We start from the raw sequence: 222,841 nt of genomic DNA, 5'->3' as shown, positions 1-222,841 counted from the left end.
ACAGCTGTGGGGACACGACAACAGAAATGCTGAAAGGTGAAGGGGGTCTGCTTCAAGGCTTCCAAAACCTTCAAGAGGATGATCATCTTCAGTCCTTCCAGACTCTTTGTCTTTCCATTCAGGATGCAACGTTCAGAGCAATGAGATGGGAAGGGCTCGGAGGAGGGTACAGATGCCTAGGACAGGAGTCCTGTTTGCAGGAAGTCTCCGGGGAGAAGCATGACTGGTCACCACAGAAGATAAAGGGATGAAATGGGTTCCAAGAAGGCAGTGAATTAGTGACGCAGATGGTGGGATCCAAGCCCCTAGGTACTTTGCTGGCAATGCCAATGCCAGGAGCCAGGCTCAGGCCCCAACCAGCAGCTGCTGGGATGATCCCGACTGTGAACACGTTGCTAGAGTTAGGTGAGACCCCCAGGACAGAGGGCCAGAGAAGTCCAGCAGAGACTTGGCCACAGCTTACCAGCTCTGACCAGAGATGGCCGAGATGTGCCCGTCACCTACTGTGCAAGTTTCAGCAGCAGTGGGTGGGGTGGACCTATGAGCCCTTCTGGCATGCAGAGGAGCTAGGAGGCCAGGGCATATCTTGTCAGTTTTCATTCTCCTGGCCTTCACCACCCATAATCATGTCCAAGCTCGGGGACACTGGGGAAAGTCCTGATGGGTCACTCTGTATGGGCAAACCGTAGACTCCAGTCTGTGGCTACATATGAACACATGTGAACCTGCATAGAACTCCAAGTTTGAATGACACCTCAAACGAATGACAGGCACACAGTGGGTAAAAGAACGGGAAATATCAAATCTGTTTTGAGCTGCGTCATGCATCTTTCTGGGTCGGAGCTTGCCATCCAGTCCCTTCCAGGCAGACAGCTCTCCATAACTCTTTAGCCATCCCAGTTGTGGAGGCTAGAGGGCGCTGCAGCTCAACATTAGTGCTGTTTTGTTACTGGGCCTTCCTGTCTCCCTCCTTTCCTGTATGAATGGTGTGCATATGGGTATGCTCCTTCCCCGCCCTGTGTGTGCCAAAGTTGACACTGGGTGTCTTTCCTGATAGCTTCTCACTTTATTGAGATAGGGGCTCACACTGAACCTGGAGCACCCCACTTCTTGTCTAGTACGCCAGCTTGCTCTGTCTTCCCCTTCTCAAGTTCTGGGTTTAGAGGCAGCTGCCACGTCCTTCTGAAGAAGCCTTTTTCTTCCTTTAGCTGAGCCTGTCTGTGAATCTCTAGTCCCTAGACTGATCCCAGACTTCCCAGAAAGACTCTAGGAGAATGGTCCAGCCAACTCTTACTTCCCCAAGGAAGTTTACGAATTTCAAGTTGTCAGACTCTTGGGCATCAGGAGACAACCGGTTCCAGCGTATCCCCACTGGTATAAAGTGTACAGCTTCACTTAGTCTGCCCCTTCTCCTCCGTATCCTCAGCGGCACACATTCCTTCTAAGAGATTCTCTGCCCTCTTCTTGCCACCAGGACTCAAGGACAGCCTGGCGGTGGCCCTGACTGCGGCTTCCTTATGAAAACCTCTCCCTTCCTCTGACACCTATTAGAAGGGGCCACCACTCTGCACCACGGGTCAGAACCTTCTGTGTTGGTTTGTTTTTTGTTAACCGGACACAAGCCAGGGTCATCTGGGAAGCGGGAACCTTAACTGAGAAAATGCCTCAATTAGAATTGGGGGCATTTTCTTTACTAATGATTGATGTAGGAGGGCCCAGTCTATTGTGGGCGGTGCCACCCCCAGGCAGCTGGTCCTGGGCTATATAAGAGAGCAGGCTAAGTGGCCAGGGGAAACAAATCAATTAGTAGTGTTCCTCCATGGCCTCTGCTTTGGTTCTAGCCTCTTGGATCCTGCCTCAGTTCTCCTAGATAACAGACTCTATCCTGAGAGCCAAATAAACCCTTTCCTCCCCAAGTTGCTTTTGGTCATGGTGTTTCACCGCAGCAATAGTAACTGACTAGGACAAAGGACCTGCTCTAGTGGCCCACTCACCTAAACCCGGTCCTATAACACCGCCAGCTGGGGGCCACATTAGTCTGAGGGAAACCCTTCAGACTCAGTTCTTAATGGTTACCAGATTGTTTCTATGGGAGGAAAGAAGAGCTAAGAATGTCCTAGCCTATCAACTTGCTTGTAATTGTCCCCTAGCTTCAGTAGAAATCTAGGTGTGATTTGTGTTAACCTCGACAACGGTAATAAGAGATATGTATATCCCACACGCGTGTTGTGCAGGATCAGCAGAGATAGGAAGGACAGTGTGGAGATCAGACGGACTTTTTTTTTTTTTAACAAAGAAAAATAATTCCTAAGTGTGTGACATTTACCTTGGCCAGCTATGAGCTAAGGACTCATTAAGGTGGACATGTAAGTGGCTGATGCTTTTCTCCGCATTAGGAGTCTTTGGAGACCATCACAGCTCTTAAGACGAGGGCAGCTTTATCCCTCTTGAAAGGCAATATCTCTCCTCTTTGAAAGCATTTCAGGTTCAAAGAGGGGAAATTTCCCCTCTAAGCAGGAAAGGGTACCTCACGCTCTCCACAGAATATCAAAAATAACTGAAACGACCTCTAATCAGCGGCGCATTGGATTGTTAGACGCTGCGACGGAAAAGGCTTTCACGATAATAGCTGATTTAAAAGCTAAAAGCTGTGCCCCTTGCCGGGAAGAGGATTCGCCAAATGGTGAGTACCAGGCTTATTGAAGTGGAGGGATGCATTTGGGTTTACACACGTGTCTTACGCCATGTGCTCTTTATGTTACAATTACTGCAGAGTACTCAGGGGAAATGGAAGTGCAATCACGGCGTGGATTAATCTATGTAGGAATATGGATATCTTCCCCAAGAAGGAAGTCTTTAGGACATTTGGGTCAACATCACCTCGATTTCTGAGTTTGTATCAAAGATTAGCAATAATCACGCAGAATGGCATTGTGGTTAATTTGTTGCCATAGAGAATGGAGTTGTTGCTGTGGTTGCTAATATATGGTTCAGTGATCTGAGCTGTGTCTTTTGGTTTTCCATGGTTGGCTGGATTTTTGAAAGCTGATGTGGTGGAGTTTAAAGTCAGGGAAAATGTTAGGAATAATTTCACGTAAACCTTCAGGGTGGGTGTTCTTCAAGTGAAATATTTTGCATGGTTCCCTCTGATTATTGTTACTTTTTGGATGAGATTTTTGGCAGCTGTGACTGCTGCAGAGATTTTGGTGAAATACCAACTGAGCACGAATCTCCACCTCCCTCTCCCATATCATCTATCTATCTATCTATCTATCTATCTATCTATCTATCTATCTATCTATCTATCTAATCTATCTATCAATCTATGTATGTATGTATGTATCTATATCATCTATCTATCTATCTATCTATCTATCTGTCTGTCTGTCTGTCTGTCTGTCTGTCTGTCTATCTGTCTATCTATCATCTATCTACTATATTTTGTCAGAGAGACCTGAAAGGTGCTTCGTGACTTTTTGCCCAAGCTATGTAGCATCTCCAAGAGTGAACAAACTGAGAAAGTCTCAACTTGGGGTGCCAGCAGGTAGAAGACTGTGTTCTTCTGACTCTCTAAGAGACAGGCACTTTATGTATTTTTGAGCCTTGGCAGTGGCAGGTCTCAGAAAGCCAGTCTCCGGCGGGTGTAAAGAAGTACGGGGATCAACTTCTGAAATGACATACAACGGCTGCAGACTGACAGCAGGTAGATGTCTGGTGTTCCTCCCTGCCCTGGCCTTGCTCTGCCTGCTCTAAGATCTGCCCTCCCTCTGGGTAGGCAGCAACTGGCGAGCGAGAAGCTCTTCTCATCTCCCTCTGCACCACACTTGACTCTGAGTTGTTGTTCAGTGTTTATCACATCCATGTCTGCAGCAGTCACTGCTAATGATGGTGGGGCTCCTGGCCATCACTCATACCTTGTCTCCATTGCTCTTGGGCTAGCTTCCAAGCAGGAATTGACTCGGTTTGGGCGCATTAACTAGTAGGATAGGAATGGCTAACTGGACAAACTGGAGTTCTCCATCAAGAGAGGGGAACCATGTAGAGAAGGCTACTTATAACGCACTCTTCAAATCTTCCGTTCATCTTTGTGGCATGAAAGTGAGGCCACCAGAGGGGAGTGAGGGCAGCCTCGGGTCAGCACAGAGACCAGACAGGGCTGGAGGCTGTCGGCAGATAGATGTCTCAAGTTTTATAGGAAAGCAGAGGAAAGACCCACAGGAGAGATGCATGAGGCTGTTTAAGGACAGTTTTAGAAACAGTGTGTCCAGGACAAAGATGTGGGGCACAGAAATCCCCAGAAACCGAGGCCAATCCAGGCGTTCTTGCTGGGAGGAATCAAAACTTTGATTTCTGGGTGTTTCTAGAAAACACAGTCCTTTTTGTCTTCCCAGGCAGCCACTGCCGTCTGTTGTGGAATATCATTAACTAGGCAAAGATGTGTTACATTTGTTTATGCTGTGGACTATCACTTTAACTGTGTAGAGATGTGTTCCTTTTGTTTCTGCTGCATTTGTTTAGTTATGTAAAGATGTGCTGCATCTGTTTCACCTTGCCTGCCCAAGGTGGTCTGATAAAAAGCTGAAGGACCTATAGCTAGGCAGGAAAGGGTTGGGCGGGGCTTCCGTGCAGAGAGAACTCTTATGGGCATCACACATAAGTAGAAACAGAAAGTGTGCGGTCTTCCAGGACTGGCTTCATTCACTTAGCATGGCATTTCTATATTCATGCTCGGATCTTGATCAGTTCCTAATCCTTCACAAGCCTGAAAAGTACTTCACTGCACGACCCTTACCACTTTCCTTTTGCCACCCATCATCAGAGGATCATCTCAGTTATCCCCACTTTGAGGCTACCATAAGCAAACGGCTATGAATACTCATGTCTAAGCTTGTGTGTGGACACACGTTCTGGATTCTACCGGATGTGTGCCCAGTGAGAGAGCATTATGTATGACCCTTTGGAGTGCTGCATTGTGGATTGTTCCTCAAGGGCTTGTAGCAAACACTTTGACACCATGGGCACTGCCCTGGGAATGAACCATGAGGGTCCTAGTGGGATTTGAAATACATGGAGCTGCATGTCTGTCCATTTGGACAGCCCCACTCCCAAAGGGTTGCCCAAGGGCTCCTAGATCTCCACTGTTACACATGGCCTAGAGTGACATTCACAGAGTTCTTGTATAAATCAGTCAGGGAAGTGGGAGCTGGCCCTGGTTCTGCCATTGAAATTTAGTGAAGGCCAGCAAGGCTTTTAGTCTCAGCTACTCGCCTGTCCTGAGATTCCTAGACTGCCTCACCTTCCAGGTGCGAGGCCTATATATTAGAGAGGGCTGGAACCTCCTCAAGTCATGCTGGACCATGGTCAACTAGTTATTCTTCCTTGGAGACTTTCAGGACAGAAAAAGAAGGAGCCACTGGTTCCCAGGGCCTTGTTGAGAAAGGCAAATGGGAACTTGTCACTTTACTCTCTTTTACTAGAACACCCAGGGGACCTGTAGCACCCCCAGAAGCTTCAGCTTGACCAGTGTCGCTCAAGATGAGGAGACAGATTTCAGCAGTGTCTCACACATCTCAAAGCTGCCAGGCTGATTTCTCCCTGCACACATTGGCATGTACACACACCCATAAAGAAGGCATCCTCCCAACATTCTCTTCTGGCCTCCATGCACCAGGCACAAATGTGGTACATCGGTACACAGCAGGAAACATCAGAGTTTTGTCATTGAAGGGAAACCCCTTTATTTGCTCTAGCTATCTGTCCCCCTCCCCCGCCAAAGTTGAAGTTCCTATCTATGCTCCCTTGGAGGAGGCTGAGAATCTATTTCCTGTCACACCTGGGTTGTTTCCTAGTGCCCGGACTCAGTGTTTGGTCGGAAGCTTCAGTTTTTCAGTGACTGCGAAGGATAAAGAAAACAGCCTGCCCAGCGGGGACAGGCCCATAACGTAGATCTTCTGATAGTGGTGACGTGGGGGCTAGACTCAAGAGTTGCTGGAAACAAGGAAGTTTCAGCAATAGGATCTCATCTTGGAGACACCATGGAGGCAGAGCAGGAGAAGCCGAGGAGTTCAGGAGAAGAGCAGGGAGGAGGGACCTGGGGACGCGGTGTGCAGGAGGAACGCAGAGCAGGACTCTTGTGCATGCTCGGGACTGGGGGCTTCAGTATGGGGAGCGGGCGGTCCTGTGTTTGTGCAATTTGCAGGAATCTTCTTCCGGCAGCCAGTACATCTTAATGGCGTCACTCGGGTGAATGCCCCGTGATATAAAGTCCTGGTTCATGAGCATCAGGTCTCCAGGAAAGCCACTGATGGGGAAGAGGTTTCTGTTCGTCAGGCCCGTGATGCGCCGCTCCCGTCTCTTTTTAGGGAGGAAAGTCTTCCGGTCGTTCGGACGGCATATCAAACACCCCTTGCGTTCTTCTGACTTGAAAATGACGTCCATCGTAATTTCTCGTGTTTTGGTGGGTTTGAGCTCTGCCTCCCCTTTCTCCTCCTGGCTGACTTTATCAGAACTATCCCTGTTGAAGTTATCCCCTTCTTCACTGGATTTTTCTGTGGCGGTGGAACCCAGCTCCGCTCCCGACCGCAAGGTGGCGCTCCAGAGCCTTTCACTGTGTGGCGAAAACTGCTTACTCTTCAGGGCTCTTGCCAACTGCATCCTTTTGATATGCTTGTTGATGTCGGTCATCTCTCGGTGGGGGATCTTGAACTCCTCTGCAGGCAGAACCACCTTTGCTGTCCATATTTTCTCCGGGGGTACACACACAGAGCACAGAGAAGAGGACTCTCTTCTATATTCTGTCGCCTTTTTGTAGTCCGAAGACTGTGCCTGTAGCTCTTTCAGCATCTTCCATTCTCTCTTGTGTTGGTCAGCCAAAAATCTCCTGGCTGCTATAGTGTGCACGCCACCAAGATGCTGGGAACAGAACATAGATGGTTAGAAAATCTCAGCACCTAGGGATAGGCAGCCCTTGTGGAAAGAAAATTAGCTTGCGGCTGGTTCTCCCTCCACTGCTAAGAGCACTGAATTCATATAAATGAGAAAGAGGGTAGACTTTGGGGATCAGATAGGTCTGGGTGCAAAGCCTGGCTCCCCTTCCATCCACTATGGATTTAGAATCATTTTATTGACCTTATGAAGATTACTGTGAAGTCTCAAAAGAAAATGTATGTGAGACTAGCGTGTGTGTGCACGTGTGCGTGTATGCGTGTGTGCATGCGTGCGTGTATGCGTGTGTGCATGTGTGTGCATGCCTGTTGTGTGTGTTATGTTCTTATCAAGGTGACTAAACACCTGAGAAGGAATTCAAAGGAGAAGCACTGGCTCTGGCTCACAGTTTGAGGGGACACAACCCATCATGGTAGGGAAGGCATGGTGGCAGATGGCTCCATGGTGGTGGGGGCATGGAGCAGCTTGCCCACTTCTCAGAGGATCAGGATAGAAACAAAGGCCAGGCAAAAACCAGAAGGCCCATCCTCAGGGACCCATGACCCCCGCCCTTCCTCAACCATTAGACATCACCCCCTTAAAGTTCCATAACCTTTCGAAACTGTGCCACAAACTGGGAGTCATGTGTCGAAAGACATAAACACGCGGGGGACGTGTTACACTCAAAGTCCACCATAGTGCCAGGTGAGTCCTTAAGAAGCGACAGTCTCATAATCTAGTATCACAGTTATATTTGTGTTTTCAGTATGTGTTTTCTGTTTGAGTATGCATATGTGTTGCTGACATATAGGGGGTGGGTGCATGTGCACTCGGAGACCAGAAGAAGACATTAGGTGCCTTCACCTATCACTTCCTTTGAGAAGTCGTCTCTCACAGAATTAGAAGTCGCCATTTTGTTTAGGCTGGCTGGCCAGCAATCTCTCAGGGTCCTCCTGTCTCTGCTCCCCAGTGCCAGGATCACAGCACACGCAGTCATGTCTGACCTTTTTACACAGGTGTTAAGGATTCAGGTCTTCATGTCTGTACAGCCAGGGTACTCACCCTCTGAGCTACTTTTCCGGTACAGTATGGCTGTACTCCTGATTGGGACGTTCAGAGAGTGAAATCTGTCAGTAGACACAGCCAACAGGAGCTATTGTGGAAATCAGATCCTTTGTGATTGGTGGTTTATTTTTGGTTTGTTTTTTTTGTTTTTGTTTTTTGAGACAGGGTTTCACTGTAACTTTGGAACCTATCCTGAAACTAGCTCTTGTAGATTTTGAACCCTGGGATTCCTCCTATCTCCACAGGCAGACTCCAGAGGGACTTTGCCCATGCAAACTTGAGAGCACTTACTTGGATCTCTTGTTCCATTGGGGAGTATTTTCCAAGTGCAATGCGTGGGTCTGATTTGTAGAATGCCGTCCATATCCTGGAAGGCAGGGGGGCAATGAGTTAGTTCTTGAAAGGGTCTTTCTAGTGTCTTCCTGTGGTGAGAAACTGGCAGGTGGTGGTTCTACATTAACTAGGCTGAGGACACCTAGGAAAGAGCTGGGTACCCAAGCCATACTCACCCCAGAGGTGATGCCGTACAGAGGTCCTCTTTGTGGTATGGAAAATCTTGAACTATCAAGGGGTGGCTGACACTGGAGGTCTTGGATGGCTTTCTGTTATCTTGCTCTCCCTCAGCAGTGGTCCCTTCCTGGGCCTTCAGATGTCCAGCTCTCTGGCTTCTAAGCCTCTGAAAGCGATTTTCCCACTCTTTAATCATACTCTGGCAATAGGTTAGGGCAGGAGGTGTTACTGCCTGGAGTTTGTGTCCTACACAGTTTAATGGGCGCTCAAGGGACAGCCAAGAGCACTTACCATGTCATAACTGGCTTAGCCAAGGCCTTATTGTGAAGTCTGTTGAGTGACTCTCGGGGTAAAACACTGTCACTCTGTGGCAGGCTGGAGCCCAGGAAGAGGCTGGGAGGCAGAGCAACTCCTCGCCTCTATCGGGATTAGGACTTTGCATCGATGACTACTTAAGGTGGTTTTTGAGGTGCTGTTTTTTTTCTTAATAACTATATAACAAAATTATTTCCTTATTTTTGGTCAAATAAATTACAAATGTTTACTCCTACACCTTTATATGAAACATTTTACACACACCTTTTTATTTTTATACACCTTTGGGTTTTTTTTTATGTATTTGCATGTGTGTCAGAGTGTATGCATGGGTGTCACACGCATGCAGTGCCTGCAGAAGCCAGAAGAAGGCATCGGATCCCCTGGATGAAGTTACGGTTGGTTGTGAGCTGTCATGTGGACGCAAGAAGCAAAACGGGTGTCCTCTTCTGCAAGAGTAGCAAGTATTATTAACCAATAAACTATCCAGCCCTACCTTTTCAGTTTCTTAGAAGTGTCTTTTGGTGGATGGAAGTTCCTATGTTGATGCCAGGTGTATTCTAATTATCGATATTTCCCTTTATGGTTAATGCTTTCCTTACACTGTATAAGAAATTGTCACCTATCCAAAGTAGGAAGATGCTCACACTCATACACATGTAATTATCTCTAGGATAATCATTAACACTATAATTTATTAACTGCTTTTTTGATTTCTTTTGAGTGTATTTCCAGTTTTTTTTTTTTGTAATGGCTGTTAAGAAGGTATATATATGTACTTATGAGCAAGCCAAAGGACTCTCATCTCTGTATCCACAGTCGTCCCTACAGCCACCATCCTGGACTCTGGCTCCCTCTGGTAGGATCTTACAGCTTATACCAATCACTCTTCTCATTACTTGCCTTGAGTTTCTTCTGTCATGTGCCTTGCTGCCATAATGAGAACCGTTCCTTCTGGAAGTTGTCTTCGCCGTGGGTTTTATCACACCAATAGGAAAATAACTAATATATTCTTCTCTTGGTTTCTTGTGCTGCTAAGATCCACCACAGAGCATGAGCAGGGATTTCTTGAAGTATAGGCAGACATTATGCTGGCTAGTTTTATATCAATTTGATACAAGCTAGAGTCATCTGGGAGTAGGGAGCCTCAGTTGAGAAAATGCCTTTATGAAATCAGTCTGTAGGCTAGCCTGTTAGGGCATTTTCTTTTTTTTCTTTTTTCTTTTCTTTTTTTTTTTTTTTTTTTTGGAGGGGATTTTTTTTTTTTTTTTTTGGATTTTTTTGAGACAGGGTTTCTCCGTAGCTTTTTGGTTCCTGTCTTGGAACTAGCTCTTGTAGACCAGGCTGGCCTCGAACTCACAGAGATCCACCTGCCTCTGCCTCCCGAGTGCTGGGATTAAAGGTGTGCGCCACCACCGCCCGGCTGGCATTTTCTTAATTAATAATTGGTAGGGAAGGGTTGAACCCATTGTGGTTAGCATCATCCCTGGACTGGTGGTCCTGCTTTCTATAAGAAAGCAGACTGAGCAAGCCCCCAGGAGCAAGCCAGTAAGCAGCACCCCTCCATGACCTTTGCATCAGCTCCTGCCTCCAGGTTCCTGCCCTGTTAGAGTTCCTGTCTTGACTTTTTTTCTGTGGTGGAAGTGAGGTAGAAGTGTAAACAGTATAAACCCTGTCCTCCCCATCTTGTCTTTGGCTGTGACATTTTATCATAACATTAGTAGCCCTGACTAAGACACATGGGTTCCTAGAGCGAGGGAACTAATATGGCAGGCCTTCATCTTCAAATCAGGGCTAGCATCTTTGTTTCTTTTCCCATAACTGTGATGAAATACCCTGATTAAAGCGGCTTAAGGGAGAAAGGCTTTGTTATAGATCACAATTTGAGGTACAGTCTGTTTGTATTCAGGCATCAGTACTGGCCTGCCCTTGGGGTTCAGACAGGCGGTGTCTTCAACTGTAACCACCAAGAGCACCTCCTACACACATTCACAAAGTCCCCTTTTAAAAGGGCCCTGCCCATCTCCCAGCTCTCTTTCTCTGTCCTCTTTTTCTGTCTCTCTATCTCTCTTTCTATCTTTCTTTCTCTCCTCCCTTCTCTTCTGTACTCCTTTCCCCAGAGGCTGGTTTTACCTCTCCTCTCCCCTCTTTTCCCATTCAATTTCCGCCAGTAAAAACCCCTCCACTTGCACCCTGTCACATGGTGTCTTTCTCTCTTGCACTGTTTTTATTTTTAAAAATTACAACAATCTATCATGGTGGAGAAGCAAGGCAGCAGGGGCTTGAAGCACTGGGAAAATCACACCCAGAGTCATCAAGAAGAGAGCCAATGAATGCATGTGTGTTGCTCAGCTCCCCCTCTCTCCAGCTGTGCAGTCCAGGATCCCACCCAAGGAATGGTGACAGCCATAGTGGGTGGTGTCAGTGCTCCAGAGGTCATGGGACCTGGGAGAATGGAGCTGCTAAATGAGGCAGACTGCAGTCTCATGCAATGGTCATCTTCACTCAGAGCAACAGACAATTGTCGTCTGAGAGTTCAGAGGGTTCACATGGGTACAGTTCACTTGGGTTCAAGCTGTGTACAATAATAAAGACGAGCAGTATGCGGCAAAAACATGTTTCCCACAGAGTTAAACATTTAACGGGGTAACAGCTGCAAGTAGTCATGAGTAACCCAAAGGAAACTCCTATCTGCAGCACCTGGAAGGAGCGTGAAAATGCATCCCAAGAACAATTTGGTGTTTTGAAGAAATTGAGGTTACAAGACTGTGTCCTGTTTTCCTGGAGTGTTCTCACAAGCCCACAGAATTCTCCCTTGACTCCATTCCTGGACTGTTGTGATAGAGCAGGTTTTCCTACCTCGACACACCCACATGCGCAGAGGTTCATATTCCAGGTAATTCCTGGTTCAGTCAAGCTGACAGCTACCTCCAACCATCACAATTAATAAATGAACATTTTAAGAACCAATAAGCTCCCCTATATATGTTACTAGAGTCTGATATTAAAGCCCTAATGCATTAGTTGAATGTTCGTGCAAAGATATACTACAGAATGGTGCGAGGGAGTACACACGTGCTAGCTATAGCTCTCTGAGTGAGTGAAGTTGTGTTTGACAACTAAAATCCAGGACATCCATCAAAGTTTAGTTTTAGAAGTATCCCACTTACTTATCATAGGGAATAGTTCATTTTTTATTGAAAATTCTGTCTTAGCTAGCAGGTTGTTTTCTACATGATTTGACAACTCCACCTCTGGGTTGGGAGGGGCAGCACTTACCACATCTTTGGAGTAAGTAGTCCCATGCTGTTAAATATTAAGATACTACTGTGAGTGACAGCAGGGAACGTGGAAGAAGGGAGAACTGCACGCAATTGGCTCTCTTTCATACTGCCTCTTGCCGTCTCTGGGAAACCTTCTCTTGGTTTTTGTACTGCGTGTGAAGGTCTTGACAGTCCTGTCATGTCACCTGAAAAATAAGGCCAGAGCTGTCTTAGAAATGACCTGGCTTTCAGCAGGGCAGACATGGACCATCTACTTGGACACTTAGTTACTTCTCTGTTGCTGTCTGTGATACAACATCAGGAGCAGGGCACCTCACAGCGGGAAGAGTTTGTTTCAGTTTGTGGTCCCAGAGGGTAAGAGTCCTTCATGAGTGGACGTGACAACAGGCAGTAGGCACGGTGTCAGGAAGCCATGAGGTCACATCTCCAAATGCAAGTAGGAAGCAGAGAGAGTGAACTGGAAGCAGTGGGGTCGTTTAACTCTCAAAGCCTTCCCCCGTGATGTACTTCCTCTAGCAAGACCCCACCGCCCCATAACCTCTTCACATAGCGTCACCACCTGGGGACCACGTGTTCAAACAGTCAGGACTGTAGTAGACATTTCTCGTTCAAACCGCGGTACACACCTTGCTAACTTCTTCCTTTCCATTTTTTTCTAAAAACCTCTCAACCTCACAGCTGTGCTCTTCTTGGGAACCTAGTAGGCTGGGCTTGCCGAAGATTTCTGGAACCACTGATGAATTTAATGGATGATATCCATTTTAGGAGAGATTACTGATCTCTGTGAATTCAGGAAGCCTCCCGTGCCTACAGGTTCTGCATCGGAGGATTCAACCATTCATGGTTCTTAGAATGAACTGCCCTGCACTCATATGGGAGCCTTAGAGAATGCTGATGTCTGGATTCCCCCTATCCCCACCCCATGCTGCTACCAGAAGTCCTGTTGTGATGGTCCTGGGGTGTGATTGGGTTTCAGGACATCTGGATGCTCTCTGAGGTGTCTCTTTGGTCAGCATGGTAGAGAACCGGTGCGTTGCAAAAGTCTCTGGGGATACTGTTTACTATGACCTCATCTCTGACGTTTCTGCTCTAGGAGATCTTGATTCTATTTTCTCCATCTACAGTGTGATTGCTGGAATACAGATGTTACTCAATAAATACTTGTGGAATGGGAATGCTTAGATAATGATTGCGATACAGGGCAGATTGGGAGACTTGAGCTGTAGGAAGAGAGCTCAAGGTATGATGGGAGGGGGAAGACTTGGCTTGATGAGAACAAGACCTCAAGTCTAATCAGCCTGAATGGTGAGACTAGTTTCTGCTGAGGGCTTGGATGAGGCCACATTTCATAAGTATGAGATGGGATTCATAGAGACGAGGGCAGTCCTTAGGCAGGAAAGGGGAAGACAGAAGGATTGTGTATTGACAGGACTGGGGACCATTGCCTCGTTTGGGTTCTTATTCTCTGTGACTAGGCTGTGAAAGGTTCAGCTGACCCTGCAGAGAGCCCTGGTGCTGAGGGAAGGGTGGGGCTGCCACACAGAACAGGCTACAGTCACACCCAGAAACAGGAGCCAGGCCAGAAGGGAAAGGACAGGTGTTGGCTCAGGACCCCCAAGGTCAAGCTCTCAGAACAAAGGGAGGGACAGAGGGCAGAGATAAGGGACAAAGACAGGAGACAGGGAAGAGAACAAGAGAAAGGGGACAGGGATATTTGTCTCAGAGAATAGAGACTTGGCATATAGGAAAATAGCAGTTTATAATGGTACAAGGTGAAGCACTGCGTTAGGATGAGGTGTTTAATTTTAATTGGGTGTGTTAATTAGGTGGGCCAAAGGGGGCTTTTGATTACTGGACTCCAATATTTTGATAGTTGAACCTTGGTTGTCAGTTTTAGAAGGAGGAAGTGGCCGAATAAGGGAATTATCCTTGGTGACTACTAGCCTTAGGAATGTAATCTTTGGTTTTTAGCAAGGCAGGAAGGATGGGAGAGATAGGCAAAGTCTATCAGAACCGTGCTTGCTATGTTCAAGCTGGCCAGAGTCCCTTCAAGGAGCATCTAGTGCAGTCCTCAGCCAGGCAAGAGGCGAATCTCCCGACCTACGCTCCTCTTCAGTTGTGTTCACTTTCCCAGTGAACAATCAGTTCAGCCTTATCTCAGAAGGGCTGAAGAGAGGCAAGAGGGTGGAAGAGTGGGAGTTCCCATAAAGCCTGGGCTCTGGAAACCCCAAGAACGTATGAGCTGTATTTATTACTTTCTGTTGCTGTGCTAAACACCACGACCAAGGAAACATATAAAGAAGAGTTAATGTGGGCTTATGATTCAAAGGAGAAGTTCATAACAGTGGGGGAGGCATGACAGCAGGCAGCCAGAGCAGGAACTGAGAGATCACACATTCAATCACAAACATAGAACCAGAGAGTGAACCGGAAGTGGGACAGGCTATAAACTCTCAAAGGCTACCCCAATGCTGCGCTCCTTCCAACAAGGCTCCACCTCTTAAAGGTTCCAAAACCTCCTCAAACAGTGCCAACAACCTGGGACCAAGTGCTCAAACACATGAGCCTATGGGAACATTTCTCATTCAGACTTCCACGGAACCCTTTGACGGAAAGGTTTGTTGCAGGAAAGGGAACTTAGAGTGGCTCATGGCATTCAGAATCTTAGGGATGGTGACTTCACAGTAATGCCAGTCTGACCTTGACTCTGTTGTCTGCAGACATTTGCACAAGCTCGGCCATAAGGAGTTGGCAGGCAAAGCCAAAACACTTTCTGGAGGAGAGACAGAGAGGGCTGGTATGTTTGGGAGAATCAGTTTGATTTGCAGAGGGAGTGGGTGGATGGGACAGGGCAGAGTTGGGTATTTTGCTGTCCCTCTGCCATCGAAGGAAGCCTCTGTTGGTCCATTGGCAGGAATCATGCCTCCTTCTCATGCAACCAAAAGTACCCGTCTGAGTCTAGAGTTGCATTAACTCCTGAGCTCACACGGCAGTTGGATTCCCTGGTCAGCTGGGGTACAGAGCCTCTAACCTATCCTGTAGTCTCCTGCAGTCCCGAGGCATATCAGATTATGGGAGGAAGCATTGACTGTGGTTTCCCTTATCTTCAAAGAACAACTTCCTGTATTAGACAGGTGTGGCAATGGCGCCAGGCAAACCCTCCTGCGACTCTGCTGCTTCTACCACAACCAGACAAAGCTGGAGACTGTGTAGAAAGAATTCCTGTTTGGAGTCCTTCATCCTGTTTGTGCTGTCTGGACAGAAATAGAAAGGAGAGGCCACCCTTCCCCACCCCTGGGGCTGTACCTGGCCAAGTTCATAGAGTAGGCTGTTACTCTTCCTTCCACGATGAGAGGGAATGGGAAGGACGCGGTGAAGGATCGTGTGAGCAGGGAGTCCTGGCACTCCTCCTGTCGTCCTGTGCCTTGTGCCCCGTTGGATAACTCCATTTGAGTTGGTAGAAAAGGAATTGGCTCTTTCTGGAAGGTTCACCCATGTGACTCACTGTGGATGGGGTGTGCATTGGGCCTGTAGAGGCTTAAGAGAAAGAGTTGAAGAGGAATCACCCCAAATCAAGGGGTTTGATAGTAGATCAGAGTTCTCCCACACCAATGTGGTACCACCAAACAGAATCCAGGGTATTTAGGGTTGGGATCTAGTGATGGGATGAGACTAAGGTTTTTCTGTGTAGACAAATTATGCCTCTCTCCTTCTCAATCACTAAAGCACTCAGGGAATGGATTAACTATCGAGCGCTTGTTTTGCGTCTATTAACGTCATTAACAGAACAGATGAGCAGTTTGTTTTGCAGATGTTAGTGCAATACATGTTTGTTTAACAGTGCAAAGCAGAATATTTCTCTCTGCCTAGCACTATAATATCCACACACTAATGCATTCCGTTGAGTATTGCCCTAAGCTCCACTCTTTATACTAGATGCTGGGAATACAGCGATAAAAAGACAGGGTTCTTGAGGAAGGACTAGTGCAGTGGGGTGAGACAGACATGTAAGGCCCCTGAGCTATACAATATTCACTATAGCAAGAGAAGGGGCGCTCTCACGGTGCTGAGCCACGGGCTCAGAAAGAGCTACAGAGCAGCACTGAGAAGTGTCTAAAGATAAGGCGTATGGAAGTGCGGGAATTTTCCCTTGTCCCCTGTGTTTGGTATGGATGGTTATTCACGCAGCTCCCATAACAGTGGCAACAGCAGGTGAACAAACACAGGGAGAAGGGATTTGGGGAGCTCCTTCTCTAGGCTTCTATTGGGAGAATCTCTGCTTGGCTGTTGGAACACATGCCAGGCTCTCATTCATACACGTGTCTGTCTCCTGCTGTGGAGCAAAAAGTGAGTGAGATAAGCCCGCAGGGAACAAGAAAGCAGCAGACTGCTGCTGTTTCGTGGATGTTCCTTCATTCTGGAGCCCCTGAGCTATGCAGCCCCTCAGTGACATCTTTATTGATTCATTTTAAAGATAGGGTTTTATATATCCCAGGCTGCTTTGATCTTGGAATCTTGAACAAGCTATGTAACCAAGAATGAACTTAAACTTCTGATATCCTGCCGGGTGGTGGTGGCGCACGCCTTTAATCCCAGCACTCGGGAGGCAGAGGCAGGCGGATCTCTGGGAGTTCGAGGCCAGCCTGGTCTACAAGAGCTAGTTCCAGGACAGGCACCAAAGCTACAGAGAAACCCTGTCTCAAAAAACCAAAAAAAAAAAAAAAAAAAAAAAAAAAACTTCTGATATCCTGCCTTGTAAACGGGATTATAGGCATGCACCACCATGCCTGGGTGATCTGAGGCTGGGTGTTGAACACAAGGCACATTAGGCGAGTACTCTATCAACTAAGCTGCATCCCCAGCCTTCGATGGCTTCTCTTGAGCAGCTCCTCTCTCACTGGACCCAGCACCAGAGGGTACCAGGAGAGGCTAGCACTGGACTGTCAGCTTCTGGTGTGCCCTTCAGAGATGTTGGTAAGGTGGTACTCTACCTGAAGGGAAGGAAGACTTGACACCTGAGCTTTCTGGTTCCTAAAGCAATTTTGACATGCAACAAGTCCAATCTCTGCTGGATATATGCCCAGGATATAAGTAGATGCCAGAGAAACACAGACTTTAAGTAGGTTCAGGGGAGCCTGGAACAAGCTGGGACCAAGGGTAGCCCCCAAAGGCTGTGTCCCTGAATTGGGCTTCTTTGTCCCTGTTTCAAAACCTGCTGAGCAGGCACTACTCTGGAAACTCATTTTGCTAATGTGCTAAAGGGACCAGGGACCAAGATCCTTAGCAAAGCCAGCTAGGGAGTCAGGGCAAGAGAGTGTCAGACACAGGCAGAGTGATCTGCACAATGGGATACAGCAGGAAAAGTGCTAGAGGTAGAAATGAGGGGGAGGGGAAGGTGGCTGGAGGAGGAGATGCTGAAAGAAAGGAGACAGGAGAGAAGGGGAAGAGGGAAAGAATGGGAAATGAGAAAAAGACGGGGAGGGGAAGGAGGGAAAAGAGAAGAATCTAGGTCTTTTTGTTTAGAGAATACGACTGTGCTTCCCAAGCAAGGGGTTTGTCGTGGGTTCAAGTCCCAGCTCTGACATAGATTTGTGGGAGTTTAGATATGACCAAGGAACAAGTGGCTAAGATACGAGGCGATGGGACAGCCAGGCTGGGATCAAAGGGTTAGGAGAAACTGAAGGCTGGCAAGCCCCTCCTTCCCAACTCGCTGAAATGACAGACACGATTGTGAACCAGAAGGGTGGCCATACACAGACAGGACTTCTGGGAGGTTTTCCAAAAGAAGATGACGAATGTGGAAAATCAGAGAGAGGAATTTAGACTCCGCCATCACCCAGGCAAAGGACAGGTCAGCACCTGGTCCCAGCTGAGCTTGCACTAAAGCCTCTCTCCCCTACCCCCCACTAGTCCTCTGCCAGAGCCAATCTGGAGGCAACCCGGAGGCAACTCTCAGGTGGTCTGGCTTGCAGAATCTTGCAGACAAAGAAAGCAGTGTACTGAATGAAAGTTTCAATCATTTGCCCAAGGTCATACTTTTTTAATTGAGAAAAACCCAAGTGAAACAAAGTCTGGCCAGTCTCAATATAATCTGAGGTCAGACTTCCCAGGAAATGATGTGGGGACTGAATGAGGCAAATTCATCTGATAAGGGCAATGAAATCAAATATGAAGCTAAAGGCATCCACCCGGGAAAGCAGTGATTGGCAGGGTCCAACAGCTCCCATTTCACCAGGCACACAGTGGTGCACACACATGCTTGCAGGCAAAACCCTCTTCAATGACAGGCTGGGTTTGAAAACAATAGCAATAGCTGATATTCACTGTGCATTGGCTATAAGCAGGTGCTTGTCTATAGTCTGTTCATGAATGAACTCATTTACTGCATGTTTAAAAACCCACACTTCTGAAACAATCCAGATTAACAGCTTTAATGATCTGTGTCAGTAAGTAGGAGTTGCTAAAAATACTGAAGCTTAAGGCTGGAGGGTAAGAGGATTTGCTGCTATTGCGGAGGACTTAGGCTCGGTTCCCAGCACCCACATGGTGGCTCACAACCACTGATAATTCCAATTCCAGAGGATCTGACACCCTCGTCTAACCTTCATGGGCACTGGGCACACAAGTGGCGCACATACATACACGCAGGCAAAACCCTCTCTCACACACACACAAGAATCTAAACTACAATGTTGGAACTGTGTATATGATATATCATGGGTTACTGGCCAGATTAACTCCATATTAATGCTTTATATTGAGGATGTCTGGGTTAAGAAGGGGTGTGGTTCCCAGTGGTCGCAGAGACATTCAAGGACTCATTATCCTCCAGGAGGTAAGTTGTGCCTCCTGGGACAGCTGTGGTGATCTATACTGACTAGATACCATTGTTATGGGCAGGTATCAGTCCTGATTCAACTCCATTCCTCAGGAAACACCACCAGATAGATGCCCATCAACAGACAGGGTGGAGCCTCCTCCATGCACCAGAAAATGCAGACGTATTTCCTTCATGTGCCTCTTTCTTTTTCTTTTCTTTTTCTTTCTTCCTTTTTAAAAAAAGACTTACTTATTTTATGTGTATGAATGCGCCATTTGCATGTATGCCCACACGCCAGAAGAAGGCATCAGATCCTATCACAGATGGTTGTGAACCATCATGTGCTTGCTAGGAATTGAACTCAGGACCTCTGGAAGAGCAGTCAGTGCTCTTAACCACTGAGCCATCTCTCCAGTCCCATGCATCTCCTTCTATCTGGAAGGTTGATATAAGCAATCCAGTTTGCTTTCCCTGGCTTTGCAAACTCGAATATGAGACCCTGGTCTTTTCCACAACTGGCGGCGGAGCTCGCTAAGGGTTGTTACTAAGGATATGGACTTCAGTGTTGTGAGGGGGTGGTACAAAGAGCTAGTCTTTCTCTGTTGACCTTCCCATAGAGGTTTCACTGCTCCTTAAGGGGTTTGCCCAGGGAAGCAATCATGTTTTCCAGGAGAGCTGAAACTAATTGAACATGCATAAGAAGATCAAGTGAATTATGGTATACAAACATGAAACTACTTTATCTTAAAACCCTGCTTGGCAAGGCCGTGCCCAGGATCCTGGCACTCTCATGGGGCAAGAGGGAAAGGAAGGAGGGAATTATAACCATCTACACTCAGGAGCTGCAGCTGCGAGGCTCAGAACAGTCCTGGGAAGAGTCCCAGGTGGTCAGTCCTGGGATCTTCACAGTGGGCGGCTGAGTTCTCACAGAGGATTAATGCTCGAATGAAGGAAGATGGCATTTTAATAATACAGATTTATCCATCTCATGAACCTGGGGAAATTATCTATTACTTTGGGTTTTCTTTAATTTTAGTAGGTATTTTCTAGTTTTATTCCTCAATTTCACCCATACTTGACTAAATCTGTCCTTAAGTACTCTTTGTTTTCAATGCTAGCACATGGAAATGCAGAATTTTAACTGGTCTTTTTATTCTTTGACTTTTGTAAACACACCTTTGTTCTTCTGTACTCCCTCACAGACTTCTAAGGTGACTTTGTGCTGTGTGAAGAAAGGCAGCTTTGCCTTTTACTATAAAAATAAGGTGTACAGAGGTTATGTGTAGGCTCCATGCACATAATGTGCATTTACACAAGAGACTTGAGTATCTGTGGACTTTGGGATCCTCAGACGTTCAGAGACCAGTTCCCTCAGATACCGAGGAGAATGCACACAGCATGACTGTAACCTAGCCTTTCAGCATGAAGTCAAGGGCAATATTAAAATTATAATAAAGTTGAGTCCACTATAGAAAGAATACTCGCCAGTATTTTCAAACATTTATTTTTATGTGTATGAGTGTCTTATCTGCATGTGTATGTATGCATCGTGTGTGTATGTATCTTGTGCTGTGTTCACAAGATTTTATCCACATAGCTTTTGGCTCTTAAGAGAAGGGCTGGTGTGCGTCCGGAGAGATAACTGGGAGGCTAAGAGTAATGACTGCTCTTCCGGATGACTTGGGATCAGTTCCCAGCACCCTCTTGGCAGCTCACAACCTTTGGTAATCCAGATCCAGGGGATCCAATGGATCTAATGCCCTCTTCTGGCCTCCCTGGGCATCACACAGTGCACACATACATGCTGGCAAAACTCTCCTATGTATAAAAATAATAAAAATCATTAAAATAAAGGAAAAAGAGGACTGGTGAGATGGCTCAGTGGGTAAAGACACCCATGGCTGAGCGTAATGATGCTCTGAGTTCAATACCCTCAGCGCATATGGTAGAAACAGAGAATCCATTCCGGCAAGTTGTCCTCTGACCTACATGTGCATGCCCTGGCAAGAGCAGACTCCTCCCACTAATGAATGAAATAATGCAACTGTAATCATAATTATATGGGGACAGAGATGCAAGAGCCAGCCAACCTGAGCTCTCCTTACGGCTTTGTTCCCCAGCTGTGACTTGGGCAGGAACGTCGACTCCCTGCCTCAGTTTTTGCTTGCCTAGATCTTCTGCGCCCGCTCACAGGACTGTTAAGAAGGTTGTAGTGAATAATAGATGTGAAACACAGAAGCAAACACACAGCAGGGGCTGTAAGGAGTCACCTGGTGTCTTACTTCTCTCATGCAGCAGTTGGCCTTTCAAATGCGCTCTTTCCTTTTAATCGTGTTTCTGCTTCCAACTTTTTCTCTTATCTCCTCTGCTCTTGTTTTGTTTGATTTACCTCCCTCGCTTAGTTAACGATTTTTATTGCATTTCTTTGTTTGGTGTGTATGTGTGGACGTATGCCTATGCCGTGGCGTGTATGTGGAGGTCAGAGGTCAACTTGTGGGAGTTGGTGCTTTCATTTCACCCTGTGGGTTCCAGGCCATCAGACTTGAACCGGGGCAAGCTTCTTTTCTCATGGAACCAGGCCTAAAGTTTTTCTTCTTTAATTGTATGCATTCTCAGAAAGCTGTCGATTTTAGGAGGTCACAGAAGCATCAATCGTGCTACATTAGAATCTGGCTAAATTATTTCACTTAAAAGACGTGATCTGTGTGCAGACATGTCCCCTGACCACCACTGTGGAAGGGCAGATTTTCTTCTGGCTGATGTTCAGTTTTCTCTTTACTCACTCTTTGGCATTGGGGGGGGGGGTTCTCTGGATTAAAATTATTTGTTTTTTTCTTTTTAGTTTAAAAATATTTTCTTCATTCTTTGAAGGTTTCATACATCTTCCTTCCTTCCTTTCTTCCTTCCTTCCTTCCTTTTTTTTTTGTTTCTTTTTGAGACAAGGTTTCTCTGTGTAACAGTCCTAACTGTCGTGGAACACGCTCTATGGATGGGGCTGGCTTCAACTTCGGAGATCTGCCTGCCTCTGCCTCCAGAGTGCTGGAATTAAAGGCGTGCGCCACCATGCCTGGCCATACATTTATATAATGTGCATTGATCATATCCATCCATCACTACCTCCCTCCAACTCTCCCCAGTATTCCACCCCAGCTCCTCCCTCCCTCCCTCCCTCCCTCCCTCCCTCCCTCCCTCCCTCCCTCCCTCCCTCCCTCCCCCTTTCTTTCCCTCCTTCCACCTTTCTCTCTTTCTCCCTCCCTCCTTCTTTCCTTTTCCCTCTTTCTTGTTTTAGAATTTTCTCCCCTCACAAGCCCAGTTGGCACTATCCATAGTATGCACAAGGGTACGTAGCCATCCTCTAGGACCGTGAACAACCTACCAGTGCCGTATCACCGAAGGAGAGATCTCTCTCCCTCCGCAGCCATCACCTACCAATAGCTCCTCTGGTATGGTGGGACCTCTATGATCCTTCCACAACCCACGTTGTGATTTTGACTGGCTTGCTTTTGTGCGGGTAACCACAGACATTCGTGTGCTGTGTATAGTAGCCACACCGTGTTCAGAAGCCAGCTTTTCTTTCCCCAGCTTCCTCCCCATCCACTGGTTCTCATATTGCACTTCACCAACCAAGCTATGTGTCCAGTCTCAGATAAAAGGAGGAAGAAGTGAGGGGGATGGGGAGGCAGCTGTGCAGGGGCCTCCACAGACCCAGTAACAATTTAGAAGCAGCTTCTGGCTTTAGACCAGCTGTTGCTTTAGAGCGCTTCTAACTCAGCAGTGGAGACAGTAAGAGTGGAGGCCAACGACAGAAAAGTGGGACACACGGTGGGTTACTCGGTCCTGTGCAGGAATTTGGAATCGCCATCATCTTTCCCAAGACCATGGCCCAAGAAGTTCCTGTGATAGAATGAAACCTTCACAAAGAAGAGCCAGGACGCAGCTCAGGCAGGCAAAAGACACCCATGGGGCAGCCTGGGTCCTCATGACGTGACCTACCTGAAGGCCTCCGCAGGCCTACCTGATGCTATGTGGCTCAGGCAGGTGAAAGACACTCACAGGGCAGCCTGGGTCCTTCCTGTCCAGTCTGCCTGAAGGCATCCACAGGCCCGCCATTATGATGAGCAAGGGAATGGTGGGGAAATGGGAGAGAGAGGCGGAGAGGCGGAGAGGTGGAGTGGTTCGTGTGCTGTGGTAAGAAGCAGTTCTGAAGAAGCAAGCGTGGTAAGGAATGGGCTGATGTTGGCGGTCTGGTTGCCAGCTGGGACCAGGGTGACATCCAGGCCGGGCCTGGGCTGCTGCCTAGGGCCAAGACTAAGTCTGTGGTCCTACCACCGCCAGGATCTGTGTTGACTTCTACGACTTATATTGCCTTCAGGGTCACGGGGATACTTGTGGTCTAGGCCGCCACCTGTGGCCATTTTGGTACCCAAGGGCTGAGCCACCACTGGGGCCATGTTGATCTGAGTTACTTGTGTTGCCACTGGGGCCATGCCTAGGTCCATAGCCCTGCAGCAGCCAGGATTTGTGTTGATGTTCATGGCTTCAGTAACCACCGAAGGCTATGTGGATGACCAGGTCAGACACCTGAGCCTTTGTTGGTGTCTGAGGGCCATGCTAATCTGGTTGGCCTGCACTGCCGCCTGGGGCCGTGGTGCTATCTGGGTCCAGGCCCTATCACAGCCAGGGTCTGGGTTGAATTCCAAAGCTCCTCATATCACTGAAGGGTGTGCAAATACCCAGGATCTGGCCCGTCACCTGAGGCCAGGTGGGGATGTGAGGCTCATGCCATACCCAGGGCCATACAGATTTGAGTGACCTGTGATATTTGGGCCTGAGCTTTAGCTGAGGGACATGCTTGGGTCAGCGGCCCTACCACAACTAGGGTGTGTGTTGACGTCCTGTGTTAATGTGGTTACTGATGCCATTGAAAGTCAGTCTGATGCCAGGTGTTTTTGGGTCACCTCCTGGGTCCATGTTGGTGTCTGAGGGCCACACTGCTTTTGGAACCATGCTGATCTGGGTGGCCTGTGCTACCACCTGGGAGAGGAGGATTGAGGTTGATGATGTGAAAGTCCCAAAGAATCATTAAAAATTATGTTTTGTAAAAAAAAAAAGTCAGAAATAGAGTAGACCGCCATGCCACCCTGTATGCTGGGACACCCAAATTAGCAATGAACGATTTGGTGATAACACAGCAAATGGCGTGCGAAGCCTTAAAAAGCTTCAGGGGGCGCATACTGAGAATGCCTTAGTGGACACCACCAATTTCATCTGCAAACTTCCATGAACTGAACTCTCTTTCTCTCCAGTGATACTTAATCACTATGAAGCCAGATAGGAGAGGGCTGTGGGCTGAATCTCTCAAGGGAACTGCTCCCCCTCCCATAGCAGCCTGGCAGGAACCAGACACCCCCATGTCCTCATCCCCTTCCCCTCCTCCTCTCCTTCTTCTGTTTGTGTGTGTGGTGGGTGCACATACGTACATGGGCACAGATGCACCTGTGTGTGGAGGCCCAAGGTCGACGTCAGGAATCTACCTCGGTTGCTCTTTCACTTTTTTCTTTAAGGCAGGACCCCTCAATCAAACCCAGAGTTCATTGATAGGGATGCTCTCGTGAACCAGCTTGCTCTTGCTCTGGAGATCCTCTATCACCCGGTGTGAACCTTCCAAGGCTAGAATTACAAGCAGGCCACCTAGTATTTATGGGGGCCTGCGGTTCCAAACTCCCATCCTATTACTTGTATAGCACGCATTTTAAACACTGAACCACTTCCCCAGGTCAGAACTGATCTTAATAGAAGGCTCAGACAACTCATCATAGCATCTAAACCCTTCCAAAATTCTAATCCAAGTCCTGGGCTCTCTCCTTATTGTACAAGGTCCTATTTTTGCCATCCTAACCAGGTGTGGAGTTGGCTGTTTTTAGCAGAGCACTCACTGTGGAGACTCAGAAGCTGTTTCAATTGACCATGGTGACGAACCCATTTGAGTCACCCAACTGGTAGGACAGTCCTAAAAGAAAGACAGGAGCTTTCAGATTGGGCAGATGATTCCCTGCTATTCATTTTCCTAATGTGTGACTCAAGAACATTCTAGTCTTTTACCTCTGTTCATATGTTTCACCTCTGTAAATCAGACAGGCTCTGGAGGGTATGCTGTGAACCAGAAGGCCAGGGGCAGAGGATTTCAGTTACTGATTCAGGTAGAGAGAAATTACCTATGAAGGAAGCAGTAGTTAAAATCCAACAGATTTTTAAGTAGAAGGCATTGTGCTAAGCATGTCATAAATAAGACTACAGCAATCTGAAGAAAATCCCTGCCTTGAAAAAGCTTATGGGCCTATGCTGGTTAGCTTTTGTCAACTAGACACAAGCTACAGTCATCTGGGAAACATGAACCTTAACTGAAAAACAAAATGTGTCCATCAGATTGACCTGTAGACCAACCTGCGGGGTGTTTTCTTGATTAATGATTGATGTGGGAGGGCCGGTTCACTCTGGGTGGTGCTACGCCTGGGCAGGTGGTCCTGAGTTGTGTAGAAAGCAAAGCCAGTAGGTATCATTCCTTTATGGCCTCTGCTTCAGGTCCTGCCTCCACGTTCTGCCCTGCTTGAGTTCATGCCATGACTTCCCCCCAGTGATACAAGCTATAAGGTGAAATAGACCCTGTCCACCCCCAGTTGCTTTGGGTCATGGTGTTTATCACAGTAATGGAAAATAAACTAGAATAGTTCATGGAAGAAATCAGACTGGAAGGCAAGCATTAAGGACCAAGGCAGAATGTATTGAGTGTTGTTAAATGCACACACTTAATGAGTATTATGGGAGTCAGAAGACAGAAGAAATGTAGATAGCTGTAGACTAATAGGGAATGTCAAGAAAAGGAGAGAGGTAGGAGGTGGGCATTGAGTGATAAACAGGATTCCCGAGGCCTTTTGCATTGGGGACAGCCATTTGTTACAGGAGATGACACCCCAGGGAGGCTCTAGGCTCCTCCTAGCTTCTCTTTCCTGAGGGCCAGAGGCATCCATCTGCCAGGCCAGGAGCCAGTACACAGTTAAGCACTGACTTCCAACTGCTCTGATGGGGTGTAGCTAACAGGTCAAACCACTCTTGCTCCCCAGAGCAAGCATGCAAGACGCCAAAGCAAACGTGTTGCTGTGTCCTGCTCTGGACCCCTGCCAGTTCAAGCTGGAGAAGAGCATCAAGTTGCCAGGCCACTCCCACCAGGGAGCCTGGAGAGAATATAAAGCTACAACCTGAGGCTAGCCAGTAGCTGGAAGCCCCCCAACATGGGCTGCCACGCCCGCCTACTTTGGCTGCTGTTCTTCTACGGTGTGATTCTTCCTGAAGCAGGTACACAGCCAATACCCCAGGGCTCTTTACACAGCTAATGCCTTGTAACAAACTGGAGAGAGAAAGTGTGGTTATTTGTCCCTTGTCCTCTGAGGCACCAGCTTACAGTTAAGCAAGGGAGTGACAACTCTCTTTACCATAATCTGAGCAGTGATGAGATCCTGTTGTGACTAGCTGTTCATCACCTTGATCCGTTTTATGGGAGTCGAATCAAATATTTTATGGGAGATTTGTTTTCTGTGAACAAAGCATCAGTCAATTGACTGTTTTCATAGACTGTGGCTCTGTTTGTAGGATTCTGGAGGGAAATAAAGAAGGCTATTGGCCAAGATGAGCCAATGAGGGACTCTTAAGTGTTCTTTGGTTCATGTGTTCATATTTTGGTGTCTAGCACTCCCTAAGAATATTGGATTATGTTGGCATTTCTTTTCTAGTGTTGAATAGATCTGGAAAATGCCAGTAAAATATCCTGGCTTGAAATATTTGATATGACATAAAATTATCTGGATTTGACTTAAAAAGTTTTCTTTCCTGAAAAATCAGTATTTTATGAAAGCCAGATTGACCCCTTTGAAATTCTTGGTTTTAATGTGTATTCTCTGCTAGTCTGCTTAAGGAACTTTTAATTTGAGACTAAACTAACTCGAAACATTTACATAATCTTGATTATTTTTGTCATTGTTTAGTGGATTTGGGGGAAAATATTAAAGGCTTTTATTGTTTAGGTTTCTCCCTTGAGTATAAATGAGAAAGTAAGCAAATGGATATTTGGAAATACTCCCCAAAACAAATAGCTTGATTATAGATAATTGTATGCATATGTTTATGTAATAGACCCACTATAAAAAACAGGTAAGTTGTTTGTACTAGGGCAAAAGGAAAAAATTAATTATTTCTTGGATACCTTGTTTCGTCTTTATAATCTACACATCCTATAATATTTGTGCCTGGGAATGCAGATTAGAGACACGCAGATCGAGAGCAGCAGTTCTCAACCAGTGGGTCACCATCCCACCGGGAGTCTAATGACTCTTTCATAGAGGTCGCCTAAGGCCATTGGAAAATACAGATACTTACATTATGATTCCTAACAGTAGCAAAATTACAGTTATGGAGTAGCAACAAAATAATTTTATGGTTGGAGGGTCATCACATCCTGAGGAACTGTATTAAAGGGTTGCAGCATTAGGCGGGTTGAGAACCCTTGCGCTAGAGCATTCAAGCCCTAATAAGCATGCTCTAGCCCTAGGAACTTGGCACAAGTTTTGAATCCCCTGCTGCTGCGCCCTCTCTTACAAAAGGCTACCGTGTATAACATCATCAGGTAGATTTAAGGAAATGATGTTGGTACGAGTCCTTGGAAGCATCCCTCAGACACAGAAAGTGCTCAGTCAATCTAACTGCTGATGTAGATGCTGAGAATTACAAATTGTATATCTCAAATGAAGAAATAAAATAACCAAATCCCGCCGGGCGGTGGTGGCGCACGCCTTTAATCCCAGCACTTGGGAGGCAGAGGCAGGCGGATCTCTGTGAGTTCGAGACCAGCCTGGTCTACAAGAGCTAGTTCCAGGACAGGCTCCAAAACCACAGAGAAACCCTGTCTCGAAAAACCAAAAAAAAAAAACAAAAAAAAAAAAACAAAAAAAAAAACCCCACCAAATCCCAGAGGCAGGATGTCACACTTAGCCATAACAACTCCGTTCTCCAAGTTCCCCCAGGAAATTGGGATGCTCTCCCCTTACACTCTTTCAGTAGCTATTTTGTCTTTCTTTTCTTTTAGTTGCATGTATCTGTCTGTGTGTGGGGGGTATGTGCCCCTGAGTACTGTGCCCACAGGAGCTTGGAGAGAAGAGGCCTGGAGCTGGAGTGAGAGGGCATTGTGAGCTGCTCAATGCATGTGCTGGAAACTGAACTCGGGTCTCTGACAAGAGTAGCACATGCTCTTAGCTTCTGAGTTACCGCCCCAGCCCCTCAGTAGTAATTTTCAAATAATAGATTCAACTGAGATTCCTTTTCTTTTTTTTTTCCTCCATGGGTAACAAACTGTGTTGTTCATGGTAAACACTGGGGTCTGTGAACTATGCCAGTGGTATTGTGGGAACTGTGGGGCTTCCTGGCACTTAAGAACTTTTGGAATGTTCTGGGAGGATTCACAGTTCTAATCATTTTAGCTCCCCCATGGCAAAGATGATGCTGAGGTTGACTGTATTCAAAGTGACAGTGTTGGCTCTGGGGATGTCAACCTAAACTGGGGTGGAAATGACTGCTGACTCAATGCAGAAGGTGCCCCAGTGAGATCTGCCCCTAGCCACAGTGGGGGCTACTTTTGGGAAGTGTTCCTGGGCTATGACCAGGCCTGTTTAGAACCAAGTGTAGAAAGGGTTGAGCGTGGACATGGGGGTGGGAAATGGAAAGATAATTCTTAGTCTGGGGCAAGTTTAATGATTTCTGAGTGCTTGTGGAAGGGATCAGTGGCTCCCAAATTCAGTGGTTCTCTTAAGAATGTGTTCTGGGAGCCCCCTTATAAAACACTAGGAACAACAGAGTGGGTCCCCCACATAAGAATCAACCTTGGTTGATTGGTTGTTCCTAACTTCTCCCGAGCCTCAACATTCATCGCACTGAAACCCAAACCTCAGTAAGAAAAGTCCTTCAGTGAGGGCTGTGATTACTTCAGAAGGATCGCTGGAGGAAGCCAGTTACCCCTCTGCCCTGCTTCTGTTCTCTCTGAAGTTTGCTAACGTCCTACTAAGTGCTAGAGCTGTCTGCCGTATTCAACAGAACACACTGTTCTGTGGCCTCATGCTGCAGCTGCCAACACTGCAGAAAGACATCATGCCCTGAGCCCCTCTGCCCACAAGTTTCCCCGAAACAAAAATAAGAGGATTATGCGCTATTTTCTTTTCACCCAAGTTCTGCACATCTAAGGATATTCGAGCAGCTCGGCAGCTCTGGTAGACACTACTTGCAGGTCTCAGTTATCAATGGGACTGTTTTTCCCTCTAACCCCTGGTGCCTCCTTTATCTTCATGCCCTTTGCCACCTTTCTGTCCCTGCCATGCTCTTGCTGCACCTCTTCCCTGAAACGTGTGGGTCATTCTACAGCTTTCAGGTGGGGGTTGCTTGAGCTTCCAGGAGCCGAGGATTAGTGACACGATATGGTGCAATAGGCTTTGCCTGGCTCCTAACGATTGCACAAGAGCCTTATAGACAATGGGGCCAGTATGACCTTCCAGGAATAACCACTGAGGGACGCAGTCCAGCTCCCGAAGGTCACGTACTGATAGAAGGGATTTGCAGAACTTGCAGATCACTGGAGCCTTGGGTGTTACTGGGACAATTCACATGAACAGTACAAAGGGCAACTTAATGGCCACCTAATCCAGCGGATCAATCTTTACTTTAGGACCCAGGTGCATTCTGGTGATATCTCTAGCTTTTGAGTGGGTGAGAGCTAGTGGCATGCTAAGAATATATTCCAGGGCTTAGCAGAAAGGATGTTGTATTAATGCAGAAGGTGCGTGATAAGCAGCTCTTAAGGGATTAACAATAGCACAGGATGGTTTTGATTATGGATCTGCAATCTTCCAGCGATTCAGTCATGAAGTTCTAGCCAATCTTGTGGACACTTTGACATTGACACAAGTGTCCTATTTTTTTTCCTGGAAGCTTCAGCTCACAATACTCTCCAGTGTAAATAGGAAAACAGTCTCTACAAAGTAATTGTGGTCAACTGACTTCTTCCAGCTATGCTACTGCCTACCTGCTGTCCTGTGTACCTCAAATACCAAACAAATGTCACACTGCCCTGCTGAATGCATTGTGGACCTGGGATAGAAGTACTCACACTTACCAAACACCCACACATGCGTTCACAATACTGTCTTAGGTTCTACTGCTGGGATGAAACACCATGACCCAAAACAACTTGGGGAAGAAAGGGTTTATTTCACCATAGACTTCCAAATGACAGCTCATCATTGAAGGAAGTTAGGACAAGAACTCAAACAGGAAAGGACCCTGGAGGTAGGAACTGATGCAGAGGCCATGGAGGAGAGCTGCTTACTGGCTTGCTCAGTCTGCTTTTTTATAGAACCCAGGACCACCAACTCAGGGATGACACCACTCACAACGGACTGGGCCCTCCTGCATCAATCACTAATGAAGAAAATGCCCTACAGGTTCGCATACAGCCCAGTCTTCTAGGTGCAAGTTCTCAGTGGAGGTTCCCTCCTCTCAGATGATTCTAGCTTGTATCAAGTTGACATTACTAGCCAGCACACACACACATGCTTACATTCACACTCATTGACACAATTCATTCACATCCTCACATTCTTTCACACATACATACATTCATTCATATCCACTCACTCACACATACACTTTCATTACACCCCTTCATTCACAAACACTCAGCACACAAGGACAACCTACTTCAAACACTTTCCTCCCTGTTACCATCCTGAAGGATCTTACCTTGTTGTTCTCACCCACTGTTCTCAATCTGACCCTCCTTCCTGGAGTATCTGTTATCTCCTTGCCTAGCCCTCCTCAAATCTTCCCTCATCCCTGGCTCATTAACTCGTATTTCCAAACACTCCAGATCAAATAGGCAAGACACCATTTGACCCCACTGCTGGCTGCCCTGGAGCTCTGTAGAAGAGGAGTGGAAACAGCTTCAGGCTGGGCATGTGTGGAATTGCAACATGTCTTACCCAAGACTGGAGATTGTCAGTTTTCCATATGAAAGACCAAGAGCTGTTGTAGCCCAGTGGTAGAGTACAAGCTTGGCCTGCGTATGGCCCTAGGTTCAGACCCCAGCAATAGGGCTCATCTCCCCATACAGAGACTGGAGCTAGGCCCAGTGGTGACCCCTGTTATAGTGGACACCCTTGGAGGTCACCGTTTTTCCACAGCCAGATTCTGGTCATGTAGTCATAGATCCTGCTCCCCTCACCTTCTAGCCCGGTACTACCCAACTCCTTCCTGGCACCAGTCTCTTTAGGGGAAGGTGGTTGCTAGTCTTTATTTACTGAGCTAATGACTTCTGTCTGGTTTAGCATCTATGGGCTAAGATACTCGTTCTTCTTGGCCCTGTGGCCTGCCTCATCTCAGACTGGCCCCTCTAATTGCTTTCCCCCAATAAGGTTCACTCTGCTTCCTGACTGTTGGCAAGCTTTTCTAATCATATAACTCAGCCAGGTCTAGCTTTACCAGTGGCTTACACCACAAGCACAGAATCCAGCCCTGTGACTGCCCTCTGCATCTGTCTTCTCCTTCCTCTCAGCCAGTCCCGCCACTGTACCTGGGGAAGCTCCTTCACACTCTTCCTTCCATTCTCCCACTGTCGCCACTGGGTTAGGAACAGGTTCTCTCTCCCACCACCTCTATCCTCCCCCACCTTGAAGTTCAGCCTATTTCTCCAACAACCTGTGGTGTAACACTAATACCCCTCCCCAACCTGCCTCCGCTTGCCTTCCACCTGCACTCAATGGTCCACGGATCACACTGAAGGTTTCCAGCACAGCAGGTCTTTCACCTACTTCACAGCCTTAGGAAATGTGTTTGAAGAGTGTGAGTGAATGTTACTAGGGACAAAGTGATCCTCTTGCCCATTCTTGCTCGTACAAACATCCTGTCTGGGATTATGGGTTTGGCAATGAGCAAAGGGAAAAGAATGCCCATTTTACAGGCATGAAGAACTGCATTTGAAATTGCCTTGTTTGGGTAGTCATTTTTTGGATGCGTACCGGGTGTCTCCTCTATGTCCCCTGGGCCACTGGTTCTCTGATGATCTCAGGGAACAAATGATGCTTGTGTGGCTGGTATCCCTAGGACCTTGGTGCTCGGCTTTCTTGTTTGCAGTGTGTGTATCAAAGAGCACCCTTGGGTTAATTTGTATGAGCTCAAGCAACACGCCCACTTGAATCTAGAACCACAGCTGATGACTTAGGGTTGGCCTGATCTGAATGGCTGCTGGGATGCTGTGTTCATCTGTGGGAATTTTAATAGTTCAAGAAAAGTTCTAGAGGTGGACAAGATGAGGTTTCTTTCTGAGGGGAAGAACAACCTACCAATAAGACCGGAGCTGGGAAGCAAGCTGTGATCTAATTACAGAGGGTTTTAAAACTCAGGCTAAGAACTTTTGTCTTTATCTAGTAGATAATTAGGGCCTAGCACAGTCATCAAAATGATGCTAATGTGATTTTTTATGAGTAGGCAGGTGACAAGGTCTAGAGTGGAAGAGAAATTAAGTTAGGGAAAGTGACTGAATTAACAACAGTGAAGACAGACAGAGAGACACAAGCACACACATAGACACACAGAAGCACACATACACTTACACCTCTTTATTCTGGATGGCCACGTGTTTATTCAATAGCAATAGAGATCCGTTACTATTCTTCTTCCTTCCTATCTCCTTCCCTTCCTCCTTTTTCTTCTTTCCTATGACCACCTATAATCCTGGTCACTTGCTAGGCCTAACTAGCACACAATGGACGGTTCCTAACGAGATGACAAGTATGTAATATTTTCAAAATGTTGAGTCTGGGTTCAATGGCTCACTCTTTCAATCCGGGCAGTTAGGAGGCAGAGGTGAGCAGATCCCTATGAGTTTGAGTTCAGCCATGGCTCCATAGTGAGACCTTGTCTCAAAAGAGAGTTAAGGCCTAAAATATACCCAAAGCTTTAATACTATTGATGAAAAGTAATTGGTGCCAGGCATGGGGCCAACCTCAGGAGGCTGAGGCAGGAGGATGGAGAGTTAGGGGTTATTCCAGACTGTCTCAAGGGGCCCTGTGGGAAAGACTGGGTAAATGTAAAGGGGGAAAGCCTGACCTGCTGCAGTGTCTGGGAGGAAGAGAGCCAGAACAAAAGCCAAGCCGGGGTGTGGACAAGATAAAGAGGATGTTCTGGAGACCAGATGCGCCAGAGGCTGCATGTCCAACCACGGGCTCACCCTGCCCAGGCCTCTGTGTCTGACTTCTCATCTGTTACACACGAATACTAACAATGGCAGAGCCTCTCCCAACCAGCTCAGAACAGGGAATGGAGACTACTTAGACTCAAGGGGGCACGCCAGGAGCACTGCACACGCCAGGAGCACTGCACACGCCAGGAGCACTGCACACGCTAGGAGCACTGCCCACGCCAGGAGCACTGCACACGCTAGGAGCACTGCAGAAAGGCCAGCAGTACCGACCCTGAGAGCTCTGTCATCTCTGGCAGCCTGACTCCGACCTCTGCTCAGTGCATTGTCCACTGCCTCACGTGGTTGCTCATCTGTGAAGAGGACAAAGGACGGGGTCACCCTTGGTATGTTCCAGGGCATTACCCAATGTCAAAGCACAGCAGGCTCTCTCTATAGACACCTGGCCATTAGTTAGGCTATTGTAAAATTACCCCGACCCAACAGTACCATAGGCTTGGGTTCTTTGTGCTCTACTGAGCAGGGAGCCACCTCCCAATGGCTAAAGCAGAGAGTGGGCTGAATGACAGGTAAACTCACTAGGGGACCACTGTGGGGACAGTCCTGGCTTGCAATTAATGATGTCAGAGAAAAGTTATTGCTCCTGGCCAGGAAGAGTCAGGAATCAGTTTAAAACAACACAACAAAACACAACAATAACACCAACAACAACCCTGCTTTTTTAATTCTAGTAGAAACCAAATAAATACCTTCTTATAACCAAGCTGACCTTTAAAAGACAAAAACCAGGGCCAGGCCTTTAATCCCAGTGCTTTGGAGACAGAGGTATGCAGATTTTGTAAAGTTAAGGCCAGCCATGGTTACATGGAGTGGCATTGTCCAAAATAAATAAATAAAGAAGGAAGGAAGGAAGGAGGGAAAGAAAGAATTAAAAAACAAAACAATGTAAGCTTTCCACCTGATTGCTGCCACCATGGACACTAGGCACGTGCAGCCCATCAAGCTGGCTAGGGTAACCAAAGAGCTGGGCAGGCCCGGTTCACAGGGACAGTGCACACAGGTACGTGTGGAATTTATGGATGACACCACTCTGTCACCCAAAACGTCAATGGTACCATTCGAGAGGGAGATGTGCTCACCCCATTGGAGTCAGAAAGGGAGGCTCAGAGGTTGCGCTGACCTTCATGCTGGGTCCTAAGTATCCACCACTTGGCCCACGATGACCTGCAACTATTAAATAAAACATTTGTATTGTTTTTTTTTAATGTAAATTTAAGAAAAATGATTCTAAAGATCTTCTCAAATGAGGAAAAAGAGGTAATGAAAATAAGAATAGGAAAACTTTTAAGTAGGAAAAATTGTAAAAACAAAACAAAACAAAACAAAAAAAAAAGTCCAAGAAGTGTTAGAAACAATAGATTAACTGGAAGTATAGTGAAATTTCTGTGTAAACTGTCACTTCCTTCACAAAAATTCAGCATTAACTATAGATGGCTAGAAAATCAGGATAAAGTTTACTGAGCCACAAACTTGTTTGCACGGAAGCCTCACGCCAGGCCTTGGCATTTATATATCCAGAGTCTGGAATGTTCAGGTGCAAGTTCCACCCCAGTCTGGTGGTGCAGGAACTTTGCAAAACTGTCAGCTGAAATTAACACAGAACTGACAGAAAAGGGGAATTTTAAGATCAAATGCATCTCAAGGCAGGAGCTTCAGGAAAATGGATTCCAGAGCACCTGGTCCTTTCCCGGTGGCATCCCTGCTCTGGGTGGCTGCAAATTCAGATTCCCAGTCTCTGCTGTGCCTGGGAAGTGGTGGGTTTGGAGCAAGACCCAGGAGGTTTCCATGGGACCTGGGTTGGCTGTGTTCAGGGTCCCTGCAGGGCTCTAACATGGCGGATACATCTCAGCTTGCTACAGGAGGGACATCAGAGGATCCGGAGCAAAGCTGGGGAAGGGGAAGCCTAAGAGAAGCCCCATTCAAGGCATGTCTGTGGAGCAGCAAGACGGTGAGTTCTCACCAGACAAGGCCTGTGGGTGGCCTGCAGAAAGACGGTCAAGGGAGTAAGGGTACCTTGAGGTGGAAGGTCACCAAAGCCCTTGGGGATGGACAGTTTAAACACAGTAGGATGAGCAGTCACTTATCCTCAGACATAAGAATACCCCAGTGCTGTGTGTGCCTAACAAGAAAGAGACTGCCAGAACCTTCTCGGCCTCCATGGTTCTTGTGAATTAGTGGTGGAGAGAATTCTTAAATGTTGGACTACATGGGAATCACTCAAGACTGTTTTAAAATTTGTTGAACAGTTTCTCTCAGAGATGGGACCCAGGACAGCCCTGCTCTGTGGTGACTGGGAAGGGGTGATAGCATTCCGCTCTTCCCTTCCCACAGCTCTCCCTCAGTAGTTTTGGGAATGCAGAACAATTCTTATCTGTCAATTACTGGTTCATAAAATGGAGATAATAAAAGCCCCTAAGTACCCCCTCTGTGCCAGGCATTGCACCTGCCTCTGCCTCACGATCACCCTCCGAGGTATGCACTGCTTTCTTTTGCAGAAGAGGAAAAGAGAAGCTAAGTGGCCCACATTGATAGATTTGCATAGCTAGTGATTGACCAAGTCAAGCCCTACCTTGGGTGGGTTTCTAGCCACTGTCTTAGCAGAACTCGCTTCCCCCTGAGAACGCTGGGACAGGCAGTAGGCACCCAGCAAAGTGCTGGCAGGCAAATATGTGAGTGCCAAGTGACAGTGGAGGGCAGCCCTGTCCTTGTGCAGCGGAATGCACTCCCCAAGCATTTGCCTTTGCCCGCCACCCTTCACCCGACACCACAGAGCACAACAGAAATGACCCAAGAATCCAAATTCTTAGACTGAAATATCGAGTGGCCAGAGTTGGGTAGTTTCTGTCTTCGTAGATGACGATTATCTTGCTGGAGCGGGTGGAGGTTGGGGCACAGAAGGAAAAAAGGATCGCCAAGATCAAAGCGAAGCCTTGTGGCTTCCCATCACAACAGGACCTCAACTTGGGATAATTCTATCTTAAATGAGGATCCAGGGAGATATGGAGTCCCGTTCTGGTCCTCATTAGTCAATGTTCTAACACCAGGAAGCTGTTGCTACTGTCATCTTTTCCTCCCTGGTACAATGGGGACAATAGTACCCTGCAAGGTATCTGAGAGCTTTGCAAAGTTGTCCATGTAAGGGGTTTTAGCCATGTGCTGGGAACACAGGTACTCCTGGGTAGTTGGTGGGGAAGTGGACTCTATATTCACCAACACTCAGGTGGGGGTGGGGACTACCTTTCTCCCGAAGACTGGCTTCCTGTGCAGCTCGTGGAAGGTTCTAACAGGTGTTCTGGTCGAGTGGAAGTGTATTTTGAAGGCGTGTGGGGCACAGTATGCGACGATCTGTGGGACGAGAAGGAAGCACAGGTCGTGTGCCAGCAGTTGGGCTGCGGGGTCGCCGTGCCCACCCTGGGAGAGGCCCCCTTCGGCCAGGGCTCTGGCCCCATTCTTCTGGATGATGTGCAGTGCTCTGGGACTGAGGTCTCCCTGGGCCAGTGTTCTCACGCTGGCTGGTTCATCCACAACTGTGGGCACGAGGAAGACGTTGGTGTCGTCTGCTCCGGTAAATCACTTTCCATCTTCCCCAAGACTTGATTTTTCACTTTAGCCAATCATTCTCCTTTCTCCCCGACCCAAAGGAAACTCTTGTAACATATTGTCTTGTGGGATCAAAAGTCTTGTCTGCTCATGGTCCCAGGTGCCTTCCAGAATGACACTTGTGTGGAGCCTCTCCTTCATGGGGTTTGAGAAGTAGCTGAATGTGGACCTCTTATTCTACCCGAGTCCTCTGGCATCCCCTTAGGTGGCACTAGAGTGACACAGACTGGAAATGGAAACTCTCAGGCCAGCTGCAAGGTTATGTGATTTGTGGGTCCTAGCATGAGAGCTATGAGCAGTTTCTACATAGGGACAGCAGAGCATCTGCGAAGGGTGGGCCCCTTCTAATTATGGGCCCTGTGGAATTGTGAGGAGGCACCCCAAGGTGACCCTCTACTGGTCCTTTCCCCACACTCATCTCTCTGTGCTTGGTGTGACACTGCCTATCTTTGAGCCTTTTCCTAACTAAATGGGAGCGATCATTGGGATGGTAATCATGGTGACCCAGTACCCTGCCCTATATCCCGAGAGCCAGACTGTCAATAACATGGTCTCTAAAATTCTGCTTTTGGGGGAATCAAGCTCCTAGAGACAGAGTAGTTCTGGCCCCGGTGAAGCAGCTGTGGATGCTAAAACAAGGTGTAGAGTTGGGTGGAAGAGAGAAGAAAGCCTCCCTCCCACTTACCAGTTGCTAACTGGTGAACCAGAGACTCCTCTCCCAATTTCCTCTGCTCACATTTCAAGGTTCAGCCTTCTAGGAAGCAGGAACTAAGGCTTCATCCCCTGGCCAAAAGCTAAGTACTCACCTCACAAGCCTTTTCCATAGAAGGCTTGGGAGATCTAGCAGGGACCAAAATGTCTCTGACTCCATGGGATGGTCTAATGGCCTCCTTGCACATGCCCACTGCCACCAGAAAGCAGCATGTCTCATTCTTGGTGACTGTTGATGTCATGAGCTCTGTCATGGCCAGGGTCTTTCCCACTGCAGGAAGTATAGAGGAGTTCTGGCCCATGAAACTGCCGTTCCTAAGGTATCTCTCCAGCCTGCAGGAGAAAGTTCCCCCGATTATCCTTATTCTGAGACCTGCTTTAAAGTCGAACTGGGCCACCCGCTTCTAAAAGCATTTCCAATGAGCCCACAGTCCTGCCACTATGGGGCAGAATTCATGCTGGCCTCGTGTGGGTGCTCTGAGCAGCCTGGGTGGGCAGAAGGAGGACTTGGCTGCTCTCCCAGGCTACACATTCTTGGGCCATGTACCCTGAGAGGGAAGGGCTGAAAGCAGTCTAGCTAGCAAATTAGCATAAGTATAAACCTTGCTTTGGGGGACTTAAAATCCCTTCTCAAGTATATCCTTTTGTGGTTGTTCTCAGTTGGAGTTGATTTTGTGCCCTAAGAAGCAAATTTGATTGTCACACGGGAAGGGGGTGGTGGGAATGCCTCTGGTATCTGTGGTAGCCTCCAGGGACACTGTTAAACCTCATATAAGGCACAGAATGACTCTCCACTACAAACTCTTCCAGTACCAGCTGACAATAGCACAGAAGCTTTAGAATCGAGCAGGTGCAGGTGGAGATATTGATGTTAGCAACTAATCATAAATTAATAATGCATTGAAAGTTGATTGATTAATAGTTACTTTCATAGTGGCGGGAAATTGTCTGCAACTCCTTATCTAAGTGTCAGCTTAGACCCAGCACTTCCCAATGATTTCATCTGATTTTCTCTCTCTCTCTCCCTCCCTCCCTCCCTCCCTCCCTCCCTCCCTCCCTCCCTCCCTCCCTCCCTTCTTCCCTACCTCCCTCCCTCCCTCTCTCCCTCTCGATTTATTTATTAAGTATATAGCGTTCTGTCTGCATGTATGCTTGCAGGCCAGAAGAGGGCACCAGATCTCGTTATTATAAATGGTTTATGCGCCACAATGTGCTTGCTGTGAACTGAACACTGTACCTCTGGAAGAGCAGCCTTAACCTCTGAGCCTACTCTCCAGCCCCATCTGCTTTTCTTTTCTACTGATTGAAGTTGATTTGTAAATGTGTTATTTTGGTGGGTCTGTTGAATTAGAATTTGAATCATAGCTTGCCTGGCATGATTTCTAGAAACAAATGTCTGACTGGTTTTGCCGAAGAGACTGCCTCAAAGCATAAATCATGCGCACGGGGCACTTTGCTGTTCTGTAAGCACTTTGCATCCATCTTTCACCCCATCCTTATCACTCAGGTGGGTTTGCTTTATTGTTCTTGTTTAGAAACCAAAGAAACCAAAATTAAGGAGCAAAATTAAGTCAAGGTCAAGAGGAATGCCTTCTTGATCAATAGCATGCATTTGGACCTGAGCTAGCCATATATGATGTCCACCAAATATGCAAAGGTGCCCTGAACCTTAGCGAAACGTGTGAGCATCCACAGTGGTCAGTGTTGCTCTGTTAGTAGTCTCGTCCATAGCATCTGCTTAGCACCAGAACATGCACACACCCTTGACAAGATCCCCAGGTACAGGGAGAAACTCCACCCACCGCTAATGGGGGCGGGGGGAGTAGTTAACTTATCAGCAAGAGAACAAATTCTGACTAGAGAATCAGTTGCCTTGTCAAACATCAGGACCCCAGGGTTGCCTGCCTTCAGCAGAGACTCTGGAATCTCATTTGCTTTCAAAGTCTAAAGGATACCAAACTTGCATTTCTTTCTTTTTTTTTTTTATTTTTAGACAAGATTGCATTTATTTCAGTATGAAACAGCATTTGAAATACTCAGTACCTGGTAGCATAAATCCCTTAAGAAAATGTGCCTATTTAATGTGTGGCCACCCAGCTCCAACTCCAAGCTGAGAAGCTAGGCAAGCCAACCCTCTCTGAAAGACCTGGGCAAACCCTGCACACAGTTCACACTGACATCCCCACAAACACCGAACAAAGGTAAATGAACTCTCCTTCCTAGATAGCATCGGCTTTTCTGAACTAGCCCCATGTAACTAATTCTAGGCTGAGCTTTCTGCTGGGGACAGGGTACCAGGGCAACAGCAAGCCATTCAGCAAGACAGAACACTGCAATGTTTATCCCTTCCCATAGACTCACCTTGTGTTCTATCTTCTTTTCTTCCTTGTAGAATCTGAAAACATTCTCACAGAAAGTGAAACTTCAAGAGATTTTGGTAAGAGCAAAGACTTTAGCATGTCTTTAATAGAGCACCCACATGCTCCCCCAGACATCTGACTGTATTTGCTACCATAACCCACGTGGGGGGGGCAGGGGAGGGCAGAAGACAAACATAAGGACCCACCAAAAGCAAGGAAAATGAAGAGGCTCCTTGGCTTTAACCACGCAGGTAGTATTTCATCCCCAAACTGCATTATTGCTGTTGCTCAAACGTATTTCAGAGAATTCTGGAGGAGACAATGAATCTGGGTTGGCAAATTTTAACTCTAAGATGCAACTCAATTCAGACTGAGTAAGGAGAGTCCTAACTTCAGACACACAAGACAGAGAGGGGAGTCCCAAGAGTAATGTGTGCCTTCAATTCCTCTGCCACATGCTAATGGCGGAAAGAGGAAAGCCTTGCTTATCCAACAAGCAAGTCTCTTGATGTACTCCTTTGTAATGACCACAGGAATGCTCTTTTCTGTGCCTTGGATCCTGCTGCCTTCTGGAAGTCAATACCTTTGTGACTCTGAGAGCCTGAACTCAGCGTCAGTTTTCACTGATCAGATCCTACTGCACACACACCTCCTTCCCACATGCCATCCTGGTGCCAGCTAATGTCTACTTTGTGAGATGCCACACACACAGTGTACTTAGGTGGGCTCTTTTGTGTGGAAGTGACTCCTGTTTATTTATCTTTGCTCTTAGATGCTGAACTCTTAACACCGTTTCCTGGTGGTGAGTCATGGTTTCCTGGCCATTTATGGGATGTGATCTGGTAAGGTTTTCTAACTAGTGGGTGAATCTTTAGCCATACAAATCTTACTTAATAGAATGATGTCACCAAAGACTCTATGCATTCACCCCATTAATAACACTCTATGGACTTTGTTTAGATTGTTTTGTTTTTCTTACCATGTTGGAGAACACTCTACCCACTTCATAGGTGTTCTTGGTACAATTCCTTCCCACTCCTCTCCAAGTCTTGAGTCCATTGTTACTTAAAAAAGACATCTCCACCCCAACTATTCATTACCCACTCTCAAACCATTATGAACACCACCACCTTTGCTTGCTGGCACTTGGCATTCTTGCAGATCTCCATTTAATTCTAGATTAAAGTGGCTCACTTTAGAAAAGTGGGAGTTATTGCCACTGGTATACACCTTAAGAATTAAATGTGCTAGATACTTCTCACAGCTCTTCCTGTGGGTCCCAACTCAGTGGGAATGGGGAAGAATTCACCTCTGTTGCTAGATTATGACCTTTGTGCTAAGAAGGATCAGGCCCACCTTGTTAGCAATAGGATCCCCTGTGCCATCTGCTCAAATGTGTTGTTGTATAGTGAGGGCGTGCTGTGTGATTAGGCAAACTGGTCCAAGTGGAGTAGCTTTCTTCCAGCGATGCTTTCGTATCTTTAAAGACTGGCCACAGTTGCAGCTCGCCAATGGGTCAGGAAGATGCTCTGGGCGAGTAGAAGTTTTCTACCATGGCCACTGGGGCAGGGTTTGTGATGACCAATGGGACCTGCGTGAAGCCCACGTGGTGTGCCGACAGCTGAACTGTGGGCGTGCCCTCGAAGCCCCCATCGAGGCACGGTTTGGTGATGGCCCAGGCAAGTTTCTGCTGGATGAGATGGGCTGTACTGGGACAGAGAGTTTTTTGGGGCAGTGCCCTCATGCTGGCTGGTACCTGCATAACTGTGGTCCTGGAGAAGATGCCAGTGTCATCTGTGAAGGTAAGAGCCATCTCTCCCTCCAACAGCGCACATCTTATCAAGATCGCATCCACACCAATCCCTTTGGAACCTTTACATTTGGCTGTGAGTCTAACCTTTAACAGCTGAGCCATCTATCCAGCCCAAGGAACCTTTATATCCACATCTGCAGCCACAGATTGGCCCTGCTGCGTGGGTTGGCCAGACATAAAAGAGACACAAGTAGAGTAAGTGCTCAGGCCTTGAGCTCAGGATTTTCAAACACCAGATGTCGAGGTGGATTTTACACAGAAAACATAGTGACAGACACGAGCAGTTTCATTATAAGGATTCCGAGACATCCCATACAGGGATAACCTGACCCACCAGTGAGGTGTCTCATTCAAGGGCACTGTGAAGAATAAAGATAAAATTTTCCCGTTAATACTCGCAAGGCAAACCAAGTCCAGCGGTGCACAGCACTGTGGCTGCACAGCACTGTGGCGGCTGTGGGAGGGAGAAGACAGCTAAAGTTCAAGGCCAGCCCATGTTACCTAGTGCATTCCAGGCTAGATTGGTTCACAGGGGAGCAGGGGAGAGGAGGAATCTTGTCTCAAAAAAATAGAGCTGGTGAGATAGCTCAGTTAGTAAAGAGATTGCCCTGTAAGCGTGTGGACCTGAACTTGATCCCAAGATCCCATGTAAGAAAGCCAGGAGCAGTGGCATGTGCTCACTGGCCAGACCCTGGCCTAGGAAACAAGGTGGATAGGAGCTGAGCTCTGCCCCCAACACATGTGCCCCAGTACACATACGCACACAAATACAATTGTGACCTAGAATAGCTTTAGTTTGTCCTGCTGATTTTGAGTTCACGGGAAAGGATCGGTACTTACAAATCTTTGAGGAAGTAGAGAGTATCGAGGTCAATGTGGGGGGCTGGGCTTCTCCTCCCAGCCTTGTGGACATTTGGGTCAGTCTTGGTGGTGGGTGGGCTGCCCTGGGCTTTGGGGTTGTTTTATAGCATTCCTGGTCTCTACTCGCCCACAACCTCAATGTGGTTGTGACAGCCAAGACATCTTTTACTGTGTCACTTTGCAAAGCAAATTGCCCGTAGCTTAGAACCACTTGTCTAGGGATGCGACATAACTCTAGGTTTCCACCAGTCACAGAACTAATTTTTGGCACATTATCAATGCCAAGATACATCTGTATACCAAATGGGAGGGGACTCTGGTTTAATGTTAAAGGATTAAGTGGGAGTGGCCATCCGTTGGTGTATTCCAGTGGCCACAATGTCTGCATTCCTGAGCCACTGAGATATTACCCAGGGTTGGAGAGGTGACTCAGCAGTTAAGAACATGTACTGCCCTTACAGAAATCTAAGTTCACTTCCCAGCACCCATGTTGGGAGGCTCACAAAGGTGTCTAACTTCAGATCCAGGTGTTCTAACAGCCTCTTCTGGCCTCCATAGGCACTGTACCCACATGCATATACAAATACACACACACACAATTAAAAAATAGAAAAACTGGAAAGATAACTCAGTTGTTAAGAGCACTGGCTGCCTTAGCAGAGGATTTGGGCTCTGTTCCCAGCACCCACACGACAGCTTACAACCATCTAATTTCAGAGGGTCCTGCACCCTCTTCTGACCTCTTGTGGGCATCAGGCCATGCCATGCACATGCATATACACAGTCAAATAACTCATACTTATAAAATAAAATAAAAATAAAGGAATATTTTTAAAATAAACAAAATTTAAAAATAAACTTCAAAATATTCCTGATGTTAAGTAGAAAATGTTTGTGGCTCTTGGCTCGCTTTATTCCTTCTAAATAATTAGCTTAATTTTTGTGCCAGTTATTCAAGTCTGATTTGTTCTGCAATATTTACCATTTTTCATCTTCCCAAGGGCCTTGCGGTTAAAGCAAAATTCATTCCTCCCCCATTAAGAAGGTGGGGTGATTTCTTGAATGGTTCGTAGGATCATTTAATGACTGTTCTTCTGAACTATTTGAGGCAAATAGCTGGGGAAAGGATCTGACCCGTCATTAGCTCTTTTCTGTTCCAACAGCCGCTTAATTCTCAACCCCTCTCCCTGCAGGGAATGGCCAGGAGCCACTGGTGGGGCCCCAAGGTAGGAGGTGTTTTCATGTTGAAACTCTTCATCACCCTCATTTGATGCTGACTTCTTAACCCTTGCTGAGCCAGATTTGGAGAGGACGTGCTGTATACTCTGTGCTCAGCCAGCCCTCGCTCAGGAGTTTGGCAGCAGACGGTTTAGGTTCCATTTCTGCCACCTCGTTAGTGCCAGTAGTCACAACAGGCCATGTATGACCTTCTGAGAGTAGAGACAAAACACCCACCTCACAGTGAGTCTCAGCTGAAGGTCACAGACTTGTGGTAACAAGTGCCATTGTCACTGATGCGTGTGACAGTTGTGGGTGGGAGCTTCACCCTCAGGCTTATTTGAATCTTTAGTTCAGAGGCCAGAACTCTTTTGGGAATATTTAAGTTTCACAGGCCAAATGGCGTCACGGTATTGAGGAAATAGCTGGGGCCAACATGAAACTAAACACAGGCAGTCATGAAGCCATGACCTGTCTATTTCCACATAAAATTTCTCTTGCAAAATCAGGTTCTGGAGCTGGGTGACAGTTCAGTTGGTGTAAACTTCCCCTGCACAAGCGTGAAGTCCTAGCACTCACATGAAAAAAAAAAAAAGCTGGGCTTGGTGGTGGGTACCTGGAACCCCAGTGCCAAGAGGTTGTAGATAGGCAGATCTCTAGCTCATTGGCCAGTCAGAGTCAGTCTAGCTGAATTGATGAGCTTCAGGTTCAGTGGGAGACCCTGGCTCAACAAAACCAAAAACACGGAGAGGGATGGATGATGGATGAAGACACTGATATCACTATCAGCTTCTGGCTCAGGTGCATGCGCACATACACACACACACACACAGACACATACACACACACACACACACGGGACAGGGTGGAGGGTGGATTGCTGGCTGTGAGGTAGGACGGAGGCAGAGGTTCCTGACTTCAGTACTAAATGATTTAATTCTAAACACTTTCTATGCATGACTTATTTAATTTTCACAAACCCCCCATGAATTAGGTACTTTTTAAATTTCCATTTTATTGATGATGAAACAGAATCAGAAAATTAATCAAATTGCCACGAACTGGGTCACCAGTTAGTCAGGGGAATTGTGCTAGCCGGTTGGGTAGTATGAGGTCTAGTTTGGCTTTGGTGGACAGCTGATGCCACAGGTAGCCTCTTCCTTCCTGCTCAGTAGTGTCTCTAAGCAGAAGAAACTGAAGACCTCCTTGCTTCTCCTTCTTCACTCTACACAACCAATACACAGGGAAATTCTGTTTCTACTTTCGAAATATATGCTAAACTCCTTAGCATCTCCCAGATCCAAGAATGCCATCTCCCAGAGTCTTGTCATCTTTCTTCCTGGTGATGACAACAGTGTCATAAGCTGCCACTTACCTCTTACTCTCCCAACATAATTGTCTCTGTGCACAAAACCCCAAAGGTTGCTTCATTGGTGTTCTCTGCCTCCCCTTCCTTCCACGCCCCCCCCCGTGTGTGTGTGTGCATGTGTGTGTGTGCTTGCATGTGTGTATACATGTGTTCGTGTGTGTGTATGTGTGTGCGTGTGCATGGGTGCATCTTTCTAGCTATGTAAACTATATATACAGTCAGACAGGCCTGTAGCATACAGTGAAAGCTAAACTCATGATCCTGCAGGTGCTGGGGTTAGATTAAGGCAGGCACCACTCAAAGGCTCCCATGTCTCTGACCACTGAGGAAACTCCCCATCTAGCATCAGTCTGCCTCTGACCCTTTGTATAGCCCTCGAAATAGACTAGGCTGTCTCCAATTAGGACCTGTCCCAGCTCTTCCTTCAGTCCCCAATTCTTCTTATCGTCAGGGCTCAGACAAAACCCCACTCCCACGGAGAGAAGTCTTTTGAATGCACACAGAGAAGAGGCTCCCTCTCAGTCACTTTCTGTATGACCCATCTGGCCTCCTCCCATATGAGATAGTCTTTCTAGTTTTGCTTTAATCCCCTGCCCATCCTCTATCCTGCTTCTCCTCTCTCCTCAGGGAGAGGGGTTAGTGAGAGAAGGCTGCCTTACTTCATCTGAGAGCCAAGAGCAGCTCTGGTCAGTAACAGCTTCAAACAGATACCTCTGGGATGAAAGATAGGCATAGGTGTAGTGTTCTGATGAGAGTCAATAATTAATGAACAAAGTCAATAAATTCCTCTCAGCCAACACCACTTACCAAGCACAGAGTGTTCTGTCACCCTTTCAATCCCAGGAGGCTCAGGGTTTAAAAATAATCAATTCCTAATAATTAGTAATTAGCCCTGGGCCAGTTAGTTGTTTGGTAGATTTTCCATTTATTTCCCTACCACTTATGTGGTCATTACTCTTATGTTTCTAATTTCTGTATACCATGCATATACATGTATACATATATATATATACATATATATCACAGATACATGTTTTACTATCAATCATTTGAAATCTGTAGTACTGTGTGTGTGTGTGTGTGTGTATTTATGTTGCCTTGGCATGATTTCATTTAGGATATTTTAGCCCAAGATATTTTGGCTCATGGTCTTTTTCAGACTTATAATGTAGCTGCATCATAAGTCAACATTAGTATATAATAATCTGACATATACAGTTTTTAGGATGCATTACACTTAAATTATCATAGTGTATTATGTTATAACATGTGATATAATTTAATGACATTCTATGACATGATTAATCATGTATAGAAAAGATTAATGGCATTGTACATTGAGGGTCCACTCAGCCCCGAGGGAAGCATGAGCAGAGACTGCATCCCAGTTTTGGATATGTTATCATCCTCTTGCTTTGTGCCCAGCAGTGGACAACTGTCCAGGACTGACAAGTGGCCCTAGTTCCTGTGATGACTGGCTTACCCTCAGTTCTTCCAAAGAGCCACCTGTAAAGGCTTTAACCTAGAAAATCTTCAAAGCAATCAACTCAGCAAATATTTCTCAGATCCTGTTTATCCCCAGAGCCTCTATTATTTCACCAGGAATTGATTTCCCATTTTGTATTTCAGACCTATCACATTAGACTAATAAATATGCCAAGTAAAAAAATCACTCAATTGAATTGAATAAGAAATATCTTGATTTATTTGTATTACTAGGTGGTGGAAATGCAGGAAACATATTATTAGGTGAGTGATTTATTATTATTATTATCATAATTGTTTCTGCTGCTTCCCCGCTGCTTCCCCTGGGTATGTATAGTTACCATTCTAATCCAGGATAGAAGAAGGTGAACAAGTAGGTTTTCAGTTGTGCCCTCAAGAGATTTGTCCTGACCTGCCCTGGATATTGAATCTGTGTGCAAATGATCTCCAGAATGTCACTGCAATAGATTCACTAGCTGCCTAAGAGATAGCTAATGGTACTTTTATTTTTTGGAAAATATTAGAAAATGTTTTGATTATACAAGTTTTATAATTAGTTGTTCAGAGCAATTTGACCAGTTGCTCTGGGAGTTTACACACTCCCTCGGTTTTGGCAAATGTCATGTTTTAAATTTTCTTCTGAGGGAGACACATTTGCTCACTCATGATGCTAGCCTGTTGTGCAAGTTTGCTACGACATCAACTAACTGCTGTCATTTAATGACTGAAACAATGCATGGGTTCTTTTGCCTTGTAGTTTTAGAGTTTCTAAGTCTAAACTGGGTCTCACTTAGCTAAAAGAAAAGCATCATTCAGGCTCTGTTTATTCTGGAAGGTCTTGAAAAGGAAGATCCATTTCCGAGTTAGTGTTCTTCTTGTGACAGAACACCTGACAGAAGCAACTTAAAGGGGGAAGGGTTTCTTTGGGGTCACAGTTTAGAGGTATTGTCATCATGGTGGAAAAGATTCTTGTTTCTTTCTGTTGCTGTGACAAAGCAATTTAAAGGAGAAAGGGTTACTTGGCTCTCAGTTCACGTAGTTCATCATGGCATGGAAATAAAGGCAGCAGGAGCAGCTGGTTAGGTCACAGCAGTAATCAGGAAGCAGAGAATGATGAGTGCACGCTGCTGCTCAGCTCTCTCTCTTCACTTACACAGTTAAGCATCCCAGCCTAGGGAATGGTGCTACCCAGAGTGGGCAGATCTTCCCATCTCAATTCGTGGAATTATGACAACATCTCATAGGCATGCTCACAGGTCTGTCTTCCAGGTGATTCTAGATTCTGTTAAGTTGACAATTAATAGGGTGACAACAGTTTAGTGACCCCCCACACTGCTATACCAACACACTAGTACAAACCTAGAGACAACATGACACCTACAAACAGACTGACAACTGTAGACACTAGTACAGCACTGTAGGCAGTGTGATGCCTACAGGTAGTATAAAACCTATTAACAAATCTACAGTAGTGGAACACTGAGTAAAATCACCGTAAGAAGCAAATAAGAGATCTTGATGTTCTGTACCATCAGACCAATTCTTAGAACATAATTATCACAGAAGAACATCGAATATCTGCATTTGGGCTTAAAGCCTAGCAGGGACAGGATCCAGAACACCGATTGATCTAGGGGTTGGAGGATTAGTGGCTAAGGGGTAGGTTAGCATTTCTATCACTTATGCAGTGGGCCTTCAGAATTGAGGCACACTGTACCACGTGAAGTCGCAGGGAGCCCTGAATACCAACCTGTCCTTGAATCACCATGAACAGTTATTGTTAAATATCTTTTACTCCAGTTCTGCCTGCTGCCATATCAACTCAACCATCTTCTAAACTGGCCTCAAGTTCCACGGCACCAGGTAGGACCCCATCACTGTCACTGAATTTACTGCCGTTAAGTTGTGGCAAAGATTATTATATGAGACTACCAGCTTCACCCGAGATCGTGTGATTTGAGGGGAAGGGGACTAGGGTTGTCTGGACTCAACACTGGCCAGACTTATGTTTGTCTGTCTGCAATTACTGTCAAAGAACACTGGAACTCAAAGTTTTACATTTCACAAAGAAAAAGTCTAAGATGAACGGATACGCCTGTGCTAGAGAAAGAGAAATGACCAAAGGGTCACTTCACACTCTTTGAACTTAGAAAATAAAACAGAGCACCTGGCTAATGTCAAGGAAGAATCTGAAATAAGAAACTTTAATTTCCCCCAAGCCAGTGAGTCACAGGCTCACCTCTTTCCGGTTGTAGTGAGCAGGAGTCACCATTACAGTCCAACTTTATCATTGTACAGGTGATGCTGTCTCATCGTCTATAGAAACTGCCATTTAATAATTCAAATGTGAGTTGTGTAATTCATAGTGTGTCAGAGCTGCTAAAAAGCAGGCCCTTTCTTCTACAGGGTTTGTGTGGTTACCGAGTGTTGACTGAGGTTTCTGTCCTGCCCAGTTCCTGCAGTCATTCAATCCCAATAAAACACACGGGGCAGATACCTCAAGAAGAATGTGTCTAATCTGTGGGGTTAAAAGGCATATAGTGGCCAAGATTGGACATGGTCCTCCAAAACCACCTGGGAGCTCCAGACTCAGGGAGGAAGGGCACCCAGATACCCCGAATAGTGAATGAGGAATCTTCCCTGCCTTGGAGATGCCCCAAACCCTTAGTTCTCCATGAGTCCTGGTGACAAGAAGCTCCAAGGTGGACAGCACTGGCACACGATGGTGGGTGTGGACGTTCACCCCAGGATTTCTGTCTTAGTCTGTTTGATGTTAAAACAAAACACCACAAGATGAGCGGTGAAAATAATGAAGCTATTTCTCATGGCCTTGGAGCCTGGGAGACCCAAGCCTAATTCAGGGTAGGTATGGGCTCCCTGCCTGCCTCACAAGTGGCAGAACTTCTTCTTCTTCTTTTTTTTTTTTGTTTTTTTTTTTTTTTTTTTTTTTCGAGACAGGGTTTCTCTATGGTTTTGGAGCCTGTCCTGGAACTAGCTCTTGTAGACCAGGCTGGTCTCGAACTCACAGAGATCCGCCTGCCTCTGCCTCCCAAGTGCTGGGATTAAAGGCATGCGCCACCACCGCCCGGCTGCAGAACTTCTTGATGTGCCTCACAACTGCAGGAGTGAGCCACAAGCCCCCCACCCAGGTCCTTGTCATCTCCCTAAGGCCCCAACTGACCCCGTCTGTGCGGAGACCAGGAACTCTACAAGTTCTTCCCCACAGAACCCTCTCCAGTACTTTTCTTTCTGTGTGTATCAGGAGGTGCTCAGGCTAGGCAGGTTCCCAATCTCTGAGCAGCAGGACCCAGCCCTGTCTTTCTCTTGAGAGGAGAAAGAAGTCAAAGTTCTTGGACCCAGTAAGCCTGAGCTCTCCATGAGGAACCCAAGAGGGGACGTGAAGCTGGGCAAGGATGGTGCCCAGGGGAAAGGGCATGCATGAGGGAGCTATCAGCACATCCTGGACTGAGGGTTCAAAGATCCTGGGCAAGGCAAGAAACTCAGGTCTGAGCCTTGTGTCAATCATCTCTACAATGAGACATTAGCAAACTATAACCCATCGCCTGCTTGTTATGAATAAAGTTTTATGGGAACAGTAAGTTATGTATTATCTATGGCAGCTTTTGCCCTGTAGGAGCAGAGCTGTTTACTATCTGACCCCTAGCAGTTTTCTAACCTTGTGATTTAACCACTCAGAGGATCAAGTTTTCTTATCTGCAAAATTTTCTTACAAGGTTAGTAAATATAATATTTCTATAACAGACAAAAATGTCCTGTAGAGATTGGTGATATAGATCAGTGGGGAGTGCGCTTGCTTAGCATGCATGACAATCACACACCAGTACTCCACAGCAAAAATATCAAATACATAAATAAGAAATTTCTATAATGGATGCAGACCCCTTGGCTGTTCACAGTTTATGTTTGTGTGCCCACTTCCAAACAAAAGAGAGAAGCCATATTAAAATGCTTTTTAAAAAATAATGTAGCAAAATAAAATAGAGTAAGATAAAACAAAAAACATCACGTAACAGTTGGACAAAACAAAGAGAAGGAAAAGAGCCCAAAAGAAGTCACAAAATCTGAGACCCACTCTTCACGCATCCAGGAATTCCATAAAAACACTAAGCTGAGCCAGGCAGTGGTGGAGCACACCTTTAATCCCAGTACTTGGGAGGCAGAGAGAGGCTCATCTGTGTGAGTTCAAGGTTACCCTGGTCTACAGAGCGAGCTTCAGAACAGGCTCCAAAGTTACAGAGAAACCCTGACTCAAAAAGCAAAAAAAGAAAAAAAAAGAAAAGAAACAAACAATAACAACAAAATGAAAAAAACCAAAAAACCCAAAAACAAACAAACCAACCAACAAACAAACAAACAAAACAAAACAAAAAACCCCACTAAACTGGAAACCGTAATGTACACACAGAGGACCTGGTGTAGACCTGAGCAGGCCCTCTCCATGCTGCCTCTGTCCCTGTGAGTTTATATGAGCTTTGCTCATGATGCTTTAGAGTCCTGTTTTCCTGGCGTCCTCCATTCTTTCTGGCTCTTATAACCTTTCCAGCCCACTTTCTGGAGTTCCCTGAGCCCTGAGGAGAGGGATTTGATAGAGACTCACCACTTAGGGCTGAGTGGTCACGGCCTGTCACTGTCCGCATACGATCTGGCTGTGGGTCTCTGCATTTGTTCTCATCTGCTGCAGGAGGAAGCTTCTCTGCTGATGCCTAAGCTAGGCACTGATCATATTTGTCTTTCTGAGCAGAAGTATCAAATACATAAATAAGTAAATTCTGTAACGAATTCAGACTCCTTAGCTGTTTACACTTTACATTTGTGGTTCACTTCCAAACGAGAGGGAGAAAGCGAGCGAGAGAGACAGAGAGAGAGAGAGAGAGAGAGAGAGAGAGAGAGAGATCACTAAAATTCTTGACACTCTCATCTGAGTGGTTGATGAAGAGTAAATCAGAAAGTGAGAAGCTGTGCCCGTTCATCCGACATCACTCTGCTCAGCACTGACTCCTGGATGCAGGGCTTGGACCTAACTCTCTGCCTGTTCATCCGACATCAGTCTGCTCAGCACTGACTCCTGGATGCTGGGCTTGGACCTAACTCTCTGCCTGTTCATCCGACATCACTCTGCTCAGCACTGACTCCTGGATGCTGGGCTTGGACCTAACTCTCTGCCTGTTCATCCGACATCACTCTGCTCAGCACTAACTCCTGGATGCTGGACTTGGACCTAACTCTACTGCCTCCAACCCCCGTGGGCCTCATAATGACTTGTCACTTCTTTGTACTTCACTTATTTCTTCTGAAAATGGGAAAACCACTTCTTTCGACCACTGCTCGAAGGACTAAGTTGGGGAATCTTTAGAGCTTTTAGCAGAGAGCATGGTGCAGGACTGATGCCTTCTGGTGTGACCTGGTTTAGCAGCGTGGCCCTGCTCTGAGGCAGATAAACAGCTGACGTACAATTCCCTGCTACTAGCTGCAGCCACCTGTCCCTTCTCCCTGAACCACTGCCATTCGCCAGCTTTCTGCTTCTCTGCATTTATTTGCCTATTCTGGATATTTCGCTGAACCACAGAAAATACAATACATCATGTCCAGCATGGTATCATCAAGGCTGTGTGGCTCCTTTTAGAAAATTTGAATGGAAAGGTAATAAATTATTTTGCATGAAACTTGAAGCAGCAAAAGGTCCTCCTCATTCTCCTCCCTATTAAACACCCCCAAGTCAGTTTCCTTGTCCTGTTTCTCCAGTCACTCCCCCAACTCCCCAAACTGGAAAGAGGACATGACCCACCCACCTGCACCATCAGGTAGGTCAATGAGTCATGGATTAAAACAACAAAACTGGGGTGTGGTACACAGCACGTGCCACATCCAGCCTTTTAGGCCTGCAGAACGGATGGGCTGATCTCAAGGGAGGGGGCAGACGCACTGCTAAGGGACAAAAGGAGAATGTGTGGTGCTCAAAGTCATCTGCAGGATGACCCCAAGGAGGGGTCTTCATCTGTGCTGCTCGTTATCTTTTCGTCCCTACACAATGCTTGTCACATGTTAGACACCAAAGAAGTACGTGTTGAACAAATCAAATGGACGCAGAGTAGACAATCGTTTGACTCCTCTTGATGCCCCCCGGGTTTTGACTCCAAATCTTGCTAGACCAAGGGACACAGAAGTAAATCACTTTGTAAAATGTGAGGAACCTGATTTGTATAATTCCTTCTCTAGAGAGTGCTGTTAATGTTTCACAAGTGAGCAAATGGATAAAAAAAGTCGCTTCTGACAAATGTTTTGTGTGTGTGTTTTAGGATCGCTGGATGGTGAGAAGTCACCAAGTGTCCTGTCAGGTAAGAGCAGTGCCTCCATCATCAGTCCTGCCATGTGTAGCGTCACCAGCTAGATGAACTATGGAACAGACAAGTCACCAGATTATATAATGTCCTCTGGGGTCACTGAAGACAACCAGTGTTCTCATGGATACCGTGGCTTTCCTAGCACCGCTCCAGTTTCTCAATGACTGCCCTTATTAACACCAGGGATCGTCATTGGAGTCTATACCGGATGAAGAGGAGAGAAGTATTTAGGACTGCAGGGTCTTGCTGGGTAGCTTTCTGTCAGCCTTCTGACCTTGGCTCGGGTTTCACTAAAAATCAAGCAGTTTATGAGTCCAGGCGATGGGTTAAGGTGAGATCAAGCTGTGGTCCTTGTCAGGTCCTAGCGGAACCCTTCTGCGATGCATCCTGTGTTTGTCTTAGAGGAGGACCTTCAGTTCTCACGCCCATTTCCGTATCATTCCAGTTCCACCTCTGGTCGACTCAGTGCCCCTTAGTCGAAGGGCGCAGGTGCCCCGGCTCAGCCTCCAAGGTAAGAGAGCATCCTGTGATTCACAGCTGGAGATCGTCAGGAACTCGAGTGGGAGTGGAAGGGTGGCTGCAGATTGCTGAAGTGGAGGATAAAACACCACAGTGGGAGGATTCACTATCCTCCACATCTGGCTATAGTTGACACCCACCCCACCCCCTGCCCCATAGGACTTTGGCACCTGCAGCCTTTGTGGTCTTGCTCTTCTGGGGAAATGCTGTAAATTTCAGAACACACACACACACACCCCACAAACAGATCCCCTCAAAACCTCCCTGTGCCATTACCTAGACGTGTTCAATGCCTATGTTTCATCTTACTGGTTTCCATTCTTACCAAGAAATGAGCCAGCTCAGGGTGAAGCATCCATCCCCATTGGCTAGCTTCCCCAGTTCTGAAATGTGCTCTGCTTGCTAGTGGGAGAGAAAAGTCATCAAAAGTCATCCCTAGCTGTGAATCCCGGGCACTACAATGACAACTGGCCTGGCGAGATATGCCTCATTGGTGCAGTAGTAGCCCAAAGGGCATGGGATTAACCAACCCCTTTCTGATTAGACTTAAAGCCCACTCATAAGATGGAACCCATGCCTAGTACCATTAATAGACAAAATAAGTAAGTAAGTAAATAAATAAATAAACACACATGTGACTGTCTAGGTCACAGGCTCTAGGGAAAAACTACTATTACTACTATAGTATTATTATTATTATATAGTAATAAACTGGCCCCTAAGTTCTTACCTTTATATCTATATGTTAGCATATCTTCCAATCCTCACCAGAGAAGTTTTCTTTTATAGTAGATAACAATACAGAGACCTACAACTTGTCTGTGTGCATAGAATAAAAGACTGTGAAGTGCCCAGCTCTAAATGGAACAGCTTTCTCACGCCTCCTCCCCACAAGGTTCCCTGGTCATTGTAGAAGAGAGGATGGAAAGATCATAAGAGCCAGAGGTGGTAGATGACAGCAAACAGTGTTGGTTTGACATGGCACTGTTATTATACACATGGGCTCAGCGGCTTTGAATGCTTACACAAGACCTGCATAACACCAATCCAGACACAATCCCAGCACGGATGTGGGAGGGGCTTGTGAAGTTCCATCTCTGCCTGAGCAGCTGCTGGTATCTGGTAACTGTTGAGGGTGTGGGGGCAGAGTCAGTTTTCTTCAGCAATGTGGTAACTGTGAAGCTACCCCATGCTCCAGGGGATGGACCTACAGCCATACACACAGTCAGCAATAGCTCTGGCCTTCAAAGTACACTCTTCTGAGAATTTGAACAACAGGGATTTCAAACTGCTTATTTGGAATTTCTATTACAGTGTGTGTGTGTGTGTGTGTGTGTGTGTGTGTGTGTATGCATGCCATGCTATGTGTGTGGAGGACAGAGGAAAACTTTTAGAAGTCAGTTCTTTCCCTTCACCAAGTGAAGCCCGTGGATTGAGCATAGCTTCTCAGGCTCGGCAGCAAGCGCCTTTACCCAGTGAGCCAGCTCATCACTCCACGTGTGCTTATTTGAGAGTAAATGACAATTTTTGTTTTCCAGAATTGTTAGATCATAAACAATACCTTTAAAGTCTGTCAAGGGATAACAACAGTTGAAAAGTTGTGTGTGTGTATATGATTTCAGAGTGTCTCAACCACTCAAATACCATGAGGCCATCTTAACCCCACTCCATCCCTTTATCATAGTTCAGTGCCTTCCAAACATGCCTTCTGGTACATCAGAAGCACATGAAGGGCCTATAATAACACACATTGCTGGGTCCTCCCCTCTTGCAGAATACTAGTTGAAGATGTGTTACATTTGTTTATACTGTGGAACATTTGTTTAATAATGCAAAGATGTTTAGCATTCTTTTATGCTGCATTTGTTTACCTGTGAAGCTGTGTTACTTTGCCTGTCTAAAACACCTGACTGGTCTAGTCAAGGGCTGCACAGCCAATAGCAAGGCAGGAGAAAGGATAGGCAGGGCTGGCAGGCAGAGAGAGTAAATAAGAGGAGACATCTGGGAAGAGGGAATCTAAGCGTGAGAGGAGGAGGAGGACTCCAGGGGTCAGCCACCCAGCTACACAGCAAGGCATGAAGTAAGCAGTAAAGAGAGGTACATAGGATAAAGACAAAAGCCCAGAGGCAAAAGGTAGATGGGCTAATTTAAGAATAGCTAGCCAAGCTAAGGCTGGGCATTTATAAGAAAGAATAAGACTCCGTGTGATTTATCTGGGAACTGGGTGGTGGGTCCCCCAAAGAGCTAAAGAGTATTAAAAACAAACAATAACACTATTCTTTGCATTTCTCAGTAGGTCTAGGGTACTGTGTAATTTGTATCTTGGTTACTGTTCGATTGCTGCGAAGAGACTCCATGACCAAGACAACTCTTATAATAAAAGAGAGCATTTGATTGAGGACCTCCTTACAGTTTTAGAGGGTTTGTCCATGATCTTCATGGTGGGAAGCAGACAGGCATGGTGCTAGAGCAACAACTGAGAGTTTTATATCCTGATCCAGAGGCAGCAGACAGAGAGAGCGAGAAGAGGAGAGCAGATGAGAGGAGAAGAGAGAAGAGAAGAGGGGAGGGGAGAGGAGGAAAGGAAAGGGGAGGGGAGGGAAAGAGAGGGGAGGAGAGACAGAGATTAGGTCTGGCACAGGATTTTGAAAGCTCAAAGCCCACTCCCCAGTGGCACACATTCTCCAACAAGGCCACACATGCTCCAACAAGGTCACACCTCCCAATTCTTCTAAGTTTCATTCCCTGGTACTAAGCATTCAAATATATGAACGCATTGGGGCCATTCTCATTCAAACCACAGTTTGCCTACCTGACGAGTCTAGGATGTTGACAATGCTGCTCTGGGGGCTATACTTTGAAAATCGCTGTCTTCAAATATAATTTCAAAGGATCGTTTCTCATCCTAACAAATAGAAACAGAAATATCAGCCTCATCATTGTCATCTTCATCACTATCACCATCAAAGTTGTCATCACCATCATCTTCATCATCATCATCATCACCATCATCATCATCACCGTCATCAAAAATGAGTCTCCCCATTAAGTCAGATGATGTGATTGACTTCCCTGTCTCATGATACATGCTTATGGCTATGCATACACAGTGCCTAACTGACAGCTGGTGTGTCGAATGCTTTCTGAGATGAAGTGACTGGGAGAAAAAGCTAAGAGAGAAAGGCTTAATTTTGGTTCCAAGTTTCAGAAGCAAATGAGCTCCCCTGCTTTGGGACTTGCAGTAAGGGGCAGGTTGTTATGGTGGAAGGACATAGCAGAGCTCCTATTTCAAGTTTTTGTGACCACAACATAAACATTGCTGTAGACCTTCACGTTGATTTTCTTTACTCCCAAGGTGCTGACAGTTCACCAGACCGCACTCCAGGACTAGATCCCAAGCCATATAAACCATCAGGTTGGTCGTTTTGCTTTTCCTCCCGAGGGTGTCCCTTTCAGAAGGGAGAGGAGAGAGACCTTTGTGCTGCGTGGCATTTTAGTTTCTTTTCTGTTGTGGTGATAAAAAACATTCTGACCAGAAGCGGTTTTGGAGGAGGGGATTATTTCAAGTTACAGGTTATGGTCTATCACTGAAGGAAGTCAGGGCAGGATGGATCCTGAAGCAGAAGTCAAGGTTCCTTGCTTGATCAGGTTCACGCTTAGGTTGCTTTCTTAGATAGTCTAGGGCCACCTTCTCAGGGAGTGCTTCCTTTCACCTTTAGGGCTTCAGCATTCTCTCTCTCTCTCTCTCTCTCTCTCTCTCTCTCTCTCTCTCTCTCTCTCTCTCTCTTCATTCCACCTATTATCAATTTTCCCTTTCCCTAAATGCATCAGTCCATAAACTGGCCATCTAACTTCCTGATTTCATGAGAATTCAAGGATAAACTCATAAAACACACGATTTGAAGCTAGCCCTTGCGTGTGAATGAGAACATACAACATTTGTCTTTCGGGGGCCAGGGTGGCCTCACTAGGTGTAATCTCCCCATTCCATCAATTTACTTGCCATTTTCAGGATTTCCTTACAGCAGAGTCATGGCCAGTTATGTACATGGAGTACATAGTATGCATCCATCAATCGATGCGTATCTAGGTTGACTCCATTGCCAGCTATTGGGAACTCGGTGGCAGTGCACATGACGTGCAAGTGACTGTAGCAGGATACATAGCGTTTTCCAAAGAAGGAATGCATGCGGTCAGCAAATGCTTCAAAAAGCATGCAACACCCTTAGCTACCAGGAAAATGCCAATTAAAACTACTTCAAGATTCCACCTCACCCCAGTCAGAATGGCCATCATCGGAGACACAAAGGACAACACATGCTGGCATGGGTGTGGTCAAATGGGGGCCCTTACACACTGTTAGTGGGAGTGTAAACTACTACAGAAACTTTAGAAATCACTTTGGAAATTTAAGGAAAAAAGACAGAAATAAAAAAAAAGAAACAAAATTACCAAAATTACCATATGATCCAGGTATACTACTTCTATTTTTACTTTTTTTTTTTTTTTTTTTTTAAGATAAGGTCTAAGTCTATAGCTCAGACTGGCCTGAAACTCCATGGGAAGACCCCACCTGCCTCAGCCTCCCAAGCACTGAGATTACAGGTGTATAACCTCATCCTAGGCTATCAGTCATTACCCTAAGAAACTTCTCTCTTAACTTACCTTTCTGTATGACATACGGCTACTCACATGGGAAGTCTCTGTCCCTATACCACACGGCTCTCTTTCTTATTCCAAATATCCAAAAGAGTCTAACCCAGGTCAGCTGGGCACTGGTTCTTCTAGAGTTCACATGAACAACTCTTGCCATCCTGACCAGGCAGTCTCCATTCCAGGATATGTGACCTTGATCCAGCGCTTCCTTAGGTTCCAAGCACAGCAGGTTCTAGAAGGGAGTCTGGATAAAGAAATGTTACTTATTACCATGTAAACCACCCCCAAAACACAGAGATATGAAAGAACTCCCCCTTTTAAACTATTGCTTATGAGTTTGGAAGTTAGCTGGGCGGTGCTGCTGGGCTAGGTCAGACTTGCTGCCTGTCGGCTTTGGTTTCTTCATGCAAATGGTTCACTGGAAAGTCGCCTGAAGATGCCGATCCTAGCACTGGCTCCCTTACGTGTGTCTAGAAGCAATATAGCTGCCACTGAAGTGAATACAACGGCCAGCTCCATGTCCTTCACCATCCAGCATGCTCACCTGTGCTTAGTCACATGATGCTCCAGGGTGCCCAGGACGTAAGCTACGTCTGCATGCCCTCAAAGTTAAGATGAACCAAAGACCCCAAGCACAATGCCAACAGGGGAGGATAGAAGCCTAGCTTCTAGCTAGGAGCATCTCAGGGTCACATTGTAAAGAGAATAAGGAAAGAGAATAACAGCTGTTTCTGCAAATGACTCTTGACAGTGGAGCTGTCTGGAAACAGGCTGTAGATAAGGAAAAGACCATAGGTTCTATGGAGCAGACACAGTAGGGTAATTGCATAGGCTGCTTTGGGCAGGCAAGAAAAGCAAGAAAAGAGACTAGGTGGTAGACAATAAGCCATCAGTGGGCTGAGAAGGCAGCTGTTACTCCCTGCCTCCTTTTTCTTCCCCAGGAGGCTGGCTCCCTGTGCGGCTGGAAGGCAACCATGGGAGATGTGCAGGCCGTGTAGAACTCTTCTACCAGGGAGTCTGGGGGACTGTGTGTGATGACCTCTGGGATCTGTCAGAAGCAAACATCATCTGCAGGCAACTAGGGTGTGGCTGGGCTATCTCTGCCCTGAGCGAAGCTTACTTTGGGGAAGGTTCTGGGAAGATTCTCCTTGACAATGTGCATTGCAAGGGACATGAGGATCACCTGGAGGAATGCTCCCACATTGGCTGGTTCTCCCACAACTGTGACCACACTGAAGATGCCGGTGTCATCTGTTCAGGTAAAGCCACATGCCCCTTAGAGCCTAGCCTCAGCCTCTCCAAGAAAACACCCTTCACATATATCTTAGTTACGGGTCTCTGTGCTGTAGCAAAATATTAAAAAAAAAAAAAAAAGAAAGAAAGAAAAGAAGAAAGAAAGGGTACGTTTTGACTCACCGTTTGGGGACAAAACCTATCATCGTGGTGGAAGTGTGAATGAGCTTGTCCCATTGCATCTGATGTCACAGACCAGACAGGGGAGTGCTTTATACATTTATCCCTTTTATTCAGCCTGAGACCCCTCACCTGGAAGATTGTAGTCTTCCCTCCTCAGCTAAACCTTTCTGGAAACACCCTTGTAGGCATGCCCATAGGTGTCTCCAAGGTGGTTCCAAATCCAGTTATGTTCACAACGAAGGTGAACTAATTATTACCTTATATGTAAAAATAACCATTGAACACGTGCCAGCGGGTCACTGTCTCACCACGGCTGTTTTCATGTCTCACTTTTATAGATGCTGACTATGTAATGGGGACACAACCAGGTAGGGGAGATGATGTTTATGTGTGTGGTTCGCTGGAGGCTTGGGGAAGAGGTTCTGCTGGAAACTGGGTTTGTCTTATTCTCCGAGGCAGTGGAGCAGCAGAGAGACAAGACTTGTAACCACATGATTGTCCAAGAGGAGAGTAGACAGTGCCTTCAAGGTCATCTGGCCCAGCCCCACTACCCTTCACTGCCTCTGCTTTGCATCCTACACACAGGATAATTGATTCCTCAGACTTCTGTAGAACACTTTGCTCAGTCAGTTATGAGGTGGATAGAGACAGAGACCAATGGATGGGTAGGGCATGGTTAAAATGTGAGATCTGGCCAAGGTGCTTCCTTTGAGTAGGGAATGGCTAGGGAGATAAATTCTGTCCCAGTGAGGCAGCTCCCATGTCTATTCCATGTCTCCGCCTTGTTCCTGGTACAGCCTGGCCCCAGAAAGCTTCCATCACTATTGGTGATCCTTCATCCTCCCTGGAGTGTCCCATGCCCAGTCTCCCCCTTTCTCATCAGACCTTGAGGTCTCTTACTGTCATGCTCTTAGATAAGTCTCAGCCAGAGAGTGAATTAGGAATAAAGTTGGGTGTCCCAAGGTCTGGAAAAGTTTCAGTTACATCTTCCACTAGCTGTCAATCTTGCCAAGTGGGAACGATTTGATACAGAAGGATAATCTGCAATGGATGATGTGAGTTGGGGGTTGATAGAGGGGAGATGTTGGGAGCCTGGAGGAGTCCCTGCATCTTTAATATCAGACTAAGTATCTCTTAGCAACACTGAGTCAAAGGAAAGCTGAATGTGTGTATGATTGTGCTATTGTGTATGTGGGTGCACATGCACATATGTGTTTGTGTGTGTGTGTGTATGTGTGTGTGTGTGTGTGTGTGTGTGTGAGAGAGAGAGAGAGAGAGAGAGAGAGAGAGAGAGAGAGAGAGAGAGGGAGAGGGAGGCAGAGAGGGAGAGGACAATCTCAAGGCACTGTCTATCATCTACATATTTGTTTGAGACAAGGACTCTCATTGTACAAGAGCTCAGTGGTTAGGCTAGAATAGTGGTTAGGCCAGTGAGTCACAGAGACCCAACTGTGCCTTCTTTCTTGGCTCTAGGATTGCAATTGTGTGTCACTAAGCCCAGCTTTTTGTACACAGACTCTGGAGATTAAGCTCAGGGTCCTGGGTTTGACGAGAGTCATCACTCTGCTCCTCGAAGTGCTGTGTGTTCTTATTCCTACATCCTAGGCTTACAACCCCCAGAACCTTTGGTTACTGAGACTTTAGGAGCTAGAATTCCATGTCTTTGGTTTTTATTTTAAACCCTTAATTTTACAATGATCATATTTTTATGTGTGGCAAAAGAGTAATACACCAAAGTCTAAGAGAGATCTTGTCAGCTAGAACTGCTGAGCATTGTACCATATGGCCTTACAATGCTCAGGTCATTCCTCTAGAGACTGGATCAGCAGTCCTGGAGGGCCTGAGGCGCTGTGTTTGCCACAAGTTCCTCAGTCTTCTCATGCACAGACAGGTGTGCTGTGCCAGTTGCTGGTCCACATGTACTTTTTTTGTATCTGGCAGAATCCTCATTCGTTGTCATGGATGAAACCATGGTTTCAGGTAAGAACTAAATGTCCTCTTTCTTATGATCAAGTCTTAAAGGGATTATTCAAGGAAACTGTGACAGAATGCTCCTACCTAGTCTAGGTCACCCCATTGAAATTGTTCTACGTGAAGAATACAAAAGAAAAGGCCAGTGTACTTAGGAATACGATTTTATTTCCAGCCACTCAAAGGAGTTCCAAGCAAAGGAAAGGTGGCAATTCTTGTGTTCTCCAGCCAGAGCACCACGGGTGAAGGTTAGACATATGGCCATTCATGTAATGATGCTACAGTCTGGACCCACAGCCATTACTTCAGAAGGGGCCTGCTGTGAAGAGAGTCCTTGCCTTCTCTGCCCTTACCCTCCCCTCGCACTCCCCTTCGCCACACTTTCTTTATCATACACTCTTTTCCAGTTTTCACTGTTGTCCTGGGTTCTAGAACCTCTAGAGGGCATAGCATAGACTTAGCATCATTTGTTGATACAAAGCTAAAATTATAACGATGCCTGAAGTGCCTGGCAGGTAGAGCCAGTCACCACACAGCCAGAAAATCTGACAGGATGGCCAGTTGTTTACACTGCCATTGAACTAAGTGTTGGATCAGGCATACAGACAACCAGGTGAAAAACACAGATGGGCGGACAGTGGATGTAAAACGCTATCACTAACAGATGGGTAGATGACTCAGACCATGTTTTTCTACTAGAAGTATATGTTTAATAGCATCATTTCAAGAAATGGCAGTTAGTGGCTGGCCAGTCACTTTCATCGACATGCCACATAGGCTCAGTCTGAACTGGACAAACTGAAGTAGTGCTTTGCTCATTGGCTCGGTGAGATCATGAGATATGCATTGGCAGACATGGCTGACAAAAGTAATGGAACTCACAGCTAAGGAATAACGAGAGAGAAAGATCTGATCAATGTGTGTCTTCCCAATAGGGAGCTAAAAGTTTCCATAGAGATGAGAATTGTCTCAAACTTCAGACACATGGATGTCAATAGCTTAAGTATGGAAGATACTTTAGAACAGTTTATAACTTTAATAATCCCAAGACACGCCCACCAAGTGCTGAGCAGAATATCTCTTTTTGGAAAAGGTATAGATTATAAAATTAGTAAACTGAACAATGATTGCAAAAGGTTCCTTTCTTAGAATTTCATACAATGAGTACAGAAAAGTTGCCTTGTATCCACCCCACCCTCATCCTTCTAACTCTTCCCTTGCCATCTATCTATCTATCTATCTATCTATCTATCTATCTATCTATCTATCTATCATCTATCTATCTATCTATCTATCTATCTATCTATCTATCTATCATCTTTCTATCCACCTGTAGATCTATATATCTACCTATCTGGGTCCAGTTAGTGTTGCCATCTGTGCAAGGGTTTAGGGCTGATCAGTTGAGAAGAGCAACCTATCAGGGGCTTAATCAGTAAAAAAAAACCTGATGCTCCCTCAGGAGGCCTTGACTGCCTGCTGCCCTTCATCTAGGGGTGGGGCCTTGTGAATCTTTCTTCCGTCTGTGTTGCATGTTGACTGGTGTGGTCTTGTACAGTTTTGCTGTCATGCTTCTTTTTCTTTTAGACAGGTCTCATTGTGGTGGTGTTATTACCAAAGCACCTGGAAAAATCAAGAACCCCCCAATGAGTGAAATGCATGACAACATAACCTGTGTATGGGAAATCAGGGCCAATCCCTCTGAACGTATAAGGCTGGCGTTCCCATCTCTTGAGTAAGTGATACATGCGGAGTAAGTATAGTACTCTTCTAACAGTTCATCCCTATGATGATTTTCATATTCAAAGAGTCCTTTATGCATTTTGAGCTTTTTATTTTGAAATAATTATGAACACAGAGGAGACTGCAAAAGTAATTCCTGTGTACCCCTCTGAGGCACCTCCCAGTGGAAGAACATTATCAAAACGAGCAAATTGATATTGGTGTTAATGTCAACTGGACCAAAACCCATACTTAGTTCCCCAAATTTTTCCATGCAGTTACTTGTGTGAGGATGGAGCTGAAATGCTCCACACAGTTCAGTCCTCTGAATGCCTGCACAAAATCACGGCTCCATTCCAGGCACATTACACGAAGGAACTACCCACTCACCTTTTATTTTCCCAGATTACCCCATCTCTGTCCCTTAACTGTTATGTTTTCAGCTCTACATGTTGTCCTTTCAAGGATATTCTGTGGAGGAGTCATATTGCTTATAGTTTGGTAGAGGTTTGACTTTTTTCACTCAGCACAGTGCCCCTAAGATCCATTCAGGTTGCCATAGTACTTAGGGGCTGATGCCCTTCACTGTGGAAAGGGTTTTGTTAATATGACTGAGCCAGTGTTGGTCAATCCTTTCTCCTCTGAGAAACATAGCTTGTTATCAGTCTTCAAAGATTGCAAATAACACTTCTTGGAACATTCAGGGAAGATTTTTACATCAATGTAAGTTCATTTGTCAGGGACGAATGCCCAAGAATGTGATCACTACATTGCATGGGAAGTACATAGTTAGCTTCTTAGTATGGAGAGACTTTCCCAGAATGACTGTCAGTTCATCTTCCCACCAGCAACACATGTGACCTGGCTTCAGGTTACCCTAGGTAGCATGTGAGATTTTATACAACCTCTTTGTATACATGCTTGTACATATTGCTTTTGTTTTGCTGCTGTTGAAATGGTTATGAATTATATTGTTTTTCACACTTTCATTATATATATAAAGAAATATGATTGCTTTCTCTGTGTTTATGAAGTTTTCCAAGACATAAATATTTACTTTTTGTGTAATATTTCATATACTTTTTGAGAATTCATACATGTAACAATACATTTTGATCATATTCATACTTCTATGTATTTTTTAATTGAAAAGAAATTCACTATCCAGGCTATGGCTAGGAGAGAGAGAGAGGGACTCACACACATGCACGGCTCTCTGGGGAAGGATAGAGCATCTGAGGAAATTTCAGTTTTAATATTGTAAATACATAAACATGAAGTCATTCGCGGATTAACATGATATTTAAATGAACCCCAGGGAAACATCAAATCATTTAGGATTCTTGAATTGTGCTTAAGTTAAAGATGGTTTGGAATAGATGGCTGTGGACTGATGATGTAGACACGGTCTGCTTCTAGCACTGGTGACAGCCACACAGAAGTTCACAGAGAAAGACAGCAGCTGACAAAGCCAGACAGCTTCCACAAAGCCAATGGGGGCAGATCTGTAGCCCATGTCCCTCTAGACAGGCTGGCTGTCAAAACTTAGCTTTTAGGCACTGGACTGGATTTGAACCTGGAGTTATATTCTGTTACCAGCCCCATGAACAACCAAACCCTAAAATCTCTCATTTTAGACCCTTCCTCTCAAGCATCCCATAGTGAAATGACCTTAATGAGCGAGTGAATAAGACTGTGAAGTCCCCTGTGGTCACAGCAGCTCCCAATCCTCAACTGGGGGTCCACTAGAGTCAATATTTTTTTTTTATCTATCAGCTAATAATCCCATTTCTTTCAGATAGTATTTATTAAAGGAAAAATACAGGATAAAAAGATTGTACTGTGTCTACAGGACAGACAGGGTTTGAGCTTGTCCCTAGCATTCTCACCCCGATAATAAAGCAGGGCTCACACAGTATCTCCCCGCTTTCTGATGAGGAGATTAAGAGGCATTCATGATATTTGCTTCCCCAGCCTTGACTGCACCAACGAGTATTTTGAAATCCTGGATGGCCCTCCATCTTCCACGGAGTCCCTGGGGAAACCCTGCAGCGGGTTCCATATGGCCTTCGCCTCCCACTCCAGCTCGATGACGCTTGTGTACTTCCGAGGCATGAACAACATCGGGAAAAATTTCATGGCTTATTATTATTTTGAAACCAAAGGTAAGCAGATGGCATGGAGTCACAGCTCTGAGTTTTCTGCCGACGTGCTATCATTGGCTCTGTGACCTTGAACAAGCCATTTGACTGATGGTAAATCTGTTGTGAAGCTTCACACAACACGAACAGAGTCCCAAAGAAGTCGTTTCTGATATTACTTTGATTGTCATCCTGGATGGGTGTTTTCAATTGTACAGAGGAAGGGAATATGTTCCCTCTAGGTCATCTAACAGACTCGTACACAACCTATAAGGAATTCAAGATTAATATACTAGACACAATCAGAAGGTAACTTGAATATACTAATTCAAGGTCAATAAAATAATGTGTGTACTAGAATGTGCTACATGGACACATAGATACATATCCAAAAGGGGCATTGGAAAAGACAGGAATGCTATAGGCTGCAAATGCCAAGGAGAACATCAGGGGAGATCAATTTTGGATTTGCCTGTGACATTGCATAGCCCCTTCAGAGAGAAACAGCAAGAGGACTTGAGAACTGAGATCAGTGCTGGAAATGGGGTGCAGTGCATGCTGGGAAGGCAGAAGCTAAGCTGAGGGTCTCTGTTAAAGCACAGTGCACACAAGTTAACAAGATCACTCAAAACAATTGTGAGCTGATGATTACTGATTATTCATTCGCAAGCATTTTAAGCTCCTTGCATGTGTTATGCCTACACAAACGTGTGGATCATCCCTTTTTGCACAGGGGGAAACTGAGGCCTCAGAGGTTCAGTAATTGATTACCTGGGGTTCTGCACTACTCTCCACCTAGAAATACCAGGCAGGTCTCCTAACTGTTTTGTCTAAGATGATGCTAAGAACACCTCCAGGATCTTTAGTATGTGTCAGGCTAATACACTGAGCATATTGGAGACACATACAGTATGACATAGGAGATGATATCAAAGAACGGGTATCATAAATCTCCATAACTGGCATCAAACAACTGTTGACCGTAGCTTTCTTGCTTTTGCAGAGATGACATCGAAGATGCCATATTTGATCAGTGAGTCAATTTTCTTGTAATTACTTCATCATCATCTTTAGCTCATGTTTCTTCCTCTGCCACTACCCCTGACACTTTTTTTTTTCTTCTAAGACAGAGTCTTACTATGTATCCCTGGCTGCCCTGGAACTCACTTAGTAGACCAGGCTGGCCTCAAGCTCACAGAGATCCACCTGCCTCTGTCTCCTGAGCACACCACCATGTCCAGCGTTCCTGATGTTTTTACTGTCAGCCTTGGCTCTAAGGCTCCTATTTCCTAATTCCTAGAACAAGTGCACCACGACAGAGAGATTCTGTCTGCAGGCTTTCTGCATAAATCTAAAGCCTGGTCACACTATGTTACATGTAATCAACCATCAGGTCACTTTACACTGGTAATCATCTATTTGATTTTCTAATTCCTTGCTTTTATTTATTTATTTATTTATTTATTTATTTATTTATTTATTTATTGGTTTTTTTGAGGCAGGGTTTCTCTGGACTTTGGAGCCTGTCCTGGAACTAGCTCTTGTAGACCAGGCTGGTCTCGAACTCACAGAGATCCGCCTGCCTTTGCCTCCCAAGTGCTGGGATTAAAGGCGTGCGCCACCACCGCCCGGCAATTCCTTGCTTTTAGACAAAGATAATAAGATATACTTAATTAGATACTCCACATCTAGAAGTTAACACAGCAAAAAACACATTAGTTACTTTCCTTGTTGGTGTGATACGATCCGTGACAAAAGCCACTTAAGGAAGGAAGGTCCATTTTGTCTCACAGTTCGAGGTACATACAGTCCATCATGGCTGGGAAGGCGTGACAGAGAGAGTGGCTCTAGCTGTAGCAACTGGGGCTCACACTGCATCTGCAATCAGGAAGCAGAGAGATGTGGCTACAGGAGATCGGCACACGGACCCCTTTTCATTCAGTCTTGGACCACGCCCTATAAAAGGCCTACATCTAGAGGGTATCTTCCCAGTCGAGGTAAAGCTCTATGGGAATGACCTCACAGATACTCCCAGAAGTTAGTCTCCTGGAAATGATAAAAATCCAGAGCAGGAATTGATAAAATTAGAAACAAAGAAAACAAAACAAAGAAGCAGTGAATCTAAGAACTGGGTCTTTAAGAGCCAGACTCAACTAACAACAGACCCTTGACTCAGCTAACCCAAAGAAAGGAGTTTATCCAAATTAATAGAATCAGAAATGAACACGGAACCATTATGGCATACGTCAATGAAACTCAGAATAAGAGAATACTTTGTAAAAATCTACTAAGATAAAAAACCTTAGATGAAAACTCCATTAAGATAAATTTATAGAAGGAAGGAACATGCAAAGATTCTTAAGACTGGATGTGGGGGGGGGGTGGACTTTCCACAGGGCAGGGTTCCCTGCCCTCTCTTAAGGAGGGAGGGGGAGGGAGGAGGGGGAGTGAGGGAGCAGGAGGGGAATGGAAAGAAGGGAGGAAGTATAAATTTTTTGAATGGAAAAATAAATTAAAAAGAAAACAAAAGGAAGGAACAAATTTCTATATTCTTCCAAATCACTAAAGTTAAATCAAGAAGAGATCACTAACCTGCAAAGGCCCATAAGAAATAAGGAAATTGGAACAGTAATAAATAATAAAAAAAAAGGCCTCAAAAAAGTTCCCAGATTCCCAGAGAGATTCTACAAAATTGTGTAAGAAGATCTATATTATTCAGTAAACTAGAAACAGAAGGATCACCCCCAGAAGTCCTTCTATGAAGTCAGTGTGGTGGTTGTTCTTTTAGCTCTTTGGGGGGATGCCACTTAGCTCCCTAATAAATACATACACGGAGAATTATTACTTATAAATTCCCAGCCTTAGCCTGGCTTGTTTCTAGCCCACTTTTCTTAAATTATCCCATCTACCTTTTCTGCCTCTGTGCTTTTACCTTTCTCAATTTCTGTAAACCTTTCGTTACTTCATACTCCAGGGCTTGCTGTGGTTGTGTGGTTGGTTGGCTGTGTGGTTGTGTGGCTGGCTGTGTGGTTGTGTGGCTTGCTGTGCGGTTGTGCGGCTGGCCGGCCCCTGGAGTCCTCTTTGTCCTGCTCTTTGATCTTTTCTCCCTAATTTCTTCCCTTTTTTATTCTCTCTGCCTGACATCCCCGCCCATCCTTTCTTCTGCCTACCTATTGGCTGTTCAGCTTTTTATTAGACCAATCAGGTTTTTTTTGACAGGCAAAGTAACACAACTTCGCAGAGTTAAACAAATGTAACATAAAAGAATGCAACACATCCTTGCATAATTAAACAAATGTTCCACAGCATAAACAAATGTAACACACTTTAAAATAATATTCCACAACATTAGTGTTACTCTAATAACAAAACCAGGAAAGAGCATAGCAAAAAAGAAAACTACAGGCCAGAATCCCCAGTGAATATAGATGTAAAGATCCTCAATTAAATACTAGCAAACCAAATAGGGCACATGTCTGAAGAGTCATCCACCATGATAAAGTTGGTTTTGCTCGAGAGGTACAGGATGGTTCAGGACATGTAAATCAGTTGTAAATGTAATCATATAAATGGACTTAGAAACAACATTTCCATGACCTTCTCTCAATAGATGCAGGAAAGACATTTGACACAATTTAGCATGCCCTTGTGATAAAAGTCCCAGAGGCAGTAAGACTGAAAGGAGCCTACCTCGTCATAATAAAGACTATAGATGACAAACTCACAGCCAAATCATCTTAAGTGGAGAAAATCTTAAAGCAATTCCATTAAAATCTGGAATGAGAAAGGGGTGTCCACTATCCCCCATTTCTTGAAGCACTAGCTCAAGAAATAAGACAAGAAAAGGGAATTATAGTGATACAAATGGGAAAAAAGAGGTCTGTTGTCCCTATTTACAGATGACATCAAACATGACATCCCAAACATGCCAACAGAAAAAACTTCTAGAAGTGATCAAGAATTTTAGTGAAGTGACACATACAAAATCAACTTATGGAAACCAGATATATACTTTCTACATACCAATAACAAACATAATGACAGAGAGATCATGGAAATACTCCCATTCATAATAGCTTCTGAAAAATAAAATATTTAGAAATAAAGCAGAGAAGGTGGAAATATCTTCATAAGGAAAATTAAGTTGAAATTAAGACTAACCATCACAAGAAGAAAGTAAAGGTGGGGGTTCCTCCCAGAAAGACATGGTCTATGGATGTCTGCATTTTAGCACAAATTATGCAGTCATATTTTTGGTGAGGAGGCAGAGGGGTATGCCATTGTCAGTTGGCTTCCTTATTTCTGAACAACATAAGATCCCTGTGAATAGAGGATCTGACTTAGGACATTCCTTATTACATAAGTGACAATGTGAAAGAATCATTGTGGATCTGGGTATTTAATGAAGACTGATCTGAGGATCTGCCTTTGGCTTCCTAAATCCTCCCTTCAAGATCTCATCTTGTCTTCACAGCCATCCCCACGGCAGCTTCCAAGATGGTAACGGAGAGACCAAGTAAGTCCCAGAATGTGCCCATTTGAGTACCAAATGTCCTTTTGTCTCAGCATCCATGTTTGTACCTGCTTCATACATGGGTACTACACTGAGCTACACACAGTTCATGTGTTTGCAAATGGACCAATTGACGTGACCCTAGGATGCAAGCCCACTCCAAGCCCCTAGACTATTCTGATTCTCACATTCTGAAACAGCAGGTTGTTTTGTTGTTGTTATTGTTGTTTGGTTTTGCTTTTGTGCCCTTCAGAACTCTCAAATCCTGCACAGCCTACCAATACTTCCAGTGGGAGTCTCTCACTTCTTCCCAAGCCTGACCCAGGTACAGTTCAGCTTACCTCCCATATAATCCACTGATTGACTTTTCTAAAATAGGCAGAAGCTCAGAGCCATCCCATAGGCCATGAACTAGAACAACAGAGAAAAAGGGCACTTCTGAAGTAGGGTGCGGGGGTCGGGGTGGTCTTGAATATTTGAATTTTTTATATTCAGTTCCTTCACAGAAAAGGTTGGCATGCCAACACCCTGCTGCATAACCTTGAGCTATCATAAAAGCGACTCTTGAAAGCATCTCACAAAAATTACCAAGTTTTGCCCAAGTCTCATATTTTTCTGTATTTAGCCCAAACAGTTTGGTGCATGCTTCTCACATAGCAGACAGCAATTAGTGGATTTTGTCTGAGCCAGATGCTATTGACAGTCTTTGTGTTTATCGCATGCCAACTAGGGTTGGCTCTAGTAGGTTTTCTTTATCTAATAGTGTATAGGAGAGGGTAGCTCAACCATCTCATGAAAGGTGTCATCCTCCCAGATGACAGCAGTTACCAGGTCTCTGTCTGCAGGGGACTGGCCAGAGCTGCGGCTGGTGGGTGGCTCCAATCGGTGCTCAGGGCGTGTGGAGATCCTCTACCAGGGAGTCTGGGGCACTGTGTGTGATGACCTGTGGGACCTGAATGAAGCTGAGGTCATCTGCAGACAGCTGGGGTGCGGAAAGGGTGTGTCTGCCCTTGGCAAGGCCTACTTTGGCCCTGGTTCAGGAGATATCTTCCTAGACAACTTTCAGTGTGCTGGGGTGGAGCACTTCCTGGGCCAGTGTGCCCATTCGGACTGGAGAGACCACAACTGTGGCCACCATGAGGATGCTGGTGTCATCTGCTCAGGTATGCTCTCATGGTATTTTCTTCTCGGGTAGTAATTGTGAGCAGTGTGTGCTTTGCTGAAACATGCAGAGACCGTGTCTGAATACAGGAAGGGCTTGGGAGTTGAAATAAAGTGTTTATTAAAGGAGGCAGCCAGCTGCCGGGAGGCCAGGGCAGCAGGAGGCTGACTCTCAGAGTCGCACTGAACTTCCAGACTGCATCTGTGCAATGTCTAAATTTTCAGAGCTCCGTTCTGTTCACTTAGGGAACTAGGGAACTGACTGCTTTCTGGCAGCAAAGATGTTTTTGACAAAGCTCTGGCTTACTACCATCATTCTCCTTAGTTGGAAATTCTCTATGTGTGTGTGTGCACACACATGTGTACGTTAAGTGTGTACATGTGTGTGTGCATGTCCGTGTATGTATGCTCATGTGCGTGTGTGGGCAAGTGTTTATGTATGTGTGCGTGCATGTGTGTGTGTGTGTTTGACTAATTTTAATTGCTTGTGGTATTTTTTAAATGCCCTGATTTACACATGTACCAATACGTAATTATGAGTAAATAGGTTCCCTCTGGAATGTCTACTGATAGCCCTGTCTGATGACGTGCTGCCTTTAAGCAAACAGCGGCAATCCCAGAGGTGACTTGAAAGAATTAGTCGCTGTCATCAGAATGGGGATGCAGTTCACAGAGCTGCCCATGTGGGAATAGTATATCGTACTAATGTCTATGTTATACCAGTGAATACTCACTCCTAGAAGCAGATACTCTTCAGAGCTCAGTCTTTCACATCTGTCATCTTCTTGAAATGCTTTAACAAACTAATACTCCAGAGAGAAGCTTTTTTTTTTTTTGCAGATCTATTGATCAATTTGGTTTTCCTGGTACCATGTTCTTTAAAGCAATGGGCAATATAGTAATAAATTTGTATGACAGTCTGTTTAAGCTTCCTCTTCTGTTATGGAAGCCTGGAGTTTCTCCCAAATGTTGACCTATTTGTTTTTCTTACATACAGATGCTGAAAAACCTCTGTTGGATGTTCCAGGTCAGTGGTGCCTTTAATGGGGACAGTTAAACATCGGCTGCCCTTGACTTTATCCTGTGCTGTTTGACCTTTCACCTCTGAGTTCACTTATTTTTCGAACTACAAAAACTGTTACTAGGAATTTTTTTGTTTTTTTGTTTTTGTTCTTTATTGTTTTTATTGAGCTATACATTTTTCTCTACTCCCCTCTCTTCCTCACCTCTCCCCTTCCACCTTCTCCCCCATGTTTCCAATTTACTCAGGAGATCTTGTCTTCTTCAACTTCCTATGTAGATCCATATATGTCTGTATTAGGGTCCTCTTTGTTGTCTAGTTTCTTTGGGGTTGTGGACTGCAGGCTGGTTTCTCTTTGCTTATGTCTAAAAGTCACTTATAAGTGAATACATATTATATTTGTCTTTCTGGGTCTGGGTTAGCTCACTTAATATGATTTTTTCTAGATCTATCCATTTACCTGAAAATTTCAAGATGTCATTATAAATTTAAAGATGTGATACTACATTGTGTAAATGTACCACATTTTCCTTCTGTGTTGTTTCCAGGTTTTGGCTATCACAAACAATGCTGCTATGAACATAGTTGAGCAAATATCCTTGTGGTATGGTTGATTATCTTTTTGGTTTATACCCAACAGCCGGATTGCTGAGTCTTGAGGTAGATTGTTTCCTAGTTTTCTGAGAAATCACCATACTGATTTCCAAAGCGGTTGTGCAAGTTTGCACTCCCACCAGCAATGGAGGAGTGTTCTCCTTGCCCCACAACCTCTCCAGCATAAGCTGTCATCAGTGTTTTTGATCTTGGCCATTCTTACAGATATGAGATGGAATCTCAGAGTTGTTTTGATTTGCATTTCTCTGAGGCCTAAGGATGTTGAGCATTTCCTTAAGTGCCTTTCAGCCATTTTAGATTCCTCTGTTGAGAGTTCTCTGTTTAGGTCTGGACCCTATTTTTTTTATTGTCTTTCTTTGTTCTTTTGATTACCAATTTCTTGAGCTTTTGTATATTTTGGAGATCAGACCTCTGTCTGTTGTGGGGTTGGTTAAGATCTTTTCATATTCTGTAAGCTGTCATTTTGTCTTGTTGACCGTGTCCTTTGCTTTACGGAAGCTTCTCAGTTTCAGGAGGTCCCATTTATTAATTGTTTCTCTCAGTGTCTGTGCTGCTGGGGTTATATTTGGGAAGTAGTCTCCTGTGCCAATGCATTCAAGTGTACTTCCCACTTTCTCTTCTATGAGGTTCAGTGTGGTTGGTTTTATGTTGAGGTCTTTAATCCATTTGGACTTGAGTTGTGTGCATGATGATAAATATGGATTTATTTTCATTCTTCTATGTGTTGATAGTGAGTTATGACAGCACCATTTGTTGAATATGCTTTTTTCATTTTATATATTTAAACTCTTTGCCAAAAATCAGGTGTAGTAGGTGTGTAGATTAATATACGGATCATCAATTCTATTCCATTGGTCCTCCTATCTGTTTTTATGGCAATACCAGGCTGTTTTCATTATTATAGCTCTATAGTAAGAGTTTGAAGTCAGGGATTGTAATGCCTCCACATATTCTTTTGTTGTACAGTATTATTTTGGCTATCTTGGTTTTTTTTTTTTTTTTTTTTTTGTCTTTCCATATGAAGTTGAGTATTGTTCTTTCGATGTTTGTAAAGAATTTTGCTGGGTATTGCATTGAATCTGTAGATTACTTTGGATAAGTTTGCCATTTTTACTATGTTAATTCTGCCTACCCAAGAACATGGGAGATCTTTACATTTTCTGGTATCTTCTTTGATTTCTTTCTTTAAAGATTTAAAGTTCTTGTCATACAAGTCTTCCACTTGTTTGGTTAGAGTTACTCCAAGATATTTTATGCTATTTGTGGCTATTGTGAAGGGTGTTGATTCTCTGATTTCTTCCCCAGCTCTTTTATCATCTGTGTATAAGAGGGCTACTGATTTTTTGAGTTACTCTTGTATCCTGCTACATTACTGAAGGTGCTTATGAGTTGTAGGAGTTAACTGGCAGAATTTTGGGATCACTTATGTAAACTATCATATTGCCTGCAAACAGTGAGAGTTTGACTTATTCTTTTCTTCTTTGTATCCCTTTTTGTTATCTTACTGCTCTACCACTTCACCTATTATATTGAATAGATATGGAGAGAGTGGACAACCTTGTCTTGTTCCTGATTTCAGTGGGATCACTTTGAGTTTCTCTCCATTTAGTTTGATATTGGCTGTTGCTTGCTATATATTGCCTTTATTATGTTTAAGTATGTTCCTTGTATCCCTGTTCTCTCTAAGACTTTTATAATGAAGGGATGTTGAATTTTGTCAAAGTCTTTTTCAGTATCTAATGTGATATGTGTCTTTTTTTCTTTCAGTTTGTTTATATGGTGGATTACATTGACAGATTTTCATATTTTGAATCATCCCTGCATCTCTGGGATGAAGCCTACTTGATCATGGTGGATGGTTTTCCTGATGTTTTGTGTGTGTATGTATGTGTGATCATGTGTGTATCCACCATTTTATGTTTTTGCATACCCTTTGCAAAACATCCACTCACATATCACATGACAAATGGGCTACATATTTGCCCATTTTCGTCACTGTCGTAGCACCAGGAGAAGAGATGCATGCAGAAGTGACATAGTTCCTTAGGGCTTCTTGCCTGTGCTCTTCTCTCTGGTCCAAAGTACCTTCCTTGGATCTTCCACTAACGTTTTTAAGAGTTCTCTCCCAGAATCTTCCTCTCTGTCATTTCCTCTAATATCCGGTCTTCCTCTTTGCTGTATTATCATAGTGTAGAATAATGCATTATACTGATGTATATATTTTACTAGTGAGTAGACTGAGGCTCCCAGAGGGTCTATGTCTGTACCATCAGTGGATAGTATGGGAAACAAAATACTTTGTTAAAACAAAATTTGCTACAACCCCAACAAACTGCAATTCAGAAACCAATGGTAAACATAAGGATCCATGCCTGAGACCCCATCCTAACCATCCTCTAAAGCTGGTACTGTTGGACTCCAGGTGAGGGCATGGGGGTGGAGACTCACACCACATCTCTGTCTACAGGAGACTGGCCAGAACTTCGCCTGGTGGGTGGCTCCAGCCGGTGCTCAGGACGAGTGGAGGTCCTTCACCAGGGAGTCTGGGGCACTGTGTGTGATGACTTGTGGGGTTCAAATGAAGCTGAGGTTGTGTGCCGCCAGCTAGAGTGTGGTCAGGCTATTTCTAGTCTCGGTGAGGCCTACTTTGGCCCAGGCTCAGGAGACATCTTCCTGGACAACCTTCAGTGTTCTGGGATGGAGCATTACCTTGGCCAGTGTCCACATTCGGGATGGTCAGAACATAACTGTGGCCACCATGAAGATGCTGGTGTTATTTGCTCAGGTATTCATCTTATTCCTGTGCATCTGAAGACATTTGAAACTATCTTTGCTGGGTGGCATTTTTCATTCATTCATTTGATTCTTTAAGCAGCCCTTCAGGTCTAGGCCCTGGGTCAGATACCTATCCGGTCATGAGTGGCACATGATGGCATGTAGGAAGGCCATGATATCTACAGGCATCTCTTTGGGGCATTACAGCAAAGCTTTCAGGGCACCTCTACTAAGAAACTATTGCTGAGTAGATTTGGAAAGGAACTTGGGAGTCTGTGCTTTAACAAGAGTCCCAGGAACTCTGCATAGGAGTACCAAAAATAACCCAACCCTGCCCACCATGAAACACAGCTGACCCAATGCCTGTGCTAAGTTCTCTAAGCAAAGGACTTCCCTTGATGAGAATGCCCGATTGATATTTTGTTTTGTTTTGTTTTGGTTTTTCAATACAGGGTTTCTCTGTAGCCTTGGAGCCTGTCCTGGAACTAGCTCTTGTAGACCAGGCTGGCCTCAAACTCACAGAGATATGCCTGCCTCTGCCTTCCAAGTGCTGGAATTAAAGGCATGCACCACTACCCCAACTGACCATTTTACTAGCTGGTTTCTGCACCCAGAAAGGTCATGAGCCTGTCCCTTTTATTCACTATCCACTTCTTGTCACCTCTCCCTTTGAATTCATCAAAGAGAGTGACCTGTTGCTTTTCTTTGTGTGTACAGATTCAGATGGCCCCCCTCCACCCATGCCACCAGGTATGTCCAGTGCCCTCCTAATTGAAGGAACTTCCCATTCAGGAAGAAAACCCATGATAACAGTCCTAAACATTTTTTTTAATGTTAAGAGTAAGGCATTTCTCTGAGCTCTTTATACGTGTACATTGCTTAACTCATGATGGATATGTGTCCCAGAAAGCCCACTGTAAAAACATCACATGTCAAAGAATGCACTTCATACACCTAAGCTACTGAATTTCCTGGCTCAGCAACAGCACACTGAGAGCACCTGCTGTGTATCCTCACTATCTGTGGTTGCCTGGGAGTTCACTGCTGTGGTCCAGCATCTCAAGGGAGGATCATCCCCACATATGAGCCCAGGAAAAGACCCAAGTTAAAAATTTGAAGGACAGGTTCTCCTGCATGGAAATCCATAGGTCAAATCTTTATAAGTCAGGGACTCACTTCAACTCCTTTAATTCCCCTTAGGAAGATATTTTGAGTATTTATATAAACAAACACCTAGGAAGTCAGCAGGGAACTCTTGGATAGCCAGGGGACTTGGGTCAACTGTCAGTGCACTTGACCTCCAATCTCATTTGTCATACCAACATTGTCCCAGTAGACACCCAGATCAGACAAGGCTATAGCAAAGTTGGTGAGACAGTTTGCTCTGGCTACTTCTCATCACCAAGACAATTCTTTAACCCACCCCCCATGCTATGTTTTCATGAGAAATATTTAAGGAAGATTAAGCAATTTTGATTATTAGGTAGATTAACGGAGAACCAAGTTTTTAAAAAAAAAAAAAATATATATATATATATATATATATATATATAAATAATCAGTTATTAGAAAATTCAGACTAGTGGATAATTATAAATTTTGGAATGACACTGGAAGTGAATGAAAACATACTTTTTATTCATTGCAACATCCAACATCTGCCCAAAACATTGGTAGATATGATGCAAGGGCCCCTGATATGTGAATTATTTACTCCCCATGGTTGAGGATAAGGGAGATCCAAAGCCTGCCCATAGTAACTCTACTGGGGATAGCTTTAAGAATGGGTCCTCTTCCTTTTCCTGTGCTTCCAGGACCTCTTCACAATGTCTCTCCAGCAGAGTGGTCAGACATCTTGTAATACTTAGCTTGAAGAAAGACTGGGACTTCCCCTTTAATGTACCTGGAATGTCCCCGTCAGCTGCGGAGAGCACATAAGCCACAGGGCATTGACAGAAGCACCTCTCATGGCATTTACCTGGAGAAGATTTTGATGCAGGCTGGGTGTCCTGAGACAAGGTCAGCTTATGTGTTGGGGTCGTGATTGAGAGAAGTGCTTAAAGTTTAAAGCCAAAAGGCAATGGTTAAGTTCAAGAATAGTGGATTTTTTAAAATTTCTCAGACTGGAGGACTGAACCCAGGACCTTGTACTTGCTAGGCAAGCACTCTACCATCGTGCTAAATCCCCAGCTCCAACAGTAGCTATATGCACGAGGGCTTGTCTATAGATTGCTCGCTTCATGTAAATTGTATGGGTGATAAAGAAATGAAAGAGTCACCTGGTTTTCCATTGCTGTCCCAAAATTTAGTGTTTTAAAACAAACAGATACATGCCATGGTTTTGTGGGTCAGGAATTGGAGCAGGGCTCAACTTGGGGTTCTTATGCTCCTCAGAGTATCAAGCTGGGGTCTCCATGTCATTTACCTGAATGCTGGTTTGGAGAGCTCAAGATATCTTCACTTACACGATTTGTGCCTTTGTGGGTGCAGCTGGAAAGATGGATCCTTTTCCCTTCCAGGAAGTCTCAGGGCCTCTACATTAGTCTCTTTAGTATGACGATGTGAGGCTGTCTGAGTAATCAGCATTCTCTAAACAGGAATTTTTTTTTTTTTTTTTTTTGGTTTTTCAAGACAGGGTTTCTCTGTGGTTTTGGAGCCTGTCCTGGAACTAGCTCTGTAGACCAGGTTGGTCTCGAACTCACAGAGATCCGCCTGCCTCTGCCTCCCAAGTGCTGGGATTAAAGGCGTGCGCCACCACCGCCCAGCAACAGGAAGTAGATATCAATAGTTCCTTAAGACATTGCATAGCTTCTGCTATATCCTATTCTTCAAATCAGTTGTAGAGTTTGAACAAAGGAGGGAGCTTGATGGTGGTAGGAGGAGTGTCCAAGTACTGTGTGGTTTTGATCAACCATAGAATCATAGAATCATAGAGAACGTTCACTCAGCAGCTTCAGACTCTTCTAAGTTTGCACCAAATACATTGATGTCTCCAAAGAAACCCTTCTCCATGCACTAAACTGTAAATGAGACCAAAGATTTCCCCCTGGATGTCATTTTTATCTTCTTTTTCCCCTTCCAGGTCCTCCTCCAGCTTCTCGGGATCCAACAACAGGTAGTCATTTCTTTGCTTGAAATGGTTAACTCCATGTCAGCAGACTCCAGGCAATGTCCATGGATGTAGCTCAAAAGAGCCCCTGGCATCTGTGGGGGAGGGGCTTGCTCCTCTGCTTCCACTCTGTAGATACTGTTTATTAGGAGGACCACGTGAGAAAAGATGGCTGTGGGTCTTCCAAAGACAAAGTAGATACGAGGTCAACAAGATGGCAGAATGTAGTTCTACAGTCCATCAGACTCCTACTCAGCCTGTCTTGTTTGGGCACATCCTAGGGGATGCTCGTAGACACCTGGTTTTCCTCTCTTGCCACATGTGTGTCTTGGCTCTGTTGTAACCTACAGATGTGATGAATGGAGTATGGAATGGTCAGTGACACCTGTCATCATACTTGAGGGTTACAGACAGGAGGTTTTTTCAGTTCAAGGCCACCCTTGGCTATATCATGAGACATTGTCACCACAAGAGACTGGGGCATTGGTTCTGTGGTAGAGAGCACTGCACAACACCCTGGATTTGATCCCAGTTTTCTCCCACCCCACAATGTGGTTGGTGACAGAAATGTAGGGTTTCTGGGAGCATGCACCCAGCATCCATCTTAGACAAGATTAGGAACCTGTGAAACCCTGGGAGGATTACAAGATGGTCATGGAGGTGAAAAGAAGGGAAATTGAGAAACTCAATAATAGGTATAAGATCAATGAAGTACATTGTGTTGTCAAGATCCTCCAAAGTATCTTGATAATTTTAAGTTATCTACTGCTTTAAATGGTATTCTGCCTTGTATACCTGTGTAGAGCTGTATCTATTCATGCTAGAATGAAAAAAAAATGATGAAGGAAGAACCAGACCTTTGTTTTCTTGTTTAACTTTTATAAATCCCCAATTATTCAAGTTCCAGTCTGAATACACTGAGTTACAGGGAACAAACACGATCCAGCGAAGTGACGACAGTGTACTGAGACAAGGTCCCAGTCATAAGCTCCCAACTCCGCCCAATGTCCCTTCCGCTTCCTGCGTCATCAGACTCTATGGTTGTTCTGCAGCCTCTTACTCCAAAACCTCTTCAAAGTGTACCTCTTACACATGACAGACAGCCTATCTCTCTGTCCCTCCTCCTGCCTTGACTCTCATAGTGTATGCAGATCCTCAACCTCCTCCCAGAAAACAAAGATTCTGTCTGTTTTGGAAAGGAGAGATGCAGTAAGCAGAGGATGGATGCCAATTCCTTGCAGATGGTGGAAGCAGAAGGAAAGACGGAATTCTTACACAGTGATGCTTTCGAGTCATCGGGATTAGATCAAATGGCTTCCTAAGAGATGCTAAGCTAAATACCAGTTCACCCAGGCCAACTGCCACCTGACCACACTTGACCTTTCTGGCTTGACCACGCTGACTATGAGCTGGTCATTTCTAAGATCACTCAGTGACACCATGTGGCTGCAACCTGACATCCTTTTTTATGTTCTAGGAGGAAGCAACTCTTGTGGAGGGGTCATTTCCAGTCTCTCCGGCTCATTTTCCAGTCCAGGATACCCAGAAAACTATCCAACAGACATCCAATGTGTTTGGGAGATCCATGTGGAGAAAAACTTCCGCATAGAACTCATGATTCCAAATTTGAAGTAAGAAGCTAGTTTTGAAAGAGAAAGTTCAAATTGAGTAAGAATATCAGTTCGTTGACTGTGGCAAAGACATTTCCTTGAGCAAGAAGAAAACATAGGAGTAAAACCCACTACAGTGTCTCCAAGTTCAAGTCTGAGTTATTTTTGTAGTGGTATCCAGAAGGTCTCTTCTAGCTAGAAATATGCAGCAAATAATTTGTCAACACATTTCACACATCACTGACTTGATAGTATGCCTTTTGATTTTTTTTTTCTAAAAATACTTCCTAAATTCTCAAAACCTTTGACCTTATACACTAGGCACCAATATATGTCTTTCAGGATAGTATCTTAGCTCATCTATATTTTATACAAAAGTTAAGAGATTTTTCCTAAGACATGTGCTAGTCAGCTATTCCAGGCTTGGGCTCTGCATTTTCTAAGTGTTCCCCCAAAGTGAAAGGAAACAGAAGAGCTAGTGCCTCACCTCTGACAGAAAGAGAACAGGTTCCATAGTCACTGCCACATCTCCATCACCGTGACATAAAGTGACAGCTGACATTTTAGAACACTGACTGTGTCCAGACCACGAGCTGCATGCTTCTTCTATGTGTTTGTGCACATGCATACACCTATGGGCATGTGGAAGTCAAAGGTCATTTCAGGTGTCCTGTCTCAGGCACTGTCCACATTGTTCTTCAAGGGAGGGTCTCTCATTGGTGTTGAACTCTTGGAGTGGGCTAAGTCACCACAGCCCGAATTTCCTTATGGGTTCTGGGGATTAAAGTCAGGTCTTTCATGTTTTTTGACAAGCACTTTACCAACTGAGCTATCTCTACAGCCCCTGGGCTAGATGCCTCTAGGCTTTGTCATGCTCCAGCCTCATGATAGCCTACAGATGCCTTGTCATCCTCATTGGAGAAGAGGAAAATGAGATCATGGAGGGGAACTAACTTGCCCATTGATACAAACACAGGTCCGACTGATGTCGAAGCCCCCATTCCTCACAAACAGTTGTCTCCCAGCAAAACCTTCACAAGGCCTTTCTTCTCTCACATGGCTCATACAGTACTGCAATAGAGCAAGACCATGAGGTTCCATGCTAAGCCAGCCCCAGCCAGACACTGGATCATGGTTCAGTCATGACTGTGTCAAGGCTGTCAATTCAGACTTGTTTTAAACCCAAGGAAACAGCAATCACAAATTCCTAAGCCATATTATCTTGGTGGCTGTTCAGAATCACAATGATTTTAAAACTCATGACGAGGTTGTAAAATAAACTTCATATACTTCTCCAGGCGAAGAAAATAGAGCCCTGATGAAGCCCTTTGGGAAAGCTAAGGAATACTTCATATTCTAGGCTGTCACAGATTGGGGTGTTGATACGGAGGATCTTGGTACTAGGCCACTAATTCCCAGCTTTTGTTCCCCCAGCCTGGAAGATATCCTTGGATGTCCCTATGACTCAATTGAGATCTTCGATGGCCCCAGAATTGCGTCACTGTCCATGGGGAAGTTCTGTGCCCCGTCAGCTGTGGTATTTTTCTCCTCCTCAGACATCTTGACAGTGGTGTTCCGAAGTGATTATATGACAACAAACACTGGCTTTTATGCTTTTTTCAATGCAATTTCACAAGATGGAAGGAGGTCAGGTAGGAAGAGTCAGGTATCTTCGGGGATATAATAGAGATCAACTTCTTACTCGACTCTCCTCTTACAGAGACCTGGTTCTGTTTCACACACACACACACACACACACACACACACACACACGCATATCTCCCCTGCTTCACGAAGGGCTAGATTTTCTCACCATGGGGGCCAGGTAGCAAGTGAAATGTGGACACTTGACACCCCTGGAGATTCCACTTCCCTCTACCTGTTGACCCAGAATGCCCTAAATCATAGACTCACCCCAACTAGAGGCTTCGAGACTCCTTTTAGCCCTGGCCTTATAGCCAGTCATTCCAGAGCTAGCTTCAGTTTGTATCCTGCAAGGAACACTGCCTACCAGTTGTGGGATTTTTTTTTTGATGTTCAGGTTTCCCATGCGGGAACCCCAATAATTCTTTGAGGCTGCCAGAAAACCAAATAATTAGTAAGTTCCTGTCTGAAGTTTGGTGTGTTTGTCCCTGAGAAAAGAAATTCCTTTCTGGGTATGTTCTATGTGTCTTATATGTGTGCTCTCACCAATTCACCCCAAGGGCCTCTGGGATAAACTCTTGCTAGATTCCTTACTTTACAAAGGAAGAAACAGCTCAGAGAGAGGAAGGGATTGCCAAGGAGGGGGCAGCAGCAGAATGAGATTTTACCCCAGTTTCTGTCTTACTCTTTCACCTTTGGGTTTCATATGGAATCAAGACAACCACACAAGGGTTTGTGCTTGCATTTGCCTTGGTCATGGCACAGCCTGTAGGAGCCACTTCCTACATAAACCTCCCCATGCTCAAAAGTGAACTCTTCTTCCATTTAGAAGACAGACTAGTGCTGCGGCTGGCAGGCAGCTCCGGACAGTGCTCGGGACGTGTGGAGGTCCTCCATCAGGGGGCCTGGGGCACTGTGTGTGATGACTTGTGGGACCTGAATGAAGCTGAGGTCGTCTGCAGACAACTAGGGTGTGGCCATGCCATCGCTGCTCCTGGAAGTGCCTATTTTGGCCCAGGCTCGGGAAACATCCTCCTGGACAACATTCAGTGCTCAGGAAAGGAGAACCACTTTGGCCAATGCCCCAGCTCTGCCTGGTTAGACCACAATTGTGGCCACCATGAAGATGCTGGTGTTATCTGCTCAGGTACTGTGCCTCCCATAATAAGTTCCTTAGCCATGAGCAGAATAGGGATGTGACTCTATTGAAAACGGCCATACTGGTTACTTTTCTCATAGCTGTAAACTAAATTCCAGACAAAAACAACTTATAAATGGAAGAGTTTGTTTTGACTTGTAGCTCAGATACAGTCTACTCTGCCAGAGAATCATGAAAGACGGAGTTTGAGAGAGCTAGTCATATTTTATTGAAGCGAGGAAGCAGAGAAAGGTGAATGCTGGCACTGAACTTCCTTCTTTTCATGCAGTCTGAGACCACATTTAGAGTGGGGGTTTCCACCTCAGCAAACTGAATCTAGAAACTTCTTAAACAAGCCCAGAGGTTTGTCTCCTAGGTCATTCTAGAACCGGTAAATTGGTAGGAGCAAGGTAGACAGGGAATGTTGAGTCTGACTATTGTGGAGACAGACGCCCAGGCACACTGGTTAGCTTTTCCTATTGTCTGACTGTTGTGGAGACAGATGCCCAGGCACACTGGTTAGCTTTTCCTATCGTCTGCAACTTCCCCAGAGGTGAAGCCGCTTTCCCAGGAAAAAGCTTGCTTATATAGCATGAAGCCTGTCTGCTTGAGACATGTCCACATTAGAAAAACTAATATTTGTCTCCACGGAATTTATTTTAAAATCCCTGAATTCATTTGTTTCCTGTTTGTGCAGATGCAGCGGTGACTCCTCCACCCTCAGGTAAGTCCAGCACTGTAAATTCCATCTCCAGGCTGAGAACTCTGTGTCCTCACCTATACACTGGTGGACAGTGACCAGAGCAGTGATTTCCGATTCTGTCTGCACATTGGTGCCTCTGCTGTTCCTCAGACTGGTCACATCAGAACCTTGAGGGCCACTCCTAGTCACCAGCAATAGTCAAGCTCCCATGTGATTCTGACGTGCAGCAAAGATTAAAAACAACAACAACAACAATAGTATTTCTTTACATTCCCTGCACATTAATGCCCTGTGAGTTGTGTAGCTGGAAAAGATGTACGTGTGTGTGTGTGTGTGTGTGTGTGTATGGACACTTCTAGGCCATGAAACATAAAGTAGGGGTGATGAGAGGGGAGGATGGGTTTTTAAAGGAGGCATGAAATAGAGAGGGTAGTGGAACTTGTGTAATAGGAGCACAGAAGTGGGAAGTAACTGAAGAAAGGAAGAGAACTAAGAACAAGTGGGGGATGAGGAAGCACAGCTTGGGAAGGATATGGACAAAGGCTGAGTACAATGATGCACATGCATGGAGATGCCACGACACAGCCCATACCCTGCATTCTTCCCCCTCCCCAAGTAGTCATAAAATAAAACAGCAGCTCAGACAAGAACTGGCTGTGACATTTTCCAAATGGAACTAGGTCCCAGACCATCCTCTCTGGTGGCAGAGCAAGGGAGGGCAGGAGGATGAAGGATAAGGAAGTCACTGTGGCTGAGGAGAGAACTTAAATGGGAGGAGAGAGAAGGGGACACAGGGACATGGGTCAGGAAGTGCAAGCATGCAGGAAAAGTAAGATGCATTCACTAGCAAACCCTCCCCCTGGGGTGAGAGCACAACAATGCTAAGAAAGTAGACCATCCGAGACTGCTCTGTGGACCTTCTGACTTAACTAATGCACAAGGCAAAACTTCTAGTCACCTGCTCAATGCCAGTGTACTGCAGTGACCATCACCAAAGCTCTGGATTCCTTCTAGATCCAGCACTTGTGTGCTCCTGCCTCTTGCTTCATTATGTTTCTCTGGAATGGGTTCTCACCTGTCTTCAACCCTGACTTGAGCTCCTGAGACTTTACCTCACTTCTTCCCAATCCTACTGGGTGATTGTGGCTACTGTCTACCTCCTGTGAAGGCCTGAAGACCAGCCAAATATCAAAGTTGGGAGTGTATCTTATGGTGTTTGGGGGCACAGCAAGGTTTCTGGGCTGGCAAGATCATAGCACATCTAGTGGTAACTTGGTAGAGGTCTCTTGACAATCTGACCCAAGTCCAGATTATATTCCATAGTGAAATGATGGCGGAGTCAGCATTTGGGTAGCTTGATATCTCCTCTGCCAACAAAATTAGTCCAAAACGCTTCAGATAAGCCTCAGGAAGATTCTTAGGACAAGAGCAAAAAAGTGCAATATTTGTGAAAACATCGTAAGAATAATCTCTAGCTCAGTTGTTAATCTGAAACCTCTTGAGCTGGGCTTCCACAGCCCACATTGCTCTCAGCACTGCTGTCTTCCAAGCTCCTACTAGGATAGGCTATTAAGTCCCACTTACAACATTCAACCACTTTTTCAGTCCTAAGTTTCAACATCTTTCATATTTCTATACAAAACCAGCATGGTCAGGCCTGTCACAGCAATACCCCATTCCCTTGTACCAACTTCTATCTTAGTTTCTGTTCTGCTGTGAAGAGACACCATGACTCAGGCAACTTGCAGAAGAAAGGGTTTATTGGGCTACACTTTCAGAGGGTGAGTCCATAAGGACAACCATAGTGGGGAATATGGAGGCAGGCAGGCAAGGTATGACACTGGAGCAGTAACTGAGAACTTATATGTGATCCACAAGTTGGAGAGTGAGAGAGAGAGAGAGAGAGAGAGAGAGAGAGAGAGAGAGAGAGAGAGAGAGAGAGAGAGAGAACTGAAAAGAATTGAAAATGATGTGGGCTTTTAAAACCTCAAAGCCCATCCCCACCTCTTCTAACAAGACCACACCTCCTAATCCTTCCTACATAGTTCCACTAACTGCAGATCAAGCGTTTGAATAAATGAGCCTATGGAGGCCAATTTCATTCAAATCATCACAAAACTCAAAGACCATCAGTGTCTAAACAGAACCCAATAAACATATGGACAAAACATAGCTGTACCTGCCTAGGCACAAACAATTACGAGATTCTTTAGATTAGAAAAAAGTGTTCTATTGATATCCAACAACCCTCTTGACAAAGGACCAAGAATGAGGGGCAAGTTGCTAGCATCCATCATTGCTGAACTTCACATCAGACCTGACCAAAGAGGGAGACCAGGGGTTAAGGGAGTTCTTGAACCATCTGACCTGTTTGTTTCCAACTCCTCCACTAAGCTCTTCATGTAAAACTCATGTACCGGAATTCCATGGGACAAACTTTCAAAACTTCTTGCCTTTGGCCTACCATTTGATAGACACTTATAGAACAGAATATTGAAATATAAAGTATCTAAAAATCAAAGCTAACAGGACACCTGCTGGGAGAAGGATGCAAGTTTGAGTATGCAGCGGCAGTCCCCAGTGATGTTCCTCCTCCCTCAACAGAACCCTTATCCAGCCTACCCATCCCCATATTGACTATAAGGATTCTGAGTTGTGGCCTCCTGATTTTTGGTGCTCGAAGCTTTACACAGTATATGTTTAAAAAGACAGAGGCGCTTCAGTCAGGTGAACCTAGTACTCAGGAGAACAGACATCATGTCTGTGATGACCTGATTTCATGGGTGTTGTCTATGATTTTTGTTCTGGTGACTCTACAGAAAGAAGGGGAACTCTATCCAAGATTAAGGTGGAAAGAGAAATGAGTGTCTCCAAAATATTTGTTAAAAGTTGACAGTAATAATATGTGTGTTCATTGGCATTTAAATATAAAATGACTATATAATGCTGACTCTATTCTGGTTTTCTTTGGTTTGAATTTTTTTTGAAACTTCCATTTATCAATTCCACATACCACAAGGATATCTTGCTTGAAATTATGACCTTTAACATGCAAACTTCAATGGCCTTGTGATAACTCATACAAACAGTATTGACGTCTGCCTGTTCTGTTTGACATGAGGGGAAGGAATGGTGGGATAAAGCCCTCACAAGCAGCTATATTGTCCCCACTTGAGTTGAGCTGGCTTTCATGTGTGAGTCTAAAAAGACCATTAAATAATTATATACATAGTTTAGGGGACTGGAAATAGCTCACTTGGTAGTGTTTGCAAATACAAGGACCTAAGTATTAGCCTCAGAACCCCCCCCCCCACACACACACACAAAACAGGCATAGTGCTGTATGCTTATAATACCAACATTGGAGAGGTGATGATGGGTAGATTCTTGGGATTCTTGAGATTCACTGGCAAGCCAGTGAGGTTAATCAGTGAGTTCTAGGTCAATGAGGACCCTGTCTCAAAAAAAAACCAAGGTGGGCAGCAGCTGAGCACAATACAAGGCTAGCCACTGTCCACCTATTCACACATGTGTACATGTACCTGCACAAACATAAAATGTAGCGTAAATGTTACCACATGCCCCATTATACACACACACAAATAGACACACACACACACACAACACACGTCTCATTCTCAGTTTTAGAGTCCAGCTTGCCAATCGTCTATATTTTATTCTCCTACATCCGCTCTTAGATCTATACCTACTTGTACCAGCCAAACTATGACTATCCAGACCAGCCAAATCTCTTCCCATTTTATGATGTCCAGTGTAGAATTTGATGTCATTCTGAATTCTGCATCTAGGAAAATGCCAAGTGCGTTCCTGAAGATGCCAACCACAAGTCTCTCATCTGCTTTCTCAGAAGGAAGTAACTCCTGTGGAGGAGTCATTTCAAGTCTTTCGGGATCCTTCTCCAGTCCTTGGTACCCTACGAACTACCCCACTGACACGGAGTGCATCTGGGAGATACATGTGGCTGAGAAGTTCAACATTGAGCTAACAATCCCCAGCCTGAAGTAAGCAGCTTTGCCTTTCTCTACTCAATGGCTGGACCAGATTTGAATCTGTGATTACCCAAATGTAATGCCTTTCCATGGTGGGAAAATCCTTCCACGTCTTAGGGGACCATTGATAGTCTTTACTGGGTTGTCTTTTTGTTGAATATCCCAGAGAATCCTATTCATTGAGGTAATACCCATGAACACCCAGACATGGAGACATGGGTGGTCCACACCTGGAGACCTTGCTCCTGCTCCATCACGTAGAAGTTTCTTCTTTCTGCAAGATGCATATCTGGTCTTCCTCATTCTCATTGTCTGGTCGTCCTTTTTCAGACACTACATGAAGTAAGTCAGTAGCTTTTCCCTCCAAGAATTTCTGTCAGCTCTCCATGAGGAAATTTTCTCCAACAAATTGAAGGGTTTTATTCATTTATCCCATCAAGTACCTTGTGCTCCCTGCTTCTTACGCCAACCATCATACATTTGAAAGCAATCCTATTTAAGGTATATTTACATGTAAATATTTACATGCATACATTTTATATATCATATACACAGTTGTCCCTTGCTGTTCACAGATCGGCTCCAAGATCCCCCTCAGCTACCACAGAAGTCTAAATCTTTTATATAAAATATTATAGAATTTGGATATAATCCTTGTAAAAATTTTCCCGTGTACTTTAAATCATCTCAGGTCACTTAGAACCCCCAAGAAATGCAATGTCCCATATGTATTGATTGTTCCCACTCTGGGAGGGCTCTGTCTAGGACTGGACTTAGAATGCTGAAAGGAACAGATAAGCCCTCTGCCCCTGAGAGTTTACATCCAAATGGAAAGACAAACACTTCTGAAAGAAACCATGAGCTCAATGGAAATTTTCAAGTAAGACTAAGTTGACATGTACTGTGAAGTCAGAACAATCAACACTTGTAAGAGTAGGCTAGTGTCAAAAATGTGCTACATTTGCGCAATGGAGTACTATACAGCAGAGAAAATGACATCTTGAAATTTTCAGGCAAATAGATGAAGCTAGAAAACATCATTTTGAGTGAGGTAACTAACCCAGACCCAGAAAGACAATTATCACATGTACTCACTCATAAGTGGTTTTTAAACATAAAGCAAAGAAAAACAGCCTACAAATCACAATCCCAGAGAGCCTAGACAACAATGAGGACCCTAAGAGACATACATGGATCTAATCTACATGGGAAGTAGAAAAAGACAAGATCTCCTGAGTAAACTGGGAGCATGGGGACCTTGGTGAGGGTTGAAGGGGAGGGGAGAGGCAGGAAGCGGAACAGTGAAAAATGTAGAGCTCAAAAACCAATAAAATAAAATTTTAAAAAAACTAGGCTAGGGTCAAGGCAGAAGAAGACAGCAGGCAGGATGCTGGGCACAGTTCTCTCATCACCCAGTTAACAAAAATGTGGCAGTTTGGGACATTGGTGAGACGAGACCTTCTACTAGGTGCCTGTAGAATGTCTTTACCCCCCATCAGGGTCTTCCTGAGCGTTTTCCTGTGATTCTCTGATGGACACTGGCTACCACCCAAAGCAGGGCTTGAGTTAAAGGGTCAGGGACATCAAAGAAATATTCAGGGTGAAGGGAAAGGAGGTCAGAGAGGCTGGAGGAGAGGTTTCCAGATGGAGGCCCCCCAAATAGACGATGAGACCAGAATCTGATAGACCAGGATAGTCAAGGGGAAGTGAGGGGTGGGAGGGGCAGATTCAAGGGACTCTTAAAGGAGAGGAGAGGAGGCTGGAGGAAGGAGCTGGCAGAACTGACTGATCTGGGGAGACTAACACTGCCTTTGTCCCCTCAGGCTAGAAGACATTTATGGGTGTCCTTATGACTTTGTCGAAGTGTTTGATGGAAAGCAAATTGCCTCACTGTCCATGGGCAAAGTCTGTGCTGGGGCAGAACTCACCTTCCACTCCTCTTCCAATTTCATGACAGTGGTGTTTAAAAGTGACGCCATGGTCACCAACACAGGGTTCTATGCTCTGTACAACACTGTTCACCAAGACGAAAGGCAGAACGGTGGGTATCCTGACATGCACCTTGCAAGATGTCCATCTGGCTGTGCCTTTTTCCATTTAGAGAAAAGACGCTTTTAAATGTGCCCGCATTCTATCACACCTGATGTGTCCACCTCTGCTAATGAGTGGCACACACACTGCCAGTCATAGCCCTTAGCCCTGCTCTGCCACCCACAGTCCCTGCCTTCTACCTAAAGCATCTAGAAACATAAGGCTGAGAATGCCTGTCTCATACTGTCTGTGGTCCTGATAGGGAATCCCACTGAGACCTTCCCCTCCCAAAGGAAGGAAAACAATAATATGAAAGATTACTCTGGAATTGTCACAAAGTCAGCCGACTTTCTTCTGGCTGGATTCAACCTACAGTCTCCAGAACTCTCGTGGACCTCTCAGGTCCCACAGCAGGAGCAGGAACATTGTAGAGCTCTTTATGCTTAATGTACGTTTTTCTCCAACTGGGATCTTTGGGAGCTTATGAGACTCTCAAATACTGGACTGGGGGATGGCTCAGTGGATAGAAATCCCAAATTCAGATCCCCAGAACCCACAAAGCTGGGTGCAGTAGCACATATCTGTAATCTCTGTGAAATGGGAGGCAGAGGCAGTCGGATTCTCAGAATCTCGCAAGCCTGCTAGACTGGTGTAAACTGGATTCAGTCAGAGATGAAGAAGAGGCCTGTCTCAAGCTAGGCAAAGGTCAACAACCAAAGGTGTCCTCTGAGTTCCACATATGTGCCTACACTCACATAAACAATCACACACACACACACACACAGATGGGTGGGGGGTAGAGAGATTTAAAAAATTAACTGGTTTCAATAGGTCTTCAGTACTCATAAAACAATACAATTTTAGAATATCAGGTCGCAGGGCCACTCCTAGTGTCTAACATGGAGAACATTTTTTTTTATCAACCTACAGATGGTCCTGTTATATGAGGACAGTGTCACATCTCAGAAGCACCTATTTTTCCTTTCCTAGGTCTGGCCTTGAGACTGGTGAACGGTAGCCACAGGTGTGAGGGCCGAGTAGAGATCTCTTACAATGGTACCTGGGGCACAGTGTGTGATGACAGCTGGGACCTGACAGATGCCAAGGTGGTGTGCCAGCAGCTCGGCTGTGGTGTGGCCATGTCAGCCCCAGCTGAGAGCTACTTTGAGAGAGGCATGGGCCATATCATGCTGGATGACGTGCAGTGCATGGGGGATGAAGCCAAGGTGTGGCAATGCACACATCACGGATGGTTCTCCCACAACTGTGGGCACCATGAGGATGCCAGCGTGGTTTGCTCAGGTGAGTGGCATGGCTTGCATCACATCTCAGAGACACAGCTTTGCCAACCCCAGTCATTGGGAAGGGAGATGTCAATATCAGCAGGCAAGCTGTCAGCAATGAGCTCCGGGATTTGAGCCGATTTTAAGGTCAGTTTGCTTAAGAATTAGTTTTTGATCATAGATTCCAGCATCTGTAAATTGTTCAAAATCTCACCTGGAAAATAGCAATTATATGAATGGTCAGTATTAGCAGACATCTTATACCTGGCCTGGCACTCCTGCGTGCTGGTAGCAATCCAGTATCCACCAAGGGTTTTCTGTGAATGCCAAACTGTCCTACGACAAGTGCATCTGAATTTTCAGTTCATTCCCATGGCTAACATAGAGATGAGGGCATCTGTACTCAGTTGATCAGGCCCTCAAAGGCATATCCAGCCACACATGCAGGACCACATTCTCTAAGTACTGCCTGGCTGGGGTCCTTGGTTTAAAGACCACGCTCATCTCTGTGACAGAGTCTCTGTTAGCCCAGTAACTGGCCAAAATGAAACAAACACCATGCTGTACCTGAACCACAGGGGCATTGTGTGCTCCCTCACTCCAGCTCTCTGATTCCCTCACTAGCCTGGATGAGTCTTAATTCCAGTTTCCCCGTGGCCCAGAGCAGAACATGTCTGATTCTAAACAAAGTGCCTGATCTTTATGGGGAGTTATGTGACCACTTTATTTAATCTGTCTCTTACTCTGACATTTGTCTTTGAATAGGTATTGATGCCACACCAAACAGAGGACCAGCAGGTACTGCCCGTCAATATATGTACTCAGTTGCCAGGGCCCTCATGGGTGAAAATCCCAGCTACCATTCAAGTTCTGAAGCTAGAGGGGAGGGCCCAATTAGAGTCTGTTTCTAATCACCAAAGGCACTAACATATGACAGTGACAATATGGTGGGGCTGAACTGCTGCAGATGGTGGGAAGAGGAGAGAGAGTAAGAGAAGAGCTCAGATCCAACAGAGATGAAATCTTTTGGCTATGGGTTCAGTAGAGAGAGGACCAACCAGCTGCTGGCAGTGGTGGTCATGTCATGAGATTCTAGATGGAGCAAGGAACCAGCAGTTCCTGGTTGTCTTCAGTGGCTGTGCAAGTTCCTAAGAGTCAGGGCCAGCTCTGCTCACTGGGCACAGGGGAATGGGTGCCTCGAAAGGTCAATAGTCTTTTGTGTTTTAAGGAAAAAATTAAATATGCATACAAATCTTGATCATGACCTTTTTTTCTGTGCATTTTTATAGACTCCTCCAGTGACATCATGACAGGTACTGCAGATCTTCTTGTATGTGCTGCTTTTCCACTGGAACTCGTCCTGTCTCTGGCTGACGCCCTCTCATATTTAATACATAAGAAGCTGTGACATAGGAGTCTACAGCTAATCACACACCAAATCCGAGAGTTTGACACTAACTGCAGAATTCACCTTGGTCTCGATTTCGGCTCCAATTTGTATATAATTATTAAAAGATAAGCTTTGGTGCATTGGAACTTGAAAGAGTTTGTGCTGAGCAAATAACTATTTTAAATTGAGAATCTGCTAGCTGGGCTTATTTGGGGCGTCACCAAGACGCCAGGCTTTGACAGGGTGAGGTTGGAGGCAAGGCCAATGTTTGCTTGGTGAATGTGTGCCAATGTCTTTCTTTGGAGCACTAGAGTGGGAGGTTCCTATTTAGAGGTGAGTTGGCAATTTCTAATAAGTTACGACAACCTATACTGAGTGACTTTGGTTTCTTTATGTAGGAACTCAGATGCTAAATCAGTTTAAAATAGCCTCTCAAATATTTATTTTCATAACGTCAATTCGTGATCCTCAACCTTCCTAATCCTGTGACCCTTTAATATAGCTCCTCATGTTGTGGTGATCCTCAGCCATAAAATTATTTTGTTGCTACCTCAAAACTGTAATTTTGCTGCTGTTGTGAATTATATTATGAATATCTGATATGCTGGATACCTGATATGCAATCCACAGGATGAGAATCAGTGATCTAATGTGAGTTGTTTTTTCTACAGTATAGCATAGTGGTTTGCACATATAAACCTATCTGGGGACCTGGGTGCATAAGGCCTGTTCAATTGCTATCATTTTCCCATCACAGAGAGAATGGTCTTCATCTGCCAGAAGGTTGACGCTGAGGCTGGGGATGTAGCTCAGTTGGAAGAGAGCTTGTCTAGCACACAGGAAGCCCTGGGTTCTGTTCCTAGCATTGTGCAAAACAAGCCAAGATGGTACATGCCTATTCCAGCATTCAGGAGTGGAGGCTGGATGATCTTGGGAGTTCTGTGTCACCACTAGCTGTACAGTCAGCCTCAACCACTTTAGGCCTGTCTCAAAAAAGAGTTTTTTTCCGGCTGGAGGCATGGCTCATCATTTAAGAGTACTTGCTGTCCTTGCCAAGGACCTAGTTCTATTCTCAACACCTGCATAAGGCAGCTTAGAAATTATTATATCCCCAGTTCCAAGGGACCCATTGTCTTCTGTTCTCCACAGGCTGTGTACTCACACACTTGTATGTGCATGGTCTCTCTCTCTCTCTCTCTCTCTCTCTCTCTCTCTCTCTCTCTCTCTCTCTCTCTCTCTCCAAAGAAAAAAGACATCAACAAAAAAGAAATCACTCCTAGCCTAAGTCTCCCTTACAACTCTTTGTTGGTCCAGCTCACATCCACTTCACATTGAGATCCAGTCTCAGTGCTGGGGTTATAGGTGTGCACCCCCTACACTCAGCCTTTTTTTTTACTTCTGCTTTCTTGTGTCTCCTCTTCACCTCACTAAAAACAAAACAAAAAGCACCATGTTTCTTCATGAGATTTTCTCACTTTTTTACAGATGAAAATTTCCAATGTGGTGGTTTGCTCACAAATAGTTCAGGCACCTTCTCCAGTCCTTGGTATCCTAAGAAATATCCCACCAATGTGCTTTGTGCCTGGGACATACAAGTGGATAGCAGCGCTCACATCAGACTCACCTTTGAAGTGGTCAAGTGAGTGAATATTTTCTGCTTATACAGTTATCATTAACTGGCTTTGTACACATCAGTTTTACTGCCTCTTTGCCGGACACAACAATGCAGTTGCACACATGAACTCCTAACAGATGAAACTTCATGTACAAGACTTATCTAATATCAAGTCAGCCACAGTCCCAACATGCATGAGTGAGGGACTCACAAAGTCCCGCCCCTTTCTGAGAAGCTGTTGGCAATTAGTGGTTACTGGGAGAATGAGAGTATTTTCTTTGTGGATACAGGCACTGAGAGATTACTCACACTCCTGTAGAAGGTCCCATACCCATGCGCACACAGAAAGCACAAAATGGATTCAGTGGGTAGCAAATTTAAAATAAAAATGGATGTGGTGGCATATGCCTTTTAGCCTGGCATTTAAGAGGGAAAAGCAGGCAGTTCTCTGTGAGTTCAAGATCAGCCGTAGATACATTGCCTGACCTGTCTCAAAACAAAACAAAACAAAAAAGGTAAAAAGGTAAAAATAAATAAAATTTAAAAGAAGACCGTCTGTGAAGTTGGGAGAACAGTAGGGAGGGAGCTAGTAAAGGAACTGAAGGGAAGGAACTGGGCCGGTCTTGATGCACACTGTACATGCATGTATAAATATTATATAAACCATAAAAAGCTATAATTCTCCCAAATGAGCTGTACCTTGAAGTGCCTAGAAATGTTGATCAAAAGTCTGAGTACAGAAACCCCAGGAATTTAAGTCCTGTGAGTACAAGAGAGTATGTAGAGACACAGAGACAGTAGATTGGGATTAATCAAATATCTGCTAAACAGATATTTGGTACAGCCACATGTAACTCACAGACTAAGTCAGTATTGCTGCAGAATGAGATGCAAGAAAACAGTGGACAATTGTCAAATCTGCCACCATCCTTGTGTAAGCTTCTTATGGAAGGAAAAAGAACTGCTTCTGGGAAGAGGGATAAAGTGGAGGCATCAGTGAGGATGGGAGATTTTCCTTCCTTCCATAAGCCATCATTATCACTTAAATTTTATTCCATGAGTTTATAGCACACATTGAAAAGATATTATTAAATTGAAATGTGACCAAATCAAAAGAAAATGAATTTAATGGTATTTTTTGGAGATTTTTTTGTCTCAAATTGCTTTGTTTAGACATTTCTTTGGCTTATTGGTCTTTTGCTTGTATATATTGTTACGTGTGTGTGTGTGTGTGTGTGTGTGTGTGTGTGATTTGTTCCTGGCTTGCTTTTCTTTTAAAGAGAGAAAGAAAAAGCGTGAAACTGTGAGTGGAGAGGAACTGGGGGTGGGAGTGGGGAATGTCACCAGAACAAACTGTGTGAAAATATTTTTCTTCAATACAAAACTAAAAGAATATATTTGGAAATGTACAGGTACATTTACCCACATCATTAGGGCCAGGCACTCTTCCAAACTGTGGGAGGAGGTATGAACAGTTTTTCATGACCCTTCCTGCAGCCATCTGGGAAGTCACTTCTGGAGAAAAAAGCCAAGGAAAGGAGCTTGAATGATGCCATTTCATCCACAGGATAGAAAACGTCTATGGCTGCCCTTACGACTTCATTGAGATTTTTGATGGTCCACAAAGTGAATCGTTTTCCCTGGGGAGATTCTGCTCAGAAACCATCCCAGTATTTACCTCTTCTTCGAGCCACATGAGTGTGGTATTCCACAGTGATGACATTGTCACCAACATAGGATTCTATGCATCTTATGAGTCTCTGTTGCAAGATGAGAAAGACCCAGGTATGTCCTTTCATCATTTCAGCCTCTGATCCTGCTTGGTGGTGACACTTCACTCAGATGGACATTCCGTCAGCTGGGAGCGAGGGATCTGAGCACTGCACTAGGATGGAGATTCCGTCAGCTGGGAGCTAGGGATCTGAGCACTGCACTCAGATGGACATTCCGTCAGCTGGGAGCTAGGGATCTGAGCCCTGCACTCAGATGGAGATTCCGTCAGCTGGGAGCGAGGGATCTGAGCACTGCACTAGGATGGAGATTCCGTCAGCTGGGAGCTAGGGATCTGAGCACTGCACTAGGCTGGACATTCTGTGAGCTAGGAGCTAGGGATCTGAATGTTGACTGAGTTTCTGTCCTGCCTGCTTTCTGTCCTACCACAGCCATTTAGCCCCAAAGAAATCACACAGAGGTCTATATTAATGATAAACTGATTGGCCCATTAGCTCAGTCTTCTTATTAACTCTTACAACTTATATTAGCCCATTATTCCTGTGTTAACCACATGGCTCGGTACCTTTTTCAGCAGGGTAGGCCACACCTTCCTTCTTCAGTGTCTGGGCAGGATTGCAGAGGAATGGGTTTTCCTCTTCACAGAATTCTGTTCTCATTGTCCCATCTCTACTTCCTGTCTGGTTTCCCCACCTATACTTCCTGCCTGGATACTGGCCAATCAGCCTTTATTTAAAACATAACTGACAGAATATAGGCAATTGTCCCACACCATCTGAGAATGCTTTCCAAGCTTCTGGTCAGTCACAGCTCCTGAGATGTGAGTTGGAGCAATTTATTGCTGAGTACATTGCTCTGGACATAGAGGCAGACATCTTCTGAGATTATAACTGTTAGGAGAAAGGTGACTTAGCTAGCCCCATGTTAGAAACTGTTCTATTCAAAACTATGTTAATAATGAGTTCACAAATGGTGGAGTGATAGTGTTTCCATGCTCAATTATTGGCACACTATAGAAGGCTATTGAAAGCCTTCTTTGAGCTCTGTGAAATATAAAAGTAACCCAGCGTTGTAAAGGGGGATGTTAGCATCCCCTGGGGCAAATATCACATTTGCATCAAGTCCAAGGTGCTCAGCAGCCAGCTTTAACCCATAAGGTTCCCCACCAAGTGTGAGGGTTGAGCCCTCAAAGCTAACCAAGGCAGAGATCATGTCCTCCTTACTTTCATTGCTCATCCACATGGGAAGCTTCAGGGCAGTGACCCAGCTTGTCTGCTTTTCCAGATGTGGCACTCAGGCTAGCCAATGGCAGCCACCCATGTGAAGGCCGTGTGGAGCTCTACTACAACAGCAGCTGGGGCACAGTGTGTGATGACAGCTGGGACCTAAGAGATGCCCAGGTGGTGTGCCGCCAGCTGGGCTGTGGAGGAGCCGTGGCAGCCACTGGCCGAGCACATTTTGAGCGAGGCCTTGGTCCCATTGTCCTGGATGATGTTGAATGCATGGGAACAGAAGCCAGACTGTGGCAATGTCTGCACAGTGGCTGGTTTGCCCACAACTGTGGCCACCATGAGGATGCTGGTGTCATCTGCTCAGGTGGGCTGGGTTCTGAGCCAGATGGGTTCATGACTCTCCAGTTCTGGGAGTTTCCTGTGCCACCACACATAAATCAGGAAGGATATCTAGGATAGTCCCAGGCCTCTGTTCCCAGTCTACCCCCAAGCTAGTCAAGGTGTGATTTTAATTATCATTTCCTTTAATCTGAATCTTTACTATGCGAGTTTCTTTTACAAGGAAGCTTCAAACTTCATCAGCTTAAACAGAAAGCTAGGGCCACATCCTGTGAATAGACCATACTTAAATATAGACACATTATCTTAGTTACTTCTCTATTGCTATGATAAAATACTCCTGACGAAAATAATGTATAAAAGAAAGCAATTTATTTGAGGCTCATGGTTCCAGGGGCTAGAGTCCATGACCAGTATGGTGAGGAGCATGACAGCAAGTGGGTAGGCATGGAGCTGGTGCAGTAGCTGAGAGCTCACATCTTGATCCACACTGAAGCAGATGGAGTTAATTAGGGTTTTCTTAGGCTTTTCAAACTTCAAAGCCTGCCCCCAGGGGCATACCTCCTTCAACAAAGTTACACTTCCTGTTCTTTCCCCAAACACTTCAACCAGCAGGGGAGCAATCATTCAAACATATGAGCCTATGAGAACCATAAAACCACTACAAGCAATGGCAATGAAATCATTGTCAGAACCAGAAATTTTTTTGAAAATTTGATAGGACCTGGATATTGCTAAATGTTTAAGAACACTAGCTGCTCTCCTAGAGGATCAAGGCTCAGTTCCAAGTACCCAAACAACAGTTACACAGCCTAGGCTATGTGGGATCTTGTCTCTAATTGATCCACTGCTTAATACATTAAAAATAAGAATTACAAAACCAAACCAACTAGCAAGACAGACACATCATATAGGTACTCTCCCTGTGGTCACAGTGCATAAAAAGGAAAGAAACCTGTATTCTAGTATCCATTATTGGGACAGAATGAACCTAGATATTTAGAAGCTCTGGAGGTGACTTGGAGTCACTCTTTGATGTGCAGGTGGGATACATTTGGCTTTGGTATCTCTCCCAAACAAATAATTCAAATAATCAGGCTTACTTGTGGGATTGGAAAGGATGAATAGACGTTACTTGGTGACCCCCTCACTCTGCTTGTGTCTTTCGTAGCCTCTCTGTCTGGCCCAGTACCATCATTTCCTGTCCGTGATATGATTTCAGATAATGTCAGTTGTACTTGATTGATTGGCTGTAACCTGCATTGGTGAAGTTACACTGGGAAGTAGGGTAGTGGTTTAGGGGCCAAACACCCTGTCTTCATCATCACTAAATCTAGCAAATGTCTGAACTATTTCAAGTCTCTATTTCCTCCTCTGGATGAGGTGGGTGCATCCTCAGGATATGTTGGGATTGGGTGACTTTCCTAGTACAGAGGGAGGGCTGGCACTGTGCTTAGCAATGACAGAACATACTGGGTAGATATCAACCATTATCTTCTGACTCCCAAGGCCAGAGCTTTGTAAGCATTTCCCTCTACACACTGCTTTCTACCTGGCAGAAAGAAGAACAAAGTAGCTAAAAGCATTAACTTTTTCATGTGTTCCTGGCTCTTTGGGACCTAGCAGTTGCCTCATTTCAAACTTAGTGGCTCTTCAGGGCAGGTCTTTAAGAGCAGAGTTCAGCATGCAGAGAAGAATCGGGAGAAAGGAAGTCCCAAGCCTTTGGAGGAAGTGTCATCTTGAGTTATTCTGGTGTCAGAGGTCCTCAAAGGATGCTTTGTTGTCTTCAAACTGGATCTATTTTTAAAAGATCAGTTAATCCCCAGGCTCTGTTTTTCTTGGGATTATGGACGAGTTGTATTCACTGTGTACATGTTGAGTGAGGGAGGGAAGGATTACTCTTTACAGAGAGATGTACTGGAAGGGATGTCATTCAAAGCCCTAGTCTCAAAGGTGGAGAGCCCACTAGAAGGTGACCAAGGGTTGAAGATGTTTGACACTTAACAAAGATGTGGTATAATTTTCTTCTTTTGCTTTCTTTCCATTTTTAGCGTTGTTGGTAAAGCAGCCAGCGGTGTCCACTTCAACAGGTAACCTTTTCTTCTCTCCTCAGTTGCCTTTCCTTTGTAGTGTTTGAGCCCAGATCCCAGCATGACTGGGGGAAACACATCCTTGTTGAAGATCTTGTCTGTTCCCACCCTCCTTCCCAGCTCACGCTGGCCCTGCTGATGGCTGCTGCTGGAAGGAGGACTGGGAATGCCATGTAGAAAATCTGGGGCAAGAAAATACCGCAAGAAGCAAGAATAATTTGCAGGGGGTCGGTGTGGAAGGTGGCTCCTATTGAGCTCAGGGTGACTTGCTGTCCCTACCAAGCTCTACTTAGGAAATAACTTGGCCACCTTCTGACCTTTTATTCTCTTTTGAGAACCTTTGAATATGGGCATCAGCATGCAACGACTGTCCTTCTTATTCCCTGGAATATCTTGACACAAGAAGCACACTGGATCTTGGTGTCTACTGCTATCTTCCCTTAATCAGCATACACACACACACACACACACACACACACACACACACACTCCAGCTAGCATAGCTTTTCATGGAAAATTTTAAAAAAATAAAAATAAAAGAAACTTTGTGATTACCAGAAACTAAGACTTACAACTTACAGTAAGTGGCCCACAGGGCAAGTTCCTGGTCCAGCAGGCCATGAAATAATCATTTCTTTACCAAACACAGTCTTTAAAACACATGAAGTGGAATCAAGGACAAGAATTGAAATGATTTGAAATGAATGAAAGGGAAGTGGGTTTGCCATCCTTGACTGTCAATGCACAACTCCTAGGAAATAGCTGCTATTTCTGGCAGTCTTTGGGAATGAACCCTCAGGGGAATGTCTTGGATTACCCACCAAGGTCTGGATCTGCGGCTGGTGAACGGGACAAGAAGGTGCGAAGGCCGCGTTGAGGTGTACTATGCCAACACCTGGGGGACTGTGTGTGATGACAACTGGTCCATAGAAGATGCCCAGGTGGTCTGCAGACAGCTGGGCTGTGGTCCAGCTTTATCTGCCCTGCCAGGCACCAGTTTTAGCCCTGGGTCAGGCAGCATTATCCTTGATGATGTCAACTGCACGGGAAGGGAGTCTTCCCTGGCACAGTGCCCTCACAGCAACTGGCTCAGCCACAACTGCGGGCACCAGGAAGATGCTGGTGTCATCTGTGCAGGTGAGAGCAGGCCCATCCTAGACCAGCTGCAGAACTCCCCAAGCCAAGCCCGAAGGCTGGCACACCTCAAGCCTGCCTCCATGGGCAGGACGGTGGGTTTCTTTGCCCAAACTGAAGGTCTGAAGAGATTAATTGGCCATAAAATAAAGAAAATGATAGTACTAGCCTCATAAAGCTGGCAGGCATTAATAAGACAACACACATACAGTACTTAACCGAGTATCTGAGAAACCATAAGTTACACAAAAGTGCTAGCTGTTTTAATTTTTTTTTATACTAAGTTTCATTCTATCAGAATCCTGTGCAGGGTTTTTAGGTGAGTGACACCCCAGAGCAAAGGGCACAGCCTTGGATGCTTAAGGAGGATTGCTCACCCCCAGCTTCCTTCAACTATAATTAAACAGACTCCATGCCCTTCCTGCCGCTCAGGTTTCTCATAGTCATCTCATGTTTTCTTTTTCTCTACAGATTCTGAAGCTATTGGACATCCAGGTATCTATGGGCTCATGAACACTGTATTTCCTGCCCCGTCGCTAGCACTTACCAAAAGGGTTACCACACTGGGTCTCTCTTCTGAGTTTTCATATTTTTTTTTGATAATTCTCTGAAATCTAGACTGCTGTCCCCCAGTCCCTGGGGACCTGCCATGCACCCAGAGGAAAGGTGTTTGGGGTGTTAACAAACTGGTGTGCCATCCCTTCTGGACACGAATACCACATTTCAGCAGGAAGCCGTGATACCAGCCTTTGACCCCAGATAGATGTTCATGCGGCAGAGGCCTTGGGAGGTTATGGAGGGGGGCAGCTGATCCCAGAGGCAGGTGACCCTGGGGGAAGTGATCCTACTCAGTCTGCAGTCTACACACGGGAACTGGGATGAAGCTGGTGACTGAGGGTGAGGACCTACCATGAGGCCACAGCTTCATGATTCCAACATGAACTTCATGCCTCGTTCTTATGGAGAGTAATACACACATGCCTAAGCCACTGTTGCATTTATAACAGAAGTGATCTGATCAGCTACTCAGAGGGGTTGCTTAAAGGCAAACTCACTTATGTGACTTAGATGGCACTTAAGGACATGAGCTTGCCTTTTATTTGTTTGGAATGTATTTATGGTGACTTTTACCCCATTCTTACCTGTACAGCCACTTCAGCTCCTGAGGAACATCCACACGGTTTCCATCCAATAGGTACTTCGCTACCCTTACAGTCTGGGACTCAGTAGGTAGAGTGCTGGCCATGCAGACACAAGGGTCTAGTTCATCTTCAGAACCCATGCATGGTGGCACATGCCAATTTGGGACAAGTGGAGACAGACAGCTTCCTGGGGATTGCTGGCCAGCCAGTCAAGCCCAATCATCCAGTTTTAGGTAAAAATAAGAGGCTTTATATTCTCAAAAACACAAGGTAGAACGTGTCCAGAAGAAAATAAACCTGGGGTGACATCTGATCTAGCCTATACAGGTGCGTGCAAGTGCACACATGCACACCACACACACACACACACACACACACACACACTCAGAGAACATTATTTCCATGGCCTATAGACCTGGCATTACATGGCAAAGAAGCTTATTCAAGCTTGTGACATGTTGCTAATCTTATTATGAGGGTCTTTTTGAGAGAGCCAATTTACCTGCCCATCTCAATTGCAGAATCCTATGTTCAAAGGCCAGGCTCTAGTCAGCCCTGGGAAAGAGCCCACCCCAGTTCTGAGGGTTCCGACTCTGAGAATCCACTTCATCACTTTCAGTTCGGAGGGTCTTTTTCCTGATTAATTTCCACCTGGCCTTGGGGACGCTGTATCTCCGATAGAGACCCTAGGTTTTCTAGATTCAAGTATTGAGCATCTAATTTTATGTTGTAAATTGAGTCCTATCTGAGGGAACCAGGTTAGAAATACAATCTCAACCCTCGGCCTGCAGATGCGTTGTTTCCAGTTGTTCAAAAAGTGATAATGGGAAAGGGCCCTGAAAATGGTGAGCCCTGAGCAGGGGTCCCAAGGCCTGGAAACCCAGCTGTAGAGAAACTAAGGCAAGAGGACTCTATGTTCAAAGCCTGCTGGGACTGAGATCTAGCCAGCCCAGGAAAATTAGTGAGATTCCTATCTCAAAAGAAAAGGTAAAGAGGCCTAGGGAAACAGCTTCATGGGAGCATGGTATTTTTACCTCAATGCTAGTCTGTGACCTCTATTCCCATAACAAAAGTGTCCAGAGGGTAATCCAGCATAGAGAGAAACACATGAAATTTCCAGGGAGGAAAGTGGTCATATGTATTCCTTTGTGTATGTATATAGGTCTCCACGCCAGCATAGCTGTTCATAGACAGGTGCTACCCCAACAGCAGGCTGTACACAGGCTAGGACTCTCTAGTTTGATGCTGTTCCCTCTGATCACGGAAGGACCCTCAACTGACTTGGCCCTTGGCTCCTGCAGATCTGCAGCTGGTGAGACTGGTCAACGGGAGAAGCCAGTGTGAGGGCCGTGTAGAAGTCTACTTCAATGGGACCTGGGGGTCTGTGTGTGATGATCTTTGGGGCATACAGGCCGCCCAAGTGGTATGTCAACAACTGGGCTGTGGGATGGCCCTGGCAGCCCCCAGGAGCAGCCTGTTCGGCGATGGCTCTGGCCCCATCTTCCTAGATGACGTGAGATGCTTGGGGACAGAGAGCAACCTAGGATACTGCCGCCACCTCGGCCTGTCTGTGCACAACTGTGATCACCATGAGGATGCAGGAGCCATCTGTTCAGGTACCCAATCTCTGCTGGACTCCACTTTCCTACCAAGCAACAAACCAGGGAGAGCCACACAGAAGGACACGGGGCCCTGCTGGGGCGAACTTGTCCTGGAGTTAGCACCAAGGGTCCCATGCCTCTCAAGCGTCCTTGGGACTCTAACAGCCAACAGTATTGGTCACCCAGGTGTCAAGAAATGAGGGCCCATTGTCCATTGTCACAGCCTGTTCTCCGGGCATTACAGACACAAGTCTTGTAATCAATCATAAACCTGAAAGACAGAGTGATGCCCTGCCGTAGGGCAGTTTTTAACTCCTGGGAATGGTCCTTCTCTGTACAACAATCTCATAAGTCCTCTGATGAGACTTCAGGCAGCTCGACTCTCCTCGTGGCTGACTGCCAGTGTCGGGACTTTCTGGCCACAGGACACAAGTTTATGTAACCACTCAAAAAACTTGACCAAAACCTCCGTAACCTTGTTTTGTTATTAATTGTAGTACTGCCAGGCCTCATTACTTCCCGGAACAACTCATTCTTTACCCCTAGAGGGCCAGGCAGAGGTGAGGTGGGGAGATGGTATCAAAATCGAGCTGAGGAGAGGCTGTCTCCACCAGTCTATCAGTTTGCTGCTTATCTTGTTTTGTTTATAGCTGAAGAGTTAGCTTCATGGTGCCAGGAGATTAAAAACTCTCATTTCCTAATTATTGGCCACAAATCTCTTAGTGCCACCTGCTTGTAAGTTTAAAAGATGTTCTCAGTGAGGATTAATAAATCAGGTGTGGGAAAGGTGGCCCAGGGTCATCGTCAGCATGGACTGGCTCCTAACATATGACCAAATCACATGTGTGCCCCCTCACATGGACATGACAAGGATTCCTGCACACTTGGCTTGTGGTACTTTATCAGATGAACTTCCTCCACTGATGTGAATGCTTCTCATTGTCTCTTCCAGCTGTTGGTGTTGCCTCAGATTTGGCAGAAGTGGCTCCCTTAGTTGGTAATACTCTCATTGCTTCTCTTATGACTTCCTGGTTAACCCTGAACCTCCCCGAGGTTATTGCCTATACTCTCACTGGCTACTAGAGCTCAGCTTCCCTGGGATTACAAAGGAGAAAGCCGAAATGGAGGAGAGGCTATTCATATGGATTGTTACTGCACGTCTTCTCTTAGTTTCTGGGATGATTTTAGCTTTGAAATTGCACCAAGGGACAAGAAAAAAAAGAAAGAAAGAAAGAAAGAAAGAAAGAAAGAAAGAAAGAAAGAAAGAAAGAAAGAGAAAGAAACTTGATTTTGACACATTTAAACCATAAACCTATGGATTTTGTGGTTTGGTTTCAAGGATATGATTATCATTGTAATAACACATTTTTAGACCAGAGATAAGAAATCAGAGAAGTTACTGCATTTAGAACAGTTAATTCAGTGTAGTCCTGTGGGGCCTAGTGGCAGCAGGCCAAAGTTCCCACTGTTCTGAGATATAGAGGGATTGTGTTCAGAACTAAAGAGAAGCCCACCTGATGGCTATGACATACCAGGACTAACCTCTGAGTCTCCCCCAGGTCAACTCATGATCAGGTTGGTGGATGGAAAGAACCCGTGTGAAGGGAGAGTGGAAGTCCTCCACAATGGCACATGGGGCACTGTTTGTGATGACCTCTGGGGAATCGAGGATGCCCACGTGGTGTGCCGGCAGCTGGCCTGTGGGGAGGGCGTCAGCGCCCTTGGGAATGGCCACTTTGGAGAGGGCATGGGGAGCATCTTCCTGGATGACGTGCGGTGCCAGGGCAGTGAGACCTCGCTAGGCCAGTGCCAGCACCAAGGCCTGTCTGTCCACAACTGTGGCCATCATGAGGACGCCGGTGTCATCTGCTCAGGTATCTGCTGCTGGCTTTGACAATGATTCTTGGTGTAGGTCCTGGAAATTAACGTGGGAACATTTGGATCCTGTTGGGACCTGCTAATTGTGCCCAAGGCTCTGTTTTGATGTTCTAAGGCTTTCTGGAACAGTGGGAGTCCACCTGATCATACCTGGCCTCCCTTGCTGAGCCCTGCTTGATTCAACACCCATGAGCTACCCGTAAAGGCCTGCAGACTGTCCTGTCTTTGAGGACTCTCAAGGTGCTCTGTCCACTACCCTCTACAGTGATGCATTTTCCTTGTGCTGTCTGCTCTGAGCTCTGGGGCTGACTTTCAGTGTTGGTCTTGAGAATTCTCTTTTTAAATTTATTTTTTAAAAAAGAAATCAAACTATCTTTATTATTTTATATACCAATCTCAGTTCCCACTCCTCTTCTCCTCCCTCTCCAGTCTGAAGAGCAGTCAGGGTTCCCTGCCCTGTGGAAAGTCCAAGGTCCTCCCCCCTCCATCCAGGTCTAGGAAGGTGAACATCCAAACTGGCTAGGCTCCTTTTGGTCTCTCATTTGCGATGGTTTCCTGCTGTTTCTTCTTTCTTTGTTTAATTCAACAAGGTTTATGCATTATGTTTTCTTTTGCTGCATCTCAACAGGAAGTAAAATAGAGAGAAAAATGGGATGAAATGAAAACAACCACGGCCAAGAATCTCTTAGATAGCACATAGATTAGGATAAGAGAGTTTAAGTCATTCATCTGTTTATTTAATGTACATTTCTCTTAGATTTTATTTGTCCTCGACAATTTCAGTCAAGGTGTCCTCATCATATCCATCCCCAACGTCTTCTCCCACTTTCTCTGAATACCTCAATCCCACCCACCATGTCCCCTCCCTCCTTTCGTGTCCTTTCCTTTTTTCTTTCTTTTTTATGTAATCCACTGAGTCCGGTTGATACTGCCGGCTGGTGTACTGACTGAGCTTGCTGGCTTCATATTGTGCAGACAGTCATAACTGCAGTGAGTCATGAGAGCAGCCTAGAAGACATGACGGCCCCACCCTCCAGCTCTTACATTCTTTCTGCCCCCTCTTCCTCAGAGTCCCCTGAGCCTTGAGGGGTTGGTTATAGACGTCCAGTTTAAAGCTGAGTATTTAATAATCACTTATTCTCAGCACCTTGACCAGTTAAGAGTCTCTGTGCTGACTGCTTGTTTAATACACACTCTATGAATGAGGCAGAGTTCTCTAGGCACCGAGAATGTGGTTACAGAACAAAAAAGCATCCATTCCTGTGTCTCAGAAGGAGAGCTGCAATCACTTATACAGTTAACTATAATATAATATAATATAATATAATATAATATAATCAAATTTGAATAAAGATTGAATATAGGATGATAACATACTTTATATTTGTAAAGACTTTTCTTCCAGTGTTCAGACAATTCAATATTGTGTTACAATCATAATTTGGTATAAATGAGAAGTCAGCCTTATCAGTCTAAGGGTGGAATGAGGAAGGCACCTAGTAATTTGCCACTATAAAAACACATCCTCTTCATTGTACCGGAGAAGTGGCCTTCTTAACCTATCTCAGGGGAACAACCTGTGCCCCATCCAATGAACATTTCTAACTTCCTGCCTTCATGCATCCTTATTTTTATTCAACCTTATCAAAAAACAAACAACAAAGAACACAAAAATGAAAACACAGGAAAGCAACCTCAAACTCTGTCTTTTGATTTAGTTCCACATTCCAGAAGCTGTTTGTATGGAATTTGAATATATCTCATGTGTCAACTTTTTAAGTAAAAATGATCTCCTAAGTTTCTGTATGCTTTTCCATTTCAGCATCAGCCACAGAGATGACAACTTCACCCGGTAAGAAGTCTGTCTTCACTGTTTCTCAAAGTGTGTAGATTGCCTTACCTGGTTAAGGTTTCAGTTTGTATAACATATGCCTCATGGATTTTAATGTGCACAAAGCTTGCTTGGGATTCTGTTAAAAATGCAGATTTTTAATCCAAGAGTCTGCACTTCTTTTTCTTCTTTTTGTTTTATGTGCATGAATACTTCACCTGCGTGAATGTATGAGCACATGCTTGTGCCTGGTGCTAGCTGAAGTCACAAGAGACCATCAGAGAGTTACATATGTTTGTGAGCCAAGCATGTAGGTGCTGGGAACCAAACCTCTTGGATCAATAAGTGCTCTTAGCAACTGAACCACTTCTTCAATCCCAGGAGTCTGTGTTTCTAAAAGAAGCCACAGACACCGCTGATCCACAGGGTAGACCTTTCCCATGGAGAGGCCGAAGTTTGGAGACTCAGGACTCATCCGGGGTCGCACGATCTGTTACACAGACACTAGGAGCCAGTCTCTTGGCTCCAGCTACTGTTCATTTCCTTTAACTTTATAAAACAGAGAAGTGTATCAGGACACATTTGTGGACAGGGCCATTTACTTTTATAAATAAACTTGATTGACAAGGATGACACTTAATTACAAATTTCCTACCGTGCTTGTTTCAACAGCTCCTACCTCAAGCCCAGTGGCAACTTTAGTCCTCACAGCTGGTAAGCTTTCTGTTCATTTCCCCACTCTCTTTCTAGCAGGGATAATATGATGTTGAGATTTCACCAAGCTAGTACAGTCTTACTCCTGGCTCCCCACAGTCACCTGGCTGAACTAATATCTCAAGTAATAGACAAAGCCAAGTGCTTGCATACATATGGGCCATCCCACAGGGCCTCTCGCACAGCCTGCCTATGCTTTTTGCATACCCTTAGCACTTGGCCCTCTGGCCATCCTACCAACTGTACAGTAGGGGTAAAAATAGGTTGGGCGAGGGGGTATAAGGACTGGGAGGGTTAGCCCCATATTGGCAATGGCAGGGATTCTAGTAGATGCTACAATAGTCATATGGAGCAAAAGTGCCCTCTCAACCAATGCCTTTTGAGATGCCATTGTACTGTATCCCAACACAAACAGTGATATTCTTCCCCATAAGTGGATCATACAAGTAGAAGTTTCATCTCAGGAAAGACTTAATTTATACTAGCACAGGCTGTGTGCTTTGAATCTGGATGTTCAAACTCTTATTCAGAAGGACATGAAGTAACGACCTCAGAGCAGTCTTCCCGACAGCACAGGCAGACTGCAGGAAAGGTGGAATGTGCAATGAGAACTTCTCACCAGGTGACTAACACCCCCCCCTTGGGTTTTGTATCAGCCATCACTCCCACTTCAGTAGAAGCAGCTCACCTGTCATCACCTGACAATGGCCTCTGCCCACCACACTGCACAGGTAAGACGGCAGGGTGTTGGCCATGACAGGGGGTAAAATGAGCACACAGCTTGAGAGCGGTTGTCATTGTCTGAGCAGACTGTCTCATTGAACCAGACCCAGAACTGGGAATAAGGGGAAGGGAGGATTAGGAGAGAGAGGGGAGCTCCTTGGCCACACACCACACACACCGCACCACAGACTACATACACAAGCATCACACACATACATCACATACACCACACACACATCATATACACAACACACAACAGATACAAACACACCACACACATCACACACCACACACACATCACGCACATCACACACACCACACACACCACCACATCACACCACATACATACATACATACACACACCACACTCACATCACATACACCACACACACATCATATACACTGCACACTGATCACATACACACTACTCACACAACACACAACAGATACAAACATACCACACACATCACAAACACACCACACACTCATCACACACATCACACACACACCACACACCACCACATCACATCACACCACACGCACATCACATACACACACACACACACACACACAATTGTCATCACTGTAATTTTACACCACCCTATGAAATGCTTGATCTTAATACCATAAGACAGGCCTCTTTCTGAGGACTTGAATTCTAATGTAGTTTTTGTTGATGTTCTCTCCAGCATTAGCGCGGTGCTAGCACACAGGAGTTGGCTATCAAGATAACTTAATTAAATAAATAAAAGGCAGGCAGGTGTCAGTGTTCTGTTTTCTTGGTCTTTAATAGGATTTGACCACTTACCTTTTCTTACTTACAGGACCTTTGGCAACTGCTCCAGTTATAGCCACTCCAGTTGGTAATCTGAATGTTCTTTTTGGTTCTGGGATAGTTGTAGACAAACAACTATTCACATCACTGAGTCTCCTTGACATCCATCCAGTGTCAATGGGGCATCCAGTCTCCATTGTGCTGTTTAATCTAGTGAGATGGGCTGCTCATTCATTGTGTAGGATTAGACAGAGAACCTGTTCTATGATCATACTGACAATAACATAAAGATCAATGAAAGGACATTCATTTCATATGTGTATGCATGCAAGCATATGTATACTCGTGTGTATACAAAAGCCTCAGTGTGTGTTTGTGTAAAGGCACATATGTGTACACATATTTGTGCATGTGTGTATAGACCACAGAACAATCTCAGATGTCTCCCTCAGAAATACCAACCACTTCCTTACAGACAGGGTCTCCTCTTGGCCTGGAGTTCACCAATGAGACTAGTCTGGCCAGGGAACCCCAGAGATCCTCCTGTCTTTGCCTCCCCAGTGCTGGACTTATAAGTGCATGCCAGCATGCCTGGGATTCTGTGTGGGTTCTAGGAATCAAACTCCGGTTCTTACGCTCTCAAGGCAAGCGTGCTCCCTAAGTTGTTGTTTACGCCCATACATTGGTGTTGGTTTCTACTTTGGCCAGAGAAGTTTCTTTTTGCAGTGGGTGGTGGCGACTGCGGAGACTCATAGCTGCTCGAAGTGCTAACAACCAAGGCTTAAATGCTCAGCCCTAAGTGGGGCTGTGTCGTTCTCTCCAAGACCAGGGAACACTGTTGAAGAGGAATTGGTTGATCTCGAGTTTCATTAAGTTTGTGGTTAATTATGAAGATTTATACTGCATTTGAGTCGCTTCCCCAGCCCAGACACTCTGGCTACAATCTCCTGCTCACTGGGCTTACATACAGACATGTCTTTAACCTCAGCAGAAGAGGTGACCTCCCCTGGTAATGTTTTCTGATTGCCATGGTTTTTTTCCGTGTAAAATGTTCCCCCTTTTCTATTAAGCAAATGAACCAAGCTTGCCTCTTCCTCTTTCTCTGTAGACACATCTTCGACCTCAGCAGAAGCAAGCCCTTCAAATGGTAAAGTCCCCTGTTGTGTTGTTTCTTATCTGTCATGTTGTACTTAGACGATGACCCTTCTTAGTGATCGTATCAGCCAAGAAGAAAAGACAGAGCCAGCATTGCCCTGCTCATTTTAAAGCACCCTGTTTCCTGGGTTTCTACACAGATGCCTCTCCAGTCTCAGCAGGAGAGGAAACACCCCTCCCGTAATACTTTCAGCTTATATTCCTAAAGTTAAATATGCTAGGTGCTTTTCATCTTTCTGTTTGAAGGGTGCTCATAAGTAAGCTTCTTCTTGTCTTTGTTTATTGACACCCCTTCAGTGTTAGAAGAAGCAACCTCTCCAACTGGTAACGTCCTCCATAGTACTGCTTAGCTGAAGAGATGCATTTGTTTTTGAAGGAATTTACTAGCATGTTTAAATATATATATATATATATATATATATGGCTTAATTTTGACCTCTGACATATATGTGTATAAAATACATTTTAAAAGTAAAATATATTTCTATTATATTTACCCCACTACCCTCTCTGGTACCCACACTCCACTGATCTCCCCCTCTAATTTCACGTGGCTTTTCTGTGTGTGTGAAGTAGTGACTATGAATTGGGATACTTACAGGAGCATAGAAAGGGGTTGTTTGCAGGAGCAGTGGCCAGACCACTGAGGAAAACGTCTGTCCCTCCCCTAGCCATCAGTTACTTAGAGAGGGGAAGGGCCTCATAAGTGTCCGCTCCCCATGACAGAATAATAGTGGGTTCCATCTGGTGCAGGTCTTGGGGCAGGTAGTCATGCTTGCTGAAGTTGCGATAGAGCCACAGGCACACCATGCCCAGAAGACCGCATGCCAAATCACTGTGAGCCTTCTCTGGCACTTATATTCTGTTTGGGTTTTCAAGTTTTTTATTTATTCCTCAAATGCAGTATAAATCTTCATAATTAACCACAAACTTAATGAAACTCGAGATCAACCCAATTCCTCTTCAACAGTGTTCCCTGATCTTGGAGAGAATGACACAGCCCCACTTAGGGCTGAGCATTTAAGTCCTTGGTTGTTAGCACTTTGAGCAGTTATGAGTCTCCGCAGTCACCACCACCCACTGCAGAAAGAAACTTCACTGGCCAAAGTAGAAGCCAACACCAATGTATGGGCATAAACAATAATTTAGGTGTCAACTCGGCAGCCATATCAATTCCATGTAGCAAGACAACAGCAGCAGCTGTCCCACTAGATCTGCCATGTCCTCTATCATGGGCTTTTGAGCAGGTTTGCAGCACTAGACTCCCAGGGAGCAGCCTCAGATCCCAGCAGAAAAGATTTGGTGACACCCACCACAGTCGTGCCACTCCTACACCAAGGGTGCATCTTGCCTGGCAAATCAGTAGTGTCAGATGCAGAATTCACAGCAGACTAAGACTGTTCATGACAGTGCTTCTCCAACAGCCTGAATAAGACCATCCAACCCGGTAACAGTTGGCCACGGTGAAGAAAGCCTACAGCTCACTTCCACTTCGATTTCTGTATACCCAGAAAGCAAAGTCTGTGGTGTCTTCAGCAATAGAGGTGGACTCCTCATTTGTCATGTCATATTTAGAAATTGATCCACTTAAGGATCATATTGGCTACAAAGCAAGCATCCACGAAAAGACACTCATTTTTAAAGCATCTGTCTCCGGGTTTGTACACAGATGCATCTTCATCTTCCGAAGAAGAGGAAGCATCCTCAGGTAATGTCTTTAGACTGTCACATTTCTTTAAGACAGTAGCCAGAGACTTTTTTCTTTCTGTTTGGTAGTTGACCCTAGACAGGTTTCTTCTATTTTTCATCCATATATGTGTCTTCAAGTTCAGCAAATGTGACTTCCTCAACTGGTAAAGTCTCCTGGGGGGCTATTTAACTAATGGGATAATGTTCTTATTTGTCATGTTTTTAGAAAATGAGCCTACTTAAGGATCACATCGACTTCAAAGTAAAGATCAATGAAAGTCACTCGTTTCTTCCGAGTATATGTGTAATAATATTCACATGTAAGGTACATGTGTATGCACAGGTGCTCTTGTATGTGAAGACTAGAACAGGACCTTGTGTGTCATACTTAAGAATATCAAACACTTCCTTTAAGATAGGGTCTTTCACTAGCCTGGAGCTCACTAACTAGACTGAATGACTGGCCAGTGAGCCTTATGGGTTCCCACGTCTCAGCCTCCCCAGCACTGAGATTACCAGTACTCACCAGCGCTCCCAGCGTTTTTAGGTAACTCCTGGGCATTGAGCTCAGGTTCTCCAGCTGAGTCATCCCTCCAACCCGAGACATTAATTTTAAAGTCTCATTTTTTTCTGGGTTTATGCACAGACGCTTCTTCATCATCAGGAGTGACCTCCTCTGGTAAGACTTTCCACTTGCCATATGTTTTTTTAATTTAAATAAAATAAGAGATTTTTTGTCCTAATCGGTAAATGATCTGGCTGTGCCTTTTCTTCTCCTTGCCTGTAGACATTTCTTCAACCTCAGCAGAAACAAGCTCTTCAAATGGTAAAGGCCCACATAGTGCTGCTAATGAGATGAGTTTCTTATTAGCCATGTTGTCTTTAGACAGTGAAGCTACTGAATGGTCACAGTGACCACAAAGTAAAGGGTGTGAAGACAGCCCAAGTATTGTGTGTTCATGTTAGAGCATCTTGTTCTCTGTGCTTACACACAGATGCATCTTCAGCCTCCATGGAAGATGCCTCCTCTGGTAATTTTTGTTTTTTTGACTGTCAAATTTCCTGTTAAACATAGTCAAAGCTTCTCCTCTTTCTGTTTGTTCATTTCCTCTTCTCTTTGTGCACAGATACATCTTTAACCTCAGCAGACGCGGCAAGTGGAGAGCCAACTGGTAAAGTCCTTCACTGTGCTGTTGTATTTTAATTAATGAAACGTGGGTTTTGTATTTGTAAGTCTTTATTATCCTGTATTAATTATGCATACAAGGTTAACTGTAGTATTTTCATACACTGCACACTATATTATCCCTCATTATTCTCTCCTCTCCCCTCACACTCTCTCATCTTTGTTTCTCTCCCCAGTTTGGACATACTCTATGCTCTTATCTTCAGTTCATGAACTAGTCAGTTTAAATAGTCAGGTTGTTAAGAGATCCCAGGAGGGAGTTATTTGAAAGATCATTGGCAACTTACCAAGGGCTGCACCCCTGAAAATGTCTCCTTCTCCCGGCAACCATTCAGGACTTATGTATACTCAGGCAGGGGTGAGGTCTCAGGAGCGCCTCCCTCCTCTACAATGGGATGAGGAGAAGCCCAATCAAGTGCAGATAATCACAGCTGCAGAGAATTCGAGAGCCCAGCATTCATCTTCTCAACACTTAAGTTTCCTCAACAACACTCCGCGCTCTCCTCGCGCTCTCCTGGCGTCCTCCCCTCTCCTCGCGCTGTCCTCGCGCTCCAAGCTCTCCTCCACACTCCACGCTCTCCTGGCGCTCTCCTGGCGCTCTCCTGGCGCTCTCCTGGCACTTTCCTCACGCTCTCCTGGCGCTCTTCTCGCGCTCTCCCCTCTCCTTGCGCTCTCCTGGCGCTCCACGCTCTCCTCCACACTCCACACTCTCCTCCACACTCCACGCTCTCCTCCACACTCCACGCTCTCCTAACACTCATTTTCTTCATGCCACCCTCTCACCATGGCGTTTCCTGACACTTGGAACGGGTGATACAGATGCCCCGTTCAGTGCTGACTGACTGTTAGAACTTTGACCAGTTATGAGTCTGTGCAGTAGCCACTAACCACAGGAAGTAGCTTCTCCAAAGCTGACAGCTGTGCTAATCCATGGGTATAAATGTAAACATTTCAAAGAAAAATTGGTACGCACACCATGTTCACTAGCAATACAACAGAAATGGCTTCAGCACTAATAATTTTCACATCTCCAGGTTAGGTTTACAGTACCAGACATAAATGTCACTTCCTACGTGGACAACCTTGAGTTCAACCAGAAAGAGGTTGGTTACCCCCATACCGGTTATGTCACTCTTGTGACAGCAGGCACATCTTTCCTGGAAGGTCAACCCTGTAGCCTGCAGGGTTCACAGCTGAGAAATGGTGCTGATGACAGTTCTTCACCAGAAATCTATATAGTGACTTCCAACACTGTGACAGCTAGCCAGCAGCGAGAAAACTGGCAGCTAAGTTCCAGCCTTATTTCTGCATGTCCTACAAGCAAAGTGTGTGGTGTTTTCAGCAATAGAGATGCTTTTCCTATTTGTCATGTTGGACTTAACAGATGCACCTCATTAAAGACCATAATGATGACAAAATAAATATCAACAAAAGCCACTCATTTTAAAGCATTTTGTTCTCTGGATTTATACACAGATGTATCGTCAGCCTCAGCAGAAGATAACTCCTCTGGTAATGTTTTCTCACTGTCAATTTTCTTATTAAGAGATTTTCCTCTTTCTATTTGGCAAAGGAATCCAGGTATATCTCCTCCTTTCTACCTACAGCGATTTCTTCAAACTCAGCAGATGCAAGCTCTTCAACTGAGCAGTCCCCCATTGTAATGGTTTACTAATTAGGGAGTTTTCTTATTTGCCACGTTGTGTTTAGAAAATAAGCCTACTAGTGATCACACTGACCACAAAGCAATGACTAAAGGATGCTTGTGTGCACATGCGTGCATAAGTGTACGCCTGTGTGCATGTGCTCACGTGCTTACGTGAATGCAGTCATGTGTTGCTCTGATGCTCTTACACCTGAGTGCACAGGCTGGAGGGCAATGTTGAGTATCAAAAGCACAGTTCATCCATCCTTTGAGATGGGTCTCTCATTGATCTCAGAGTCACAAGTTTTCAAGGCAAGTGCTGCACCTACTAAGACATTTTCTCATACCAAGACACTAAGATTACAACTTTCTAATTTCTGGCTTTTTCTACACAGATGCATCTTCAGGCTCTGCAGAAGATACCTCCTCTGGTAATGCTCTCTGACTGTCTGTCATGTTTTTACATTAAACAATGACAGCCCTTTCTTTTCGTATTTGGTAAATTATCTAAATATTTATATCCTTTTTGATTGTAGACACTTCTTCAGCCTCAGCTGAATCCAGCTCTTCAACTGGTAATGTCCCCAATATTCTGTTTAACTAAATGAAATGAATTACTTATCAGTCATGCTGTAATTAGAACATGAGCCTATTTAATAACCATACTGACCACCAAACAAAGCCCAATGGAAGGAAACTCATCTTTCACACGCTTATGGATGTTTGTATGGAGCCTGCGAGCACCGTTCTGCATGTGTGTGTGAGGCTGGAAAATGACCTCAGACGCCATCCTTGGGAACATTTGTTCACCCCCTTTGAGGCTGGGTCTCTCTTGGCGCTCACTATTAGGCTAGGGCAACTGAACACCCAGCTTTGGGGATCCTCCTTGCTCTGTGTCCACTCTGCTTGGAAGACAGTGCACACGACTTCTCCCAGCATTTTTATGTGGGTGCCCTGGATTGATCTCAAGTAGCACAATTATAATGTAAGCACTTTGCGCGCTGAGCCAAGCCCCCAGTCCAATATACTAATTTTAAAGCATCCTATTTCGGGTTTATATATAGATGCATCTTCATCAGCAGAAGAGTCATCCTCTGGTAATGTTTCTGCCTGTCGTACATCTTAAATACAGTCAAAGATTTTATGCTTCCTGTTTGGCAAAGGACCTAGCCATGTCACTTCTTTCTCTGTCCATAGGCACTGCTTCAACCTCAGCAGACTCAAGCTCTCCGAATGGTAAAGTACTCCATTGCACTGTTTATGCAGTGAAGAATTTCCTTATTTGTTATGGTATATTTAGACAGAAAACTTATTTAATGACCACATTAACTACAAAGTAAAGATGATAAAAAACCAAACCCAGTATAATTTTATTCATTTCAAAATGTCCTGTTCTCTGACTTTCAATACAGATGCATCTACAGTCTCCACAGAAGATACCTCCTCTGGTAATATTTTCTGTTTGTCATGATTTTGCTTAAAACAAATGACAGCCTTTTCTCTTCCTATTTGGTAAATTCTCTAAATATTTATTTTTTCTTTGTCTGTAGACACTTCTTCAGCCTCACCAGAACCCAGCTCTCCAACTGGTAATGTCCTCAATATTCTGGTTAACTAAATGAAATGAATTTCTTATCAGCCACAGCATAGGTCTCCTCTGGTGATATTTTCATCCCATTACAGCTCTTAAGTGAAACACGATCCCAGTTTTTCCTCTTTCTTTTTGGAAAGTGATCACACATACATTTCCTCTTCTCTTTGCTCATAGATATGTCTTCAGCCTCAGAAGAAGGGAAGAGTGGAGAGGCAACTGGTAAAAATCCTTTACAGTGTTGTCTTGACAATGAAAAGCTTTTTTAAAAAAAATCTTAACTATGTGTATTGGGTGTGCATATATTTATGTACATATGAGTGTTTGTGCCCATGGACTTGGGATCCAACTGGAGCTGGAGTTGAAGACAGCTGCAAGACACTAATGTGAGTGCTGGGACATGAACTTGAGTCCCCTGGAAGAACAGTACACAGTCTTAACCATAAAGCAATATTTCCAGCTCACCCTTTATAATAACATTTAATTATATATAACAGTGAATTCCATTATGATATTTTTATGTGTGTATGTAGCATATTTAATGATACTCACACCCAGTGTTCCGTCTGGTCCTCCTCACACTCCTCCTAATCCTGTTCCTCTTCCCAGCAATGACCTCTTCTACTTTGCTGCCTTTTCACTTTATGTACCAATGAGTTGACTTGGCTTACTGGAGAAGCAGAGTTGAGGGTTATTTCTGAAATTATTGGCAACTTAGCAGTGGCTGTGCCACTCAAGTAAATGTCTCTCCTCCCATAACAATCAGATTTTGTATGGACCCTTAAGGAGTGGCAGGCCGCATGAGTCTCCCACTTCCAGGACAATGATTATATGTTCAACCTTGGACTTCATGACTTGTGCAGATAAACTCATTGGTGGAGATCTCAAGAGTACAATTGTGCCACTCCATATCCAGAAAACAATGTTCCACAGCACTTCATCTCTTCCTCCAGCTCTTATACTTGCTTTGGTTTAAATTTTTTAAATGTGTTCTTCATGATGAAGTATGAGTCATTAGAACCAACTATAACCTTATATGAAAGCATGATAAACCTGTCTACCTTACATGCTACTCCCTGATCTTGGCAAGGAAACAGAAGTGCCCAATTTAAGGCTGAGCATTGAAGTTACTTGTTATCATGACTTTGACCAGCTATGAGTCTCTACAGTAACTACTAACCATTGCAAATAGAGGTTCGTTGACCGAAGCTGAAACCAGTACTCATCAAAACACAATCACTGAGATGTCAATTTGACGATGTCACATCCATTGAGCTAAACAGCAACCATAGATTTGCCACTAGAACCCATCACCTCTGGTACGTTATGGTACAGAACTCATGGAGCAGCCTCACATCCAATCAGAAAAGAGTTGACTACATCTACAACAGTCATGCCACTGTTACACCAGTGGACATATCTTGCCTGGAAAGTCAGTACTGCAGCCTGCAGCATTTACAGTGAGGAATGCTGCTGATTCTCCCCAGCAGCTTGCATGGCATCTTCAAACACTGTAGAAGCTAGCCAATGGGGAGAAAGCTTCGCGCTCATTTACAACTTCATTTCTGCATGTCCTGTCAACAAAATGTATGACCCTTTAACAACAGAAAAGGTTTTCCTGTTTGTCATTTATATTTAAGAAATTAATATACTTAAATCATATGCCACAATGCAAAGATCAATGAAAGACAGTTATTTAAAAAAAAAAATCATTCTGTTCTCTGGGGTTTACACACAGATGAATCATCAGCCTCAACAGAAAAGACCTCTTCAGGTAATGTTTTCAACTTGTCACATCTAGTAATTTAAACATAATCAGAGTTTCTCTACTTTTCATTAGAAAAATAATCAGAGTATGCCTATCTCCTATGGGTCTATAGCTATTTCTTCAGCTTCAACAGAAGCATGCTCTCCACCTGATAGATTCCCTTATTGTGCTGCTTGTATATTCAGATAGTTTGTCATATTATATTTATTAAAAAATAACCCCAGTTAAGGATTACATTGTGCAAAGATTTAAAATGCAAAAATATCAATTTTCTGTGTGTGCTTATGCTCTTGTGTGATAGTGCATGCATCTGTGATAGTGTATGTACACAATAGTGTTATTGCACATGTATTTGGATGCTGGAGGACAATGCTGGGCCTCAATATTAGGAGCGCTATCCATCTCCTTTGGGACAGATTCTCTCATTGGCCTGAAGCTCACTAAATAGGTTAGAGTGACTGGATACAGGCATGGGGTTCCTCTTGCCTCTGTCTCCCAGTGCTGGGATGCAACTACACATTACTCCAGGCAACTTTACATGGGTTCTGAGAATTAATCTCAGAGTCACAAGTTTTCAAGGCAAGTTTTTGACTGAGGTTTCTGTCCCACCAGGTTCCACAGCCAGTTAGTCCCAAATAAACACACAGAGGTCTACATAAATCATAAACTGGTTGGCCTATTAACTCGGGCTTCTTATTAACTCTTATACCTTATATTAGTCCATAATTCTTGCCTGTGTTAGCTACGTGGCTTGGTACCTTTTTCAGTGAGGCATTCTCATCTTGCTTCCTCTGTGTCTGGATGACAACTGCTGACTGTGTCTTTCCTCTTCCCAGAATTCTCCTGTTCTCTTCACCTAGCCTCTCCTTCCTGCCTGGTCATCCCGCCTATACTTCCTATCTGGCTACTGGCCAATCAGTGTTCATTAAAAATAATACAAGTGACAGGATAAAATGCTATTGTTTCTCAGCACTTCCCCTGTTCTTTTTTAAATAAGAACTTCGAATCTAATATCATTTGTTTAGCTTCTCTCCTGACCATTGTCCATAACAACTTGAACCAACATTCTAAACAAAGACAAACATCCACAATGTATTTTTTGGGAATGTGGGCAAAGTTTTCTAGGCTACTCTCTGCTGGTTGTGGGCACTGATAATCTTATGGGGACCTAAAGAAAATTTTGAGTTATGGTCAGGAATTATGTTTAAATTTTTTTTTTAAAAAAAAGATGTGCTGTGGTACAATGGTTTTTTATCCTGTCACTTGCATTATTTTTAATAAATGCTGATTTGCTTGTAGCAAGGCAGGAAGTATCGGCAGGGTGACCAGGCAGGAAGTAGAGGCAGGGTAATGAGAACAGGAGAATTCTGGGAAGAGGAAAGGTCAGTATGCATTTGTCACCCAGCTGCAGAAGAAGCAAGATGAGAATGCCAAGCCACGTGGTAACACAGACAAGAATTATGGGCTAATATAAGTTATAAGAGTTAATAAGAAGCCAATCAGCATTTTATTAAACAAGTATAAGAAACAAATCTTTACAGGGTAAAACCATTGTCCCACAGCAGCAAGTGCTTTACCTACTGAGCCATCTTCTCAACCCAAGACACTAAAATTACAGCTCTCTATTTCTGACTTTCTACCCAGATGCATCTTCAGTCTCCACAGAAGATACCTCCTCTGGTAATGTTTTCTACCTGTCATGATTTTATGTTAAACAAATGACAGTCTTTTATCTTCCTATTTGGCAAATTATCCAAATATTTATTTCTTTTTGTCTGTAGCTACTTCTTCAGGTTCAGGGGAATCCAGCTCTTCAGATGGTAAGCCCCTCCATTATGCTGCTTAGCCAGTGAAGAAATTCCTTATGTGTTGTGTTGTATCTGAACAGTAAACTCATTTAATGTTCACATTAATCATAAGTGAATGAAAACTAACCCAATATCACTCGACTCATTTTCAGAGCATTCAGTTCTCTGCGATCACCCACAGATGCATCTTTAGTCACAGCAGAGATCTTTAGACACACCATCACAGCTATTAAATGAAAAAAGATCCTAGTTTTTCCTCTTTCTGTTTGGAAAGTGATCACACGCATATTTCTTTTTCTTTTTGCTCAAAGATATGTCTTCAGCCTCAACAGAAGAGAGGAGTGGAGAGCTCAGTGGTAATGTACTTCACTGTGTTGTTTTAACTAATAAGTGATTTTTGTTTTAAATTTTAGCACATGTTAATTTTACGTGATAATGAGTTTTGCTGTGATAATCTCAATCTTGTGTATAGTGTGCTTTAATTATATTCACCTCTGTCTCCCTCCCCTATTCCCCTCATACTTTTACTAATTCTGTTCCCCTTCCCAGATACGCCATCTTCTACTTCATGCTTTTATTTTATAAACTAATCGGTTTAATTATGGTTACTTAGCAAAGCGTAGGTGAGAGATTACTTAAAAGAACACAGACAACTTATCAGTGGCCACGACACTGAAGCTAGCCCTCTCTGCCCCACCTCCCAACTCTCCCTCTGCAACCATCAACTGCCTCAGGGAGGGATTAGGCCTCACGAGCATCTCTTCCCACAGTGGGATGATGACAAGCCCAATCTTGTGCAGGTCTGCGTAAATAATCCTAGCTCCTAAGAGACAGCAGTGTAACATCTATGTTTTTGCCCAGAAGACAATGTTCTAGAATACCTGAAGATTTCTTCCTGCTGTTCTTTCTTCCCCCTTTCCCATTATTTTCCTGAGACCTGGGGAGGTCATACTGAAGACACATTTGGGGATAAGCATACAATTCACTTATTCTCAGCACTTTGACCAGTTGTGAGTCTCTGCAAAACCCACAAACCCTTGCAAAAGTAAACTTCTCTGCAAAAGCCAGAAACAACACCAACCTATAGGTGTGACGATACGTATTTAGGAGTCAATTTCACAGTCACATTGTGTGCACTCAGCTACACAACTGCAGTACCTGCCCCGCTGCGACTGATCATCACACAGACCAGGTTTGCAACACTAGATACAAATTCCCTTCCTTGGAGAGGGCTTCAAGCCCAGTCAGAAAGCAGTTGGTTACCCCTATAGCAGTCACGAACTCTTATACCTGTGAGTACATCACGTCTAACATGATGGTAGCATAGCATTAGAGGTTCACAGCTGAGTAAGCCTTTTTATGGCTATCATCCCCCAGCCGCCTAAATAGAACCTTCCAGCACTGTTAAAACTAGTTAGCAGAGAGAAAGCTTCCAGTTCAGGGCCAGTTTTATTTCATATCCTGCACCCCAAGAATTTGTGTCTTCATTAATGTACCTGTGTTTCTTATTTTCATGTTGTATTTGGAAAATGAACCTGTGTAATGGTTGTATTCACCACAAACCAAAGGTCAATGAAAAGACTGTCTTTTTAAGCATCATGCTTTGTGTTTGTACACAGATGCATCTTCAACCTCTGCAGAAGAGACATCCTCTGGTAAGGCTTTCTATCACATCTCTTAAGGTAAACGCAATTCAGACTTTCCCCTATTCGGCAAATGGATACAGTTGTGTGTCTCCTTTTGATCTCCAGATACGTCTTCAACCTCAGCAGAATCCAGTTCTACAACTGGTAAGTCCCTGCCCTGCTGCTTGATATACTGGGCTGAGTATATTAGAGTCATTTGTCATATTAGAGTTAGACAATGAGACTATTTAATGATCACTTTGGCATCAAATACAGATCAGTGAAAGAAAGCTCATTTTAAAGTGCTCCCTTCTCTGGGTTCCTACACAGATACGTCTTCAGCCTCGGCAGAAGAGGCAAGCTCCTCTGCTAATGTTTCCTCTTATCACATTTCTTCTTTTAAAAAAATTCATAATTTACTTTGGCCGCTTTTGAAAACATTGGCAAACATGGTGATTAGTTTCAGTGTGTCATTTTCATACCTCTGTTGTCATCACCCCACAGTGTATGGTGACATTCCATTCCAGGAAGCCCCTTCCTGTTTTGTCACGTGTTCTATTACCACTTTTCTTTCTTAAAACTTCTCTCCTCCGACAGTCCTTCTTTTGTTTATTGACCTACATCTGCCCATGTATGTGTGTGTGTATAGATATATACCTGCACATGAGAGAAAATGTGGTTTTTTTCTTTCTGAGTTTGTTAACTCATATAATACAATAACTTGCAGTTCCATCAGGTTTTTTGGAGTTCATAATTTCATTTTTATTTATAGCTGAATAAAATTCCATTGTGCATATGTACCACACATTTATTATCCACCCATTTGGTAATGAATATCTAGATACTGTAACCATGGATGTGCAAGTGTCTCTGTGCTAGGACTTAGATTCCTTGGGTATGCATTGAGCAGAAGCATACTTGGGCCATATGGTAGTTCTAATTTTAGTTTTTGAGAACCATCCACGTGGATTTCATAGTGGCTCTAGCTGTTTTCACTTCCGCGAGTAGTGAATGAGTTTCCCCCACATCTTCATCAGCATTTGGTCATCGAATTTCTTGATGACAGCCATTCTGAATGTGTCAAGAAGGAAGTAGTCTTTCTTTAAATTATGTGTATGAGTCTTACATAAGTGTGTAAAGATGTGAAGGCAGTTGCTCTCTGAGTCCAGAAGAGGCTACTGAATCTCTGGAGCTGGCATCACAAGCACTGATGAGGTCCCTGATATGGGTGCTGGAAACTGAGCTTGAGTTCTCTGCAGGAGCAGTACTTGTTCTTAAGCACTGACCACCTCTTCAGCCCTAGAAGTTGTCTTACCTTGCACTTGCCTGCTGGGCTAAGGATGGTGAACAACTTCAGACATATTTGTTGGTCATTTGCATTTCTTCCTCGTTGAATCGTCTATTCCGATGTCAGCCCATCCTTTGACTGACAGTTTGAGGACCCAGGGATTTCATTTTTACAGTCCTTCATGTATTCTAGATAACAGCCACCTGTCTGAGTTAGCTGGAGATTTTCTCCCATTTTGTGGACTGTGTGCTCACTCTGCTGATGGTTTCCTTTGCCGTACAGAAGCTTTTAAATTTCATGTAGTCCCATTTTTTAAATTATTTAATTCAATTACTCTGTTAATATAGTCCTGTAGAGAAAGTTGTTGCCTATTTCTGCATCTATAAGCGGTTTTTTCCCATGTTGTCTTCTAGACGTTTCCACATTTTATCTTTTACTTTAAGGTCCTTGATCTAACTTGAATAGATTTTGTGAGGAGAATAAGAGATGCAGATCCAAGTTTATTCTTCCGTAGCCACCAAACTTGTTGACCAGGCCTTTTCTCTCCATCATGTGCTATTCTGACCCCAAGGGTTAAGATTTTATTTACCAAACCTTTTCTTGTTGCTGAACATAAACTAAAAGTGTTGTTACAATCTTGGAGTAACTGGTCAATACAGTTGCCTGAACAATGGTAACTATCCATACTTCAGCAAGAGACTTACATGAAAAATGAACCTTTACGGTTTTGTTGGAGCAGGGTTTCCAAGACTGGTGTTGGTGATTACTACTGCCAATGAGAGGTTACGTGGGGGAGAGCAGAGTGGTACAGGAACATTCATTGGCTCCTTGAGTGGGTGGGTCTCCTGGACTTTGTGTCATGGCTTTTCTAAACATCTACCAAAGCTACGAACAACCCACCAAATGCAGATCAACCAATTGATTCTGCTTTTGCAAGTGATTTGATGTATTAATAATCTCCTTCACCATCTGTTCTCTCTCTCTCTCTTTCTCTTGCTGTCTCCACCTTTTCTGCTTTCTTCCTCATCTTCATCTTCATCAGCTTCTCCATCATGTCCTTATTCTTCTCTTTCACTGATGGCTTCAGGTTTGCCATCTTCTCCTTCTTCTTCTTCTTCTTCTTCTTCTTCTTCTTCTTCTTCTTCTTCTTCTTCTTCTTCTTCTTCTTCTTCTTCTTCTTCTTCTTCTTCTTCCTCCTTCTCTTCATCATAACATCAAACTCTGTATCGAGTCAGGGGGGATTCCTGGTTTTCTTGATCACAATCAGCTGGGACAGGAGATTGAGAACACTCTCTCAGTAATTATTCAGATTAGTGACCTCATGTTCAACAAATCCAAGTTTTTTTTTTTAGATTTCCCAAGGTTTTCAAATGTCTCAAAGGGCTCATATCTTTCCATATATTTTTCACTTACATCTACATGTGTGAGACTTAAACGTGACTTTCTCAATATGTCCAGACCTCTAGATAATCTACTATCTCTGAGCTCAAGCTTTTTTATTTTAGTACCATGAGGATAGTTGAACCTGACATCAAGCTTACACTAATTAAAATGACAAAATCTAAATCCACAGATTCTGCTGTTGAACTCTAGAGTTTCTCATCATTTGATTTTCAGTTATTCAAGACAATCCCTCTAACGGCTGGTTCCTCAGCTTTTGGTAGATCATCTTCCTCATGTCCATGGTCCCATTGTGCCTTGTCTTCAAATTTAACTTCCCATGGTGGAAGTGAAGATGGAAGTGGTGTCCTTGACTGTGTGGCCAGGACTGTGAGAGGAGGTGGCTGGCAGTCCAGTCTGGAACAGCAGAAGGCATGCATTTGTCCCTTTGCTGATGAGTGTGGCCCCTGGGACTTCTTTCATCCCATGGGTTCTCAGGCTTGATCTCTTGCAACTTGAGTTATACTTGTTAATTTTTCTTCTTTATGTATTTCAGGCTGTGTTATTGTCTCAGCTTGTTGTAGAATCCTGACATTCATTCTTCTGCTTGGTCTTGTCCATTGGGGATGCTTTCTGCCGGGCTTTCACTTGAGAGACTCTTTTACTTTCAGAATTTCCATTGGCTTTTCCAGTGCCAGTCCTGTGAATGGTTCACAGCTAATACTGGTCAGGTCAGCACTGGTAGCAGTGTCCCAGCTGGGGGCCAGCAGCAGGCTGACCAGCTCTTTTCCTGCTTCAGTCCACACTGTGTTCACATGTGACCTAGTCTCCCATAGTGCCCTTTGTGGGATATGCTCTCTAAGAACTACAGCTCACAGTGGATACTGGGTCAGAGAGCTGTCCGGAGTGCTGTAGGGGCATGCTTAGTCCTTCTCCTCAATTATGTTCATGCATACACAACACAGCTTCAAATTCCCCATCTTATCCAGAGGTTCACATTTCGTAAACACAAGGAGAGCCTTTCCCTTTCTATTTGGCCAATGTCATCGTTATGTCTTGTCTTTTTGTCTGTAGATACTTTTTCAACCTCAGCAGAAGCAAGCTCTCCAAATGGTAAATCCCCATTGTGCTATTTAAACTAAAGAGATGAGGGCCTTATTTATTAGACTTATTTCAAAACTGAAGCTGCTTAATGATCCTATTGACCACAAAGTAAAGATAGTGAAAACTTCCCCCAGTGTCATTCCGTAGGATCTCAAACATCCTGTTCTTTGGGTTTACACACAGAGGCGTCTTCAGTAGCAGTAGAGCCTGGTATCTTTTCAGCCTGTAACATCTTTAAGTTAAACAGTCAGGGCTTTCTGCTTTCTTTTGGTAAATGAACCTAGCCCTGTCTCTTCCACTCTTTGTCTGTAGATACATCTTCAGCCTCAGCAGAACTGTCCTCTCCAGACGGTAAGTCCACAGTGTTGTGTTCAAACTTCGTAATGGGCTTCTTGTTTATCATGTTGTATTGAGACAATGAGCCTGTTTAACGATCCCCTTGTCATCAAATAAATGTTAACGCAACAACATTCACTTAAGGCATTGTGTTCTCTGGTTTACACTGAGATGCTCCCGAGATCTCTGGGAATCTGTCCAGCCTGCCACCTTTCTTTTTTTTTTTATTAATTAATTTATTTAATTATTAAAGATTTCTGCCTCTTCCCCGCCACCACCTCCCATTCCCTCCCCCTCCCCCAATCAAGTCTTCCTTCCTCCTCAGCCCAAAGAGCAAGCAGGTTTCTCTGCCCTGTGGGAGGTCCAAGGACCACCCACCTCCATCCAGGTCTATTAAGGTGAGCATCCAAACTACCTGGGCTCCCACAAAGCCATTACGTGCAATAGGATCAAGAACCCATTGCCATTGTTCTTCAGTTCTCAGTAGTCCTCATTGTCCATTATGTTCAGCGAGACCGGTTTTGTCCCATGCTTTTTCAGACCCCGGCCAGCTGGCCTTGGTGAGTTCCCGATAGAACATCCCCATTGCCTCAGTGTGGGTGCACCTTTCTTAATTGAAACACAACTATAGCTTTTGCTCTTTCTATTTCTATCAGGAAACCTCTGTGTCCTAAAGCTGGACATGCACAGAAAATCCAGATCTTCCCCACAGAGGATTCATGTTTTCTTCACTCACTCACAGACGCCAAAGAGACCCTTTCATGGAGGAACCTTCTGCCCATGTCCTAGTATTGATCAGATGGACCTGAGGGAGGCTGGGCAGAGGGTCCACATCTCATTTGATTGGTTGTGTTGTTTCAGACCATGCTTCAACCCAACCAGCACACCAGAACACACACACACAGACACGCATGCACGCACGCGCGTGCGTACACACACACACCAAATAGGTTGTGAAAAGAATTCTTTTTATTTGTTCTTTTGTTTTACACCATACTGTTGGTCAAATCAAAACATTCTTCTCCCTTTTCCACTTCAGTTGAGGCCCCCCTTTTTCCCTGGGTGTGTTCCCTGCTCATTGCGGCCCACAGGGGAGCCACTTTCTGAGCATCATCAGCCAAACAAAACAGGCCCAGAACAGCACTGCTCATAGCTCCTGTTTCTCCAGGAGAAGTCAGAAGAGAGGAAATCGGTGATGAGAGAGGCTAGTCAGCTCCCCTAGAGCACAACAGGCCTCCACAGCGTATAACACTGAATTCTGTGCTGGCCGGTAGATACTGGGGACAGGATGAACAAGCTAATGGAGCCTCAGCCACAGATCCAGGAGGAGAGTGGAGAAATGATCTCTTATTTTCAGAGGAAAAGGAGTCACAGAGAGGAAGCACGCTTGCTTAAGATCACAGAGCTAAGGCCAGACAAACCAGGATCGCAGCTCTCAGCCAAGGTTCTTCCAAGGCCCAGGACTTGCTGGAGAATCCTCTGACCTCTGTGTCATTTCTATCTTCAGGAATAAGCCCTCTGATGCTCTGTCTGTCATTAAGTGACCCTTAACCCTTATATTCCTTCTTTTCCAATTCACCACCCCGAGCCCAGCATGAATTCAATCCTCACTTATGCTCCCAAAATACAAAGCAGTTAGAAAGAGCATGGGGCCCTGGGGCTTGAGGGTTATGTTGAGAATGACCTGTTCCTGTTACACAGGAGACTTCCTCTGAAGTCTCCCCGCCCCCTTTTTTTTTCAATGCTAAAGCAGTGATAAAATTTTTCCAGATTAGTCTTTGTAAGAGTTAAGGGAGTGGCTTATCTGGCACGCTGGAACTGTGCACCAGAAGAATGATCGTAAGCCGTGTTCCACAACACCAACTTCTCATACACCCTGCCATGCCGACACGTGGAAACACATGATAGGTGATATTGCTCTGGAATAGCTATTTTGTAGACCTGAAGTCTAATGTAAAATGTCAATGAAGTCACATACCAATCATTTCTTTACACTGCTTTTCTTTTTTCAGACCCAGTTCCAACCCTGACAGAAGCGACTCTGCCACCTGGTAACGATCGCCGTGCTTGTTGCTGGAGTAAAGCTCCGTTCTCTACTCTATGCCATTCCGTTACATCTCACCGTCGGTTCCTAACTTCTCTTCCCTGCTTCTCTCTGTGCAGTTGAATAGAATATTCCATCTTTCTCACTTAAAACTGCACCTGCGTTTTATATCCTCCTCCCCTTTGTTCGCTGCCCTTATAAACTGTTTCCTAATGCTGGATACAGTGGAACACACTCTTGATTTCCATCATTCAGGAGGCAGAGGCCCGTGAGTTTCAGTGGGTTTGAATCAGCTTAGTCTATATAAGAAGTTCCAGGGGCTAGCCAGGACTAAGAAGTGAGACTTTGTCTCCAACAAAAGTTGCCCATAAAATTGAATGTTTTTTTTTCCTTGAAAAAATTAGCATATAAAGTTCTTTTTTGAGCATTTAACAAATTGTTTTGCTCTTGGAGAATACACAAGACATAACAATATTTGTCACAGTTTGATACCATGCTATCATATCAAGTAAAACATCATGGACTGCATTCCTGTGCCCTACTATTGGGATCTGAAATAAGAGAGAGCATTTCCTCTTCAGCTCAAAGCTGAAACGTGAGCCTGCGAGGGTGCGCATTTGTAAGCCTCTAACCTTTTATGTTGTGAGACAATGACCCCTTTGCCCGGCAGGCTTTGTTTCTTTCTACTCGCTAATATAATAAGGCATCTGTTGATACTGGCAGGATCACATTTCTCTTTCTCTTAGGTTTCTTACACCTTACAGGAAGAGGGTTACGAGCCTGTAGGTGTATTACCCGCCGACACATGCACAGTGTGGTCACACGGGCTTGACGGTCACCTTCAGGACCTCCCTCAGAAGACACCGTGTGTATTCACGAGTCGTACTTTTCTCATTGCTCAGTGCAAGTCAGGACCTCACCCGTGCTGGGCGAGCACTCTCTGCAATGAACTGCACCCTTGGCCCATTCTCCTAGCGATTCAAGTATCCTGCTTTCGGTATTATAATACCAAGTAGGTCAAGAGAGAGCAGCTAGAGTAGACCCTCACACTGTAGTCAGAACTAATGCCTGTGGATTTGATACTCACTAAGCCTTTTCTTCGGGCCAAAGAGTGCAGGGCTGACTAATTACTACAGAGACAAATCACCTGGTAACTGCCTGTAAAATGGCACCTCACAGACACAACCATGTATAGACAGTAATACAGGCATACCTCCCACAGGGCTGCTTCCCTCAACAATGGAACATGCATATATACATACAACAGCAATTTTTAGACTGTGTCCTAGTGACCCCACAGCCGACTTCTTGTGTGTAACAACAAAGTCTCCTAACCGCACATTTCTCACGATGGAGCCTCATGATTAAACAACACAGTTGTATAGGCTTTGCTTTTTTTTAATTGTTTTCTATTCAAAATTAAGCTTTTTTAAAAAGTAGATATATGTGGTAGTGCCTCGTGGATGAACACCGAGGCTGTTGCCAATGTACGACTCCTGGAGAATCCTGTGGGAGCTCAGTCTGTGTATAAGGGTAGAATGGTTAGATCACACAATACAGCTTTGTTGTTAGGGCGTTGCCGCTTAACAATACTAGTATTCTCCGGGCGGTGGTGGCGCAGCCTTTAATCCCAGCACTCGGGAGGCAGAGGCAGGAGGAGCTCTGTGAGTTCGAGACCAGCCTGGTCTACAAGAGCTAGTTCCAGGACAGGCTCCAAAGCTACAGAGAAACCTTGTCTCGAAAAAACATCAACAAAAAGAATACTCATATTAAGTGTAATTTAGGGGTGTAGAGAAGGACCTCACTTATAGTCTCCCTGAGAGAGTGTCCACTATAGAAACCGGACTTGAGCCGGGCGGTGGTGGCGCACGCCTTTAATCCCAGCACTTGGGAGGCAGAGGCAGACGGATCTCTGGGAGTTCGAGGCCAGCTACAGAGAAACCCTGTCTCGAAAAAACAAAAAAAAAAAAACAAAACAAAAAGAAACCGGACTTGAACTTCTGACTTCTCTCACTCCGTAGACCTGCCTCTGCGCCTGGTAGGCGGGCGAAGCCGCTGTGAGGGTCGGCTGGAGGTGCGGCACCAGGGGGTGTGGGGAACCGTATGTGACGACCGCTGGAACATCAAGAATGCCCGAGTTGTGTGCCGCCTCCTGGGCTGTGGTCATGCGCTGGGCGCCCCTGGCAGAAGCCGCTTTGGGGCAGGCACAGGCCCCATTCTGATGAATGAAGTGCGCTGCTCTGGCATGGAGGACTCTCTGGAGAGCTGTGTCCACGCTGGCTGGATAAGGCACAACTGCCACCACCGTGAGGATGCCAGTGTGGTCTGTGCAGGTAGGGGTTCCTGTGCAGGTAGGGGCCTAGGCCTGTAAAAGTCCCCAGGTTCTGCCTCAGCACCACCCATCCTTAAAACAGGTATCATTTGGCCATTCATGACATTTTAGGACAAAGAGCTAGTGGTAGTGACACTTTGATCATTGCCTGACTTTCATAATGAACTTGCTCTAATCCCAGCTCTAAAGAAGGGGATGACAATGTCAGATAATTATTAAGACATGGCAATTGCTGTGGCCAGGCACGGTTTATCCTGCTACATTCTCAGTCTCTGAGCTTACCTAGGGTCCCATCCTGGAGACATTATGTAACCCTCAGAGTCTAAAACACCCTCCACAGTGTCCCAGCTTCACTGTGTCCTTTGCATCAAAGCTGCTTGCCTGTATCTTCCCTGGAATATAGTTTATCATCAACTGTGTCTGTCTTGGCATTCTGACCACCACCTGTAGGGTCCAGTACGTCCTTCTGATCATTCTAAGTTACCCCCAAATTGGCCCATGACAATTTCAGAGAGTTGGGGAATTCTAAGACTTGAAGAATCCTGAATTCACCTCATCTATTCTGTTGCTACTTTTATTGCAGGTAAACAAACCACGGCCATTGCTTTTGCCTTGAATAAGCCCTGTTTTGCATAGGCGTGGGCCCCAAATAGAAACAACATCAGAGCCCTTGAAGCCAAGTACTACCCAAGAAATAGAAGCTATGTCTGCCTATTCTGGAGTCTGCACCTTTCAGATTTTGGTTGTTCTTGTGCCTCACAGTTCAGTCTTCCCTCTCAGAAGCCCACTTTTAATAAGAACCCACACGCTGTTCTTGGACAACATGCTGGCCGCATTCCAGCCATGATCCATGTCCAAAGAGATTTGTGTATCTAAAGTGTTTGAGTGAACTTGATCCACATTTCCTGGTGTGAGCCTTGGCCCTGGGACACAGTCCTGTCTTGATTCTGAGCCAGAGAAATCCTTGATATCCTGAGAATTCATTTTTCTCCTCCTGGGGCCCTGAGCATGCTTGGATATAGAAAGAGACAGAAACCAGAGTTCGCCCATGCATTGGAGTTTGCAGTCCCCATTCTTCTGCTCCCACAAATCTTGATATTGATAACATCTGTGTTCTCAGCACCACTTCACTTGGGTCAGGTTCCATCTCTGTCTCTTTATGTTGCACGTTCTGGGATGTCCTCATGTCACCACACTCCAGCTGCAATGGTTTGTCTACAGATGGCTGACTGTCCTTCTCTGGTGTTTCAGACCTGTGACAGTCACTTTTCATCTCTCCTAAACAGGTCACGCTGACTCTCTTGTGCCCAAGGATAATGGTAAGTCATACTCCTCCTGGGGTCTGAAGCTGATTGGGGAAGGAACTAAGGGAGTAGCTGAGTGGAGAGAAAAAGCAGGCTAGGAGGGAGGCCCACTAGCCTAGACAGCCAGAGGTCGGTGAAAAAGCCCCTTTGTACTTGGGCTCTCCCCATTTTTGCTTCCACACTTCTTCCAGGTTCTTCTCTGTGTGACAGACCAGACAGATACAAGTTCAGACTGAGGGTCATGAGTTGTCCTTTAGCTCCTATGCAAGGCTCTGACCTCTGGCCTATGGGGTATGGGTTGTAAGCAGGATTCCCTATTGATATGGCCTGATTTCAAAGCTCCCCCCCCCCCCGCTTTGAGGATATTAGCAAAGCCAATGAAAGTCAGGGCTGTGGAGACGCCTCTCTTGGTAAAGTATTAGCCATGCAATAATGAGGAGTTGTTTGATCCTGAGCACCCACATAAAAGTCAAGCACAGTTGTACGCATCTGTAATCCCAGTCCTGGGGAGGGGAGGACAGGAGGAGAATCCTGGGGGCTTACCAGTTGACCAGTCTAACCAAACCAGCAAGCTCCAGGTTAAATGAGAGACCTTGTCTCCAAAACTAAATTAGACAGTTATCAAGGAAGATATCCAACATTCACCTATGGCCTCCTACACGCGCACACACACACACACGTCAGTGAAGTAAAGCTAAAGTGATAGATTAGAGTAAATCAGTGGCTCCTAGCACTGTGACCCTCTAATACAGTTCCTCACGTTGTGGGGACCAACAAGCATAAAATTATTTGTTGCTACTTCATAACTGTAATTTTGCTACTGTTATGAGCTGTAGTGTAAATATCCGATATGCAGCCCACTGTTAAGAACCATGGAGTCGGGGATGCTGAGCAGGCCCAGCCCCCCCGGAGTGCCGCCTGTAGAACACGCGGACAGCCCCTGAGCTCCACAGCAATGCACCCGCTTCCCTCTCTCCTGCAGCTCAGCTGTCCTGTTTGCCTCACCTCTTCCAAGCCGTCATTGACCGAGGTTATCTCCGGAGATTAGGCTACTCCTCCTGGGACATCCATTTAAATGACAGGATGTGTCGTCCCCAAGTCACTGGGCGTTACCTTATCTTCAATATCCCTTATGGTCACTGTGGCACCATCAGGCAGGTAAGAGGCTGACAGTGAAGCAATGACCTTCATGGATGGAGTCCAAGAAGGGAGGCTTAGAAAAATTAAATTTCCTGTTAATACATGTGGAAGATAAGGGAAGAAGCTGCTTCATTTCTGAAGCGGCTCACTGATTGTCTGACGTTCCACCATTTGAAGAATTTCAGACACACACTCATCCTGAGAAGATGCAGAATGAGTGCTGAGTGCAGTGATGTGGACAGTGTGTTGGGTGCAGTGATGTGGACAGCGTGTTGGGTGTGATGGCTAGACAGATGATGACTGAGCTGCCAATATTCTCTCGGTTTCAAAGCCAGCATTTCTCATAACATGCTTCTTGACTGAATGTTAGAACATATCTACCATGAGCAAGGTAGGGTGCTGGGGATGAGGGAGGACAGGTTGTCTGTCTGCTATGTCTCTAAGTAAGCAGCTAGTTCCACACTATAGACAGCAAACATCTAGGATATTCTGGAGCCATTAAATACACGTGTCTAGTTAATTCTCTGCAACCACCTTCTTAGCTCATGAAACAATGGCATTGATATCAAGAACACCCATGTATAGAAACTGTTCTGCCATGACAACCCTGTCAGTATATTTGGCAGTGATGTGACCCAAAACAGGATCCTGACACTCTTTTCCTGCTTCCCTGTCCGTATGCAAAAGGCTCACGTGACACTGTGGAGGTAGCATTCATTCAAACCGACCACGTGATGCATCCAACATGAGCTCACTTCTATTTTGTCTGCTGTTTGGTTGTACAGATTGTGGTCATTTTTATCCTTTTTGTTCTCAAATTTGTACTTCTTAACCGAGAGATTCCTTCCCCTGAAGCCAAGCCAGAAGCTCCCCTTGTCTAGGAGGAAGGTGGCCCCGGGCAGAGGATCTCTGGATCTGAGTCACATCACGCTTCAGAAATGTCCCCGACCTGGCTGTGCTTCTGGGCATGCACACAGGGCATTTGAAGAAGTACAAGTGGTGGCTTCTGCCCATCATGCTGTCCATTTCACTACTAGGCTCTATGTTCTGCTGGAGGTGATGTGTGGAGGATACAAGCAAGAAGCAAAGCTGCGGCTCAGACCTGCGGCTCACCTGTGGCCAAAACTAGCTTGGAATCAAGGGCAGAGAAGATCCAAGATCCAAGTTAGATATGGTCAGAGGGGTGGGGTTCCAGTAGGCATTGGATGAGTGGAGGAATTCAAAAGAGAGGGAGCACCACGCAACCGTAGTGGATCTGCCACCCAAAGTTCTACAGATTGGCGATTACAGGAGGGAAGGGGCAGTCCTCACTCAAGGGACACCTCCTTACACACATACACACAAACATACACACATACACACACACACACACACGCACACACTCCTTCCTAGTGTTACCACAGTGGTCCAGTCAGGGACTCCAGCCCTCAAGAAGGTCATGAAGCTGGTACCTGGCACTTATGGGAAGGAAAGGACTCCACCGTGGATAAAGAGTAGCATCAAGGCTCCAGGTACACTACCTATGATTCTCTCATCCTCACAGGAGCATCAAGGCTCTCTCAGCTACTCCAACTCCATCAGAGGCAGACCTCAAGGCCACCCTGGCCGAGTCATCGTGAGGCACAAGGTGCCCCAGGTGAAGTTCACCTGCAAAGTGGATGGCCAGTCTGCAGTGGAAATTGTGCACGGGAGTGACACTCAGAAGGACCATGTCAGCTACGATGTGTCGATTTCATTCCTCCAGTCGCCTGCATCCCAGAATATGGGGGTTGGAGCTCCTCCTTATACCCATCAGAGGGAAGAGGTCTTCCTGCAGGCCACCCTCCACAGCCACAATCGCAATCTGAGGCTCGTGGTGGATACCTGTGTGGCGTCTCCCGACCCCAGTGATTTCACAACTGTCAAGTATGAACTGATTCAGGAAGGGTAAGGATCATGGAAACTCTCCCTAGTTGCTGTTAAATGAGCATGGTGTTTCTCTGGGGAACCTGTAGTGTCTGAACCTGGAGTCTTAAGTCAGAAGGGTGTAGACATCCTGCATGTCTCTAGCACACACTGATCATGGTGGAGAGTACAGCAGCCTAGGCAAACTCCCTTGACTCCTCCAAGACCTCATTCAGTACTTTGCTACCCACCCCATCTTTTCTAGCCTAATCCTCCCTTCCTTACTAGTTTCCCTCTCCCAGGACAAATCTTCAGGACTTTGGCTCACACTTATGAGTCAATGTGTTTTCCTGAGTTAAACTCTTAGTTAAACCAGCCAGATGTCTTCAAGCTCATTGGTTCACCAAGTGACTTGCCAACTGAGAACCTTGGCAAGTTGTTTGCCTCTGTGGCTCCTTCGTATCTTATCAGGTGTTACTGCAAATCTTTCTCTGGGGACATTACACACATGTCTATTTTCTCCAAATAACACAAAGGACACCCCCCCCATTTCATCAAAATCCATCTTGGTAAACCAGTAAGTTCTCTGGTTTTATTTGCAGAAGTGAGTAAGGAGTTGCATAGGTGACCCCAAGTGTGCCACCCCAGCATAGACGACATAGCCCTGTGAATGTTGCTGAATGATTTGGACGATGGAGCCCCTATCAGTCAACCTTCTTCCGCCTCTCATATCCCTGCACTGCTGAGATCACATGAAGCTGGGGTTGGGTAGGAGGGAGTGGCTGGAATCAGCTGAGGAGCTAATTTTCCGTTCCCTCCCTATATGAAGGGATGTTAATGGCCTGGTGTGGGGCTCTCCTAAATATGGATGATCCCAGCTGCTCTGCTTTCGAGTTGGCAGTGGTCATGGCTGGAGGACAAGGATTAAATGCTCATGAAGGGATAACTGGTGACTAGTTAAGAAACTTGTTTCCTCAGTGGCAAATTTAGTGTGGCAAGAGCTACAGCAGCCTTAGGCCCATGGGGAACAGTGAGGCACATGTTGCCAAAGATCAACAGAGGAGCAAGGCAGCACCTGCCACAGGTTTCTGGGAGCTGTGGCAGGACATGCATAGACCAGAGGATGCTCTAGAGGGAGAAGGTTCCTGCCTTCCGACCCCTCTTGTGGTCATATTATTAAGGCGAGAAGTTCAGCTAGGAGTCAGAATGTCACAGCTAGCACACTGTTCTCCTTGCTTTAGGCTTAATTTGTTCCCCTTTCTCTAGCCTTTAAATCTTTGATTGATTGGAGATTATAACAAATTATATGCATTTTAATACTATAAATCCTCCCAAGTGTTGCCTTAGCTGCATCCCACAAATTTTGGTAAGCTAGGTATTGTATTATTTACATTTCTATTGCTGTGACAAAGCATGGTGACCAAGGCACCTTGTAAAGAAAGTGTTGAATTTGGCTTATGGTTTTAGAGGGTTAGGGTCCACAATGGCAATGTGAAGGGATGGAGGCAGGAAAAGTGGAGAGTTTACATCTCCATTCAAAAGTAGGAGGCAGACAGAGAACACAGGAAACGGCACTAGTCTTTTGAAACCTAAAGCCTACCCCCAGTGACACACATCCTCCAACCAGGCTTCCCCAAGAGTTCCACCAACTGGGGACTAAGCATTCAAAAGTGAACCTCTGCGGACTCTTCTCACCCATAACACATGCATCATTTTCAGTTCTTTCAAAACTCTCAGATTTCTCTTAGGACATTTCTGATACAAAAGTTGCCTGAAAATATACTGTCTACTTGCATGTATTTGAGAATTTCCCAGAAAGATTGCTGCCATTAATTTTAAGTTTAATCCCATTGCTACCTGACAATGTATTTCTATCCTTTAAAGACTATTAAAGTATTTCTTATGGGCAGGAATATGGTCTGTCCTAATGCACATTCTACCTGGATTGAGGAGAATGAGCATTCTGCTGTGGTTATATAGACTGTTTAATTAATGTCAACAGATCTAGTAGATTAACAGTGTTCCTCAGGTCCCTTCTGCCCTTACTGCATTCCTCCCCACTGGATCTATGGTTGAGAGAGGGATAGTGAAGCATCCAGTTACTACAGTGGGTTTGTTGGTATCTCACTTCGGTTCCCTTTGCTTCCCATATTTAACCATCTTCCTGCAGGTGCATTATATTAACAATTATTATATTGGGATACAGATTGTTTCTTACTTCGATTATCTTGGGTAAGGATCTGTTCGTAGAGGGTTGACCCTTTCTTTTGTTGTTACAAAGCACCCACTTGTCCCTGACAGTTGTGCGCGCTCTGAAGTTTGTTCTGAACAAAGAAGCAGCTGCCAGGCTGCTCTCCCTCCATCTCAGTGCCAGTGTCTGTGTATTGACATGGCTGTCTTGTAAAGAGCATATAGACGGAGGTTTTGTGGATTCTCCTGTAATCTAGTCTCTGTCTTCACATTGGTGTAAATATGAACCATTCATATTTAACATTCTCATCCAAGCAGTTGGATTAGACTCCACCACCATTCGTTACATCTGTCTTTTGTTCTTTCCCTGCCTTGTGCCTATCTTTTCTAACTTCTCTGATTCTTTTGAACTATACATTTACATAACAACACTTTATCTCCTCTTAATATAGCACTTATGTCACCCTACAGTTTACAATACACTTTCTTTGGGTAGTGCTGGGAACTGAACTCACAACATAGGGGGTCATAGGTAACCAAGCCCTCATCCACTGCCCTGCATTACGAGGCCTATGATAAACTTTTTAAATAATCTAAGTGCATTACTAAATGTAAAATCCACTTTATAATCTTCCCTCTAGGCAAAATAGGGTAGAGCTAGAAGGCAAAGGTTACAGCTAAAACCTTGAATTGTTTTTCTTGTATTTAATGGTTCCCTTCTGTTTATGACCAGGTATACGGTTTCCACTAACAATGGTGTTGAAACCACAGGTGGTGGTGGTAGTAGTAGCATAGTAGTATAGTAGCATAGTAGCATAGTAGTGTAGTAGCATAGTAGCATGGTAGTATAGTAGCATGGTAGCATAGTAGCATGGTAGCATAGTAGCATAGTAGCATGGTAGCATAGTAGCATGGTAGCATAGTAGCATAGTAGCATGGTAGCATAGTAGTAGCATGGTAGCATGGTAGCATAGTAGTATAGTAGCATAGTAGCATGGTAGCATGGTAGCATGGTAGCATGGTAGTATAGTAGTATAGTAGCATGGTAGCATGGTAGCATAGTAGCATAGTAGTATAGTAGCATAGTAGCATGGTAGCATGGTAGCATGGTAGCATGGTAGTATGGTAGCATGGTAGCATAGTAGCATAGTAGCATAGTAGTATGGTAGCATAGTAGCATGGTAGCATGGTAGCATAGTAGCATAGTAGCATAGTAGTATGGTAGCATAGTAGCATGGTAGCATGGTAGCATAGTAGTAGTTGTCACTTCACAAGAGGGAGGCTAGTGGGAAGATCTCCTTTTGGCACTCAGAACCTTAGAAGCCAGCCTGGTTATGTGGGTTGAAGGAAATTTATGTCATGTGTTAGTTAACCTTTTTGGTTTGGGTTTTCCTCCCCATCAGGTGCATCAAAGACAATTCCTACTCCGACCTCCATACCCCTGGGAAGAATGTGGCCCAGTTCAAGTTCAACGCCTTCAGCTTCCTCAAAAGCTACGATGTGGTCTACCTGCAATGTAAGGTTGCTGTCTGCCGAATCGGAGACCACTCTTCCCGATGCTCACAAGGCTGTATGAGGAGGGGAAGGAGAGGCACAGGCTCTGCAGAGGCCAGCGAAGAACCAACTGAGTTCTTCCAAACAGTGGGACCACTGAAGATCCATAGAGCAGGTCATCAGAGCAAGGCCCTGGTGTGATCTCTCTCGCTGTCACACGAGTGTGTCGGGAAACTGGAAGCAAGGTCTGTTTCTTATAAGGAAGCAATGTTTGGTCATCCAGAAGCCAGACATTGGCAACACTGTCTACTCTATCCATTCAGATGGGCAGGAGAAGCCAAGGGATTTCTTCTCTGGGGTTTGTCACTAACCAATCCTGAGCACTAACTTCTAAGGCAGTTTGTCTGTTTGTAGCCAATAAAGGAAAATAAAGAATGTTGATTCTGTTATTCTTCACCCTCAAGACCTTGATCATTGTCTTCAAATGTATGAAACATTAGAAAAAGCATGGTTGTCTCTCTTTATCCTGTGGGCAACTAAAGATTTTTTTAAAAAAATATCTGTTACTATTTGGATACTGATAGGTGATTGGGCCTATTTCTGTTCTTCTGGAAATATATGGATTCATTTCCAAATACTGCCAGCAATCTCGTATAAAAATAAAATAAAGTGTTTTCTGGGAGCCACTGTTCATTTTCTTTAAACTCTTTTAGCAGAGCCACTGAACGACACAAGTCATTGAGAGCCACCTTCAAAAGGGCTCATTCAGTTGTTTCATTTTGAAGGGAACAGACTTCCTTTCTCCTGATTGTTCTCTGTGCGCTGAGCTCTGCTCTTAATGACCTGCCCTGAAGAGCCACTGACTGAATTTGAAATGTGGCAACTACTGGGTCCAGAGAGCCAGGAGCTAATGAAAAAGTTAATGCTTTTGGCTTCTTTGTTCTGCCAGGAAGAAAGCAGTGTTCAGAGGGAAATGCTTACAAAGCTCTGGCCTTGGGAGTCAGAAGATAATGGCTGATATCTATCTAGTACGGTTCTGTCACTCGCCCAGCTTAGTGTCAGCCCCTCCCTCTCTACTAGGAAAGTCACCCAATCCCAACATATCCTGAGGATGCACCCACCTCATCCAGAGGAGGAAATAGAGACTTGAAATAGTTCAGACATTTGCTAGATTTAGTGATGATGAAGACAGGGTGTTTGGCCCCTAAACCACTACCCTACTTCCCAGTGTAACTTCACCAATGCACATTAGAGCCAGTCAATCAACAACTAACATTACCTGAAATCATATCACCGACAGGAAATGACTGTACTGGGCCAGACAGAGAGGCTATGAAAGACACAAGCAGAATGAGGGGGTCACCAAACAATGTCTTTTCATCCTTTCCGACCCCACAGGGAAGCCTGCTAACTTGAATTATTCGTTTGGCGAGAAACCAAAGCCAGATGTATCCCCCCTGCACATCTAAGAGTGACTCCAAGTCACCACCCGAGATTCTGAATATCTAGGTCCATTCTGTCTGAATAATGGATTCTAGAATACAGGTTTCTTTTCTTTTTATGCACTATGACCACAGGGAGAGTCACCTATATGATGTGTCTGTCTTACTAGTTGGTTAGATTTTGTAATTCTTATTTTTAATGTATTAATCAGCTGACCAATTAAAGACAAGATTCCATGTATTCCAGATAGTGTAACTGTTGTGTGAGTACTGGGAACTGAACCTTATCCTCTGAGAGAGCAGCTAGTCTTAAACATTTAGCCATATCCAGGTACTATGAAATTTTCATAAACAAATTTCTGGTTCTGACAATGATTTCATTGTCACTGTTTGTGATGAGAATGGTTCTCGTAGGCTCATATATTTGAAAGATTTGTCCCCTGCTGGTTGAACTGCTTGGGAAGGATTAGCAAGTGTAACTTTGTTAAAGGAGGTGTGTCCCTGGGGGCAGGCTTTGAAGTTTGAAAAGCCTAAGAAAGGCCAGGCGGTGGTGGCACATGCCTTTAATCCCAGCACTTGGGAGGCAGAGGCAGGCAGATCTCTGTGAGTTCGAGGCCAGCCTGGTCTACAAGAGCTAGTTCCAGGACAGGCTCCAAAGCTACAGAGAAACCCTGTCTCGGAAAACCAAAAAAAAAAAAAAAAAAAAAGAAAGAAAACAGAAAAAAAAAAGAAAAGAAAAGCCCAAGAAAACCCTAATTAATTCCATCTGCTTCTGTGTGGATCAAGATGTGAGCTCTCAGCTACTGCACCAGCTCCATGCCTACCCGCCTGCTGCCATGTTCCTCACCATACTGGTCATAGACTCTAAGCCTCTGGAACCATGAGCCTCAAATAATTTGCTTTCTTTGGTAAGATATTTTGGTCAGGGGTGTTTTATCATAGCAACAGAACAGTAACTAAGACACTGTCTATGTTTAAGTGTGGTCTATTTGCAGGATGTGGCCCTGGCTCTCTGTTTAGGCTGATGAAGTTTGAAGCTTCCTTGTAAAAAAAAAAAAAATTCACATAGTAAAGATTCAGATTAAAGAAAATGATAATTAAAATTGTACCTTGACTAGCAGGAGGGGGGTAGGCTATTTTCCAGGTGAGATTTTGAACAATTTACAGATGCTGGAATCTATGATCAAAAACTAACTCTTAAGTAAATTGACTTTAAAATCAGCTCAAATCCCAGAGCTCATTGCTGACAGCTTGCCTGCTGGTATTGACATCTCCCTTCCCAATGGCTGGGGTTGGAAAAGCTCTGACTCTGAGATGTGATGCAAGCCTTGCCACTCACATGAGCAAACCACGCTGGCATCCTCATGGTGCCCACAGTTGTGGGAGAACCATCCGTGATGTGTGCATTGCCACACCTTGGCTTCATCCCCCATGCACTGCACGTCATCCAGCATGATATGGCCCATGCCTCTCTCAAAGTAGCTCTCAGCTGGGGCTGACATGGCCACACCACAGCCGAGCTGCTGGCACACCACCTTGGCATCTGTCAGATCCCAGCTGTCATCACACACTGTGCTCCAGGTACCATTGTAAGAGATCTCTACTCGGCCCTCACACCCGTGGCTACCGTTCACCAGTCTCAAGGCCAGACCTAGGAAAGGAAAAATAGGTGCTTCTGAGATGTGACATTGTCCTCATATAACAGGGCCATCTGTAGGTTGAAAAAAATGTTCTCCATGTAGGACCCTAGGAGTGGCCCTGTGACCTGATCCCTAAAATTGTATTGCTTTATGAGTATTGAAGAACTGTTGATGCCTGTTAAATTTTTTTTTGTTGGCACATTACTCCTTTATTAGAAAGTGTGAATGAGAAATTATTTCAACACCTGAAGACCAAACCACAGCAGCAGATTCCATAGGCTCAAGATTTTGAGACATTCTTGCAAGAGTACTATGTAGAGTATATTCTTTCTGTGGCATGGCACCATCATTTTCCTTAAAAAGGTAACTTGACAGACATCATTTCCACAATTTCCTATATAAACAATCCTGCATATCTCACTCCCTTCTCTGTTTATCTATAAATTCTAGCAAAACTTCATTTTTACAAAGGTTCTTCAGACACCTATTGCAAGAACGAGTGTGGCAATTTTTAACTGTGAGACGACCACTGTTCTCAAAAGCTGCTGGATTAGTAAACACGTTATCAAAGACATCATGAAAACCAGCAGCTTCTAAAACCCAACCTATGGAGACTGGGTTTGAATCTGAAATAATGATGCAATCAAATGTATCTTTATTCATCCTTAGAAAGCTGAAAAGCTCTACCGTCCCCGAATTGAAAGGCATTGATGCCAGCTCTTCTCATTTCATCTTCTTTCAGCCCTTTCTCTCCCAAATACTTAAAGACTCTGCCCATAAATTCTGTCCAGAATCCCTTCTGGTAAGAATCTTGCATTTCCATAGGATTTTTTTTGGTCTGGAGCACACTGTACAATCCAGGTGTCACTATTGTCATCTATGATTGTATTGTCAAAGTCACACACCAACAAAACTTTCATGGTTTCAGGAGAAGATTTGGGTTACCCTAAGATGGCACTTACAGTCCAATTAATCTTATTTCAGCACTGAATTTAGGTCATTAAAAATCTTTAATTTACCACCTGTCTTTAAACAACTACTCCATTTCTGTATGCAGAGAAACTGTTCTGATGCACAGCACAGGAATGGAGACTTCTTAACTCCAGCATTATTACAGTGGAATATCTGACAGAAAACCTCAGCCCACGGGGAGCAGTGTGGGAGCTCGCACTGAGCCTTACCTTCCACTGGCACACTGGCCGGCTTCTCACTAGCACAGCAAGTACAGAAGGGGACACCAGCCTGGCGGAATGAAGGGCTTGTCACTGACCCATGCCAGGGTCGCAGCCAGCAGCAACATCCTTTCTAGCATCCACCTATTGGTCCTCCAGCCTGAAGAAAATGCGGGATCACGAGCTCTAGACATTTCCATTGAGTTCATGGTTTCTTTCAGAAGTGTTTGTCTTTCCATTTGGATGTAAACTCTCAGGGGCAGAGGGCTTATCTGTTCCTTTCAGCACTCTAAGTCCAGTCCTAGACAGAGCCCTCCCAGAGTGGGAACAATCAATACATATGGAACTCACACTGGTGCTTATCTATCATAATAAATATTACACAGCATGTAACATGACATGTGTAATTTTTGAACTATAACAAGTAGCTGTCTGTGCTTCAGTTATAAAGTCCCATTGCATACACAGATGTGCAGATATATCCCACACCCAATGGACATACTTTACACACAAATTTGGTACTAGATTTTTTAAATCTGCCAGTGTACATATATCCCAGTGAAGTAAAAACCAAACACCTAAAACTAACACATTTTTGTTTTGTTTTGGTTTGGTTTTGAGACAGGATCTCTCTATATAACTCCCTGTCCTGGAATTCACTATGGACACCAGGCAGCCCTGTACATAGAGATCTTCCTGTCAGTATCTACTAAGTGCTGGGATTAAAGGCCCCATGCCCAGCAGTGATACAGTTTATGTGTAAGGTACAACAGAGTGGCAGTAGCAGGTATTAAATGGAAGTGGAGGTCACATCCAAAGAGTCCTGTGCAGAGAAGCCAAGAAAGCCCCGAGGGACCTTGACTTTGCCTTGTGAGTGACCAGCTGAGCTTGAGCAATGTCTTGTAAGTGGCTGCAATGGGGCTGAGATGTGCAGGCTGCTCTACCATGTGAAGACCCCATGGTGTCTGAGATGTCAGTAGCAGATAGAGATGTTGTTTGGAGCTTTTGCCAGGCCCTTTATAGGTAAATCATAGAAGAAAACTTTAGGATTTTAAAACAAGTCTCTGCCATCATCCATAGAAAACTATTCTCTATTTGACAGACAGCTCTTGCTCTGCTATTGGGCCTTAGTGCAAACTGAACATTTGACAATGGGTCACCAAGTTACTCAGCAACCTGAGCTGCCCATCATGAGCTGGTTGTTATCTGACCCGCCAAGCCGAAAAGCAGGATGTGCACTGCAGAATCCCATCATAAAATGGAAGTGGTATACACGTGATCAGGCTCTAGCATGTCCTGAAGGCACAAGTAAGTTTCAGCAAGAAATTGCCCAAGTTCCTATGGTTTCTGATCCTATTACTTTGCCCTATGCTGCCTAGCATGCACATGAGCCTCATGGGGTGTGCCCTGTGATCGGCTGACTGAGGAAGAGATGATCTGGACCTGCTTCACTAATGGTTCAGCATGCTTTGCAGGCACCACCCAGAAGTCAACTCCTTTTTGTGACAACCCTGAAAGGCACCAGCAAAGGAAAATCTTCACAGTAGTCACAACTTTGGGCAGTACACACGGTCATATATTCATGGGTGCAGGAATTGAAGGGTAGAAAAAGGAATGGTTCCACTTACTGTTGCCCCTAAGTGGCCCACTAGGAACCTTTTTGCTTCCAGTTCCCATGACCTTAAATTCTTATGGCCTAGAAGTTTTGGTTCCAGGTGGGGGAGCACTCCAACCAGGAGACAACAACAAGCATTCCCTTAGACTGAAACTCGGGGCTTCCCCCTGGTCACTTTGGGCTTCCGATGCCCTTGAACCAAAGGCATTACAGTGTTAGGAATAGTGATTGATGAAGATTACCATGGAGAAATTGGATTGCTTCTCCACAATGGAGGTAAGAAAAATTATGTCTGAAATGTAAGAGATCCTTTAGGGTATCTCTTGGTGCTACTATGCCCTGCAATTAAAGTCAATGGGAAGCTACAGCCTAATCCAGGCAGGGAGACAAGGGACACAGACCCATCAGGAATGAAAATATGGATTATAATTGACATGAGTGTTTCTGTAATATTAAGAATTTGTCTATACAAGTATTTGTGTTTTCCTTCCTTAATTTCTTATCAGGTACTATAACATCAATTAAGAGAATACCAGTGGTTATTATGTTTAAGTTTGAGATACTAAAAGAATGTCTTTCAAGGGATATCACCACTTATTCTAGAATGTATAGTGCATTTACAGTTGTATGAGGGATAGTTATATCATATTTCATGTAATTATGACATGGTTAAATATAGAATGTGTTTGTACTTGTACATAGTGTAATTATATCAGGTTGGGTGTAATAATGACCTGGCTATTGTTTTCATTTGGGAATTAAGGATGACGTAAGGAGATAACATTGAGAAGGGGTTAGACTTGTGATGACTATTCTTGGTAGTCAACTTGACTACATCTGGAATTAATTAAAATCCCAGCAGGTGTGAGGGATTTTTTTCTTAAATCATCTGAAGTAAGAAGACCCACTTTTCATCTGGGCCCCGCCATCTAACGGTAGCCATAAAAGGACATGAAGGAAGGAATTTTGCCCTTTGCTCTTCACCCCCACCCCTGCTCCCTGCTGTTTCTGGCAAGTCCATTCCTTCACTGGCATTAGAGCCTGTGCTTACTTGTGGGTGGCAGGGGTCCCAGACTGAGCCCAGCTTCATCTCCCTCTGCTTCCTGACTGCTGACACTGTGGCCTTCTTGTGTGTGACACGTGTGTGACACGTGCTCCTGCCACCATCTCACCCCAGGGGACTGTACCCTGAGACTGTGAAGGCAGAAAACCCTCGCTTCCCTTTTCAGTGCCAGGAATTTGGTCTCACACCGAGAAAAGTAACCAGTGTGCATTTGAATTTGGCAACTTTGAGACAGCCTTGCCAGCATGATACTCAGAATTCAGGCTTAATCAATCCCAAAGTGTTTTATTTTCCGTTAATAATACTTAGTGATAAGATTTTATGGTACTTTTTTAACATTTAATAAATGGAATTTAGAAATAATATGTTCTCAATAGTAAAGTTTGGGCTAAGTAAATTATGACACATCCATGTAGAATTCTTAGGTTACTGTTAATATTTGTTTAGGACTGAAACATAGCTCATAGTTAAGTGTGCTTGCTATCCTTCCGGATGACTTAAGTTTGGTTTCCAGAACCCATGCCAAGTAGCTCACAACTGTAACTCCTGCTTTAGGAGATCTGCTACCTTCTTCTGGCCTCTCTGGGCACTTCATAGAGATGGGGTACATATAGACAATCAGGCACATATGTATACCATAAATAAAAGAAAGTTCAAAAAAGAAAGAGCTACAGAGACCCAGAGCTAGACAGTGTACAGAGACACCTTGGAACACTTGGTCCTAAATGGGATGTTTCTATGAATTCCCTCCCTTCACATGTGGCCCAGGGAAACCTGCAGAAGAGGGGCAGAAATATTGTAAGAGCCAGAGGAGATAGTGAACACCAAGGAAGCAAGGTCTTCTAAACACCGTAGAAATCGACACACTTATGAACTCACAGAGACTGGCACCCTGCACAGGGATGCACAGGTTTGGGGTCTCAGTGCTAGGAGTGGAAGAGGAAACAGGCCCGTATCTCTAACCCAGAAGCTGTCTCCAACTGATAAAAACTTGCAAATGAAAAATTAGTTTACTCTAATGGAGTCTCACTGTGTATACAAACCACTCTTAAGGCCTGACCCCGTGTCCAATAGTAGAAGACCAACACAAAACAAACACATTGGTATTTTAGGGTTTTTGACTCATAATCCCTTACCTGTGAATCTTTTCTTGTTTTTCTTACCCTATGGCTCTTACACATTTTGGTTCCCAATTTTCTGTATTTTTTAGAAATTTCTGTTAGTGCCAGTGTGTATTTCTCTATGTCTAAATGTGTTTATTGTACATTTTCCCTGGCTCTTAATTTTGTTTACTTGTTTGTTTTGTTCCATTTGGTTTTCTTTGTACTTGCTTTATTTTTTTCTTTAGATTCCTGTTTGTTTTCTAATGAAGGAGAGCAAGAAAGAGTATGGACTTCAGAGGGTGGGAATTTGGAGAGGATCTGGAGGAGGTGGGCAATTTGAAGCATAATCAGAATAGATTATATGGAAAAATCTATTTTCAAATTGAAAAGTAAAGTTTTAGCTACACTACAGTTTTAAAAAATGTAAGAAAAAATAAAAAGGAATTCCATGTAACAAAATTCAATCAGAATTTAGCCCTGAAAAAGTCATCTCAGAGGAATCATTTTTCCCTTTGGGCTTAGGAAGTTTCAGTCTTCAACATAATTTTAAAATACTTCTAAAACTTTAGGCATTTCGCAAAATGATATCTCATCTTCAAAATACATGCCCCTTTTTTATGTTCGACTCTAATTCTCCTGCTTACATCGCAGCATAGTATATAGGCTCAAGCCTCAATATGAGTAAACACGTTAGAAAAAAAAGGACCTTCATAATGATCAACACCACCATGTGAAGGTAAAAGATTATTTTTATTATTATGCATTTATACAAAGAACATGAAAACCATTTAGAGAGTAAATAAGAGTATAAACATAACAGAAATTAATTTGAAAAATAAACTATTCTACTAAAAAAGAAATGCTGATTGTGAAGATTGGGGCTCCTCCCCAGCCATGTCAGAGTTCTTTGTTGGTGCCACAAAAACAAGTTGGCAGGGTGCCAGAATCTGTATAGATGCTATACTCATCACAGCCCTGGAGAATACAAGAAGATTCAGCAGTAATGGGTTTGACCCAGATGATCTTTTCTTGAGTGAACTTATGTGAATTAATACAGCTTTCAACATCTCCCCAATTTGCGAATCTTAAGAAAAGACACACACACACACACACACACAATGAGCTTATAATTGTCCTTTTCAGTGAGCTTCTACAATCATGAGGGCTGTATGGGAAGTCCAGGCCTGAAGCCCATCACACATGTGACACCAGCCTTGGGGTGAAGCTCTCTGCTCCTTCCCTATCTTTTCCTCTCCTACAGTTGCTATGCATGTGAACCAAGGTTGCCAGTTCAAGCAAGCGAGTGGACTTGCACCCCAGTATCTGTTACAGGCCCCTGAGATGTGGGAATGGTGAAGGAGGTGCTAGAGTTGGCTGGGCTCAGCTCTGACTCCACCATCTAAGTCCTGAGAAAGGAACACCATTACTGCTGACAGCCTGCCTCTCATACTTAAGGCTTCTCTCCCAATCTTCAAACATCTCTCGTCTGACTTCCATCCCTGTCAGCTGTCCTCCATGGAGTCTCTATTCTCTTGACCCACTTCACTTTCCCACAGCCATTGACAATGAATGAGGGGACATGTGAGCTCCCCGGTGAGTGGGAAGAGGTCGTTATGGCACACTCTGTGTGAGCAGGAGACAGCTCGTGCCCAAGGCATCCTCTGTGGACTCCCCAGTCTACAGTGCCATAGAGGGAAAGGGGGCTCAGCCAGGGTCCTGTTAAATACTGAAGGCACACTCCCTGGTGACAGAAAGGAATGCTGGCACACATGTGCCTGCACACACACACACACACACACACACAGTCCAGCTGAGAACAGCGGACTTGTAAGCTCTCAACTCCAAACTTGAAGGAAAACCCTCAAGTTTCTGTCCCCATCTGTCCCCATCCTCTCAGACCTGACAGTGGTCCTTGACTTTCCCTACAAGAAGCCACTGCAGAGGCCCAGTGTCCCATTGCAGAAGTGTTATTCACTGCTACTAACATGACTTACTTGACTTCCTTGACTGCCGTCAAGACGAGAAAATAGGCAGTGATTAGCAGCATGATTGCACCAGACACCACACCGCTAAAAACGGCAATGATCATCTTCGTATTCACGGCTAACATCTTTCACACCTGGAAGAAAAGATCGGGCAGCAGAGGTGGCTTTACTCTCAAATTCAGCAGCCACTTGGCCACTACTGCCCCATGTCCCATCCCCCAGTGAAGAAGAAAGAAACCAAACATGGATCCTCATGTGTGTAAGTAGAAGGAACTCTATCCAGGGAGGTCCATGCTGACCTCAGGTGGGTAAGAGAGTTTATTTGTGGTTGAAAAGGGATTTGAGGGGCTGGGAAGATGGCTCAGAGGTTAAGAGCATTGCCTGCTCTTCCAAAGGTCCTGAGTTCAATTCCCAGCAACTACATGGTAGCTCACAACCATCTGTAATGGAGTCTGGTACTTTCTGGCCTGCAGGCATACACACAGATAGAATATTATATACATAATAAATTTAAAAAAAGAAAGAAAAAAAGGGATTTGAGCCAGGCTGTAGTGGCACATGACGTTAATCCCAGCATCCAAGAGGCAGAGGCAGGAGGATCTCTCTGAGATTAAGGCCAGCCTTGTCTACAGAGCAAGTTCCAGGACAGGCTCTAAGCTACACAGAGAAACCCTGTCTCAAAAAAAAAAAACAAACAACAAAACAAAACAACAACAACAATAAAAAGATTTGACTGTAAAATCCAGTATCAGGAAATGAGGATGACAGAGAAAGTAATTACTTTGCACAGGGAGTGAGGGACCCTTAGCAAATGAGAAGCCTGCACTGGAACTTCCCATACCTTCTAAACTGTGCTTACTGAATCGGAAATCACTCCACCAAGTACACTGGGAAGACTGGTTTTAAGGACTGAGGGAATGATACTTCAAAGTGTTATTGCCCAAAGCTGCTGAGAAAAAACAAAACTGTTTTGAAAGCAGTGTTTTTTTGAGGGGTGGGAGACCCCCACAAAGAAGCAAAGTAGGTTATGCTATCTCAGGGTTAAAAAGATTCTGAAGGTATAGAGCCAACCCCTTGCTGAGGCTGAAAGAGGCTTGCTCAAACCATGAGCCAGCCTTCTCAGGAGTTTCTTGTGCCTCATTCTGTCTTCTAGCAGGCTATGTCTCCCTGCTAAACACTTAACCCTCCCACCAAGTTCCCTTTTCCTGGACTTAGTCTAATATCTGAAACCGGGAGCAGCAAACCCAGAGACAACAGAAAACAGTCTGACTATAAAGCATACTTACCGAATCAAGCCGTCTAGCACTGAATTAATGACAATTATTTAAAACACGTGCATGCACACACGCCTCAAAATACAAGAAAACAGTTTCTGATATAGGATGCTTCAGAAACCTGCAGTTTCTCAAACCCGTGATTTGAGCAAAGTATCTAAAACAACTCTCTTAGAGCAGTTCAGAGACAGACCAACACACTCCACGGAGGGAGGGATAAGGTCTGCCAGCGCTGCTAGAGTTACCACTAGCTCCAAGCCAACCTCTGTGACATCAGCTTACAGCCCCCTTCATCACAATGCCAAATTCTGACCCACATCAGGGCATATTTTAGCTTCAAGAAATAGAGACTATTTTGTACCATTTAAAGTCTAACAGTTGGGAGTCTGCTAATCAGAACCTGGTCAACTGTATTAATTATTTAAACAGAATAATGGAACGAGGTTTTAAACACCCTTGACATTATAAGCTACAGGTGTTTGGCTGTGTTCAGTTGTACAGTGAAATGAGGTGAAGCTGTTCACTAGGATTCAAGCACACACTCAGCGACACTGGCCGTGTCTTACACCTCATGGTTAAATAGCTGCAAAACAAGGAAGTTAAAAAGAATACCTATGAGTCAGGTTTCTATTGTTTGATTTTTTTTCTTGCAAGTTGTTTTTCAGGCTCCATCTTTTTATAGTTTAAAATATAAAGAAACAAGAGAAAGATCTATCCCTCCTACTGAAATTACTCTTGTTTGAGGCTTTGTTCAGAAGCCAGAATTCTCACCAGGACCAGACGTAGTTCTCTGATGAGCAAGTTCAGTTTTCAGCTGAATCAAATTACCTGAGTTCCTTCCTTTTGAGCCTAACATTACACCTGTCACCTAGGATCATAGATATCCAAGTATGCATCTCTACTGGAAGTTAAAATTATATGTAGTTTAAGAAATATATATATATATATATAATTTTAAAATTATGCTAAAAAATCTAAGACCATGTCTGAGACTCAAGGAAACCTTTTAATTTTCAACCCTGTAAAATTAAACATATATTTACACTTTCAACATACAATGGCAAAGAGTATACATATTTCTCACTTTCAGACTGGGCATCCAGGAGGTCACAACTCTGCAGCTAGCCCGCCCCTATCTCCAGGACATATGGTAATGACCATTTTAGGGTCTTACTGCTGCTGGTGAGCTGTGGTTCTCTATTAACTTGTCTGTGTGGGTGGGCTGGCTCTCTGTTCTGAATTCAGCTCTCTAGCTGACCTCTGTAGAGTTGTTGATTTTCAGTTTGTTCAGCTTCTTGTTGTGAGCATGGGGATGACTTACATTCTTCACACATTTGGAGGAAACACTGAAACCATAGATGCATTTCTACCAACCCTTCCCTTTTCGGGATAGCTTCAGTAGGCCCATCTCCCAGTCTGTGGATTCTTTCTTCTGCCTGTTCACATTCAAATTGGAGCTGGCTGGTGAAGTTTTCATTTTGTTTATTGTAGGTTCCAAATCTGTAATATCTACCCCCATCTTCACAGAAGTTTTCACTTTATTAAAATTCTTTAGGATAACACTATATTTTCTCTTAGTTCCTTAGACATGGCTTTCTTTGAACATATTTTAAAATGGCTGAATTAAATCTTTGTTTAAATAGGGCTAAAATCTTGGCCTTTTCAATTGGCATTTTGGTTGATTGCTCTGTCTTCTGTGTGTTCTACTTTATCATGCTGTATTGTCATTTTGAAAAAACTAGGTATTTTAATGGTGTTTTTGAAAGCTAGTCTTTGGTCTCCCAAGACTGCTGTTGCTGCTTGTCAGTCTCATAGCTTTTTGTGTGACTTTCCCCAACTGATTCTCTAACATCTGTGTCCTTTTTTGGGTATAGACACTGATTTGCCCAGATGCAGGTAATAATTAGGCAAAGGTTTCTTTAAATTCCTGGGAACAAGAACAACAACAAAATCTTCCAGTCTTTGCTGAGGGACTCTGGGTACCCGTGGGCTCTGCCTGCAACACTGAGCCAAACAGCTGAGAACTATGTCTCAGGCCTCTCCTCCTTGGGAAGAGCCTCCAACATCCTCCAGATGCAGTACTGTAGGGCAAGTTCATACTCTCTAGGTGTGTTTCTAGTCCTCTAAGGCACACAACTTTAAATGGTGCACAGTCTTCTAGACTCCAGGAATATGTCAAAGCTTTCCAAAACCATATAGTTTGGGAATCTAGGTGTCGGGTTCAAAGGAAACTCCATTTCCCCAAATTTCCAAAAGACAGAATGTGCAAATGGCTACCTGTGGTGCCTAGTAGCATATTAAAACCCTTGCTGGCCTCAGGCTCCCTCAGTATCACAAGAACCTGTTACACATTTCAAAGTCAATGCTAGAGCCTGCCTCACCTCTTCCCCTACCCTGAACTCCCCCAGCCCACAGACTTCCCTTCCCACAGCTACTCCTGCTCCTTATGACCCTGCTGTTCTGTCTATGCTCACGCTCTTTGTCTGCCTCTCTCTACCTTCCTCCTTTCCCTCCCTCTGTCCTCCTATGTTCTCCCTCTCTTCCTGTTCCTGTTCCTCTTTCAGTTCTGCTTTCTGCTTCTCTCCTGCCCAGCTCCAGTCTGTCGGCCATGTTCAGTTGACTTTTTCTCCCCCTGCTCTGGACTCTTCCAGATGCTTCTGGCTGTTGTCTCTCTTACCTACAATAAAACCTTCTCCTTAATCATAGCACACAGTAGTCATCATTAGTTTATACACTAGGAATAATTGTCACTCAGTTTTTCCTTTAGTTTTATTTTGTCAACCAGCTAGAATCATCTGAGAAGAGGGAATGTCAGTGGAGAAATTGCCTCCATCACATCGGCCTGTAGGCAAGTCTGTAGGGGCATATTCTTGGTTAATGATTGATGTAGGAGGACCCAGCCCACTGTGGACTGTAGCACCAATGGACAAGTGGTTTTGGGTTTTATAAAAGAGCAAGCTGAATGAGCCATGGGAAACAAGTCAGTAAGAAGTGTTCTTCCATGGCCTCTGCTTCAGTTTCTGCCTTGAGTTCCTTCCTTGGCTTCCCTTGATGGGTTCTAATCTATAAACTAAGGGAATGCTTTTCTCTCTCAAGTTGCCTTTAATCAATGTTTTATCACAGCAACAGAAAGCAAACTAGCACAGTAGCCAGGGTTTTTGTTGTTGTTAGGTTTAGAGTACCAGGCATAAATTCCCTCTTGTGCTCAACATGCCATTTCAATCACTAGGGATAAATCTTGGTCCCACTGCCAGTGGCCCCACAGACTACCCAAGCTTCACAAGTGTTCCCGACACTCACTGGGCCCAGTTTGTTCCTATACTGTTTCCCTCGCTACCAGTCTAGAGTCAGTGAGCTCTCACTAGCTCCTGTCAGCTGTTTTTATGGGTATCACCATCATGGTCTTGACCCCTTTGCTCATATTATTCTATCGCTCCTCCCTCTCTGGAACTGGACTCTTCTAACTCGGGACAGTGCTTTGCTGCAGAAATCTGTACCTGCGTCAATCAGTTACTCTATGATGGTTCTATGATTAATTAAGGTAGTTATCAATCTGATTTCAGGGATAGGTCAGTTTAGGCATCCTCTCTACTATTTGTTAGAGTCTTAGGTGGATTCCTTGGAATTTTCCTAGTGCCATGCCTCTCACTAGCCCTTTAATGGCTCCCTCAATCAAGATATCTATACTCTTTCTCTTCCTCTCTGTCCTTCCCCCTTCTTTTTTTTTATTTTTTTTATTCTTTTTTACTTAAAATTTCCAACTGCTCCCCGTTTCCCATTTCCCTTCCCCTCCTCCCACATATTGCCCCCTCCCCCTGTTCCCCTCCCCCTATCCCCACTCCACTTCTCCTCCCCCTAGTCCACTCCCCCTCCCTCTCGATACTGAAGAGCAGTCCAAATTCCCTGCTCTACATGAAGACCAAGGTCCTCCCACTTCTATCTAGGTCCAGGAAGGTGAGCATCCAAACAGGCTACGCTCCCACAAAGCCAGTTCATGTATTAGGATCGAAACCTAGTGCCATTGTCCTTGGCTTCTCATCAGCCTTCATTGTCCGCCTTGTTCAGAGAGTCCAGTTTCAACCCATGCGTCTGAGCTCTTAAGGTCCAAATGAGGAGCAGAAGGAGGGAGAACATGAGCAAGGAAATCAGGACCACGAGGGGTGCACCCACCCACTGTGACAGTGGAACTGATCTATTGGGAGCTCTCCAAGGCCAGCTGGACTGGGACTGAATAAGCATGGGTTGAAACTGGACTCTCCTTCCCCCTTCTTAAGCATCCCCTTCCCTCATGTTCTCCTCCTCCTCCTTCTTCTCCCCACAAAGAAACATCAGCATTTACAATAGGCACAAATAACATAAAATATCTTGGGGAAAACACTAAGCAAAGAAGTGAAAGACCTGTATGAGAAGAACTTAAAGTCTTTGAAGAAAGAAACTGAAGAAGATATCAGAAAATGGAAAAATCTCCTATGTTCTTGGATAGGTAGTATTAAAATAGAAAAAATGCAGTATTACCAAAAGCATTCTACCGATTTGATGTAATCCCTAGCAAAATCCCAACACAATTCTTCACAAACTTCAAAAAAAAATTACTCAATTTCATATGAAAAAAAAAACATGGAATAGGCAAAACAACCCTCTACACAAAAAGAACTTCTGGAGGCATCACCATCCCTGACATCAAGCTCTATTATAGAGCTACAGTAATGAAAAGACCTTGGTATTGGCATAAAAACAAACAGGTGGACCAATAGAATCAAATCAAAGACCCTGATATTAATTCACACACCTATGAACACCCGATTTTTTTTTACAAAGAAGCTAAAATTATATAGTGGAAAAAATCTTCCACAAATGCTGCTCGCATAACTAAATGTCAACATGTAGAAGAACACAAATAGTTCCATATCTATTCCCATGCACAAAACTTAAGTCCAAATGTATTGGCAGAGGTTACTCAGACGTGAAATAATCACACAGAAACTATATTATTTAAATCACTATAAGGCCAATCACTTAAATGTATTTCTAGCTAGCTCTTATATCCTAAATTAACCCATTCTTATCAATCTGTGTATCAACACGTGGCTGTGGCTTACCAGGTAAAGTTCTGAATCTGTCAAGGTTTCTCTCTAACTATGCCTTCCCTCTCTCCCTCTCTCCCTCTCTCTCTCTCTCTCTCTCTCTCTCTCTCTCTCTCTCTCTCCCTCCCTCCCTCTCTCCCTCCCTCTCCATATATATATATATATATATATATATATATATATATATATATATTTTGTTAAGCCATTGTCAAAAAGTACCTTCTGTATTAATCAATAAAAGCAACACATACATAGAAAAACTTCCCAACCACAAATGAATAAAAGACCTCAACATAAATCCAGACACATTGAAACTCACTGAATAGAAAGTGGAAAGTATCCTTGAACACATGGGCACAGGAGACCACTTCCTAAATATAACCCCAGTAGTACAGACATTGAGAGCAACAGTTAATAAATGAAACTTCCTGAAACTGAGAGTTTCTGTAAGTCAAAGGATGCAATAACTAAGACAAAATGGCAACCTACACAATGGAAAAGATCTTCACTAACCTCACATCAGACAGAGGACTGATCTCCAAAATATATAATATCAAATGACCAAATAATCCAATTAAAAAATGGGTTACAGATCTAAACAGAGAGTTCTCAACAGAAGAATTGCAAATGGATAAAGGACAGTTAAGGAATTGCTCAACATCCTTAGTTGTCAGGGAAATGAAAATCAAAATAATTCTGAGATACCATCTTACACCAGTCAGAAAGACTAAGATCAAAAACGCCAATGATAGCTTATGCTGGAGAGAATGTGGAGTAAGGGGAACACTCCTCCATTGCTGGTGGGAGAGCAAACTTGTAAAGCCACTCTGGAAATGAGTGTGGTAGTTTCTCAGAAAATGGAAAATCAATATATCTCAAAACCCAGTAATACCATACCCAAAGGACGCACAGTCATACCACAAAGACTTGTTCAGTTGTTTCATAGCAGTGCTATTCATAAGAGCCAGAACCTGGAAACAACCTAGATGCCCCTCAACCAAAGAATGGATAAAGAAAAAGGGTAACATTTGCCCAATGGAGTACTACTCAGTGGAAAAACGAATGAACAAACAAACAAACAAAAAACAATGACATCTTGAAAGTTGCATGAAAATGGATGGAATTAGGAAAAAAACAATCCTGAGTGTGTTAACCCAGACCCAGATAAACAAACACAGTATGTACTTACTCATAAGTGGATATTAGACATAAAGCCAAGGATAATCAGCCTCCAGTCCATGATTCCAGAGAAGCTAGGTAACAAGTAGAACCCTAAGAGAGACACACATGGATGCCCCTGGAAAGGGGAAATAGACATGATCTGCTGAAAATACTGGGAGTATGGGGGAGGAGAAGGGAACTTTAATTTTTATTAACCTAGGTTTCATCCCTACTTTCCCTTATTCACCTGCCCCATGCCAGCCCTCAATTCCCCAACCCTCCCCGCACTTTAATATCTATCATGTGTTCTACTGTTGCCTGCCTCCATTGGCCTGCTTCCCCATTCTCTCTCATGGGCCCTTTCTGACTTCTTGGCCTCAACTAATACTTGCATTTTAACACAAGAAACTGAATATTCAAAGCTAGGATCCAGATATGAGAAAGAACATGCAGGGTTTATCTTTCTGGGCCTAGGTGTTATCTCCCAAGATGAGATTTTCTAGTTCCATCTATTTTCCTGCACATTTTATTACTTCATTTTTCTTTACAGCTGAATCAAATTCCACTGTATATGTACTACATTTTCATTGTTCATTCAGCATTTGGCGAACATCTAAGCTCATTCCATTTGCTAGCTTTTGTGAATTTCGAGTTTCTTATAACTGAATATGTTGACATTGTCACTGCTATTCTTGACTTCTCTTAGTTGGTTCCCAGAGCAGCAAGATGACCCTTTGCATTGACCTTTCTGGCTTGAAAGACCTTGAAGACAGAGAAATAGGATTAAAGCAGGTATCTTATATGAGTCAAGGTTTTTTAGATCTTTTCATCTTAACCAGAAAGAATGGTATGACGCCAATGGGTCTATGGTTGAATTCTCTTACATGGCTACATATTTCTGAAGCTAAAATACAAAATCTAGCCACTCTTTTATAATTGGATTTTTAGATAAATGAGCATTTTAAGACAATGACTTCCTCACCTTACTTTTTGTTATTTGTTTTTTGGGTTGTTTTGTTTCTGTTTTGAAACCCCAAAATTACTTTTGATTAGTAGTCAAATTCTAAGGTTTTCTGGGGAAATAAAATTTGGAAAGGAAAATTAAGAGTTACAAATGTTCAGATGTATTTGGGAAATTGGTGCTTAAGTTTATTTGAGCATGGAATGGAATTCAGAACTCTGTGAAAGAAAGCTGTATGTAGAGAGCTGATGTCACACAGATGTCCCAGACTGGAGAGATGTAAGAGCTAACAGTGGCAGTCTGTTCAAGCAGGCCACACTTCTGAAAGTAAGTTCTTCAAACTTAGACCTCAGTAATTAGTTTTCTGTTTTAAGTAACAGTTTTATTCTTTTGTAAATTTCACATGTCACATATATATATATATATAGCATACCTCACTCCTACACACCTCCCTCTAAGTATCCAGAAAGCTTCCTGACATCTCTTTCCTACTCTTATCATCTTTTAAATTTTTTAATTTCTATAACCTACCAAATCTGATAGGTTCTGACAATGTAAACATGAGTGAGGTGCCGTCCACCATGGATGAACAAGTTCTTAGTGGCCATATCCCAAAGCAAATGATGTCTACTTGTCCCAACAGCCTCTATTAGGCTGCCTAAGACTGGGGCTTCAGGAGGCCATTTCTTCATTATGCTGACATTTTAATTGACTTGATCTTTTGTAGGCAATCACAGCTGCTATAAAGCCATGGCCACAAGACGAGAGGACATAGCATTCCTCACCACACACTCTTTGGCTCCCCCTCTTCTGCAGTGTTTCCTGGGCCCTAGTGTTAGAGGTTGATTGATAACACATGCGTCCTCAGTACCCACAGTCACATATTCTTAGCGCTTTGACCAGTTATGGTGTGAGCATTAACTATTGCCCACTCCAAAAATGGAGCTTCTCTGACCAAAGCTGAGACCAGCATTGACCTATGGGTTTAAACATAAATATTAAAAGGCAGTTTGATGACATGACCATGTAGTAAAATATGAGTAGTGGGTTCCCTTCTAAATCCCATGACCTTCCCAGCCAAGGTTTTTGACAAGGATTACATTACTAGACATGAATTTTCTCCTGTGGAGCAGGCCTCAAATCAATCAGAAAGTAATTTGTTACTCACCTCTGTAGTAATAGGAGCGGTGGGGCTGTGTTCTGCCACCCGGCTGCCCGCACGATTAGCTTATGCCCCGAAAGAATTACATGGAAACTGTATTAGTGACTGAACTGTCTCTAAAATTTCCTGCTTCATGGAAATGTCTGCTGGATACGATGGGCCTAAAGGCTAAAGATGGATGCCCCAATAGTACAAAAGAACTTTGGGTGACTGTCCAGGCAGCAAGATGTCTCTGTCATTTCTAGAGTTTAAAGTTTCTTAGTTCTTGTTTACTTAGGTAATATTATATCCTTCTGGAATCTTTGATAAAAGTTATAGTTATAGTTTTCCTTAGTTATAATAAAAGATAAAATAGATATAAATATTGTAACTGTAGTTCTTGCTTGATAACTGTTTTGCTATATGTAATCTTACTATGTTAAAATGAAAGCCTTTCTTTTTTGTTTAAACAGAAAAAGGGGAAATGATGGAGGTGGGTCTTGTATTAATCTGTTGCTTTCATTGGTTAATTAATAAAGAAACTGCCTAGGCCCATTTGATAGGCCAACCCTTAGGTGGGTGGAGTAAACAGAACAGAATGCTGGGAGAAAGATACTGAGTCAGGGAGTCGCCATGATTCTCCCACTCCAGACTGACACAGGTTAAGATCTTTCCTGGTAAGCCAGCTCGTGGTGCTACACAGAATATTAAAAATGGATTAGATCAATATATAAGAGCTAGCCAATAAGAGGCTAAAACTAATGGGCCAAGCAATGTTTAAAAAATTACAGTTTCGCCTTTCACTAAGGCTACCAGCCCAGACCAGTGAGTGCCTGACTAGAGGGCAGGCCTCAAGGTCCCCACCAGGGGAAGCAGGCCCCTGCTGCTGGGGTTGCAGTCTCTGCTTGTGATCTCCTGGACCTGCTCTCCCTGCCCCCTATTTCCCTTGGTCCCGGGCTCATTGGGGCCACCAGGAATCCCTGCATAGGTGCTGAGAAGTCCCATCTGGATGGGTGAGTGTGTGCTATCCTGGGGCGCACTGTCCCGGTAGAGAGCACAAACGCCCCCCCCCCCCCCAGCTCCTGCTGCAAGGCTTTCTTTCCTACACACCCGCCCCCCACACCCACCCCCAAGCCTGCCTTGTCTGCAAGGTCCTTAGCTGTGGAACAGTTTCCTGCCCTTTCACTAAGGCTACCAACCCAGAGCAGTGAGGGCCTGACTAGAGGGCAGGCCTCAAGGTCCCCGCCAGGGAAAGCGGGCCCCCGCTGCTGGGGCTGCAGTCTCTGCTGTGATCTCCTGGACCTGCTCTGCCTGCGCCCTACTTCCCTTTGTCCCTGGCTCATTGGGGCATCCAGGAGTTCCTGTGTAGGTGCCGAGAAGTTTCATCAGGACGGGTGAGTGTGTGCTATCCTGGGGTGGACGGTCCCGGTAGAGAGCACAAACGCCCCTCCCCCAGCTCCTGCTGCAGGGCTTTCTCTCCTACACACCCGCCCCCACCCCCACCCCCAAGCCTGCCTTGTCTGCAAGGTCCTTAGCTGTGGAACAGTTTCCTGCCCTTTCACTAAGGCTACCAGCCCAGACCAGTGAGTGCCTGACTAGAGGGCAGGCCTCAAGGTCCCCACCAGGGGAAGCAGGCCCCTGCTGCTGGGGTTGCAGTCTCTGCTTGTGATCTCCTGGACCTGCTCTCCCTGCCCCCTATTTCCCTTGGTCCCGGGCTCATTGGGGCCACCAGGAATCCCTGCATAGGTGCTGAGAAGTCCCATCTGGATGGGTGAGTGTGTGCTATCCTGGGGCGCACTGTCCCGGTAGAGAGCACAAACGCCCCCCCCCCCAGCTCCTGCTGCAAGGCTTTCTTTCCTACACACCCGCCCCCCACCCCCACCCCCAAGCCTGCCTTGTCTGCAAGGTCCTTAGCTGTGGAACAGTTTCCTGCCCTTTCACTAAGGCTACCAGCCCAGAGCAGTGAGTGCCTGACTAGAGGGCAGGCCTCAAGGTCCCCGCCAGGGAAAGCGGGCCCCTGCTGCTGGGGCTGCAGTCTCTGCTGTGATCTCCTGGACCTGCTCTGCCTGCACCCTACTTCCCTTTGTCCCTGGCTCATTGTGGCATCCAGGAGTTCCTGTGTAGGTGCCGAGAAGTTTCATCGGGACGGGTGAGTGTGTACTATCCTGGGGCGGACGGTCCCGGTAGAGAGCACAAACGCCCCTACACTAAGGCTACCCAACCAGAGCAGTGAGTGCCTGCCTAGCGGGCAGGCCTCAGCAACCCCCGAAAGGGAGTGCAGGCACCTCCAGCTTGTACTGCAGTGTCGCCTGTGTTCTACTCGACCCCGCCCGACCCCTTGCATTCGGCCTTCTTTACGCGGGTCATTGGAATACCACGCATCCATGTTTTGGTGTTGAGGAGTTCATCTGGAAGGGAACGGTTCCTGCCCCTACACTGAGGAGATACACCTAGAGAGTTAGTCACAGCAAAGACTGGTCCAAGACATCAGGCCTCTCCTGGCTCCATTTGAAGGAAAAGATGGGCAGGCGCCAATGCAAGAATTCCCCCAACAACTTGAAAGGCAACGTGACATCACCAGGATCCAGGAATACCGAAATGAGAAGTGTACACCCTAATCCAGAAGAATTAGAAGAATTCGACTCAAAAGTGAATTTTATGAAAATAATAGAGGACCTTAAACAGGAGGTGAAAAACTGCCACAACCAATTAGAGATTACAAACAAAAAGGTAGAGGAAATGAATAAATCTCTCAAAGATACCCAAGAAAACCAAGAGAAACAAGAAAAAGTAATCAAACAGGTAAGGGAAACGGTTCAAGACTTGAAGAATGAAGTGGAAGTAATAAAGAAAACACAAACCGAGGGAAGGATGGAGATGGAAAATTTGAATAAACGAACAGGAACTACAGAGACAAGTACCACCAACAGATTACAAGAGATAGAAGAAAGAATCTCAGACACTGAAGATACCATAGAGAAAATAAACACTCTCATCAAAGAAAACAGCATAACCAACAAATTCTCATCACAAAACATTCAGGAAATCTGGGACACAATAAAAAGACCAAACCTAAGAATAATAGGGATAGAAGAAGGAGAAGAAGTACAGCTCAATGGTCCAGAAAATATATTTAATAAAATTATAGAAGAAAACTTTCCCAACCTTAAGAAAGATATTCCTTTGAAGGTCCAAGAAGCATACAGAACACCAAATCGACTGGATCAAAAAAAAACATCTCCTCGTCATATAATAATCAAAACACAAAACATACAGAATAAAGAAAGAATATTAAGAGCTGCAAAGGAAAAAGGTCAAGTTACCTATAAAGGTAAACCTATCAGACTTACACCTGATTTCTCTATGGAAACCATGAAAGCCAGAAGGTCCTGGATAGATATACTGCAGAAACTACGAGACCATGGATGCAAGCCCAGACTACTATACCCAGCCAAGCTTTCATTCACTATAAATGGAGAAAACAAAATTTTCCAGGATAAAAACAAATTTAAACAATACGTAGCCACAAATCCAGCCCTTCAGAAAGTAATTGAAGGAAAATCACAAACCAAGGAGTCCAACAATGCCCACAATAACTCAGACATCTAATGACCCTTCACCAGCACAACTTGAAGAAGGGAAACACACAAACTCTACTACCAAAAGAAGGAAAGAAAGAAAGAAAGGAAAAATGACCGGAGTTAACAACCACTGGTCATTAATATCACTTAATATCAATGGACTCAACTCACCTATAAAGAGGCACAGGCTAAGAGATTGGATACGAAAACAGGATCCAACATTCTGTTGCTTACAAGAAACACACCTCAACCACAAAGACAGACATCTACTCAAAGTAAAGGGCTGGGAAAAGGTTTATCAAGCAAATGGACCTAAGAAACAAGCAGGTGTGGCCATACTAATTTCTAAGAAAGTTGACTTCAAACTAAAATCAATCAAAAGAGATGGAGATGGACATTTTTTACTCATAACAGGAACAATTCACCAGGATGAAGTCTCAATCCTGAATATCTATGCCCCTAATATAAAAGCACCCACTTATGTAAAAGAAACGTTACTAAAACTCAAGGCAGTCATCAAACCACACACACTAATAGTAGGAGATTTCAACACTCCTCTCTCACCAATGGACAGGTCAATCAGACAGAAACCTAACAGAGAAATAAGAGGATTAAGGGAGGTAATGAATCAAATGGACTTAACAGACATCTATAGAACATTCCACTCAAATAAGAAAGAATATACCTTCTTCTCTGCAGCTCATGGAACCTTCTCGAAAATAGACCACATACTCGGTAACAAAGCAAACTTACACAGTTACAAAAAAATATCGGTAACCACCTGTGTCTTATCAGATCACCATGGATTAAAGTTAGAATTCAACAACAATGCTATCCCCAGAAAGCCTATGAACTCATGGAAATTGGACAGTCAACTACTGAACCACACCTGGATCAAGGAAGAAATAAAGAAAGAAATTAAAGTCTTTCTTGAATTCAATGAAAACGAAGACTCAACATACTCAAACCTATGGGACACTATGAAAGCAGTGCTAAGAGGAAAGTTCATAGCATTAAGTGCCCACATAAAGAAAACGGAGAAAGCACACATTGGAGACCTAATAGCCCACCTTAAAGCTTTAGAAAGAAAAGAAGCAGACTCACCTAGGAGAAGTAGAAGACTGGAAATAATCAAATTGAGGGCTGAAATCAACAAAATAGAAACACAGAAAACAATCCAAAGAATCAATGAAACAAAAAGCTGGTTCTTGGAGAAAATCAATAAGATTGATAAACCCCTATCCAAACTAATCAAACGGCGGAGAGAGAATACGCAAATTAACAAAATCAGAAACGAAAAGGGAGACATAACCACAGACACAGACGAAATTCAGAGAATCATTAGATCTTACTACAAAAACCTGTATGCCACAAAATTGGAAAATGTAAAAGAAATGGACACTTTTTTAGATAAGTACCATATACCAAAGTTAAACCAGGACCAGGTGAACAATCTAAATAGACCTGTTAGTCGCGAAGAATTAGAAGTTGTTATAAAAAACCTTCCCACCAAAAAAAGCCCAGGTCCAGACGGCTTTAATGCAGAATTCTACCAGAACTTCCAAGAAGACCTAATACCTATACTCCTTAATGTATTTCACAATATTGAAACAGAGAAGTCATTGCCAAATTCCTTTTATGAAGCTGAAGTTACTCTGATACCAAAACCACACAAAGACACAACCAAGAAAGAGAACTACAGGCCAATCTCACTCATGAACATCGACGCAAAAATACTCAATAAAATACTGGCAAACCGAATCCAAGAACACATTAGAAAAATTATCCATTATGATCAAGTAGGCTTCATCCCAGAGATGCAGGGCTGGTTCAACATACGAAAATCTATCAATGTAATCCATCATATAAATAATCTGAAAGAAAAAAACCATATGATCATTTCATTAGATGCGGAAAAAGCATTTGACAAAATTCAACATCCCTTTATGATAAAGGTCTTAGAGAGATTAGGAATACAAGGGTCGTTCCTAAATATAATAAAAGCAATTTATAGCAAGCCGTCAGCTAACATCAAATTAAATGGAGAGAAACTCAAAGCTATTCCACTAAAATCAGGAACACGACAAGGTTGTCCACTCTCTCCATACCTCTTTAATATAGTGCTTGAAATTCTAGCAATAGCAATAAGACAACATAAGAGGATCAAAGGGATTCAAATCGGAAAGGAAGAAGTTAAACTTTCATTATTTGCAGACGATATGATAGTGTACATAAGCGACCCCAAAAACTCCAGCAAAGAACTCCTTCAGCTGATAAACACCTTTAGTAGCGTTGCAGGATACAAGATCAATTCCAAAAAATCAGTTGCCCTCCTATACACAAAGGATAAGGAAGCAGAGATGGAAATCAGAGAAGCATCACCCTTCACGATAGCCACAAATAGCATAAAATATCTTGGGGTAACCCTAACCAAGGAAGTAAAGGATCTATTTGACAAGAACTTTAAGCCAATGAAGAAAGAAATTGAGGAGGATACCAGAAAATGGAAGGATCTCCCTTGCTCTTGGATAGGGAGGATCAACATAGTAAAAATGGCAATTCTACCAAGGGCAATTTATAGATTCAATGCAATCCCCATTAAAATCCCATCAAAATTCTTCACAGATCTTGAGAGGACAATAATCAACTTTATATGGAGAAACAAAAAACCCAGGATAGCCAAAACAATCTTATATAATAAAGGATCGTCTGGAGGCATTACCATCCCTGACCTCAAACTCTATTACAGAGCCTCAGTATTGAAAACAGCTTGGTATTGGTATAAAAACAGAGAAGTTGATCAATGGAACCGAGTAGAAGACCCTGATTTCAACCCACAAACTTATGAACACCTAATTTTTGATAAAGGAGCTAAAAGTATTCAATGGAAAAAAGAGAGCATCTTCAACAAATGGTGCTGGCAGAACTGGTTGTCAACGTGTAGAAGAATGAAAATAGATCCATATCTATCACCATGCACAAAACTCAAGTCCAAATGGATTAAAGACCTCAATATTAGTCTGAACACACTGAACCTGATAGAAGAAAAAGTTGGAAGTACTCTACAACATATGGGTACAGGAGATCACTTCCTACGTTTATCCCCAGCAGCACAGACATTAAGGGCAACATTGAATAAATGGGACCTCCTGAAACTGAGTAGCTTCTGTAAAGCAAAGGACACTGTCACTAAGACAAAAAGGCAACCCACTGACTGGGAGAAGATCTTCACCAACCCTGCAACAGACAAAGGTCTGATCACCAAAATATATAAAGAACTCAAGAAACTAAACTTTAAAATGCTAATGAACCCAATAAAAAAATGGGGCACTGATCTGAACAGAGAATTCTCAACAGAAGAAATTCAAATGGCCAAAAGACACCTAAGGTCATGCTCAACCTCCTTAGCGATAAGGGAAATGCAAATTAAAACAACTTTGAGATACCATCTTACACCTGTCAGAATGGCTAAAATCAAGAACACCAATGATAGCCTTTGCTGGAGAGGTTGTGGAGAACGAGGCACACTCATTCATTGCTGGTGGGAATGCAAACTTGTGCAACCACTTTGGAAATCAGTGTGGCGATTTCTCAGGAAATTTGGGATCAACCTACCCCAAGATCCAGTAATACCACTATTGGGAATATACCCAAGAGATGCCACATCAAATGACAAAAGTATCTGTTCAACTATGTTCATAGCAGCATTGTTTGTAATAGCCAAAACCTGGAAACAACCTAGATGCCCTTCAATGGAGGAATGGATAAAGAAAGTGTGGAATATATACATATTAGAGTACTACTCAGCAGTAAAAAACAATGACTTCTCGAATTTTGCGTGCAAATGGATGGAAATAGAAAACACTATCCTGAGTGAGGTATCCCAGACCCAAAAAGAGGAACATGGGATGTACTCACTCATAATCGGTTTCTAGCCATAAATAAAAGACATTAAGCATATAATGTGTGATCCTATAGAAGTTAAATAAGAAAGTGAACCCAAAGAAAATCATATAGTCATCCGCATGGAGAGGGGGAAGTAGACAAGATTGCAGGGCAAAAACTGGGAACTTGCGGGTGAGGTGGCATGGGGCAAAGGGGAAATGGGATGAGAAATATGAGAAGGGGAGGATGGGAGGAGCTCGGGGGATTGGGATGGTTGGGATATAGGAAGGATGGATACGGGAGCAGCGAAGTATATATCCTATCTAAGGGAGCCATCTTAGGGCTGGCAAGAGACTTGACTCTAGAGGGGTTTGCAGGTGTCCAGGAATATGTCCCCAGCTGGTACCTTGGGCAACTAAGGAGAGGGAACCTGTAATGACCCTATCCTATACTGATGAATTTCTTGCATATCACCTTAGAACCTTCATCTGGCGATGGATCGAGGTAGAGACAGATTCTCAATTTGGAGCAACGGTCTGAGCTCTTAAGGTCCAAATGAGGAGCAGAAGGAGGGAGAACAAGAGCAAAAAATCAGGACCACGAGGGATGCACCCACCCACTGTGACAGTGGAACTGATTTATTAGGAGCCCACCAAGGCCAGCTGGTCTGGGACTGAATAAGCATGGGTTGATTCCGGACTCTCTGAGCATGGCGGTCAATGAAGACTGATGAGAAGCCAAGGACAATGGCACTAGGTTTCAATCCTAATACATGAACTGGCTTTGTGGGAGCTTAGCCTGTTTAGAAGCTCACCTTCCTGGACGTAGATAGAAGACCTTCGTCTTCCCGCAGGGCAGAGAATTTGGACTGCTCTTCAGTATCGAGAGGGAGGGGGAATGGTGTGGGGGGAGGAGAAGAGGAGTGGGGATAGGGGGAGGGGAGTGGGGGGAGGGGGCAATATTTGGGAGGAGGGGAGGGAAATGGGAAACGGGGAGCAGGTGGAAATTTTAATTAAAAAAGAATAAAAAAATAAATAAAAGAAAAAAAAAAAAAAAAAAAAAAAATTACAGTTTCCATGTAATTATTTCGGGGCATAAGCTAGCCATGTGGGCAGCCGGGTACCGGGGACGCAGCCCCGCCGCTCATATTACTACACACCTCCCCCATCCCATGCATCAAACAGTCATGCCACTGTTGCCTCTTACATATATACCAGAGTACGCAATGCCTGGCAGACTAGTGTCCTAGGAACAGGGTCCAGCATTGAGTAAGGCCTCCCGTCATTTTTCCCCTAGCAGCCTGCACAACACCTTGTGGCTCTAAGAAAACGAGTCATTAGGAGAGTTTCCTGGTCAGTTTGAGATTGATTTCTCTGTCCTGGCACCAAAGTGTTGTGGAGTCTTCATCAGTAAGGTCTAAGCATCTAGTTATGGGGGGCAACAAAGAACATTGACAATACCTTGTGTTTTCTTGGGTGTTTCTGGATCCTTCCTAACCAGTAACTCTTAGGAAGTTAACCTATGGTTAGCATTGTTTCCAAAGGTTTATTTTGGTTGTCTAATGGTATTTTTACAAATGTCAGCTTTGAGCAATGAGAAGAAGAAGCAGAAAGCAGCAGGTAGGCTCTGGGTGGCTGGAAAGTCTGTTTCTCTGGCAGAGTGCCAGAGTTAAGTGTAAAGAACTTGATTATTCCAAATGAGAAATGTTGAAGGCTCAGGTCTTAGAAGGACAGCGGCAACATTCGATACTTGACTCATCCATCCCACCCCATCCCTGCCTCCCATAATTCCCAATATTTACAAAATGGATTTTCAGGCTCTCTGAGTGTTGGAGTTCTGGCTTAGAAGTTGTCTTTCAATACAAGAGCTCCAAAGCTCACACTCAGGGTTGGCTGTGACTCTGATACAAGCTGAATTCAGCAGGCCCAGGCACGTGGGAAGGAGGCAACTGCCAGCTCCAGGGTGGGCCCTTCGATTTATTGAGAGTCTATTTATTTCTGCTTGTGTGCCTTTTCCTCTGCCTGTCTTTCTATGCTTGGTCTGTTCTTTTCCTTTCTTGCTCCAGAGTTCTACATTTGAATCCTCTTTCCATGGACAATTACCCTCCTATCAACCCTGGACCAGGTAAGGTCTCTCTGGAAAGAGTCCCTCTGGATTCCATGTAATCTGTGTTTGAGGCCCATTTCCCCTTCACTGAAGGAAGTGTGTGGGGCCTACTAATGGCTGTGTGGGAGGGAGGCCACACTCACTGCTTGTCTGCTCTTTTCTCTGCCCAGGTATGCGGAAACATTTTGACTACCAAACAATAATCCTGATCGTCATTTGTGCTGTGATCCTGGCAGCCTTGGTTGTATTGATAGGAGTTGTCCTCTGTCTTTACTCCAAAGTAGTCAAGGCACTGGATGCAGCTAAGTAAGAATGTGCAATACCCCATCTAATGGGACACTGGGCCCTCAGCTGGAGCAGGGTCATTTCTTACTACAGTGGCCAATAGTAGGGGAAAGTCAAGGGCCATTGTCAGATTTGAGAGGATAGTGGCAGATGGGTACAAAAGCTTGGATGTTTCCCTTCTAGCTTGGAGCTGAGAGCTTACAAATCCACTGCTCTCGGCCTGGACTCTCTCTCTCTCTCTATGTGTGTGTGTGTGTGTGTGTGTGTGTGTGTGTGTGTGTGTTTGTGTGCGTGCGTGTACCAGCACTACTTTTTGTCACTTGGCCTCAACGGGTGTGCCTACAGTATTTAGTAGGACCCTGGCTGAGCAACCTTTCACTCTCTGGAGCTGTAGGCTGGGGAATCCACAGAGGATGCCTTGGGTCGTACCTGTGTGGCCATAATGACCTCTTCCCACTCACCGGGGAGGTCACATGTCCCCCTCATTCATTGTCAATGGCTGTGGGAAAGTGAAGTGGGTCAAGAGAATAGAGACTCCATGGAGGACAGCTGACAGGGATGGAAGTCAGACGAGAAATGTTTGAAGATTGGGAGAGAAGCCTTAAGTATGAGAGGCAGGCTGTCAGCAGTAATGGTGTTCCTTTCTCGGGACTTAGATGCTAGAGTCAGAGCTGAGCCCAGCCAACTCTAGCACCTCCTTCACCATTCCCACATCTCAGGGGCCTGTAGCAGATACTGGGGTGCAAGTCCCTCTCGCTTGCTTGAACTGGCAACCTGGGTTCACATGCATAGCAACTGTAGGAGAGGAAAAGATAGGGAAGGAGCAGAGAGCTTCACCCCAAGGCTGGTGTCACATGTGTGATGGGCTTCAGGCCTGGACTTCCCATACAGCCCTCATGATTGTAGAAGCCACTGAAAAGGAAAATTCTAACCTTATTTTGTCTGTTTCTTTTAAGAGTTGTAAAAGAAACAGATGGTGCTATGAGCTGTATTTATCCGTGCAAGGTCAGCCATGAGAACATCATCCGGGCCAAACCCATCCCTATGGAGTCTTGTCGTACCCTCCAGTGCTGTGATGCCTGTAGTGTCTATACAGATGTTGGTGCCGTCCCACCTTGCATTTGTAGCGTAAGTGAAGGACTCTGACTTTGCAGTGGTGAATGAAAAGAAATCTTCATGATCGATATTTCAATTCCTAGTGAAATATTTGCTTAATCAATCCACTTTCTATAGTGTTTCTGTTGTCATGTATCACCTACCATGATATTTATGTACTTTTGTATAAATGTACAATATTGAAAACAATGGTTGTCGCAATTATGTTTCTTAGTTATACTTCTAATATCAATACTCATTATGAGATTTGGGCAGGAGGGCATATAACACATTTTGGAAAAAAACAAGAAAATGAATGGAAGTATATGTGCCCCACACTTTTTCAGCTCCAGAAGGAACAGGTAGGTTGATTTCAGGGCATGTCTAATTTTAGTCGCAATAAAATATGGGAGGTTGTTCCTCCTCAATCCAGCTTGTCAATTTCCCAACATGGTGTTACTCACTGGGAGATAGTGGGTCCATCCTGGGGGAACATATCTCCATTTACATGGGCTGGAATTTAATGATGGGGTCATCTTGTGGCTTCTAAAGAAAAGGAATGTGAAGCCTAATTATGCCATATAATCCCACCTGGGAGGTGGAAGCAGGGGAATCCTAATTAAATCATTGCTTGACCAATTACTTAAGTGTATTGCTAGCTAGCTCTTACATGCAGAAACAACCCATCTCTATTATTTTATATTTACCCACGAGGCTCATGGCCTACCAGCAAGATTTCAATGTGTCTGTCTCTGGCAGCAGCTCCGTGGCTTCTCCTGAATCTGCCTCCTTTCTCCCAGCATTCAATTTAGTATTCCCAACTTAGCTCTTTTCTACCCTAACACAGGCTGAAAACAGCTTCTTATTAACCAATGGTATTCACAGCACACAGAGGGGAATCCCACATCAACTGGATGTTCAAGGTCACCATCAACTACTCTGAGTTTGAGCTGATCTGAGTTACAGTAGCCCCTCCTTCAGAAAAGACAGAGAACGTGTGTGCTAACAGGAGCAGACAAACTTGTGACTGTCCCCACCACTGACCACTCAGATTTCACATCTGTTCAGAAGCAGGTGCCCCCTTCAGATCCCTTTTTCACTGGCCAGTGCTGATTCTGCTGATAAAATCAACTACACCATAAACCTGTAACCCAAGCCAGAAGCCCAGGTGCCCTTCATCACGACACAGGTAAGAGGTTGCACCTTCAGCATTTCTGTTCTGTTTATGAGGCCCCTGCAGCCCCTTTCTAGCACAGATGCCTCACCTGCAATCACCATGGATTTCCTCTCCTTAGCAAGGCCTTTGGGCACCACAGACAGAGTTCACAGAAAGAGCTGTTAACTAGTGATGGGCTGCCACCTACTAAGGGGAATTAAGAAGGAACGGAACAGGAAATGGCAAGAGCAGCTGCCTCTTATGGATGGACAACGTGTGGGGGATGCAGTAAGGGACGCTGCTGCTCTTCAGAAACCATGCTTGCATGTCTGCCCTGCTCCAGCCCCACCTCTGTACTAGGTGCCCCAGGGCACTGCCCCATGATTCTCTAGGTGAACCAATCTATCTCTCATGAGTTTCCAGAACACTGCCTTCATCCCTTTCTTGGCTTTGATTCTTTGTTCTAACAGCAAGGTCCTCATGGATAGTGAACACTTGAGGACCTTCTAACCTCAGCCAGTGGGGAGCTGAGTACCTGATATGGGGAGACCTGTGGCAGCTTGTCCTTAACCGACGTCTAGTTTGGGTATTAGAAGGGACATGAGGCAGGTGGGACAAGGCAATTGGGGAACTTTCATCATAGGCAGCAGGTCAGAACACACACAGGGGTTTTACAACTAACGGATTCTTCTTGAAACTCAACTTGGCCTTCACTCAGGGAGCTCCATGACCTCCTGCAGCCACCCCTTACTTTACTTTGGAGTGGGACTGTATAGGGACCATCTGTGAGAGGAGGTCTTCCTGGCCATAGAAACCCTGACTCATGGCAATGACACAAAGCAGGTTTCTCCCTACCTGGACCCGAGGTGTTCCTCCCCTCCCAGGGTGGCTACAAAGACTTCTCACACACTGTTGCCTAGGGACAGCGGAGAGAGGAGATTCCAGTCATGAGAAGAATGAGTGATTGAGGCCAAACCCCGTATGGGGTGACTGTGCACAGATATAGCTGACTGTGGACAGTTCTTAGTAATTAGAAGGATGCAAGTGCAGGTATCCCACCCACTACCCCACATAAACACTATGTCCCTGTCTCTTATGTGAGTGCTTGTGTGGATAGGAATCCACAGAGCTGTGTAGGGATCCATGGAGTTCCCAAACTCCTTGTTAAAACCATTCCTCAATGCAAGGGTCACTCCTTAGCAAGGCTCACCTTGCTGGGGCACAGTTGAGGACTTTCCCCTCCCAAGATCACATTTTAGGACCAATGAGAATTGGACATTAGAAAATCTGGAGAAACACAGAAGAGTGGAGGTGTACAGGAAGGTTTCATTCTAGGTAACCATGCTTCATTTGACCCTTAAGGGGCTTCTGGATGATTCATAGCGTCTTATTTACTTTTCTGTTGCTATGATATGATACCATGACCAAGACAACTTATAGAAGAAGGATTTGTTTGGGCCTATTGTTCCAGAGGGTGAGTCAATGACTATTATGGTGGATAGCATGGCTGCAGGCAGGCAGGCAGACATGGCAATGAAGCAGTAGCTGGGAGCTTGCATCTGATCTACAAGCATGAGGCAGAACAAGCTAACGGGGAATGGTGTGGGTGAAATTTTCACACCTCAAATCCCATTCCCATTGGCATACCTCCTTCAATAAGGCCGCCTCATTGTCTCATCCTTCTAAACAATTCTACCAATTGGGGACCAAGAATTCAAATACATTAGCCTTGTGGGGACGCTCTCATTTAAACCGCCATTCCTAGAACTGGCCATTCACTGAAAAGTTCCATGTGAAGTTAAACATGATTGAGGTTCTCCCAGCCCTACATGTCTGTCTCTATCAACTATTGCCTGGACTTTCCTCCATCTCCCTTCCCCTCTCCTTCACACATAGAAGAGAGAATTTCCTGCCCCAGGGCCTTTACACATGCACTTTTATCTTAAATCACTCGAGGTAGATTATAAATGACCATTTTTATCATTTTGTGTTTTCTTCTGTTTTATTTTCTCAAGATACCTTGTCTTTGTCCTAATCTGCATCTTTTCCCTCCCAAGATTTTCAAATTCTATCTAATCACCCTGTTTTAGCACCTGCAACACACTTGCCAATATATGGATTTTTCATTTGATATCTATTTTGCCCACTCAGAATGCAGGTTCCACTAAGTAAAATCTATGTGTCTTTTTCTCAGTTCTGCATACCCAACTCCTAGAACAGTGAGCCATGAACGTGTTCTCAGTGAATGAGTAAAATGCTAATAGGTGAAAGAATGGGGAACCCCTTTCACATACACACCCTTCTTCCTAGTCTCCTGTTAAACACCAGGACTTCTGACTCTGAGTTACAAGCTCAGTACCTGAGGGACTCTCATCCACCCACTTTATCTGCTTCAGAGGGACAGGGTCAGAATCCTTGCAGGGAGGCCTGACCTGCATTGTGCTACCCTCCCCATCCTCTGCTCCTCCCCAGCCCTCCAGCCAGTGATACCACCTCACTGATGATCTGCACAGATGGGGCCAAGGCCCAAGTACAGATCAAGGCCCAAGGAACTGTGATGGAGCTGCTGAGCACTGTGTAGAATTGGGCTGCTGGCACACAGCCCTTTGAGGAGTGACCTGGAAGAACAAGGGCAATATGGGAGACTGCTGGCCAGAATGCAGCCCCACAGCTGTGGCCTTCTCACCAGCATCACCGCTGGCGTGGCCAAACTGACACGTTTCCCGAGGTGCCAGAAAGCTTATGAAACTCAGAAATATAAAAGCCTGCGAGCCCTGAGGCATCACCAATTCCAGCTGGACTGGGAAGGAACAAGCATAGGACCAAACTAGTCCCTGTGAATGTGGTCTGAGGCAGACTGAGGGGCCACTGTCAGTGGCATTGGGATTTATCTCTACTGCATGTACTGGCTCTTTTGGATCCTATTGGGGTTTTTTGTTTTTTGTTTTGCTTTACATCAAAACATTCTCATTTATTTTTAAATTCTGTAAAGCTTTTAAAAAATACAATCTTAGAGCTTTGAAACAATGAAACAGGGTGAGGTTTTAGTGTTTGCCATTTTCCTCAGAGCCCAGTTAGGATGTGTGTACACAGTTGGCCAAAGCCCAACACGGTTTCTCATGTTGCTTTGTTAACCAGCATGAAGTGGGAGGTAAAGCCAAGTTTTTATAGAAACAGAACCTATGGCTATGGCCCTACAGTGGGGAGCTGAACCAACTTGAACTCCACTGAGAGGTTAGATATTTGCTTCCAAAGGGAGAGTACAAACAAAATGGAGCACGTCTCACTCATGGATGTAAATATGAATGATGGATACAGGGACAACTATTCTTAGGGGCAAATCTTCACGAACACGTGTGGGCTCTTTTCTCTCCGGCATTTCAGAACCTGATGTTGCCTCCCCACTGAAGCTGGGTGCTTGCTACTCCCAGCTCCTCTCTTTCCCTCCTGCCCTGTGTCACCTGGCACTGCACAGATACCTGGGGGACACAGCAGATGTAACCCCACCCTTATGCTGGCTAGCTCTGTCTGTGTGCACTTCTCCTGCCACCGACCCACACGCCACCTCAAAAGCTGGTTCCACAGGACGTGCCCAGCTACCCCCTGCCCATGAAGGCCCTTTCCCTTCTTTAATAAGCTAACTCAACTCACAGAAAAAAACTGCCAGGGTGAAACCTCATGCCAGCACTGTCATGCGGCACTGAGACTAATCCACATCTCTCCCCACTGGGGAAACAGCTCCTGAAAGGGCATGGACTGCACCTCATTTACTTCATGGCCCTAGGGTTTATGCAGTTTGGCTGAAAAAATATATAATTGCCTACAATGTGTTAAATTGGTGAAAATATGGCACATATTCAAACACAAAACTTTAGTAGCCATTTATCTATAAACATTTAATACTATATAACTTCATGCTTTAAGACACATCGAAACTTGTTATCCAGTCTGACAGGCTAAAGATCCTGTCAAGAGTACTGAAAAGTTGACACTTGCACACTCTCGGCGGAGGAATTCAGAGTTTGGCAGAGCTGAACACAGACACCCTGTGACCAGCTCCACTCCTGAGTGGGTGTTGTCAGCATTACTTAGCCCTGCACTGGGATACTTCCAATAGTTCAATAATACTGGGGTGAGGGGACAACTTCTGGCATCTAAATTCTACAGAGGAATGAAAATAACTTCTACACATAGTAACAAAGACACTACCTTCACACTCTGGTGAACTGTACCTTTGGGGATGGAAAGGGTAGGCACTATAAAGGAACAACCACAACAGGACTTCCCCATCGCCGTCAGGAAGGTAAGGGCGGAAGGTACAGTGGAACACCAGGCAAACCAGGTTCACCCACATGCTCCGTCATTTGTGTATCTTACAATGGATAAATGACCTTGTACCAGAGTCCGCAAGGTGGAGGAACAGACACGAGACAACTGAGCCAGGTATCTGAGACTCTCTGCTCAACACAGAAAGATGCAAGGACTTCCAGTGCTCAGACGATGGTGCGTTTGCTTCTCACATTGGCACAGGGTTCACAGTGCTGCTACCAGACATTTCCCTGCTCTCCAGGGAATTAGGCAACTTTGTGAGATATTATCCATCAGCTACTTTTTAGCACCAGGTTTTAATTAACCATTCACTTAAGTACCTATCAAATATGGCCTGCAGAACTGAGAAGCCGTTCTAACATTCCAAAATAACTGTACTATATATTCTCTATCTACTCTAAAATCTGCTGCCACTTCTTGACAAAGATGGGACAGGAAAAATGTTTTTTGTTTTGTTTTGTTTTGTTTTGGAACTTAAGCCCAAGCTGGTTTTAAACCCTACAGCCATCTCCTAGCCTCAGCCTCCCAAATTCTGGGATTTTAAACATGAGCTGTCATGAGCTAGAAAATCTTTTAAATCCAGGGGGGTCTTTAAAATCTGCAGCCACTTTTTAGTAAAGCTGGAACAGATTTTATAAATTATACTTAAGATATAAATTACTGAAAATATAGAAGTCTTTAAAATTCACTACCACCTTTATGTAGAAAGTAAACTCTCTTAAAATATCCAACTGCTATGACTTTGAAAAAAAAGAAAAAAGAAAAAGAAGAGCTCTGAGTACTTTGAGAACAACTACTATGTCCTCCTGTCCGGACAGAGAATCTGACGTCATAAAGATTAACATCAGTTCAAGGAATAGACCTTGATATTAAAAGTATTCAACTGTCAGGACTCCTGTCTTGAGACTATACAAATAAAAATAATTCTCTAAAACATTCAAGAGAAAACAAAAGTACCTAAAATCATACATTGCTACTGGACAAACTGAGCCAAAGTCCAGGTAAGGCATGGGTGAACACAGCACTTTGACGCATCCTGAGACAGTGGCTTCCTACATTACCCAGGGTCAAGGGCTTAAGCGATGCTCCTGTCTCAGCTTCCTACAGGGACATAGCACCAGACATACCTGGATGGAGATGCAGACTACAGTCACTCATTACACTGCTGGTGTAGTAAGTCAAACTGTCACCCACAGTTCCTTTACCACCATAAGTCAACAGATGACGTGGGACCCACTCCATTTCAGACTCTTGGAGGTCGGAGTTTGGTTTTGTTGCCTTCCAGGCAGCGGTCCAAGTGCTCATTAATCTGCGACTCCAAAACTACACTCTGACAGACAGGGCAGTTGACCAGCCCTCGTTGAGAGCATGAGCGGCCTGAATTCCCAACTGTGCTGGCGGCTGTGGGCCGTGGGCTATTCTGAAGATCACCACCACCACTCTGCATCTGCTCCTTGATGATCTTACCCAAAGCAGTCCTGTCCTCCGACCTGGACAGCTTGTTTGGGAACTGGTCTTCAGACCCACTCCCCTCTTGGGGTATGGTTGCGGACTTCCTAGCCGTAGACACCACAGTTGCTGATGCTGAGGCCAAGGCTTTGGAGGCCTTTCTCAAGGATGCTCTGGAAGGTGGAACCTTTCTCTGAGAACCGGATGAGGCTGGATGCCTGGTGCAGTCCCCAGTGGTCCCACTCTTAACGGGGGATCCATTCACATTTCTGAAAGCCTTTTGGTTGGCAACAGAGACTCGGAGGGAGTAGCTGTTCAGGACACTCTGGTGACTGGCAGTGGGGACAGGGGTGACCAGATGAGGCTTTTTACTCGGGAAACCATTCTGCTCACATTTCACCTCAGCGTTGGAATCGAATCTCAGGCCACTTGCTGAATGGTCTTGACTTGAGAGACCTTTGGCTTCGTTAACCACGTATGAAGTACTCAACCACCCAGGTGAAGGGCAAGTGCTTGTCTCTCCAAGAACAGACAGACCCTTTCCCACTGAGTGGGATGAGCGCCTGGGCCTCCCCTCTGCACAGCTTGTCTTTGTTCTCCACTGCTGATGCTGGCTGCTTGCCTGCTTTTGTCTTTCCTCTGCCTTTCTTTGAACGGTTCTCTGGCTCCTTGATTTTTCTGTAAGCGCCTCCACAAGTTTTCTAGTGGTCAGCCCCCCAGTAGTCATGGGAAGAGGGTTCCCTGTTGGTGGCACGCTTCGCATAGCCATAGTAGGGCTGTTTGTGCAGCAAGGCCCATTGCAGCGCCACCAGTGACCACGATGCTCACCCACCTCGTCATGGAAAGTGTGGTAGAACGTTATGTTGGCGCCTGTCAGGTGGTTGGTTCGATGTATATGTTTACAGAACTCCGGGCCAGGTCCTTCCCCCGTCTTTATTATTATTAGTGACAAATAAGTAGGCGTGTATCATTTCGTGCAAAAGAGTCTCTACAAGGCCCTTTCTGGGTCTCAGTTTTAGAAGGGGTTCACTGAGACAGCTGGCGCATATTCCTCCTTTTCCTTCATAGGTGCAAATCCCAGCACACAGTGTCATGCGCACACTTCACTTCCACGGCCTCCAGGAGCCTCCAGAAGAAGTGGTCCTTAAACTGCTAGAAGAGCATCTGCAGGTCCGGGGTGGGGTTCACCAGCTCCCCAGGACGCGTCTACCAACTAAACGGGCTCCCACGCCGCCCCGCGCCACGCGTCCCACTCCTGCTTCAGCCGCAGTGCTACCACCAGGTCGTCGTCCATCGTGCGCGACTCCCACACAGTGCACTCAGGAGCCGCCGGTCGTGCTCGTATGGCGCAGGGGTCTCGCGAGAGCTCCGGGGCCAGCGGTTGGGCGCCGGCTCGCCTCGAACGCCTTGGCGGAAGTGGCTATGCACAGGCCTAGGAACGGGGCTCGGGCTCGGGACGGCTGCCTCCTGAAGGCCCCCGAACTCCGGCGCCTCACGTCAGGTCTGCTGCGCGCCAGAGCCGCCTCCGACTTCTGCACTGGCTCCTTCGAACATGCGCCTTAAGGCGAGGCCTTTTGCTGCACCTGGATTCTAATTCTCTTTGGACCCTTGATCTGCCTGGATGTAGTAGGGAAGGCCTTGGACCTCCACAAAGCTAAGAGCCTTTCCCTCTCTTAGGAGTAGAGGTAGGTGGGATGGGAGGGTATGTGGAGGGAATGGGAGGAGGGGAGGGAATGAGAATTTGGATTGGTATTTTTTTTAAAAAAATCTAATAAGTTAAAAAAAAGACAACTATTAATCTCAGCTATTTTGCATTGACAAGAAATTTGGCATATGATATACATGTAAATTTATTTTGGTATACTGTATTTGTCTTTCTACTTATTTGGGCTATTGTGCTTATGCTCCTCATTTCAAATGCAATGTATAATTAAGAAATGAGGTTAGTAGTTAATCTATAATAATCAAACTTGTAGTCACATTAGGTAGGTATGTTTTCAAGGTTAGACGGGTATATTTTAGTGAGGTGGATAGTTTCAGACACTTCAAAGACCCTTGAAAGATGGCACTTAAAATGTTTTCTTAATATGGGCTTTCCATGACAGTGAGACGTGTCTTCTCCCGGCAGCACCAATCTACTTCATAAAATGATAATGGCCATCAAAAAAACTCCATGAGGAGTTTGATTTTAATGTGGCAACGCTAACCATTTGGACAAGAACAGCTCTTGCCTTGACTGTTGACAGTGTGCGGTACAGACTGGACAAGTGGGTCATGGGAAAAAGACTGCTAAACTTACAAGACAAGGCAGGTCAGTCCCTCAACATTCCGGCTTCACAGCAGACTCTGCCAGATGATCTTCTGGACACAAGGGAAAACAACTGACAGAGTTTGCCAATACAAGACAGGGCAGTCCTTCAACTTTCCAACTTCACCAAAAAAAATCTGCCAAATATTCTAGGCCTGTAGACCAAAGATGGATGCCCCAATGTTGCAGAGACACTTTAGGTGACTGTCCAGTCAGCCATATGTCTCTGTTGTTAGGTAATATTACATCCTTCTGGGGTCTTTTTGATGGAGTTAAAGACAAAATATAGTTGCTCACGGTTCTAGTCACCTGAAATGTCCACATGTCTGTCAGGAACCTTGTGGGTGTTGATATGATGAGGTGATATATGATGGTCAATTCGGAGAGAAAGAGAAGTGGAATGGTCCATGTGCTGTGTTAAGAGGCAGTTCGGAAGAAGCGAAGGCTGAGAGGAATGGGCTGATGGTGGTGGTCTTCTTGTCACCCAGGACCAGGGTAACATCTGTGTCTGGGCTGCTGCCTATAGCCATATAAGGGTCTTCAACAGCCGGGATCTATGTTGATGTCTATGACCCATGTTGCCACCAAGGGTGTGGGGTGTTCCCTCTGGCCATTGTGTCCATAGGCTGTGCCACCACCAGGCCTATGTTGGTCTAGATGGACTGTGCTGCCACCCGGGGAACATAATGACATGGGGCCTGGGTTGCTGCCAGGGACCATGTCTAGGTCCATTCCCCTGCAGCTACCAGAGTCTGTGTTTATGGCCAGGGCTTTGGTGGCTGAAGGACATGTAGATGACTGGGTTCTGATCAAATACCTGAGTCCATGTTGGTCTCCAATGACCGTGCTTCCATTGGGACTGTGATAATCTGGATGGCCTGTGCTGGCACTTGTGGCCATATTGACATCTGATTCTGGGCTGCATTGAGGATCCATGTCCAGGTTTGTGGCCATACTGCAGCCAGGGTCTGAATTGATGTTTGTCACTCCTGATAACATTGAAGGTAATGCTGATGCCAGGGTCTGGGCCACTACCTAGGGCCATGTTGGTGTCCAAAGACCACACTGCCATGGGGACCATGCTGATCTGAATGGCCTGCCCTGCCACCTGGGGTCATAGTGACATCCAAGCCTGGACTGCTGCCTGGGACCATGTCTGGGTTCATGGTCCTACCACAGTAGGTAGGGTTCTGTGATATCCATGACCCATGGTGCCACCAAAGGCCACACAGATGCCCGGGATCTAGGCCACACCTTGTGGCCATATTGGTATCCTAACGCTGTGCTGTCAGTGAGGCCATGGTGTCATCTGAAGTAGAGATGCTGCTGAAGGCCATGTCTGGGTCTGTGGCTCTACAACAGCCATAGTCTCTGTTGATGTCCATGGTTCCTAATACCACTGAAGGCAATGATGATGCTAGGGGTCTGGGCTGCCACCTGTGGCCGTGTTGGTATCCAAGAGCTTTGCTACCATGGATGCCAGGCTAATACGTGTGAACTGCACAGTCACATGGGCCTGAACCCAAGCTGCTGCAATGGGCCATGTCTGAGTCTGTGGTCCAACTCCAGCCAGGGTCTGAAGTCCATGACTCTTGATGTCAAAAGGGGTCATAGGAATCAAGCATGTTGAAATCCAAGGGCTGTGTTGAATCAGCCCTGTCCGTCATTGGCCCCAGGATAGCTGTCCCTATCTCTCTTTGGACACTATAACAGGAGAGCTGGTGTTTTCCCCGCCCTTGCCCCTGCCCTGCCCCCATGGGAGGGCTGACCTCAGCACTCATGACGCATGGCCCCACCCTGCACCATGGGCATGGGAGAGCTGGCTCCAGTGGCATGGGCTTAGGAAAGTTGGCTATGCTCCTCAACTGAGGGGAGTGGTCCCAATGACCCAGATCCACCAGCTCAACTACCATTCTGAACTACATCTTGATGTTGAGTTAGCCCACACTAACAGATGGCCCATCTTTGACCTACTGGTGTGCACAAATTGGCTGGTCCTACAGATGATAACTGCAGAATCGCCATGACTCAGGCAACAGCAGGATGTCATGCAACTTTCAAGATGTCATTGTTTTTACGGCTGAGTAGTACTCCATTGTGCAAATGTTACACATTTTCTTTATCCATTCTTCGGTTGAGGGGCACCTAGGTTGTTTCCAAGTTCTGGATATTATGATTAGCGCTGCTATGAACACAGTTGAGCAAATGTCTTTATGGTATGAGTGTACATCCTTTTGGGTATATGTCCCAAAGTGGTATTGCTGGGTCTTGAGATACATTGACTCCCAATGTTGTGAGAAACCACCACACTCATTTCCAAAGTGTCTGTACAAATTTGCACTCCCACCAGCAATGGAGAAGTGTTCCCCTTATTCCACATCCTCTCCAGAATAAGCTATCATTGGTGTTTTTGATCTTAACCTTTCTGACTGGTGTAAGATGGTATCTCAGAATTATTTTGATTTACATTTCCCTGAAAACTAAGGATGTTGAGCTGTTCCTTAACTGTTCTTCATCCATTTGTGATTCTTCTGTTGTGAACTCTCTGTTTAGATCTGTAACCCATTTTTTAATTGGATTATTTGATCATTTGATGTTATATATTTTGGAGATCAGTCCTCTGTCTGATGTGGGGTTAGTGAAGATTTTTCCCCATCTGTAGCTTGCCATTTTGTCTTAGTGACTGTTATCCTTTGCCTTACAGAAGCTTCATTTTATTAATTGTTTCTCTGTCTGTGCTGCTGGGTTTATATTTAGTAAGTGGTCTCCTGTGCCCATGCGTTCAAGGATACTTCCCACTTTCTATTCAATGAGGTTCAATGTGGCTGGATTTATGTTGAGGTCTTTGATCCATTTGTGGTGTGGGAAGTCCTTCTGTATATGTGTTGCTTTTATTGATTAATGTAGAAGGTACTTTTGGGTAATGGCTTAACAAAATATAGCCAGGATGGAAGAGATATATATAGAGAGAGTAGGCAGAGTTAGAGAGAAGCTATGTAGATCTGCCAGATTCAGAACTTTATCCGGTAAGCCACTGCCACATGGTGATACACAGACTAATAGAAATGGGTTAGGATAGAAATAGGAATTATTAGGAATAAGAGCTAGCTAAAAATACACTTAAGTGATTGGCCATGCAGTGACTTAAATAATATAGTTTCTGTGTGATTATTTCAAGTCCAAGCAGCCTCTGCCAACACATTTGGACCTAAATTTTGTGTATGGGAATAGATACGGAACTATTTGTGTTCTTCTACATGTTGACATCCAGTTATGCCAGCATCATTTGTTGAAGATGCTTTCTTTTTTCCACTATATGATTTTAGCTTCTTTGTAAAAAATCAGGTGTTCATAGGTGTGTGGATTAATATCAGGGTCTTTGATTTGATTCTATTGGTCCACCTGTTTGTTTTTATGCCAATACCAAGCTCTTTTCATTACTGTAACTCTGTAATAGAGCTTGATGTCGGGGGTGATGATGCCTCCAGAAGTTCCTTTAGAGGATTATTTTGCCTATTATGGGGTTTTTGTTTTGCCATATGAAATTATTTTCTTTTGAGGGAGGAGTGATAATATGAGCAAAGGGGTCAAGACCATGATAGTGATACCCATAGAAACAGCTGACCTGAGCTAGTGAGACCTCACTGACTCTGAACTGATAGTGAGAGATCCAGTATAGGAATGAACTAGGCCCACTGAATATGGGGTGGGGGCAATTGTGAGGCTTGGGTAGTCTGTGGGGCCACTGGTAGTGGGATCAAGATTTATTCTTAGTGCTTGAACTGACATCTTGAAGTACATTCTCTTTGAGTACCTTGCTCAGTCTAGATATAGTGGGGAGGACCTTGGTCTTGCCTCCAATGAAGTGTCAGACTCTGTTAACTCTCCATGGGAGCTCTTACAATTTCAGAGAAGTAGACGAGGAGGGGGAGGTAAAGCAGGAGGAGAGGAGGGAATGGGGATGGGAATAGCTATGTAAAATGAGAAAAGAATGTATTTTAAAAGTCCTAATTTAAAAAAATCAAAAGAAGAAGAAGAAAATAGAAAAGAAGTCAACTGAGCTATATAGAGATTGGTACCAAGAAAGTGTTTGAATGACTTCCTTAAATTAGCTACATTGTCTTTTTATTTCCCAGTTAATCAAAGTGACTTTACTAAAAAAGAAAAAAAATAAAACTAAAGCTGCATGAAAAAGCCTTATGGAAACCCACTACTTAGCTAATTTAAAAAATATAATTTTAAATAGGGCTAACTGGTTCAGCAGTAAGGATCGCTTCTTGCTTTAGCTTTTGGAAAGGATCTGAGTTCTACTCCCAGACCCTACATGGAAGCTCACAACCATCTATAACTCTAGTCCTAGGGGATCCTAAGTCCTCATCTAACCTCCATGGGCATCAGGGAGGTGCACATAACCATATGCAGATAAAACATTAACACATAAATAAATATATCTAAAATATTAAATATATAAAACTTGGGGGAAGGAGTCTAATTGTATTCAGCATAGATAGATAACCCTGCTTACTAAGTGAAAAATCTCAATGCCATGCATGGAACATTTAGTCAACCAGACACATTCTTGGTTGGCCACCTTAACTGGATGGCGAAACTCTACAGCTAAAAACACCACATGCTTTGGTTGTAGGACATAGAGAAACCAAGTTGAAACTAACAGGGAAACTTTTCCCCTGTTGGTTAGGTTGCAAGTTCAAGAAAGTGTTTTGTAGGTCTGTGGAGTAGGAAAGAGATCAATGACCTCTGCATATTACAATACTAACCTGCCAGGCAAGAAGTGTCTGCTGCAGCAATAGTGGCTCGACTGTGATGGGGAGGGAGGGAGGTAACCATCTGCTATCTGATTGGAGTTGAGATCTCTTGCACAAGAGGGAATTTATGCCTGGTACTCTAAACCTAACAACAACAAAAACCCTGGCTACTGTGCTAGTTTGCTTTCTGTTGCTGTGATAAAACATTGATTAAAGGCAACTTGAGAGAAAAGCATTCCCTTAGTGTATAGATTAGAACCCATCAAGGGAAGCCAAGGAAGGAACTCAAGACAGAAACTGAAGCAGAGGCCATGGAAGAACACTTCTTACTGACTTGTTTCCCATGGCTCATTCAGCTTGCTCTTTTATAAAACCCAAAACCACTTGTCCATTGGTGCTACAGTCCACAGTGGGCTGGGTCCTCCCACATCAATCATTAACTGAGAATATGCCCCTACAGATTTGCCTACAGCACGATGTGATGGAGGCAGTTTCTCCACTGACATTCCCTCTTCTCAGATGATTCTAGCTGGCTTACAAAACAAAAACTAAAGGAAAAACCGAGTGACAATTATTCCTAGTGTATAAACTAATGATACAACTACTGTATGCTATGATTAAGAAGGTTTTATTGTAGGTAAGAGAGACAACAGCCAGAAGCATCTGGAAGAGTCCAGAGCAGGGAAGAAAGAAGTTGACTGAACATGTCCAACAGACTGGAGTTGGGCAGGAGAGAAGCAGAAAGCAGAACTGAAAGAGGAACAGGAACAGGGAGAGAGGGAGAACATGGAAGAACAGAGGGGGTGGGGGAAGGTAGAGAGAGGCAGACAAGGAGAGTGAGCATAGATAGAACAGCAGGGTCATAAGAAGCAGGAGTAACTGTGGGGAGAGAAGTCTGTGGGCTGGGGGAGTTCAGGGTAGGGGAGGAGGTGAGGTGGGCTAGGATGCTAGCATTGACTTTGAAATATGTAACAGGTTCTTGTGATACTGAGGGAGCCTGGAGGCCAGCAAGAGTTTTAGTATGCTACTAGGGACCACAGGTAGCCATTTGTTCATTCTGTCTTTTGGAAATTTGGGGAAATGGAGTTTCCTTTGAACCCGACACCTAGATTCCCAAACTATATGGTTTTGGAAAGCCCTGATGTATTCCTGGAGTCTAGAAGACTATGCACCATTTAAAGTTGTTTGCCTGAGAGGACTAGAAACACACTCAGAAAAGTATGAACTTGCCCTACAGTACTGCATCTGGAGGATATTGGAGGCTCTTCCCAAGGAGGAGAGGCCTGAGATGTAGTTCTCAGTTGTTTGGCTCAGTGTTGCAGGCATAGCCCACAGGTACCCTGAATCCCTCAGCAAAGACTGGAAGATTTTGTTGTTGTTCTTGTTCCCAGGAATTTAAAGAAACCTTTGCCTAATTATTAACTGCATCTGGACAAATCAGTGTCTGTACACAAAAAGACACAGATGTTAGGGAATCGGTTGGGGAAAGTCACACAAGAAGCTACAAGACTGTGACAAGCAGCAACAGTGTTGATTATACTAACACCATCTGTATGGGCCTCTGAGTGACTCAGTTTCAGAACTTAAAGAAACTGCTGGCCTTGCCTTGGAAGTACCATCATCTGGATTCCTTTGAAGTACATGTAACAAAAAAATTAAAAATTACTTGACCAACGTACAAGAACTGTGAGTCTGTGAGGTGAAGGGGGTCAGGAAGACAAAAGTGTCCTTCTACAGAGGCTAGGGATCCCTAGAATGGACGCCTGGACTGAAGAGGCTGTGGAGCTGGGCAGAGCCTGGCTCAGTGTGGTGGTCTGTGGGTGCTGGGTGATGTGGCACCCAGAGGTCTCCATTAGAATGTTCTCAGAGTGGAAGGGCTTTCAGATTACTCTTCTTCCCAGAAGAAGGAGCAGGAGACCTTCTAACTAAGGACTCACAACTAGCACCAGCCAGGATATGCTGGGAAATTTCTTGAGTAGCTAGGGGTTACTCTTCCAAATTCATTTAGGACACCAGCATCATCGTGACACCAGGATAATGGTATAATGTCAGCCACAAGTGTGAAAAGAAATGGAATGCATGGGCCAACATCCTAACAATGGTAGCTTCAAAACTCCTCACTAAAATTCTGGCAGATTGAAAATTGCACGTTAAAAAGATACTGCAACATGTTCAAGTGAGAGTCACTGACAGAAGTTCCCATGGTTTATGTATGCAAATCAGACTGGCATAGCTCTATTAATGAAAGAGGGGACAAACCACATAGCTATTTTCCAGTATCTACCTGTACACCAATGCTTCAGGATCTAAAAATTATCTTACTCCAAAATGTCCCTTTCCAATCCACAAAATATGTTTTTACTTCCTCTTAAAATCTTTATTTACTTTAATGGGATGTATTTCTGCACTTACCTACCTTTCTTGTGTTTTCTAAATAGTACATGGGCAGAGAGACTCCTCTGAGAGCGTAAGTGTAACATTGGTCATTTGTTCCTTGAGGCTTTTCCCATGGAAGTTTGTCATAAACCCCAGAGAGTGATGCTGTAGTCACTTTGTACATAGAAATTGACCTGACAGCATTTTCCTCTTGTCTGAGCAGTTTATCATCTCTGGAATTCTGTCAGTCATCAGGGAGACAAAGTCAACGAAGTTTTTGGTGAGTACAAGAGCCATAACCCTGACCTTATGAGGATGAAACCCAGAGAGCACCCATCAGGGCCCGGCTTTTCACATTAAAGTTACAAACTAAGCTCTACAGTAATTACTGTTCTGTTTGTGAGCTGATTCTGGGTTCTCTATATCCCTGTATAGAGCACATTCTTCCTATTACAGTGACCAGAATCATGGTGTGCCTTATGCCAAAGAATGTCACGTAAAACTGTGTTCTTATCCCATTGAGTAAGCAACAGGCTACAATGATTAATCTTGATCATCCACCTGACCTGATAGGGAAGAACCTAGAAGATTACAAAGCATACCTCTGAGGTTGTTCTATTTCCAAAATATGATAGGGTCATCCCTTAGGATAAAGACTCAGCTGGAATAGACAGGAGAAGTTGAAATGTGCTTGGCACAGATATCCTCTCATTCTGCTTCCATGACCACCAGGACCACCATGTTGTGAGCTGCTCTGCTCTGCCACACCAGCCCACTCTGGTGGGCCGAGACTCTAAAAATGTGAGCCAAATACATTTTGTTGCTTAAGTTGTTTATGTGAGGTATTTTGTCATAACAATGAAAAATCTAACACAAAAACTTTAAAATTTTACTCTTCAGTAGTGAAGTTAATATCCTTATTTTTAAAAAGTTGTATTTGTTGTGACTATATGATATAATCTCACCACTTCAAATGCATGAAAAAGCCCAGACAAGATGTTCACATGAGAATCATCTTTCATCTATATCTCCACAAGGTAATGCTTTTGCTGGGCTTGAGTAAGCAGGTTGAACCAAGAAGTAGAATATTTGAATCCTGAAAGTCTCAGTAGTTATTTGTTTTGGCTAAGAATTCAGCTTTACCTACTTGTAACTTATTCCAAGAGAATACTGAAGTCACTGGGAGAAGAAAGATGAACTATAGGAAGAAGCTTTTGAGATATGTAAAGATTCACCTAGCCATCAGTCAACTCACATTCCTCATGGAATTGACTCAGGAAGTATATATGTATACATATATACATATATATTCATTTGTAGTCTGAAACTGAATGTTCTCTTTATTCTAGAATGTGATTTTCCTGTCTTGTAACTCAAATAATGAATCCAGCATGGAATCAAAGTCACTTTGTAACCCTCCATATGAACAATAATTAGTTTCTTAAGAATAAAAACGAATTTGGAAATATATAGCAGAGAGTCGATCTTCAAGATAATGCAGACAATCAAACCATCACAGGGCAGCAATGCTGAAGCTTCCTAAAATATAGCTGATTAAAAATTGAATATCAGTAATGTGTTGAATAGGTGTGTTCAGTGACACCCTCTTGATTTTCATGACTTTGGCTTCAGCCAAAGCTCAGACCTGCAAATAGTGGCCAAAGAGCCCCAGATATTTCTTGGAAACTAGCAGACTGTTTCTGGACATCTGGTGGAGCAAAAGGGCCAATTTTTCTTGCCTCCTTCAATTAACAACAATAGCTACTATATGATCCTTGTGTTCAGAATCCCTATGGTAGCATGGGTCTTTTATCATAAAAAATTTTATTCATTGGTACATAGAAACAAACGACCTGCAATGAAGTCTCAAGAACTGTACACGTTATTTCTTTCAAAATAAACTATTTTTTTCTGATTTTATGATCTATTTGTAAGGGTTTTTGTTGTTTTGTCTTTAAGCACAGATCAAGACCCCTGTGATATATAAACAAATCATTTTGATATTTCTTTGTTACCTATCAATCAAAAAAGGCATGGGAAAGGCAACTAGAAATAAATCTCTGGTGGTGTGTGTGTGTGTGTGTGTGTGTGTGTGTGTGTATTTAACTGAATGTGAATGAACATTCAAAGTTGAGTGATTTATTTATGAGGTGACAGATAACATACTTATTTCTAGGATAATCAAGGCAAATCAGAGACATTTCTTCACTTCTTATAGGAGGCTTGACAGATGTCTGAGAAGTTAAGTGTATTGATTAGTCCTGTAGAAGACCTGATTCCATTCCCAACGCCCACATGTCAGCTCAGGAACATATGTAGCTTAAGTTTCAGGTTATTTGACACCCTCTCCTGACATTTGTGGGCACTAGACATGCATGTGGTACACAAACATACATCCATGTAAAATATGCATGCAACATAAAAACTTATTAAAAAAGAAATTTGTAGTAAAATATGGAAAGTGGAGAATGAGAATAAAATAAAGATCATATTGTATAAGCCATTAAGGTCTATTTGACTCCACACTAAGGATTCTTATTCTTATTTTCTGCCTAACAACATTTGTAGAAGAAGATAGTTTTTCTTTGAGGCATGTCCCCCAATCCTTGCCTCCTGCCAGTCATGTGACTCATCTTGTTTCAGGAAAGGAAGGAAGGATGGCCACCTAGAAGTCAAAGTTGGTGTTTTCATCATTGCATCATTGCATAGCTCAGTCGTCACTGTTAGCATCAGAATTTCCAAACCTCTTCTGAACAAGGAAAAGATCATTACCAACTCTGCAGAAACTAAAAGGACTTAAGATCACATAGTGAACACAGTTGTGCAAACAGTTTATACAAATAAATGAAATGAGAATAGTAGTAAGATAAAAATAATGAAAGCAACCCAAGAATAATTACCATAAAAGAATTTAAAATATGAATGCTCATATAAGAAGTGAAGGATGAGAGCAATAGTCACAAGAGAAACTCAGGCCCAGAGTGCTTTACAGGTGAATTAATTTCAGTATTTAAGGATAAATAAACCAATCGTTTGCAAATGAATTTTTAAAGAGAGTATATGGCATTTCCATATTCTGTGACTTTAGTATTCTGATATCAAAGGCAGAAACATTAGGTGAAATGATAGATATGGAAGAATTCACTTCTAGTGCGTACATCCATTCTGTGGTTCCACTCTTGTCACAGTGTCAATCACAACCTGGGCACAGATCTCACCATGCAGGACCTCCTCTCTGCCTTCTCACAGCCAGCCCACACTGGCATGGGCCGCATTCCTGTGGCATCAGTAGGCTTTGAGCCTCACAGTCTGTGTTTTTAAATTACTACTTCTTTCATAGTGCTGCCAATAATTTCTTAAGTTAGTGTTGGCTTAACTAACTTTTCTCATTCATAAATAGTCTCAGGTTTAAGCCAAGCTGTAAAAATTTTTATACAAATTAAAATTTAAACTTTTTCCTTCAAGTATTGTGCTATGCCTTTTCTGTAAAATTAAATTTTATCCTGCTGTCATATTGTCTATTCTTGTGTTCTAATTTATGTATTTAAAGAGTTTACACATTAGTAAATACCTGATATCTCGCTGTATATATCTATGAAATATCTACTCAGTATCTGTAGTTTTCTTTCAAACTATGTGTATACAAATTAATGCAATACTAAAAATCTGAGAAAAATAATATATAAAAATCCCTCCAGTACAAGAAAAAACAGTAACTTCTTTCTTTCTTTTTCTTTTTTTAAATGTCTCTTAGAAATCTGTAGAATATTTTTTTTTATTTTTGGAGGAGAGAACATATATAATTAAAGTGTTTGACTACATTTTATAGGGTGTGTGTGTGTGTTTGCACGCGTGCATGAGTGTGTGTGTGTTTACCCAGACCTGTATATGTTCTAAGATGTACTCCACCACAGGACAGGGTGTGTCCTCAGGATACTATGGGTGTTAAATGAGTTCTTAGGACAGATGTGATGCGGTGTGGTGTGTGTGTGTGTGTGTGTGTGTGTGTGTGTGTGTACATGCGCACGCACACATGGACTCCATTTGGAATTGTACCAAGGTCCCTAGAAAATGACTGAACAGGTCAAGCTTGGCAAGTACTTGAATGTATGAGGGGTGCATTCATTGGAAGTCTGCAACACCTCACTAAGCTGTTACTTCAGATGACGCTAAGAATGCAGTAAAATTAATGCAAACCTTAATGTAGACTGACACCTAGTGTCAAAAGGGCAGAAGTGGCCATATCTAAGAAAACACAAAGTGCAAAGAGAAATAGGTTCTGGAACAGTTAATATGCTTTAGAGACTGAACAGTGAAGTTATACTGCTGGGTTTGTCATCAGAAAACAAATTGGTTCTGATGGACCTCACAGGTATGGAGAAAAAAGCACTTACCTTATCAGTTGCTACATGCACTACCAGGAGATAAATCATCTGAAAAAAAAATACAAAAGAAATCACATTGTACTGCAGCAGCAGCAGCAATTTGACCCACCCACCACGGAATGAGACATAACTGTCATCCTCTAAGGTCTGTCTGTCCTCTGCACAGGTCAAACAGGAAAGACAGACAGATGTGGTTAAAACCATCACCCCACATCTTTCATATTATTGGTGTGCTCTCTCCATAACTATTCCAAGGATATGATTACTGACATCAACTCATGATTTTCCCAAGGAGACACACATATATTAGCTTCTACAGAACTTATAACTGCAGTATACCTCACTCCATAGGTCAAGGAATCAATGTGGAGATTCTACAGACTCCTCAGTCTGTTTATTCCAGTTATGCATAGCAACTGAGGAAATAACCACCGGGTCCATGCACAGACACATGCACGAGTCTGTTTATAAACCTACAAACAAAGCCAGGTTGTGAGGGTGGACCTGTGAATAATCAGCATTGTCTTGCTTGGATCTCCTTCAGGAACATTTACTGTTGTTACTTCTGCAAACAATGGTTGTCTAATTCTTTAGCACAGGGGTAGAGGGCACAGTAGGACTCCAGTCAGGCTGGGATGCATCTGCCACTAACAGTGAAAAGGCAGTTCCTCAGGCAGAATAGATCCATCAGAATCTGAGAGTTCAGTGTCCTAAGTGAGCCTCATCATTTCATCAGGACCCTCTCACGAATTTCTGCACCTATTTATGGGATAGCACACTTTCTCAGTCAGCTCCTTCACTATGATTGCAGACACCCTTTAAGAGTGAGACACAGCCAACCATATAATAAGGGCTTGTTAGGTCATTATAGGGCAAATCAAGGATGAGGAGAACCAAAGTTACCTGCAACCATGGTTCAGTCAGTAAGTGCTGTGGGATAATGCTTTTGGACACTATAAGGATTTGTCACTCATTTTGTTTTAGTAAAATGCTGATTGGCCAGAAGCCAGGCAGGAATTATGGGTGGGGCAACCAGACTAAGAGAATTCTGGGAAGAGAAAAGGCAGAGAAACAGTCACCAGTCCGATGCAGAGGAAGCCAGATGAGAATGCCTCACTGAAAAATTGAATCCAAGAACACATCAGAACCATCATCCACCATGATCAAGTTGGCTTCATCCCAGAGATGCAGGGATGGTTCACCATACAAAAATCTGTCAACATAATCCACCATATAAACAAACTGAAAAATAAAAGCCACATGATCATCTCATTAGATGCCGAAAAAGATTTTGACAAAATACAGCATCCCTTTATGATAAAGGTCTTGGAGAGAGCAGGAATACAAGGAACATACCTAAACATAATAAAGGCAATATACAGCAAGCCAACAGCTAACATCAAACTAAATGGAGAGATACTCCCAGTGATTCCACTGAAATCAGGAACAAGACAAGGTTGTCCACTCTCCATATCTGTTCAATGTAGTTCTTGAGGTCCTAGCTAGAGCAATAAGACAACAAAAGGAGGCCAAGGGGATACAGATTGGAAAAGAAGTCAGTCTCTCACTGTTTGCTGATGATATAATATTTTAGATAAGCGATCCCAAAAATTTTACCAAGGATCTTCTACAATTCATAAACACTTTCAGTAATGTAGCAGGATACAAGACTAACTCAAAAAAATCAGAAGCCCTCCTGTACACATATGATAAAAGGGCTGGGAAAGAAATCAGAGAATCAACACCCTTCACAATAGCTACAAATAGCATAAAATATGTTGGAGTAACTCTAACCAAACAAGCAGAAGACTTGTATGAAAAGAACTTTAAATCTTCGAAGAAAGAAATTAAAGAAGACACCAGAAAGTGGAAATATCTCCCATGATCTTGGGTAGGCAGAATTAACATAGTAAAAATGGCAATCTTACCAAAAGCAATCTACAGATTCAACCTAATTCCCATCAAAATCCCAGCAAAATACTTAACAGACCTTGAAAGAACCGTACTCAACTTCATATGGAAAAGCAAAAAACCCAGGATAGTCAAAACAATCCTGTACAATAAAAGAACTTCTGGAGGCATCACCATCCCTGACTTCAAACTCTACTACAGAGCTACAGTACTGAAAACAGCCTGGTATTGGCATGAGAACAGACCAGGAGGACCAATGGAATAGAATAGAAGACCCGGATATCAATCCACACATCTTCGAACACCTGATTTTCGTATGTTGAACCAGCCCTGAATCTCTGGGATGAAGCCTACTTGATCATAATGGATAATTTTTTGGATGTGTTCTTGGATTCGGTTTGCCAGTATTTTATTGAGAATTTTTGCGTCAATGTTCATGAGTGAGATTTGTCTGTAATGCTCTTTTTTGGTTGAGTCTTTGTGTGGTTTTGGTATCAGGGTAACTATAGCTTCATAAAAGGAGTTTGGCTACAACTCTTCTGTTTCTATTTTGTGAAGCACATTAAGGAGTATAGGTATTAGCTCTTCTTGGAAGTTCTGGTAGAATTCTGCATTGAAACCATCTGGTCCTGGGTTTTGTTTTGTTTTTGTTTTTGTTTTGTTGTTTGTTTGTTTGTTTGTTTGGTTGGTTGGGAGGTTTTTGATGACAGCTTCTAATTCCTCGCAACTTATAGGTCTATTTAAATTGTTCACCTGGTCTTGATTTAATTTGGGTATATGGTACTTATCTAAAAAATGTCCATTTCTTTCACATTTTCCAATTTTGTGGCATACAGGCTTTTCTAGTAAGATCTAATGATCCTCGGAATTTTCTCTGTGTCTGTGGTTATGCCCCTCTTTTCATTTCTGATCTTATTAATTTGTGTGTTCTCTCTCTGCCCTTTGATTAGTTTGGATAGGGGTTTGTCAATCTTGTATATTTTCTCCAAGAACCAGCTTTTTGTTTCATTGATTCTTTGGATTGTTTTCTGTGTTTCTGTTTTGTTGATTTCAGCCCTCAGTTTGATTAGTTCCAGTCTTCTATTCCTCCTGGGTGAGTCTTCTTCTTTTTTTTCTAGAGCTTTCAGGTGTGCTTCTATAATGCAAAGGACACTGTCATTAAGACAAAAAGGCAACCTACTAAATGGGAGAAGATCTTCACCAACCTTGTATCAGACAAAGGTCTGATCTCCAAAATATATAAAGAACTCAAGAAACTAGACATTAAAACTTTAATTAACCGAATTAAAAATGGGGTACTGGGCCGGGCGGTGGTGGCGCACGCCTTTAATCCCAGCACTTGGGAGGCAAAGGCAGGCGGATCTCTGTGAGTTCGAGACCAACCTGGTCTACAAGAGCTAGTTCCAGGACAGGCTCCAAAACCAGAGAAACCCTGTCTCGAAAAACCAAAAAAAAAAAAAAAAATGGGGTACTGGGGCTGGAGAGATGGCTCAGTGGTTAAGAGCATTGCCTGCTCTTCCAAATGTCCTGAGTTCAATTCCTGGCAATCACATGGTGGCTCACAACCATCTGTAATGAGGTCTGGTGCCCTCTTCTGGCCTGTAGGCATACACACAGACAGAATATTGTATACATAATAAATAAATAAATATTTTTAAAAAATGGGGTACTGCCGGGCGGTGGTGGCACAGGCCTTTAATCCCAGCACTCGGGAGGCAGAGGCAGATGGATCTCTGTGAGTTCGAGGCCAGCCTGGTCTACAAGAGCTAGTTCCAGGACAAGAACCAAAAGCTACAGAGAAACCCTGTCTCGAAAAATCCAAAAAGAAAAAAAAATGGGGTACTGAACTGAACGGAGAATTCTCAACAGAAGAAGTTCAAATGGCCAAAAGACACTTAAGGTCATGCTCAACCTCCTTAGCGATCAGGGAAATGCAAATCAAAACAACTTTGTGATATCATCTTACACCTGTCAGAATGGCTAAAATCAAAAACACCAATGATAGCCTATGCTGGGGAGGACGTGGAGTAAGGGGAACATTCATCCACTGTTGGTGGGAATGCAAACTTGTGCAACCACTTTGAAAATCAGTGTGGTGTTTTCTCAGGAAGCTGGGAGTCAACTGACCTCAGGATCCAGCATTACCACTCTTGGGAATATACCCAGCAGATGCCCAATCATACTACAAAAGCATTTGTTCAACTATGTTAATAGCAGCACTATTTGTAATAACCAGAACCTGGAAACAACCTAGGTGCCCCTCAATAGAAGAATGGATAAAGAAGGTGTGGCACATACACACTTTAGAGTTCTACTCAGCGATAAAAAGCAATGACACCTTGAATTTCGTATGCAAATGGATGGAAATAGAAAACACTTTACTGAGTGAGATAACCCAGACCCAAAAAGATGAATATGGTATGTACTCACTCATTAGTGGATTCTAGCCATAAACAAAAGACATTGAGCCTATAATTCGTGATCCTAGAGAAGCTAAATAAGAAGATGAACCCAAAGAAAAATGTGTATTTATCCTCCTGGATATTGGAAGTAGACAAGATCATCGGGAAAAAGTTGGGAGCACGGGGGGGGGGCGCAAACATGGGGAGAGAGAAGGGGAGGATTGGGGAGAGCTTGGGGGAATGGGATGGTTGAGATAAAGGAAGGGTGGATATGGGAGCAGGGAAGAAGATAATTAAGGGAGCCATTGTAGGGTTGTCAAGAGACTTGGCTCTAGAGAAGTTCCCAGATGTCCAAAAAGATGTCCTCTGCTAGGTCCTTAAGCAGCAGATGAGAGGGTGCCTGAACTGGCCTTATCCCATACCCACACTGATGAATATCTTGCATATCACTATAGAACCTTCATCCTGCAATGGATGGAGATAGAGACAGAGACCCACATTGGAGCACTGAACTGAGCTCTGAAGGTCCAGATGAAGAGCAGAAGGAGGAGAACGTGAGCAAAGAAGTCAGGACCGCGAGGGGTGAATCTACCCATGGAGACAGTGGGACTGATCTAATGAGAGCTCACCAAGGCCAGCCAGACTGGGACTGAACGAGCATGTGATCAAACCAGACTCTCTGAATGTGGCTGACATTGAGGGCTTACTGAGAAGCCAATGATAATGGCACTGGGATTTGATTCTACTGCATGTACTGGCTTTTTGGGAGCCTAGTCTGTTTGGATACACACATTCCTAGACCTGGATGGAGGGGGAGGGCCGTGGACTTCCCACAGGGTAGGGCGCCCTGGTTTCTCTTAGGACTGGAGAGGGAGGGGGAGGGAAGCAGTGAGAGAGAAATGGGAGGAAATTAAAAACAAATTAAGGAAGGAAACCACAAATACTTGTACAAACACATTCTTAACAATATTACAGAAACACTCATGTCAATTATAATCCAGCTATATAGAGAGATCCTGTCTCAAAACCAAACAAACCAAAACAAAAATGTGTTAGCTTTAGGTGTTTGGTTTTTTCTTTATTGGGATAGATGTACAATGGCAGATTTTAAAATATAATACCAAATTTGTGTGTAAAGTATGTCCATTGGGTGTGGGATATATCCGTGTATGTGTGTTTGCAATGGGACTTTATAACTGAAGCACAGACGAGTACTTACTATAGTTCAGAAATTACACATGTCATGTTACATGCTGTGTAATATTTATTATGATAGATAAGCACCAGTGTGAGTTCCATATGTATTGATTGTTCCCACTCTGGGAGGGCTCTGTCTAGGACTGGACTTAGAGTGCTGAAAGGAACAGATAAGCCCTCTGCCCCTGAGAGTTTACATCCAAATGGAAAGACAAACAAAAAACACTTCTGAAAGAAACCATGAACTCAGTGGAAATTTTCAGGTTGGCATGTGCTGTGAAGTCAGAGTAGTCAACACCTGTAAGACTAGGTAAGGGTCAAGACAGAAGGAGACAGCAGGCAGGATGCTGGGCACAGTTCTCTTATCACCCGGTTAACAAAAATGTGGGCAGTTTGGGACATTGGTGAGATGAGACCTTCTACTAGGTGGAATGTCATTATCTCCCCCATCAGGGTCTTCCTGAGCGTTTTCCTGTGATTCTCTGATGGACACTGGCTACCACCCAAAGCAGGGCTTGAGTTAAAGGGTCAGGGACATCAAAGAAATATTCAGGGTGAAGGGAAAGGAGGTCAGAGAGGCTGGAGGAGAGGCTTCCAGATGGAGGCCCCCAAAGTAGACGATGAGACCAGAATCTGATAGACCAGGATAGTCAAGGGGAAGTGAGGGGTGGGAGGGGCAGATTCAAGGGACTCTTAAAGGTGAGGAGAGGAGGCTGGAAGAAGGAGCTGGCAGAATTGACTGATCTGGGGAGACTAACACTGCCTTTGTCCCCTCAGGCTAGAAGACATTTATGGGTGTCCTTATGACTTTGTCAAAGTGTTTGATGGAAAGCAAATTGCCTCACTGTCCATGGGCAAAGTCTGTGGTGGGGCAGAACTCACCTTCCACTCCTCTTCCAATTCCATGACAGTGGTGTTTAAAAGTGACACCATGGTCACCAACACAGGGTTCTATGCTCTGTACAACACTGTTCACCAAGATGAAAGGCAGAACGGTGGGTATCCTGACATGCACCTTGCAAGATGTCCATCTGGCTGTGCCTTTTCCCATTTGGAGAGAAGACACTTTTAAAATGTGGCCTGAATTCTATCACACCTGAAATGTCCACCTCTGCTACTGAGTGGCACACACACTGCCAGTCATAGCCCTTAGCCCTGCTCTGCCACCCACAGTCCCTGCCTTCTACCTAAAGCATATAGAAACATAAGGCTGAGAACACCTGTCTCATACTGTGATGGAGGTGGGTCATCTTTCTATCTGTTGTTTCATTGGTTAAGTAATAAAGAAACTGCCTTGGCCCCTTTAATAGGACAGAAAATTAGGTAGGCGGAGTAGATTGAACAGAATGCTGGGAGAAAGAAGCCCAGTCAGTGAGTCGCCATGATTCTCCCACCGGACACAGAAGCAGGTTAAGATCCTCCCTGGTAAGCCACCAGCTCGTGGTGCTACACAGAATATTAGAAATGGGTTAGATCAATATGTAAGAGCTAGCCAATAAGAGACTGGAACTAGTGGGCCAGGCAGTGCTTAAAAGAATACAGTTTCTGTGTAATTATTTCGGGTAAAGCCATGCGGGCGACAGGGTGCCGGGAAAGTAGCCCGCCACTCATAACACAACAGTACTGTCTGTGGTGCTGAAAGGGAATCCCACTGAGACCTTCCCCTCTCTAAGGAAGGAAAACAATAACAATAATATGAACTGTCACAAAGTTAGCCGGCTTTCTTCTGGCTGGATTCAGCACACAGCCTCCAGAACTCTCGTGGGCCTCTCGGGTCCCACAGCAGAGCAGGAACATTGTAGAGCTCTCTATGCTTGATGTGCGTTTTCCTCCAACTGGGATCTTTGGGAGCTTATGAGACTCTAACATACTGGACTGGGGGATGGCTCAGTGGGTAGAGAACCTGAGTTCAGATCCCCAGAACCCACAAAGCTGGGTGCAGTAGCACATATCTGTAATCTCTGTGGAATGGGAGGCAGAGGCAGTCGGATTCTCAGAACCTCGCAAGCCTGCTAGACTGGTGTAAACTGGATTCAGTCAGAGATGAAGAAGAGGCCTGTCTCAAGCTAGGCAAAGGTCAACAACCAAAGGTGTCCTCTGAGTTCCACATATGTGCCTACACTCACATAAACAATCACACACACGGGGGCGGGGGGAGAAAGGGATTTTAAAAATTAACAGGCATCAATAGCTTTTCAGTACTCATAAAAGTCACAGGGTCACTCCTAGGGTCTAACAAAGAGAATGTGTTTTTCAAACTACAGATGGCCCTATTATATGAGGACAGTGTCACATCTCAGAAGCACCTATTTTTCCTTTCCTAGGTCTGGCCTTGAGACTGGTGAACGGTAGCCACAGGTGTGAGGGCCGAGTAGAGATCTCTTGCAATGGTACCTGGGGCATAGTGTGTGATGACAGTTGGGACCTGACAGATGCCAAGGTGGTGTGCCAGCAGCTCGGCTGTGGTGTGGCCATGTCAGCCCCAGCTGAGAGCTACTTTGAGAGAGGCATGGGCCATATCATGCTGGATGACGTGCAGTGCATGGGGGATGAAGCCAAGGTGTGGCAATGCACACATCACGGATGGTTCTCCCACAACTGTGGGCACCATGAGGATGCCAATGTGGTTTGCTCAGGTGAGTGGCAAGGCTTGCATCACATCTCAGAGACAGAGCTTTGCCAACCCCAGCCATTGGGAAGGGAGATGTCAATATCAGCCAGCAAGCTGTCAGTAATGAGCTCTGGGATTTGAGCCGATTTTAAAGCAATTTGCTTAAGAATTAGTTTTTGATCATAGATTCCAGCATCTGTAAATTGTTCAAAATTTCACCTGGAAAATAGCAACTATATGAATGGTCAGTATTAGCAGACATCTTATACCTGACCTGGCAGGCCTACGTGATGATAGCAATCCAGTATCCACCAAGGGTTTTCTGTGAATGCCAAACTGTCCTACGACAAGTGCATCTGAACTTTAGGTTCACATCCATGGCCAACAGAGAGACGAGCGTATCTGCTGATAGGTCCTCAAAGGCATATCCAACCCCACATGCAGGACCACATTCTCTAATTATTGCCTGGCTGGGGTCTTTGGTTTAAAGACCACACTCATCTCTGTGACAGAAGCTCTGTTAGCCCAGTAACTGGCCAAAATGAAACAAACACCATGCTGTACCTGAACCACAGGGGCATTGTGTGCTCCCTCACTCCAGCTCTCTGATTCCCTCACTAGCCTGGATGAGTCTTAATTCCAGTTTCCCCGTGGCCCAGAGCAGAACATGTCTGATTCTAAACAAAGTACCTGATCTTTATGGGGAGTTATGTGACCACTTTATTTAGTCTGTCTCTCACCCTGACGTTTGTCTCTGAATAGGTATTGATGCCACACCAAGCAGAGGACCAGCAGGTACTGCCCATCAATATATGTACTCAGTTGCCAGGGCCCTCATGGGTGAAAATCCCAGCCACCATTCAAGTTCTGAAGCTAGAGGGGAGGGCCCAATTAGATAGTCTGTTTCTGATCACCAAAGGCACTAACATATGACAGTGATAATATGGTGGGGCTGAACTGCTACAGATGGTGGGAAGAGGAGAGAGTAAGAGAAGAGCTCAGATCCAACAGAGATGACATACCGTGGGTACTGGTTCAGTAGAGAGAGGACCAACCAGCTGCTGGCAGTGGTGATCATGTCATGAGATTCTAGATGGAGCAAGGAACCAGCAGTTCTGGGGTGTCTGCAGTGGCCCCTGTCCATATTCTTGAGTTTCAAATTGCAAGGTCCTAAGAGTCAGGGCCAACTCTGCTCACTGGGCACATAGTCTTCCGTATTTTAAGAAAAATAATTAAATATGAATACAAATTCTTGATCACGATGCTGCGCACCGTGCCCCCGTGTCTGCACTCTGTGCGCTGGCACCCAGTACGTGAGCTTTGGGCAAGGGGGCTGGAGGTTAAAATACACAGACATGATGGAGGTGGGTCTTGTATCTTATCTGTTGCTTTCATTGGTTAACTAATAAAGAAAACTGCTTGGCCTGATAGGACAGAAAATTAGGTAGGCGGAGTAGACAGAACAGAATGCTGGGAGAAAGAAGCCGAGTCAGGCAGTCTCCATGATTCTCCCACTCCAGACAGACGCAGGTTAAGATCTTTCTTGGTAAGCCAACTCGTGGTGCTACACAGAATATTAGAAATGGGTTAGATCAATATGTAAGAGCGATCCAATAAGAGGTTAAAACTAATGGGCCAAGCAGTGTTTGAAAGAATACAGTTTCCGTGTAATTATTTTGGGTAAAGCCATGCGGGTGGCCAGGTGCCGGGGACGCAGCCCCGCCGCTCTTATTTTAACACAGACACACACAAACAGAGAGACAGCGACACGGGTCATCCTTGATTTCCCGAAGAATGCCCCCTTTATTGTGTTCAGGGGCAGATTATATAGAGATAGCCACGCCCCAGCCAAACCCACCAGAAACCACTCTCCTGCCACCAGGAACTCCTGAAAGTCTCGTGCTCAGAGCAGCCCTAGGCACTCAGATCAGGGGATTACAAGAAATTCAGGATCTGGGGTCTCACTGCTCCCAACATCACGACATTTTTTTCTGTTCATTTTTATAGACTCCTCCGGTGTCATCATGACAGGTACTGCAGATCTTCTTGTATGTGCTGCTCTTCCACTGGAATGCGTCCTGTCTCTGGCTGACGCCCTTTCATATTTTAATACATAAGAAGCTGCTACATAGTAGTCTACAGCTAATCACACACCAAATCCGAGAGTTTGACACTAACTGCATAATTTACCTTGGTCTCGATTTCAGCTCCAATTTGTATATAATTATTAAAAGATAAGCTTTGATGTGTTGGAACTTGAAAGAGTTTGTCCTGAGCAAATAAATATTTTAAATTGAGAAGCTGCCTGCTGGGGTTATTTGGGGCTTCACCAAGAGGCCAGGCTTTGACAGGACAAGGTCGGAGGCATGGCCAATATTTGCTTGGTGAATGTGTGCCAATGTCTTCCTTTGGAGCACTAGAGTGGGAAGTTCCAAGTTAGAAGTGAGTTGGCAGTTTCTAATAAGTTACAACAGCCTATACTGAGTGACTTTGGTTTGCTTATGTAGGAACTGAGATGTCAGAGCAGTTTAATAGCGTCCCAATTATTTCTTTTCATCAAATCAATTCGTGATCCTCAACCTTCCTAATCCTGTGACCCTTTAATATAGCTCCTCATGTTGTGGCAATTCACAGCCATAAAATTATTTTGTTGCTACCTCAAAACTGTAATTTTGCTGCTGTTGTGAATTATAATATGAATATCTGATATGCTGGATACCTGATATGCAATCCACAGGATGAGAATCAGTAATCTAATGTGAGTTGTTTGTTCTACAGCATAGCACAGTGGGTTGCACATATAAACCTGTCTGGGGACCTGGGTGCATAAGGCCTGTTCAATTGCTATCATTTTCCCATCACAGAGAGAATGGTCTTCATCTGCCAGAAGGTTGACGCTGAGGCTGGGGATGTAGCTCAGTTGGAAGAGAGCTTGTCTAGCACACAGAAAGCCCTGGGTTCTGTTCCTAGCATTGTGCAAAACACGCCAAGATGGTACATGCGTATTCCAGCATTCAGGAGTGGAGGCTGGATGATCTCGGGAGTTCAGGGTCACCACTAGCTGTACAGTCAGCCTCAACCACTTTAGGCCTGTCTCAAAAAAAGTATTTTCCAGCTGGAGGCATGGCTCATCATTTAAAAGTACTTGCTGTCCTTGCCAAGGACCTCAGTTCTATTCTCAACACCTATATCAGGGAGCTTAGAAATTCTTATATCCCCAGTTCCAAGGGACCCAGTGCCTTCAGTTCTCCACAGACATGTACACACACACATACGTATGTGTGCATGCACACGCATGCGCACATGCACACACACACCTCAACAAAAAAAAGACATCAACACAAAAAGGGAAATCAGTCCTAGCCTAAGTCTCCCTTACACCTCTTTGTTGGTACAGCTGTTTTTCTTCTGACTCTACTCATACCCACTTCACATTGAGATCCAGTCTCAGTGCTGGGGTTATAGGTGTGCACCCCTACACTCAGCTTGTTTTCTTTACTTCTGCTTTCTTGTGTCTCCTCCTCACCTCACTAAAAACAAAACAAAAAGCACCATGTCTCCTCAAGGGATTTTCTAACTTTTTTACAAATGAAAATTTCCAGTGTTGTGTTTTGCTCACAAATAGTTCAGGCTCCTACTCCAGTCCTTGGTATCCTAAGAAATATCCCGCCAATGTGCTTTGTGCCTGGGACATACAAGTGGATAGCAGCGCTCACATCAGACTCACCTTTGAAGTGGTCAAGTGAATGAATATTTTCTGCCTAGACAGTTATCATTACCTGGCTTTGTACACATCAGTTTTACTGCCTCTTTGCTGGACACAACAATGCAGTTGCACACATGAACTCCTAACAGATGAAACTTCATGTACAAGACTTATCTAATATCAAGTCAGCCACAATCCCAACATGCATGAGTGAGGGACTCACAAAGTCCCGCCCCTTTCTGAGAAGCTGTTGGCAATTAGTGTTTACTGGGAGAGTGAGAGTATTTTCTTTGGGGATACAGGCACTAAGAGATTACCCAAGCTTCTGTAGAAGGTCCCATACCCATGTGAACACAGAAAGCACAAAATGGATTCAGTGGGTAGCAAATTTAAAATAAAAACAGATGTGGTGGCATATGCCTTTCATCCTGGCATTTAAGAGACAAAAGCAGGCAGATCTCTGTGAGTTCAAGACCAGCCATAGCTATATTGGGAGACCTGTCTCAAAACAAAACAAAAAAAAAGAGGTAAAAATAAATAAAATGTAAAGGAAGAGAGCCTGTGATGTTGGGAGAACAGTGGGGAAGGAGCTAGTGGAGGAACTGAAGGGAAGGAACTGGGCCAGTCTGGATGCACACTGTACATGCATGTATAAATATTATGTAAAACATAAAAAGCTATAATTCTCCCAAATGAGCTGTACCTTGAAGTGCCTAGGAATGTTGATCAAAAGCCTGCAGCTTTCACACAGAGACAGTAGATTGGGATTAATCTACTTGCCCATTAGCAGATCTGCTAAGCAGATTTTTGGTACAGCCACATGTCACTGTCACAGACTAAGTAACTATTGCTACTGAATGAGATGCAAAAACACAGTAGACAGTTGTCAATCTGCCACAATTATTGTGTAAGCTTCCTGTGGAAGGAAAAAGAACCACTCTGGGAAGCGGGATAGAGTGGAGGGGTCAGTGGGGATGCGAGATTTTCCTTCCTCCCATCATTATCACTTAAGTTTTATTCCATGAGTTTATAGCACACATTGAAAAGATATTTTTTAATTAAAATGTGAACAAATCAAAAGAAAATAAATTTAATGTTTTTTTATAAATTTTTGTCTCAAATTGCTTTGTTTAGACATTTTTTGGGGTTATTGGTCTTTTGCTTGTATATATTGAGTTACACTTTTGTAGGTCTGTGTGTGTGTGTGTGTGTGTGTGTGTTGTTTGTTCCTAGCTTGTTTTTCTTTGAAAGAGAGAAGGAAAAAGTGTGGAGCTGGGGGAGTGGAGAAGAACTCGGGGTGAGAGTGGGGAATGTGACCAGAACAACTTGTGTGAAAATATTTTTCTTCAATACAAAATTAAAAGTATATATTTAGAAGTATACAGGTACATTTTCCCACATCAGTAGAGCCAGGCGCTCTTCCAAACTATGGGAGGAGGTATGGGTTTGCAGTAGCTTTTACTGACCCTTGCTACAGCCCTCAAGAAGGTCATGAAGCTGGTACCTGGCACTTGTGGGAAGGAAAGGACTCCACCGTGGATAAAGAGTAGCATCAAGGCTCCAGGTACACTACCTATGATTCTCTCATCCTCACAGGAGCATCAAGGCTCTCTCAGCTACTCCAACTCCATCAGAGGCAGACCTCAAGGCCACCCTGGCCGAGTCATCGTGAGGCACAAGGTGCCCCAGGTGAAGTTCACCTGCAAAGTGGATGGCCAGTCTGCAGTGGAAATTGTGCACGGGAGTGACACTCAGAAGGACCATGTCAGCTACGATGTGTCGATTTCATTCCTCCAGTCGCCTGCATCCCAGAATATGGGGGTTGGAGCTCCTCCTTATACCCATCAGAGGGAAGAGGTCTTCCTGCAGGCCACCCTCCACAGCCACAATCGCAATCTGAGGCTCGTGGTGGATACCTGTGTGGCGTCTCCCGACCCCAGTGATTTCACAACTGTCAAGTATGAACTGATTCAGGAAGGGTAAGGATCATGGAAACTCTCCCTAGTTGCTGTTAAATGAGCATGGTGTTTCTCTGGGGAACCTGTAGTGTCTGAACCTGGAGTCTTAAGTCAGAAGGGTGTAGACATCCTGCATGTCTCTAGCACACACTGATCAAGATGGAGAGTACAGCAGCCTAGACCTCCTTTGACTCCTCCAAGACCTTATTCAGTATTTTGCTAGGCCACCCATTCTTTTTTAGCCTAATTTCCTTCCTAGTTTCCCTCTCCCAGGACAAATCTTCAGGACTTTGGCTCACACTGATGAGTCAATGTGTTTTCCCGAGCTAAGCTCTTAGTTAAACCAGCCAGATAACTTCTAGCTCGTTTAGTTCAGCAGTGACTTGCCAACTGAGAACCTTGGTAAGATGTTTGCCTCTGTGGCTCCTTCATATCTTATCAGGTGTTATTGCATATCTTTCTCTGGGGACATTACACACGTGTCTATTTTCTCCAGATAACACAAAGGACAGCCCCCCTGTTTAATTAATGTCAACAGATCTAGTAGATTAACAGTGTTCCTCAGGTCCCTTCTGCCCTTACTGCATTCCTCCTCACTGGATCTATGGTTGAGAGAGGGATAGTGAAGCATCCAGTTACTACAGTGAGTTTGTCGGTATCTCACTTCGGTTCCCTTTGCTTCCCATATTTAACCATCTGCCTGCAGGTGCATTATATTAACAATTATTATATTGGGATACAGATTTGTTCCTTACCTCGATTATCTTGGGTAAGGATCTGCTCGTAGAGGGTTGACCCTTTCTTTTGCTGTTACGAAGCACCCACTTGTCCCTGACAGTTGTGCCCGCTCTGAAGTTTGTTCTGAACAAAGGAGCAGCTGCCAGGCTGCTCTCCCTCATCTCAGTGCCGGTGTCTGTGTATTGACACGGCTGTCTTATAAAGAGCACATAGACGGAGGTTTTGTGGATTCTCCTGTAATCTAGTCTCTGTCTTCACATTGGTGTAAATATGAACCATTCATATTTAACATTCTCATCCAAGCAGTTGAATTAGACTCCACCACCATTCATTACATTTGTCTTTTGTTCTTTCCCTGCCCTGTGCCTACCTTCTCTAACTTCTCTGATTCTTTTGAACTATACATTTACATAACAACACTTTATCTCCTCTTAATATAGCACTTATGTCACACTACAGTTTACAATACACTTTCTTTGGGTAGTGCTGGGAACTGAACTCACAACATAGGGGGTCATAGGTAACCAAGCCCTCATCCACTGCCCTGCATTACGAGGCCTATGATAAACTTTTTAAATAATCTAAGTGCATTACTAAATGTAACATCCACCTTATAATCTTCCCTCTAGGCAAAATAGGGTAGAGCTAGAAGGCAAAGGTTACAGCTAAAACCTTGACTTGTTTTTCTTGTATTTAATGGTTCCCTTCTTTTTATGACCAGGTATACGGTTTCCACTAACAATGGTGTTGAAACCACAGGTGGTGGTGGTAGTAGTAGCATAGTAGCATGGTAGCATAGTAGCATAGTAGCATAGTAGTATAGTAGTATAGTAGCATAGTAGCATAGTAGCATAGTAGCATAGTAGCATGGTAGTATAGTAGCATGGTAGCATAGTAGCATAGTAGTATAGTAGTATAGTAGCATAGTAGCATGGTAGTATAGTAGCATAGTAGCATGGTAGTATAGTAGCATAGTAGCATGGTAGTATAGTAGCATGGTAGCATAGTAGCATGGTAGCATAGTAGCATGGTAGCATAGTAGCATGGTAGCATAGTAGCATGGTAGCATGGTAGCATAGTAGTATAGTAGCATAGTAGTATAGTAGCATGGTAGCATAGTAGCATGGTAGCATGGTAGCATAGTAGTATAGTAGCATAGTAGCATAGTAGCATGGTAGTATAGTAGCATAGTAGCATAGTAGTATAGTAGCATAGTAGCATGGTAGTATAGTAGCATGGTAGCATAGTAGCATGGTAGCATAGTAGCATAGTAGCATTGTAGCATGGTAGCATCGTAGCATGGTAGCATGGTAGCATGGTAGCATAGTAGCATGGTAGCATAGTAGCATGGTAGCATAGTAGCATGGTAGCATAGTAGCATGGTAGCATAGTAGCATGGTAGCATGGTAGCATGGTAGCATAGTAGCATGGTAGCATAGTAGCATGGTAGCATAGTAGCATGGTAGCATAGTAGCATGGTAGCATAGTAGCATGGTAGCATAGTAGCATGGTAGCATAGAAGCATGGTAGCATGGTAGCATAGTAGCATAGTAGTATAGTAGCATAGTAGCATGGTAGCATGGTAGCATGGTAGCATAGTAGCATAGTAGCATAGTAGTATAGTAGCATAGTAGCATAGTAGTATAGTAGCATGGTAGCATGGTAGCATAGTAGCATGGTAGCATGGTAGCATAGTAGCATAGTAGTATAGTAGCATAGTAGCATAGTAGCATAGTAGCATAGTAGCATAGTAGTATAGTAGCATAGTAGCATGGTAGCATAGTAGCATGGTAGCATAGTAGCATAGTAGTATAGTAGCATAGTAGCATAGTAGCATGGTAGTATAGTAGCATGGTAGCATAGTAGCATGGTAGCATAGTAGTATGGTAGCATAGTAGCATGGTAGCATAGTAGCATGGTAGCATGGTAGCATAGTAGTATAGTAGCATAGTAGTATAGTAGCATGGTAGCATAGTAGCATGGTAGCATAGTAGCATAGTAGTATAGTAGCATAGTAGCATAGTAGCATAGTAGTATAGTAGCATAGTAGCATGGTAGTATAGTAGCATGGTAGCATGGTAGCATGGTAGCATAGTAGTATAGTAGCATAGTAGCATGGTAGCATGGTAGCATAGTAGCATGGTAGCATAGTAGCATGGTAGCATAGTAGCATGGTAGCATAGTAGCATGGTAGCATGGTAGCATGGTAGCATGGTAGCATAGTAGCATAGTAGTATAGTAGTATAGTAGCATAGTAGCATGGTAGCATGGTAGCATGGTAGCATGGTAGCATAGTAGCATAGTAGTATAGTAGTATAGTAGCATAGTAGTATAGTAGCATAGTAGCATGGTAGCATAGTAGCATGGTAGCATAGTAGCATGGTAGCATGGTAGCATAGTAGCATAGTAGCATAGTAGTATAGTAGTATAGTAGCATAGTAGCATGGTAGCATAGTAGCATGGTAGCATAGTAGTAGTTGTCACTTCACAAGAGGGAGGCTAGTGGGAAGATCTCCTTTTGGCACTCAGAACCTTAGAAGCCAGCCTGGTTATGTGGGTTGAAGGAAATTTATGTCATGTGTTAGTTAACCTTTTTGGTTTGGGTTTTCCTCCCTGTCAGGTGCATCAAAGACAATTCCTACTCCGACCTCCATACCCCTGGGAAGAATGTGGCCCAGTTCAAGTTCAACGCCTTCAGCTTCCTCCAAAGCTACGATGTGGTCTACCTGCAGTGTAAGGTTGCTGTCTGCCGAATTGGAGACCACTCTTCCCGATGCTCACAAGGCTGTACGAGGAGGGGAAGGAGAGACACAGGCTCTGCAGAGACCAGCGAAGAACCAACTGAGTTCTTCCAAACAGTGGGACCACTGAAGATCCATAGAGCAGGTCATCAGAGCAAGGCCCTGGTGTGATCTCTCTCGCTGTCACACGAGTGTGTCGGGAAACTGGAAGCAAGGTCTGTTTCTTACCAGGAAGCAATGTTTGGTCACCCAGAAGCCAGACATTGGCAACACTGTCTACTCTATCCATTCAGATGGGCAGGAGAAGCCAAGGGATTTCTTCTCTGGGGTTTGTCACTAACCAATCCTGAGCACTAACTTCTAAGGAAGTTTGTCCATTTGTAGGCAATAAAGGAAAATAAAGAATGCTGATTCTGTTATTCTTCACTCTCAAGACCTTGACCATTAGAAAAAAGCAAGGTTGTCCCTCTTTCTCCTGTGGCAATTAAAGATTGTTTTTAAAATATCTGTTACTATTTGGATGCTGATAGGTGAGTGGGCCTCTTTCTTTTCTTCTGGAAATGTGAGAATTCATTTCCAGATTCTGCCAGCAATCAAAAAATAAAAAAAAATAAAAATGAAGCGTTTTCTGAGAAACCATTGATTATTTTCTTTAAACTCTCTTAGCAGAACAATTGAACGACACAAGTCATTGAGAGCAACTTTCAAAAGGGTTCATTCAGTTGTTTTGTTTTGAAGGGAAGAGATCAGGGCCTAGCTTCTGGAGGTCCCGCTTTCAGCTTGCAAATGGAAGGGCTGAAACAGAACCATAAGAAGTCAGGGGCTTCTCTGTGAGCCTCACGTGTGTACACAGTCACGTTCTCAAAACATCTGGGAAATCAGAAAACTACCCAAGAAAGCTGAAGAGCAAACAAGAACGGTCAGTAACGTTCTGTTCCTGAAGCAGATGTCTGCCCTCACTTTAATCTCCCTGCTTCCTGGAAGGAGAAGCAGACTGTGCTGTACCCAGAACCTTCAAAGTTGTCACTTGGTTTGTTTTACCTTTTGAGACAAGATCTCAGTGCCTAGCCCAGATCGGCCTTGAACATGTGACCCTGTTTGGCGCACTCTCTTTAAGAACACAGATTTGAACAAAGTCAATGGTTTTGTTCTTTCCACCATCCAGAAATATTCAGTAGAAATATTTAAACATTTGTTGTGGTGGTGGTGGTTTGGGGGACAGGGTTTCCCTGTAGCTTTGGAGCCTGTTCTGGAACTCACTCTGTAGACCAGGCTGGCCTTGAACTCACAGAAACCTACACACCTCTACCTTCCAATTGCTGGGATTAAAGGCGTGTGCCAGCACCGCCCAGCTCAGTAGAAATACTTAAAATGAGTCCTCATTTTTGTCCAAGAAATTGTTTCAGGCTCTGCTGATAAAAAGCATGTAAAAAAGAAGATTAAAGAAGTCTTGCCTTCTGAAGGGAGGACGGAGGCATCTAGTGGGGCCAGAGGGCTAACTCTGAGGTACCTATGTGGAAATCTGACCTTAGGGACCACTTCAGTTTGATTACAAGAATATCAGTCGCAAATTATCACCTTGGTGAGACTTGTCTCCACCCTCTATCAGGGCAGGACAATTTCAGAGAAGGCAGAATGGAGTTTGAGGTGTTCATCACCCGTAGGAAGCAGTGAGGCCTTATCCGCACCTATCAGAGCTGGCCAAGTGGGAAGTCTGGCCTTCCATGCCCGCTCCTATTCAGAACAGAACTGGAATCCTTTCATTCTGAGCATGCCCAGTGGAGAGCCAGGAGTGAGGTGACCACCTAAATGGAGCAGAAAGCACCAGGTGGGGTGGACCACCGCTGCCCCACTAACTGGCATGTGCCTGGTATTCCATGCCTATCCCTTTGCTTTTAGCTTTTCTGTAATGTTTGGTTAAGTAAGTCTCCTGAGTAAGGCTTAGAAGTAGTTGTTGCTTTGGAAGATATCCTGAAAGCCATGTTTTAGGAAGGAAAGTTAGAGGTAGGTGACCAAAGGTGACATCAAGTGTCCTCACTGGGCTTCTGGGAATACTCCTGGCTAGGGGCTCAGCACCGCCATTCCCTGGGAGCTTCCATAGGACAGCGGCCCTACCCAAGTTCACAGCTCCATTTGAGCAGCGCTTATCCAAAGAGGACTCTTCGCCGGTGGGGAGTTGAGCACAGATGCCCCTGGTTGCTAGGAAATGCTCTCCTTCACTTATCATATCCCCAGATAATATTAACTCCTATCAAGCCCTCTGGTAAGTTGTAGAGACAGAGGGTGCGGGTAACCTGGGCAGTACATCCAAACAGGGAAGAGGTAAGGACATTCCTAGCTCTCCAGCTCCAGACCTCGGGCCTTTGATCACTTTACTATGGTAATCCTCACTATACGCTCTACTACTGAGTCTCCATGCATCATAGTTTTCTTAGAATGGCATATTCATGCCCAGAGTGTGCCTGAATATCTACCGTTATGGCCAGCACAGAACACATAATCGATTTCTGATAGCGAGATGGCTGACAGGCAGTGACCAGATCAGACAGTTGTGCCATCTTAACTTCATGTGAGGCTGGAGAGGTGGCTCCCCAATTTAAAGCAATTGCTGCTCTTGCAGAGGACCCAAGGTCAGCCCCCACATGGCAACCCACAACTGTCTCGCTCCAGTTCCAAGAGATCTAATACCCTCTTCTTAGCCTCCCCAGGTGCCAGCACACATGTGGTACACACACATATATGCATGCAAAATATGCATACATGTGAAATAAAACTAAATAAATCTTTTTAAAAATTCAACATGATCTGCCTATGACTAGAGAAGCTTTTAGGCACTTTTATGTTTTATTAAAGGGAGTTTGTGATAGTGAGGTTTAAATTGTTGGATGGACCTAGAGGAGAATCAGTATATAAATATTTGGGAAGCCTTTGAAAGATCTGCACTAAGATGTTAGAAAGTAAATGGAGAATATCTGCTTTGATTTAGGGCAGGAAAATCAGCAGGCCTGTAAGGACTGGGTGATGTCTTTTATATCCATTGTATATCAGTGGATTCCCTATAATACATGGTGTCTATGATATATATTTATAGAAGAAAAACATAACAAAAAATAAAAGAAACAAATGCCTTTGGCATTCTGGGATGCAGCTACCTATTGAGATCTATCTGGAACGTGAAAATATGTGTTTGCTGGCAAGATGGGGTTGTGTATTTTTGTCTAACATAATTAGCTTTGGTGTTGGTGGGTATAAAATAGTTCATTTTAGCGCCTTTAATAACTTCTGAATGTTTTCATCTCATAACTCAGAAAGGACTCTGAAGTCTCATTTTGCCATCAGGTTCTTCCCAGCAAAGCCCCTCTGTGGGCTGCAGAGGACGAGGCGCACAGTCTACATATCAGCAGTGGACTGAAGAGCCCTGTCCTTCACTTCAGTTTCAAAGTAGAACCTTCTAGCATTCATATTTGCATTTATTCTTTAACCTTTATAGATGACATGTTTTATTTAGCATCCGAGAAAGAAGCTGAGTTGGATGTAATGACTCACACTTTTAGTTCCGGCTGGAAGTGCAGAGGCAGGGTCTCAGCGGATTCAAGGCTATCCTGGTGTACATAGCAAGTTCCAGGCCAGAGCTCCATAGTGAGACCCCGTCCAAAAATGGTGACCAGACATAATATTTATTCATTTCAGCCATCCCATAATGAAACACACCCGTCAACGTGATATGAACATAAAGATACATGTGTTTCCTTTTCAGGCCTTCCTGGTTTATCCCTTGTGGGCACCCGGATCTGTTTCATCCAGCAGCCATGAGAAGACAAGGGGCCTTCTTAGGGTCAGCAGCTAGTAGACCTGCAGCCTCTGGTATCTGTGATCCATCCGCTGATTTACAAAGTGCCTCACTGTGACTGCAGCCACAATAATCACGTTGAGAGCAAGAACCATGAAGGAAAAGAGGTGCAGGTGGCTGAGAGGCTGGCTTGGAGTTTCTGCAGTGTGTGTTTGAGGCAGAAGTCCTGGAATTAGAAATAGTTTTACTATTAGTATTGCAAAATTTTGGCAATATTCATAATTTCATGTTATGCACTATGAATGCATGTTATTACTATGAATCTTTTTAATTACTTTAAAAAAATACCAATTCAAATTCCCATTCCCTCCCCTCCTCCCACTCCCCTCCCACTCCTCTCCCACTCCCTCCACAGACCCACCCATCCCACCCCCTCCAATCCTAAGAGAGTGAAATGTATCCTGCCCTGTGGAAAGTCCAAAGCTGTCTCTACTACATCTAGGTTGAGCAAGGTATACATCCAAAGAGAATAGGATCCCAGTACATGCAGTAGAGACAAATCCCAGTGCCACTATCAGTGGCCCCTCAGTCTGCCCACTGTCACCCACATTCAGAGGGACTAATTTGTTCCCATGCTCGTTCATTCCTGGTCCAGTTGGAGTTGGTGAACTACCATTAGGTCAAGGAAACTGTCTCAGTGGATGAACCCCTCATGGTCTTGACTTTCCCAGACCCCCAAAAATGAATATGGTATGGCCTCACTCATAAGCGGATACTAGCCATAAACAAAGGACATTGAGCCTATAGTTCATGATCCTAGAGAAGCTAGTAATAAGGTGAACCCAAAGGAAAATATATATAGATCCACCTGGAAATTGGAAACAGAAAGGATAGTCGGGCAAAATTTGGGAGCATAGAGGCAAGGGGTAGAAGGAAGGGGAGATGGGGAGGGTTGAGGAGAACTTGAGGGAATGGGATAGTCAAGACGGAGAAAGGACAGATATGAGAGCAAGGAAAGAGATCTCTTGATTGAGGGAGCCATTATGAGGTTAGCAAGAAACCTGGCTCTAGAAAATGCCCAGGAATAGACAAGGATGACCCAGCTAAGACCCTAAGCAATAGAGGAGAGGGTGCTCGAACTGGCCTTGCCCTGTAGGCAGACTGATGATTATCTTAAATATCACCAGAGAACCTTCATCCCACAACAGATGGAAACAGAGGCAAAGACCTACATCGGAGCACTGGACTGAGTTCCCAAGGTCCAGAAGAAGAGAGGAAAGTGTGAGAATATAAGCCCTATGAATCTTATGCATGAATTAATACATAATTTCAACTTAATAAAGGGGGACAATTCTCAAACAATCTGAATTCATCATATGTTTTATCTTAGGCCATCTAGACAGTCTTGGAGTCTTTCCTATATAACCTATCAGGTTTCAGTATGCCCGGAAGTAAGTAGGTTGTCTTATGTTAATATAAAATGGTCTATTGTGAAAAGATAATTTTTTTTTCCCTGAATAAGCTCTGGTGTAGGCACTGGTTGCCTTTGTTCCTCATTCAGAAGTTAAAATGGATTATTTCTAATTTGATTATCTGCTTAGACATCTATAACAAGGAATTGGGAAGCTCCAGGAAAGTTGTTTGTAGAAATGGGGAGAGTACACCTCCGTGCTTAAAGGCTGCATGAATGGCACAGTATTGGTGTACTATGGATTTACATGTGCACATACAGTATACATGACGGAAGTAGTCATTGTGTGCATTTAGTCATTTGTATGCTAGAATTTCTACTTTAAATCCCTAAACTGTACATCTCAGGAACAACAGAGTTGAGAGCCCCATTTCACGAGCCACGAGGCGTCCTTAGATCATGAACAGCATGTTCCTACCTGAGTTTCCATTTGCACGTCGGTCCCTCCTCAGGCGTATTGGTCCTATGACCGAATCAGTCTTCCACTTGTAAGACGAAATCTCTCGTTTCCTTCTTGAGATGCAGCCTTGATTGCAGCGAGATGTTTCGTCGTTGGTATCACAGATCAAGATCTTACACTTCAGATACACAGAGCTCAGATGTCTCAAGAATTTAAAGGCATTAAACTGAAATCTTCCATAGTGTCCAGATAAGGGATACACCTGGCAAGTCTCATCCTGACTACATCTGGAATAAAATGTAGGGACAGTCAGAGGTGCACAGAAGCTGTTCCATATGAGAGTGAGATGATACAAGCTTTATTCAAGCGTGAATCTAGGAAGCTCTCTAGAAAGACATCAGTGGTTCAGAGTGCTGTGAGCTTGAGCAGTGGAACTGGTTCTGGGAAAGGCAATAAGGTTCTACTCGGAGATTCCTGGCCCTGTGAGCTACCAGAACATCAGCACCTGCGCACTGGGGCTCAAACACCTCTCCTAAAGTGCTCGCTGTTGATGTGCAAGTGCAGCTGAATGCCTATCAGCTTTTTAGTGGGCTTCTCTTCCAAAACACCATGAACTTTTTTCTTTAACAGAATTGCTACATATATTTTCTTGAGAACATCATGTTCTAAGGATAGCACACATTAAAGAACTTTCCAAGTCCTTGCAGAAAATAGCCAAAATATACAAAAAGCAAAAACACAGATAGGTCCTTCTAGAAAAAAGGTGAGTAGTACTTTCCCCACCAGCAAATATTTTATAGTCACATTTTAAAAACCATGGAATATGGACAGCCTCTCTAAATACTTTAACTTGAGTTATTTGTGGATAGTACACAATAACAATTTTTAAATGATCAAACTTCTTAAAATTCCATGCTAGGAAATTTATATACATACATGTATATATACATATTCATACACACATATATATACATATACATAGATAGATCATGAGTATTTGTAAATACAAAACTTACTTTATTAAAATCATTACTATTGTGGACTGGGGAGGTTGTTGAATCAGCAAAGTGCTTGATGCACCATCTTGAGAACCTGAGCTCACTGCCGACACCCACACGGAAGTCTAGTATGCCTGCAATCCCGGTGTTAGGGAGGCAGAGTGGGGACAACGACTGAGTTGTTCTGGCGTGCCAGCTTAGCTGAATCCACAAGCTCTAGGTTCAGTGAAAGACTCAATCTCAAAATAAATAAATAAATAAATGATGAGGGCATGAGGAACTGGATCGGTGGTTAAAGCACCAGTCATGCAAGTGTGAGGACCAGAATTTGGATCCCTCGTCAGAACCTACACAAAAGCCAGGTGAGTGTGCTGGCCCGCCTGTAACTCCAGCGCTCAGAAGATAGAGAGACAGGGAAAATCCCAAAGCAAGCCAGCTGGCTGGAATAGCCTGCCAGCATGTTCCACGTTCACCTGAGATGTCCAGCCTCAATGAGTAAGATGTAGGGTGAGACTCTTGGCATCAACCTCAGGCCTCCACAGAGGCATACACCCGTTCATGTGGATACGCATGTGTGTCAATGCACAAGGAACATGTATTCATACACATACCACACATACATGTAAATAAGAAAAATTAATTAAGAATCAGGGAGTCTTTGAGGAAGACAACCGACACCTGCCTCTAGCCTCCATGTACACACATGTGCACATTCGCTCATTCACCCACAAACACATACACACATCAAAAAGAAAAGAAAAAATAATACTTCTGCTGGCAAACACAGAGAGCCACTACATGAGTGCATACCCGCTGTTGATTAAGTCATAGGTTGGAGATGCGAAGTCAGAAGTGGGAGAGGCTCTGCACGTATCCAGAAACACCACCAGACTTGGATCTGAGGTGTGCAAAGTGACTTGGGCATAGAGAGTTTGGTTCAAATCTACATAATACGGTGAGTCCTGTATACGGTCTTCAAATGAGCTGGACTCATACAGAGCCATGCTGGTGTTGTATTTGCCCAGGACACTTTGGTTTTGTATGATATCATCTTCAGTTATGTACATAATCTCCACAGTAGAATTGTACTCCATCTCACAGGTCACCACGATCTGGAGGTGCTTCTGACGGGTGATGACTGCAGACATCGGGGACTCGGTGAAGGCGATTATGTTGGTGTAAGAGATGGTGTGGTCCTCTATCTGCAGAATAAGAAGGAATTCAAATTTTATACGTTAACCCATCAAGATTTCGGAGCATAGAGAAGGATAAGACTTGCAGGGAGCAACTTAATTTTCTTAAGAAAGCTTTCCCATCAAATACTCTCAACCTTGCATGTGTTGTACTGGAGCAGTGACCTGCAGGAGGAAGAAAGTGAAAGATACAGCTTGTGTTAGGAAGAGTGAAACCTGGAATTGGGTACAACTTTCCCTTGATTACATTGACATCACTGTGGACCACAAATTTCCGGCTCTATAAAGACTGTAAACTCATCAACCTGGGCCTGATGGCACAGACCTATAACCTCAGCTCCCAGGCAGGCTGAGGCAGGAGGATCACAAGTTCAAAGCCCGCTTGAACTACAGAGTTCAAGTCCAGGGTGAACAATTTAGTGAGATCTTGTTTTGAAACAAAAATAAAAAGCAGACTGAGGATACAGCTCGGCAGCAGAGGGCTTGCCAAGCAGGTGTGAGGCCCTGGGTTCTATAGAGGAAAGACTGAGCTCTGCCTCAGTTCCTCCCTAAAGAGGCCTGAGTTCATGTGGCTAGTCAGGCGGTTCCCCAAATGCATGTAGATAAAGGCTGGGCCTGAGTGCACCCTAGACATCCAGGAAATAAAGCCTGTGTGTTCATTTTTTGGAAGAAAAAAATGAACAGAAGAAAAAATGAACTGTTACTTCTTAACAGTTCCTCTGGTCTAGCCTCCGTCCTCTTCAGTCACAGAGTGGTTTAAGGTTACAGTACTTATCTTAGAGGGGCCTTAAAGTGTTGACAGTACTTGAGCTCTTAAATGGTAGTTTTAAAGTGTGCAGACCAAATCACAGACTTGCGACATTTCATATTTAAAATGTGTTTTTGCTTTCTGTCTTTTCAAGGAGAATAAGATCTGAAAATCCAGCTCAATTCTACCAAATAAAAGATGTAACATTCTCCTCAGAACTTTTCCTGGTAAACTAGGGAACTCTGACCACGGACGTTCCAACTCCCTGCAGTGAGGTTTCAGAGCTCTTTGCCTCTGGGAAAAGCACCCATCCTCCAGTTACCTTGCAAATGAATGAGAAAATCTTGCCTCTGTGTATGACTGGGTGTGTGCACATCAATGAACATGCTTTCTTAGTCCAACCATGGGAGTTTGATGTCACTTGTGAAAGATGCACACAGCATCTTCATGCCTGTTATGGCCGTGTGTTCAGGATTTGGCGGAACCCAGCTATGAATTTCACAGTACCTTTTTGATTGTACCACACTCGTGCAGGGGGATAGAGAATTCTATGACATTTGACACACTCGGTCTGCAAGTTGGGTCATTTAGTTGCAAGTTATTCTCATTGTAGTTAAGTGACTGCAGGTACGACTTGCTTATGATGACTCTTATCTTGTCAGAAGAACAACTTAAAGATGCTACCAAGAACAAGGGGGAATGGGAGAGAAAGAACAATCACATTTTGGCCAACTAAAAACTTTGCATTTTCAAGCATTCATGTGCAGACGAATCTACTACAAGGTTAAATCTGCTGAGATTGGTACCGCATGCCTTTAATCCCAGCAGTTTGGAGGTAGAGGCAGGTGGCTCTCTGTAGTTCTGGGTCAACCAGGGATATATGGTGAGACATCATCTCAATAACCAAAGCTACAATAGACAACCTGAACCCACCGGGCTGGGAAGACAGCTGTAAGTAAGAGAACTTTCTGTGCAAGTATGAGACCCTGAGTTAGAATCCCCAGCATCCCCATAAAAGCCAGGTGTGGCCGTGTTCATGACTGTAACCCTAGCACTGTTGGGGATTGAAACAGCAGGAGCACTAGGGTTTGCTGACTGCCAGCCTACCTCCAGACTTAGAAGGTAGAAGACTGACACAGGCAAGCAGTCAGTGAGTTTTTACAATGCCCATTGCTATCTTGTGTAGAGTTATAATCTATACAGCTAATACTTTTATACATTTTAATTAAAATAGTTACATTGCTTTCCCCCTTTGCCCATCCATTTCCTAATTCCATCCTAAATGCTCTCCCTCTAACTCTTTTCATGCCCCTGTTCCCAACTTCATAGCCTCTTCTTCCCCAATTATTACATTATATTTTTTTAAATTATGTTATTATAGAAGACATTAAGTCAATCCAGGCCCTGGATTCTACAGAAATCATTTTTAGCTTAATGGAATCATTTACTTCCTCCTGTAACAAGCAAGGCAGAGAGCAGATGCTCAAGCCTCTGGTTTAGCTATATCCCCCAGGTACATGGGACAGGCTTGGCAAACAAGGCTAGCCACACCCAAGATAAAACCTAAGAAGCAAAGTCTATGTCCATAATAATCAAAGAGCTCAAAATAGGTTAAATGTCATGACAAGTGACTTACTGGTGTTGACATCTTCGGTATAAATTGAAGTATAGGAAGCAGAAAAGCCTCTGTAGGAATTGGCATAATCTGTAGATAGCACAACAGTCATGGAGTTTGAGGAAGACTCGAAGGTGGGCTGCCCACGACCACATAATTGCTGGAGCAGGCCAGATGTGGTGGAGGGGCCATCGTACAGTGCGATGAAATCAAATCGGCAATGATCATCCGATTCCAGGCTAAGAAGGAAGACCTCCAATGTAAAAAGCTTTTCAAACCAATTCAGTTCTATTGTCCATCGTTCCTTCTGAAGCCATGGGGGATTTTTCCTTACAATGACATCTCAGATGGATGATGACAAATCTAGAACCTTGTCAGTCCCTGCATGGGACCTCCGAACCTCCAGAAAAACTGTCAACAGCACTGATAAGTGTTTTTCTTCTACACTGGTTCCTTGAAAAGTACCCACATAGGGGGCCTGAGATTTTTTTCCTCCCAAGGCTGACCTCCCAGGTGCTGGTGGTCACTACAGTAGGCCACAATACTTACAAGACCTCTTTAAAGTTCAGTTTTATCTTATAGCCTTTCTCCACTTGTATGTGCCACACACAGTATGCCAGCTCAGGGTGTGGCTTTGGATAATTGGGACTGGTGAAGGATCCTTCCAAAGTGTCCAGGTAACCACCACAGTCTGGAATAGCTGAAAAGATACAAAGATGGTTGTCATTTTTCTGTGGTGTACGGGGTTTACTATGTCCTCCCTGAGTGTCACACTGTCTTCTGTGCGGGTCACATTTGAGGCTCTCATCTTCTTTTGCCCTTGGGGTGTCTGAGAGCACAGCTCTGCCCTGCTATCAAATGAATCATACTAAGCGATCTGATTGGCTAGAGAGACCCTGCCCCACCTACATGGATCTGCAGAACACAGCCACATCTGCGAGGCTAGTGCTGGAGGCTGCTCACCCACCATCACCGTCCTGTCTCACTGGCTTCCAGCAGAGCAGCTGCTGTTCTAGACTGTGCTTTCCTAAGAGGCCTGCTTGGACTTCAGCACAGAGTCCTCTGCTACTCTCTCCTCTCCCCCTACCCCTGTCATGCTAGTACTCAAAGCTCAGCTCAGACACAACCTTTCTTGGTGCTTCCCTGCCATTGTCAGTACAATAGTGGACAGCATGACAAAGAGAACACAGAGAAGCAACCTGGAAAACCCTATGGAGCTATAAAACAGCCTAGGTTGGCTGACTCGTAGAACCCATGTCAGGTACAGTCTCCACGTCTGCTGTGAGGTGGCGGCCTGGGTCCAGCTCCAGAAGAGCTTGGTGTCTCCACCTTGGTTTTTCTGGAGCACAAAATATCAGTGTCAAGATGAGCTCTTCTAGAACATTGAGAGTGAAGCTGTCCTCATGAAGCTGCTGGCTCAAGTCCATGGCATTCTACCTGAGGTCAAACTGGAACTGGGAGCCAAGTAGGTAGAATCATGTAGCATCTGCCTAAGATAGGCTCAGCCTCCCTCCACAGGTGCTCCCCATCTTGTCGTCAGAATCACCCCCAGGAACCTGAGAGATACAAAGGTGCTAGAGCCTCAACTCACATCTGATGAATCAGACCAGAGGAGTCTGGTCCCTGAGAGATGTCACAGAGGTCTCAGGTAACTAAACAGTTTCTCTCCTTTGGGCTCAGGCACAGCGCTTGCTGACCTGTAGCTGTCTGCAGAGCCAAATCTGTCTCTCCAGGGGACTCCAGTTAGAGGGAAAGCACTTCGAATTTCCCCAGAAGCAAAGAATCAGATTTTCAAAAGTGGCGACCAAATCTGTGGTTCCTGTACACAGAACTGGAGAACTGCCTTTCCTCCAGGGAGGACTCAAGAGCACAATGTCCCCAGGGAGGACTCAAGAGCTCAATGCAGGAACTGGTGGGACCCGTGCTTGCAAAGGGCTGTGGAAAGGATGTGCCAAGGACAACTTACAGTTATCAGGGGAGAAGAAGTAGTAGAAGATAAAGACGCTTCTCTGGACACTTGTAGAGTCCGTGACTATCTGAAACGTCAGCGAATTGGAGGATGATTCGAATACAGGCACGAAGTCGTTTTCACCGCAGACCTTCCCTAGCAGAGGCCCGGCGGTGGAGCGTCCATCAAACACCTCGATGCTCTCATTTTCACACCGTCCGTCCGGATCGAGCCTGGGAACAGAACGGTTGGAGAAGAGCCACTAGCAAAGTGGTTTCAATATATTGTCCCTGTTCAGAGCAGCACAACAGTTTATAAATTGGGGCAAAATGGGTCATTTAAACCTCTCCAAGACCAGTCATGAGCCCCACCCTTCTTCAACGTTACACCACAGAAAGTGAACTCACTGCCAGTGCAAGTGAATGCTCAGAAGCAGGCCTAGAATCCAGGGCTGCGGGCTCCGCCTTCCATTGCCCCTGTTCCCTGTGCCTGCATGGTGACTAGCTGGTATAGAATCTTTAAGTCAGAATCCAGCCTCACTAATATTTGATAGCCAAGCTCTTGAAAATCAAGTCCTCCTTCATGGCTACCTTCCAGTGAAGCATCCTCCAGCTTCCCCTTCTTCCCCACCATATGCTCAATCTGAAGGACGGTCCAGTGCCCTGCACTGAACACGGCAGCCCACGGTTTCTATTTTCTGCCCGTGCTGTCAGATTCTTTCCCAATGCCCACAGAGGAGCTATGTCCAAGATGGCTTTGAGCCAATATCACAGCCCAGAGAAGCTGAGCTTCTTCCACCTTCATCTCCCTGCCCTATAGCTTAGGACCAGAAATTTGACCTTGCTTTCTCTTCCTTAAAAGGACCACCACACTTAACTTTTATGTGAGGTTTTTGTTTTGGTATTCCTAGCATGAAGCACATACCACTGGCTTTGTTCACAAGAATTTGCCCCAATGGACACTGTTTTCTTCCTCTGAGCTTTCCTCTTACCACAGTTCTGTTCTTTCTCTTTATAGATCAAATACGGGAAGGGGTGAGGGCTTCTCATAGCTCTACTGATTCAGGGAGGCAGTGAGTTTGCCTTCTTTGCATTGGACTGAAGGTCAGCCAATTCCTGCTTCTGCCTTGTAGAGCCCTGGTTCTCCAAGTATGGTGGCTGGAACAGCAGCATCAGAGTCACTAGAAAATTTGTTTCCTGTGCAGATTTTCAGGCTCTACCCATATTATTTAAATTAGGGAGTAAGGACCCCAACATAGTCCAGCATGTGACTTAGATGAGCCCTCTTGGTGATTCTGGCAGCTATAGAGTGAGAACCATTAACGTGGTATAAGAACAGGGGCCCCAGAGCCAGGAGGCTGGAATTCCGTTCCCTTCCTTCTATCTATTATGTGGTGGCCCTGGTCCCGAGAGTGGTTTCTCTGAACTTCCTTATCTACTGAATTGGGTTGCACCTGCTATAGAGAGGTGCTGAGAAATCACTAGGGCAGATCTTATGAAGTTCCAACACTTTGTAGTACACGGAGTCTAGGATCTTAGCATGGTATAGTGAGGGCATCACAAAATGGAGAAATGTATGCTGTTTTTAAATAAAATTTTAAAATTGGTCAGGGCTAGGTCCTTGGAGACTGTGATCTCACCGTATAGGATGCAGTCTCGGACTGGGTTTGGAAACTTCTGTGATAGTTCTAATGTAGATGAGAGTTTGGGACTAGAGTTTAAGATTTTAAGGTCTAGAACTAGACTAGCTAAGTACCAACCTTCATGATTCTATGCTCTAGTTGACTGACATTAGCAAGCTCCTTGTGTTTGGACCTTTAGCACTGGCCTCACAGAACTGTGTGACTCAGATTTTGGCATGCCAGTCTTCATTGATGACCAGCAGCCATAACTATGATCATCATCATCATTATCATCAACATGGGGACCCCTTCATTTTCTGGAGGCATCTGAGTTCTCTCTACACAAAACTCATCTCCCTGGCCAGCACCCCCTTGAGAAACTGAAGCCTCCACTTACTGGATGTGGGAGAAGATGATTCGGATGCTCTGGTTTTCAGGTCTCTCTATGGTCCAGATGCAGGTCTCGTCAGCATTGAGCTGTAGGATGAAGGCTTTGTGGGTCTCTCCAAGATTGGACCCTGCCAGACTGGCCGTGCATGTTGATCTGCCTGGTAGATACCATAGTTAGCAATGAGGAAAGGAGCAGTCCCTGTCCCCTCAGCAGGCACAAGGATTCAACCTCCCACAAGGAACACAAGAGACCTAGAAACAGGCAGGTGATTGGGGAAATACTGCAGTTGCTGCAAACCAAGACACAGTCAATGGCTTTGGCCTTTGTGTCCTGGGGGAGAAATTGTAATTCTTCTACATGTGGTCCATAAAAAAATATATTAGGGCCTGAAGGAAGACCTATCTAGAGTAGATAAACAATTCTTACAATCTAGGAGTTAAAAGACAAGGCCACGCATCCGGTTTCTTGTTTTATGGGATTCTTGAGTGTGTGAAAGAGTGCCTTCTCTTAGGCTCTTTTCCTTCTGCTGGCTTGTCTTGTCCAACTTCAGTGTGAGAGGTTTTGTTTTAGCTCATTATTTTTTGTTTTGTTATTTATAAATGAATGAATGAGTGAGGGAATGAATGAAAATCTAGATTCCAGTGTAAAGGTTAACAACAGAACTGTCATTTATACCTGATGGAACAGGAAAAATCAGTTTTCTCCAATGGAGTGACATTGTCTATATCAGCTATTCCAGGGCAGACCTTATGTTCAGCAGTTGACCAACATATAATGGACTCGACACATTTTTTGTGCGTGTGCATTTATTTGTTTTGTTGTTGTTGTTGTTTCTTCTTTCAGTCTTGAAGTTCTTTGTTTTCTAGGTTTTGTTTTTTATTGGGTCTTTGGTTTGTTTTTGAGAAAGAACTCAAAGTTGGGTGGGTAGAGAGAAGGAGAGGATCTGGAAGGACTTGGAGAAGGAGAATAATATGATCAAAATGTTTAAAGTTAAAGTTGTTTTATATAATAAAATTATTGAAAAAAGAAAGATGAGGCCAGTGAGATGGCTCAGCAGGTAAAGGCACTTGTTGACAAGACTGACAACCGGAATCCAATCCCTAGAACACACATGGTAGAAGGAGAAAACCAACAGCCAGAAGCTGGACACTATAACATGTGAGGACGCATGTGCTTGAGCACATATGATTAAAAATATAAAATAACATTAAATACAAAGAACCCAGTGTAAAATGGGTATAGTGCATATATTTGTAACTGCAGCATTAGGAAGTCTGAGGAAGGAGTCTCCCATGCAAGAGGCCACCTGGGATTTGCTGTAAGACCCAGCGTCATAAATACACACACACACACTCCAGCAAAGACAAAATACATTTTCCAAATAAGACTGATGATCCAAACCCTATGTATTTAGAAACAAATCTTCGTATGTTCTATTTCACCTGTGACTGATGAATGAAACTTCAGTGTTCCCCTAACAATAATTAGTTTTGCATTTGTCAGGGAAGAGAAAGCAAAGATAATTGAAAACGGTAGCTTAGCTCCACCCACCCAGGATCAGCATCTTCACTGAAACCTGCTGTGAATTTATCAGCTTCCCTTTCCTCCTCTCTTTTCGACTTTAAAAATGTTCCATGTGTAGTTCTAGACACAAGTGCTATCATAATGGAAAACTTTAGATGCTTTTCCTCTTAAGAGAGACCCTTTCTTGTATATGTAATCTTTTAGAACTGCCAGAGTATGGCTCTGTATTAATTTACCCTCAAAAGTTCAGCAACTGAAATTCACTCTCTTAAA

General features: G+C 44.3%; 3 protein-coding genes and 3 pseudogenes across 3 annotated transcripts in view; 2 read left to right on the top strand and 4 right to left on the bottom strand.

The window, feature by feature from the left end:
• Positions 1-6,156: 6,156 nt before the first annotated feature.
• On the bottom strand, positions 6,157-8,695 carry C8H10orf120 (chromosome 8 C10orf120 homolog). Its single transcript, XM_057778725.1, has 3 exons — positions 8,499-8,695; positions 8,281-8,356; positions 6,157-6,912 (listed from the first exon to the last, which is right to left on the bottom strand). Exons 1-3 carry the CDS (start codon positions 8,693-8,695, stop codon positions 6,157-6,159), a joined length of 1,029 nt encoding a protein of 342 aa, XP_057634708.1.
• Positions 8,696-26,207: 17,512 nt separating this feature from the next.
• LOC130879898 (deleted in malignant brain tumors 1 protein-like) lies at positions 26,208-138,444 on the top strand. The gene is made up of 58 exons (XM_057778724.1): positions 26,208-26,271; positions 35,118-35,216; positions 43,807-43,839; positions 48,486-48,548; positions 53,493-53,558; positions 56,922-56,981; positions 59,164-59,481; positions 61,580-61,618; positions 63,197-63,344; positions 65,306-65,496; positions 66,476-66,505; positions 69,947-69,988; positions 70,831-71,148; positions 72,144-72,173; positions 75,250-75,567; positions 76,275-76,307; positions 78,640-78,672; positions 80,144-80,297; positions 81,711-81,928; positions 82,750-83,067; positions 83,756-83,782; positions 87,630-87,783; positions 89,595-89,812; positions 90,793-91,104; positions 91,851-91,883; positions 93,961-94,114; positions 95,658-95,875; positions 97,106-97,417; positions 98,564-98,623; positions 99,444-99,482; positions 100,308-100,619; positions 101,088-101,111; positions 101,767-101,811; positions 103,060-103,374; positions 104,919-105,233; positions 107,060-107,089; positions 112,912-112,950; positions 113,120-113,155; positions 113,252-113,296; positions 114,787-114,822; positions 115,351-115,386; positions 115,492-115,530; positions 116,153-116,191; positions 116,368-116,403; positions 119,959-119,994; positions 120,096-120,134; positions 120,434-120,478; positions 121,742-121,777; positions 121,874-121,912; positions 122,078-122,114; positions 125,488-125,528; positions 125,832-125,870; positions 127,868-127,906; positions 129,921-130,232; positions 131,518-131,550; positions 132,518-132,693; positions 134,219-134,601; positions 138,153-138,444. The coding sequence occupies exons 1-58, from the start codon at positions 26,208-26,210 to the stop codon at positions 138,442-138,444; spliced, it is 6,996 nt and encodes a 2,331-aa protein (XP_057634707.1).
• LOC130879153 (40S ribosomal protein S28-like) lies at positions 34,182-34,387 on the top strand (annotated as a pseudogene).
• A 3,082-nt stretch (positions 138,445-141,526) lies between the features above and the next one.
• Positions 141,527-142,245, bottom strand: LOC130879152 (pyridoxal phosphate phosphatase PHOSPHO2-like; annotated as a pseudogene).
• A 33,319-nt stretch (positions 142,246-175,564) lies between these two features.
• On the bottom strand, positions 175,565-177,064 carry LOC130879151 (DNA-dependent metalloprotease SPRTN-like; annotated as a pseudogene).
• A 33,648-nt stretch (positions 177,065-210,712) lies between these two features.
• Cuzd1 (CUB and zona pellucida like domains 1) overlaps positions 210,713-222,841 on the bottom strand; it is a 12,484-nt gene continuing 355 nt past the window's right edge. The window contains exons 2-9 of the mRNA XM_057779671.1: positions 221,051-221,201; positions 219,051-219,265; positions 217,634-217,784; positions 217,106-217,323; positions 215,977-216,149; positions 214,339-214,730; positions 212,549-212,817; positions 210,713-210,885 (exon numbers count right to left, since the gene is read on the bottom strand). Coding sequence (XP_057635654.1) covers positions 210,713-210,885; positions 212,549-212,817; positions 214,339-214,730; positions 215,977-216,149; positions 217,106-217,323; positions 217,634-217,784; positions 219,051-219,265; positions 221,051-221,201 — 1,742 coding nt within the window. The remainder of the gene's footprint in view (positions 210,886-212,548; positions 212,818-214,338; positions 214,731-215,976; positions 216,150-217,105; positions 217,324-217,633; positions 217,785-219,050; positions 219,266-221,050; positions 221,202-222,841) is intronic.

Source organism: Chionomys nivalis, chromosome 8 (genome assembly GCF_950005125.1).
Source record: "Chionomys nivalis chromosome 8, mChiNiv1.1, whole genome shotgun sequence".
Lineage (NCBI taxonomy): Eukaryota > Metazoa > Chordata > Mammalia > Rodentia > Cricetidae > Chionomys > Chionomys nivalis.
The sequence above is the reverse complement of the archived record's forward strand: the minus strand, read 5'-3'. Positions and strand labels throughout refer to the sequence as shown.

Excerpts from the sequence above, each read along its gene's own strand:
- C8H10orf120 (XM_057778725.1), bottom strand. The coding sequence starts at position 8,695 with ATGATTAAAGAGTGGGAAAATCGCTTTCAGAGGCTTAGAAGCCAGAGA. Across the intron at positions 8,357-8,498 it reads TGTACGGCATCACCTCTGGG|GATATGGACGGCATTCTACA; the intron begins GTGAGTATGGCT and ends CCTGCCTTCCAG. Across the intron at positions 6,913-8,280 it reads CAATGGAACAAGAGATCCAA|CATCTTGGTGGCGTGCACAC; the intron begins GTAAGTGCTCTC and ends TTCTGTTCCCAG.
- LOC130879898 (XM_057778724.1), top strand. The coding sequence starts at position 26,208 with ATGGGCTGCCACGCCCGCCTACTTTGGCTGCTGTTCTTCTACGGTGTG. Across the intron at positions 69,989-70,830 it reads GATGGTAACGGAGAGACCAA|GGGACTGGCCAGAGCTGCGG; the intron begins GTAAGTCCCAGA and ends CTCTGTCTGCAG. Across the intron at positions 98,624-99,443 it reads TATGATTTCAGATAATGTCA|CGTTGTTGGTAAAGCAGCCA; the intron begins GTTGTACTTGAT and ends TTCCATTTTTAG.